Source organism: Bos mutus, chromosome 27 (genome assembly GCF_027580195.1).
Source record: "Bos mutus isolate GX-2022 chromosome 27, NWIPB_WYAK_1.1, whole genome shotgun sequence".
NCBI classification, from domain to species: Eukaryota; Metazoa; Chordata; class Mammalia; order Artiodactyla; family Bovidae; genus Bos; species Bos mutus.
Genome location: NC_091643.1, coordinates 25426553 through 25670345, shown reverse-complemented (window position 1 = coordinate 25670345; position 243793 = coordinate 25426553). Strand labels below are relative to the sequence as shown.

At 40.6% G+C, this 243793-nt stretch overlaps 4 protein-coding genes, 1 non-coding gene and 1 pseudogene across 7 annotated transcripts; 3 read left to right on the top strand and 3 right to left on the bottom strand.

Moving 5' to 3' along the window:
• Positions 1-4010: 4010 nt before the first annotated feature.
• On the top strand, positions 4011-133258 carry MTMR7 (myotubularin related protein 7). Of its 3 annotated transcripts, none has more exons than XM_070364132.1 (15): positions 4011-4183; positions 43826-43948; positions 46127-46289; positions 54258-54415; positions 64251-64379; positions 73496-73630; positions 82794-82926; positions 92514-92623; positions 94298-94423; positions 96096-96145; positions 98316-98516; positions 99929-100069; positions 102172-102298; positions 124821-124899; positions 132247-133258. In XM_070364132.1, exons 1-14 carry the CDS (start codon positions 4160-4162, stop codon positions 124854-124856), a joined length of 1656 nt encoding a protein of 551 aa, XP_070220233.1. In that variant the 5' UTR covers positions 4011-4159; the 3' UTR covers positions 124857-124899; positions 132247-133258. The 3 variants fall into 3 exon arrangements, with proteins under 3 accessions (XP_070220233.1, XP_070220234.1, XP_070220232.1); XM_070364133.1 differs by lacking the exon at positions 132247-133258 and adding an exon at positions 130308-130565; XM_070364131.1 differs by lacking the exons at positions 124821-124899; positions 132247-133258 and adding an exon at positions 103245-104885 and having other exon boundaries at positions 4018-4183.
• On the bottom strand, positions 76363-76435 carry TRNAE-UUC (transfer RNA glutamic acid (anticodon UUC)). The gene has a single exon. It is a non-coding gene; the product is annotated as a tRNA-Glu (tRNA).
• On the bottom strand, positions 109411-142081 carry VPS37A (VPS37A subunit of ESCRT-I). Its single transcript, XM_005887391.3, has 12 exons — positions 141679-142081; positions 128542-128616; positions 126570-126684; positions 125965-126065; positions 119215-119440; positions 117886-117956; positions 115935-116062; positions 115797-115855; positions 115649-115717; positions 113136-113279; positions 111234-111314; positions 109411-109666 (listed from the first exon to the last, which is right to left on the bottom strand). The coding sequence occupies exons 1-11, from the start codon at positions 141801-141803 to the stop codon at positions 111234-111236; spliced, it is 1194 nt and encodes a 397-aa protein (XP_005887453.1). The 5' UTR covers positions 141804-142081; the 3' UTR covers positions 109411-109666.
• On the top strand, positions 114775-115358 carry LOC102283061 (U6 snRNA-associated Sm-like protein LSm5 pseudogene; annotated as a pseudogene).
• Positions 142082-142199: 118 nt separating the features above from the next.
• CNOT7 (CCR4-NOT transcription complex subunit 7) lies at positions 142200-157234 on the top strand. The gene is made up of 7 exons (XM_070364135.1): positions 142200-142354; positions 143834-144043; positions 145891-146084; positions 149642-149803; positions 151315-151459; positions 153773-153883; positions 155617-157234. The coding sequence occupies exons 2-7, from the start codon at positions 143927-143929 to the stop codon at positions 155743-155745; spliced, it is 858 nt and encodes a 285-aa protein (XP_070220236.1). The 5' UTR covers positions 142200-142354; positions 143834-143926; the 3' UTR covers positions 155746-157234.
• Positions 157235-161535: 4301 nt separating this feature from the next.
• On the bottom strand, positions 161536-229346 carry ZDHHC2 (zinc finger DHHC-type palmitoyltransferase 2). The gene is made up of 13 exons (XM_070364134.1): positions 228990-229346; positions 197230-197256; positions 196070-196164; positions 188841-188961; positions 183054-183123; positions 182298-182330; positions 177838-177958; positions 175158-175290; positions 172922-173048; positions 172557-172649; positions 169284-169396; positions 166982-167056; positions 161536-163978 (listed from the first exon to the last, which is right to left on the bottom strand). The coding sequence occupies exons 1-12, from the start codon at positions 229114-229116 to the stop codon at positions 167016-167018; spliced, it is 1101 nt and encodes a 366-aa protein (XP_070220235.1). The 5' UTR covers positions 229117-229346; the 3' UTR covers positions 161536-163978; positions 166982-167015.
• Positions 229347-243793: the final 14447 nt, after the last annotated feature.

The following is a 243793-nucleotide window of genomic DNA, read 5'->3' as shown; positions in this document are numbered from 1 at the left end:
AAAAACAACTCAGATCACACTGTATATACAGTTTAGTATCTGGCTTTTTGGCTTAAAATTTTGTTATAAGCATCTTTCTATGTCATTAAATATCCTTTGGGAAAAAGCTTTCAAGCTCATATAGTATTCCATATAGAGCCACACCACATTTTATTTAAAAATTCTATTTATTTTTGATCTCTAATGTTTCTAATGTTCTGTTTCACTAATCAAAACGTGTCAGGGAAGTCTTGAGTGAACTGGAACTGGGGCTCAGAAGCTTCCAGATTGTTGGCAGGCAGAAAGAATCCTGGCTCCATAGGGCTTTGTTGGAATTACTACAAATACTTTCATAGAAGCTGATGAACCTACTGAATTTACAAAAATTTGAACTGTGCACAGATACTTGCAAAAGTCTGATGATTAGGGAGCCTGTGATGATTATCAATCTGCCCCACACATGTATCTAACTCCATCTAAAGAGAGGGAAACTTATTATAGATGAAAATGGGATCAAAATGTAAAGTATATCTCAGCATCAGGGCTTGATGTCAGGGGAGCATGGTGGTTCTGGGCCCAACATTCTATTTTAAAACCTTGCCTGTTCACAGAGTTAGCACTCCTTCTATGCTGGCCCGGAGGTTCCCCTTTGGCTCCTAGAAAAAGGGCAGAGCTGCCTGCAATCCACAGTGCGCTTGTTCTTTATATCTGGTGTAGAGCAAGGCCAAAGAAGACATTGGTATTTGGCATCAACGACTTTATAAAAATCCTGGAAGTGAGGATGCTATTTCTTTGCAGAAACCCAAATGTAGCTCTCACTTGATCCTGGGTATCTAGTCTGCTTCGAGCTAAGACTTGGCTTCTATAGAGACGGGTGCCCTCCTCTATGCAGAACTTCATGGACAGCTGGGGCTTATTAGTGTTGAATAGGATTTTCCTGAGTTTATAATCATTAGCAATACTACCCTCCTGAGGAAAGAGCTCTTGGCTTCACTCCAAATCAGAAGTTTTAGCTGCCTCAGGAGAAATATAAGAATTCCGGAAAACGTCTTTCAAGTGTTTGATATGTCTCCAAATCTCCTCGGGTCGCTGAAGATCACAGCATTTTCGGAAAGTTCCCAGTGAATATCAAGTTTGGATTTAAAAATTCCAATAGCAGTATTATCTGCAGCTAGAATATCTGTGTGATTTTGCATATAAGAAAAGTTTGCAAAAACTTCTAAAGAAGAGGTTCTCCAGGAGAAGTTTGGTAATACACAACACCGTTGAAGTCTTAGAGAGATTCTATTCTGTGAAGACAGAGGGGCAACGTTTATCCAAATGGCCTGTGCTTCATCACAAACACACCAGTACCATATTTGAGGAATTAAGAATATGATCCTGAGTTCACTTATTATTTTCTGTATAATTAATATGACAAATATAGGAAGTGGATCAGTCTCCCTGAGGCTACTTTTGGCATTTCCACAGGCTCTGTTGCCATCTTATCGGTCTACTTTTCACCTCCTTGATGTTATCCTTATCATTGCTGTGGAACTTCCTATCTTCCTCCTCTGGGTCTCCCTTCAATTTCCCAGCCTCTGCCATGGTACCTTGTGCATGACCATCAGTCAGTTCATATCAGTGCTTCTTAACTAAATGAATGGCTGGTTTCACTTTCTGCCCTAGCTCAGGTCAACATAGTCAGCCATTTCAATGATGTAGTCTCTTCTCTCAGAGAAGGCAATGGCACCCCACTCCAGTACTCTTGCCTGGAAAATCCCATGGATGGAGGAGCCTGGTAGGCTGCAGTCGATGGGGTCGCTAAGAGTCGGACACGACTGAGCGACTTCACTTTCACTTTTCACTTTCATGCATTGGAGAAGGAAATGGCAATACACTCCAGTGTTCTTGCCTGGAGAATTCCAGGGACCAGGGAGCCTTGTGGGCCACCGTTTATGGGGTCGCACAGAGTCGGACATGACTGAAGTGACTTAGCAGCAGCAGCAGTTTCTTCTCTCACTCCCCACTGCCCTCCAACTCTTGTTGCTTTCTTCAATTTCTTCTGCCCCACCAGCTGGTGGTTCAGAGAATCGATGAAACATGGGGATAGAAGGCAGTTTAAGCATCAGAAAGTGCAGTGTGGCTGACTGGGGTCAACACAGCTTGTGATCCAATAAGATAGTGATTGGGGTTGGGGGTCAAGTCAAAGAGGATTCTTCAGGGAACTATTAGATCAAACCCAAATGTTTACTTATTTATTGAGATTTCTTTCCTTATTTTTATTTCTAGCCTATTCTATGTTAACTTATCCTAATAAATGGAATGCAATTCTTGACTCATTTTTCACCTAATGCTGATTTTATAGCTATGATGAATGGAAGCTATTTTTGTGAGCCAACCTGGAAATTTTTCTTAGCACTAGGCTATTTATATTTTTCAGATTTATATCTTTTTACTCACCAATTTGTGTTTTGGGTGCTTTAAAACACCTATGCTAATATGTAAGGTCCAAAAGACTTATATGCAAAAATTCGTCACTATAAGACATAGAAAAACCCTGAAATCACATAATTCCAAGGTTATTATCTCTTTCAGAATGTATCCCCTCAGAATGGATATAGAATTCCTAGCACTGATGGAATTCTGAGATGGAAGCTACCTTTGAGATTATGTAAGCTGGTGACTTTCTCATTTCATAAATGAGGAGCCCAAAGTCAGAGGCTGAATGGAAACCGGAGAGCTCCTGACACTATTCTTATTGTTCTTGTAATAAGAAATTATACCCTGGGTCAGTTTTGCCATATGCAAACATTAGTTTACTGAACTTGTTCTAATTGCCTCCCAGAGTGGGAGGAGGATGAAATGATAAGAGGTATGTGAAGAGGACCTGGAAGTTTAAAAACAGGTACAACATTGTATTGATTCAGTAAACATTTATTTGGAAGGTTGCAGTGCAATGTGCCTAGGATGTACTGGACAAAAAGAGATAAACAATCAATGTCTCTAGCTAAAGAATTTACAAGCCAGGTAGAAAGGGAGATGAGTAGGAGCTAGAAAAAAAAATTGGATAGATATTATTCTAAGAACTACGAACAGTTTTGTGAAATATTAGTTATGGTGAAACTTTACACACAAGTTTGCAAGAAAAAAAAGGCAGGAGGAGTGGGGCACATTTCTTCTCTTTGACTTTTCCAAATTCATAAATGGAAAAAAATAATACCTTGTAATGGATGTGGGGTGTGTGTGTGTGCATGTGCTCAGTCCTGTCAGATTCTTTGAGACCCTAGGGGACTATATATAGCCTGCCAGGCGCCTAAGTCCATGGCATTTTCCAGGCAAGAATACTAAAGTGGGTTGCCATTTCCTCCTCCAGGGGATCTTCCTGATGCAGGAATCCAGCACGCGTCTCCTGCATCGGCAGCGGGATTCTTCACCACTGAGCCACCTGGGAAGCCCTTATATAATGGATGCTTTGTGTCTGTATCTTTCAGTTCCTTTAGAGCTAAGTGAGGATGGCAAATGAGAACCCAATTTAGTGCCAGGGGAAAGCGTCACTTCCAACAGTGAAGTCACAGGTTGATGTGAGATGCCTGACTTAACAGCGCGTTCTAGGGCGCTAACACTGTTGCTACATTTCCAGCTTCGTCCCTAGTGCCTTGCCGGCTGTGCTGAAACAGTCAGAGCCCATCGGGCCACACTGCGTCTGGAGTGCTCGTGGCAGCCTTTTTTCCTGACCCACCCTTAAGTCTCACCTATGCCGGGACGCTCTGGAAGGAAGCCGATGGGCAGTGTGGAGCAGCGCCTGGCCCCTTCTGTCCTCCAAGAGGCCACATCCGACACAAGGCCCCCATTGTGTCTCGGGGAAGAGTGACCCCCACAGTCCTGCGCCGGCTGGCCTTCTCCGGGGGAAGCGAGCGGCATTGGCTCCCGCGACCCGAGCCCGGCCAGGGGCGCGGAGGCGGCGGCAGGCGGCTCAGGTTGCCGAAGCGCAGAACCGCGCGCTCTAGGGCCGCGCGGGCGCCCGGGGCCCCGCACGCCGGCCTCGCGCGGGCGCCGCCGCACCTGGGGGCGGAGCCAGGCCCGCGGCCCGCCCCCTCCCGGGCGCGAAGCCCCCTCCCCGCACCCCTACCGCCGCTCTGCGGACACGCGCAGGTGCCGGAGACCGCGCCCGCCCGGGACCTGCGGACTCGGGCCCGCCATGGAGCACATCCGCACGCCCAAGGTGGGTGCCACGGGTGCGGGCGGACGAGGGATGCTGAGCGGGCGGGAGGCCCGGCTTCCCCGCCCCGGCGCAGGCCGAATCCGCACCGCTAGCGAGCGAGGCGGGAGGCAGCGCCCGAGCATCTCCTGCTTCGCCGGAAGGCTGGGCTCACTGGAGCTGCCGCTCAGGCCTGGCCTTGGCTGCTGCTGGATCTAACCTCTCGTCCTTGGGGGTGCGCGGTGGACTGAGGGCTGGATGGAGGGAACCCTAATTGTCTGTTGAGTAATGGACTGCTGATAGGCTGATAAACGCTCCCTTTCTGGTCTAGCACTAGGTTGCTGCTTTAAAAAAAAAAACCTTTTCTTTTCTTTTTTCTTTTTTTTCCCCCTGTTGGTTGCTCTGAGCAGTGGAAAGAGAAACAAGCCTTCCTAATGACAGGTGCAGGGAAACGAGTTAGGTGCAGGTGCGTTGAAGGCACTCGGGAAGCTTGTTGAATCTAAGGCTTGAGACCCGCCCAGCCCGCCCTTCTGCTTCTGCGTCTTCAGGCTATCAACTGCAGTGGACCTTGGGCCGAGTAGATGATCAGTGTTCGCTCTAGTCTAAATGTATTATCTGTCCTTCCGTCTTCTTGCGTTTTCCAGTGGGTTGCAACTTACAGATCGTCCGCTTACCAGCTCAACAAAAGCGACTGGTTCCAGGTCATTCCAGTTAAATTGACCCCCGTACCAAACCTTCCTACTCATAGTTGTACTAGTGATATAATTTAGAGCGAAAAAGGTGATCGACGTTCCCGATAAAAACCCTTAACTAGTGACAAAACCTGTTTCAGCAGCCAATTGGTTGTCTCCTGTGACTGCATCTACAGCGCCTTGCCTTGCCTTGCCAGGTTGATCGCTTCAAAACCTAGGCCCTTGACCGCGAAGTCAAAGCTAGCTCTGAGTGGGCGGAACGTAGGAGGCCCCAGGGCTCCTATTGATGACACGGGGCCATTGCTCTGCAGTAAGTCCAGGAGGAAAAATTCATTCCTAAATTCTGGAGTGCTTCCTAAGTGCCTCTTTATAAAAGCAGTGTTTACAATTGTCTCATGTCAGTGGAAGAATAAAATCTTTTAGTTCGCTACATAAAGTCAGTTCCAGCAGTAAAATTCAGTTGTATTGATTTTGCACAGTGCAATTAAATTGTTGCATCACAGTCGGGAAATTGTAAACTTAAAGGAGAGTGCCATAAACCACAAAATAGGTGGCTCAAAGCTTTCAGGGTTTAAGTGGTGCTAAATAATTTATTCTGGAGTGAGGAATTTAGCTCATGGACTCTCTGCCCTTTCCAAGGGCATCCTTTTTATTTTTTTCATGATGAAGGGAGCTCTTGATAAAAATGATGTCTAATGTGAATGTTAATAGTCATAGGGTGACATGATATCAGGTGCTTTTTTTTTTCCTATGGAATGTGAATTTTGGGAGTCAAGGCCTTTTCTAATCTATTCAAACCCATTGTTTATAAAACCATGTGTGCAAACCTGAACAGCAAGCAATATTGTCACTTGTTCCTCAAACTAGTTTTCATAAACACACTGTAAGCAGTGTAGTACTTCAAACCAGAAATCACCTGTCAGGAAACAGAAAGAGATGGTGGTTGGGGAGGGGGTGGTTGGAATGGGCAGTTGTCTGAAATGTCATTGAGTTGAGAGTCATTAACATTTAGGAGAGTGCAGGTGGAAAAAATTAAAAGTTACAGAGGTTGGGTGGATCCAGTCTGTTTATTCAAGTCATTCCACAAGTGTTTGAGAACCTTTCCTGTGGAAGGTTCTGTGTTATGTCCTGGGAGGCCCTGGTCTGAAGGGTTGTTGTTCATTCGCTCAGTCGTATCCAACTCTTGGTGACCCCATGGACTGCAGCATGCCAGGCTCCCCTGTCCTTCACCGTCTCCCGGAGATTGCTCAAACTCGTGTCCATTGAGTTGGTGATTCCATCCAACCATCTTGTCCTCTGTCATCCCCTTCTCTTCCTGCTTTCGATCCTTCCCAGCATCAGGGTCGTTTCTAATGAGTTGGTTCTTCACATCAGGTGGCCAAAGTATTGGAGTTTCAGCTTCAGCATCAGTCCTTCCAATGAATATTCAGGGCTGATTTCCTTTAGGATGGACTGGTTGGATCTCCTTGCAGTCCAAGGGAGTCTCAAGAGTCTTCTCTAACACCACAGCTTGAAAGCATCAATTCTTCCATGCTCAGCTTTCTTTATGGCCCAGCTCTCACATCCATACATGACTACTGGAAAAATCATAGCTTTGACTAGATGGACCTTTGTCAGCAAAGTAATATCTCTGCTTTTGAAAATGCTATGTAAGTTGGTCATAGCTTTTCTTCCAAGGAGCAAGCATCTTTTAATTTCATGGCTGCAGTCACCATCTGCAGTGATTTTGGAGCCCAAGAAAATAAAGTCTGTTGAGGCAGCTGTAAATCTAGAGAGAAATGTGTACACAGGACAGTGGGCAGAGAGGTCAGTGGACAGAGGGTCCACTCTACCATAAAGGGTGAGGGAAGGCTCCTTCAAAGAGCTGAGTCTTAACACGCAAGATGCCAAAGAAGACCAGGAACATTGGAGATGCTGGCAGGCAGTTGTGTACGTATGATGTGTTGTAATATATCATTACAACTTCAAAGATGCCAAAGGCCTTAACAGTGATAAAGATAGAATTGATGACACCATTCCTTGAAGTTAAACAATATCATTTTATTTTACATTTTAAAAACAATTAAAAAATTTTTGTCTTTAGTTTTTTTTCTTCTAGTTTTATTGAGATTGAATGTACATACCGTGCTGTATAAGGTGTACGGTGTAATGATGCGGCTTACATACATCATAAAATGTTTACCTCAATAAGTTGATGACCACCCGTCATCATATAGAGAGAAAATTAAAGAAATAGAAAAAAACTGATGAGAACTCATAGAATTTATCATCTTAACTTTCATGTATAACATATAGCAGTATAAATTATATTTATCATGTTATACTTTCCATCCCTAGTAGTTACTTATAACTGGAAGTTTGTATTTTTTGACCATCTTCCCCCAGCCACCCCCCTTCCCATAGCCACAGATTGGATCTTTTTTTCTATGAGATTGAGATGCAGGTAAAAAGACTCTGATGCCGGGAGGGATTGGGGGCAGGAGGAAAGGGGACGACAGAGGATGAGATGGCTGGATGGCATCACCGACTCGATGGACGTGAGTTTGAGTGAACTCCGGGAGTTGGTGATGGACAGGGAGGCCTGGCGTGCTGCGATTCATGGGGTCTCAAAGAGTCGGACACGACTGAGTGACTGAACTGAACTGAACAACATCCTGTGTTAGTTCCTGTTTTACATTTTACATTTAAAAAATATTTATTTATTTTGGCTGTGCTGGGTCTTCACTGCTGCGTGGGCTTTTCTTCAGTTGCAGTGAGCAGGGGCTGCTCTCTGGTTGCAGTGTGTGGGTTTCTCATTGTGGTGGCTTCTCTTGTTGCAAAGTATGGGCTCTACGGCACACGGGCATTAGTAGTTGGAACTCCCAGGCTCTAGAGCACAGGCTCAATAGTTATGGGGCATGGGCTTAGTTGCTCCGTGGCATGTGGGTTCTTCCAGGACCAGGAATAGAACCCATGACTCCTGCATTGGCAGGCAGACTCTTCACCAGTGAGCCATCAAGGAAGCCCTGATTTTACATTTTTAAGTACAAAACTAATTTTCACAACATAAATGAAAAAGGGGAGAATACTACTTAAGAGCTTGTGTTGTAGAATGCATAATTACTGATGGTCATATTCATCTTTGTTTTTGGCTTCCATTGAATTCTGGGGGTATTGAATAGGTATATTGCCTTATATTGTATGATTTCATGTGTTAGATGATTTGTGAGGTGTATACACGAAGTTTCTCTGTAGGTTTGACATGTGTTTACCATGTGGGTGCTGCTGCTGCTAAGTCACTTCAGTCGTGTCCGACTCTGTGGGACCCCATAGACAGCAGCCCACCAGGCTCCCCGTCCCTGGGATTCTCCAGGCAAGAACACTGGAGTGGGTTGCCATTTCCTTCTCCAATGCATGAAAGTGAAAAGTGAAAGTGAAGATGCTCAGTCATATCCGACTTTGAGTGACCCCATGGACTGCAGCCTACCAGGCTCCTCCGTCCATGAGATTCTCCAGGCAAAAGTACTGGAGTGGGGTGCCATTGCCTTCTCCGACCATGTGGGTAGCAGGGGTTTATTTTAAGAGGAGAGAAAATGCGTGTATAATGTGCAGTTGTTTTCCTATTATAATGAAAGTCATTCATTTACTCTGTAAGCTGCATGATATCCATCACAGCCTGTGTGCTCCACTTCAGTCTCTGGAGTGCAGTGTAAGGAGACAGATGCCCATGAATAATCTGGAATGCTTTGCACATTTTTCTCTCTTGATGTGTGTGTGTATGTGTTTAACTGAAGCCTTTAATAGAGCATATGCTAAACAGGGTGTTCTTCTCCCGGAATGGTTCCTGTATCAGAAAGAAAAAATGTTCCAAGGTTGAGCTAGTTTGCAGTTGGGTTGAAGTGAGGACATCAAGCATTACCTGTATTCATCACAGTGAACTTTTTGTTTCCACTTCACTGTCAGGCTTTCTTTGACACTCTAAAAACTTGCTGGTAAGAAAAGAAAACCTTGCAAGAAGCTTAGGGATAATTTGGGTTCAAGTGTTAGTTCTACAGAAAACCTTCTGGGCTTTCAGAAGTAGCTTAAAGTGTTTTGTAGGGTGTGGGTTAGTATTGGATAGGTGCTAATGAGTCTAGCTGGGATTCTGGCAAAGTAATCTCTACTTTTTGTGCTTTGTCCTTTCCAGAAGACATTTTCCCCTACATGTGTGCATTTGAGTTTTGAAATAGAATACGCGATGACCTCCAAAGCCTTGAAAATGCCTTCTTTTCCTTTCCACCCCCATCCCCCCATTCTGAGCCGTTACCCTCACAGCCTCCTAGCTGGTCTCCCAAGTTCCTTTTTGTTTTTCTCCGGTCCTGCCTCCACGGAGGGAGTTGGGTGATGCTTTTATGACACAAATTGGTTATGTTCCTTCCCTGCTGGAATTCTTGGATGGCTTCCCTTTGTACCCAGGTTAGAGAGGGAGAATCCCCAGAAAGGCCTGCCTGGATGGACCTCTGCTTCCTTCCCGTCCTGGTTCTGTGACAGTCATCGTCTTGCTTACCTTCCTCTGATTGCAGCTAGCCTTCGTGGGTTCCTCGCCTGTGACAGGTTCTTTTTCTGCCTGAGGACTTTCGCACTGCTGTTCCTCCTGGGGGATACTCTTATCCCCACTGTTCACCTGCATAAGTTTCCAATCTTCCTACTTTCAGATTCAATGTAACTTCCTCAAGGAGGCTGTTGCCCCATTCTCCATCTAAATTAGGGCTGCCTGTTATATTCTATCATGGAACCCAGGTTTTCACCTTATGCCCCATGTTACATGCAAGTTTTATATTTATGCAAGCGATTATTCATCTCAAGCTCTTCTTTTAGATCAAGAGCCTTGTGAAGGCGAGGATCACATCTCATTCACCCGTGTAGCCACAGCACCTAATATAGTTTCTGGGACCAAGGAAGCACACAGTAAATAAATTAGTAATTGGAAAATAGAAAGAATGAGTAATTCCTTTTTTTAAAAATGTTTTTTATTGTGTTAAAAGTCACATAATGTAAAGCATACTATTTTAACCATATTTAACTGTATGTTTCAGTGACTCTAAGCACTGCTGCTAAGCTGCTAAGTTGCTTCAGTCAAGTCCAACTCTGTGCGACCCCATAGACAGCAGCCCACCAGGCTCCCCCGTCCCTGGGATTCTCCAGGCAAGAACACTGGAGTGGGTTGCCATTTCCTTCTCCAATGCATGAAAGTGAAAAGTGAAAGTGAAGTCGCTCAGTCATGTCTGACTCTTCACGACCCCATGGACTGCAGCCTACCAGGCTCCTCCGCCCATGGGATTTTCCAGGCAAGAGTACTGGAGTGGGGTGCCACTGCCTTCTCTGACTCTAAGCACAGGAATGAGTAATTCTTAATTTCAGCACTTTGTGTTTTAGTTTTTTCTTTAGTAATCCAGGCCTCTTGTGCATTGTACCCATGACTAGGTACAATATTGTCAGTCTTCTAATAGTATAAAGTACTTGTGGATATCAATATAGTTTATAAAATTGATTGCATATATATATATATAATGATATGTATTTTGTCATTATATATAGTTTTAATGAGACAGAATTAAAATAACGTAAGATTCCCCATTCAGCCTTTTTAAAGTGTAAATTTCAGTGTTTTTAGTGTATTTACATTGTTGGGTTCCTCTCATCGCTGTCTTATAGGAAACATTTTCATCAGCCCCTAAAGAAATCTGTTAGGAATCAGTCCTTATTCCCTGGTAGCTGGGATGATACAGAATCTCCCCTCAGTGCAGGAGACCGAGTTCAATCCTTGGGTCAGTAAGATCCACTGGAGAAGGAAATGGAAACCCACTCCAGCATTCTTGCCTGGAGAATTCCATGGATAGAGAAGATTGGCGGGCTTTTAAAGTCCATGGGATGGCAAAGAGTCAGACACCACTGAGTGACCAGCACTGTCTAGGTTCATCCAACTCCTAGCAGATATTGGTGCTTTATTCTTTTTTATTACAGAATAATATTGCATTCTGTGGATTTACATTCTGTTTATGCTTTCATCAGTGTTTGGTTGTTTGGGTTGTTTCTACTTTTTTGATTATTATGAATAGCACTGCTGTGAACACTCTGGGAGAATATAACTTTTTATTATTATTATTGATTTTTGTTACACATTTAAACAGTTTCTTAGAGAAACAACCTAATGAGATGAAGTTATACTCACATCATTCCAAATTCACTTCTAATTTGTGATAATATGCCTTTTTATGCAATCATAAGTAATATGCTTTTTTGGAGAAGGCATTGGCACCCCACTCCAGTACTCTTGCCTGGAAAATCCTATGGACGGAGGAGCCTGGAAGGCTGCATGGGGTCGCTGAGGGTCGGACACGACTGAGCAGCTTCACTTTCACTTTTCACTTTCATGCATTGGAGAAGGAAATGGCAACCCACTCCAGTGTTCTTGCCTGGAGAATCCCAGGGACGGGGGAGCCTGGTGGGCTGCCGTCTATGGGGTCACACAGAGTCGGACATGACTGAAGTGACTTAGCAGCAGCAGCAATATGCTTTTTCTCTTAATGACCTTTTTACCCACCATTATTTTGCATGCATATTTTATATTCGAATGTCATCTGCCTATGTATTGTTTTAATAATTACGTAGTATTCATTTGAGTGTGGTTTGCTGAAACTATACCCACTCACAGGGATTTGGGTTTTGTGCCCCTAGGAAGTCCCCTGGTACAGGTTTCTCAGTGTATTATTTGCCCAGAGTGGAATGAAGAGAGTATGAACAGTCTTCATAAGGATTCTAATAATGTGGTATCTTTCAGTATTGGAGGGCTTCTCATATGGCCCAGGGTTTAAAGAGAGACTTTATAGTCCCAGGGAGCAGCAATGGAGGGACTGCAGAGGAGAAGATCTTGGCTTTATGTAGAGAAGTTCTTTCCAACAATTATCCCTGTTGTGGGGCTTCCCAGATGGCGCCAGTGGTAAAGAACCCGCCTGCCAATGCAGGAGACATAAGAGACGTGGGTTCAATCCCTGGATTGGGAAGATCCCCTGAAGGAGGGCATGGCCACCCACTCCAGTATTCTTGCCTGGAGAATCCCATGGCTGGAGGAACCTGGCGGGCTGTAGTCCATGGGGTTGCAAAGAATCAGACACAACTGAAGTGACTTAGGGCACACACATCCCTGTTACAGAAATTAGTGGATGACAGGTGTTTTATGCAGAGTCAGGGTGACTCTTGTCAGTGGAGAAATGAAGGTGTTTCAGGCATCTGAGGGGAGAATAGACTAGAATTGTGCTTGGATTTCTTCTGGCCCAGTACCCGGCTACCCCAAGCTTCCTGCTTCTGATGCTGAGAGCTCACTGTGTCCCTTGGCAATCCATGACCACCATGGACAGCTCTAGACATTAGTAAGTTTGCTTTATATTGAGTCAAAATCTGGCTCACTGTTGTTTCTAGTAATTGCATCTAGCTCTGTCCTGTGGGATGTTCCCCACTGCATCAACCCTCCTTCCAGAAAATGGCCCTTCGGCCACCTCTGTAACCTTTTCCTGCCACCTAAGTGGTAGGCTTTTCACTGCCTGTTCTGGCAACCAATCAGTGGCTTGGTTTTAAGTTCTTTTATATCCTGGTTACTTTTCTCAATGAGTTAAAGCAAACTAACAAACGTGATTACTCTAGGTTTTCTTGAACTCAGGGGGAGTAAAGTTTGCTAACTAGTTTTTAAATTTAAATATCATCCAGCCACAGCTCAGTGGCCTTCTGGGGAGCTGACTGTGGAAGGGAACCCTGAAGTTGTCTGCACACATTGAGCTGCAAAGTCAGGTCTCCCCTGCCTTTTCCTTGAGTGATAGTATCGTACACTTTGCTTTGTTAAGTGTTATCTCGTTGGATTTAGGGCTTCCCAGGTGGCTCAGTGGTGAAGAATCTGCCTGCCAATGTAGGAGATTCAAGAGATGTGGGTCCCCTGGGTCAGGAAGATCCCTTGGAGAAGAGCATGGCAACCCATTCCAATTTTCTTTCCTGGAGAATCCTATGGACAGAGGAGCCTGGACGGCCACAGTCCATGGATTTAGCTTCTTGCCCACCGCCCCGCCTCCCCCCGGATTTAACTTCTTACACACACTCACCCACCCCCTAGTGGAATTAGCTTCTTGCTTAATCCCTAGCTCTGTTCTTTGGGGTCGCACATCTGCTATTCCTCTCAGCCAGGTACCATCCACAGCCTCGCCCTCTGCTATTACCTCATCCGTGATCTCATCCAAGAAAAAACTGAGTTAGGCGGATGTGACTTCTTAGTAGCTTAAGTCACTTTGCCTTCATCTCTCAAGCTCTCCTTCCTGATAACAGATATAATAGTTCCCTCAGCTTGGTGCCAGCTACCGTCTGATAAACTTGCCCTCCATCAACTCTCCAGATAGCTCATCAAAGACAAAAATGAAGTAGTCTGTGAGTGATTGAGTGAATCCTCGCGCTGATTGATGATTTCCTTTTCTAGGTTCATAAAAAATTCCATTTTAGAATCTTGCCTGGAATGAATGTCAGACCCACCAAATTATAATTCAAAATTCCACACCCCCATTTGAAAATAGTGACTTCATTTGCGAGATCTGTCATAGAGATTCATAGAATCATGAGAAGACTGGCTTTGTGTCACTCACTGTCATCATACTGTCAGCACTAAGGGTTATATCTTCTTTCATCATTATTAAAAAAAAACATTTTCAGGTGATAATGGTGTATTGCCTTTTGATTCCATAATAGGAAAAATATAGAAATTAGCCACTGTTAATATTTGAGTTTATTTCCTTCAGACCTTTTTCCTTTGCATGAATGTTCAAACTTTTTATTTGATTGTTTAGAAATTAAGGATTTCTCAATTCAGTTTTGTACTATGCCTGTTTTCATTTACCCTATTGTGGTCTTTGAAAACATGCTTTTAGAAGACTATGTGATTTTTTTTTAATCATATAGATATGTCATTATCACATTAAGCATTTCCCCATAAGGCTGTTCCAATAATATAATGACGAATATCTTATTTATTATTTGCATATGTGATTACTCCCTCAGGATAGAACCTTAGATGAAATTACTGTGTCTCAGAAGATGAACAATTTTATGGCTGATATGTGTTGCTAATGACTTTCCAAAAACGTTATATTAAGATTCAGAAATGGAGGACAGTATCTCTCTCACTGTACCATTGCTTTATTATGTAAAAAAATATTTGTAAAAGGGGGATAGTGCTTCTTTAATTCATTGTATGTAGTTTTTTTTTTATTTCTAGTAAGTTGAAATATTTTTCCAGATTTTTATTGACCGTTTTGTTACTTTTCTGAATTGTGTATTTATATCTTCTACCATTTCAATAATTCTTGCTTTTATGTGTATGTATGGTCTGTGTGTGTATAATGTTTCAGTTCAGTTAAGTTCAGTCGCTCAGTCGTGTCCGACTCTTTGTGACCCCATGAATCACAGCATGCCAGGCCTTCCTGTCCATCACCAACTCCCGGAGTTCACTCAGACTCACATCCACTGAGTCAGTGATGCCATCCAGCCATCTCATCCTCTGACGTCTCCTCCTCTTGCCCCCAATCCCTCCCAGCATCAGAGTCTTTTCCAATGAGTCAACTCTTCGCATCAGGTGGCCAAAGTACTGGAGTTTCAGCTTTATCATCATTCCTTCCAAAGAAATGCCAGGGCTGATCTCCTTCAGAATGGACTGGTTGGATCTCCTTGCAGTCCAAGGGACTCTCAAGAGTCTTCTCCAACACCACAGTTCAAAAGCATCAATTTTTCGGTGCTCGGCCTTCTTCACAGTCCAACGCTCACATCCATACATGACCACTGGAAAAACCATAACCTTGATCTGACGGACCTTTGTTGGCAAAGTAATGTCTCTGCTTTTGAATATGCTATCTAGGTTGGTCATAACTTTCCTTCCAAGGAGTAAGCGTCTTTTAATTTCATGGCTGCAGTCACCATCTGCAGTGATTTTGGAGCCCCCCAAAATTAAGTCTGACACTGTTTCCACTGTTTCCCCATCTATTTCCCATGAAGTGGTGGGACCGGATGCCATGATCTTCATTTTCTGAATGTTGAGCTTTAAGCCAACTTTTTCACTCTCCTCTTTCACTTTCATCAAGAGGCTTTTGAGTTCCTCTTCACTTTCTGCCATAAGGGTGGTGTCATCTGCATATCTGAGGTTATCGATATTTCTCCTGGCAATCTTGATTCCAGCTTGTGTTTCTTCCAGTCCAGCATTTCTCATGATGTACTCTGCATATAAGTTAAATAAGCAGGGTGACAATATACAGCCTTGACATACTCCTTTTCCTATTTGGAACCAGTCTGTTGTTCCATGTCCAGTTCTAACTGTTGCTTCCTGACCTGCATACAGATTTCTCAAGAGGCAGGTCAGGTGGTCTGGTATTCCCATCTCTTTCAGAATTTTCCACAGTTTCTTGTGATCCACACAGTCAAAGGCTTTGGCATAGTCAATAAAGCAGAAATAGATGTTTTTCTGGAACTCTCTTGCTTTTTCCATGATCCAGCAGATGTTGGCAATTTGATCTGTGGTTCCTCTGCCTTTTCTAAAACCAGCTTGAACATCTGGAAGTTCATGGTTCACGTATTGCTGAAGCCTGGCTTGGAGGATTTTAAGCATCACTTTACTAGCATGTGAGATGAGTGCAATTGTGTGGTAGTTTGAACATTCTTTGACATTGCCTTTCTTTGGGATTGGAATGAAAACTGACCTTTTCCAGTCCTGTGGCCACTGCTGAGTTTTCCAAATTTGCTGGCATATTGAGTGCAGCATTTTCATAGCATCAACTTTTAGGATTTTTCAATAGCTCAACTGGAATTCCATCACCTCCACTAGCTTTGTTCATAGTGATGCTTCCCAAAGCCCACTTGACTTCACATTCCAGGATGTCTGACTCTAGGTGAGTGATCACACCATCACTGAGATGGAATTTACATACTATAAAATTTACTCTTTTGAAGTATGCAGTTCTGTGCTTTTTTGGTGTGTATTCAGTTATATAACCATTACAGTTATCTTAATTCCACAGCATGTCATCAGTCTAAGAAGAAACTCCTTACCCTAAAGTCGCTCCCCATTTCTCCCTTGCCCCTGCTATCCCCGGCAATCATTAATGTACTTTATGTCTTTATGTATTTCCCTTTTCTGAACATTTCATGTAAGTTGAATTATGCAATATGTAGTCCTTTGTGGCTTGCTCTTTTTAGCATAATGTATTAAGGTTTATTCAAGTTAGTAGTATGAGCTAGTGCCTCGTTTCTTTTTCTCCATTCTGTGGATATATCACAGTTTTGTTTTTCAGGTGTTGGACATTTGCGCTGTTCCTGTTTTTTGCTATTACAAGTAATGCTGCTATGAACTCCTATGTGGAAATTTTTCTGTGGGCATATGTTTTTATTTCTTTTAGGTGGAATTTCAACTCCTTTGAGTGAAATTGCTCTCATATGGCAAACCTTTGTTTAACGTTTTGAGGAACTGCCAAACTGTTTTCTGGAAGTGACTGCACCATTTTAAGGTCCCAGCAACAATGTGTGAAGGTTCCAATTTTTTCCCATCTCTGCCAGCACTTGTTATTGTCAGTCTCTTTTATTCATCCCAGGGGGTGTGAAGTGGTGTTCATCATGGCTTTGGTTTGCATTTCCGCTGACTAATTATATTGAGCATCTTTTCATGTGTTTAATGACCATTTGTGTGTCTTTGAAGAGCTGTCTGTTCAAATCCTTTGTTCATTCTTAATTGGGTTATTTGCTTAATTATTGAATTGCAAAACTTCTTTATGCATTATGGACATAAGTCTGTAATCCTTATAATAAGTAATCCGATATAACTCCGAAAGAGGTATGACTTGCATATGTCTTCTCCCTGTCTGTCAGTTTTTTTTCACTGTCTTCATGGTATCCTTTGAACACAAGGGCTTTCCTGGTGGTTCAGATGGTAAAGAACCTGCCTGCTAATGCTGGAGACCCAGGTTCAATCCCTGGGTCAGGAAGATCCCCTAGAGAAGGGAATGGCTACCCACTGCAGTATTCTTTCCTGAAGAATTCCATGGACAGAGGGGCCTGATGGGCTGCAGTCCATGGGGTCACAAAGAGTCGGACAAGACTGAGCGACTGACACTTTTTTTTTAATGAAAAAGTTTTGAATTTTGATGACGTCAACCTTACCCAGTTTTTCTTTTCTCACTTGTGCTTTTGGTGTCATATCCATGGGTGTTTTTTTTTAAAACTCCCCTTTCTTTCTGTAAAAACGTAATACAGAAAATTTAGTTCAAAAAAGCAGAAAGAAAATGAAAGCTGTGCATAATCTCAACACCCAAGAACTGCTGTTAACTTTGTATCTATTGTGAGCCCTTTTGATAGCTCAGTTGGTAAAAAATCCTCCTGCAATGCAGAAGACCCCGATTCGATTCCTGGGTCAGGAATATCCCCTGGAGAAGGCTACCCACTCCAGTATTCTTGGAATTCCCTTGTAGCTCAGCTGGTAGAGAATCTGCCTGCAAAGTGGGAGACCTGGGTTTGATCCCTGGGTTGGGAACATCCCCAACCATGAGAAGGGAAAGGCTACCCACTCCAATGTAGCCTAGAGAATTCCATGGACTGTATAGTCCATGGGGTTGCAAAGAGTCAGACATGACTGATCAACTTATCTTTATATAAACTTCATAAACTATATATATATAAAACTTTTCTTTGTATAAAAATAGGAAAACAACATAAAACAAAATGAGTTTTATTTATCTGTGTGTGTGTAATTTTGGAAAGTGAGAACCTGTGTTTTGTATCTAATAGTATACCATAAATATATTTCTTACGTTATTAAACTTTCTTCTGAAAACTGGTCTGTCGTCACTACCCCGTCTCACATTGTGTGGAGGCATTCTAAGTTGTTTAGGGTTAGAAGGCAATCACTTCTCCATGGGTCTTAAACATTTCTGCACTTTTGCTCTGAAGTTATCTTTTTCCAGGGTGATTTTGTAGTGAACCACCTTGGAAGAAAGACACAGTTCCTCCCCTGGGCAAAGGGCAGATTTGTTTGCTGTCTGGGATAAGAAAGACAATATTTTCTTCGGGGGCAGAGGTTGCTCAGGCTTGTTAGCAGCCCTCTTACAAGATTGGCATGTGGGCGGCTCTGGGCTCTGAGTTCCTTATCTGGGAGCCACTGTGTGCAGGGCCTGCACTGGGCACTCTTTTCCCATTGACTGGGGAGGGGGCGAGGGGAGGGGGCGAGGGGAGGGGGTAGGTGTCTGGTGCAGGCCTGGGGCCTGCGTCCTGGGTTGCAGAGAGTCACGGAGTCCAAATTCCTGACCCTGGAGTCTTGTGTCTTCTGTCAGCATCCTTGATACCACAGATGATACTAACTTGTGAGGTTGCAAGCAGATTAACATTTTGGACATTTTACAGCTTTTCAGTTCAGTTCAGTTGCTCAGTCGTGTCTGACTATTTGTGACCCCATGAATCACAGCACGCCAGGCCTCCCTGTCCATCACCAACTCCTGGAGTTCACTCAAACTCACGTCCATCAAGTCGGTGATGCCATCCAGCCATCTCATCCTCTGTCGTCCCCTTCTCCTCCTGCCCCCAATCCCTCCCAGCATCAGAGTCTTTTCCAATGAGTCAACTCTTTGCATGAGGTGGCCAAAGTATTGGAGTTTCAGCTTTAGCATCATTCCTTCCAAAGAATACACAGGACTGATCTCCTTCAGAATGGACTGGTTGGATCTCCTTGCAGTCCAAGGGACTCTCAAGAGTCTTCTCCAACACTACTGTTCACAAGCATCAATTCTTCGGTGCTCGGCCTTCTTCACAGTCCAACTCTCACATCCATACATCACCAATGGAAAAACTATAGCCTTGACTAGACAGACCTTTGTTGGCAAAGTAATGTCTTTGCTTTTGAATATGCTATCTAGGTTGATCATAACTTTCCTTCCAAGGAGTAAGCATCTTTTAATTTAAGTTTATTCTAGGCTCCAAAATCACTGCAGATGGTGATTGAAGCCATGAAATTGCAGCCATGAAATTAAAAGATGGGGAGGGAGGAGGGAGGAGGGAGGAGGGTTCAGGATGGGGAACACATGTATACCTGTGGCGGATTCATTTTAATATATCGTAAAGATTTTTTTACGTCATCTGCTACATTTGCCGTTGGAGTTGTGTCTACTTTACCACTGTAAGCAGAGGAACTTTTTTTCTTTCTTCTTATGAGAATGATATATGAAGTGTTGTTGTTGTTCAGTCACTGAGTCCTGTCTGAGTCTTTGCGACCCCGTGGACTGCAGAACGCCAGACTTAACCTGTCCTTCACCATCTCCAAACTCTTGTCCGTTGAGTCAGTGATGCCATCCAACCATCTCATCCTCTGTGACCCCCTTCTCCTCCTGCCCTCAATCTTTCCCAGCATCAGGATCTTTTCCAATGAGTCGGCTCTTCACATTAGGTGGTCAAAGTATTAAAGCTTCAGCAATTGTGGTTTCTCATTAATTGATATAGCTTTGCTTATTGGTGAGATTGAATGTACTTTTGGTGGCTGTCTGTAACAGTAGCAATATAGTAATAGTGCTGGTGAAAGAAAATCCTTCAGTAGTACTTTCTGTGTGCTAGGCACTCGATTCATTAGTCCCTAAAATAACTCTATTAGGTAAATATTATTATTATCCCCATTTCACAGATGAGGAAACTGAGATGAAATGTTAGTCAGCTGCAAGGAGCAGAGTGAGGATTCAGAAGCAGACAGTATAGCAATGGTTGCGTCCTCAACAACTCCGCTGTCTCGCATTTGGATGTTGAGAGCAGGAGAGAAGGTGGTCTGGGTTCCCAGTGCTTTGCACTCTCAGCCCTCCTCACATTCTTGCCCTGAGGGAAGGTATCAGACATTCCTCTCATTTTTTCTCATTATTGCAATTTGGTTTTGTCAAAAGAACCAAGGTCAGCCTTTTGTTTTGATTTGAATCTGTGTGAAGACTGTCAATCCTAAAGAAAATCAACCTTGAATATTCACTGGAAGGAGTGATGCTAAAGCTCCAATACTTTGGCCACCTGATGTGAAGAGTCGACTCTTTGGAAAAGACCCTGATGCTGGGACAGATTGAGGGCAAGAGGAGAAGAGGGTGACAGAGGATGAGATGTTTGGATGGCATCACTGACTCAGTGGACACAAGTTTGAGCAAACTCCGGGAGATAGTGAAGGATGGGGAGGCCTGGTGTGCTGCAGTTTATGGGGCAGACAGGACTTAGTGGCCAAACAACAACAAAGACAGATTATTGCCCAATTGTTAAGGGCTGTTCCATTGCCCAATATTTGACAATATTGGGGAGGTAGCCTGTGTAATCAAGTACATGATCTCATTTCAGAAGCAAGGCTGATAAGTTTGTTACAGCGAAACACACCACTTAAGGGATGTGTGTATAGTTATGGCTTATTTGTATTGTTGTATGGCAGAAACCAACAAAACATTGTAAAAATTTTTTAAAAAATAGAAAAAAAAGTATAGCTGTAGCAGTTACATTTTCTTTAGTTTTCTGAGTTGTGGCTAAGTGGGAGTTATGGTCAAGCATTCCTCGAAACCACCTACATGTGTTGAAATCCTCACTTCTAGTAGGTTTAGCAAAAGTGTAGTTGAAGTCTGGGTTGTCCGGATGTGGGTACAGAACACATAATGTGTCATGGACCATAAGAATCCCTATTCATTTTATACTGTGTAAGAAAGCAGGTGAAAGTGAAAGTTGTTCCGTCACTTCTGACTCTTTGTGACCCCATGGACTACAGTCCATGGAATTCTCTAGGCCAGAATACTGGAGTGGGTAACCTTTCCCTTCTCCAGGAGATCTTCCCAACCCAGGGGTCAAACCCAGGTCTCCTGCATTGCAGGGGGATTCTTTACCAGCTGAGCCACAAGGGAAGCCCAAGAATACTGGAGTGGGTAGCCAATCCCTTCTCCAGCGGAATACAAGCAGATTCTTTACCAACTGAGCCATCAGGGAAGCCCTTTCTAATTAGGGGGGTGTACACTATATGTGTGTGTGATGGTGAAAATTCTATGAAGAGAAATAGCACAATATAAGGAGGAGAGGGATGTTGGTGGGAGTGTTAGGATGGGTCTGTTTGATATAGGCTGGTAATACAGCCTTCTTGATAAAATAACATTTGAGCAGAGGCCTGCAAGTGAGGGAGCCAATTACCTGCTCACCTGAGGACAGCAGAGGGTCTGGAAGTAGGCACCTGCTTGGAGTCTTCGAGCAGGAGCAGTAAGCCAGGTGGGTGAGGGGCAGGGATGGGGTAGCTGTGGGGAGCGAGCTTTAAGGGTGGGGAGATCCACAGAAGGGATCCGAGCTCTGACTTACCTTTAACAGGATCTTGGGCAAAAATAAACTGGATGCAGGTGGGAGGGTACGCAAAGATAGAAAGAAGGGATGAGGGTAGCAATGGAGGTGGAAATAAACCAAATATATTTAAAAGTAGAGTGGTAAGGATTTACTAATAGAGTAGATAAGAGAGGAGAGAAAAAGAGGCGTCAAGGAGAGCACCTAGGTTATTTGCCCCAGCCTGGAAGGGTGGATTGCTGAGATGGGAAGAGCCACAGGAGGAGATTGGAAGTGAGGGGAGAGGGACCCTGGAGCTCAGTTTTGGACAAACCGAATTTGAGATGGCTGTTAGGCACGCAGGTGATTTCCTTAGTAGGGTGGAGGCATCCCCTTGAGGAGCTGCAGAAGGACAATATGAGAGTGGCATACTTTTTAAAAATAGGGCTTTCTTTTTTTATCACCTTATAAAGATCTCAAATCCTTTAGAAAGTAGTCTGATATAAAGTCAGTCATTAAATACAAATTCTGAAAACTTTCTCATAAACCATATATGCTTGTATGTTAAGTCAGAGTTCCCTATGGATTTCATTGCGTCTAAGGACTAACATCAAATTATTTTTAGTTGAATATTGAATTATGTATCTTGTACTAAATAATATATTTATTTTTGTTGTTTAGTCGGTAAGTCATGTCCGACTTTTTTGTAACCTCATGTACTGTAGCCTGTCAGGCTTATTCCCAGTAGCTTAATTTTTTTTTTTTCCCTCACCTTCACCTATCATTTATCAAGATGAACTGTAAATAGATACATTTTCCAGCATGAGAGGAGTGTAATATTTAAAGGTGTGCTAGATGATTCTTTTGTAATATGAAAGATTCTGCTATGCTTTTTCTGGTTCAGGTATTTGGATCTATTTTCAAAAAGCAAACACGTACCTTTATAATTCAACAATAATAACAAGATCCAAGCAACTCAATTAAAAACTGGGCAAAGACTTGAATAGACATTTCTCCAAAGAAGATATCCAGATGGCCGGTGAGCACCTGAAAAGATGGCCAGCATCATTAACTGTTAGGGAAATGCAGATCAAAACCACAGTCGAATACCGCTTTATACCCATTAGATGGTTACTGATAACAAACAAACAAAAGTAAGTTTTGGCAAGGATGTAAAGAAGTTGCAACTCTTGAGCATGACTGGTGGAAATGTAAAATGGAGCAGCTGCTGGGATAACAGTTTGGCGGTCCCTCAAAAACTTAAACATAGAATTACTGTAATGATCCAGCAATTCTGTTCCTACATATATGCCCCAAAGAATTAAAAACAGGGACGCAAATAGACACTTGTATGCCTATATTCATAGCCGCATTAGTCACAATTATTATAGTATCATACAGAGTAGCTTCACTACCCTGAAAATCCTGTGTCCCACATACTCATCCCTCCCATATCAGCCCTTGGCAATCTCTGATGTCTTTGTGTCTTCACAGTTTTATCTTTCTCAGAATGTCATACAGTTGGAATCATCCATTAGGTAGCCTTTTCAGTTTGGTTTCTTTCACCTAATAATATGCATCTAAGGTTCCTCCATCGGAGAAGGCAATGGCACCCCACTCCAGTACTCTTGCCTGGAAAATCCCATGGACGGAGGAGCCTGGTGGGCTGCAGTCCATGGGGTTGCTAGGAGTCGGATATGACTGAGCGACTTCACTATCACTTTTCACTTTCATGCATTGGAGAAGGAAATGGCAACCCCCTCCAGTGTTCTTGCCTGGAGAATCCCAGGGATGGGGGAGCCTGGTGGGCTGCTGTCTCTGGGGTCGCACAGAGTTGGACACGACTGACATGACTTAGCAGCAGCAGCAGCAGCAAGGTTCCTCCATATCTTTTCATGACTTGATAATTCATTTCCCTTTAGTGCTGAATACTATTTCATTGTGTGGATATATCACAGTTTACTCACTCACTTACTGAAGAACATCTTAGTGGCTTCCAAGTTCTGGCAATTATGAATAAAGCTGTTATAGACTTCTGTGTACAGGTTTTTGTGTGAATGTAAGTTTTCAGCTCCTTTAAGTAAATCCAAAGAAGGTAATTGCTCGATAACCTAGTAGGAGCATGTTTGGTTTTATAAGTAAACCATCAAACTTTCTTCCAACGTGACCGTACCATTTTGCATTTCTGTCAGGAATGAATGAGAGTTCCAGTTGCTTCACATCCTTGTCAACATTTGGTGTTGTCAGGATTTGTATTCTAATCAGTATGAAGTGGTAGCTCATTGTTGTTTTAATCTGCATTTCCCTGATGATGTATGATGTAGGTTGTATGCTTATTTGCCATCTGTATGTTTTTGGTGAGGTGTCTGTTAAGGTCTTTGGCTCATTTTTTAATCAGGTGTGTTTTTTTAATCAGAAATGTCTTTTGCAAATATTTTCTCCCAATTTGTGGCTTGACTTTTCAGTTTTTGTTTTTTTTTTTTTTTTGGCAGTGTCTTTTACAAAGCAGAAGTTTTCCATTTTAATTAGCTCTCACTTACCAATTCTTTCTTTTGTAGATCATGCCTTTGCTGTTGTATTTAAAAAGCACTGCCAAACCATCAAGATTTTCTTCTGTGTTATATTCTAGCCAGTTGTTCATTTTTAATTGTATCATCTATATTTGTATTGTTGAGTTGTAAGTCTTTGTATATTCTGGATACCAGATCTTTATCAGATATATGACTTGCAGATATTTTCTTCCATTTTGTGGGTCATTTTTTTTTCACTTTCTTATTGTTGTTCTTAGAAGCACAAAAGTTTTTGATTAAGTCCAATTTACCTATTTTTTCTTTGGTTGCTCATGTTATATGCCATATCTAAGAAACCATTGCCTACTCCAGGGTCATAAAGATTTACACTGTAGTTCTTTGATCCATTTTGAGTTAATTTTTGTATATGATATGAGATAGAGGCCTACATTCACTCTTTTGCATATGGGATTCCAGTTGTTCCAGCATCCTTTACTGACTTTCCTTAGTCCCTTTGTCTCCACAACCGTGTGAAAAATTATTTCCCTATAGTTGCTCAGACCATAGATGCTTGGGTTTCTTACTGGACTCTTGGTTCTATTCCTTTGATCTCTATCCTTCACTAGTACCACACAGTCTTGATTACTATAGCAATGAATGAGTCACTTGAGGTCTCCCAAAGCCTTGATTTTTCCATCTGCAACTCATTAGGACATTAAACAAGAGGATACATTGAAACACTTAATGTGACATGTAGTAAATATTTGCTGTTTTTATTATATTTATTATCATCATCATTGCAAAAGGAGGTGGTCACAGGTTTGTATGCTGGAAGAACTTTGACAAAATTTGAGAATAAAAACTTTTTTCTTAATCCAAACATTTCATCTGACTTACACATTGACTTCATTTCCTCACTGTACGATGTGGTTGAGTACGTTTTCCTCTGAAGGCACTCTGCAAAGAGTCCCTTCCCATCACCCAACTCTAGTTCATATCCATATTGGAGAGCATATTTTTCTTTTATAGAAACATTAATTTCATCAAACACATGGATTTTGGGAAAAGTGTTGAGTTTGCTCAGGAAGCCCCTGCCATGGCTTCTGTTCCCTGGAGAAGAAGCCTCCATGACATCATCGAGGACTTCTGAGAGAGAGTTCCCTTTGGAGTGGATGTGTGGGGAGGAAACTGAGAAATACACTGATTTTTCTCTTTTTTAGTGGGTGAAAATAACATGGTTTCATTGATGCCTGCATTAAAGCTTTCAGAAGCTTAATGTCTTACAGTGAACACATTATACACCTTGAAATATTTGAATGCTTATGAGAAATGATCAAGACGTGAACACATAACCGCCTACGTTTGTCCATTGGACATTCATTTATTTATTCGTGAATTTCAACATCTGTCACTTCACCTCACAGTATTGACCGATTTGCTTTAGTTATCACCTCTGTCACATCTCCACAGGCAAACAGTGTCTGAAGTGCTTGTTTTCACAGAACACATGTACGTATATTTTCTCATCCTTATTTAAAGGTTACTTTTATTGGTTTTTCCGTTGTGAATGGGACACACTGTGAAGTATGCATGCAAGTAAACTTCTTGACCGAACAGCCAGGATTTCGTGACTCTGTCCCGTGTGATGGTTCTGTTTTATATTCTATTGCACTCAGAGGGAGGCCAAGAAACGCATTTTGTACCATACTTCTTAGGCCAGGAACAGTCAAAACTATTTTTTTCTAGTGGCCTTTCCCCTAGTGGACAGCGAGTTGAAGCCTTTGGGAGTTAAAGTTACTTCCCAGGACACAAGTCCAACCCTTCCTCCCACAGCCATTTAAAATAGGTTAAAAATAACCCCCACTTAACGTTTTGTGGCAGGCTATGACAGCTTTACAAAAATTGTATGTTTACTTTTCTCCTCTTTTTCGTGTATTAAAACACTGCTTATCACAGATTCCCGGAGAAAGAAATTTATTGCCAAGCTCTGAAAGAAAGTCTTGTTCCTCAGGGCATGTAGCAAAGCACAGATGATTTTGAACATTTGAGGCATCGTTGACTTCCACGTGGGAGTGAGCTGTTCAGCCTGTGGGAGTAGTGGTGGTTTATCAAAGGGATTTTACCTTCTTGAGCTGAGCGAGTCAGTTCAAGGACCCTATTCATGACTTTATTCTTCACTTGGACCTTCAACAGCTATTCTTTGAGTGCTCTCTGTAGGTCAGGTGCTGTTTTAGGCCTTGGGGATCCATCTGGTGGTGAATAAGACAAGCTCCCTAGTTTTATGGTACTTACACTGTAGGAAAGACTTAGGCAAACAAACAAAAAAAATATTGCAATATATATATAAAATCACCGTAAGCCAAGACCTTGGAAAATCTTCCACTTTTAGATTTATTTGCCAAATCCTGTTGCCTTTCTTCTCTTATAAACCTTCCAGTTGCTTCTCACCCACCTCAGCAGGCAAACCAATGTCCCAGGATCCTCCTGGAACACCTAACAGACAACTGGGTATTTGTGTACATTGTAAATTGATCACAATAAGTCTAGCTAACATCTGTCTTATTTTTTAACACGAGCTAGTGCTCCCTGGTTGTCTAGTGGTTAGGGTTCAGTGCTCTCGTATTTATGCTAGTATTTTATTAAGATAAAGTATTTTGCAAGATAATAGAAATATGGCTTCCAATAAAAATATTATACCTGGGCTTAGTACCAAGTTCACAGATTTTAGTTTTGCAAGGAAAATCAGGCTTTAAAAAGTGAAACAACATTATAACCAAAACTTTAATCCCAAGGATTCTCACAAAACACTACAAATAACTGCATGAAAACTAGTCTGCCAGAAACTGGCAGGACATGGTGTGTTGAATAGTCTCAACTTTTCAAATAAAGAATTTCACGAAGAGCTATGTAATTACATACGTGCTTATGCTCACTCGTGTCTGTCAGTTTGCGACCCCATGGATAACCTGCCATCTGTCCATGGAATTTTCCAGCAAGAATACCTGTGAGGAAACGAGTGAGTTGCCAGTTTCCACTCCAGGAGATCTTCCTGACCCAGGGATCAAACCTGTGTCTTCTGCATTGCAGGCTGATTCTTTACCACTGAGCCACCTGGGAAGCCTGTAACTACATATAGCAATTGCATAAAGAGCTTATGACGTAAAGCAAAGTGCCCTAAAGTTTCTTGAAACCTGTCAGATTCTATACCACCTGGGTAACATCTTTCCAGTGTGAAGACTAGTTGGATTTAAAAAAAAATTTAATCAAGTTGTAGAGCGCAGCTTTGATTTTTACCTGCTGACTTGTGTTCACAGCAGCTTTTAAAAACTGCTTGTTTAACCACAGCTGCATCCTGTACCCCAGCTATGGGGAGGAAAGTCAAAAGTCTTAGTTCCATGGCATTTAGTTTTAGTCTTCGCTTTTGCAGAGAGAGCTCTTTTTTTGTTTATTTTTTCGTTTGTCCTTATTCCTTATGTCTTGTACTTGCAACATCTTCCACCATTGAGAATTCCTTACCTCCTTGACTGAAGATTCAAATTCAGTAATAGAGCATTCTTGGTTAATCATACCTGATTCTACTTCTAAGCCCTCACATACTGTTCATACTGTTCATGGAGTTCTCAAGGCAAGAATACTGAAGTGGTTTGCCATTCCCTTCTCCAGCGGACCACATTCTGTCAGACCTCGCCACCATGACCCGCCTGTCTTGGGTAGCCCCACACGGCATGGCTTAGTTTCATTGAGTTAGACAAGGCTGTGGTCCTAGTGTGATTAGATTGACTAGTTTTCTGTGATTATGGTTTCAGTGTGTCTGCCCTCTGATGCCCTCTTGCAACACCTACCATCTTACTTGGTTTTCTCTTACCTTGGATGTGGGGTATCTCTTCACAGCTGCTCCAGCAAAGCACAGCCACTGCTCCTTACCTTGGACGAGGGGTATGTCCTCACGGCTGCCCCTCCTAACCTTGAACATCAATAGCTCCTCTCTGCCCTCCTGCGCCAGCGCAGCCGCCACTCCTTGGACGTGGGGTTGCTCCTCTCAGCTGCCACCCCTGACCTTGGGCATGGGGTAGCTCCTCTCAGTCACCCCCTGACCTCAGACGTGGGGTAGCTCCTCTCGGCCCTCCTGCGCCCGCGCAGCTGCCACTCCTTGGACGTGGGATTGCTCCTCTCGGCCACTGCTGAGAAAAGGCAAAATGATAGGATACTAAAACAGGAACTCCCCAGGTCGGTAGGTGCCCAATATGCTACTGGAGATCAGTGGAGAAATATCTCCAGAAAGAATGAAGGGATGGAGCCAAAGCAAAAACAATACCCAGTTGTGGATGTGACTGGTGATAGAAGCAAGGTCCGATTATGTGAAAGCAATATTGCATAGGAACCTGGAATGTTAGGTCCATGAATCAAGGCAAATTGGAAGTGGTCAAACAGGAGATGGCAAGAGTGAATGTCGGCATTCTAGGAATCAGCGAACTAAAGTGGACTGGAATGGGTGAATTTAACTCAGATGACCATTATATCTACTACTGCGGGTAGGAATCCCTTAGAGGAAATGCAGTAGCCATCATAGTCAACAAAAGAGTCCAAAATGCAGTACTTGGATGCAATCTCAAAAATGACAGAATGATCTCTGTTCGTTTCCAAGGCAAACCATTCAATAGCACAGTAATCCAAGCCTGTGCCCCAATCAGTAATGCTGAAGAAGCTGAAGTTGAATGGTTCTATGAAGACTTATAAGACCTTTTAGAACTAACACCCAAAAGATGTCCTTTTCATTATAGGGGACTGGAATGCAAAAGTAGGAAGTCAAGAAACACCTGGGGTAACAGGCAAATTTGTCCTTGGAATACGGAATGAAGCAGGGCAAAGGCTAATGGAGTTTTGCCAAGAGAACGCACTGGTCATAGCAAACACCCTCTTCCAACAACACAAGAGAAGACTCTACACATGGACATCACCAGATGGTCAACAACAAAATCAGATTGATTATATTCTTTCCAGCCAAAGATGGAGAAGCTCTATACAGTCAGCAAAAATAAGACCAGGAGCTGACTGTGGCTCAGATCCTGAACTCCTTATTGCCAAATTCAGACTTAAATTGAAGAAAGTAGGGAAAACCACTAGACCATTCAGGTATGACCTAAATCAAATCTCTTATGATTATACAGTGAAAGTGAGAAATAGATTTAAGGGACTAGATCAGATAGATAGAGTGCCTGATGAACTATGGACGGAGGTTTGTGACATTGTACAGGAGGCAGGGATCAAGACCATCCCCATGGAAAAGAAATGCAAAAAAGCAAAATGGCTGTCTGGGGCAACCTTACAAATAGCTGTTAAAAGAAGAGAAGTGAAAAGCAAAGAAGAAAAGGAAAGATATAAGCATCTGAATGCAGAGTTCCAAAGAATAGCAAGGAGAGATAAGAAAGCCTTCCTCAGTGATCAATGCAAAGAAATAGAGGAAAACAACAGAATGGGAAAGACTAGAGATCTCTTCAAGACATTAGAGATACCAAGGGAACATTTCATGCAAAGATGGGCTCGATAAAGGACAGAAGTGGTATGAACCTAACAGAAGCAGAAGATATTAAGAAGAGATGACAAGAATACACAGAAGAACTGTACAAAAAAGATATTCACGGCCCAGATAATCACAATTGTGTGATCACTGACCTAGAGCCAGACATCCTGGAATGTGAAGTCAAGTGGGCCTTAGAAAGCATCACTATGAACAAAGCTAGTGGAAGTGATGGAATTCCAGTTGAGCTATTTCAAATCCCGAAAGATGATGCTGTGAAAGTGCTGCACTCAATATGCCAGCAAATTTGGAAAACTCAGCAGTGGCCACAGGACTGGAAAAGGTCAGTTTTCACTCCAATCCCAAAGAAAGGCAATGCCAAAGAATGCTCAAACTACCGCACAATTGCACTCATCTCACATGCTAGTAAAGTAATGCTCAAAATTCTCCAAGCCAGGCTTCAGCAATATGTGAACCGTGAACTTCCAGATGTTCAAGCTGGTTTTAGAAAAGGCAGAAGAACCAGAGATCAAATTGCCAACATCTGCTGGATCATGGAAAAAGCAAGAGAGTTCCAGAAAAACATCTATTTCTGCTTTATTGACTATGCCAAAGCCTTTGACTGTGTGGATCACAAGAAACTGTGGAAAATTCTGAGAGATGGGAATACCAGACCACCTGACTGGCCTCTTGAGAAACCTGTATGCAGGTCAGGAAGCAACAGTTATAACTGGACATGGAACAACAGACTGGTTCCAAATAGGAAAAGGAGTACGTGAAGGCTGTATATTGTCACCCTGCTTGTCTTGTTTAACTTCTATGCAGAGTACGTCATGAGAAACACTGGACTGAAAGAAGCACAAGCTGGAATCAAGATTTCTGGGAGAAATATCGATAACCTCAGATATGCGGATGACACCACCCTTATGGCAGAAAGTGAAGAAGAACTAAAGAGCCTTTTGATGAAAGTGAAAGAGGAGAGTGAAAAAGTTGGCATAAAGCTCAGCATTAACAAAACTAAGATCATGGCATCTGGTCCCATCACTTCATGGGAAATAAATGGGGAAACCGTGTCAGACTTTATTTTTTTGGGCTCCAAAATCACTGCAGATGGTGATTGCAGCCATGAAATTAAAAGATGCTTACTCCTTGGAAGGAAAGTTATGACCAACCTAGATAGCATATTCAAAAGCAGAGACATTACTTTGCCAACAAAGGTCCGTCTAGTTAAGGCTATGGTTTTTCTAGTAATCATGTATGGATGTGAGAGTTGGACTGTGAAGAAAGCTGAGCGCTGAAGAATTCATGCTTTTGAACTGTGGTGTTGGAGAAGACTCTTGAGAATCCCTTGGACTGCAAGGAGATCCAACCAGTCCATTCTAAAGGAGATGAGTCCTGGGTGTTCATTGGAAGGACTGATGCTGAAGCTGAAACTCCAATACTTTGGCCACCTCATGCGAAGAGTTGACTCATTGTAAACGACTCTGATGCTGAGAGGGATTGGGGGCAGGAGGAGAAGGGGATGACAGAGGATGAGATGGCTGGATGGCATCACCGACTTGATGGACATGAGTTTGAGTAAACTCCGGGACCTGGTGAATGACAGGGAGGCCTGGCGTGCTGCGATTCATGGGGTCACAAAAAGTCGGACACGACTGAGCTACTGAACTGAACTGAAGCCCTCAGAACTTTGTCTTTACCATAGGGCTGTTATTTTTCAGTCACTAGACAGAAACTTCAGCATGTGCGTGTGCTAAGCATTCGGGCACAAAGGGAAAAAAAAAATACTACCTGTCCTTAAGTGACCTCATGTTAAAGGCTGCTGTGTTGCTCTGATATTACCGAGATGGTGCATCGTTTCAGGAAGCCAGGGAACCAGGGACCGTATGTTTGTTTTTTCCACATTTCTAGTGTGGGTGTGGGTCTGCATGGTTCATGGTGTTGCAGGGAAGGTTGGAAATAAAAGAACCTCCTTGAGAACACACATTCCTGGAAACAGAGTTGGTCAGTGAGAATAGCATGTAATAAGGCAGTGTAGAATAAACAGGACATAAATATTTAATAGTAAAGACCAGCAGTGTCCCAGCAGTTTGAAGGAAAGTGGGTGATGGCCAAGGAGAGGCAGGATTCAGGAGGCGGGGCACGGGTGGCAGGCTGGAGGGGACAGACCGTGCTGGGTGCGTGGTGTCCTCAAGCTCTTGGGGACCTCAGAGCTCCCTGTCACAGGGATGTCATGTAGCCTTGGAAGAGGTCTTCGCATCTTTGTGTCTGCACGACATCCTGCTGTATGCTCATTTCCCAGAACGCGAATGAGGGGCTCCCAAGGGCTGACCCGTAAGACGAGGAGGGGGAAAATATGGTGCCGATTATGGAGTCTGTCCCTGGGGGCCCGGAGCCAAGGGGTGAAGCATGGGAATGTGTAAATGAGCTGGAACCTGGCCTTGCCCGGCCAACCAAGGGCTCTCCGCCTTGGTCCTCTGGCGCCGAATCCTGCCAGGAGATGGTGGGAGGGGCCGGGGTGTATACGACTTGGTTCACTCTGTGCCCAGCTGTCTCTCCGCTCTTTGGACCAGCAGTAAGTTACATTTGGCACAACTTGCCCTTGGAAAAATGTTTTCCCATAGTTCCCAAAGAATTATATAAGTAGATGGTTTAGACCTTTGCTTTTGTCAAAAACACATCAACTTCAGAAGCATTTTGGAAATCTTTTTTAGAGGAAAATCATGAAAAGAAGCCTTTGCTTTCTATTGCTTCCTGACTAGGTCTTATTCTCCCAAATACTATCTTAGTTTTCAAAATCACTACTGTGTTAAGGCCAACTATCTTCAATAGGTTACTCCATAGGCTTATTCTTTGAGTCACAGAGGGCCCAGCATCTGTTCTTCATTTATTTTGCTCTTAACTCTTCTTTCTTCCTCTTTTATTTCTTATTAGGCTTGTTGAAAATGGTATTTTTGGTTGAGGTTATTTTAAGGTGGTGTTGAAATAAATCCCGAGTCTGTCCTCTTGTTCAACAGTGCATGTTCTTTTAAGCCTACACATCCAGGGTCATCCTACCAAAATAAATTATATGGGCCCTGTGCAGATCTCTCAAGTGCCTGGCTTTATTTATGAGTTTGGCTGCTGGCATAGCATTTATAGTTTCTCTTGAGCAAAAAATGGGCTCGCTTTTCTTTTCTCTGTCTTTTCCAAGAATTGCTAGCAGTCTCATTTCTTAAGTAGCTATGGGTCTGTGTCACTAACTATTTTAGTTTTATTATCTCCCCTCAGGGAATTTTTAAAATTCAGTCGCATGTCCATCAAATCAACTGTTGCAACAATTGTATAGGTAGATGGAACTCAACGTCCTGCCCATTTATAGGCATTCAGGGCTATCTGAAATCACCGAGATATTTCCTTTACCTTGACCTAAGCTGGATGAAAACATACTTTTCTTTTTTAATTAAAATTTTAAACATTAAAAAAAAAATGTAGGCTGTGCCCCATGGTGTGCAGGATCCTGACTAGGGATTGAACCTAGGCCATGGCAGTGAAAACACCACGTCCTAACCCCTAGGCCATCAGAGGAGTTCCCCAAACATACTTTTCTATATAGGAAAGTTGACTGGCTTTTTTTCTTCTTTTAATAGTAAATTTTGCACAACTTATGTCTTTTCGGAGTATAGTCTTCTTTATTAGAATGATTTGATGATTTGTAGGTGGCTTGAAAAATCTGTAGAAGTATGTGTGTCAAATATCCTATTTCTTGTGTGAATAAAGGTCTTACATTTTTCCAGCAATTTGAGGAAATCTGTGGATTCTTCATTTTGAAAGTTGACACACCAAACATCCTTCTAACATGCATATGATTCGGGATCTTTATTTTCAGTGTCCTTTTTTTTTTTGCAGCTAGCATAACAGAATATTCTGGATAAACGTATTCATTCTTTTACCTCTTACTTTTGAAAATGAGATCAAGATTACTGGGATGAACTTCTCTACCCATATCTACCTGTGGGTGTGTCTAAAGTCCTTGGATTATGAGTCTGTTTGAAATTGGGTTTTAGTCTTTCCAAATCTGAACCCTCCTGCTTCAGTTAACCTGCCTGAAACTGGCTCTGTCCAGGGAGATGTTGGTGCTTGAGGAGGTAAGATTGAAGAGGCGGGCTCCACAGGTTAGGAGATGCTGGTGGAGGTAGCAGCACGGGGGGTTTTGTTCCCATGCGTGGATTCTGGTAGCTCAGGATCTCTTTGGAGAATAGTTGGTGACATCTGTTATACGATACTGAAAGTGGTTTGGGGCATTAAAAAAGGAGCCTGCTGAAAAGATAAGGTAGGGCCAGTCTGTGGAAGGCCCTGATCAGTAGCACTGGGAACTGGGGAAACTTTAAATAGGGAGTGATGCACAGAGGCGTGAGGAAAGATGACAGGCTGGGAGAGAGCGTGTGGCAGCCGCGCTCCAGGCTCTGGCTGTTTCCCGTGCATTCTCCCAGGCTCACCGAGGGCCCGGCCAGCTCTGTGGACCATCCCCATGTTCTTCTGTGGCTCAAGTCCAGCCACTCACCTGTCATTCCTGTGACCACTCTGGCTGGCTTAAGGAGAAGCCTGGAGACTTGGGCTGTGGGGGAAGTGTGCAGTGAGGTTGGGCTTCTGAGCCTAGAGCCAGCAGAGAGGGAGGGGGACCTGCTGAGAGATGTGGGGTGGGGGGCGCTGGGGGCTCTGAAGCCCTGGCCAGCCTGATGAGTATAGATAAGTGCTTCCTTAAAAATCCCTTTTGACTGAAGCTATATGAAGTTGAGATCTCTGTCTCTTGCTCTGTAGAAAGTCCTGGCGGACAGAGGTGGAGTCAGATAATCTGTGGGCAGTGTTGCTAATTAGGAGCCTCTGGATAACTCGGTCTGGGTCCCTGGCACAGACTAGATACTCAACAAATTAATAACATGAATTATTAAATTAATGAAATTAACAGGGCTTCAACTGATGGGTGGCAGCCCATTTCAGGGATTTTTAACAAAGACCTTACTTTGTATTTTATCTTGACTGTATTGATGTTTTAGCAAATAATTTGGCTTCATAGCAGGATACATATTTGAGAGACTTAATTTTTCAGACAGCCTGAAAATAAGATTATTTTCATGCATTCTGAATATGTGTCTCCCACTAGCATCTCTCTCAGTGTTATGTCAAGGATATTTTATAAGTTTTATGAAGGGCAGAATGTCTAAGTATTTCTTCTGGTTACATGCCATGTATTTTCTTGGATTGGGCTTTGTGATTTTTGCCTTTCCCTCAGTTCTTCTCCAATATCTGACCTCTGAATAAAATGGTCCTGGGAAAAGACTTTCATTGGTTTTATAGTTTTAAACAGATTAAATCTGCCTTTTGGGAGAAGGTTTGGTGTTTCTGATTTTTCTACCAAACGGCTGGATTAGAAAACTCCTGAAGCTTAGTGACTACCCCCTTTTATGTGTTCAAGCAACTTTATATAACTTAGGAGAAATGTGTATCTCTTAATTTTTTCAATTAAAAATTTTTTTGCAAGCAAGTTTATTATGCAACACTTAACCATGTAATTTTCCCAGTTTTATTGAGATATAATTGACACAGAACATTGTATTAGTTTAGGGTGTGTAGTATAATGATTTGATAGATAGATGGATAGGCTTCCCAGGTGGCTCAGTGGTAAAGAATCTGCCTGCCAATGCAGGAGATGCAAGAGATGTGAATTTGACCCCTGGGTTGCAAAGATGCTTTGCAGAAGGAAATAACAACCCACTCCAGTGTTCTTGCCTGGAAAATTCCATGGACAGAGGAGCCTGACTGGCTACAGTCCATGGGGTTCCAAAGAGTCTGACATGACTGAGCACACACACACACACATATATATTACAAAACGATTACGATAGTGTTTGTTAACATTCATCATCTCAAAAGAGTTATGAGAACTTTTAAAATCTGCTCTCTTAGCAACTTTCAAATATACAATACAGTATTGAAAGTACTTCTTTTTAAATGAGAGAAATCAAATGCTTTTTCCCCCCTATTATAAGAGATTATAACAATTCCAAATAGCAGACTTGTGTATTTCTTTTTCTTTGTCTATGTCAAAATTTTTTGCAGCTACCACTGAGTAGCCCATCTTTCATGCAACCTCTGTTATCACTGCTGTTAAAAGGGAGAATGGAGTCACAGACACGAGGTGAGCATTCGGTGGGAGCGAGAATGAAATGTCTGAAGTCTCTGTTATGGATTTGTTTGTCAGTAGTTACTGTTCATTCCTAACTATAGGGATGGATGCTTCGTCTCTTTCTCTCCCATGCATGCAGTTCCTCACCGGTGGAATCATTCATTGTCCAGGAGCTCTGGGATAAGGCTTTAAACCATCCTACTTAGCACTACAAGGACACCTACCATAAATGAAACCTTTCTAAAAGAATTAACACGTGGTTGGTGAGCAGAAGTGCAACTTGATTTCTGACGCGGTTCTTCTGCTTTTGCAGGAGGTCATGGCACCTTCTGACATGAAACACACCAATGCACCTGTCGCGACTCTGGCTGGCTGGTCCTGGGACCCCCTGGGAGCCAGGCTCCCCAGTCTGCCTCGGGACCACGTGGGATGCGTCCCTCCAGGCCAGTGAAATGGACAGACGGGGGTTAACATGGCCATTGTAATGTGAAGCTCTACACTGAATGATCAGTGCTTTAGCTTCGGCCAGAACTTTTTACTTGTTCACTGTATCAACTCTCTCATTGCAATTTTAGGGCAAATGGAGGCTGGGCCATTGAGCCATTAATTTACAATGTTAGGCCTGGACTGAAGCAGTAAAGTGTGGGAGAGACCTAGGGAAACGGATGTGGGAGTCAGACACTTCTGGTCTGAAATCTGTCTCTCCCGCTTTCTAGCTGCGAGGCCTTGGGCAGTGGATTTACAGGCTACAGTAGTATCATTTGTTCAATGGGATCGCCACTTCTCCCTTTCAGCCAGGGCTAGAAACACTGTGCGAACAACGCTTAGTACATACCTGACACTCGGCCGCTGTTCACGAAATGGTTGTCAGTGCTGTTCTTGTTCTCCTTTCTTCTTCTGCCCCTGCTGCTCAGGGGAGAGGTCGAGAGGGAGCTTCCTCAATTGTGCTTCTTTCTTGACCTTCAGCATTTCTGGAAACTTAGTCCTGGATCGTCCGGTTGTGAGTCTCGGCAGTTTGTGAATGAGGGGTGGTACCTGCTTGAAGCCAGAATAGCCTCTGCACCCAAGACTATGAACACCCAGGGCGGGCTCTATCCTTGGGGGCTTCTGTCCCAGCCATGGGACCCTTGCCACCCTCTCCTAATTCTGCTATAAAAGACCATAAGTGGGATGGGGCACTGCAGTGGCTACAGGGCACTTTATTTTAAATTTTTAAAAAATCTTATTTGGAGGATAATTGCTTTATGATGTTGTGTTGGTTTCTGCTGTACAACAGCATGGATTAGCTATATGGATACATGTATCCCCTCCCTCTGGAGCCTCCCTCCCACACTGCCCCCCCCACTCCTCTAGGTCATCAGAGCACCGAGCTGAGACCCCTGTGTGATATAGCAGCTTCTGACTAGCTGTCTGACACATGGCAGGGTATCTGCGTTAGTGCTGCCCTCTCAGTTTGTCCCACCCTCTCCTTCCGCCGTGGGGCACTTTAAACAGCACATTTTTATGTCACATATCCCCACATTTTGTGGCTCATATGACATGTTGTGCTCCAAAAGAAGAGCATTTTAGAAAAAAATGGATTCCGTGTGCCCATCTAGGTTCTCATCATTGCAAAGGTCTTGAGTTTGGTTTCTGCACAAGCACTGAGCCATGTCCTGGCCAGTAGAGTTGGAAGTTGACGGATGGGTTTTAAGAAGCCAGGTTGGTCTCTGTGCTGTGTAGCTCGAGTATCACCATGAAATATTGTTTAAAAAAAAAATTGGATGGCTAGATAGATTGCAAAATATCATGTTTCAAAAATCAGGTTGGCATTCTAATGTAAACATACTTTTTACGTAATTGTTTCATTTTTATCTGAAAGAATCTTACGAGCACTAAGATGATATATCATACTTAAAAAACAAAAAAAAGATTTATTTGTTCAAGAAAGGCAACCAGGAGACTTTCTTTTAAACACTATAGTAAGAGACTTCATGAATTCAAACAACACTTAATTATCAAAGGTAGAAGTCACCCGGGAAGCCTTACCAAGTACTTGGGGGTCTCAGGCAGCTGTGTCCAGACTCCAGAGACTTTAGGAGGAAAGAGGAAAAGATATCAGGTTGGATGGGAGCCTGGAGACTGCGAAGAGCTGGGTGTGGCCAGTGGCCCCACCCCTGGACTAGTGGGGAGGATGCTCATCTCTCTCCTCTGGGCCCCAGACTCTCGGCTTCAGTGCAGCCCCTCGTCCAGTTTCAGAGACTGTTGTAGCATCTCTCATGGCTGAGGCTGGTGCTTCCCTTCCTGGGGAAATCTCAAGAGTTTTGTTGGCCAACCACAGTCCTGAGAGGCTGAATTTCTTGAGATGTAATATTGAGTCATCATCGTGTGAATCCAACCATCTCATCCTCTGTCGTCCCCTTCTCCTCGGGCCCTCAATCTTTCCCAGCATCAGGGTCTCTTCCAATGAGTCGGTTCTTGGTTGGATGGCATCACCGACTCCATGGACATGAGTTTGAGCAAACTCCGGGAGACGGTGAAGGACAGGGAAGCCTGGCGTGCTGCATGTGGGGTCACAAAGAGTCAGACACGACTGAGCGACTGAACAACCACAACCTCATGTGTGTTTTCACAGCTGCTGTTTTGTGTTCTTTCTAGCATCTCTCTGCAGCACCTCAGACAGAGAGAGCAGTCTGAGTGGGGAAAGGCATTAAACAGCCGTAGGTCCTTTGCAGGAGTCAGAACCCAGAGGGAGTCGCTCAGCCGCCTGAGCCCAGCGGATCCCTTTCAGAACCAAAACCAGAGCCCAGGCCACCACGACTTCCAAATACTTCACTTTCCACGTTGCCAGAGTTAGAAAATGTCATGATACCAAATTTAGCACGACAAAGTATTTCTCTAGTTGCTTTTCTTAGATTAGAACATAAACTTGTCTTCGGTTTTGGCCGCTGCAGACACGTTGGTCTCTCCCTGGTCGGCAGCGTCTGGATCTCTTCCCTCCAGTGACTGGCAGAGGCCCTCAGCCTGCTTTATACGGTATTGAGCACTGGGGCTTTGGCCCAAGCCAGACCTGTGGCCGGTGCCTTTCGTTTTCCTTGGTCTCAACAAAAGGTAACCCTGCTCTGCCCTTCAGACTCCCTGGCCTCCAGGGCAGCTTTTCTTTCCCTGATAGAGATGATTCTAGAACTTCAGAACGTTCAGTAGTCGAGTATTCGACCTGCAGGTTAGAAAATAAGGACTTCTGTTTAGATTGAAATTAGAAGGTGGTGTGATGGAGCATGGTTAAGGAGAGGCTCTGCCTGCCCGTGATCAATGGGGAAGGACCAGTGGTGCCATGGTGGGACCGGGTGTTCTCACTGAGGCTTTTCAGCCTTCGCCTAGAAAAGCTGATGAAACCATTCCCCACCCCCCACCCCCACCTAAATCCAGCAGAGCAGGGATGGGAATGAAAAGGCTGTTAAACTGGGGCATGGCCTTCTCCACTGAGGCTGTAAGATTCTTCAGCACAAAGACTCCATCCTGTTCAGTCTCTGTTCTTCTTTCCAGAGCCTAACATCCCACACAAAGGCATTCTGATGAGTGGAATCGGATGTTTGCTGTTCTTTCTTTTGGTCGAGAGAATCCTAAACATCTGCCTATGCCAACATTTGGGTTCCCATATCCCATATTCAGGCTTTCTTTGGGTTTATCTCAAAGAGAATGAGGTGGTTGGATGACATCACTGACTCAGTGGACATGCGTTTGTGCAAGCTCCAGGAGAAGTGAAGGACAGAGAAGCCCAGCGTACTGCAGTCCATGGAGTCACAAAGAATCAGACATGACTTAGAGACTGAACAACCACCACCACAAAGGAGAACGTTCTGATGGTGGTTTGTGAATATAGCTTTGCTATAATTTTGTCTTAAGGTGTTCTATTTTCAAATGCCAATTTCAAGCAGAAAGTTACTTAAAATAATTGTTAGCCGATTATCCTAAACATATTAATATTGAGTGGTCAGGCTCCCCTCTCTGGCTACTGCCCACACTTCCACAAAGAGTTGAGTCTCCATTTTCTCAACTCTGCTCTGGTGCGTTCACTCCTGCAGCCATTGAGTGATGGCTTCTGATCCCAGGGCTCCCACCACCCCTCCTGCATCTTCTGTGTCGCTGAATCCAGTGGGCAGTTTCCAGTTCTGGCTTTACTTGATCTGGCGGCAGCATTCCACACACACACTCTCTCTCATACAAACCGCTCCCTCCGCACACCCTCCCCCAGTAGCGTGCCCTCTGATTTTCCTCCTCACTGGCCGTTCCTCCCCGGTTTGCTTCTCCAGTTCCTCCTCTTCCATCACACGTTTCACTCTTGCAGGCCCTCACATCTCTCCTCACTCTACATGCTCTCCTGAGGCAACCTTTCAGTCCTGTGGTTTCAAATATCATTTGTACGCCGGTGACCAAAAACTAAACTGCATTTCAGCAAGTCTAAGGCACATGTGATGTGAGATGCACCGAGATTTTATGTAAAGAAAAAAAAAACGCTGCCAATGAAATGCCACAGTGTCTTCTTACCATATTAATCTTAAGATGCATTCTGCTTTCAGAAATGTCAGAATGTGAAAAATGTACAACCAAAAGTTAATGATATAATGGGATATATCACGTGGATATACTGATATAACGTGATATTACATAATGATATAATATCTTTGGTGTAGATGAACTGCCGTTTGCAGAGCACAGATCCCTAGTGTGTCTTGAGCATGGTGTTCCCAGGCACATGCAAATGAATTGCGTTGTCTTAAGGAAAACTGGTAGTTTCTTAAAGGTCATCATTTCTCCAAGTATGAAAGAGGCCTTTTCACTATACAGTTTATTTATATGCATAGATGAGGTAGACTTGAGTTAGCCGAGCAGTGAGGCAGAGTTATGGAGCCATTGGGTCTTCATGACGGCATCAGCACAATTGAGGTGTATTTCACTTGGTCTAGAATTGACCGACTCTAGCATCACAGTCAAGAGTGTCCTGGCTGTCTTAGTGTAAACCATGCAGTGATCCCTGAGCAGTGCTGTCCGTCTTCACAGAATTTCTCAGGCAACGGAATTTTAATTTTTATTACTCATTTCTTCTTATTACATCATTGGGAAATCATGCTGATGGTGTTTCCCTCATCTTTTTTTTTTTTTTAATTTCCTCCCTCTACTTCAGAATTACTTTTGACAGCTGTGAGACCTGTGAGAACGATGGCTATATCTTGAAATGTAATTTTCCTGCAGCAGCATCCAAAATTAACAAAAAGACATGGAAAAATCTCATTAAGTGTTCTAATCTACCACCATCTGTGAACCTTGTTCTGGTCCACTGAGAGTTTTCTAAAAATAATTTAAGTGGTATATCTTTACTTCTATAGGGAGAATAATTCATACTAAATGCTTTTACTTTTAAAATATTATCTTATGGTCAGTATGGTTACCCCAATAAAGTTTTGTTTTGTGGGTTCTAAGTGCAGAGAAAATTATTTATGCTCCTTTTTTTTATATTGTTAATTGGTATAACACCCTCTGATTTGTTTGTTTTAGTCGCGCAGTCCGGTCTGACTCTTTTGAGACCCCATGGACTGTAGCCCACTAGGCTCCTCTGTCCATGAGATTTCCCAGGCAAGAATACTGGAGTGGGTTGCCATTTCCTTCTCCAGGGATCTTCCCAATCCAGGAATCAAACCCATGTCTCCTGCGTTGGCAGGCGGGTTCTTTACCTCGAAGCCACCGGGAAGCTCAGATCACCCCTGGGCCTCTGCTTCATTTAGCTAGGCACATCTCAGTGTGCAACCGAGTTTTTTCCCCATAGAAATGTCCTACTATATCTCCTTCTCTTCTCCTCCCACTGTCTCTTCCATGATGTCTTTCTCATAGGCAGTTCAAAGTAGAATATTTAAGGACAAAAGTTTAAATACCATAATCCAACCACATGGGAATTGAAAAATATTCTCTTTAAAAAACTCTTGGGTCAGAGAAGAAATACTGTAGTTATAAACTACCTAGAAAATAAGAAGAATGATAATATTACAAACAAAACTCATAAGATGCTTGCCAAAGATTTGCTTGAAGGAAAATGATTGGACTTGAAGCTTGTTATTAACCAAAAAGAATGAAAATTAATGAGCTATCAAACCTGAGGGTTTAAAAATGAACAAAGGAAAACCACATGATATACTCAAAAAAAAGCATGTTAAAACATTAACAAACACAAGCATAAATGAATGATTGGAAAAGAGAAAAATCAACTTCATAAATCCAAGACCTGTTACTTGGAAGAAAAACCTCTGCATATTGAATTATAAAAATGTAAGAACCTAGTTTACAATATTAGGAATGAGAGAAAGGTTGAGGAGAGAGGGATTTGCCCACAGACAAGAATGAAAAGATTATAAGAAATTGAAAGTTAGCAGTAAGAAGATAATTTGAAAAAAATGGATGTCAAAATGAAATTTAGTAAAAAAAATAAAAAAGTAGAAAACATTGAATGGATCTATAACTGAACAAAAAATTGGAAGAATTATTAAAGAATTGTTTCTGTATAAAGAAGTGCCTGTATTTGTTTTAAATACTAAATAATTTGTGTGTTGAAAGCTTCCTGATTAATGTAATCATAACTGATTTCACTTGATAAAAGTGCCACAAACAGGCTAATGTAGACCAATATTTCTTAAAAGCACAGATGCAGAAAAATCAAAAAGGAAACCAAAAATAAAACAATTATAGAAGATAAAATATAAGGGATATTAAAACATTAATACATGGACTCCAAGTTGGCCATATACCAAGAATCCAAGACATAAGGGTTAAGAAAATCCAGGACTATTATTGATAGCATCAGACTAAACAGAGCAAATATTCCAAGGCATTGATGTTCATTTCTAATTTTCAAAAATCAGCACTCATTAAACCAGGAATAGGTCACTTCCATGATGTGCTATTTTTTAAAAAAAAATCAACATCAAATTCAATGGTGAAATATAGGAAGTGTTTTCATTAAAAACAGGTGTGCACATGAACAGACATTAGCATCATTAACCACTAGGGAAATGCAAGTGAAAAATCACAAAATACCATCTCGTACCTACTCGGATGGCTGTGATCAAAAAAAGATTATAGCAAGTGTTGGCAAAGACATGAAGAAGTCAGAACCCTCATGGAGTGGTGGTGGGAGTGTAAAATGGTACAGCCACTTTGGATTTGGAAAATAGTCTGGGAATTCTGCAAAAGGTTAAACAGAGTTACCATATGACCTGGCACAATTCCACTCCTAGGTATATATACACCCAAGAGAAATGAAAACTTGTCCTCGTAAAAACTTGTATGAGAAAAAAAACTTGTATAAGAATGTTCATAGCAGCATTATTAATAATAACCAAAAAGTAGAAACAACCCTAATGTCCATCAGCTGACAGATAAATAAAATGTGGTATATACATGTAATGGAACGTGTTTGGGGCAGTAAACATAAATGAAGTACTGACATGTTCTACAAATGGGTGAACTTTGGCTCAGACATGGATTGAAAACATGATGCTAAATGAAATGAACCAGTCACAGAGTACCACATACTGATTTGAGAGATGAGGATTGAGTCAGTGTCTGTTGTAGATGGTTAATTCTTGGCAGTAGTAAGTAGCATTGCTAAGCCCCGCCTATCACTGGAATGTTCTACGGGTGTTTGAGGTGGCTGCCTTATTGGGGTTGTCGTTGTGTGGGTTTTCATTTGCCCTGTAAACAATCTCTTGTCATTTCTTTTACGTTTCATATTGGAATGATCCTGCTGCATGTATTCTTGAAATTGCTCTATATTTCAGAGGTGTATGCTTGGTAAAAATTGTTTGCAGAAGTCTTATCTGACAGTTTGAATTGTAGTTCAGGGGTGAGAATTCTATTTAGTAGAAAGATTTTATTATAAATATCAGAATCTTCATTTGGTAAATTTTCTTGGGGAGCACACAGAACATTCTTGTGATACTTTTTGCTCCTGTATGTATGTTTGTATTCCTGCTAGTTTATATGGGAGCAGACAACCTTGGGGCCACTTCCGCAACTGAGAAATGCATAGGAAAATACACTTTTCTTTTTGATGGAATTCAATTCATATATAGTTAACATGTCAACAAAGAACTTTGATGTGTTTACTTCCTGCCTTAAATTAGAATTATATAATTAAAGTAAAAACATTGACCTCTTTAAAACTCAGGATATTCTTAAAAAATAGGGTGTGTGAATCTTATGTGGTATGTTTAAGGTTGCATTTAAGGAATTGGTGAATTTGTATCTTTTGATATACAGACCTTTGTGAGATGTAATTAGCTTAAGGAGGTAAGTTTTTGTCTTTCGTGTTTGGAAGGATCTTGTTCAAAATCGTATTTGGATTAAGCACGAGATTACCTGCTGACTCTTGTTTGTGACTAGCTCTTTTGCTTTACGATAACCCTGTCAAACTGATTTCCCTAGGTTGAAAACGTCCGCTTGGTGGATCGAATATCTTCTAAAAAAGCAGCCCTCGGGACTTTGTATTTGACCGCCACTCACGTCATATTTGTGGAAACGGCGCCTGACACAAGGAAAGAAACATGGGTATGCAGTCCTTATTTTTGGCTTTTTGTGTTTTCCATTGTTTGAAGTAACAAGTTTTGACTCTGTTTTGTCTGTTCTCTAGATGAGGAGGGTGGGACTTGGGGGGGTTGGGTGTTCAGAGCACTCTTTTTGGAATGTGAGCACTGCTTTTTTTTGTAAAGGGTCATGTCCACTTGGTCTATTTACTCACTTTAAATACTGATGACTTGGACATCATCAAATAGAGACAGAGAAATAGCCAGAGGTGTAAGTGCTTCGTGTCACAGCTGACAAGTAGAGATTCAATAATGCTACTGTACCAGGTACAGTGTTTACACAGTGATTTGCAATCCGCTTCGTTCGTAGCATCCTGTGGTGCAGGCCATTTAGTCATTATGTTGTCTACAATTTTCTCATAATTTAAAAAAGAAAAAGTCTAGGGAAGAGTCCTATTATCAGGTATTTCTGCTACATAATAATGAGACCATTAGAAGGTCCTTATTTTAAGAGAGCTGCCCAACCATGGCATTAGGACCAGAACCAGAATCTGTGGATTGTAGATTCTGCTTTTTCTGTAGACTTGATCTTTGCAGCAGAAGGTGGCCCTCCCTACTTAGTGGAGAGGAATTTAAAGAATGAAGCATTGCCACTGAGGACTGAGCAGAGACCCTCCTGAAAGTCAGAGCACTTCAGCATGGTTTCCTTTCAAATAAATCTCTTCTGCAGCCTGCCTGACCACCAACAGCTTAGAAAACAACCATCTCAAGTTGCTGTTGAACTCAAGCATTCCATGTGGAATTAAGGAGCATGGTGGCACCTCCCAGCGGAACTGTCTCTAACTTTTGTTGATTGCAAGGTTTATTTTACTAACTTCTCATGACCTTATTTAATTTTAGCTACCCAGTGCATTTCAAGCTTTGACGACCCAAATGTTCCCTTACCTGGAGCTGTGCAGAATTCTAGGCTGAAGGGTTTGCTTCATATAATGAGCTTGACTATCAGAAAGCTTGGCACTGAAAAATAAAATGATGAATTCAGACAGCTGGTTCTTACCCCCAAACATACCAGTTCTTGTCAACTGAGTGCAAGCCAGCTGAAGGTCAAGGGTGTTTCTTGTCTCTATGTGTGGCTCAGAGACTGTTACCAAATCGCAAGGCTTTGTGCCCAATGCACAGTGAGGCCCATCAATACTTAAAACACTAGCTTTTGGAACAGAGAAAGGTTTATTACAGGTTTATACAAGGAGACAGGTGGCTCATCCCCTAAGAACCCCAAAGTTACTGAAAGCTTTCAGCAAGCCCCTTTAAAAGCAAAAGGTGAGGGTTGGGTGTGGTTAGTTGTTGCAGACTTCTTGGGATCAAATCCTTTGCTCTTGAGGTCAGGTCATGGTCAGGTAACCATGTTCCTATAAATCTCTACCAAATGAATGTTATTCTCCGTCCTGACAAGAAAGGGCAAGGTCCCAGGGCACAACTCTCACCCTCCAAGGTCTCATTCCTGGCTAAGAGAAGGCCAGAGCTCAGCTGGCAGCTCCATCAGGGCCAGGTTCCCACACCCTGCCCAGCTGTCATCCCTAAGGGAGCCAGGCACCTAATCCAGCTGCCCCTTGGTCTCCTCCAGCTGCCCAAATGGGGGAGACCAGGTCTCACAGACTATGACCCAGACAGATGGCCACTGGTAGTGGGTCACAGAGACGGGGATGGGGGAGAGGTTCGCCACTCCTCAAGGCCTGGGCCATGGCTAGTGGAGTGCTTTAGTCAGAGCTCTGGAGCCCCGCAGGACATCATCCTCAATCTGTTCCCTGGGCCCCCTGCCTCACCCATTGGCTCAAGGCTGGGTGAGCTGGAGGGCCTCCAGGAAAAGGCCTGACTCTGCCTCTTAACCTCACTCTCCACCTGACGACCATCTCACTACCAACCCTTGAGCTGAATCACTTCCCCAATGGTCCCTCATTGTCAGTTACCAGTGGGCAGTGCCCTCTGCGGCACTGACCAATAGCTGAGCAGGACGACTTATTGACAACCGACCAATGGCTGAGCCAGACCTGTTGCCTAGTAACACGGTGCGGGCATAATAAGGCCCAGCAATGGCTGCCTGCTAAGAGCTGTGCTCACCCTGCTCTGTGACAAGACCTGTTGCTTTATGTCCTATGTATCTGTTATCTGTGCTTAGTTTACCCACATTAACTTTTGGTGGTAGATTCTCCACAGTCAGATCGCCACCATCGAGAAACAGGCAACGACGGCTACCGGGTGCCCTCTACTGATTCGCTGCAAGAACTTTCAGCTCTTACAGCTCATCATCCCGCAGGAAAGGGACTGCCATGATGTGTACATCTCTCTCATCCGCCTCGCGAGACCAGGTAGGGTAGAGCGGCCTGGCATTCAGCGTGGACTCATGCTTAAGAAAGTCACAGATCATGTTGAAGAAATGTGGATAATGCTTCTTAATTATAATGCTTTAGAGATTATATATTAGCCCAGCCTTCAGATGGGGGCTTCCCTGGTGGCTCAGATCGTAAAGAATCTGCCTGCCAATGCAGGAGGTGTGAATTCGATCCCTGGTCAGGAAGATGTGGAGAAGGAAATGGCAACCCACTCTAGTATTCTTGCTTGGGAAATCCCATGGACAGAGGAGCCTGGCAGGCAACAGTCCATGGGGTCGCAAAAGAGTTGGACACGACTGAGCAACTAAGCAACAACAAGCCTTCAGATGAGGCCAAGAAATCTGACTGATTTAGTTTCTGTCTCTTGGGGCCTCTGTCTGAGTTAATTACTGTATGAGCCTCTTTCATTATTCATAGTATTTATCTTGGAGGGAGGTTATAGTTGTGCTTTACTTTGGGGATGAAATCATCCCAAAGTGTGGTAATCAAGCCACCTTGATTAAAGCCTCTGACAAAACCCACAAATTGTTTTGTGTTGAAAGCATATCAAATGGTCTAGTGCAGTTTTACCTATGTGGGGGCTTTTAAGTTTTGCTTTCTGTTGCTATTAGATCCTAATATGTATTTTCCAAGGTTGGCATCAGTGACTGTTAAAAGTATGTATATGTTGATTCTCCTGCAGAAAACCTTCTTAGGTTTTGTAGGAAGAATGGCTGATTTGAAAAATGTATGCTTTTAGTTACGGTCTGGTTGTGTGTCCCTCATCTTAGGGTCTTCAGATTTACAGCTTATTCTATAAACCTATGACATTCACAGCTTACTAAGCTATACATTTAAGAAACTCTACACAAGTGTTTCTTGTGTGTGTGGCTTGTGTGGACTGTGGGGTTCCTTTGCTAAGTGTCTTGGAAGTGTACAGTGAAAAGAGATCATTTGTATAAACAGTGACATCCGCAGTAGTGTTCACCCAGAAGTCACTAATAAGGGAAATAGGACAGGTTCTTACAGTTTTGTTGTTGTTGTTGTTCAGTCACAGAGTTTTGTCCGACTCTGCAACCCCATAAGCTTCAGCTTGCCGTGCTACCCTGTCCTTCACTATCTCCTGGAGTTTGCTCACATTCATGTCCACTGAGTCAGTAATGCCATCCAGCCATCTCACCCTCTGTCACCCTCTTCTCCTCTTGCCCTCAGTCTTTCCCAGCATCAGGGCCTTTTCCAATGAATCAGTTCTTTGCATCAAGTGGTCCAAGTATTGGAGCTTCAGCATCAGTCCTTCCAGTGAATATTCAGTTACTTTACTGAATAGACACTTTACTAAATGCTTTTTGGTTCAGGGCGAAATGTTTAATTGTAAACTCTTCAAAGCATTTGGTTGGGTCCTCAGATTCTTAGGATACGAATGGACCACATCGTCTGTTGAGAGCTAGGAGCTGAAGTTTTGAGATGGGAGGGTTGCCAGGGAGTTGTCAGAATCGGATCTTTGACTTGACTTCGCTTCCCTTTCAAGTCAGCCCACTGAGGCTTTTTTATCTCTGTGTGTTGAAAAGAACTGCAGAGTTAGCCAGAAAAGCAGTTGAACTTTTTGGAGGGCACACTATAATTGGAACAGAAGTTCTGGGAAGATGTACGTTAGGCTGCGTGTGGCAGGGAATGCGAGGGGGATTGTGCGCCAGCAGTTTCTGTGTCACTGATTAATGAATGTCCTGGATAATACATGTGCTCTGGCCGGATTAACGGGATTTAGGAATAGCCCAGAGAACTGGGAAAGGCCTGAGTGGAAGAGTCCATCACGGTGGCGATGAGAGCCCTGGCCCCAGATAACAGCGAGCTCCCAGATTTACATTGGGAGGGTCCCCAGGGGGGAAACCCGCTGTGTTTCCCCTGCTTTTAAAAATATACACTTTTTCTTAAAGATGTAGTTTTGGGAGGTCGGTGTTAGCCAGAGACCAAAGAAGGAGACTATAGTAATTAATTGAATTAAAGCCATTAGCTTGGAAGATTTTTTTAAAAAGCCACCAGCATTGTGAAACATTGGAATTAGAATTACCAGTTTATGTAAAACATGGTACTTTAATGAGTGTGGAAAGAGGAACTAGAACCCAGGCAGCTTCACAGTTTAATGCTAAAGGCAAGGCTAAAATTAGGACATATTACAGCCCAATCTTGGAAGTAGGGTTTTGAATCTGAGTGGAGGTGGAGAAAGGTGGAAGGGTTTCCCCTGGAGGTGGGGTGGCTTCTCAGGACATCCCAGGACCTTTCACCTTCGCTCTCCATGAGGTATGTCAGAAGAGGGCTCTGTGTGTGTGTGTGTGGGGATGGATGTGAGTGAGTGTGTGGATGTGTGTGTTTGGTGGGGAAATGACTTTGAGTTCCAGCAGCACAGTATCGATCTCTGGGGTTATTGTGGTTAGTCATCAATACAAAGCTCGTATTTTTAGCTCTCCTTGTGGATACAGCTAACTCCAAGGTCCTATAGAGGAGACCTTTTCTTTTTTAAACAAAAGAAGAAACGTTTGGGAGTCTGTTTAAGTCAAGGCCTATGAAGAGATAGTTTTAAAGCCCTTGAGAGTCTCTCTTCACTGAATTGCAATTTCTGAGATAAGAATAAATCAAATGACTAAAAAATTTGTCGAGATTTTATTGGTTTGTCTTTTATGTGAATTCAGGTTGGTAAGGATTTGGTCATGGACTATAAAAGATCTCAGCAAAATATACTGCAGCCAGATCCAGAAAACTCTTTAATTCTTCTTAAAGGAATAAGTTAAAATTGGGCTGTACCCCAAGTAAGGAAATGAATTGACTCTGTAGATCTGATGTACTAATAAGGTTATACATTTTTCTGATTAGAGACCCCTGTTTCTCAGAGGGCTTCATTTCTCCCACATCCTTTCTTTTCTCCTCCCTCTCACTAGCTTCTTGCTGTTTATTTTTGTATCTATCATCTTTCTCTCTTGCAGTATTTGTGGGCCCTTTTTAATATTTAAACCATTTTTTTGGACTGTTTTCCCATTTTATAATAGCATTTTTCTTCCTGCTCATCTGAGTCCCTAATTCTTCTGCGTATTTTCTGTGGTTTTTAACATCTCAGGATGGACATAGTCTCATTAGCTTACTTTGACTTTTTGCAGTTCTTATCAGAGTCAGTGCCACTTTTAAGCAGTTTTTACAGTAACAATTTCCTTTTTATTGATGATATTAAACTCTGGGTCCAGTAGCCCTTTTCTACTAAGTGTCAGCTTCCTGATGTTTAATTTGAGTACTTGTCTGGTGAAAACAGACAAGAAAGTTATCGTTATTTTTATTTTAAAATGTGCAAAACCCGATAATAACTGTTATCTTATCACTCCTCTTTAAATGGTTTTTCAATTACATTTATTTGAAGTTTCCTGAATTAAGTAGAGCATGGAGAGCAATTTAACTTTCATTACTTTGGATTCTAAAACCCTACATATCAGAGAATGTGTGCATGCTAAGACGCTTCAGTTGTGTCCAACTCTTTGCGACCCCATGGACTGTAGCCCACCAGGATCCTCTGTTCGTGGGGATTCTCCAGGCAGGAATGCTGGGGTGGTTTGCCATGCCCTCCTCCAAGGGACCTTCCCGACCCAGGGATCTAACCCATGTCTCCTGCATTGCAGATGGGTTCTTTACCTGAGCCACGGGGGAGGCCCATATCAGAGAATCAGTTCAGTTCAGTTCAGTCGCTCAGTCGTGTCCAACTCTTTGCAACCCCATGGACTGCAGCACGCCAGGCCTCCCTGTCCATCACCAACTCTCAGAGTTTACCCAAACTCGTGTCCATTGAGTTGGTGATGCCATCCAACCATCTCATCCTCTGTCATCCCTTTCTCCTCCTGCCTTCAGTCTTTCCCAGCATCAGGGTCTTTTCCAATGAGTCAGCTCTTCGCTTCAGGTGGCCAAAGTATTGGAGTTTCAGCTTCAACATCAGTCCTTCCAATGAACACTCAGGACCGATCTCCTTTAGGATGGACTGGTTGGATCTCCTTGCAGTCCAAGGGACTCTCAAGAGTCTTCTCCAACACCACAGTTCAAAAGCATCAATTCTTCAGTGCTCAGCTTTCTTTAGAGTCCAACTCTCACATCCATACATGATCACTGGAAAAACCATAGCCTTGAATGGGTACATGTATATGTATGGCTGAGTCCCTTTGCTCTCCACTTGAAACTATTACAACATTGTTACTTGGCTATACTCCACACAAAATTAAAAAGTTTTAAAAGGTAAAACCCCGCATACCTGTCCTTCTGATGACTCCTGGTGAATTTCCCGTTTCCTTCCTCATCTTGCCTTACTTAACTGACCTCGTGCTTAGTTGCTCAGTCGTGTCCAACTCTCTGTAGCCACATGGACCTTAGCCCGCCAGGCTCGTCTGTCCATGGAATTCTCCAGGCAAGAATACTGGAGCCAGTTGCCATTTCCTACTCCAGGGGATCTTCCTGATCCAGGAATTGAACCCACGACTCTTGCATCTTGATTATTAAACATTCTGCTGTGTATTTTGCAGGAGATGGAAGTGCTTTGGAAATGTTCAGTAAACCTTGAATCGACGTTAATGGTACTTTTTAATGTTCTCAGAGTAGGCAGTTTGTAGCTGAGGGCTTCTCCTGTGGCTTCTGGGCAAGAAGCTTGCCTACATTAACAAAACTGAGCTTTGACTGACAAAAATGGGGGTTTCTCTGCCATTATGAAGAGTTTTACATAAATTGGGCCAAAGGTATAGTCGATCATCCTTTTCCTTAAAAATAATTGAAAGAGAATTTAATGGCAACCCATTCTGATGCCTCCCAATTTAAGAGGGATCTTAATATTGGTTACAAATTATTCTTACATGAATTTATGTGTGGTTTCCTTGTCTCTTCCTAATGACAGCGAGAATGATCCCATACACAGAAAATCATCAGTAGTCATAGAGTGGTTTTCTTCCTCTACCTTTAAACCTATGTATAAGCATTTAACCAAGGGAACTTAACTTCTGTCATTTCCCCATCTTCCTTAGCCCTCCTTTCACTGAGGGAACAGAGGCTTTCTCAAGAGATTCTTTTGGCTTCTTGAACAAATTGCATTTGTGGTTAACATTATGATATCAGAAGCCTGAGTCATGAAAATGGTACTTAGAGATGGAAAACATATGTTGGTGTCAGGCTAACTATTTCCAGAACTGGATGTCAATTTTATATGCTGTCTGCCCAATTTGCTAAGATGGCAAAAACTTCCAGTTTTTACTGGAAGTGTCTACATTGTGCGTGTGTGTGTGTGTGCACGTGTGTGCATGTATGTGTACACGTGCATCTTCTTTGTTGAAACTGTATGCTCAATTCTCGAATTGGAAATATGACATCAAGAGACACTAAAATAGAATATAGCTTATCTCACTGATAAACCCTAGTCTTCTTGCTTCTTTTTTTGCAAGAAAGAACACCTGCCTAATGCTAAAGTCAAGTATGACCCTTATCTTATCATACTTGTGTTGTTGTTGTTCAGGCGGTCTGTCATGTCTGATTCTTTGCAACCCCATGGACTGCAGCACACCAAGTTTCCCTGTCCTTCACTATCTCCCAGAGTCTGCTCAAACTCATGTCCATTGAGTCGGTGATGCCATCCAACCATCTCATCCTCTGTTGCCCCCTTCCCCTCCTGCCTTCAATCTTGCCCAGCATCAGGGTCTTTTCCAATGAGTCAGTCAGGTGGTTATACCTGTAGGTGAGTCGTTTCGATAGTAATCAAAAGAAGCTAGAAACAGTCTTGACCTCAGGCCGCCTGTGTGTTACTGCGGCCTTTTGCTGGTGCTGGTTTGCATTGTTGGACTTAGAGATGCATGTTTAGGAGCATTCAGTTGTTCACGCTGAATTCCACTGACAGATGAAGGAATAAAAATGATCTAAGAAAACCGTAAGGAGAAACAGTTCTATTGGAGAAATGAAAAGGAAGTTTAGGGGGATGGTTAGAAACTATACAAAAGTGGCCCGCATGGGGGGAAGGGAGAAGGGGCTGCCTCTGGGGGGCAGCAGGTGTGGTGGGGAAGAGCTTGCGGTGTATAGCGGACTCCAGCCTGCTCGCTGTGTGACCCTGGGGACACTGCCAAACCTCCCTGTGCCTCAGATTTCTCATCTCTGCAAGGAGACCTGTGATGATGCCTACTAGATACCTGTCAGTATGTTTAATCAGAAGAGAGTCTGGAATGAAACAAGGGTTCACTATCAGCCGCGGTTTATTTTCACCAAAAGTGCTTCGATTTGCACTGTCTAGAAGGTAACTGCTTGCCACATGGGGCTGTCGAGGGCTTGAAATGTGGTTGGTCTGAACTAGGATGTGCTGTTAGTGTGAAACACACACAGAATTTCAAAGACAGTACAGCACAATGTGAAAAATATTAATAGGTACTATATTCCATATATGTTGAATGATGCCTTGGATATGCTGGGCTAAATAAAATATATTGTAAAGATTAATTTCACTTTCTTTTTACAATTTTCGTGTGACTACAAGGACATCTTACATGACACACGTGGCTTACACTGTATTTCTGTTGGACAGCACTGGTTAAGTTGCCTCCCTCAGTGCGGCAAGGTCAGAGCAAGGGAACCAAAATCCTCGATCTTGCTGGGAACGGCTGTCAGGCCTGGCCTTGCAAGCACAAAGGTGATGCCCAAAGTCAGAGATGGTCTGGCAGACGTGAATGAAGTCTGTCATCACGCGTCCTTCAACTCACCACTCATGGACAGCGTGCCATGCACTCTGAATGGATCTCATTTAATGAATCCTAGAAATGCCGTGAGAACAGTACAATTCTGACATTTACGTAGTTGCTGAAAGCTCAAGTGTTTTCAGTGCAAATATTTAAATATACTCCACAGTCTTTTCCAACTGTTTTATCGTTTCTTTTTTAACGCTATTTGAGCCTTAGAACATGGCAGTGGCCAGGCCTCTCTGTAACTCTGAGAAGCCATCCCAAACTTGAGCTCGACATACATAAACAGATTGAGTTCTGGTTGTCAAAGGAATATGTAGGTCCTTTAAAAAAAAAACAACAACATTGCACTATATTTGATTTACTATACTGTGTTAGTTTCAGATGTATGGCAGAGTGATTCAGTTATACCTGTATGTTCTTTTTCAGATTCTTGTCCTTTGTAGGTTATTACGAGTTATTGAATATAGTTCCCTGTGCTATACAGTGACTCCTTGTTTATTCTCCATATAGTGGTGTGTATCTGTTTAATCCCATACTCCTAATTCCCCCACTCCTTTCCCTTTGGTAACCATAGGTTTGTTTTCTATGTCTGTGAGTGTGTTTCTGTTTTGTAAATATGTTAATTTGTACTGTTTTTTAGAATCCATATAAAAGTCATGTCATATAATGTTTGTCTCTCTCAGCTTGACTTAGTGTGATAATCTCTGGTACATCTATGTTGCTTCAAATGGCAATATTTCATTTTTTATGGCTGAATAATATTTCTTTTTAATATATGTGTGTGTGGGTGTGTGTGTGTGTGTATATATATATATATATAAAACATCTTCTTTATCCATTCATCTGTTGATGGACACTTAGCTTACTTCCATGTCTTAAATATTGTTAAGAAACATATGTTCTTAATTCATTTTTAAGCTCCATATTTTATGTGGTCTGAAAATATAGTAGTTTTCAAAAGAAACTAAAAAAAAAAACAACTCACAAGATGGGGAAGGTCACACTCCTGAAAGGAAAGAAGTTCTTTTAAAGTTTTGTTCGGTTGTCCTGAGGTCTTGTCATTGTTGGGAGGAGGTGGGTGGCCCCACTATAGAGATGGGGTGCCTCTAGGAGGGTCCCGAGGGTAAGCAGCTGGGCTGGCTTCTCCAGCCCGGACAGAATGTATTTGGGGGGATTTGGTTGTGGCTTTGACTTGGCTTGATTTGGTTTTATTCTCCCTTATTTTTTGCAGTGAAATATGAGGAGCTGTACTGCTTTTCATTCAACCCCAAGCTGGATAGAGAAGAAAGGGAACAAGGCTGGATGCTGATCGAGCTCAGCGAAGAATACAAGCGCATGGGCCTCCCTAATGAATATTGGCAGCTCAGCGACGTGAATAGAGAGTACAGGGTGAGTGGAGGCATTTGGTGAAATGAGTGCTTAGTCGCTCAGTCACGTCGGACTCTTTGTGACCCTTTGGACTGTAGCCTGCCAGGTTCCTCTGCCCATGGGGTTTTTCAGGCAAGAATACTGGAGTGGGTTGCCATTTCCTTCTCCAGGGGATCTTCCCAACCCAGGGATCAAACCCACGTCTCCTGCGTCTCCTGCATCGCAGGTGGATTCTTTTCCCACTGAGCCATGGGGGAAGCCCATTTGGTGAAATGCGGATACTTAATCCAGATGAAGCCCTGACGTCACAAAGCTGAGCATGACTTCTCTTAGCTCTCCTTTCGTTCCAACAGCTCTTTGTGGGCACAGATGTGTGGATTTCCAAGTCTCCCTTGGGTATTGCCAGCTGTATTCTCCACCTGTATCTGGGATCAGAAAGTTTGAAGAAGCACCTTAGAGACCATCCCCTCCAATGGCTGAAGGAGTGGAACCCCAGCGAGGCCCAGTGGCGCCCTCCGGGCAGGGCCTCCCTTCTCCCGCCCGGTCTTTTTATAGCTCAGTGAGTGATGAGTAGGGAGTCGCAGAGGCTCTGATGGCAGTTTGGCACCAACTCCTTCTGGGCTCCCTGAACTCTTGATTGGTACACAAGGTCACCAAGAGGCTTCCCTGGGGAACCGTGGAGAAACATGTCTGCACTTCCAAAGGGAATGGTGGGTGGAGGGATGTGGAGGGGAGCAGAGCTGATTCATATTCTCCCCAAGGGTGGGCTTGCACAGCAGGGCTGGTTTCCCTATTAATTTTTAAAGTGCTTCAGTAATGAAAGTACAGTCAGAACATTGTAGAGAATTTGCAAAAGAGAGAGAAAAAGGAACAAAACAGCCCGTATCCCATTGCCCTAATGTTCTGTATGTGTGTGTGCTAAGTCATGTCCAACTCTTTGCCTGGAGAAAATCCTATGGACTGTAGCCCACCAGGCTCCTCTATCCATGGGATTTTTTCAGGCAAAAAGACTGGAGTGGGTTGCCATTTCCTCCTCCAGGAGATCTTCCAAACCCAGGGATCATACCCAAGTCTCTTGCATAGACAGGCAGATCCTTTACCACTGTGCCACCTGAGAAGCCCATATTCTTCTAGTAGGTTTTTAAACCTTTCAGTTTTTTCTCATCTGCGTAGTTTAATAACTTTCTCTTACATGAGTAACGTATTTCATTGTTTATAATTGGAGAATGTGGAGACAAAGGAATGGTTCAAAAACATACAACAAAAATGGAATTATACTACCTATGCCTGTGTTTTGATTTTCTTCATATAACATATTGTGAGTATGTTGCTGTCAATAAATATGTGGAAGGTCAGGTCCTCCCACATCTTTCTTCTGAATAACTTTATTATTTTATTTATTTTCGGCTGTGCTGGATCTTTGCGGCTACACGGGCTTTTCTCTACTTGCGGTGTGAGGGCTTCTCATTCCGGTGGCTTCTCTTGTTGGGGGTCACGGGCTCAATAGATGTGGTGCACGGGATTAGTTGCTGTGCAGCATGTGGGATCGTCCCAGATCAAGGATCAAACCCGTGTTGCCTGCACTGGCAGGTGGATTCTTGACCACTGAGCCACCAGGGAAGAAGCCCTCTTCTGAATATCTGGAATTTGTAGATTATTTGGAATAGAATGGCCACTTTCAGGATGCTGACTTTTCTTCCTAATCGCACTTAAATCTAGCAGTCATAATCTTACACCGTGAGTAGACATTTGCCCCCTTTCTGTCTTAACCGTTATAAGATATCCGGCTAATGTAATGATTTGTTCTGCCACTAAAGCCGACCTTTGCAGTGGATTTTTAGCCTTGAAATGAAGGAAAGGACTTCCCTGGTGGTCCAGAGGTTAAGAATCCGCCTGCTAATGCAGGGCACACAGGTTCAATCCCTGGAAGGCGTGGGAGGATTCCACATGCCTCGGAGCATCTAAGGCCCACGCACCGTGACTACTGAGCCCATGAGCCGCAACTGCTGGAGCTCGCCCTAGAGTCTGTGCTCTGCAGCTGAGAGGAGCTCCCGCTTGCCGCCACTGAAGAGAGCCCGTGAGCAGCAACGAAGACCCAGCTCAGCCAAAAATAAATAAATAAATAATTGGGGAAGAAACAGAGAGAGAGACAGACAGACAGAAAGAAATGAAGGAAAATCCAAGTTTAGTATAGAAAATTGAATAATTAAAAAAATATTTTTAAAAACATGACACACTCTTGGGTGAGGGTGAAAATGAGGCTAAGCCACATCTGTGGAATAGTATTTCCTTGGAAACACAGGTTCTTCCTATGTCTGATGAGGCTTCCTTCTAGACTTAGCACCACAAACATGACTCACATTTAGTCACTCAAGTCCTACTGTGTAGAGACGGCAAAACATGAGTTACTCAGCATCTTTTTCCCAAAAGTAATAGATAGCAAACATAAACTAACAATCAGCAAATTGTGCTGGAACAGAAAAGGTGAAACCCTAGGGGATTTTCTGACTTTTACAAAATGTTGTTAAAATGAGACAAAGATGATGAACCCTTATTTGTTACCAGCTTAGAAAATATAATAAAAGTTAATTCTGTCAAACCATTTCTGACTAATAGTCCATTGGGAAGGTTATGTCATCATCCATTACTTTTGCTTTTAACCTCGTGGGTGAGAAAACATCTGCTTTTTCCTTCCTTCTTTTATAAGAGTTACTTCTTTCTGTTCACAAATTCCTTGATGTAAGTGGGGCTAGTGGTGTTATCTGTTGGAGAAGAAGCTACTGCCTGTGGTGGAAGCGACTCCATACGTGGAGTATGGAACTGAGGTTCCAGAACCAACGCTGCCCTATTCTCTCCAAGCTAATTGTCACCAGCATCATCTTTATCAGCATTGCTCTTATCTCTTTTTATAAGACATTTGCTTTGGGTAGTCTCTCTAAGCTAAGATTTCCTTTTATACCTAACGCTTGTTTTTTTTAAAGATTTTTTTTTTAATGTGGACCATCGTTAACGTCTTTATTGAATTTGTTATAGTATAACTTCTGTTTTATGTTTTGTTTATTTGGCCACAAGGCACGTGGGCTCTTAGCTCTCTCACCAGGGATCGAACCCCTACCCCCTCCCTGCATTGGAAGGCAAAGTCTTAACCATTGGCCTACCAGGAAAGTCTGTGTACCTAACTCTTAAAATGCTCTTTCTTTAAATAAAATAATGGGCATTCATTACCAGGTTAAAATTTTAATCTGTTTCTCTTCAAATAAAATTGAAAGTATAATCCAAACCAGTAATTTTTAAAAATCTTGTTTATGTCAGTTCTCTGCAGCTATAGTTTATGTATTATGTATTATTTTATTTATATATAAATCATTTCATGCTGTTCCTACCTTACACCATAAATTTCTCCCTATTACATCATTAATTCCTTGAAGTAAATTTTAGGTCCTAAATGCTTAAGAAGGCAGCTTCTTAAGCCACTAACTGTTATCCCAAAGCACTCAGCTGTGTGACGGACCCTCAGGAAGTACAGAGGTCTGATTATAATGCCATGGCTGGCCCCTCATATGGATACGACCCTGCAGTGGTAAATGCATTTACTGGGAGGTGGTAACCAGGGCAACAAGTATCAGTTTTTCGGGGAATGTGAAGTCTTTGGGGCCAGTAACTCTTTTGTTATTCATTACCGCCCTAGCACCTAACCTAATGCCTGGCACATAGTACGTCGTGTTCAGTAAAAATTTGTTGATAGACATCAATATTCTGTTATAGTCATCACACTTTTAAGAGACTAGAACTTAATAATTCCTGCCACTGAAAAGAAAGGACGATCATGTAACATGATAGAGGTGCTAATTGTCACTATGATGGCAATCGTATTACAGCATACAAATATATCAAATTAATATGTTCTACACAGGAGATGGCAAGAGTGAACACCAACATTTTAGCAATCAGTAAACTAAAGTGGAATGGAATGGGCAAGTTTAATTCAGATGACCATTATATGTGGGCAAGAATCCCTTAGAAGAAATGGAGTAACCCTTTTAGTCAACAAAAAAGTCCAAAATGCAGTACTTGGGTGCAGTCTCAAAAATGACAGAATCTCTGTTCATTTCCAAGGCAAACCATTCAATATCACAGTAATCCAAGTCTATGTCCCAACCACTAATGCTGAAGAAGCTGAAGTTGAACAGTTCTATGATGACCTACAAGACCTTCTAGAACTAACACCCCCAAAAGATGTCCTTTTCATCATAGGGGATTGAAATGCAAAAGTAGGAAATCAAAATACCTGGAGTAATAGGCATGTTTTGGCCTTGGAGGACAAAATGAAGAAGGACAAAGGCTTGAGTTTTGCCAAGAGAACACACTGATCATAGCAAACACCCTCTTCCAACAACACAAGAGAAGACTCTACACATGGTCAACACCGAAATCAGATTGCAGCAAATATTCTTTGCAGCTGAAGATGGAAAAGCTCTATACAGTCAGCAAAAACAAGACCAGGAGTTGACTGTGGCTCAGATCATGAACTCCTTATTGCCAAATTCAGACTTAAATTGAAGAAAGTAGGGAAAACCACTAGACCATTCAGGTATGACCTAAATCAAATCCCTTATGATTATACAGTGGAAGTGACAAATAGATTCAGGGGATTAGATCTGATAAACAGAGTGTCTGAAGAACTATGAATGAAGGTTCACTGTACAAGAGGTGATCAAACCATCTCCAAGAAAAATAAGTGCAAAGAGGCAAAATGGTTGTCTGAGGAGGCCTTACAAATAGCTAAGAAAAGAAGAGAAGCGAAAGGTAAAGGAGAAAAGGAAAGGTATACCCATCTGAATGCAGAGTTCCAAAGACTAGAAAGGAGAGATAAGAAAGCCTTCCTAAGTAATCAATGCAAGATCAAGAATGGGAAAAGACTAGAGAGCTCTTCAAGAAAATTAGAGATATCAAGGGAATATTTCATGAAGAGATGGGCACAATAAAGGAAACAAACGGTATGGACCTAACAGAAGCAGAAGATATTAAGAAGAGGTGGCAAGAATACACAGAAGAACTATACAAAAAAGATCTTCATGACCCAGATAACCACAGTGGTGTCATCACTTACCTAAAGCCAGACATCCTGCAATGTGAAGTCAAGTGGCCCTTAGGAAGCATCACTATGAACAAAGCTAGTGGAGGTGATGAAATTCCAGCTGAGCTATTTCAAATCGTAAAAGATGATGCTGTTAAAGAGCTGCATTCAGTATGTCAGCAAATCTGGAAAACTCAGGAGTGGCCACAGGACTGGATATGGTCAGTTTTCATTCCAATCCCAAAGAAAGGCAATACTAAAGAATGCTCAAACTACTGCACAATTGCACTCATCCCACACGCTAGCAGAGTAATGCTCAAAATTCTCCAAGCCAGGCTTCATCAGAATGTGAACCGTGAACTTCCAGATGTTCAACCTGGATTTAGAAAAAGCAGAGGGACAGAGATGAAATTGCCAACATCCACTGGATCATAGAAAAAGTAAGAGAATTCCAGAAAAACATCTACTTCTGCTTCATTGACTATGCTAAAGCTTTTGACTGTTTGGATCACAACAAACTGTGGAAAATTCTTATGGAAATACCAGACAACCTTACCTGCCTCCTGAGAAATCTGTTTGCAAGTCAAGAAATAACAGATAGAACCAGACATGGAACAATGAACTGGTTCCAAATTGGGAAAGGATTACGTCAAGGCTGTATATTTGTCAGCCTGCTTATTTAACTTATATGCAGAGTACATCTTGTGAAATGCCAGGCTGGAGGAAGTACAAGCTGGAATCCAGATTGCTGGGAGAAATATCAATAGCCTCAGATATGCAGATGACACCACCCTTATGGCAGAAAGTGAAGAAGAACTAAAGAGCCTCTTAATGAGAGTGAAAAAGCTGGCTGAAAGCTCAACATTCATAAAACGAAGATCGTGGCATCTAGACCCATCACTTCATGGCAAATAGATGGGGAAGCAATTGAAACAGTGATAGACTTTATTTTCTTGGGCTTCAAAACCACTGCAGATGGTGAGGTGACTGCAACCATGAAATTAAAAGACACTTGCCCCTTGGAAGAAAAGCTATGACCAACCTAGATAGCATATTAAAAGCAGAGATGTTACTTTGCTGACAAAGGTCCGTCTAGTCAAAGCTAAGATTTTTCCAGTAGTCATGTATGAATGTGAGAGTTGGACCATAAAGAAAGCTGAGCCCCAAAGAATTGATGCTGTTGAACTGTGGTGTTGGAGAAGACTCTTGAGAGTCCCTTGGACTTCAAGGAGATCAAGCCAGTTCATCCTAAAGGAAATCAGTCCTGAATGTTCATTGGAAGGACTGATGCTGAAGCTGAAACTCCAACACTTTGGCTGTCTAATGGGAAGAACTGACTCATTGGAAAAGACCTTGATGCTGGAAAGATTGAAGGTGGAGGAGAAAGGGATGACAGAGGATGAGATGGTTGGATGGCATCACTGACTGGATGGACATGAGTTTGAGTAGTTTGAGTAAGCTCCGGGAGTTGGTGATGGACAGGGAGGCCTGGCATGCTGCAGTCCATGGATCACAAGGAGTAGGGCACAACTGAGTGACTTAACTGAACTGAACACCTGAAGTTGTATTTCCCTGGTGGCTCAGACAGTATCGGACTTCCCTGGTGGCTCAGAGAGTAAAGCGTCTGCCTGCAATGTGGGAGACCTGGGTTCGATCCCTGGGTCAGGAAGATTCCCTGGAAATGGAAATGGCAACCCATTCTTGCCTGGAGAATCCCATGGACACAGGAGCCTGGCAGGCTGTAATCCATGGGGTCGCAAAGAGTTGGACACGACTGAGTGACTAAGCATGCACACGCACACCTTGAATTATACAGTGTTATATATCAAATATATTTCAATTTAAAAAAACTTGTTGAATGAGTGAATGAATTACCTCCAAAGATTCTTCTTGACCAGGCCAAGTAAGACATGTAGGCACCGCAGGAGGGTTTATTTAGTGGAAGAAATAAGCAAATCACTCCCTTATTAAAATAAAAATATTATGCAGGAATGTTTTTAACTTAATCCACTTCAGTTGTCTAAGGCAGAATAAATATAAAGAAAGTTCAAAAGAGAAGCATTTCCCACTTTTCTGAACTTCTCATTTTCTCTCTGAATTTTCTTATGTGATTTTCCAGGCCAGACAAACTTTCGGGGGGCACATTGAGTAGTCTCAGAATCCGGCAGCATAAATTGCACTGTGCTTTGTATTATTCATTGTCATAATTTTAACTTCAGCTGTGTGAGCTTGTTGGAAGAGCATTACCCGTCAGCGCTTTCTAGGATTGATGTTTGATATCCACTGGAAAGTGCTGTCTGCTTTCATGAGAGCAGGGATGAATTTACTTTTGTCCACCTTGGTGGTAGTGGTTGCTGTTCAGCTGTGAAGTCACGTCCGACTCTTTGTGACCCCCTGGACTGCAGCATTCCAGGCTTCCCTGTCCTTCACCATCTTGCGGAGTTTGCTTAAACTCATGTCCATTGAGTCGGTCATGCTATCTAAGCTCTCATCCTCTGTTGTCCCCTTCTCCTCCTGCCTTCAGTGTTTCCCAGTATCGAGTCTTTTCTGTTAAGTTGGTCCTTTGCATCATGTGGCCAAAGTATTGGAGCTTCAGCATCAGTCCTTCCAGTGAATATTCAGGGTTGATTTCCCTGGAGAGGAAATGGCAACCCACTCCAGTATTCTTGCCTGGAAAATCCAGTGGACAGAGGAGACTGTGGGCCACAGTCCATAGGATTGCAAGAGTTGAACAAGACTTAGCGACTGAACCACCACCAGCGCTGTTAAAGAAAGTGGGTAATTCCCAACTTCTGAAAACCTACTAATTTCCTTTTTAAAACTGTTATTTTAATAAAATGTAGTAAGTCTGATGCAGTGACCACACGTCTCTTGAATTCAGTGTAGTCATGTCCTGACTGCTGACTCGAGAGAGGTCCAGACACCGGATTTGCAGGGGAAGCCAGGGCGGTCTCTGGGGGAGTCATTCCAGTACAAGCTTGGGTTCCAAGTAGGTTGGACCATCTGTTCTTGGGATTTTCCTCCAGAGTCTCAGTGCCAGAGCCCACGTTGATGTCTTTGGTAATCTTTCCTAAAATGCCTTTGGAGAAATGCTTTGGGCCTGAGAGTGTCACTTCAGTGACCTTTCCGTCTCCTGCTCAGCGTGGTGTCCAGTCTGGTAACAAAGACAAGCGGGGAGGCAGGCGAGGGAGGACCTGAGCACAGAACAGTTGACGTGAGCTTTGTGGTGCGTTTTCGTGCCCTTCTGCCTCAAGGTTCAGAGTGGTCAGGGCAGGCGAAATGGACAGAGGACGTGCACACAGCATTTCGCCTGCTGCTGCACCTGCCTGAGGACACTCCTTCAAATGCCCAAGAAGATGCTTGACTTCTAGGAAAAAAAGTTTACAAACTGCCATTCAAACGATCCTCCTGTTGCAAAAAGAGGGATTGTTGTTGTTTTAGTCAGTAAATCACATCTAACTCTTTTACGATCCCACGGACTAGCCCGTCAGACTCCTCTGTCCATGGGATTTCCCAGGCAAGAATACTGGAGTGGGTTGCCATTTCATCCCCCTCCAGGGGGTCTTCCCGGACCAGGGATCAAACCTGTGTCTCCTGTACTAGCAGGCCGATTCTTTACCACGGAGCTATCAGGGAAGCCTCAAAAGATGGGTTGACCAACATCAAAGCAAATGATGTGTCTAGCAACAAGTCAACCGCTGTCACTCTTGCCGCCACTTCCGCTTTTGTCAGACCCAATGGGTGAAGAGTCTTGTGGGTGTTACCTGACTTGATCCTTGTATCGGCCCCGGGCAATGTCGTTTCTGTTCCCTGTCAGTCTTAAGAGAGTAGCAAGTGCTCAGTAGTTGGATTTCTCGAAAGTCATGAGGTTGGCAAACTGGAACCGGGTTCTAAACCCCTGATTTCTTTTTTGAAGATGGCTTTTTTAAAGTTTTAATCTGTTTATTAGTTTGGCTGTGCTTAGTTGCAGCATGTGAGCTCTTAGTTGTGGTATGTATGGACCCAGTTTCCTGAGCAGGGAGCAAACCCGGGTTCCCCCCACACCCTGTATTGGAAGCTCAGAGTGGAGTCCTGGCCCCCGGACCACCAGGGAAAGTCCCCTAAACCCCTAATTTCTGATAAAATTCCCAAGGTCATTCCAAGGCTCCAGAGATTCCACTGGGGGAATCAGTGCCAGGGATGTGCAGAAAGGGTAACTCATTTCTTACCCCTTGTAAAAATCGACACATAAAAAGCAGAAAGCTGTTATAATGCGTGGTGAGGGGTGGAATGCTAGGAAGTCCGGGGGAGAGGCCCTGAGTTGGCCCTGAAGATGAGCTTGGGAGGTTGGAAGGGAAGAGGGGTCCAGAGAGCATGCTGGCTCGGCTGTTGCCTCAGATGGGAGCACGCAAAGGGCGTACCGGGGACCGAGGGGCCCCGAGGAGGACATCGTCCCCCAGGGTGGGGCTATCTTGAACAGATAGCTGACATTTTCTCAGTTGCCAGGATGCAAAATTGCTTTTCCCTTTTTGATGGGAGAAACGCCCATTGGTCCCTGTCTTGCCTCCCACTCCATGAAGAGCCCTGGGAGATAAGGGGCAGTGCCCAAGGGCAGGAGGCTAAAGCGTGTCTGACTGTTCCACTGTGGTTTCTTAGCATCAGAGCTTCACTTTCTCTGCAGGGGCTCTGTAACTGAAGAAAACTGGAGTATGCCACCCTCAGGCCCGGTGGGATGGAATTTCTGGTGGCAGTTTGCACAGCACAACGAGGCCTAAACACCCCTTGTGTTTTCCACGCCAGATCTGTGACTCCTATCCGACCGAACTGTACGTTCCCAAGTCGGCCACGGCACACATCATAGCGGGGAGTTCCAAGTTCCGGAGCAGACGGCGATTTCCTGCCCTTTCTTACTACTATAAAGATAACCACGTAAGTCTTAAGGCATGCTTTTGTTTCGGGCTTTGCTTTTCTTCTATCATAAACAGGCCTTTTTCCAGGGGCCTTCTGCCCTGTGTGTGGGTTTGAATTCCTTTTCAAGTATGTGGATGTTGCTGTGTGTGTGGTGTGGCACAACACAACTTGTGTTAGAGCCTTGGCCTGTGTTAGAGCCTTGAACGTTGGCCTCCCGTGTTTATTTGACAGTAAAGGAACGGGAGGCAGAACACTCCTAGACTTAATCATCTGAGTGAGCACGTCCTCTTCTAACTGGTCACCTTGAAAGGCTCTCTGGGGCCAACCCATCGCAATGCCTGGTTTAGAAAAGCCCTCAAAGTCATGGCACATGCTTTATCTTTTTTTAAATGGCATATACATATATATATATATTTTTTTATTTCCAGCATCTAGTGCCTTTTATATGTAATATGTGTGAGCTGTTCACATCCTGTTGGTTAGAACTGCACAGGGCAGGTGAGAAAACCCAGTCTTACAGGTAACCATGTAAACAAGCAAAATCTATGCTTCCATTTCTGTGAAGGACACAGAAGCTAATTTGGGAAGAAAAGAATGGTCTCAGCTCCCTGCTTTAGAAGTCATTTGACTTTAGCCAGGAGAAAAAGTTTGGGTGGCGCAGTGGTGAAGAACCTGCCTGCCAGGGCAGGAGATGTAAGAGACCAGGTTTGATCCCTGGGTCGGGAAGATCCCCTGGAGGAGGGCATGACAACCCACTCCAGCATTCTTGCTTGGGGAATCCCACGGACAGAGGAGCCTGGGGGGCTACAGTCCACGGGGTCGTAAAGTCAGACACGACTGGGCATGCGTGCACACAGGCAGTTGACTTTAATTCGAAACTGTTTGATGGGGACTTCCCAAGTGGCGCCAGTGGTAAAGAATCCACTTGCCAATGCAAGAGGCGTGAGAGACATGGGTTTGATCCCTGAGTCGGGAAGATCCTCTGGAGTAGGAAATGGCAGCCAGCTCCCGTATTCTTGCCTGGGAAGTACTGTGGACCGAGGAGCCTGACAGTTGCAGCAGATGTGTGTAAGTGTGTGTGTGCTGTGCATGGACCTATAGGCAGGATGGAGGGCAGGGTCTTTGTTTGTTCTTTTTTTTAAAAAAAAATGTTATTTAATTTTTGGCTATGCTGGATCTTTGTTGCTGCATGCAGGCTTTCTGTAGTTGTGGTGAGTGGGGGCTACTCTCTAGTGTTGTGCGGGCTTCTCACTGTGATGCTTCTCTTATTGCAGAGCCCAGACTCCAGGTGCGTGGACTTTGTAGTTTGTGGGCTTAGTTGCCCCGAGGCATGTGGGATCTTCCCGAACCAACCTCTAGACCGCTAGGGAAGTCCTATGTCTGCTCTTAAAAGGAGGCTTTGAAAAATACTCTGAGCAATGTTACCTTGGCCGGAGTAAGCGTATGGCCTTCAGGGTTGCCCACTTTGAAGGGAAACATTCATTCAGCAGTGTACATTCTGTTAATTAAAATGGTACAAATGGTGTTATTTTCAGTTAACACTCACTGCTCTGAAATGGTCTGAAGAAGGCAAGTAACTTCATTAATGTCCTATATTGTGCTTTGTGCTTTGCTAAGTCGCTCAGAAATGTCTGACTCTTTGCAGCCCTGTGGACTGTAGCCCACCAGGTTCCTCTGTCCCTGGGATTCTCCAGGGAGGAACACTGAGTGAGTGCTGGGCCCTCTTCCAGGGGATCTTTCCAATCCAGGGATGGAACCCACATCTCTTACGTCTCCTGCATTGGCAGGCAGGCTCTTTACCACTAGCACCACCTGGAAGCCCAGTGTCTTATGCTGCTGCTGCTGCTGCTGCTGCTGCTGCTGCTGCTGCTGCTAAGTCGCTTCAGTCATGTCCAACTCTGTGCAACCCCATAGCCAGCAGCCCACCAGGCTCCCCCGTCCCTGGGATTCTCCAGGCAAGAATACTGGAGTGGGTTGCCATTTCCTTCTCCAGTGCATGAAAGTGAAAAGTGAAAGTGAAGTCGCTCAGTCATATCTGACTCTTAGCCACCCCATGGACTGCAGCCTACCAGGCTCCTCCATCCATGGGATTTTCCAGGCAAGAGTACTGGAGTGGGGTGCCATTGCCTTCTCCGGTGTCTTTTGTTATTTGACTCCTAATATATTTCAACCTACACATAGCTGGTGCTATGGTGAGAGGAAAAGGAAGATGTGAATCTTTTTTGTTTTTAATGATGGGATGCAAAGGGATGTGGAATTTCATGATACTGTATTGAATATTTGAATTCAGGCTGCCAGTAACATGTATTCTTTTTTGTAGCATCCACTGGTAAACAAGTAAGAGAGGAGAGGAAGGGAGGATCTTTTACTGTCGTTTCAGAGAGGGGGCATGTGCTGGGTATTGAAAACGTGAGCATGGCACTCATCCTGCTTTTCCTTCTGTTCAGATTTTCTTGAGAAAAGGGGTTATTTTTTGGTCAGTGTGAGTATCATAAAGGGCAAATATGTCATGTCTGAGGATGGGAGAGAATTTTTAGCAGTTAGACCGCAGAGGCTGGCCTCTCTGCCTGCTGACGTCAGAGCCTCATCAGCCCGTTCCCGCTCTCGTGTGCTGTCCTCTGCTTGATCTCCAAGCCTGGAAATGAACTCACACAGCTATCAGTTATAGTTCAAAATAATTGATTTCCTGAACTTAAAAATGTAAAGCAGACAGTTTCCTTTAAGTTTTAGCTCCTCTTACAAGGCGCAGAATTAGAGATGTTTTCTAAGTGTGGCTAAAGGACCCAGTTGCCCCAGGGAGATACTTCATGTACGGGTACCCAGATGCCCACTCTCCCAGCCCGGGGATCTAACATCTATGCTGCAGGTGGAATACAGTCAAATTTGTGGGTTTATAACAATGTTCAGGGCTTCCCTGGTAGCTCAGATGGTAAAGAATCTGCCTGCAATGCAGGAGACCTGGGTTTGATCCCTGTATCAGGAAGATCCCCCGGAGAAGGGAATGGCAGCCCACTCCAGTATTCTTGCCTGGAGAATCCCATGGACAGAGGAGCCTGGTGGACTATATAGTCAGTGAGGTCACAGAAAGTTAGACATGACTGAGCGACTAAGCACAAGGTCAGTTAAGTAAAGCAGGTAAATTAAAACCAACAGCAACCAAAGTCGGGCTAGAGAAACGTCCAGTCTTTATGCAATCTGAACTGAGAGGAAATACTTCTGTGCTTTGGGAAGGCCGAGTCCCTGATCTTCTACCCACTCTTAAGACAAACCTGATAAATACTCCACTGGCTTTTCATTGAGCAACTAACTCAGACTTTAATATCCAGGTTAATTATGTCATGCTTCCGAGGTAACCAGGGATTTTTATAGCGGGAAGCGTCTTCATTAGTGAAGGTGGATTTCTCTGGTTCTATGGGAGACACGGGAAGTAACAGTGCAGTTTTTGATGATGTTGCTCAGCAGAAGCAAAACCCACCCTCCAACCAGGTGGTCTGCAGTGAAAGTAAAGTTCCTAAGTTTGCTGACCTGTGTTTCTTCCTTTTTGTGAGTTTATTTTTTAAGTAATTTATTTATTTTGGCTGTGCTGAGTCTTCATTGCTGCTTGCAGGCTCTCTCGTTGCAGGGAGCAGGGGCTACTGTCCAGTTGGGGTGCGCGGAGCTCCTCACTGCCATGGCTTCTCTTGTCACAGAGCATGGGCTTTAGGAGCACAGGCTTCAGTAGTTGCGGCCTGAGGGCTCTAGAGCTTAGGCTCAGTAGCTGTGGTGCATGGGCTTAGTTGCCCTCAAGGCATGTGGAATCTTCCAGGACCAGGGATCGAACCTGTACCCCTGCATTGGCAGATGAATTCTTAACCACTGGACCACCAGGGAGGTCCCTTTTTGTGATTTTAGACATTTTAGACTTGAGTATGTATTCCTGCTCCAGTAGAACTTCAGTCCAGTTCAGTCGCTCAGTTGTGTCCAGCTCTTTTTGACCCCATGGACTGCACGCCAGGCTTCCCCGTCCATCACCAACTCCCAGAGCTTGCTCAAACTCATGTCCATCTCGTCGGTGATGCCAGTAGAACTTAGGTTTGTGAGTAAGAATCACATTTTCTAGTTAAATACCATTCCTCACATAGCACCTTGTTACCAAGGAGCACCGAAGATTTTGTTGGTGAGACGAGTTGGCTAGTGTTGGGTAGTGGGAATCGGTGACTAGATTAAGAGAAGTTTGCCACGTACCTCATGTCAGAAACAGGAAGTCCTGGTGAGGGTCCTTGGATGTAAACCCCCTTGCTGGTGGTATATAATTCCTTCTGGATCAGCTTTTATCAGACATGGTGTTACAGTCACTTCCTGTTGACCTATTGGTGAGGTCGGGGTTCCCGTCTAGGATTACTGGGATGCCTAACACAACGTGACACCTGACACTGGACAGAGGAGGTTGACAGCAGTTTATTAGCTGCATACACTCACTGCCCAGGGGAGGAGAGCACTGGCAGGAGTAGAGTGAACCAGCAGGGATGGTGGAGGCAGGCTCTGTAATATCAAAGGGGCGAGGGGTTCCCTGGTTCCCAGCAGAGGATGTGATTGGCTTGTTTGAGCAATTCCACAGGCTGGCAGGGAACAAAACCCACTCCTTGGAAACGAGAAGGAGCTGCACCTGGTCCCCTGGGAGAAGGGCTGCTCAGCTGGGGGACTTGTACCCACGGGAGCAGGGTATGGATGGGAACTTGCTGCTGGCCATTCAAGGCCATCCCGATTTACCAGGTGTCGTGGGCAGCACGTGATGTTACTTTCAGGCCTTGAACCACACTCCAGGAGTTACCTGGAGCCATCCAGAATCATTTTGGATATCAAATATAAAACAGCTTTGTAGATCACAGTTGGAGAACTTATCTGTGTCACTTGTGTTCAGAAGCTGCTTATCTTTTGTTCTTATTTACTAAGTTTCTTAATTATTTTTAAGAAAGCAGTTCTGCTTTTAAATTGTTAATATGGTAGCAATAACCCTGTATACGAGACAGCAAAAGAGACACTGATGTATAGAACAGTCTTTTGGACTCTGTGGGAGAGGAAGAGGGTGAGATGATTTGGGAGAATGGCATTGAAACATGTATAATATCATATATGAAACGAGTCTCCAGTCCAGGTTTGATGCACGATACTGGATGCTTGGGGCTGGTGCACTGGGACGACCCAGAGGGATGGTACGGGGAGGGAGGAGGGAAGAGGGTTCAGGATGGGGAACACATGTATACCTGTGACAAACGCATGTTGATATATGGCAAAACCAATACAATATTGTAAAGTTAAAAAATAAAATTAAATTAAAAAAAAGAAAAAAAAAAAATTGTTAATAGCATGGCTCCCCAAATTCACAGTACAGATCTCTCAGAACCCAATTCTGGAAGATTTCCAAAGAGGCAGTTTTTTTGTAAGAATAGTACAGACCATCTTGCCCTCCTTTTATAAATAATGTTTATTGAAACTAACTGCATTAGGCATAGTTCTAGGTGCATTATCTACCTTACCCACTCTGCAGTTTCGTTATTATTATTATATCCATATTAAAGGTGGAAAAACCAAGGTTCAGAGATGACAGGTAAATCACCTAAGATTATAAAGGAAGTGAGAACACTGTGCTTAGTCACTCAGTCGTGTCCGGCTCTTTGCGACCCTGTGGACTGTAGCCCGCCAGGCTCCTCTGTCCATGGGGATTCTCCAGGCAAGAATACTGGAGTGGGTGGCCACACCCACCTCCAGTGGATCTTCCCAACCCAGGGTTCAAACCCAGGCCTCCCACATTGCCGACAGGTTCTTAACTATCTGAGCCACCAGGGAAGCCCAAGAATACTGGCGTGAGTAGCCTATCCCTTCTCAAGGGGATCTTCGCAACCCAGCAATCAAATCAGGGTCTTCCTGATTTGCAGGCAGATACTTTACCAGCTGAGTTAAAAGCCAGATGTTTTTGAATCCTGCATCTTAATTCTGTATCATGCTTCCTGACTTACTTACATACATGGACGCTTGTGTTGGTTCAGAATCCAGGATCAGGAAATATTTTGCCTGGATTCAATTCCTGGCTTCCCCAGTTACTAGCTGTGTGTCCTCGGGAGAATTATTTCACCTCTCTGTGCCTTGGTTGTCTCATCTATCAAATGGAGAAAATAAGAGATCTTAATGTATATGGTAGTTGGGAAGATTAAGAATACGCAGAGTTCTTATAATAGTGGCCACCATATAGGAAGCATTCAAAAAACATTGGCTGTTTTAATCAGTAGCTCTATTAATGGTGCGCACGTGACAGTTTAAGATTGAGCTCTGTCTCTGCTCTCATGTGGCTGACATCAGTAAGACAGGCCGCCAGGTAATGGTGAGATTCAGTCAACAGTCTGACTCTCTAGGGTGTGTGTAGGGTGGACACGGGCACCTTGAGGTTACTGACCACCCTGTACCAAGTGTACAGCAGTGTGCCAGTAGTCACTGAGTCAGTGATGAAGTCTGTTTGGAGCCCATCTGTACATAACTAGGAAAATGTAATTAATATTAAAATGTAGTCTGTTTAATATATCTTGTTTAATTTATCAACTTATTCATCTCATAGTAGAACTCTGTTCTGATTTAACCCTTCACCAAGAGCAGTTTCTCGGCCTGGAGGTAATTGGTAATGGTTGTTGCCACTGACTGGCTTCATTTCAGAGCGGGAGACCCACTAGTTGAGTGAGTTTCGGTGTGCTACGCGCTTGCTTGGACAAACTCTCATTTTGAAATGTTCTCTTCCCCATCGAGCTCTTCCGATAGGAGCTGAGAAGCTGCCTGATGGTAGCGGTCCTTAATTAGCATTTCTTTAGCCCAGATTAAGCAGCTCAGAACTGTTCTCTGCTCGGTGAGAGGGGGTGGCTGACCCGACCCCTCTAAACATCAGGAGACACGGGAGCCCGTGTGCAGCCCCATGAAAGCCATCCGTGGCGATTTGCCTTCTGCTCAGGATGCAGCTCGCCTGCGGTCCCCGACCCCCGCTCCCTGGTCCCTGCCATCACGCATCTAGCTCCTGGCTCTCCTCTTGCTGGCTGGCCGCCCATCTGTGGTCAGACGCCCCGGGCCCTTCCTCCTCCACTCTGTGGTTGGACATCTGTTGCCAGCAACTCAAAAATTCAGCAGCCCTTTGCCTTGCTTCCCACTCTGCAGGCACCATGCTCCTGAATTCTGGCTGCAGGCCCAGGGTTCCTGGAGCCCCTCAGTAATTCCCGCTGTGTCAGAGAATGTGCTGGAATCCTCAGACAGGTGCTGTTAGCGATTGTTAGAAATGTCTGCAATTCTCCATCCTGCCAGCAGGGTTTCAGCTGGAGGATCGTGTGTGTGTGTGTGTGTGTGTGTGTGTGTGTGTACGTGCCCACTCACATGCTGAGTTGCCTCAGTCGTATAGGACCCTTTGCAACCCATGTAGCAGACCAGGCTCCTCTGTCCATGGGATTCTCCAGGCCAGAATACAGGAGTGGGTTGCCATGCCCTTCTCCAGGGGATCTTCCCAACCCAGGAATCTAACCCATGTCTCTTTTGTCTCCTGAATTGGCAGGTGGGTTCTTTACCACTAGCGCCACCTGAGGATTATGTAGTTAGTAAGAAATATCCTGCCTTCTCCAGTGAGGAGCCTCAGAGCTCACCTTTCTCTGGAGAAACCCAAGCCTGGCTGAGTAGCCCTGGGATGAGCCTGAAGGACAGTTAAGCTGCACTTGGACTCAGAGCCGGGGTGCCTTCCAGGATGGAGTCCGGCATGCGGGCGCCAGAACGGGCTGTGCCGTGGCTCTTTCCAGGGGAGGTTTCCCTCCTAAGCACTGCCCCCTTCCCTGAGCCAGGGAGCACCTCTGCCCTCGTACACGTGGGTACCTAGGCTCGGTGCAGATTCTTCGAAAGAGTCATTCCTAGATTGTATTTGGCAATTTGACTTCAATCTAAGTGTTAAAATAAAATCTAAATTCATAGGAAGCACTTTGCCACAAAAGTATAAGTTTCACAGCTGCGAGGTTGTGGCCATACTCACCCACTAATAACTCAGAGGGATGTTTATGTTATTGTGTACATTGTCCCACAGTTCAGGGTGAAAAGTGAAAGTCGCTCAGCGGTGTCCAACTCTTTGCAACCCCATGGACTATACAGTCCATGGAATTCTCCAGGCCAGAATACTAGAGTGGGTAGCCTTTCCCTTCTCCAGGGGATCTTCCCTACCCAGGGATTGAACCCACATCTCTCACATTGGAGGCAGATTCTCTACTAGCTGAGCTACCAGGGAAGCCCTGAGCCACAGTTCAGGGTACTCTGTTGGAATCACAGAACAGGGAAATCACAGAACAGCACACAGGTCAGTTCCCAAGGAAGCCCTTGCTTCTAACCCACCTGCGTCAGCCGAGGTCTGAGCCTCCTGTCCTTAGACACTGGCAGCAGCCTTGGATCTGTCACCATAAACATTCCCCCATTTAGGATGAGAACCAGTTTGAGGGTTTTGTGATGTTTCTAAGTGAGCTAGTAAATGATGGAAAACACTAAAGAAGTAGGAGAAGAGTTACTTTATATTTCTACTTTTGCAGGAAGATGAAGTGGTGTCAAGCAGAGTAGACTATTTATTTAGATGGTTTTACAATTTCATCATTTGGATCCTACCTAAACAACCTTGCACGCGTGCATGCTCAGTCGTGTCCAACTCTCTGTGACCTTATGGACGGTAGCCCGCCAGGCTCCTCTGTCTGTGGAATTTTCCAGGCAATAATACTGGAGTGGGTTGCCATTTTCCTTCTCCAGGAAATCTTCCTGACCCAGGGATCAAACCCAGGTCTCTTATGTCTCCTGCATTGACAGGCAGTTTTTTTTTTTTTTTTACCACTAGCACCACTTGGGAAGCCCATGCTTATGCATCCTAGTTGTTACTCAGAGAAGCTTTTTGCACTGCTTGCCCATGTAATGGTTTTTTGAGTTAGAAAGATGCCAACTTCGATTTCTTGAAAGCACTGATACTTTCACAAGCCAGGGGCGTAAGTAAAGTGGGGAGTGGGGGTGAGTGGCCTTTGTTGTGGTGGCGGTCCTGAGGGTCTTGCGGGGGGGTGCAGTTGATCCACTGCTTGATGCGGCTGTGCTGCTGTGGCCTCTCCCCACAGGCCTCCATCTGCCGGAGCAGCCAGCCCCTGTCTGGCTTCAGTGCCCGCTGCCTGGAGGATGAGCAGATGCTGCAGGCCATCAGGAAGGCCAACCCGGGAAGCGACTTCCTTTATGTTGTGGACACTCGGCCCAAGGTGAGTGTCACCACACCAATGCATGTCTTTGCAGTCTTTGCAGAGAGATGAGGCCTCGCCCGCTCAGGGAGTGCCGTCTGCAGAGGGGCCGTTTCCCTCTGCACAGTGGCTGCCCTGCCCGCCTGCTTCCCGGGGCCCTGAGCCCTGGGGGGTTGACAACGGCAGGGACTTTGGATCTTTCCCGGCTCCGAGCCTCGTGCTCGGTACATAGTGCACACGACAAAAGTGTGGTGTGATGCTGGAGGTCGCTCTCCTGAACACGCCAGATTGTTCTTTGGTTTGTTCACAAAAGGACCTTTTCTTCTCTAACAGTATGAAATTCACTGTGGAATCCGCGCAGTTCAGAGTTTGTGGGATGTTCACCTCTTCCCTTGCAAATTCAGCTGGTAGTTAATTCCACTATGTCTATGACAAGGAACGATTTCCAAAATGGAATGTTAAGTTTAAAAAAAAAAGAAGTTACAAATTAATATGTATATTACTGTGTCTATGGAAAACAGCGAACTATAGGTAGGTAAAAATGTCAGTTAAAACAGAAAGATCTGGAAGGATAAGCACTCACCTAGTAAGAATTCCAAGAAGAAGATGAGCATGGAATATATAGGATAAAATTAGGTGACAGAGAGATATGGCCATTAATTCAACACATTTGGCATTGGAATTTCTTGCCAGTTATGAATAAAATATACCTGGATAAGTGATGAGAGAGAAGGGTACATGTTCTTTCTCCATGTGGGTGCAGAACAGTGTCTGAGATATACTGTGAAACAGCAAGAGTGAGCTACAGAAATCTATAATGTGATCCCATGTATGTAATAGTAATTATATTATTAAAATTATACATTATTCTATGCACTGAAAAAAGTTTAAGGGTATATATATTAAACTGTTAACAGTGGTTTTTGGTGTTTTTTTTTTCCCCCTGTGGGGTGAGAGGAAGATTTTGACAAACTTTTCTTTTATAAATTATAGTGTGAAAAAAAATTTTAATCATAAAAAGTTTGAAAGAACATAAGGCCTTCAAAATGTTAAACATCAGTTCCCATGGAGTGGGTAATTGCAGACATGGGTCTGTACTCGTGTCTGATAAGAGGAATCACGGAAACTGCATACTACCATTGTGTGGCTGACCCAGACCCTGGCAATTTTGCTGCTTCTCTGAGCCCCATGTCGCCAAATATTGTGATGCACGGTCTCAATCATGTAGTTAGATGTCTTCCATCACTGACCTCAGAACAGGCGGGGGCTGTGGGGCAGCCGTGGGGGGCAGGGTGGGGCGGTGAGGAAGAGGTCCTCTTAGACACCAGTAGAGTAGACCAACCACGCAGATCAAGGACACACCAGATTCCAGCCGGGTCACATTCTGGTAGATGACAGGTAAAGGATTCCCTTCCTTTTAGGAAAGTCCTCAAAGCACAACAGGGAAGAGGCTTTGGACTGGGGGAGAAATAGCTTCTCTGCTTGAGGATTTTTACTTGAAAGATGCTGGAAAATCTCTATCTTTTACAGCAGCTCTCTTTCAATGTGTGTTTTTCTCTCTGCTTCATCGTCCTTCTCACCTTGACTTTCCCTCGTCTTCATTCTGCCTCTTGTGTCAGGTTAGTGGAGCTGCTCTGAGTTTCTGAAGTCAGAGACGACTGCACAAATGCCTGTCTTAGAGACACAGGCTAAAGACAAAAGAAGAAGAGGGCAGGGACTTCCCTTGCAGTCACTGGTTAGGACTCTGCACTTCCGTTGCAGGGACATGGGCTTGATCCCTGGTTGAGAAGATCCCCTGGAGAAGGCAAGGGCTACCCTCTCTAGTATTCTTGCCTGGAGAATTCCATGGACTGAGGAGGAGCCTGGTGTGCTACAATCCATGGGGTTGGCAAAGAGTCAGACACGATTGAGCAACTTTCACTCTGATGAACTAAGATCCCGCATACCATTTGGCCAAATAATAGCAATAATAATAAAGGGATGGAGAGACAGGGGCTTTAAAGTGAATTAGGTTGCTCTTCTCCGATCCCGTTTTCGCAGGTTTAAATAGAGGCAAACAGATTCGCCTGCTGATTTAAGGGCCAACGGTCCAAGTGTGTACTATGTTATGTAAACCTTCTGGGCAATGTGGCAGCTGTTGAGCCAGACGCAGTCCAGATTTAAAAGAAATTAATCCAAAGGATTTGATTTGAAGGGTATATTTAGCACTCCGTGTGTTTGCTCTCCGCGATAAGAAGTTGGAGGCGGATCCATTAAAGAAAATTGGTCGTGCTGTCTTCCTATTTGCCCGGGCACACACACACCTTCACGGGAGTTTTAAACTGTTTGCTTAGAGCGTTTGTTCTTTTAAAGATCATGTCTGTTGATTTTTGTTTCTCGGTAGCCAGGAGACCGGCTCCATGTTTGCTGTGGGCGGTGGGCATGGCAAATGGGCCCTAGCTAGGTTCGCTTGCAGATTTAAATGAAATAGAGAAAGGTCAGAAGTTGTTCTTGTCCTTGGAGTGGGACTCACCTCAGATGCTGCCTGAATTGCTCGTTGGTATTAGAATCTAGGGAGGCAAAGGCCATGAGGACCTTAGCTCAACTAAATATCTATTAAGAAAAAACCAACCCCCCAAGGTCATGTGTTACTATGAGAATTTAGTGCATTAAGAAGACAGGAGGTCATATTGATGCCATAGTTGTTGAATTTTATTTTATTTATTGTTATTTTTTTGTCTTTTGGCCACACCACGCAGCATGTGGGATTTGAATTCCCCGACCAGGGATTGAACCCAAGTCCCCTGCATTGAAAGTGCAGAGTCTTAACCACTAGACCACCAGGGAAGTCCCAATAGTTGCTGAATTATAAAATGAGATCAAATTCCTTTCATCTCAACCTTGCTCATGACTTTACTTTGTTCTAGGATTTTGTCGAGCTTGTGAAAATGCCAGGCACTTTTCCATTTGACTCTTAAAATACTCCTTCAAATGAGGAGCATTTTTTTTCTTTTTATGGATACGGTCTCAGGTCCAGAGAGGTTCAGGCATTTGCCTAAGGTCACACCACTCAGGGCGGAGCCCGGGTTCACATCTAGGCTTATCTTGATCTCCAGGGGAGCCTCTGGACAGGCTCCGAGGGGTGGGGGGAGTCATCCTCTCTGTACACAGTTGCAGTGAGGCGGGGAACTCAGAGCTGCAGACCCAGCGGCTGGCTCATATGCGCTCAGCCGGGGCCCAACGTGGGCACCTGGGAGGGCAGTGGAGCCAAGAGGCAGGGCAGGCCGGGCACCGGCTCGGCTAACACCCGGTGCCTGGTCCGGGCTGCTTCTCCAAGGGCAGTGCTGTGGCTCGCTGGCCTGTGATGTCACCTTGTGAGCGCTTCCTTAGGCTGAGTACAGGAGGTCACGTGAAAGTTGTGTCTCTCTGGAATCAATAATGAGGTGGCTTCCACCCTGTGAGGGGTGTATATGGGGCGATCTGTGGGAAAGATCGGGGTGCATGACAGAGGGGCCGCGAGGAAGCCACGTCTGTGGAGGGTGAGTCACTGAGCAGGGCAGCGGGGGCAGCTACGGCGTTTGGGGTGGTGGGGCGTCTCCTTGCCTCTCTTTGGCAGGACGAGGATGGAGGGTGGGCTGCGGGTCCCATGGATGCTGAGAAGGGAAGTTGTACACGAGCCAGCCTGCTGGGGTCCAGTCGCCCCGCCCTTGGACGTTCCTGGCTGCGGGCACTGTGGAGTACATATTGGGGAGCAAAGCTGGGGCCCTGGAATAGGCTCAAGCCAAGGTGGGTCTCCACGTGAGCAAGGTCTGTGCATTCCACCCCTGCCAAGAGCCCGGAGACCCGCCCTGGGATTTAGACACTTATGTCGGAGATGTTCAGGTCAGGTGTTAACCAGAAAAGCAGTGATTACTAGCAGAGATAAAACAGCAGTCTTCTCCAGCTTTAGATATTTACCTTTTTTTTCCCTAACCCTCTCTGTCATCCCACTCCCTGGTAGCTCAGATGGTAAAGGATCCACCCACAATGCAGGAGATGCAGGTTTGATCGCTGGGTTGGGAAGATCCCCTGGAGGAGGGCATGGCAACCCACTCCAGTATTCTTGCCTGGAGAATCCCGTGGACAGAGGAGCCTGGCCAGCTACAGTCTGTGGGGCTGCAGAGTCTGACATGACTGAGCAACTAACACTTTGACTTTCTACCTCCCCCATCCCCAGTATAAAGACAGAGCCAAAAGAAAGACAAAAAGGAGAAAGAACCCCTTACCAGTCCAAATCGCCTATAAGGAGGGAAAGAGATAATTTTGCATAGTATATGGGGTTGGGATTGTAAATTGAGCTGAACAGTGATTGTAAAGCTATTAATTTTTCCCTTGGGGATAGGGAAGAAGGATTTTGATTAGCAGAGTTGTAGACCATAGTTGCAAGAAATAAAATCATCTCTTCTTTTCTGGTTGTACCAACAAGTTCAGATTCTTCATGGCACTGGACATAGATGAAGATAGACGGACCATTAACTGATGCCGCAGGCTAGAGTGTGGTCCGGGCCTCCTGCCAGGGGCACCTTCAGTGCTCATTTTCCATCCATCAGATCAGGTCCTGTCATTCAGGTACAGCATGTGCTCGGCTGTAACATTAGACTTCAAGCCCGAGATGGTGACCACCAAGCTGACCTTTAACTTGATAGGAAGATCATCATCGTTGACTGAGTTTCCATGGTTTTGATGTGTTAGATTGGTGATTTAAGATTGGAGGGAAGGAATCTGATTCTTTTTTTTTTTTTAAACATTCTTGGGCTGTCCACCTCTCAGCCTCACTCAGTCATTTCTTTGGTTGGTCAGCCCGTCAGTAAATCTTCACAGAGTGCCTGCTGTGTGCCAGCCCGAGGCGCAGGGTTCTAGGCCATAAATAGGCATAGGCCATAAATGAGACGAGCCAGCTCCCTTGTGGAGCTCACATCCTCTGCACACTCCAGTGGATCTTCTCTGACATGGATACTAAATCTCCGTAATTTTTCAATTAAGCCTGCTCAGAGGCTTTCAGTAGCCCTCTGCTGACATGAATGAAGTCAGAATTTCTTCATCTATTAGCTGGTGTGTGTGTGTTAGTTGCTCAGTCATATCAGCTCTTTGCAAACCCATGGACTGTAGCCCTGTGTCCAGGAATCCTGGCTCCTCTGTCCATGGAATTCTCCAGGCAAGAATACTGAATGAGTTGCCATTCCCTCCTCCAGGGGATCTTCCCAACCCAGGGATCGAACCTGGGTCTCCTGCATTGCAGGCATATTCTTTACCATCTGAGCCACCAGGGAAGCCCAGCTTGTGTGTCGAGAACCCTAAAACTTCCCAGCTTCCTCTCTCGCTGCCACCGCCGGACTGGAAGCCCGCCAGGCTTCCCTGTCCATCACCAACTCCCAGAGCTTGCTCAAACTCATGTCCAAAGAGTTGGTGATGCCATCCAACCATTTCATCCTTTGTTGTCCCCTTCTGCCTTCAATCTTTCCCAGCATCAGGGTCTTTTCACATGAGTCAGTTATTCCCATCAGGTGGCCAAAGTAATGGAGCTTCAGCTTCAGCATCAGTCCTTCCAATGAATATTCAGGACTGATTTCGTTTGGGATTGACTGGCTTGATCTCCTTTCAGTCCAAGGGACTCTCAAGAGTCTTTTCCAACACCAGAGTTCAAAAGCATCAATTCTTTGGCACTCAGCTTTCTTTATATTCCAGTTCCCACACTCATGCATGACTACTGGAAAAACCATAGCTTTGACTAGATGGATCTTTGTCAGCAAAGTAATGTCTCTGCTTTTTAATATGCTGTCTAGGTTGACCTTAGTTTTTCTTCCACAGAACAATTACATCACAAATAACCATGCATCGGTTCTCCACGTCTATAAATTTTTTTCAAGGACATTATATAATTAGAAACATAGAGGATGTGACATTTTGAGGGGTTTTCCCATGATTTGAAAAGTTTTAGGAGCTGAAATGAATAGCTTCTTCTTTGGTTGTGAAATGGAATTCTCACCCTAAAGGACAGGGCACCAAATTAAACTTTTTTTTTTTTTGGTAATATAAGAGATACTCTCTCTGAATGAATATGCATATAGGTCCAAGATAGCGTCTGACTTTTTATTAATTATAAAGCTGTGTTTCCTGCTTTGAGGGGTCAGCTTGTGCCCCATTATCGTGAGAGGTTCTGTAAAATGTGTGCAAACCTTGAGAAAGTACTCTTTGGATGATAGAGTAAATATCGCCACCTTCTGTTCATTGTGAGAAGTACCATTGACTTTCAGGAGGTCATGTGTCCTTCCTTTGCTTTTTGAAAGAAGACCCTCGATAAATTCTCCCAGGTCATAGGCAATCAGCTATTAAAAATGTGAACATAGGATCCTTATTATAGGTTAAAAATAATAGTATTTTGTTTTTTATCCACTGCACTGTTTAAAAAGTTATCTCCGTGGTATGCGGTGAGCAGACTTAAGTTGAATTATTCAAGGTGCAGAAATAAACATAAGGTTCACGTAGCACAGTAGGATATGCTACTATATATGCTATGTCATACTGCCTCGTGTCCTATTAACCGCTTTATTTATGAAGCTTGTGGTAAAGAATAAGCCAGCAACTTGGGAAAATAATTATACAAAGCAGTGATATTTTTATAATTGTTCAGTCACCCAGTCATGTCTGACTCTTTGCGACCCCATGGACTGTCAGGCTTTCTTCTCCTTCACCATTTCCCGGAGCTTGTTCAAACTCATGTCCACTGAGTTGGTGATGCCATCCAACCATCTCGACCTCTGTCATCCCCTTCTCCTCCTGTCTTAAACCTTTCCCAGCATCAGGCTCTTTTCTAATGAGTCAGCTCTTCACATCAGGTAGCCAAAGTGCTGGAGCTTCAGCCTCAGCATCAGTCCTTCCAATGACTATTCAGACTGATTTCCTTCAGGACTGACTGGTTTGATCTCCTTGCAGTCCATGTATAATAGCACAATTTCAAAAGCAAAATGTCTTTAGGTAATTTTAGAAAAGTTTTCCCCTTAAGATATTTTAAAATATCCTAATATGTTGATGTATGACAGAAACCCACAAAATTCTATAAAGCAATTATCCTTCAATTAAAAAAATTAAAAAACATTTAAGGCACGAATATAAGTTATCTTTAAAATAATATTACTTTAATATTTTTTTTTCTTAATTAAGACTAAACCCTTTATTCTCACAGCATGCCTGGGGGAAAAGGGATGCTCTTTTTGTAAACTGGAGACAACGTGGCCAGGGGAGTTGTGCCCCAGCCGATGTCACGTGAGCCAACTCACAGAGAGCAAAGCGAGGAGTCTGCCAGCCCGAGCCCCTGGTGGCAGGGACCTGCCTCTGCTGTTTTATTTTTCATTTCTCATACATTTTGCTTCTGTTATTTAATTTATAAACTTAGTATGTCTGGTTTGTAACAAAGACCAGAGGAGCGTACAGAGCGGTATTGATGGGCGCCCCAGCCACGTGACACGTCTTTCTCCTGTGACAGCTGCTAAATCAGCATCGTTTTCTGTTCATCTGTATCCTGCTGATTCAGCACGCATAAACATAACCGCACGTCTGTAGCTCGGTTCCTTTTACGAAAAGTGGGATACTTATATGGACGTTATTCTGGAGCTTGCTTTTCTCACTTCACGTGTCATGTGACACTCCCAGTCTTCCCTCCTTCAGCTCCCCTCTTTTCTCTCTCTCCTCTCCCTCCCCCCAATACCTGTACATTTCCACGTGTGCCTGTTCAGTCAGTCTGACTCCTTGCGACCCCATGGACTGTAGCCCGCCAGGTTCCTCTGTCCATGGGATTCTGCAGCCAAGAATACTGGAGTGGATTATCATTTCCTCCTCCAGGGGATCTTCAAACCCAGGGATTGAACCTGACCGAGTCTCTTGTGTCTCCTGCATCGGGAGGCGGATTCTTTAACGCTGCCACCTGAGATGCCCATACGTCTCTATTTCTGTCTCTATCATTATCTCTGTATCCCTTGATCCTATTAGTAGTCCAGGGTCTGAGTATATCATAATTCGTCTAGTCATCGCCCTATGGAGATACTCATAGGCTTTCAGTTTTTTTAATATCAATTATTTTTTTTTAAAAGGTTGCAAACACTTTTGGATATCCATCTTTGTGTGCTGGTATTTTAAATAGTGTCAGAGTCTCACAAATAGGAGATCTGGGTCAAAGATTATCTATGTTTTTAACTTAACTTTGCTTTATAAACTTTGATTTTTGTAAAGTATTAATATCCTCCCAATACTGCATTGTGGCCCAAAAACTGATACTTTTCTGGTGGCAAGTTCTCTGCCTGGGCTTTAGCCCTCCTGCCGTTTGTGGGCAGAGGGAGAGAACGGTCAGCGAATATAGATGTCTAGGATGTGATGGCCCACTTAATTGACTGGCAAGAATGGAGTGTTAGCAATAATGCATTCATTCTAGAAATCTGTGTGTTTCTCAGCTAAGGCAGGACTTGTCCCCTTCTTGACCTTAGTTACACAGGAGTATGGCGTAAGTTTACATCATGAATTTCTTCAAAGTCCATTACCGTTGAACCCTGTTTGCACTAAGAGCTGCCACTTCTTATGTATGCAGTTGTGGTAATGAATGTGATTTTAGAAAGCCCTCTCTGGAGATTGAAATAGGGTGGCTGGAGGAAGTGTCTCTGGAGATGTAGCACCCACTGGTCCTCTCTCCCCCTTAAGGTTGAATTGGGTATCTGCGAGATTCCCCTAAGCAAATTAGAATGACGTCACCCTTCCTCTACACTGATGTGTTTCTTGGCATTCTAATAGTAGAAGATCTAATCATTTCACTCAAGAGCTCTATGTTGCCAACTGGATCTGCCAGTATTCTTCTGCCAGCCAAGGCTGTCACGTTTGGTGTTAAATCAGGACAGCTTGGCTTTACGGAATCCCACCCTGGGAGCCGCAGAAGGCATCTCCAGATGGGCTTATCTCTAGGATGCTTCCCAGCTCAGAAAATGTTCCCACATCGACAAACAGATGTTGTTCAATGTAGGCTCAGCCCAGGTGTCCGTAGACACCCAGCCCAGCACAGTGGTCCTGGGATCGAACGCATGTTTCTGCATGCCGTGTTGAATGTTCTTATGGTTAGCCGTGACATGTTGTGATTGTTCCATGAATATCCTTGGTGACTGTTCTATTTTGCTGCCCACTGCAGCTTAATGCGATGGCAAATCGTGCTGCAGGGAAAGGCTATGAGAACGAAGACAATTATTCCAATATCAAGTTTCAGTTTATCGGGATAGAGAACATCCATGTCATGAGGAACAGTCTGCAGAAAATGCTGGAAGGTAAACCATTTCCTTATGCACAGCACTGAAAAAAATGCAGTTAAATGTTTTGATGCCAAAGTGGAATAAGAGAGTCTCTTGATATGAAAATTGTGCTTTACTATGACGTTGTTCGCCGGGGTGGGATCAGTTGGGAATAATTTAAAAATTCAGGGACTCTTTACACATTTAACAGCCATTCTCTTCTTTTTGGTGTTATGGTGGAGTGGTTCTGTCACGTGGTCATTAGCTGTGAGCCTCTCTCCCGTGGTATACTGAAGAGAAGAGTGCACAGGGATATATTTTCTGTCTCCCTCGTACTAGTTTGGCCCACATTCAAGACCATGTGGAGATAAAGCAATCCTGCCTTGAGAGCAATTGTCAACTGTTCGTGCATGGACATGAGTTTCATAAACTGAATCCCAGCACTTGAGCAGCCATTGGAAGGACGTTGGGGGTAGTGGTCCTTCTTTCCAGCAGCAGCAGCTGCTGCCGCAGAACCCCTCCACCTGCCCCTGCCCCAGCAACGAGCACCAGAAGACACGTGCACACAGGCTTCCAGGCTCATGGGGAGAGGAAGTCACAGAGCTGGGCTGTGTGACACAGAACAGTTATTCGTGTGGCCACCCCAGCCATAAACTAATTGCCAGAAATCATGTATTTCAAGCAAAATCATCCTCGTTGACTGGTTATGCCCTTGTGAGTGTCAAGGCCCAAGGAGGAGTCTGTTGCCATGTCCACCACTTCTAGCTCTTGTGGGAACTGAAGAGAAAGAGGAGGGTGCAGAACCCAGAGCTTTGTGCCTGGGGACCAGTGTGCATGCGTGCTTAGTCCTTTTGTCCATCTCTTGGCAATCCCCTGGACTGTAGCCCGCCAGGCTCCTCTGTCCATGGGATTCTCCAGGCAAGAATACTGGAGTGGGTTGCCATGCTCTCTTCCAGGGGATCTTCCCAACCTGGGGATCAAGCCCACATCTCCTGTGCCTCCTGCATTCCAGGTGGGTTCCTCACCACTGAGCCACCTGAGAAGCCCGCCTGGGGATCAGGAGAGGCTGTAAATTCTGTGCTGCTCCCATGTCTAGGGGGTGATGCCCTGGGGAGGTGGCCTGCCTGTGAGGGAAAGGGGTGGGCGGTCCTCTCTGAAGGGAAATATGGGGCCTGGAGTGAAAAGGGACAAAGGAAATGCTGAATTACCTTTTTCTCAGAATACCCATCTGCTCTCAGTTCTCTGCTTAATTTCTCTGCGTAATGAGAGCAGGATGTAGTGAGAACCTAGAGGTGGGGTTGGAGGAACTTGAGTGGCACAGACAAGCCTGATTTCCATTGTCCTTCCTGAGATCCTGGGATCATTTCGGTCATTATGAAACTTTAAATGCATGAGGCTCTGTTACCTGCTGTAAAATGAAACTATTGAACTAATAATTTCTGTGGACCCATCAGCCCTGATGGTTCTGTGAGTCCACAGTTTGATGCCCCTGGTTGCAAATAGTTTAAAATGGAACCTTTGAATGGTTAGGAAAAAAACCCTCTTTTTGCATCATTAAAAAGCGGGGCTTCCCTGGTGGCTCAGCTGGTAAAGAATCTGCCTGCAATTCAGGGGACCTGGGTTCAATCCCTGGGTTGGGAAGATCCCCTGGAGAAGGGAATAGCTACCCACTCCAGTACTCTAGCCTGGAGAATTCCATTGACTGTGTAGTCCATGGGGTCACAAATAGTCGGACACGACTGAGTCACTTTGACTTTGCATCTGTAGAATAATCACGGCTGTAGAGCCATCTCCATCTCTCCTCCACGTGGACTTTGTTGTGGTCTCAGGTGACAGGAGGGCTTCCCTGGTGCTTTAGATGGTGAAGAACCACCTGCAGTGCAGGAGATGTGGGTTTGATCCCTGGATCAGAGAGATCCCCTGGAGGAGGGCATGGCAACCCACTCCAGTCTTCTTGCCTGGAGAATCCCATGGACAGAGGAGCCTGGTGGGCTACAGTCCATGGGTCACAAAGAGTCAGACATGACTTAGCGTCTAAATAACAGCAGCAGGTGACCGGAGCATGCTCTGGGCTTTGAGATTCATCACCTTCTGGAGATTATTGTGGATGGTATGCCTGTCCCTGCTATATGCTGTGCTTTTTAGAAGTTGGCAAACTGGACCAGCTTGGTACTGTTATTGATAGAGTAGTCTGATTTTAATATGAAGAGTGTTCATGATCAGAATCTTTAAAAATGTGTGCTTTTTAGTAATTTCATAAGCTGACTTTTGAGAATATATATTTTCTGCTATATATTCTCAAAAAGAAAAAATATATCTTCTTCAGGGCTCCCCAGGTGGTGCTAGTGGTAAAGAACCCGCCTGCCAAAGCAGGAGACATGAAGAGTTGTGGGGTTGCAGAGTCAGACACAACTGAAATGACTTAGCACGCACTCATTTTCTTATATGCATAAGGCGACTCCTGAGAGTGCTTGTCACATGGCAGTCTGGCTTTTGTTTTAAAAGGAGCATTTACTTGGTTTCGGACGAGGAACCTTGTCTCCTGCCCTCAGACCTGTGGTCTGACTTGCTGTTTCTCGAGGCCCAGCAAACTGATGGAGCTCCAGAGGGAGGGCGGCCTGTGTTCCTCAGGGGACCATGGTTCTTCTGCACCACTTTCCCGGCTCTGTGTCGGCCCTGTAAGGGAGGACAGCTCTTTGGATACCTTTCAGGGGACTTGACCAATGTCCAGCTATCTGTTTTCACCAAGTAAATTATAAACCACTCGTGGAGGCTTCAGCTGATGAAGTGATGCAATCAGACCCACCGTTTGAGGCTTTTTCTCCTTCCAATAGTTGTCGTGACATCAAAGAGACTGCGAGATTTGTACTGCTGCTCACTTGGTAGGAAGGGGAAGAATGCGTTTCCTTGATGATTATTATCTTCTTCTCAGGGTTATTGATATTACCAGAATAGATTCTGAATAACAGAAATGAAACGTTGTTTTGCATTCTGCCCCTATATAGCCCTGTCTGTGAGCAAGAGCGGCAGGAGATTTCATCAGAAACTGAACTCCAGGACCAAGTTCATGTCTGATGTGGGTCCTTTTATAGAGCTCATTGATTGAATGTTAACTTCCTTTCAAAATAAGTTTATCTATGTATTTGGCTGCACTGGGTCTTTGCTGCTGTGAGGGCTTTTCTCTAGTTTCAGAGAGCGGAGGCTGCCCTCTAGTCTCACTGTGGTGGCTTCTCTTGCTGCGGAGCACAGGCCCTGGGACACGCAGGCTTCGGTGGTCGCAGTTCCCGGGCCCTGGCGCACAGGCTCCTCAGTTGCAGTGCACGGGCTCCATTGCTCCACAGCATGTGGGAGCCTCCCGGATCAGGGATTGAACCTCTGTCCCCTACACTGGCAGGCAGATTCTCTACCACTGAGTCACCAGGGAAGCCCTTGAATGTTAACGTTGGTTTCTAAGTTCTTACCCGAAACTATTTTGTGGCATTCCCACCTCCCAGTGAAAAAACCCTTTCAGTTATGTAGCAATTGTAACTGAGTTAAATATGAAGTGCTTTTCACAGAGCCTTTCCTTACTTCACTCAGTATGACACTCTATGGATCCATCCGTGTTGCTGCAAATGGCATGATTTCATTCTTTTTAATGGCTGAGTAGTATTCCATTATATATGGAAAGTGCTTTTTCACAGAACACACCTGGCTCCAAGGTTCCCGTGAAATATTTCTCTCTGCCCAGAGTTAATGTTGCAGGTCTCAGCCCCACTGTCCTTTTCATCTGATACTTTTTCCCCCCTCACCTCCTTACTTTATGACATGATGGCTAATTCATCCTGGAAGTAAAGAAATGTAAGTTAAAACCTCAAAACACCATCTTGAATTATAGTTTTAAAATTAAAAATCAAAAAGTTAAATTTATTTACATATTTAAATTTAAATTGGAGAAGGAAATGGCAACCCACTTGCAGTATTCTTGCCTGGAGAATCCCCATGAACAGAGGAACCTGGGAGGCTATAGTCTATGAGGTTGCAAAGAGTGGGACACGACTGAAGTGACTTAGCATACATGTACTGCTTCCTTATGGGTGGCTTTTCTTAATTCCTTTATTCAAGAGATGTGAAGTAAGCAGAATTTCAGAGGCAGAGAAGCACATGCCCTTGTGGTATGGTTGGTGTCCACTGAGCACAAGTTCATCAAACATAATTTAATAAACCACATGCCGGGCCGGGCGGGTGTTTTCTCAGCAAAGTTGTTTGATAGAGATACAAGCCTCAGCCTGACAGCGATCAGATGGGCGCGGGGTCAGAGCATGGGGACAGAGGCCCGGTGCCCAGTCAGCAGTCGGGACAGGACTACAGTGAAGGGCTGTTTGTAAGAGTCACTGGAAACAAGCGGGATCTTTATAGCAGGCCCCAAGTGGTAACCGCTTTTGTCATTTGCTCTGGAATTGGGGGCAGTGACGACGGAGAGTTTTGTGGTGAAATCAGCTGGCCCCAGAGACATCTGATCTGTGCTTCTCTGTGAAGCCCGATTATTCGGAACCTTTGTTGGGAATGAAGGGACTATTGAAAGCAGGGAACTTGGAGTGCGTCCCAGGAGGCACCGCTGCAGGGGGTACTGTGGGCTCATGACCCCTGCTCTGGTGGCCCCACCAGGGGGTCTCGGGGGCACTGAAATCTAGAAGGGAGCAATCCCCCAACACACCTGGCTCCAAGGTTCCCATGAAATATTTCTCTGCTCAGGATTAACGGTGCAGCTCTCAGCCCACTGTCCTTTTCATCTGATACTTTTTCCCCTCACCACCTTACTTTATGAGATGATGGCTAATTCATCCTGGAAGACATGGTAGAGTTCAAACTTTCATACTCAAATTTTTCATATTTAAGTATTTTCTGTAGTATTGCCTACAAGTTTATGCTATGAAGTTCTACCATATACGAGCTAATAAAAAACTATAATGGTTGATCATTTTTTCAGTTCTCTATCTTCTGACTTTCCCCCAGTATTAACCTCCTGAGATTACTAACCGATTAGATGAGAAGCAGCCAGTAAGACGTGGATGAAAAACCTGGTCATTGTCCCTCGGACTTGCCCACTGAGGTTTGCAGAAAGTGTTCTGTTAGAGCAACCGGGCTCTGCGTCAGGCTCCACTGGTTATCAACTCATGGTTATTTGGCAGAAAGAAATCCGTCAAAAGAGTGTGACCTTTGCTCTCTGTGTTGTAAGAGGATGTATAATGTGGCCGTGAGAGCGCTGGATGGTGGTGCCTGGTTTAGACAGTAAGACCACAAGCACCGAGGCAGAGAGGAAAGAACACGACCCTTTGGGGGGGGTGTGCATTGTGACCAGGATTCCTGCTCAGGGATTCCCTGGCTGAGTGACCGGGGATGACTTAGTAAACCTCTATAAGCCACACTTGCCAGTCTGAAAATTGGGAGCGAACACACCCTGTATGGTGGACAATGGATGTAGAAGAACCCAGCACAGTACCTGTTTATGGTAAATACTTCATCACTAGGAGCTACGTCATTATCTCAGACACTCATCTGTACAGCAGTTACTGAGAGTCTTCTTTATGCTGGGTATTGCAGACAAAAAATGTTTCCTTTAGTAATACAAAGTGACTTTTGATGTAGGGCAAAAGTTATGGTGGGAAGAGAAGATAATGCTTGCTTACAAGTGATCTCCCTGAGAGCTATCCTTGGGTGAGTCATATGGTGGGATGTTTTAATTGGATGTCAAAGCCAAAGACTTTGCCTCTGGGTGACTTTAGCAAAGGAAAGGACAAGAGAAAACAGATTTAATGAGAGAATGACTATTTTTAATCCTAATTATGCGTTACCTTGATGTTCCCTGGGACAATTCAGATTAAACATTTTCACCTTAGGAATTATCATTTCTGTTTTGTTCATCTTGACAGCTAGTTTGATAACTAAAACATTTACAAAAGGAACACTTGGAGAAGAAAGTGTCTCCCATAAAACTAAAGATAGACATGATTCATATTAGGGAGTAGGCGAGCAGTTTTTCCATAAGGCTGTGATTGAGATTAGGCAATTCAGTCTCTGCTTGCCAGTGACAATGTGGTTTCAGACTCAGTGAGCATGTTGGTCCTGGCAGCTTTATGGAAAGATTCTCCACTCGTTATGTCCCCAGCTACACATGCTGCTTTTTTCACCACTTCTGTTATTTGCTGCCAACATCTTAATCTTAAGTGATTCGTGGCCATCTCTCCAGCATCTGTCACTAATATCTTATATCTACCCATCTTCCCTGCTCTCAGGGCCCTTCCTTTTTCCAAACTAGACTTCTCTATTTCCATCTGCCTTACATTTCCTATTTAGTCTTTGTCATTCCTTAAGCCCCACCTGCAGCTGAGTCCCGAATTGAGGCGGCCCATTTACTTTTCAGTTTTAGATCTTAGAGACAAGAAAGACCGTTCTACAGGGCTGGTCCCCACCCAGCTGCTCTGGAGAAAGAAATGAGCTTCATGTAGGAAATGGCAAAGGAAGATCACCAGAGGTTAATTTTATCCCAAATAAATTTCCTGTTTCCTCAGGTGCCCTAATAATCTGTCTTTTCTTTTTACATGTTGTTTTTATGCTTGTGGGGTATGTATAGTTACGCTGTTCTGTATAAGACCAATGTCACTAGACCTGGACATTAAACTCCCTGTTAGTAAGCCACAGTTCTCTGTGATCTGGGCCGATGCCTGCCTCTGAGGTCAACTGAAATGAACTTTGTTCAGCAAAACGGTTTGTCATTATTGGTTTGGGTTTGGCAACAAGGGTGAATGGATCAGTATTTCTGCCTTATCCTGAGTTTATCCAAACAAACCCACCAGTTTCACATGTGAAAATTCAGGCGCTAACTGTTGGAGTCTTGAGTGTACCCCCATCTGACCATGTGTATTAATCACCTGCGGGCTGAATGCTTTCAAGAAGCACCCCTCAGCATCTGACGGCGAGCACGCTCTCAGTGAAAAAAAAAATGCATGAAAGCCGGCGTGGCTGTTTCACTGAACATCCCGTTTAGATGTAACTAAAAGCAGACATGTTAAACAGGGAGCCGTCCTCAGTGTGGAGGGAAGCAGCAGCTGGCCCTCTGGCCGCGAGCTCGGTGAGGAGGCGACCTGGGCATCCTCTCCCGGGCGCCTTTCAGGGCCTTGTTCTCTGAGCCGGCCGGTCCCCTCTTGCCTGTTGGCATAGGCCGCTCCCTTAGCTGGAAAGCCCGGTATGTTTATTTTTAAACGTACTGTCATTTCCACACCTGGTGGGAAGAGAACGCGCAAGGGATCATTTGTTCTTGGACTGAGCTTCAGAGTTTGGACACCAGGACATCCCTCCCGTTCCCTGGACTTTTTGAAATGAAGGCGGATGCCAGCTAGTCTTGAGCGCTTTCAAACACTCAGAAAGTCGAGCTGGTTCAGTGAAACAAACCAACGTTTGCCAGTCAGCGTTATCTGTGGAAGATTTAAAGGTCTCAGTGGGTCCTGAGAATACGTGGTGGAATGTGTGTATTTTAGGATGGAGTTGAACGCTCTGGGTCACGGCCAGGGCTGGACAGAAGGACCAAACGGCAGGCGCCCGCGGGAGGGGCTGCAGCACAGAGGGTGTGGGGATGTCCGTGCGCCACGCGGAGGGCGCACGCGGTACTGCCGCCGGCCGCATCCTCAGGTCTGACAGATGGGCTTCCTGCCCGCCTGACTCAATTTCTCACCAGGGCCGCACAGATTTTTCAGTTGCAGCAGTTTCAGTGCCTGTCTTCAAGCTGCGTACATAATCCCCCAAGGTCATGGGGAAGGTTTTCTCAGGGGCGCCGTGGCAGGATTGTTTTATGGTATCAACTTCTGCACGTGCTCCTGTCTTAGAGATGCTCCTCGGCCCAGGTGTGAGCCAGCCCTCCTTTCCCATCTCCCCTAACCGACTGCCCCTTTGCCACCTTGCAAAAGGCAAACAGCTTCAAGCTTATTGTGGTGCATTATTCCACGGTGCATGAGAGGGTGCATGCTAAGTCGCTTCAGTCTTATCCGACTCTGCGACCCTATGGACTGTAGCCCGCCAGGCTCCTCTGTCCATGGGATTCTCCATGCGAGAATACTGGGGTGGGTTGCCATGCCTTCCTGCAGGGGATCTTCCTGACCCAGGGATCGAACCCGTGTCTTTTACATCTACTGCATTGGAAGGTGGATTCTTTATCACTAGTGCCACCTGGGAGGCTCCATGGTGCATGAATGGGCACACAGTTTTAAAAATCATTGGAGAGCCGTGTATGCAAAAACTTTTGAAAACTGCAAATCAGGTTAATCTTACTTGAACAACCTGAATTGCTGCTGGTGGAGATGGGGCAGCACCATGGTGTCAGACAAAGGGACAGTGCCTTGAATCAGAGTGAAGCCCATTTCTCCTGCTTGGTGTCTAGCTCAGGGCAGGCTTTTGGCAGGAAGAATTCAGAATCTTGGCTGAAGATATTAATAATACTGTTTTCTTATGAAGGGTTTTTTGTTTTTTTTGCTGGGAATCTTCGTGTTATTTCATCATCGCTGCCATCTGTGACTCAATTTAACTGTTACACTTGTGTTTTTTGTGTGTGGTTCTTATGTTGCGGGAAATGAGTAAACGTTCTGTTATCTGGCATATTTGAGGGAAGAGCATCTGATAAACGGTTGTTAACAGTTAATATGTATTACAAATGCACAATGCTTTTAAAGACCACAAATTTAAATCTGGTTTAAAGCTGGAAGGGCACTTAGATATAATTTAGTACACTTTGCCTATTTTAAATAAGAAACCAAAGCCCAAGAAAATAAACTTGATGCCCATTATTTAATTTTCCTTGATTAATTTATAGGATTCCTCAAAAGAGCTTTATAGGTATGAACCCTGTGAACTTTGGAATGTCATATTTATGTTGTAGTCAGAACACCGAGCCCTAAAGCTTTTTCATGCTTCATGTTAACTAAAAGAGCAGCTCTTGAGAGGAAACTGCCTGTGATGATATTATAGAGGTGTTTACACACCTGCCTTAGTTTTGTAAAACACAGGTATCTTTGGAATCCTGGATTATCTTCATTTTCAATCAAAGGTAAAACCCCTAACTTGAAGCTCTAGGTGTTCAGAAGTCTCATACTTAAATTCATATCCTTTACTCCCTTTGAGGGGGGGGGTGTTGCTAGCAGGAGGAGTTTGATAATTTCCATTTAAGACTTTTAGGACAGTTCTTGGTGATAGACTTCTAGTTGGGAAGGTGCTGGAGTTCATTATATGTCTTTTCCTCCAGAGCACAGGTACTCAAGTGCTCCTTGGTGGTTCACTTTAAATATGTTGGCTGGAAGAATAAATCTCTTATGTTTACTATGGCAACGTTCAATGATTTTTATGAATATTAGAGTTTAAACTTTACAAATATAATACTTCTAAACAGATGCAATGTCCCCTGTGAACAAAGAACACAGAGAAGGCTTACTTGGAACTGGTTCAGTAGAATGACATTTAGCAAGCTTGGGCATTTTATCTTGACTCTTCCAGAAAATGGCTACAATGGAATCATTAACAAACTACCTGTAAATATGATCACATGTACAGTGAAAGACTGCCTGTATTTTGCTTCTGTAACACAGTTTATCTTGCAGTGTGTGAACTTAAATCTCCCTCCATGAGTGACTTTCTGTGGGGACTGGAGAACTCTGGCTGGTTGAGGCACATTAAGGCCATCATGGATGCAGGAATCTTCATTGCAAAGGTATGCGATCGCAGAGAACAGACTGGGGCAGAGCAGCCAGTGCACTGTGATACCAGACATGAACTCCCCCGTCCTAAGCTGGATGATACCTGGCTTGGGGAGCTGGCTTTGCAGACCTCCATGAAATCTGCCCTTTGAAGATGGGATTTTATGAAAGATGGGATGATGTTCAGTTGATAGTGTATCATCAAGGCAATCAACTGGCAAAATACTTTCAGAGCAATCTGAAAGTAGTCTTCAATTATGCTTGGTTCTGGGTGGAGCAAAGAATTTTTAAAAAATTATTAATGATGTTTAATTTTCTTATCTTCATTTGAGCAGGAACAATAGTCAGTTTGCTTTCAGAAATTAGGAAGTAGAGAAAAGAAAAAGGGAAATAACCATTCACGTTAGAATTACTTACTTCTTGTCCTTTTACATTTTGTAAAAAGAAAAATCAGTATTGGACAATGAATGAATGAAACATTATGACTAATTCAGGCACTAAAAAAACCTACAAAGATGAAAGTTTAAGTTATTCCCCCCAAAAAAAAGTTATCCCAAAGCCTACCACCTAGGAAAAAAACCTTCATTAATATGGATGAACATTATTGTACACATCTTTCTGTATATAGGTAAGATAAACATAAATATTTTTATAAAATTGGGACTGTATTAGTTTAAAAGCATAAATTTACTTTGCATTTAATGGATAAAAAAGAAACTGAAGTAAACTGGGAGGAATTATTGAGCTTTCACTATAAATGTTTTCCACCATAGAAATAGTATTTCCTAAAAGATACTTCTAAGGATAAGAATAGAGATTATTAACAATAAATTAACAAATGTTTTTTTTTAAAAATTGGAATATAATTGCTTTACAATGTTGGGTTAGTTTCTGCTGTACAACAGAGGAAAGCATTTTCTATGTGAGTCACCAGAGTGACCCAGGCTCCAGGCTCCCATCTTAGCAAACAGCTCCCCATTTTTCAGTAATGGCATAAACAAACATCATGTTCCTGAACCTGGTAGGTAGATTCCGTTCTGCCAGAGGAAGATTTTGCTGTAACTTTCATACAAGCTATTTTTGAATGCATTGTTTTGTTTCGTGGTGTTTTTTTAAATAAATCCCCCTCAGATTTATTACCTGAAGACAAGCATATCTTTTCTGATGCCACGGTATGCTCCCCTTTATTAGGTAATACATTATTTATCAAATATTTATTCAGTGCCAGGCACTTTTACTTGGCTTTTATCTCTAACTTCACTGTTTCAGTTTATAATTTTTGTCTTTTCCTTTTTGAGAATGATTGTGGCCAGCAGCAGCTCCAGAATTTCAATTGGAAAGGCTTAAGGTGGAAGCCGGGCGGGGCCCAGAGGGGTAGAAGGTAGGCTAGGAGACATTTGTACAGGAAGCCTGCTTGTACGAAGTTCAGAAGCTGGGCTCCTGGCTCCCGGATAGTAGGGAAGGGAAGTAATGCTTTGGTGACAAGCCCAAACTGCTCCTTGGCTCCGCCCTAACTAGATGGGTATGTGCATACTCAATAAATGCAGGAACAGGTTTGGGTACTGATTTTTTCTTTTTTTGCCTGGAAATCTTTTTTTGATTCTTTGAGTACAAAACTGAACCTAATCCTGATCATTTTTGCTGTTGATTGCCATCCTTTGTGAATCTTTGCTGATGCTGCTTTTCAGGCAGTTTCTGAGGAAGGGGCCAGTGTGCTTGTGCACTGCTCTGATGGCTGGGACAGGACCGCTCAGGTGTGCTCGGTGGCCAGCCTCCTTCTGGAACCTCACTACCGGACTCTGAAGGGCTTCATGGTGAGTGCGGCTGCCTGGCCACTGTCCCGTGCACACTGTGCCTCGGCAGAATGGACTTCTGGCAACTGTTAGCAACTCTTCTTCCCTCCTCATCGATGTTATTTTTCTGTTAGAAGATCAGCAAGATTAATTAAAGGGGGAAAGGTGAAATAAGCTTGGAATAAGATGAATTTCTGGAATTTGGGAGCCAATTCAAATCAATGCTATTAAAAGTGAATTTGGGGGCAAATATATACATTCAGCAGTTTGTAAAATAGTTTCTTACATCATTTGTATTATATATGTTTCAAGTTTGCTATATATTTTCAAGTCTGAGGTAACACAGGACTATAAAACAGAAAACACTTTTCAGAAAAAATATTTGGAGGAAAAAAGCTATAGGAAAAAGTGTTTTCACTTACTGCTTTTGTATTTCAAATAATCCTTCACAATTGTGGTCAGTGTTTTGGGGTTCTTTCCTGAAATTGTGAGTACATTCTCTCCTAGATCTAGCACTTTTTAGGTATGCATCAGAACTTGATCAGATCAGATCAGTCGCTCAATCATGTCCGACTCTTTGCGACCCCATGAATCGCAGCACGCCAGGCCTCCCTGTCCATCACTAACTCCCAGAGTTCACTGAGACTCACGTCCATCAAGTCAGCGATGCCATCCAGCCATCTCATCCTCTGTCGTCCCCTTCTCCTCCTGCCCCCAATCCCTCCCAGCATCCCAGAACTTGATGCATTGCTTCGATTGCAAGGCATCTGTATTATTTGTGTAGGTGTCTGGGAGCTTATCTGGTTCCTGCCTTTTAAAAAATTTTTTTCGACTGATATTTAAAACTTTATTTACTTTTGGCTGCAATGGGTCTTTATTGCTGAGGGGTCGGTCTCCTTTACCCCATCCTTCACCACTGGCTCTTTTTGATTCCCTCCCATTAAATTTATAGGTTGTCAAGGCAAAATTTAAACCAATTTTTTTTTTTTTTTTGAAGAAAAGAGCTCTGGCTGTTTTACAGAATTGGTAATATTGATGGTATTATCCTATATTATTATTTTTTAAATTCCAGGCAATTTGAGAGTATAAACTTGTGCTACATCTCTGACTCCACAGCAGGGCTGAAACTTTCAATATGCTCCAAACCCTCCTCATTTTAGAATTCTTCTAAAGTATATTAAAGATCACTGGAAAACATTCCTTAGTCTCTTGTAAAGAGGTTGGTATTTGATATACTGTTAGGCAGCATGGAGTATTGACTGAAAGTTGGACTTGATAGGCTGTGATGGTTTCTGGAGCTAAGTTACCAGGTGGCATTGACCACTTTCTAAGTGTGATCTTGGATGAGTTACCTCCTTGTTTCTCCCTCTGTAAAATGATAGTAACACCTCCTCCCCGTCACCCCCGTGAATGAGATGGTACATGAAGCGATATGAACAGTGCTGTCAAGAGCATTCTGGGTGATGGCAGTACATTTTCCCATGTCTACTCCCGTGTATTTCTCCTACTGAAGACCTTCAGCTTTGCCCTCTGATGTGCACCTGTGTATGGGTAGATAGTGTTCATTCATTTGCAGGTTACCAAGGGTAGTGAATTATGCTCCAAGAACTTTTGAATCCTTCAGAATTACTGGTCTGGTCTCTTACTTTCCCTCATTTGCTTCTCTCCATGATATTTATATTTTCTTATATAGGTATTAATTGAAAAGGACTGGATTTCCTTTGGTCATAAGTTTACTCACAGGTAAGAAGTGTTTTAAAATCTTGTGACTTTAAATTGTGAATTTAAGGTTGAGAATAAAAAAAATTGTTTCTGAATTTCTCAATTGAGTGGGGAATAATAGCCTGTTTTCAAAACTGCCTTGTGTATCTTATTCAGAAAGTTAAATTTTTGTTATGTTATAAATTTTTGTTATATACCACAGATAAAGAAGTTCTAACTTGAGAACTCTTGGTATTTACTGAGCAGCTGCTGCTGCTGCTGCTAAGTTGCTTCAGTCGTGTCCGACTCTGTGCGACCCCATAGACGGCAGCCCACCAGGCTCCCCTGTCCCTGGGATTCTCCAGGCAAGAACACTGGAGTGGGTTGCCATTTCCTTCTGAGCAGAACTGATGTTAAATTTTTCCATATGAGACAGAGAAGTTGGTTCATTCATTGACCTAGAAAGGATAGGCTCTCTCTTCCTTTCACATGTATTTACTAGATTATTTCATTTTTCGAAGTGCAAATGTTCCCTGTAAGCTACACATTGTGAAATGCCTGTAGAATAGTTTCTCTTTGATCTTCTGCACTGGGAATTAAATTAGGCTCATCCTACGGCATTTGTGTCAGGTGAGGTCTGTGCCAGTTTGTCTCTGAGGAGCTAAGGTGGGACAGCAGCCTGGGCTTTTGAGTCCAACAGGTCAAGCCTCAAATCCAGGCTGTGGCATTTACTGTGTGGCTGAGGGCGTCAGTGTTCTCTGAGGTCTCCTACCTGTGAAAAGGGGAGCCTTTCCCTATTCCCTGGGGTTATGGCAAGGCTTTTAAAACCGTGTATGGGATTAGCCTACTAGCCCATCTGAGGGCTTTCAATAAACAGAAGCCACTGGCCTCCTTTGGTTAGTGTGGATAGTAATGCCTGACGGGTGCTGTGCCGTCTTTAATCCCTGAATGTTATTAATACAGGTTGTAGCTGGTATGGTCTCATCTTTGGGGCTAAAATTTATATTTTAGGCAGCATGCTGATAGAGACTTTGATACACATTTTTGATTGGTCGAATGTTTTCTTAAAATAAATTCTAAATTTATGGAGCTGCTCATATTTGTTTTTGTAGTTTTTGCATTTAGCATTAGTTTAGCATTTATTGTGGTTTCCTGGATTTCTATTTCTATATTTTTCCAGGAAAGCACAATGATTTGACTTTACAAATGAGAAAATTAACAGGCAGCCTTAAGATCACATTGTTATTTTCAGTTTGGGGGGTTCTACTGTCTGCTAGGCACCTAGCACCTCTGAGAGAGAGGATCTGGGGCAGGAAGAACATGAAAGTGGCTGATAAGTGTGTTTTATGAGGAAAGAACCTATTGGACAACCCCTTTATAAAGTTAACAAAGGTGAATAGGACTAAACCCTTTGAAGGTTTCCACTTTCTAATGTTTCCACCCTTGGAAAAACTACTAAACCAATCCTTGCTCATCTTTATTCCTCAAGTTGATTATCCATCGCTTGAAAGATGAGGTTCTATATTGTTATTCTGATTTGATGGCACCCAAATCACCCTTCTGGATTCTTTCTAAAATTCACAAAACAGTGTAGAAGGACTGGGCAGCTGTTTAAAAATCTACACAAACAACAGGAAGCAGATTCTGATGTACTCTTGAAAACAACAAAAGGGGATATATAAAGGTATGAGGGAATCTGAAGTCACATGGAAATAAATTATTGACAAGTTTTAACACAGCTTTAAAAATGGAAACTTGGGGAATCAGTTTTTTAAAGTTGTTTTTCTTCCTAATAAAACCATGCAGAAGTGAGAAACTCTCAAGTGGCTTAGGCATTTTTTCCCTCTCCCCCATGGGTCACTAATTAAAGTGGAAGACTTAATTCAAGTTTTGGATGTTCTTTTAAAATCAGAATGAAAGATTGTTGCTTTTCCCTGTAAAGACTCCTGGAATTTTATCTCCAGCACTAACATTTTTCTTTTATAATTATAACATAAATATGTCCCTTCTCTGTCCAGACTTTTTAAATTGTAATGCCAAGAAAAACTTTATATGTTATGTTTTCCCACTTCTTTTGCGTTCCAGTTTATAAGATAAGATCTGCTTAGGAACTAGGGTTGCTTTTATGATTGTTTTTGCTTTTATAGCTTTCTAATTAAGGAAGAAAAAAAAAAAAACCTTGCTGTAAAATCTCTAATACTTTGTTTTACAGATACGGCAACCTAGATGGTGATCCCCGAGAAATCTCTCCAGTTATAGACCAGTTCCTTGAGTGCGTCTGGCAGTTAATGGAACAGTTTCCCTGTGCCTTTGAGTTCAATGAGAGGTTTTTGATTCACATTCAACATCACATCTATTCCTGCCAGTTTGGGAACTTCCTATGTAATAGCCAGAAGGAGAGACAAGAACTCAAGTAAGTGTTTTGATGTTTAATTTTTATGTAAAGATTTTGTGACTGAGAGTTTCAGATGGTCTTTCACAATTTTTAAGACTGTTTTAGTTATACATCTTCACTCACAGAGTAACGATTTTCCTGACATCACTTTAGAGGTTTAAGGCCATCAGCTGACAAAGATAGGCACAAGTCCATTTTGCCTAGTTCCTGCCTAATGTCCACAGGTAGATAGGTAAACTTCACACACTGATATGGAAAGGAAGCTTCTTGAGAGTCAGGGAAAGTGATTTTTGCATTGAAAAGGAAAAAGTTACATAGCTTTGGTGGATATATTCTCATAATAGTTGCAAAATATAGTAGTCTCTCCTTATCCACGGTTCCACTTTCCACAATTTCAGTTATCTGAGGCCAACTGTGGTCCAAGATTAGATGGAAGATTCCAGAAAAAAATAATTCGTAAGTTTTAGATTGTGGGCCTTTCTGAGTAGCATGAAGAAATCTCGCACTCTCCCACTCTATCCTGCATGGGATGGCCTGTTACTTAGTAGCCGTCTCAGTTATCACAATGCTTGTGTTCCAGCAACCCTAAAGTTCAAGAGTAGCGATGCTAGCAATTCACATATTTTTTATTATGCTTAATTTATTTTATGATAGGCAGGTATGTATAGGGTTCACTACTATCCATAATTTCAGGCAACTACTTGGAGTCTTGGAACAAATACGTCATTGATAAGGGTGGACTGCTATACTGCTTTAACTGAGAGGGGAAAAAATAGATGAAATGTGGACTTTTGAAAAAGTCAAAAGCTTAACAGCTAAGTGACTTAAGAATTGCAAATGAAAGAACATTTTTGAAATTTTTATAAAAAAATTAATGTGGCATATAGAGTATCAGATTTAATTTTGCAAATGGTCAGTTCAAATAAAACTGACTCCAGTTTTATCCTGAGTGGAAAGAACATGACTTTTTCTAGTAGATACAATTCCTGATAAATGGTACATCCTGTAAACTCACCTGTTTTCTTAGGTATTTTGTGACTTGTTGTGATAGATTAGCAAAAGGGACAAATGTCATAGGAATACAGTCACGATTAAATGAGAGAAAATATGTGAAGCATTTAAGTAGTACCCAGCAAACAATAATAATCCAGTGACTATTTGGGGGAAAATTTCAACAAAACGCATGTGGTTTTATTTTATACTCAGAGGGACTGGATATCTGAAGGCCAAGATGTCCCCAGAGAGCAGGGGAGTTGAGACTCCTCCAAGTGCTCTTTTGCTGCTCCATGAAGACACAAAAGACTGTTAGTTTCCCTGCTGAGAACAGGGACCCCTGATGTAACAAGTTTTGATTCCTTTCCAGCTTTAATATGTCTACTATTTCTAAGAACCAAGGGAAGTCATTTTAAGGCTTATTTTCTTTATAACAGAATTCAAGACAGAACATACTCTTTATGGGCTCACCTGTGGAAAAATCGGGCCGACTACTTGAATCCTCTGTTTAGAGCTGATCACAGTCAGACCCGGGGAGTCCTTCATCTCCCCACAGCGCCGTGCAACTTCATGTACAAGTACGTAAACCTCTAGGACCTCACTGGGTATGGTTGTGCCTTAGATTCTGGCACTGTTTACCACCTGGAGGCTGAAGGGTATGTAACACTGAGCTTCAAGGCATTTTTGCCTGTCTCCTGTCCCCCTCTTTCCCCTCTAAATACGGAATTCTCTTTAGAAGTTGATGTTTTGTAGTAATGATATCCTAAGAATGTAAGTTTCACTTTTATTTAAAAGTGAGAGGAGGAGAGGGAAGAAGGACTGAATAAACCAAGTGCCTGAAGTTAAATGTGGAGCTGCAGGTTTAGTTGGTGGTCATGACACAGTTCACCTTCTTTTGCTGCTGAATCAAATGAAACTATTGCCCTGTGGAAATAAATTCAAGATTGTCTATACTGGGATGGGAGAGCCTGGTGGTATCCAACAGATGCTACTAGGTCTGTAGGCTCTCTTTTATCCTTGGGTTTTTCCCTCTGGACTTGTATAATACAGAAGGGCAACTCAGAGATCAGGAAAAAGACAAAATTACACAGAAATCACCAAGAAACCCATTCCTTCTCCCTCCCTACCTCAGTACACCCTTTAGTGGCTTTTCGTCTCTAGAGCTTTCATTCTCATTGGGTTGGCCAAGAGGTTCGTTCTGTATCAATAAACCCAAACAAACTTTTTTGGCCAACCCAATAATGACTTCAATCCAGTTATTTCCCCGGAATTCTATAGAATAATATTAATTCGGTCACACTGAAAAAAATGCCTCATGGTTTGTGTGAATTGGCAGTTTTGAGACCTGTTGAGATACATACCCTGCAGTCAACTCTACTGCAACTAATTTGTTAGCTCTAGCCACTCAACACGTACATTACTGAGGCTCAAGCACTGTTCTAGGCACTGTGGATAAATCAATGAATGACACCAAGTCCCTGCTCTCAAAGTACTTTTCTGAGTAAATCTATAGGTATCCTTATGATAATGCTATTTACAGGCATACTTCTGAAATAATATGGGTTTGGTTCCTGGCCACTGTGATAGTGAACACTGCAATAAACTGAGTCACAATTTTTTAGTTTCCTAGTGCATATAAATGGATATGAATATGAATAACAAGAATACTGAACCCACTCCAGTATTCTTGCCTGGAGAATCCCAGGGACAGCGGAGCCTGGTGGGCTGCCGTCTATGGGGTCGCACAGTGTTGGACACGACTGAAGCGACTGAGCAGCAGCAGCAGTGCATATAAAAGTTCTATTCACACTACATTGTAGTCAGTTAAGTGTGCAATAGTATTATGTCTAAAAAACAATCTAACAATGTTAGATACCTTAATTTAAAAATACATTGTTAAAAAAAATGCTAAGCTTCAGTGAGTAGTACTAGTAGTAACATCAAAGATCACTGGTAACCATAAAAAAATGAAAAATCTTGAAATATTCTGAGAATTATCAAAATGTGATAGAGACACAAAGTGAGCAAATGCTGTTAGAAAAACTGTGCTGATAGACTTGCCACACACCTTCACTCTGTAAAAATGCAATCTATGCAAAGTGCAGTAAAACAAGGTATACCTGTATTTTTATTTGCATTCCAGTATGCTTTACTGTATAGGATAAAAAAGGCAGGATTTATTGCAAATGTAAGTAATCCTAGTGGCTGTCATTTAAAAAACTCAAATTTAAAAGATTCCTTTGTGGCTGAAAGATTCTAAATGGTGATATAAACACTAATTTTCCAAGTTGACTTCCTAACTAAGTCATCTTAAGCCAAAAAAATAAAGAAAATGGTAACATGTACTACTACAATCTATTTCAGAAAAATATATTATGTGCTTTTTAATTCAGTACCATCTACTCAAGTAGATTCTTCATGAATTTACTCTCCCCAAAAGAAGTTGACTGATTCAAGAAAATGAAAACATTAACATGAAATTATTACCTTCAGTTCAGTTCAGTCGCTCAGTTGTGTCTGACTCTTTGCGACCCCATTAGCTTAGTGAGTGGCTTTTTTGACCCTGTACTTCGCATTTGGTTATTATTAGGACTATGGTTTGAAAGATACCTTGGAAGACTCAAGAAAGTGAATGTACAGACTGTGACACGGTTTCACGAAGCTCTGCTGTCCTCTGCAGGTTTTGGAATGGAATGTATAATCGCTTTGAGAAGGGACTGCAGCCTCGACAATCAGTCACAGATTACCTCATGGCCGTGAAGGAGGAGACTCAGCAGCTGGAGGAAGAACTTGAGGCCCTGGAAGAAGTAAGACAGTCGCTCTTGCTCACCTTATTTGCTGACGATTGCAGCTCTGGGAAAAGCCTCTCGTGACTCAGGATGTGTGAAATGCAGCAACACAGCCATTTCATATTTTTGTGCTCAGTTGTATCCAACTCTTTGCGACCCCATGGACTAGTCTGCTAGGCTCCTCTGTCCATGGGATTTCCCAGGCAAGAATACTGGAGTGGGTTGCCATTTCCTCCAAGGGATCTTCCTGACCTAGGGATCGAACCTGCATCTGTTTGTGTCTCCTACGTTGGCAGGTGGATTCTTTACCACTGTGCTACCTGCAAAGTCCTTTCATATTTCTAGCCAGAAGGTAACCTGAAACACAATCCTACCAGGTGAACAATCAGATCATCAAAGCCCAGACCTACACACTTGATGCATTTCAGACATCTGGTTTGGCTCATTTCCATAGTTTGCTTTGGGGATGATGAAGATATTAGGAAACGAGATAGTGGTGAATTATTGCATAACCTTGTGAATATACTTATATAAAAAACAAAAAACCTGAACTGTACACTTTAAGAGAGTGAGCGACTTCTATCTTAATTTTAAAATTTAGATAATAAAAACCTCATTCCTGATATTTTAAAAAATGTACTTTCGGTTCACAGGATGAAAATCATTATGTAAAACCACACAGATACAGAAAGAACGATGACTACTCTTTGCCAGGTGCTTTACCTAGGCTGTGTTTTCTGCTTTTTTATAACGTGCCATCCTTACATTAGGAAGAGAGCGAGCCTCACAGAATCTAATTATTTTGTCCAGAGTCATAAAGTCTAGCTTTGAAACCAAGTCCATCTAAATCCCATTTTCTTAACGTTTCACCCAGCCGGGAGATAATGGACACTAAAAGGCAGGCACGTACCAAAAAAGATACATTCTTTATGACTGTTCCCTGAAACTGTGGTTTCTTTTCTAGAGGCTGGAAAAAATTCAGAAAGTGCAGTTAAATCGCACTAAGGTGAGGAGTAAGCAGAGTGAGCCCAGCAAACACTCAGGATTTTCTACCTCGGACAACAGCGCAGCCAACACCCCTCAGGATTACAGTGGCAATGTGAAGTCCTTCCCATCCAGGAGCCCTTCCCAGGGCGATGAGGATTCTGCTTTGATCCTCACTCAAGACAATCTGAAAAGTTCAGACCCAGACCTGTCCGCCAACAGTGACCAAGAGTCGGGGGTGGAGGATCTGAGCTGCCGCTCCCCCAGCGGTGGGGAGTGTGTGCCGAGTGAGGACAGTGGCAAGGACCGGGATTCCGACGAAGCCGTGTTTCTCACTGCCTGAGGATCCCCCGCCATGGAGTTCCCAAGTAAAGGACACACAAGGAACACTTTCCAAAAATAAGGGAACAGTGCAATCTCAAATAAAAACAGCCCAAGAAATGGTACAGGTCATCGAGAATTATAGAACGTAGCTACGAAAAGGAAAAAAGTCCAACTTCAAGTTCCTTTAGGTGTTGATGAACAGGAAACAGCCATTTCTTTTCAAGCAAATTTAAGGAAAATTGTTCCCCCTTCTAGACTATGGAGGTTTTATTCACTACAGAGCAATGACCTCACCCGAGGTTATCAATTCACATCTTCCTTGCCTGCAGCTGCTTAAAGTGCCCTGACCACGTTCCTTCACACTCATATTCAATCTTTCCTTTTAGTTCATTTCCAGATGAATATTTTGTTTCCTCAAATATTTCACACTTCCTTCCTTCTTGACTCTGTTATCAGGATTTTTGTTAATAGATATATTTCTGTAACAGATGAGCTTTGTAATTCTGCTTAAGCTTAGTGTTCAGATTTAATGATCACTTTTAACTTTTTCTTATAGATAATGTATTTTGAATTGTTATAATAGTTTTGTTGCCTTTCCCTGAAATTTCATATTTCTATTTAAAAAATGCTAAAACTTACCACGCACTTTTCTCTAATACCAGTCTAATACCCAATAAAGTAGAAACAACATTTATGCTCTAGTTCTTAAATATGATTTTGGATCACATTAGCTTCTTAAAAACAACCTTTTATTACTGGTTCCAGAAACTACATTACCAAGACAAGGGGGTCAGCCCCAAGCCTGATTCCAGCAGTGTAACTGTATAAAGGTTCAGGGTACCACTTCAGTGAAGGAAGAAGCTCACTGAAGAACTAGAGAACACTGCTGTCATGTCTACTTAACCAGTGGAATATGTTTGTCACTTGTCACTTCAGAAGTTGTGTTCACATGGCTAAGCCACACTGTGCCTGTGGAGCCCATGCAGTAGCCTCAACCATTGGCTCTGTTCATCTGCAGGGTTGCGCTGGCGGTACAGTCTGAGCAGGGAGTCTGACAGGGAGCAGGTCTGCCTCGCTGGGGCTGTCACGGGGGAACTTTGCTGGCTGTGGAATCTGGTCTGTCCCCACCCAGGCACAAGAGCTAAGTCTCCGCCTTTCCTGCTGCAGATTGTGGCTTCTGACCCCTCCTGACCAGAAAGCCTGTTGAGGAGAACTTGGGAGGTGCCTGAAATGGGCCTTCGCAGTCCTTCCCAGGTGGGAGCCAGAGCCCCACTCACTGGGAAGCATGGCCCCCAGCCCCATCAGACAGGAAGGCTTGGCGAGAACACCCGGAAGCTGCGCACCCCAGCAGATCTTGAGCAGAGAAGTGGGTGGGCAGAGCTGACTGTCCTGAGAGCAAAACCAACGGCTCTGACTGGCCAGGGAACTGGGGGCACATGTTAGTGTGAGACCACAGACATAGCATCAGTGATTTTCAAGCTGCTGCTCCTGCTGTGCTTGGGCAGGGAAACTGATCTGCAGCTGCACTTACTGCTGCAAACAGCCATCAGCCTCTGCCCCGACCAGGGAGTTTTCCCAGAACACGTGGGAAGCCGCACAACCCATCCGACAGCCCCGCTGACCGTGGCAGCTGAACAGAGCACAGCCCGTGGCCTAACCTGTTTGCAGAGTGAAACTGGTCGCCAGCACCTTCCATGGATATGCCTGCCTGACTCAGGTCCCCAAACAATGAGCAGTGCAGGCCGTGCATCCCATCCTGCTGCCCCACTTAATCCTGAGTACAGCGTCCAGTCCCAACTGGACCCACCAGTCCACAGAATCCACCACAGAATCCATCCTACAGCCTCACCTGAGTGGGTGGGGAACCAAGCCAGCTGTCCTACCCAGCTGTCTCAGCCAGTGACCCTCCAATTCCGCTTCAGGGCTCAAACAGATGCCTCACCCAAAAAGAGACCACCTAAATACATAAAGCAAAATCCAGCAGAGCTAAAAGGAGAAATAATGGGGACTTTAACACTCCACTCTATAAACAATGGATAGATCATCCAAAGAGAATTATAAGGAAACAGGAAATCTGAACCAAACGTATACCAATATCTCACTCTGGATGATACATTTTTAAACTGGATTAAAGATAAATACAATTAAAAGTGGGCAAAAGACTTAAGACATTTTTTCAAAGAAGATATATGAAAGGGTCAACAGGTACATGAAAAGATGCTAAACATCACTATCTTTAGGGAAATGCAAATCAAAACCAAATCTCACATCTGGCAGGGTGGCCAACATCGAAAAGACAAATGATACAAAATGTTGGTGATAATGTGAATTAAAGAGAACGCTTGTGTATTGTTGATGGGATCATAAACAGGTAAAGTCACTATAGAAAACAGTACAGTGGACCCTCAAAAGACTAAAAATGGAACTACTGTATGATCCAGCATACAGACCCACTCTGAATACATACAAAGAAAATGAAAACATTAACTTGAAAAGATATCCGTACCCTTTCATGTTCACAGCAGCACTGTTTTAAAAGAGCCAAGACATGGAAACAACCTAACTGTCCACCAACAGATGAATGAAGAAAGAAGCACACACACCACGGAATAGTGTTCAGACATAAAAAAATGAGAAAATGCTGCCTTTTGCAACAATATGAATGGACCTTGAGGGAATTATGCTAAGTGAAATAAATCAGAGAAAAACAAATACTACATGATTTCACTTATATGTGTACTCTTAAAAAAAAACCCCAAACCACCAAAGTTACAGAAAAAGGTCAGATTTGTGGTTAACCCAGCATGAGGGTTGGGGCAGTGGGTGGTTGGGGAATTGGAGAAAGGTGGTCAAGAGTAACAACTTTCTGTATTAGTGAATACCTTATTAAAGACTCTTAGGATATAGTCGTAACGGCTTTTATATTTTTATAACTCCATACCACTCTTGTAGTTGATTATCAACTCTTAGAAACTTCTTTGCCTAGTATTGAGAATTTAATTTCTTCCATCTGGCAGTATATATCTATAAAAATAAATAACAAAATTTTGAAAAATGACATAGTAACTATACCAAACAGAACTATGCATTTGAAAAGCAAATAATATAAATATTTGAGACGTTAAAATTTAGTTCTTTAATGTGATATCTTTTATATCAGACACCAACTTTTTTCCAGCCCCCACCATTTTACAAAACATTATAGTTTCAGCATATGTTCATTTAGACTACTTACTAGAAGTTAACCTAACACTGAAATTTATTTTTTTTTTTAAAGGTTCTATTTATTGCTTATTAAGATATTATTGTGTGGCATGGAGCCTTAAAAGAGCATGGCCAATCCGATTAGACTAAAATCTCTAACAGTAAATTCTCATTTTAAATCAAACATCAATCAGAAAGTGTTTTCTTTAGAGCAGCTGGTTTAAACCAATGTAAAACTGACTCAAGACAGATTATTTCCCGCTGGTAATATTTAGAGCTCTAGTGATTTATTATTTAGTGATTTTCAGGAAAATTTAATGATATGAAGTAGGTAAGCATTTTGATCATGACTCTACAATCAACAAAGGAACTTTTTTAGAGTAAAGGAACATAAAAAGAAGGAAGACCCTGGCATGAGGTTTCTATTCTTTAAGAGCACAAGATTAGTTTACTTGCTTTCCCTAAAAATAAATCTGAGCTGTCCTTCAATTTAAACATATATGAATTATGATCAGACTTACCTGTCAGATGATCTCTATTCCAATAGAAATTTCCTAGTATAGATTATTCCTAGAAAATCTTTCAACTTTGAAACATTGTCTGGCATGTATCACATTTGTTTAGAAAACTATTTGAGATATCCGTCTTTAAAGTCCTACCTATGACAAACCCCTAACTCTGCACAATCTAATAACTCCTAAGCTTTTCTCTGCTATTCTGATTTCCATCTAGTCATCTATTATGTGTTAGAGGAAAATCACAGTCCCTGCTTTGACAGGCACTTTTTCTCCTCCTTGCACTGCTTCTCCAATATGGCCAAGTTTAAGGAAAAAATACTAGTACTATAAAAAAGTCACTTAAGTTTTTATTGTAAAACCAAAATTCATACATATTCAAATGTAGACTACTTTCCATCCTGGATGATGTCTATGACCTAATATCTGATCTGTTAAAGACAGATAATGATGATCAGAGTCCTCTTTTTAATGACTAGGTTGTAAGGAGGTTACCTAATTTTAGAAGAAGAAACCAAGGTATGTTAACTGGTATAGAATGAAACTGGGATAGTTCAAGTTAAAAAAAATAAGATATTAAGATGAATTACTTATGTGATTTACTATGTATGAAAATAACTTTTTTTGGTGGAGAGGAAGGTGGATAAGTACATAAACACCTAGGCCATGTTAGAGTCATCACTGGATAGTATTTCTACAGTGCCTCACTCTTAGAGAGCTTAATAAAATTAATAAATCAAATGAATTAATGGTTGTAGTCTGCTGGGCTCTTGTTCTGCGCTCTGTCTGGTTTCTAAGAAAGCTTCCTGATTGCTTCCAAAAGACTGGGATAATCATGTCCTCCACTGTGGTGATTGCTGGGAAAACTGAAGCTTATGTGGCCAGTGCAGTAAGGAAAGGTTTCTCAACACCCAGAAGACTGCAACAAATCTGAAACACTTACCTCAGTTACGTACTATATGTCCGGAGTAATAATCATAACTTCCTTGTCAGGTCGTTTTGAAGATTAAATGGCATGCTCTTAGCATAGTACCAGGAAGACAGGTTAAAAAAGTTAATTTCTTTACTCAAATTATATCTTTATAGTCCATGTGAATACTTGTCCTCCCTTAAACACAGACTAAGTATTAAGCATTTTTCAAGTCTCAGAAAATAATTTTATTTTTCCTAAACTGTTTCCAGAAATAGGTATAGAAAGAAGAATGATGAAAAAAACCTGTACTGTATGCTAGGATTTGGAATGGCAATCATACTGAAGTTTAAATGAAAATAGGCATTAGGATGCTACTTTACCAAGCCTTGGAAATCTAGTTCAAGATTTTCTACTTAATTGGCTTTCACTGCTATCCATAAATTATGTTCATTCTGTAACGAACTGTAAAAGCAAACTGTTTAACATATACAAGTTAAAGTGAAAATCAAATTAAGAACTAGACTGCCTAAAAATTAAATATTAGTTTTATTTATTATTAAAGCTTTCATAAGAGAAAAGCTAACACAGTAAAGGTCAGAATATTTCACTGACTTTTGTGTTCTTTACTATTTATTAACAAATTATTGTTTTAAACTTCAGAATTCAGATAGCATATCCTCATCTAACCACAAACCCATCAGATACTTATATTTAAAAAGCTAGCATCAAAGTTTATGTTGGACTACTTTAAATGAAAGGCAATTTTTCTATTAGGTAAAATATTTATTTACCTGTATTGCCTTTTAAATGCATCTTTAATTTTAAAAATAAGAGTATATAAAACAGCTGGTTTATCCTCTTCATTTATTCTGTGTATTAAAAATTACTTGAGATGGCACATTGGCAGGTTTGGTGTTTCCTGACACTATGAATATTTAAAAACAAATTATTTTTCAAAGTTTTATCATCCAGAAAGAAAGAGAAAAAAATAAGAATCTTTCTACAATTGAAATAGTAATTTTTCAAAAAGGGTTGAGAGGAAAAAAAATCTAAGCAAACTATCCTTGATAAAGAAATGAGGCAGTTTCAAATTAAAAATACAAATTTAAATGAAGTAATTTTATAAAATATTGAGAGTAGCTAAAATTACATGCACAGGTATTTAATCAATAATAAGAGAGGAACAGCAGTAGAACTTAAATATGATAGAATTTATCAACAATAAATAAACATTTTTAGTGCAAATAGTGCAGAAAAAATTTTCAAAGCAAAGATCATAGCAATCATTCTAATCTGTACAAAATCAGTCTCAGTTCTGTATACAACCTATATAATACATCTAGGAATTCAGCCTTGTGATGAAATGCCAATTTGCAAATCATAAATATAAATGTGCTTAGTTTTGTGTCCCATTCCTCTCTTTGCAGTTCATGTTTTCAGGAAAATCTGAAAAGAAAAGAAAATCAAAAACCTAAGATTTACTTTCAGATGATAAATTAAGATTTCTTAAGATAACCTGACAATGAGGGAAAAGAGGTGGGAAAGGATTCTAGCATGCATGTGTCAACACAGAATAACTCACTGCCCACTTCTCAACCTTGAGATATGTATGCTACTGCTGCTATACTTGGTATTAAAAATCAACACCCTCAGGGATTAATAATCTGAGTTGTAAAATAACGCAATGTTGCTACTAATGTTAAGGACAGCTAAATTGAGAAAAGGGGCAAGTAAGTTTGAACTGGAGATGAGAAATGCCCGTCACCTCCCTCCCTGTAGCCGGCTCCCTTTTAAAGGAAACTCCCACGCTCTCTTCTCCACATCTGCTCCATCAGCCCAGCAAAGCAGACAGAAGACCACATGACACCAGTCTCCAGGTAATACCGTGAGGTCAGGACGGATACCATCTACGCGGGGCCAGTCTCTTTCCTTGATTTGTTGTGAGACCCTACTCAGTCTCCCCGGGTGCTCGGGCCGTCAGATCAGGCCTGTGGGCAGCAGGGGCTGAACCACGTGCAAGTGCAGCAAAGAAAGGCTCTTTGAAGAGCCAGTGAGAAGGCACATGAGAGTGAGACGCAGAAAAGGGGAGGAAAGCAGGAACGAGAAACAAGCAGCCTGTAGCAGCACCTAAGGAAGAAGAGCTGCTTTGGTTACGGATGGCCTCATGCTTTCACTCCCAGGAGACAGGTGTGCTTTCCTATATTTGGGCTGTTTTCCTGCATTATCCAGGAACACAAGCTTTTATTTAAACTTGAGGTTGGAGCTAGTCTTTGCAGCCAAATCCAGTCCTAAAACAAGACAGAGGAAAATGGAAGAATGTCTTGAGATCAGATGAGAGCATGAACAAAGACATGATGGCAGAAAATAGAACATGACAGAAGAGAACACAGGAGAGGCAAATGGAAAATTAGAACGGATGATCTAAAATGTCAGCCAGCTTACAGAAGGCTTAAAACCAGAGAGAGAAACGTGGCATTTATCATCCCCAGGGTTCTTTAAAGGTCCTAGAGCAGAGATGTTATCACAGAGTGGTATTTTAGGAGCATCATTTTGTCAGTGCTCTGCACAAAGGAGAAACCCTGAAGTCAGAGGACTGATCAGAAACTCACTGGAATAGATGGAAAAGAGACAGATTGGAAGTTCATTTTTAAAGGAAAAAATGACAAAAGAGACTACTGAGAGATAAGTCAACTTAAGTGTTATGGTATATGCCCCATACCAGCTGAGAGAAAGGAACTTAAACTATATATGTAGCTATCAAATACTGAAAACAAAACTCATTTAAGCAAATACCATACTGAGAAAACATGCAAACAATTTATACTGGCCATATGCTTAGGTGTACAACATCATGCTTAATAGATAATACAAAGTATTCTACATGTTACATAGCATGGTAGCTGTAACGATAGTATTATGCTTAAAGCTGGCTGAACAAGCACTGGTAAGAACACTTCATTAAAGAGAGCCATGCAATAGCCTCAAGACACAAACCTTCCAGAATACAATTTACCTATAGTGGAGCATGAAACTGGCTGTGCATTGCTATCACTTGTTGAAGTTTCTCTTCCTTGGCTCTTCTACAGTGGCAAATCTAGAAGATAATTATTTAAAAACCAGTCACTTCTCCAATAATCTTCCTACAACTAGCTACATTTTGACAGAATTCTAAGTAAGAATCTTTTAACTCGTTGACATTAAATTGTGGATGTCTAAGGTGGCACAGAATTTAAGAATCAAAAAAAAAAAATTTGTTTGGAAGATAATCTTTGTCTGTAAACCTCTAGAATGTAAAACACATTCTGATCCTTTATACCAGTTCTCTGATTATATAATTTCAAATATCTGTGTTTTAAAAATATGAAAATAAATCCTACTGTTGTTACCCTGGAAGCTTAACAAACAAAAACCTCACAATACAGTTATATAGTACCAAAAAAAAAAAGGACTAGAAATGAATGCCTCATTAAAGCTATAGTCATTAATGTCCCTGAACTTCAATTTTCTCTCGTGGAAAACGGGAATAATAAAATCTGGCCCACTTTCCTTTACAGTAGAACTTAATTGTATAAAGGTTATAAATAACTGTGATATTCCAGAGAAATTAGGTAAATACATAGGACTTACCAAAGGATAAGATACTGCTAAGCAGACTTCAAAATCTTTTCTTTAAATATAATGGAAATACTAGAACAGAAACTATCCCCAGAATGTTCTCAATTAATATTAAAACAAAAAAATTAAAAAAAAAAAAAAAAAAATCTCCATAGGGAATTCCCTGGTGGTCTAGTGGGAAGGACTTGGCATTTTCATGGCAGTGGCCTGGGTTCAATCCCTGACTGTGGAATGAAGATCCCACAAGCCATCCAGTGTGGACAATAAACAAACGAAAAAAACCTTTTTAAGTTATTCTCCTAAATTTTAAACAGCTTATGAAACAGGTTATTCAGGAGTATATCACAACTTTTAAGACTTAGACTAGAGATCCACACAAAAGCATTATATAATTAAAAAATAAAATTAAACAAGGAAAAAAATTCTCTACAGTTCAAAGCAAATGGAAATAAATGAACCTGTTTTCTTCCCCTAAGTTATACTGTCATCCAAAAAAGCTTCATTAAAGACTTTAAAAAATAGTATTTGACTATTAAGACTAGAGTAGACTGCAGCTATCATTTCTGAAACAGAACTCTTATGTGATTCACATGCTTGTGTACTCACAACAAGCAGGTATAAAGTGATAGTAGCAAGCTGCTATCATTCTCAGAGGCGCTTCAGTTTCCTCTCATGGCTCTCAAAACTCCAGCTCAGTAATGTGCTAAGTTTTTTTTTTTTTTACTCATGAATATAACCTAGTTAGCATATTCAAAAGCAGAGACATTACTTTGCCAACAAAGGTTCATCTAGTCAAGGCTATGGTTTTTCCTGTGGTCATGTATGGATGTGAGAGTTGGACTGTGAAGAAGGCTGAACGCCGAAGAATTGATGCTTTTGAACTGTGGTGTTGGAGAAGACTCTTGAGAGTCCCTTGGACTGCAAGGAGATCCAACCAGTCCATTCTGAAGGAGATCAGCCCTGGCATTTCTTTGGAAGGAATGATGCTAAAGCTGAAACTCCAGTACTTTGGCCACCTGATGCGAAGAGTTGACTCATTGGAAAAGACTCTGATGCTGGGAGGGATTGCGGGCAGGAGGAGAAGGGGATGACAGAGGATGAGATGGCTGGATGTCATCACTGACTTGATGGATGTGAGTCTGAGTGAACTCCGAGAGCTGGTGATGGACAGGGAGGCCTGGCGTGCTGCGATTCATGGGGTCGCAAAGAGTCGGACACGACTGAGCGACTGATCTGATCTGATACATAAGTAATTTGATATTACACTGTCACTTGTCCTCAACCAAAGAATATTACATACTGTTCTCTTTTCCATGAAGCTACTGAGAAAATCATCTATATCTGTTTTTCCCTCCAAGAAATCTTCTGCAATATTATCAGATTCTTCCTCAGCTTCATGTGCAGCTACTTTTAATCTTGCCTGTAGAGCACTTGCACTACAGCTCTGAAAAAGAAAATCAAGAAAGAAAATCATTAATATCTAGTGCTCTGAAAAACTCCTTAGTGGGAAGGAAAATGGGATAGAAGCTAAATAGTGATATTGGGGCATCACTGTCTCACTCCTACCATTAAAATGATCCTGGAAATGTTGAGTCATTAACTGTGATGTTTGCTTTTGGTTTCTAGTATTCTTTATTAAATTAAGGAATGAGTTTATTAAGTTTGTCTAAGGAATGGTGCTGATTACTGAGAAAAGCCTCTTCATCTAGTAAGCTCTAAAGTGCCTCCGAAAGTATTTCAATTGATTCTCTCAGATCTTCTGGCTAAGAGAGGGGAGGACTTCTTATGTGCGATTCCTGACTCTGACACTTTCCATTTGTATGACCTCAGGGATGTTATTTAATATCCACGTGCCTCAGTTTCCTCATCTGTAAAATGGAAAAATAGTAACAATACCTACCCTCATAGGTTTTTGTGTGGAATAATGGGCAACATATGCAACAAGCTTAGTGCAATGCAAAAGATATAACAATTGCACAGTGTCAGCAATTGGTTGGATCAAGTAATCTTAAAAATCTCTCACATTACCCTCTGATTCCAGTGCTCCTAAAGGCAATGAAATTATACTCCAGGACAAAGGTCTAGAGTACCATATACCTTTTAATAGCCGACCAGGAACATAATAGCCAAAAACACATCAATAAACAAAGGTAAATCTTCCCTTGCAAAAACTGAGATAGGCCAGAACATGCCAAAAACTTTAGTATAAATGGAGGAAGACCACATGGGAAAGAAAGCAAGGAGATAATACAAAGACATAGAGAATGAACTTACAGTTCCTAGGCAGGAAGAATGGGGGAAAGGGATAGGTAGGATGTTTGAGATCAACATGTATACACTGCTGTATTTAAAATGGCTAACCAACAAGGATCTGCTGTATAGCACATGGAAAATTCTGCTCAGTGTTACATGGCAGCATGGATGGGAGGGGAGTTTCGGGGAGAATGGATATATGTGTATGTACAGCTGAGTCCCTTGGCTATTCACCTGAAACTATCACAACATTGTTAATCGGCTATACCCCAATACAAAATAAAAAGTTAAAAAGAACGATCGTATTATATGAAATCTTTTATAAATTTATATTCTCTTTACCATTTTTTTTTCTGTTGTTTTATTTCTAGTTTATGTTTTACTACATTGGCTTCACTTCCTAGAATTCCTGATTTTAAAGGAAACAGAATATTGTTAGTTATGATGTGGGTTGTTGATATATGAAGATTATGTCCGATTTAATTTTTTAAATGATTTCCCCCTTTTAATTTAAAGTTTTTTTTTTTCAGAAACAAGGGTTAATTTTATAAAAAGCTTTCGATTTTTCACATAACTAGATTTCTAGTATAAAGTTATTATTTGTGGTGAATTATTTTATACTTTCTATATTTTCCAATTTGCTAACTTCTTGTTTAAGATAGCTGTATACAGGCTTGCAAGTAAGTCTAAAACTAAAATTTTTCTTTTTAACTTTTATTAGAAGAGTTAAATTGGCTTTATAATAACTCTCCCAGAACAGTTATTTATGGGGCTTTTTATATTTCTCTGTTTTGGAACCAAATGCTCTTGCATGACCACAAAATGACTGATAATGGCTCATAAAACTGAGAGCTGTTCATCTGCATAACTCAAGGCTGTTTTATCATGCCTTATAAACTCGAATGCCTAATAAATGCTTTCTGATAATAATACATTTAAGAATGTGGCTCGTGTATATTAAGAGTAAAACTTCTAGTCCACTTCCAGCTTAGCCATGGCAGCTAATTTGACCACTAACCCGTTGTAGCTGCTTCCTCTAGAGCTTGTGGACAAGTGGATAGGATCAAGAATTCACACTGAGATGAAGAGTGATGAGGAGACTGTTGGTATACTTCTGGGATTTGGTGACTTTGTCAATATGGTATTGGAAGATGTCACTGAATTTGAAATCATACCAGAAGGAAGAAGAATTACTAAATTAGATCCAATTTTTCTAAAGGGAAATAATATACCAATGCTGGTTCCTGGAGGACAAGGACCTGAAATATGAATGACTTCCTTGACTTATGCTAGATGCTGTTCTGTCTTGTAATGACAACAAAAGTTTTTTTTTAGTCTTTTAATGTTTATATTCTGTGAAGTCAAGTTTCCCATTAAAGGGAAATGCTTTGACGATGCATTGTAAATGCCCATTTTTGTAAGTTAATCAAGATTATATTGGGAAAAGAACAGTTTGTTCTTTGAAGACAAAAATAAACATGTTTTTGTTAACTGTCAAAAAAAAAAAAAAAAAAAGAGTAAAAATTCTTATGGTAAAAGAAAACAGCTCAACAATCTTACCTCACTAAGTTCATGCTGCCTTTGCATCTTCTTTTCAAAAGTTGATTTCATTTGTGTAAGTAATTCATACTAAAAGAGAAAATCAAAATGCTGTTTCATTCTACTTTAAAATTATATGGACTTCTTAAAAATCATAACTAACTCATACCTTATCTAAAACAGTTTGCCTTTTGGCTTCCAAGCTGGGCTCCAAAAGGAGATTTTTTCCTGTAAGATAAATTCTAGTTTATTTCTAGATAAAGATCACATTTTTCTTGGGAAATTTAAAAAGTAAAGAAAGACATACTTGCTAGTTCCTCAATACTTTTTACTAAGTCATCCTTGTCAGTAATAATTTGTTTTAGTTGAGGCAAAGTCACAAACTGCTCTAGTAATACATCCTCTTGCTCATTCATATCTGTAAGTTGTGACACACTAGAAACACAATAGAAGAAAATGTTAATGAATGTCAGTTATCTAGATTTTCTCCATGACAATAAATATCCAGTTTTTCAGCTTTATTCAGCTGACAGAGTTCTACATAATCTTTGACATGTATTTTTATATATACTCGGAAGAAGGCAAACTGTAACCTTAAAAGCAAATAAAACACCAAACACAATGGAACAAAAAGTAGTCTAAACACAGTATCAAGACGATTTAGCTAATAGGCATGTGGCTATCACAATAAATGATAAAGGTATGTGTCTATGTACATGTATTCATAAAAATGTTTTTACAAAACAATGGTGGAAGGGTAATCCCAAAGCAAAAATTGATATCCAGAGTGTAAGAGGGAATTGGAAGGATGGAGTATGGAGCAAGCTCAAGCTTTTGAGTGTCTTTCAGTTTTGACTAGAGATCCACACAAAAGCATTATATAATTAAAAAATAAAATTAAACAAGGAAAAAAAAAGTCTCTAAAGTTCAAAGCAAGAGGAAATAAATGAACCTGTTTTTTTTCCCTAAGTTACATTGTCATCCAAAAAAGTTTCATTAAAAAGCCTTTAAAAAATAATATTTGGCTGTACATCTCTGATGAAATATATCCTAAAGACAAATGAATTGTAAAAATTAAAAGGAGAACTTACTCTGCTTTCAGTAACTGTTATTGATACTGTTATCTTACTGGAATTGTTATTTTGAAAAAGAATAAGTTCCCTTCAGAAAAATGGTTGACTTTAGGTCAGGGAAAAAAACTGTTCATGATGAACCCATGGCATCTTTGTTTTGCCAAAGTTCCCTACTAAAGATGGAACTGTTTTAAAAAAAAAAAAAAAAAAAAAAAAAAAAAAAAAAAGATAGTAATGGATTAAAACACTTCAAATATTTTTAAAAGTTTTATGAGTTTAATTCTGACCTATACCCATATTTCCTGTAAAAAAGCTGGAGGAAGGTTAGCAAAGAGGTTCATCTTTTCGTATTGACATTTTCATAATAATTTTTTTAAAAACGAAGAAAGGAAAGAATCCTTTATAACACGGCAACAATAATAATACCTATTTTCTGGGGTGGCTGCAAGCATCACACTGCATTCAACTGCTTTATAACATGTATGTGGTATTTGTAAACTTCATTAATTAACGTTATCAGCACAAAATAAGTCACTATTTTGTTAAAATGACTGCAAAACATTGGGTCAAACAAAGTTAAACTTTTTTTAACTATAGGATTTCTCATGAGTATTTGGCTGTACATCCCTGGTGGGATATATACTAAAGACAAGAACAACTGCAAACATTTTAAATAGCATTAAGTAGTCTCATTGATAATAGCCTCATGACTACTATAAACCTTCAACAGTGGTATAAAGAGTGCAACTTTACAAGCCTGAGTGACCACAGAACATTTTTTTCATGGAGCCTCTTAGGGAAACAGTGTCTCATGAAAAATGATACCTTAAACTTGAATATTCAACTTTTCTGCCATAAATCTGAATAAAATATGGCTTTGTAAAAACACTTTTCTATTACTTTATGAGAACTTTAATGTATTCAGAAATAGTTTTCACAAGAAGGTAAGCCACACAAGAGAAAGGACATCGTTATCCTGGTAACTATTATAGCATTCCCAGGATCTAGAGAAATTCCTGGATACAGACTACAAAGTCACTAAATATGAACTGCAAGACATACCACAGATTCATAAAACTTTCCACTTCCCACTAAGATACAGCAATAGTGACAACATGAAAATGATGTGTGCATTTACAAACTAAATAGACAACAAACACCAATGTTACTGTCCAAGCTTTTTACCTTAGTTCTGAGAGTTCTGGAAATGTATCAGGAATATCGGGCATCTTGTAAGCAAAACCATTTTGGCTTATCTAAAGAGAGATTGAAATAGTGCTAAGTTTTAGCCATCTTTTCGACTATTGCTATCTGGTTATAAAAGTAACTTTTAATGTACTGCATCCAATAACTATTTTCACTATCACACATCCTCTTGGCACTCCACACTGTCCTTACCCTCCCATTCTTTTTCACTCCGTCTTTCTCAGTGCATCTTTATACATATAGGGTTACTGGCTCTTTTTTTTTTTTTTGATGAGGAAGGATCATGTGACTACCTGTGGTTATAAAACAAATCTCCAATTGTGAGATATCTGCGACAAATGTGGAGAATTATATGCGTGTTTCATTGATGTATATGAGTATGTCTCAAGCAAAAGGCATTACATTTAGAAAAGTTACTAACTTGGCAAAAAGTCTCAAGAGTTACCTAAGTAACTTCTATAAGACAGTAGGGAAGATAAGGAATAGAATATACATTGTCTGAATATATGGGTCACATTTTAAAATCAAGGACCCATGAAAAGTTCTCTTTTACTAAGGGTTAAAAATAAAGGCCTTTAAATCTCCTTAATACGTTTAATGTACGGTCTCTCCCTCAGTAATGTCCCTTGTGGCAGCAGTTACCAGGTTAATTTAAGAACACAGTTTTTTAAACCAATGAGACACTGGTTTACATGTCCTTAGTACCCTAGGGCAGACCTTCCATAAGCTGACACGTGCTTCTCCTACATAATCCTTCTTGTGTCTTTGCCTGCGTTCTGTATGAAACCTGAGGGTTCTGTAACAGGCGGCTTCACAAATGTGCCATCTGGTTTATGCTTCCACATCTTTGTCAGAGCTGCTGCCTCTTAGAATTACCTTACATGACAACACCTTATCATCCTGGCAAATTCATTACCATCTATCAAAATGTGGCCTCAAGCATGAGCTCATTCATTCATCCGCCTCATTTTAAATGAGCACCTACTGTATGGATCAGGCATACTTTGAGGCACCAAGGATAAAGTGGTATAAAAAAAAGAATCTCATCTTATATAAAGGTTATCTTTCTAGCTCTACATTGGTCCCTGGGAGCACTGACTATTCCCTCAACTGTGTCTTCATAGTAACTCTAGACTAACATTTCTACTTACAGTTATTTGATGGTTACCTCTTTGACATTGTTCCTTAAGTTGAAAATGTGATTTTTTAAAAATCTTTTGTGCCATAGTGGTTGGCACGAGGAGGAATATGATGCTTGCTGACTGAGTATTTCAAGGGTACAAAATACAGATATCTGGAGATACCAACCGGTGTTGAAGTGTCTGTTGTGGGAACGGGCAACGGCAGATTTGAAAGGACACCAAATGAAGGAGCAGCGGGTTTGGCGGTTGTATAACTTGTTGTTGAAGAAGAAACAGTGTCAGCAACAGATAAAGAGCTGATAGTCCTGTTAGCTTCTTGTGGGGGATACGGAGGAAGAAATGGGAAACCCTGAGAAGCATAAGGAGGCATCCCACCTGGGTTACTGTACAGGCTAAAGAGAAAGAGAGGAAAAACATGCGATTAGATTTTAGGAGTAAATTTGTAAAATTATTCCTTAATTGTTCTAAATAACAACTGTTATGCACTATAGATGGAATTTGTTTATGGCAGGGGCCACTAGTTTTTATAAGTAAGTAAATTAGGTATCATATAAATTGAAAAAATAAGAACACCCCTTAAAAACACTATTTTTATTTCTTTCCATGAAAAAGAAGTATGTTTTAGAAAATTTAAGTTCAACTGGTCACAGTTGAAGTGAATAGAAAGGCCATATTTGAGTTTTGAGCATTCTACTGGCATCAATGAATATTTTCAGAGAAGAAATGGAGAACACTTAGTCCACGAAACTTGTTCAAATAGCAATTGTTTAGTAGCTTTCACTATATTTGGCAAAATCTGACTGAAAGTCAAGACTGCTTTTCTAGAAAATTTCAAAGAAAAATTAATTGTATAGATGAATTGCTAAAAATGCTTAACTATAAAAAAGATGCATAAACACCTCAGATAGGCTGGGACCTTGAATCTGAGACCTTTTATTGGATGGAGTGCCTGCACCTGGACAAATGTCTCCTTGAGCAACAGAATACAAAGAAACTTTAAGGGACTAAAAACAACCGAATGCACCGCAGTCAGGGTAATTATGAATAATATTACAAAATTATGAAATGTCACAAAAAGGCCACAAACCAACAGCCACTTCTGAGGTACCTGGGGCAAAAGCAGGGTACTATGCATGATCCTTGTACACAGCAACACCATGGGGTAGGCAGGCCAGCTGGGCCACCCCTTCTTGTGCCCAACCACAAGCCGCCCCCATCCTCACTCCATGTGAGGAACCAGCCTGCTCTCCTCGGAGAGCGAGCAAGGGTACCCAGTTTCTTGAGTTCACTCCCTCGTGCTGCAGCACAAGTCCCAGGAAAGCCTTGCCTGAATTTTTTTTTAAAAGATGCATGTAAAAATCATGCATATATATTAGAAAAAGTGGCACAGCAGTATGTACTCAAGATAAAGTCAGAAAAAATATTTTTGCAAGATGATAAATACAGGGTTCTGATTCAAGATGGTGACATAGGAAGATCCTGGATTCACCTCCCACAGAAATTTAATCGACAGCTATATATGGAACAATTTCATCCGGAAAAAACCCCCCAAAGTATCTGAGCAAATCAGGCAAACAAGAAGAAAATGACATCTAGGCTAGTAGGAGAGGTTGAGACACAATCTCACCATAAACCCCACCCTCAGGAAGAGGACCTACAACCTGGAGAAAACTCAAAACCCAGAGCTTTTCTCTGGAGGGTTATGGTTTGAGTTTGAGGCTGAGAGACAAACACCCCAAACATCTAGCTCTGAAGACAAAAGAGCTCACATCCCAGAAAGCCACAAGGCACGGCAAACTAAGAACAGCTCTCAAAGGGCTCGGAGGCACAGGATTTCCTGGCTCAGGGCCCAGCGCATTAGAGGAGCCCACTTACTGTGATAGAGGCTCATCTGCCCATCTTAAAGCATCATCCCGAGGGGGCAGGCATCTAACTTAACAACATATAGGCTAATCCCTATACAGTCTGAGGACGGGGTTGGTCACCAAAAAGACCAAGTGACAGAAAGTTGCAACTTTCAGCTCCACTCATCGATCTCAGGGAAGAGGGGGGCTGCTAATTAAGCTCTATAAAATCTCTAGAACAGGAAGACTCGACAAGCGCCCTGCTCGTGAATGCATCCATAGCCTATGGGGACAAAAGCTGCTGTGCTCAGGGCTCTCCTAGACCGTGCCCTGCTGTAGGCACCTCTTCCTCTGGCTATTCATCTGTATCCTTTACAACCAACCACTAAACATATGTAAATTTATTTTTGAAGTTTCATGAGCCATTTAAATTAATCAAAACAGGGGTGGGTGGGGGGAATCCATGGGAACCTCTGATTTATAGCCAGTTAGTCAGAAGCACAGGAACCATCTATGGATTCTCCATTGATATGTGAAATGGAGCAGTCTGTGACTCCCTCATCTGTGGATCTGACCCCATCTCCAGGTGGACAGAATTGTGAACATCAGAACTGAGTTCAATTTGCAGGGAACACGGTGTTTGCTGAGAACTGGAGAATTACTTGGTGGTGTTGGGGAAAAATACATACCAGAGTATTGAAATGTTCCAAAATATATCTAGCTTAAACAATTTTTTAAATGGGAGTGCTACTGTTTTTGACATAATTTAATGTCATATTTAATGACATAAGTTAGCAAAAAATTGTAATTGTTTGGAAGAAAATTTGTCACAAATGTTAAAATTGTAATACTAAAGTTTATACAGAAAAATAAATAATATAAAGAAAAGAACCTGAAAAAAGAGGGTAAAGAGAGTTTAATCCTGGCATAAAGCAAAACACAATAGAAAACCTTAATTTTAAAAAACTTTTTTTTAAAGGAAAACACTGACAATGGATAGGAAGATCAATGGAACTGAATACAAAATCCAGAAAATTCCCAAGCATATATAGCAATTAGGAAATAATAAAACAAGATTTCAAATCAGGTGAAAAAAAAAAGAGAGAGAGGTCAATAAATAGCACTGCGACATCTGGAAAAAAATTAAATTGAAGCCAGATCCTCAGAATAATAATAAAAGAGAAACCAAATGGAACAAATTAAAACAGAAAGCATTTCTCTTTAATTAAAAAAAAAATCTTAAAGAACTGGAAGATATCATGGAAATTAAAACTTTGGGGTGGGAAAGGACTTTCTGTGATCCCAAATTCAAAAGTCATAAGAGAAAATGATAAAAATCCCTTGACATAAACAAACAACAACAAAACTCTCTATATGACAAAGCCTATTATAAATAAAGACAAATAAACTGGGGGAAAACATTTGAAACTCATGTCATAGGAAAATGGTTAATTTTTCTAATATATACATAAAGAACTTCTACACATTGACAAGACTAACAACCCAATAGCAAAATGGAGAATCAGATAGAATACACAAGTTCAAGAAAAGAGAAAAAAAAATTAGGAAAAGATTCAACTTCACTGTTTAGGAAAAGATTCAACTTCACTGTACGATAAAACAAATTAAGTTATACTAACATCATTTTCCACTTAAAAATTAGCAAAGATCCCTTTTGATAAATCACCATGTCAGCAAAGGGAATAAGCACTGCATATAGGAGTAGAAGGAGAAGGCAATGGCACCCCACTCCAGTACTCTTGCCTGGAAAATCCCACGGATGGAGGAGCCTGGTAGGCTGCAGTCCATTGGGTCGATAAGAGTTGGACACTATTGAGCGACTTCACTTTCACTTTTCCCTTTCATGCATTGGAGAAGGAAATGGCAACCCACTCCAGTGTTCTTGCCTGGAGAATCCCAGGGACCGGGGAGCCTGGTGGGCTGCCGTCTATGGGGTCGCACAGAGTCGGACATGCCTGAAGTGACTTAGCAGCAGCAGCAGCACAGGAGTAAAAACTGGTACAACTTACTCCTTAGGGCAATTCTGAAATATTAGTCAAACTTACAAATATGTATACCACTTTGACAATGTATCCAACAAAATACTTACAGTTGGGTAAAATGTTTTTAATGTTATTCACTGCATCACTAAGGGCAAAAGGGTGGGCCTTTTATGCAAGATTGGAAACAACAAAAATTCCATTACTAGGAGTCTTAAGTTATGTTGTGTCCATAAAACAAGTACTTTGTGGCCATTAAGAAGAATGAGGAAGTGCTTTATGTACCAATATGGAAGGCTCTCTGAACCATACCACTAGTGAGATGAAAAAAAAAAGGCAACGGAATAGTATGCTATCATTTGTGTAAAAAAAGGAGGGAATAAAATACTGCATGTACGTATTTCTTTGTATATACATAAAATATCTCAGGAGTTCTATACATATGCACTCAAACAACCAACTTTGGATACCAATGAGAAGAAAAAGTGAATTGCAAGAGAAAAAGAAATGGAAGGGAACTTTTTACCCCACACCCCTTTATATTTTTAAAATTTTAAGCCAAGTGAATCTATGATTGAAAAAAATAAGATAGTTTTCTAATAAGCTTGTTTATTTCAAAGTATGGCTCACCTTAATCTTAGAGCTTTACTTTTATCTAAAGTATATTAATAACATGTATGTAAATATAAAGTGTTATTTAGGAAGAATATGATCAACATGAGAATATTTCTACTTGAAATATATCCTTGAAATAAAGTCTTAATAATTCTGAACAAAACTATTATAGGTACAACCTATAAAATCTAAGAAATGTAGCAAACTTGCTTTTTAAACAATGTGTACTAAATCACAGAACTTATTTGATATGGGAACAAATAGACTTTTTGGCTTATGTTTTCAAATAAGGTGAATGAGATATACTTAGCCCTATCCTGGAAGAAAATAGTAAATTCAGTTTTTAGATAAAGAATATCAGAGAGGCTTCTGACTCTAGGACAAAGACACAGGAGCGCAAAGTGATGGCTGAGTTTGATATACCTAATGAATGGGATAATCTAGCCCAAGCTGATTTCCAGGCAGTGTTAAAATACGACCTGATTTTTGAACAAGAAAAAGTAAATTAAGTAAAAGAACTGGGCAATTAAGGCAAGAGATATTAGAGGAAGAGGAAATAGTGACTGTCAGAAGTTGCAGCATTATGCAATTTTAGAATATTGAACACAAAAAGTAACAAAGGATTAGAAATAGAAATGGCACGGGACACCTTAGGAATAGAGGTATGCTTTCAAAATTCTCAGTGGAGAAAAACCAAATAAAACAAACAAACAAAAAGAAATTAAAACAAAAAACAAAAAAAAAAAAAGTCAGTGGAAACCACTTCAACACACTCTATCAACTATGAAGTATGAGGGCATATTAAAGATATTTGCAGGTTAAAAAGAAGAAATCTCAAAATTATTCTTCCCAGCATCTTAAGGCATACTGTACTTTCAAAAATGGTCACAGCACTACTTCTGGTCCCATGTGCTCTCCCAGGGGGGTTCCCAGATGACTCAGTGGTAAAGAATCTGCCTGAAAGGGCAGGAGACATGGCTTCAATCCCTGGGTTGGGAAGATTTCCCTGGAAGAGGGCATGGCAACCCACTCCGGTATTCTTGCCTAGAGAATCCCATGGACAGAGAAGCCTGGCAGACTACAGTCCATGGGGGTCACAAAGAATTGGGCACGAATGAGTGACTGAGCATGCACACATGCTCTTCTAGAACCCTACCACTCCACCATTAAGAAGAAAAGCCTATTTTCTTCCCCTCGAAACGGATCAGGACTCCGTGACTGCCTCAACAAACTGAATGAAGCAGAAGTGACACTGCGTGACTTCAGCAGCTAGGCCAGAGAAGGTGAATATGACTTTCTCATAACTCTTTCAGGATGTTCACCCCAGAAGCCCAGCCATGGTGGTGTGAGGAAGCCCAGGCTGCATCTCGGTATTTCAACTGACCTCCCCAGGTAAGAGCTTCTGACGAGAGCTTGCTGATGGTCAGTAGAACAGAGAAGAGCTCTCTGATGAACCCTTCCTGAATTGAAGAATAATGAGCAAATAAATGTGTTTACTGTTTTAAGCCATGCCAGTTGATGCCAAAGGTGGAACACAAACAAGCTCTATTAGTACCTAACCAAACTGCAGATTCACAAGGAAAATAAATGCTCATTATTTCAACCACAAGTTTTAGGATAAACTGTTACTCATCCTTAGGAACTTGAACACACCTTTACTTAGGAAGCCACAGGGAGTAAGTAAAGCAAGAAACTAGGAAATAGCCTGAGAAAGAAAAAAACACAGGATGCAGGAAAAGGAGAGTCCCATACAGGAAGGTGGGAAAAGGAAATCCCAGGATGGCAGGACAGCACTTGTACAGTAATTCAGAATGGAGGGGGAAAATGGAGCAATATTTGCAAGGAAAAAATACTGGAACCTCAAGATTACCTGACAGGCTTGATGTGAAAAAATTATTTGAATGATATTTTTCAGAGCTGCCGAAAAGAGGTGGGAAATTAAAAACATCAAAGAATACAAAACTGATGGAAAACTGAAGTAATTATTAACTCCAGAGAAAAGCAAAAAATTATACCATAACAGAAATGTAATCATTATAAAGTACTTGGCTCAGCAGAAGGGAATATTCTGAAAGCCAATGTAATGAAAGTACCAAACACAAACTTAAGTAAAAATCATAATTTCACAGAGGACGAGGGAAAAGAAAGGTATGTGAAAAATAACTAAAACCTTCATTAATCATGATAGGAAGTCAGTAGATGGTATCTAAAATCAAAGAATCAACAGAGAGCAGTATCTATATATTATTCAGAAAGATGAAGATAAATATTAGACAAGCAGCTAAAAAATAAAATCCAGTTACCTCTGAAAAGTATGAATGTATCTGCCTGTGAAGGTGAGGATGTGGAAAGCAGACTGCCTTTTAACCTTATTTGAATTTTTAAGCTATGCTTTGATTACTCAGATCAAAAGTAAATAAATGTATATACAAACTCTTTTGTTACAAACATACTTACTATGGGAATGCTGTTGAAGCAGGAGCTAAAACTGGAGGATTCTTCCAAAACTCATCCAATAGACTCTGAATAATTTTCCCAAGATCTGAATGCATTGTAAACTAAAAGTAACAGTAATACACAGTGATCGAAATCATTTTCGAAAAAAGATTATATAGTCTCATTAAGATAATTAAACTGTAAAACTTAACCTTACATCCACTTTTATAAGTCAAAAATTAAATGAAAGGCAAAGGATATTATGTCAACTGAACATCCACAACTTACTATAGAAGCAATACCATAAATGAGGTTAAAAGTTTATTTAGTTAATACTGGAGCTGAACTATTTCCACACTTCACTACTGACAGTAATCTGAAGGTTCAAAGGTAAATACTGAGTACACTGAAGTTATAGTCCTTCACGTTAGTGAATCATATACATATTCTAAAAAATGTAAGGCAAATTTGAATTTTAATCCCTTCCTAACTACTATAAAAGATCTACAATGAACCCAAGTTTTAACATCAACAGGTCCTCACCACTGAAAAACAAAAAGCCTCCAAATCAGGATTATCTATTAAGTATAGTTAACATTTTGAAATAAATCATAGCATATACATACATTGCTTACTAATGGAGAGGTAACATACACTCCTTGTTTATCCACTAAGTGATGCCGTATTGGTGGATAAACACTGATCACTGGTTTTTCCTGAGGAAATTGTGGAGGAAGCAATCTGGCAAAAGTAGAACAGAGTTATATAATCATAATTCTAAAACAAAGTTACTTAAAAGCAAATTAAATTTTCACACTTTCATTCAGATTATTCAGTAATCAGTGCTCTATTATGGTTGTTGAGTTAACTGAACCTATACAGAAAGACACACTTTGGCAACGAGACTATAATTAATTCAATATAGTAAAACCTTCTTAATGTGGAGTAAGGATAATGTGAATTATAGACTATTCTTCAAACTGGGCCAATAATTGCTTTCAAACACATCACATTATACCAAACTATCCAAAATTTCAGCCAGAAATTATACATTTTTATCAGGTGAACCATGTTATGCCAGTCTGGCTTTTTACTGAACCACAGGTCTTGGCATCTAACTTTCTTGTGGCTTTCCTTTTTTTGAAATGCTGCCAAGAAGTGTTTCACTATACACTGAATTCTTAATGAGCAAGTAGATAAAATAAGAAGTACTAGGGTTGGAATACTGGAGCTGACACCATGCCTTGGTGCTATGCGGCTCTCTTTGAAATGTCTCAATTAACACATCTCTCCCAACTTTGAGGTCAGTCCTATGGTTTCAGCTAATTAACAGTAAATTCTCAGTACCAAAAGGAAAAAGAGTAAAAATCTTAACCCTTTAAGAACTACTGCAAATTTGAAATTAGGGAGTGAAGTCTCCAACAATGCACTTTTACGGGACATGGAACCTTGCAAATCTCTAAAATCTAGATGAATACATCCTTTTAAATTGCCACTCCGTTCCCCTCCTGGCTCAGGGAACTATTGTTGTCAAGAGGGAAACTAGGTCTTTGTTGGCTTCTCCTACTTAGCTGTACCAGGGTGTGTGATGAGAGAGAAAACTACCTCAGGTATATAGTTTAGGCTGTTAAACTACTTTGGAAAAGAGGCAATGAATGGCCTTTGGAGCCCAAACAGTCTGGGTTTCTCTCCTGACTACTGTATTCACTACCTACTTGAATATAATTTGTTTTAGTTTTCAGGGCGGCTGTGACGATTAATAAAGCTCCCATATATTGACATAACACAGCATAATGGTTGGCACTGCTATATATTCACCGTTTAATTTCCACTCATTCAACTAGGATTTAATATGGGATCCCACGTGAAGGTACCTCACTAGGCAATGAAGATCTGACGATGAACAAACATAGTTTCTATCTTCAAGTTAAGTGCATTTTTACTGTACCTCACTCAAACACTTGCTTGAGCAGCCAGCCACCTAATGCAATCTGAGGTAATAATAATTCTTTCATGTTGAAGTCTAATAAATGCACTTAGGGCTAAATGAGTACTAGCAATCACTTTGCCCAAACTTTCCTCTTTATTACTTAATAACCTTAATAATGATTATTATTTTTTACTTTTAATTTTTTTTCTTTAAAAATAATCGGCAGATCAAATTCAACTGTGAACTTGCTGGCTGATGTATTATATTGGTTGCTGAAAACTAGAATATTTTAACTTGTTTCTGATGTAAAGGTGGTTGTTCCTCTAACAGTGTCTGCACACGATCCCTTCCACTGTTTGTTGTTGTCATGCTCACTCTTTCAGCCTGCCTCCAGCAAAGAGTTTAGTGCAAATCAATGAAAGATCTATTACATCTTTGTATTCCATATCCTCTTTCATGGTTTCTTACCGCAATCTCTATTACAATGACATATTTAAACTTTTTTATTTCACAGAATTGTGTAAGTTTAAGAAACTTTAGATACTAGAAAAGGAAATAAATTCAGCTTACTTTAAACAGCTTACTTCTGACAGCAGCTAAGAAACAAAATGATAAAAAGATTTTTCCAAGTCCTATTCCATGAAAAAACAGGATACAATTCTACTCACATATTAATGTTAATTGTCAGGTTATTTACAGTGAAAGGCAACCTGTATTCCACATCTTTCTGTATTTCAGCTATGCTGTAGGAGAAAATGTGAGAAAAAAAATTTATCCAAAGTTATAAAAACCATTAATGTTAAAAGCAAACATTAAAATTTGTAGAGTCTAGTAAAACAACTTCATTTTAATCACAGAATCTAGAGAGCCAATATAACTTGTATCTTGAGGGGGAAATGACCATAGAAAAAATTATCAAATAAGCAGGCAATACTATTTTGAGATATTCTCAGGGGGTTGCGAAGAGATGGAGTTAAGCTGGTGAGGTAAAAAGGCAAAGAACTCTTGTATTAGTGCTACACTGATTACTATTGCTTTATATAATTTATCATTGTGCTGTGCTTAGTCACTCTGTCATGTCTGACTGTGACCCCATGGACTTTAGCATGCCAGGCTCCTCTGTCCATGGGGATTCTCCAGGCAAGAGTACTAGAGTGGGTTGCCATGCCCTATTCCAGGGGATCTTCCCAACCCAAGGATCAAATCCAATCTCCCTTATGCAGGTGGATTCTTTACTGTCTGAGCCACCAGGGAAGCAATTTATCATTAGTAGAATCAACTGTAGGCATGAGTTTGAGCAAACTCCGGGAGATAGTGAAGCTGGGTATGCTGCAGTCCATGGGGTTGGAAAGAGTCAGACATGACTTAGCAACTGAACAAGAAGCAATTGCCAACTCCTCTAGTTAAAACAGGTCAGCAAGAGAAGACCTATGTTCTGACTACAATCCTTCCAATGCCAGCTGTATTGACAGGGCTTTCAGAGTTTAAACTGAGAAGTCTGGATGAGATGTCTCCTACAGCCTTATGATAGATAGAGACAGCTGGCTGCTTTTCAAAACCAAATATTCCCCTTCTTCCTAAATAAGAGAGTCCTGATTTTATTCTGAGCAGCAATGTTGTAGCTTTTCTTGTAGCAAGTTGTTGCTACAGGCTTAAGTTCCAGCCAATAAAACACAGTTAAGTTGGGTGAGGTGGAATTTCCAGAAATGCATTTTAAAGGGCAACAAAAACTGGTATAGAGTCTATCTGCCCTTCCTGCCTGGCCCTGAAAGACAAACTTCGAACAACCATATTGGACCAGGAGTGACTCTGAGAATCAGAGCCAAACACTAGGGAGAGCTCAGCAGACAGAAGTAGTTTGGGTCCTTAATGGTTATGGAATCAACAAACTGAATTTCTCGTATGCAAGAGAAAAAGAAACTTTTATCATGTCACTTTATCAAGTTACTATTTGGGGAGTCTTCATTATTAATACTTGAATATAACTGCCATCTAATAAAAGTTCCCTATACTTTAACATTTTACATTCAGAATTTTTATTAAAAAAATTTTTTTTTGGCCATGACCCCTTACCATGTGGAATCTTAAAAGCTTCCTGACCCAGGACTGAACACACATCCCTTGTATTGGAAGGTTGGGATCTTAACCACTGGACTACCAGGCAAGTCCCCAGAATTTTATTTTGATTGCTGGCATGCAATTATTACAAGTATAATCTACCAACCAGATCTTGTGGTGACTCACTTGGAATTCTAACATTTATAATCTTTATAATCTTTCCAAAGGGAAAAATGTTAAGTAGTATTAATGAGTTATGGTTGAAAGGAAGCCTGATATCCAAAAGGACAAGAATCATTTTCAAGCATGAATACTTTTAAAAGATCTAGCAGTTACATAACTTATTTTTTTTTCTTTTGGTTGCTTTAATTGGTAGTTCTGGAAGACCTGTCTTATTTTTCTCATTTTTGGGGGGACGAATCAAGATTGCCCGGGAGAAATATCAGTAATCTCAGATATGCAGATGATACCACCCTTATGGAAGAAAGTGAAGAGGAACTAAAAAGCCTCTTGATGAAAGTGAAAGAGGAGAGTGAAAAAGTTGACTTAAAGCTCAACATTCAGAAAATGAAGATCATGGCATCTGGTCCCATCACTTCATGGGAAATAGATGGGGAAACAGTGGAAACAGTGTCAGACTTTATTTTGGGGGGCTCCAAAATCACTGCAGATGGTGACTGGAGCCATGAAATTAAAAGACGCTTACTCCTTGGAAGGAAAGTTATGACCAACCTAGATAGCATATTCAAAAGCAGACATTACTTTGCCAACATAGGTCAGTCTAGTAAAGGCTATGGTTTTTCCAGTGGTCATGTATGGATGTGAGAGTTGGGCTGTGAAGAAAGCTGAGCACCAAAGAATTGATGCTTTTGAACTGTGGTGTTGGAGAAGACTCTTGAGAGTCCCTTGAACTGCAAGAAGATCCAACCAGTCCATTCTAAAGGAGATCAGTCCTGGGTGTTCATTGGAAGGACTGATGCTGAAGCTGAAACTCCAATACTTTGGCCACTTCATGCAAAGAGTTGACTCACTGGAAAAGACTCTGAAGCTGGGAGGGACTGGGGGCAGGAGGAGAAGGGGACGACAGAGGATGAGATGGCTGGATGGCATCACCTACTCGATGGACATGAGTTTGGGTGAACTCCGGGAGTTGGTGATGGACAGGGAGGCCTGGCATGCTGCGATTCACGGGGTCACAAAGAGTTGGATACGACTGAACAACTGAACTGAACTGATGACTTTTTTTGCCTTCTGATAAAAACCTAGCCTCTCAAATATGTAAATTTCAGGTTGCCTGAAAGGTTCAAGAGTGTTGGGATGGAATTACGGAGAAATCATAGATGTCCCCTCTGACATCTCGTGGACTGAAGTTATGATTGAAGAGAAGAAATAGTTGGGAAAAGACTCAAAATATATTCAGTATTAAGACTAACTTAAAGTTTCTCTTTGGGGATCAGGTTCAGACTAGGATACTAAACAGTTTTCCCAGTTGTATTGATATAAACACTGTGTAATCAATAAAATGGCTTAAGTTTTTTGTTTCTGTTATCTTAGATGTCAATGGTGTCAATGCTTCAGAGGAATACTTATCACAACAGTATCAAAGCCAAGTAGAGCATTTTAGTGACCAAGAGCATATTAGGCTTCAATTAGGCTTCCTGGGGTCAAATCCTTCCTCCACCATTTACTTGTGTGATCACAATCTACCTAAGCCTTATCTCTCACATGGTAAATGGGGATGTTAAAAACACCCATCTTGCTAAAAGTGTTGTTAGATTAAGTGAGATAATGCAGGTAAAGCCCTCCCCATATAATACCATAACTGTTCAATATATTTTAGCATCATTAAGCAAACATTTAACATACATATCTAAGTTGGAGCCTGTCTAAATTTGTAGTACTGAAGTGTTAAGTCATTTTTTCAGACACTGTCTTTTTATAGAAAACAAAGTGAATTTGATTAAAATAATTTTTGGCGAGAAGTGTTCATTGTCCCCATAATTATGTTGCCCTTCTCCAGGGGTTTTCCTGAACCCCGAGATCAAACCCAAGTCTCCTACATTGCAGGTGGATTCTTTACCTTCTGAACCACCAGGGAAGTCAAAGGTAGTATTCGTAATATTAACGAGAACTGAATCATCATTAACAAATTCCAAAACAGGTTAGCCATGGCAACTGATGGGTTGAGGACATGCTGCCCCTAAATGTGGCACCTTGGCATCTTCAATATTTTAAACTGAAGGAATATAAGAAAAAAGCAGAAACAGGAAAGTTACTCTGACCTTCTCCCTCCTTATCTTTCTTTCTTAAAACAGAAAATAGGTCTTAAGACCTCATTAAGAGGTGCCCACCCTACACCAAGAGGAAGGAGCATCTGAATCTCAGAAGACACAGGGACAATGAAAGAACCTAAGAAGCCGGACTTGCTAAGGCATCATTGTTCCCTGCAACATGGCCCCCACCCCTCCCACTTACTATAATTACAAGCATGCTTCATCTTATTGTGCTTCACTGATACTGATGGTTAGTGTTTTTTAGCAATAAAGTATTTTTAATTAGAATACATACATTGGTGTTAAGACATAATGCTATTGCACACTTAATAAACTACAGTATAATGTATAAATTACAGTATAATGTAAAAATAACTTTTATATCTACTGGGAAACCCAATAACTCATGTGACATGCTTCACTGCAACACATATCTTCCCTGGTGGCTCAAACAGTACAGAATCTGCCTGCAATGTGGGAAACCTGGGTTCAATCCCTGGGTCGGGAAGATCCGCTGGAGAAGGGCATAACAACCCACTCCAGTATTCTGGCCTGGAGAATCCCATGGACAGAGGAGCCTGGCGGGCCACATCCGTGGGGTCGCAAAGGTGGCAAAGGACAGGCCTGAAGCGAATGAGCACGCATGCACGCTGGCACTCAGCTGGCAGTATCACTAAGGCGTGCTGTGCACTCCTTAACCCACCACATCCCTCCACAACTGTCACCACGACTTTCATCAAGCCCAGTATAAAATGCTCAGTTCTGTTTCTCTGGCTCTTCATTTCCTTTTGAAGATCTCCCTGATATGTAAACTCACATGAAATTTGTGTACTTTTCTCCTATTAATCTTTAGTTGGTTTAATTTTCAGGCCCAACCCTAAGAGCAAGAGCATCAAGGAAAGCTGCTTTCTTCTCTACATTAGTTGTGTTAGATAAAATGGCAGATGCTTGTTCTACTTAATTAAAACAAGAATCATTCCCCGAATCTTTATCACAAATGTGATTTTGAATTTTTTGCTATTTCAAGTAGCTTTTTAAAAACTTATTCCAAAAATAATTCTTTCTCAACAGGGAAAAAAATTATTTTTCCAAATCAGTAAATGTTATTTTACAAGAGTTTTAAACATCTACATAATGTTCTAATATATTGTTTAACCTATTCTGTACCATTAAATACTGAAACTAAGCAGGCCCCTGGGGGTTCCTGGGCATGGAAGCCTTTCTAAGTCCCCACACATCTGGTTTGTAGGAATAGACTCCAGTCTCCATGACCTTGAAAGGGCAAATTCAAACAGTTGCTAATCAGGGATGGGAGGAGACAAGGGAGGAGACAAGGGAGGAGACTGCCCCCCACCTCACCCACCCCCAGGCCAGACTAAAGGCATGGGTGTACACAGCTCCTTATAAGCAACTCTGCCCTTGAAGATGCTTTAAAACCTTTCAACAAATCGTCCCAGGTTGGGACACACAGCTTTCCAGGGCACAGGTGGGCTGTGTCTCCCTTTGCCTGGCAAAGTAATAAAGCTATTCTTTTCTATTTCAGCCAAAACTCTGTCTCAGATTTTATTCCGATTGATGCACAGAGGCTGAGTTTTCAGCATCAATATTTAGATTGTTTCCAAGTTTACTGCTATAAACCATGCTTTGATAAACATTCTTACAGTCATATCTTTACACTGACAGGTAGTACTCTTTGGATGTAAACACACATATGTGTTCTAAAGTAATACTGCAATCTCACCAGAGAAAATTTAAATGATCTTCTGTTAATAATTTTATTCTCTAGGTTCTCTGAGAAAAGTGAATTATTATGGTTTTATTTCAGCAACTCTGAGTCTGTTCTGGACTCAAGAAAGCTGAGACAGCTAACTTTTGTCAGAATGTGTGGTTAACTGGCATCCACTCTACTTTTGACAGCCCCTAAAACCATACGTAAACAGACCTTGAAATGCAAGACACACTAGCTATGGTTGGGATCCCTTTCACAGAAGAATCATTTATCTCCTCACTTTATATTTTGTGTAAACCTGGATTCTGTAACTAAGACTAGGTTCAGCTGAACAGCTACCATGCATTCAGCACCTGCATCTCCCAAGGAAACGGAAACAGCGTGGTCCCGTCTGTTTTCTCAGTCACCAACTGACTGAAAAAGATCAAGACTCTGATTCCATCATTTCCCCTTGTTTAACTCAAGGAAGGGTTTTAGGTGATCCTTGTCGATAAAAGGTTTAGATGCTTAGATAAAGACATTAGACAATTTCCCTCTCCCATTTAAATCTCCAGGAAATACTGAAACTGACTTTTAAGAAGCAAATCTATATAACAGTGCTGGAAAGTAAAGGGTTCCATACATACACTGACAACGAACTCTGAGGAATCTTAGAAAGATAAAAGATTAAAAAAGGATGAGATTAAAGGAAAAGATAAGTGTTTAAAAAAATTAAATATAGGAACTAATGACAACCCCCAAACATAAGACCAATGCAAAGCTGAAGCCCTTGAACCAGGTCACGGCAAATCTGAGTGTGGAAGGTGGGGCAGGAGCCCCTCTCTGAGTAGACAGTGAGAAGAAGCCTGGAGCAGCAGGAAGTTAGAGCTCTCTCCTGGTGTCCGGCCTGTTTCAACCTGCAGACAACCGTTCTGTCTGCCCCAGAAATCCATGGGGAGGGAGCCTCTAAGGGGGCAGCACCTCAGGAAGCTCCTGACTCCCAGGAGCCTCCATCTCCAAAAGACAACTATCAGCTTGCCCCAGGACAAAGCAAGTCATTCTTCCTCACCTGTCAACTGAGGCAGGCCAGGATACACAGAACTAAAGACCCACAAACAAGACTACAAGGAATCTTACATACAGAGAAGGTTTGAACAAAACAAAAGCATTAGAGGCATGCACCAAACTCAACAAGCTCCACACACAAAAACTCAAAGATACAGAATTAGAGGAGCAAACAGAAGACTATAAATTTGTTACAATATCCTCAGGGGAACAAAAGAAAACAGCACTTGAGTTACCAGTCCAAGCCTGTACCATTCTGCGCAGGACAGGACAATAAATCCAGAGACAGTTGCTAGGGCAAGGAATAGACTTTATTTGGAAAGCCAGTGAACCAAGAGGATGGTAGACTCATGTACTAAAAGTACCATCTTGCCTGAGGAAGAGTTCAGGTTTCTTTTATATTAAACAGGAAGGGAGTACAGTCACGTATTTCCTGTTTCCAGTCAGCCTCCAGTGGGGAGGTGCTAATTTCCTCCTTCCTGAAGGCACTCACAGGTGGGCCTCATCAGGCCTTAATGCTGATTACTTGTGAGGCAGGGTTTCTAGGGATGGACCATTATGCGTAGTTGAAGTTTACAGGCAACAACCCTTTATTAATTAACTTGTAATAGAATACAAAAGCTCTTCCCTATTACATTGCCTTCACACACACACACCAGCTGATATGAAGTGAATAATTAAGAAACTTGAAATTTAAAATAAATAGTTGAATAGATGGCTCATTGCTCTGTTTGGAAGATGCTTCATACTGTACCCTACTCCTGGAGAATGCTGAGGCATGTTAGCATAAAGCCTTTTAGAAATTCTAGAGTACTCAATTTTGTTTTCTGTATCTATTTGATACAGACCACTTATTTCATAGCTATTTTTGAAACACTGCTCTTTAGAAGACATTGGATAATGACAGAGATGCTATAGGAACACAGGAGAAAGAACTTAACCTAAACAGGGGTGGGGGAAATGAGGTCTTTGGGGGAAAAATAGTATCTGAGCTACATTTAAAAGTCAGATAAGAGTTAACCCCAGGAAACAGAACCAAGGAAATGAAGTGTACATTCCAGACAGAGGAGGACAATTAGAAAAGCTTCAGTAGGAAATAACACTGGGTCTCTAAAAGTCTCTGTATCTTTTGCCATTAAAGAAACTTCACATTGTGTCTGCTGACACCTTTTCATGAGTCACATCACTTATATTCTGTGACAACCAGGCATTAAGCTAAAGAAGCTGGCAAGAGTTAGGAAGCCACTGAAAAGAACAACATCATCAAACTCAAATTTTAAAGATTACTCTGGCACCCATGTGGAAGAGAAAAGGGAATAAGATGGAGGCAGAGAGAACAGCATGATGCAGTGGTAACACAGATGACTAAGTGAAAACAGGATGACCAGGTTTCTGGCTTAGGTGAGCAGGCAGGAGAGACAGCTTGGAAGAAATTCAGAAGTAGGAGGCAAAAAGTAGATGTAGTCAGACTCAACTAGCAATGGAGAAATGATTACCTGTGTGGTAACTTTTTTTTTTTAAGCAGGTATGGATCGATACTACTATGTGGAAAATTAACTAGAAAGAACACTTGACTGTTACTATCTATTTAGGAAAAGTATTCTTAAATTGTAACATGCTTTATTGTGTCATATACTCTACAACTGTAACTTTTAATCACTGGTTATAGATTATATGACAACGTACCAAATTAAAATTCCCTTAATTATGGGATCGTTCGCTATACATTATTTTTAAGTTCACTGTTAGGAGTTCAAATTTATAGAGTCAAAATATTGACATTCTGTAGGTTTCTGCAGCTTCAATAAGCTGTCATAGCAGATTCTTGTAGGATTTTTTATTGCAACAAGTTAAGGTGATTTTTCTTTCACAAGGAAGTTTTATTCTTACATAACTTATGTTGCCAGATCTTTCTATTTTGAATGAAAAGTTGGAGGGGACAAAGTCTGTATGAGAAATCTTTGTATTTGCTGCTAAACTGCTGTGAACCTACAACTACTCTAAATAATAAAATCTATTTTTTAAAAGTTGGAAATTTGGATATTTTAATGAAAAAAATCTCACACTATGTTGACAACAGATCCATTAAAAAAAAATATAGCACTGAACTGGTTAAAACATATACACATATCCTCTCATTACAAACTTTTTGTGTTGTAAAGTCTGTATGTGAGTCCTTTTGAGCTGACAGTAAAAACTACAAGAAAGAAAGATTTGGAATCTGGGCTTACTCAGAAACACATGAGTTTACAGGAGACAGCCTTATACCTGAGAGCAGGGGTTAAACTAAATAGCTATAGGGTACAAAACTATACAGCAGCAGACTCTCCAAAGAAGTCACAGACTTTTTAAAGATTTGGGTAATCAGAAAGAATATCGAAGGACTGGTGCAAAAGAAAATTTCAAAATGATGTGTATAGACTATGTAGATAGTCTATTGTATTTAAGATACAATTATATCTTAATTGTATCTTAAAAATCTTCAAGATACAAATATAAAATAGCTGGCATTTATAGATACATTTTAGTGTGTGTCAGATAATATTCTAGTCTCTCTACATGTATTGTCTGAAACCTTTCAAAATTAAATTTTACACTTCATTTATGAAGAAAAACTCTCTGGAATGGACTTGCTTTCTGAATGGAAAGTCAGAAGTAGCCCCGCCAGAGACAAATGGAGATCTGTGAGCGATTCATTAACAAGCTGGCTAGATCCAAGTAGGCTATGAGGCAAAGGTTGCAGGCACATTGATACCATGCAGTGGAAAGAAGGAATACAATCTGTTACCTGCTTACTGTGTGTCAGAAACTCTAATAAATGTTTATACATATTACTTAAATATCAACAATTCTACAGGATAAAAATCCCAATTCCTGATTTTACAGATGGGAACTAAAGCTTAGAGTTCACCTAAGTCATTAATGTATTATGATGTGATGTCATTAATTTTTGCTTGTTTGCATTTATTTTCTTCAAATTCATTTTGTCTAGCATCCCATATCAGAGTGAAAAAGAAGAAAGCAATTCCGATAAATATAATAACTCCCAAATTAGATTTTCTTTTTGAATATAAAATAGCACCAGAATTACCACATAACAGATTATTAAAATGAGACGTCCTTTATTTGAGAGAGCTGATATCCCGAAGTAAAAGGTAACAAAGACACTATTTGTATAACTTTGAATCTTTGCAGTTAATTACAGACAATACCATTCACAGCACAGCTTCAGGCTATTGTTTCAGAGCTAAGGAAGTAAAGTAATAAAGAAGCTAATGAGAGAGGAAAAACCAGGATAGTTAGGATGGTAACTGTTGATTTACCATCAGATTCTGGTATTTTCTGGCTGTCAGGTACAGTGCAGGGAGATACTTAACAGCTTCAATTCTAAAGAATCTTTAAATACTGGGATTGGTGTGTATCAATGGGGATAGTTTCAGCTACAAGTAACAGAAAAATCAGTTCGAACGTGTGATTTGTATGTATAATACAAATGTATATGTATAATCTCATACAGACAGGAGTCTAGAGGCAGAAAGGTTCCAGGCCTGGTTAACTCAGTATCACAATATCATCACAGACTTTCCATCTTTATACTCTACCACATCCAGTAGTCAGCCTTCCTTCCTTCATGATCCAAGCAGTTCCAGGCATCCCATGTAACACAATACCCCAAAACAGAAAGAGGCATTTCCTTTTACACATCTCTATTACTAAGAAAAATGTTTCGTGTAGCTCCCCAAAAGACTTCTTCTCCAACTCCGCTGACCAAGATTAGGTTAAGTTTCTGACAATAACTAGCAGTGGGAATAAGCCCATCATCACTGGAGTAAACAATCACTATTTACCCATAGAGACTGAAGGGGCTTGGCCTCCATTAAAGAAGTGGGCCTGCAGACCAGGAACCCAAAAAGGTAATGTTCTTCCAAGAAATCAGAAGTATGGAGTTAAATGGGAAATCAAGTGTGACTTAAAGTAAGCTTCTTTAGGAAGTACAAGAAACAACAGAATTAGTTCTACTCTTGCCCCAAAAAGTCAGGAAATATAGTGGTAAGTTGAATATTATGATGACTGTTACTTAGAAAGTGGCATATATTACTTCAGCCTAGTAATCTACATAACTTTCAGTTTCCATTTTCAGAGCAGACAGAAACATGCTACCATATAACAATTTTTTGGTCATCATTATGACAGTGTTTCATTTGCCCTGCCTCACCAATAAGACTTAAAGAGAATTTCTTGAAGTAACTAAAAAAGAAGTTTAAATTAGGGGAAGGGAATTAAAGAGACTCTTTCCTGATACGGGATTTTTTTGAATTATAAGTAGTTAAAAGAAAATAGAAGTTGGAAGGTAGATGAGAGAATAGGGTGGGGAAAGGTTACTGAGAAGAAAAAAAGTGAGACACTGAGGGCAGAAAAAGAGCTGCTGATCCTGTAAATGCAGAAGGGACAGAGTATGAAACATGAGGCAGAAGGGTGGAGTGCAACAATACATTAATATTCATAATTGAAGAAGTTCTGCAGTATTCATTAAAATACCATTTTAAACAGTCTTTCAACTTTTACAGAGTGCATTTTCAGAATAACCAATTGCAGTGTCTTTTTGTACAAAAATCTTTAAGTTGTAGTATTGAATTTGGTTACTCAAGCAACATACTGTCAGATACTGCACAGATGTTTCATTTTTACCTGCTAGTTTTAAAATGTATGTCATAACTTAAAAGGGCAAACTTAACAAGAATAGGTGAAATTTTTTTCTGGGACCATACCATTCTTTAAAAACTGCCATGTACATGACCTACTTCATTGTCACCAGAATTATCCAAGTATAGTTTATAAATGTGAACTATTTCAATAAAAACTTCAAGTATTTTTTATAAAAGAAATTATAAGAATCAAAGCAATTAAAGGTAGCTGTTCATAAAATATCACAAAATACTGTAGATAATGTCACATGTCTAATTATATATCCATAATTTCTGGCTCAAAAAAAAATTACAAACAAAATAGATCCTTTCTGCTTTTGACTCAGGGTATTTACTGATCCTCTTAAGCTAATTACAGAATTCCTTAGATTAGCAATTCCTGCCTTCAACTCTAACTTTGTTTGGGAGACACACACAGAAAAATACACAATACATTTCACATCACTTTCCTTATTTACCAGCCTCAGCAGCAAGGGACTTTGGAGTATTTGAAAATTCAACTCCAACCTCAAAGAATAAAATTTGCCATCTGTGAGAATATCTAACAGAATATCCTAAAGGCTTAAAAGCAATTAATTCCAAAGGTATGGTTCTAGAAAGTATTTTGGCAATTGTAAACAAACGGCCTTCCAAAGTGAGAACTTTTGTTATGTTTATTAAAAAGGAGTATCCTTAATTTATAAACATATTTTGTAAAAGTGACTCTTACAGGTTAGTAGAGAAAACCAGAGTCAGATTGACTTTTAAGAACTCTACGAACTTAATTTTCCAAAAAGAAAGCTACCATTACATCAAACACCATGCTATTCTTTCCTGTTTAATACCACAAATTCTCACCTTTCTAAAGTTCTGAACAGCAGAACAATTGAGAAAAAGAACCAAAGGAAAAAAAAAAGAAAAGAAAAAGAACCAAGGAACACCTGAAGTTCAATCAGCAACAGGCCTCACTAAAGCCAACCGATTTTGCAATGATTTTTTTCTTTTAACAATACACCTAAATTTAAAACTATTCCATACTATAACTTGTTTAGAAAAAAATTAGTATAACACATAAAATGGCTCCTAGAATTAACCAATTTTAATATCTCAAGATGTATTTCAAATATATGAATAGTCTATTAAGATGCAGATATCTTTCCATTAAAATACATGCTGACACACGTAAATATAGTTGCATAATTCATATGAAGAGGCTGTTCTAATTTTTTAAAACCACTAGAGGTCACAGATACCTGCAATAAAAACAGCTGAAATAATCTGAATTGCAAAATATTTCTAACCTGACCACGCTGAAAATGAACAAAACGAAACAAAAACAACGCCAGCAGAACAATCAAAATGACTTGAAGGTAATTCCTGAGTGTAGGAACAAGAATCTCAAAGTGAGAAATGAACCCACTGATAGTTACCAGCTGCGGGGAGGTGGGTTAGAATGAACAGGGTAAATCTATTAGAGACTTAAGAGGATTGAGTACGTTACTCCCAGAAGAGAACTCACTTATGAAAACTTTGTTTTCCCCTTCCTTTAGGGTTCAAAGTTTTTTCTCCAAAAATAGTCCACTATTCGTGAAACTTGAATTGCGAAGAGTAATCTCCTTTTTAGCCAAGTATAGTATTTTAACAATTCGGCCAACGCGGCAAACAGGTGGGTAAAAGGAAATGGTGAGGAAGCCGGGCAAAGCAAGGCACACTGCAGACAAGACAGGAGACAGACTGCAGCCGGCAGCGGTGTGTCCGGGGAGATGAGGGAAGTCGGAATTAGGGGAGCTGAGCAGTGGTGGGGGCGGGAGCGGGGGAAAGGGCGTCCCGGAAGAAATCCTGAATGTGGGTCAGGGACGGGAGAGCAAGCGTGAGACCCAGGACCAAGAGAGATATGTCCAAAAAAAAGGGCGGCAGCTGGCGGGAGTCGGCCTGAGGAGCTGCGAGTGTGGTTAGCACCAGCCCGCCCTCCCGCCCTACTTTCTTCCTTCGGTCGGAGAGGCAGCGGCCAGTCACCTGGAGTGTGAGTTCCGGAGGGACTCGATCAGGCGCTGCTTCTGCTGCTGGAGGCTGGTGAGACCACCGGGGGACCCAGCTGCGGAGGAGGAGGCGCTCTTGGTCAGGGGGAAGAGCCAGCTCATCCTCCACGGGTCCCCGGGCCGAGGCCCCGGAAGGCTCTGGCCTGCTTCTCCCAGCGGCTCAGCCCGGCGGTTCTCCAGCGACAGAGGAGGAGTGGGCAGGAACGGCTCGGCCCAAGTGCTGGGCAGCCGCGTCTTCTCTAAGCCGGCCCGGCGGGGGGTCCTCGGGGCCGGGGGGGCATGCTACTGTCAGCGCAGCAGCTGAAGAGAAGGGAACTCGCAGCTCGAGGCTGGCGGTCCGCGGCCCTGACGCCCCAACCAGCCAGCCAGACAGCCCGACCGCTTTAACTCTCCACCGCCTCAGCCTCCGTCACCTGCGTGCCCCGCCCCCTCTGCGGATGGCGTCATCATCCGGCGCCCCCGCCCGGACGCGCGAGAAGCGACAGCGCAGCGCGGTGCGGCGAAGCTTCGGCTCCCCTTTCCCCCTTGCCGGGCGAGCGGTGTCTATGGGGCACCCGCCGCTGCCCCCTCCGCTACCGCCACCGCCGCTGCCGCCGCTGGGTGCTGTCTCTATGGCGAGGAGGAAGAGGAGGAGCGCGAGCTCAGCGACACAAGTAGATCTCGCGTCTACCTCAGACTTGGGGGGGGGGGGGAGGGGCGGGTTGGGGAAGTAGGAAGGGGGCGGGAACGACGAACCTGAGAGGGCGCGCGATGGCGCCAGCTGGAGCGCGGCGGGCGCAGGGACGGGCCGGGCGGCGAGTGGCGGGGGGGAAGGTACTTGGGGCTGGGGGGTCTGTCGAGGGGGTGGCGCGGGGTGATGACGCGAAGGCTTTGTACCTGGGGCTTCAGTGGTGCGGGACGGAAATTGGGAGTGGAGGGCGGTGGCCTAGACCGTCAGCTCCTCGCAGTTCTTCTCGCGGCGGGGCTTGGGATTCAATCGGGTTCCAGTCAGTGGTTATCAGCAGCCTTCGCGCTGGCTCTCTGCCAGGGAAGAGAGTTATCTGTGACTTGAATCTGTCTGTACTGTCCTCGCGTTTCGTTGGGAACCCGCTGTTCGGAGTTGGCTACCTCCAGTAACGAGAAGGCCTCTGGTGCCTCTTCAGGTCTTCTGGAAGTGTAGTAGAGAGCGAGGTGGAGGAAAGCAATGTTCAACGACAGGGCCTTTCCAAATTTTGTGTGTGTGTGTGTGTCTGTGTGTGGGTAACCGAGTGAAGTGGGTTATAAAGGGAGTAGCCCTTCGATCTTCGGTTTCTGTTCTTAGAGCACTCGAGGTTACATTTGTGACTGTAGAGTTATAAGAAGAGGTCACAGCTCCCTTTTACACTTGTCTGTTGTGGTTTTTTCAAACTTGTGTGAAAAGCGAAAGAGGATCTGGAATTTCCCCGCTTCAGAACCAAAATGTTGGTCTGAACTGTTACCATGAAACCTGTGTTTGTAAGAACCAGAAACGTGACATGTGTGTTTGGTAACCAGGGAAAATGCTCGGATTTTTAGGAAATTAGAAAGAGTTTGAAATGCAGAGACTGTCGCTTCCCTTCTTTTTCCCATCAGCAGTTACAGACATTGAAACAGTTTCTGTGGCTATTTATTGCTCAGAAAGAACTTTTTAAAAGAAAAAAATTATTTACTTTTGGCCCCTCTCATCTGACCTAAATAAATTCTGGTAAATTTTGTAGTTAAATCAGACTTTGAATGTTCAATTAGGAATAAAAGCAAGTACTAATACTACCTTTGCCCTAGTAACATCTGATCTTGTCACGTGTATCAGTATGTGACTTTTCATGTTTACCTGAAAAGGGATGTCTTTATAAAGTTTTATTCAGAGAGTGAGTTGAATTCAGAGAAATTTTTAATTAATGGGAAGTTTTTAAAAATGATTAGTGTGTATGCAGAAAACAGTTTTTACCTAACATTAGAACCAGGAAACCTGTGTTGTCCTTTTCCTCCTACTGATTAGCGGTGTGACTTTAGACAAGTCACGTCCTAAACTTTGATTTTCTCATAAATCAAAGACCTCAAATAAATATCTCTTAGGTTTCTATCACCTCATTCTGTGATTCAGATTCCTGGTATAACTGATTCTTATTTTGCAGGTACATAAATAAAGGATAAAGTATTTACAGAACAAATCTTCAATCAAGTATAACATTTTGATGCTTGGCAGCTAAACTCCTTGTGCCCTCACTATGCCAGCAGCAACTGTAGATCATAGCCAAAGAATTTGTGAAGTTTGGGCTTGCAACCTGGATGAAGAGATGAAGAAAATTCGTCAAGTTATCCGAAAATATAATTACGTTGCTATGGTATGCCTATGAGCAAAATCTTTAAAATGCCTTTTATGAAAGAGGATTTTAAAACATCTTGAATTCAACCCTTCTGGTTGATTTTTTTTCTAGGTATTTAATGAAAATAATTTTGTCAATGACCTCCCAACTGAAGACCACCAAGAACACACCAGTAATGTGACAAGTTGGGTTTCTTACTCATTGCATTGAGGGAAAATGCATTCTTAGTACCATGGGGTTATTTGCATAAGCTAGTGTTGGAAAGACCTTCTAGGAATTGGGGTGTGTGGCAGTGGTTTTAGGGAGTGAAGAAGTGGGGCTCAAGCTGGGGTAATTCCACGATAGGATATCTTAATGAGTCTCAACTAGAATGAGAGAAGACTAGAGTGAGGCTAAAGCTGTAAAGAAGCAACAGTCACTCATTATTTAAGATAGAAGGAGGTTTGATCATGTTTATGGTTTGGACAGTGTGTGTGTTTTTGCATATGTTCAGTTATGATTACAGACTGGCCTTGTCTGATATTACGGTGTTTAATTGTTTATATTCAGCAGAAGACCCATTGGGACCTAGCTATGAATGCCAGGTCTGCTCCTAGCAACACTAAGGCCTGATACTAATACCAGATGGAGCTCCTAGATGTCTTTCTCAAACAAAAAAATTCAGATCTCCCAATGAAGCATTATTGATCTGTAGTTTTTTGTTTGTTTTTTAATTACCAGTGGAGTTCCGTGAACACACTGTGTTGTTGTTAATCATTTCTAGTTTTGCATATACTGTTCACTCTGCCTAGCCTGTCTATTCAATTAACTAGTTTTTTTGGTTCTTGGGCACTGTCTGTTTTGACTTCTCTACTGTATTCTAGATATTAGCTTCGAGAAGAAAGAGCTTAGTATCTTAATCATCCTTTCTCCCCCCAACACTTAGCATGATACGTAGCATCCAATAAAGTGGTTGTTGAGTTTGACTGAATTTAGAAAAGTTTCCCTTTCTCTCCTTCATAAGAATTGAAATTTAGGTTTTGTTCTTAGTTTCTTAATTTGAATTTTACTACTAAAATGACATGTTTATTTTCTTAGCACATTTAATACAAATAAATAAATATGCTTCTTTTGTGAGGGGCAGGTTGGTTGGTTAAAATATGAATATTTGAATGTACACAGATAATGTCCTATTTAATAGATGTATTTTCTTATCCATAATTAGAATGAAGTTATTTTTTCCAGTAGAAATTCATAGTGATCATTTATTTCTCAAATGAAAGCAGTGACGACTTTAGACATGTGATAGCATTCTACAGGAATGAGTGGTGGCATGCAGTCTTTAAGCGTGTGCTTTCTCTGGAGTGTAGAGAGTATTGTTTTAGGCCAAGAAAGTAGGAGGGTTTTGGTATTTATCTAAATGCTTACTTCAGAAAAGCAATTAAAAAGTATGGTACAAAAAAAAAATAAAAAATAAATAAAAAAATAAAAAGTATGGTACATTTTCTAGTCTTTTTAACCGTCTTCATTGGTTTTAATATTACAGTACTGCTAGCATAGTTTCACATACTTGTTGAAAAACATGAATTTGTAATTTTCTTCTTCTTCCTTCCTCGGGAATAGAGTACTTAGTTGCATTTATTATGTGTACATTATACATGGTAATTTTTACTGATACGATATTTAAAGTAAGATGAAGTCATTAAGTTTGTGGTTTTATCGTTTTAAAAAGTAATACTCTTCTAGTTAAAAGGTACATTGTAATTGAACATGAATTGTGTAGAATATCACCCCAACAATGTGTACTCAAAATTAATTATTCTAGGAATTTTTGGATTGTGGTTTCGACCGTTTAGTAAGTAATGACCCTTAAAACTATTTTACAGGACACCGAGTTTCCAGGCGTGGTTGCAAGACCCATTGGAGAATTCAGGAGCAATGCTGACTATCAGTACCAACTGTTGCGGTGTAATGTAGACTTGTTGAAGATAATTCAGCTAGGACTGACATTTATGAATGAGCAAGGAGAATACCCACCAGGAACTTCAACTTGGCAGTTTAACTTTAAATTTAATTTGACGTAAGTAGGAAATAAATTTAACCCAAACTTGTTTTTTTTTAGTTTAATTTTAGACATTGATTTCCATCAGGTACAACAAATGAAATTTGGTATTGCTACCCTGGAAATATTTAAAACCTAAAATTTCAAAACTTTATGTTTCTTCTTTTTATTATGGGACAAAAAAAAAATCAGGATAAAGAAGACTTAAATTCAGATACTTTGAGTTTTAGAGCTGTTATTTTAAAAGCATAACTGCCACTATTTTGAAATTTGGAAAACTGGGTTTTGAAAATATTTTTTGATAGAAAAAAGATAACTTTACAACATTAATTTTGCTTTCAAACTTTGTGTGCAATTTGAAATATATATGTCTTTGTTGTAAAAGTTATCCTTCTCATGAAGAGATTCTTATTATGGTCATAGTCCATTGTGTGAATAGAAGGCTCATCAGAGGTGATAATAAGATCATTCCTAGAAACTTGGGTGCATTTTCCTTTCAAATCAGTTATCGGGTCAGCCCAGCCCACAGAACCACTTACGGGTTACATATGGGAGAAGTATTAGTATCCTTGAGCCTGGTGTTTCTTTTAGGAAACAATTTGGAATCTGAATTCTAACTCAAGTCCTGGGTCACAACCCAGTTTCTTTACTTACAGTACTTCTGTATAATTGGTAAGAGTAGTCTTGATAGCTTAGGGAAGTTTCCAGTGTTTTGGGGTGAGGACAGATTGTTTACAAACTGTAAGATGGGGAAATGCTGAATACATTTTGAGTATGTTACTATACTGCAGTATCCTTCTGTTTGACAGTCTCTGCTTGTTTCATATGATCTTACATCCAATTTGCAAAATAGTAAATGAAGCTGTAGGACAATTAATGGTGGTAGTGGTGGTGGTGGTCAGTCCCTTCAGTCTTGTTCAACTCATTGTGACCCCACGGACTGTAGCCCACCAGGCTCCTCTATCTGTGAGAGTCTCTAGGCAAGAATACTGGAGTGGGTAGCCATTTGCTTCTCCAGGGGTGTCTTCCTGATCCAGGGATCAAACCCAGGTTTCCTACATTTCAAGTGAATTCTTTATCATCTGAGCCACTAGAGAAGCCCCAGTTGATGGTAGTGCCGTTTAAGGACCTCTGTTCTCTGTAGTGTGATCCTTAGCATATATAAGATCTAAAGACAAGCAGGGCTGATGAGCTTAGAGGATAGTGTTGTCAATGGTGTAATAGTATGGCTTCTAATTGCATTATGTTTAGCCTGACTCTGTTTTCACTCTTGGATTTAATAATATACTCTCCACAACTTTGTCAAGGGTGAAAGGTACTTATCTCTATTTAAACTGATAATAACCTTGTATAAGTCCTTTAATTCTGAAAATTCCCTTTTATCTTTTTCCCGAAAGATAACCCTTTTTAAAATCGGTTCTCTACCATTTCATTTGCTCTGTGTTACTTTTTTCCCAAGCTGATCATCAGAACATTGTTCTGTACTAAGGTAGTGCTATGATCTCAGTATATGAGTAGGAGGTGACCTATCAGGGTCTCAGTTTTGGTAAAATAGACATTTTTCCTTTCTAGAAACATCTTTGTTCTTATAACAACTGCTTTGTTACTGCGTTTTTTGAAAGACATTTTTCTTCTCGTACATTTTTTCTCATACAGAAAAACTCATGCTGTAGTTGATTGCTGCCATTCATCCTAATGTTAATATCTTGAGAGACCTTTAAGGATGTAGTGAAAAATATTATTTAAATAGAAAGGGTCAGTTGTAAAACCAGTTCTACCTAATGTGAAGAAAGAACACCATGAATCTTGGATATTTTGAAGAAAGATGAAAATTGACTTTTATTGAGTTCCTAGAATGAATGTGTCAGCAGTGGTGCTAGGTCCCAGGGACATAATGTTGAGGAAAGTTGGTCATGGTCATTATAACTCTTCTGCCTGCTTTCTATTGCTGAAATCCAAGAATTAGAACTGTTAGGTACTGATCAGTGTTTGGGAATTTGCTCTAAAGTGAATTTAGACTTGATACATACATGAAAATTAAAGTAGAATATGATATTTGATCATAAAACACCAGAGTACTCATCCAGGTCTCTCTCCTGGAGATGGTGATCCAGTATGTCCAGGTGTGGCACTTGTGAATCCATATTGTTGACAAGTTAATGTGAGTGATTATTATCATTGGGCGTTTGGGAAATACTGATTTAAATAGTGCAGTACTCCCTGGTAATATACCATTGAACAAAACAGACAAAAATCATTGCCCTCTTCAAGCTTAAATTATGATTAAGAGAGAGATCATAAAAGTAAAGTGAGCATATGGCCCAGAAAATGTGAGCCTGGAGAAGGAGTCTCTTATGCCTTTGGTTGGTTATAGTTGCTAGAGAATGTCTCTTAGTGAGCATCTGGGCATGATGAGTGAGATTCTACTTGTTTAAAGTACATGTTTTTGTATAACAAGGACAGTAATATCTGTTGTGTAATTGAAAAAACTTGAATTGGGTTTATTCAGATATCCTTTCGAAAGAGTTTTTTGGCATAATTTTCCAGGGAATTTTGACTTAAGATTAATTGTTGCAATTCCTATCTTTAAATACTTCATTTGCTAGTTTTATTACTTTTCAAAGGCAATATTCCTTTTGCCTTAGTTTTATTAAAGCTTTTATAGAACTTTCTTTTGCTAAGTGGTAGAAATCAGTATTCTCACAATTTTCAAAGTAAATAGAAACATCCAGGGGCACTGCATGAAATACTTTCCATTCTTGGAAACATACCTTCATTTTGATCACTTTTTTGATTTAATATAGTATTTTGGATACCTGCGTGCTTGTGCTTATAGATATTAAAGATGGTTTTCTTTTTGGCTTAAGTAAAATCTTGAAAGATTGGCTTATGTTTAGATTTCCTGTCTTGATTTTGAAAAGTAATCTTCTAGGAGTAAAGCTGTTAGAAGGAGAAAGTAATGCTGCTCCAGCAGAGTCTTTCATTTTAAACAGCTTCCTGCTGATTGGAACTGTTTGAGAGGCTCATCGGTAATGAGAGGAAGCAACTCCTCCTTCTTTAAGAGAGTGTGGTTTAACGCAGGCACAGCAGGAGTTTTCCCTTCAATCTCTTTCCCTTCTCTCTGCTGAGAGCCTGGGAGACAGACACAGGCTTCACCCCTGTGGCTGCGGCTCTGTTTGGCAGCATTAAAATGGCTGCTGAGACTGAAAGTCCGGATAAGAACATGTCTGTTACTCTGTGGTGGTAGCTACGGTGAGTAGAGGACCCTGTGTTTTTTGTTTTGAACCCAGTTAAATTTACTTAATTTGTGAAAGGCTAATGAGATGGATAGTAAAGATTAAAGTCTCACCATTGGACTGTTTCACATGATAATTTGCTGTATGAACATTCTTCTAAAATTAGGTTGACCTTTGTATTTCAGTCACATTTACCTTCCATATATATGAAATGTTGGAACAAATGGACTCAGGCCCATTCTCTCTCGATATTTCTGGCACTGTAGTTGTAGATGTCAGTGGGAGAAACAGTTTGAAATACGGCACTTTTGAATGTTGTCTTTCTTTTTCTCCTGCCAGGGAGGACATGTATGCCCAAGACTCTATAGAGCTGCTCACAACATCTGGTATCCAGTTTAAAAAACATGAGGAGGAAGGAATTGAGACCCAGTACTTTGCAGAACTTCTTATGACATCAGGAGTAGTCCTCTGTGAAGGGGTCAAATGGTTATCATTTCATAGGTAAAAGATTACATTGCAAATGGTATTTGTGTTACACCATTTTCTAGCTGCATCACACTTGACTTGGGTCATGGTGTCAGCATTTCGGGCTTAGTTCAGCAGAGAATTGGCTGCCATATAGCTCAGCAGGCTAATGTTGGTCTCCTTAAAGGTTCATTTAATGATGTGGGGTCCATTTCAGTCTAAGGGAGACAGCACTGCATAGTGGAAAGAGTGTAGGCTGAAAAAACAGACCTTGGTTTAAGTCCAGCAGTGCCATTTGGCATCTGTGTTATTACATAGGTTTATTTATTTAATAAATAGAGTTAACATTGCTAAGCCTTAGAATGAAAAATTTATTCATCAAAAAAAGTTATTATCTACCGTATGTCAAGCAGTTTGATAAGATTCTAGGAATTAAGTTACAAAATAGGCTACAATCTCTGATTTTATTGTTTATATCTTGATATTCCTTACGGTTTCCAATGTTAAAGCTTTTTTTACCCTCTTTTTAAAGTAAGAAGTAAAACTCTAAACACTGAATAGAAATTTTATATGTACTCTCACTTTAAAAGGTATGTTAAATAGCCTTTCTCATCAAATATTTAAGTCCCAACTATGTGTCATAAGGGAAAAAAAAATTCAAGATGTGACACCTGCCCTTTAAAGAAGTGGAGAAAACAGTGCATGTGCTTTAAATGGTGGTGCAGAAAACAACTTGTCTGTGAAATCTGTGGGAGCGGGGCTCTTGGGGGAAGGCATCATGTGCGAGGTCTTAAGGAAAGATTGATAGGGAAGAGAAGGGGTGTGACTGTGGGATGGAGTGCAGGGAGGGATAAAGCTGTGAAAAAGCCAGACAGTAGGGACAGGATCTTGATTTGAGAATGTGGGAACTGGCTGTTTGTTCTCTAGATAGTAGTTCTCAGCTTCACTAGCTTCACTTCTCTCATGTACAACATTCCCACTAGTATCTCTGAGGGATTGAGACAGGAACAAAATTTTGACGGAAGAGAGTATTTCTTTATAAAATTACTTAAGTGAAAATACTTTGGTAGGGAATTTACTGTTTGGGTTTTTGAAATGTATGATTGTATTATATAAATGATGGGAAGATAGGCATTATTTTTGTCTTCTGATTGCCAGTTTTTTGCTATCTTTGACATTTTTGCCAAGTCTCCTTTCATCTTTATTTTTTGAGACATCTGCTGTGGACAGTTTGATTTTAGAGAGTTCTCTATTGAAGGATCTGCTAAATAGTAGTTCAGTGACTACAGCCCTAGGATAGTTGTAGAGATTTGTATATTAATATTCCTGATTGATGATACTTATCACTGTCTGTGAATGATGGCATTTCCTCATTATAACTGTAAATGTATTTATTTTCTCTCTTCTTTTGTGCATTTTTTTCTGGTTCATTTCTTTTTTCCTCTCCCGTTTACGGTGTGACTCACTTAAAAGTTGTATTGAAAAAAAATGTTTTTTTCACAGTGGTTTTTATGGTCCCTCTTCTGTATTCTTTAACCCTTTCATAGTGGTTATGACTTTGGCTACTTAATCAAAATCCTGACCAACTCTAACTTGCCTGAAGAAGAACTTGACTTCTTTGAGATCCTTCGATTGTTTTTTCCTGTCATTTATGATGTGAAGTACCTCATGAAGAGCTGCAAAAATCTCAAAGTAAGTCTTTAAATGGTTTTATTTGTAATCAACACGCTATTCAGAGTGGGTAACTGACTTAAAAGATGCTAGGTTAGATGTTGATTTAAACCTTATATTTAAGTTTTATATTAAATGCACATTATCTGATTATACATTGTCATCTGATTCCTTTTTTGCATAAAAATAGTTTATAAGAAATCCTTATTCAAAGCTTCATTATGTATTTGCAGAATAAGCTTTAGCAAGATTCAAACCAAAGATCATATTCTTATCATTCTTTTGCCACGTTGAATATGAACTAGCACAGAATCTGAGTCTGACACAGAAATGCAAGTTCTCCCTGTCTCCCAACACATAATCAACACATGTAGGAGGAAGTCTCGGGACCATCAGTGTACAGCTAGAGTCAGTCATGTAGCAAAAAGAGTTTCCCCTTCAGCTTATCTTGGAGGTTATATTCTCAGGTCTAGTCATAGGGTCATGTTCCTATAAAGGGATTTTTTTTCTTTTTTTTTCCCTCCTCACTACCAACCCATGGACATCATCTTGTTAGTAGTAAGTGCTGGTAATTGGGTAGATCCTATCTAAACAGCAGCTTACATTCTGATGCTTATTACCATGTGTGTAATGATTTGTTACTTCTAAGCATTAATTCTTTCAAAAAGGAAGTGTCTTTATCAGGAAAAGTGCTCTTAATTTTAGAGTGAATTCACTGCTAGGGGTACAGACTCCTAAAGAACATAGTGGTTTTTGTTTTTACAATGTGTTAGTGCTTAAGCTGTAACTCAAGAAAAACATTTACATAAAGTTGTTGCTTCATAGAACCTACATCAAGGCTGATCAAGTTTTCTCCTCCTTGGCTTTTTAGAAGTGCAAGGAGTCATACTTTTAGGAGATGGTGAAACCTTAAAGAGTTTTATGTAGGAAGAAATAATTTAGGAATTGACTTAAGGAAGCTTTGCTTTTGACAGATGAACTGAAAATCCTGAGAAGCAGTCTTTGGGCTGAAGTTCCCTTACCTCATTACAGGATATAGCATACAATCTGGGAAGTTTTTAAGAAATACTACTTCATGTTTGTAGCACCAAAGAAAAGCAGAATTCTGTGCAATTTGAATAGACTTCTACTGTGACTCAGGTGAACTTACAGTAGGCTGTCCTCATGTCTCTAGACAGGATATCCCCTGAAAGTATTGCATGCTGAGAATCCAAGGCCTAAATATTTTTATCTGGCTGTGGAAATACTCTTTTTAAATTTGACATGTCTGAATAGTGACAGTTTCAGCGAACAGAGCACCAAATTATTATTCATTACGTGTATGGTGTTGAAAATTTTCTGAGCATATTAGACATTCTGAATATGCCCTGAGTAACTGGAAGTGTTAAAATTTAGGTTGATGACAAAGGTACTTTCTGACGTATAGTCAACCATACTGAATGACTACTCTGTTGCTCTCCTGAGCAGCTGCTAATGATACCTAATCCTTGTGCTGTTTTTAGCCCTGAAGCAACTGCTGTGCAAAGCACTGTTTCAAGCTGTGATGTAGAAAAGGACTAGTTTGCTGGTAGAGGCCTTAGCAGTTTAGAGAGAAATTTCTTTGTGTGAGTTTTGTCGTTGGTCCTGATGTTTGTTTCTTTGCTTTCTCTTCTCCCATTTTCCCCTCTTCATTCTCCTTCCCTCTTTTCCTTCTCTATTCTTTCCCTTCCTTTCTTTCAATCTCATTATCTTTCCTTTCTAATCCTAGCAGTATTTACACAGGTGGGTGTTTAGCAGACCCTTCTAAAGGGTTATATTCTTATAACAACATACTCTTTTTCTTTTTATCTAACAAAAACTGTAGTCAAAGATTGATTAGTCATAACAGCTTTGTTTTGTGCACATTATTTAAATGAGCTGTTTAGAGATATTTAGATGAAACTTTTTATATGAAGCTTAAGAAAATTTATAAAGTACCTGCCTACAGTCCATTTTATAAAAATTGATGGATGGAGAGATGGCCTGTGAGTGTACTCAGTAAACATTAGCCTGTGTTACCTTGTATATGATCTGGTGCCCCCATATCTTGAGGGAAATTACTTGCCATCACATCCCTTAAAGGGTATGATGAAGATAAATTTCCCCAATTAAGATCTCATTTTCTATTGAATTATAAACATCTCCCACATTCAACAAATGCATCAGTGATTCACATTCTCTTATTTTCTGCTGATCTTCATAAGGTCCATCTTTATTGAAACTCATTGCTGTTTTGATCATTGTCTATGTTATGTAATTTTTGAATCCAGATGTTGCAATGTTTTTCTTTTGACAAGCAATTTTTCTTTCTTGTAGGGTGGTTTACAGGAAGTTGCTGAACAGTTAGAGCTGGAACGGATAGGACCGCAGCATCAGGCAGGATCTGACTCACTGCTCACAGGAATGGCCTTTTTCAAAATGAGAGAAGTATGAAGACATCAGTGCCTTTTTCTCAGTTGGTGGTTAGGTTGAGAACATTAAAATATAATGGCAAAAGTTTCAGGGGCAATAAGTACATACTAAGTGAAGATATAATTACAGTTGCCATATAAGTCATATCCACCACACTTGAATGAAAGTAATCAAAAATGAGTCATCTTGAAATGCAGTTCAGAAGGAAAAGAAGAAAATAAGTTCTTAGTAGAATACGAAACTTAAACTACCTTAGAAATTATGTAGGTCCAACCATGTTATTTCTTAGATGAGGAAGCCGAGGCTAGAGGCCAGTAGCGTTTATCCAAGGTTATATACATTAATAGGGGAACTCCAGAGTACTTCCTGTTAATCACATTAGCGTTGCTTCTGTCAAGTCAAGGGAAGTCGCTCAGTCGTGTCCGACTCTTTGCGACCCCATGGACTGTAGCCCACCAGGCTCCTCCACCCATGGGATTCTCCAGGCAAGAATACTGGAGTGGGTTGCCATTTCCTTCTCAAGGAATCCATATAATTAAGTTTTCCCTGGCACTGTCTTTTCTTAGGTATTAAACTGTTGCCGTACTTCAGTACTTTGAGGATTTACAGAGTAGGACTCAGGCTGTTTAGTAGATTCTTACAAAAAGGTTTTGAATTCTAAAGAGGTTAAATAAATCTGAAATAGTAGGTAAGTCAAAAATCATGTTGGGCAGACATTCCTTAAGAGGCAAAAGGCAGAGAGAAGTTCTTCAAGTATAAAGAAGTCAGTTACAGAAAAGTGAAATTTAATGAATCCAAGTCTACTCTTAGGTTAAGTGATGGGCATAGGTGTACTTAATAGATAAATGGAAAGAAAAGAAAGCCAGTTATGTGAAAAGAAAACAGTGGACATTTTTGCTTACAAAAACGTTTTCCTTTTTGCAAAATACTGTAGAATTCATTAGAGGATATCCTCTTAGACATTAAAGAAATGACTGAGGATAATTCTGGGAATTTAGAACTTTTAGTAGAAATATATTAATAATACGTGTAATAGGAAGCATATAGCTATTTTGCCAAGTGGTATTGATTCAGAAGTGATTTGGACTGTGTTCCTGACGAGTAAATATTTTGTACGTCTTCATAGTGCTCCATTAGAGAATTACAAGACAACCTTTTGCGTTCTCAGCTTTGCGTTTAAAAATACGCCTTGATGGTTTGGTTAACAGTGGATTCTCTGCTATTAATTTGTTATCTTTATTTTTCTTGGCTTTATTAAGGATAATAACCTAATGTGAATGTTCAGATTTTGCTGTCCAGACATGTTTGGGGTTTGTTTTTAGCCAAAAGTCTTGGCCTTTCACATAGACTTAAGGCTACTTATAAACCTTAGCCCCTTCCCCAACCCATTATTGGCTATTTTTATTCATTCTCATGATTAAGTATTATTAAATTAATGGACTAAAAATGCCTGCCATTTTTCCATTTTACAAATTCTCATAAAATGGTCTGAGTGTTAATAGGAAAGGCATTGTGTTTATATAGTTTTTGGTAGTCTTTTTCTTTGATTTCTTTTGAACTCTGTACTTCTTAAGAACATCAGTCTTATATGTTTAATTTAAATGTGTGGCTTCAGAGGAGCACCATAGATAAGAGCTGTCATAGTTAAGGAATAGTCAGTACTTACATTGATGAAATAATAAATTACCAGTCATACCTTTTGGTTAAAATTATCTTTTTTTTTTTTTTTTTCCAAAATTCCTTTTTAGATGTTCTTTGAAGATCATATTGATGATGCCAAATATTGTGGTCATTTGTATGGCCTTGGTTCTGGTTCATCCTATGTACAGAATGGCACAGGGAATGCATATGAAGAGGAAGCCAGCAAGCAGTCATGACATGAAATAGTTCTCTTATTTTTATTTTATTTGAGATACACACATGCTTGTATATAGGTTTTATCTCTGGTTGAATCCCTTGAACAGTAGACATTACTTTTTTTTTTTCTTCATAGCTTATTTTTCTGCCTTTCAGCACTAAGTATCTACCATTCCTATCTCAGATCTTAATAAATAGAAAAGTATTCAGGTTCAATCCGGCCTTAAATACACTTGTTAGTAGGCGTGTGTGAGTGGGGAAAGCTACATGGTATTGAATACTTTGATAAACTTCAGCTACTTGAGCTTGGTTTGTTTTTTTCCCGTTCCTAAATTAACTAGCACTGACTGTAATTTATTTCCCTGTTTCATGTCTCCCTTCCATTCTGCAGGAGTTTTAGCTATTTGAGATTGTGGACCATCAATTTTGCACTTTAGAGAGTGATTCTGTCTCAAATCCTCTGTTTTATCAGCAGTTTTGGTTTTCCTTGCTCTTTGCTGGAAAAATGACCATCTGCCAACTTTTACCATATTTACTTGTTTTTGACCCATGGAATATAGCACATGCACTGTGCAAATGGTTGAATCAGCAGGACTACAAAAAAGAAAAGACAAAAAACTACTGAGGAGCTTAGTAACTGCTGTTTCTGTGCATAGTAGTTAATCTTCCAAGCACATCTAGTGTCTGTCCGTTTCTAATTGGCATGTGTGTAGGCTGCTCTGTGACTGAAGTGTTTTTCAAACCAGCTTTACACCCTTCAGGAAAAATCCTTTGTGATTGGACATTTAATGTCTGCCGGGAAACTGGTACCCAAGATGTTGAAGCTGCAGTTATTTTATGATAGCACACTTCCCTTATCTGCTTCTTTTTATTCCATCTCTGTTTACCCTTATTTTAAAAAATTTTAGAGCCATATTTACAATGCTCTTGATTTGTTGATTCCACAAATCAGTTTCATTCAAATCCAAAGATTGCCAAGTCTTTAGGTATATTTTGTACCAAATTAAATTACAAAAAATTTGAGCTTTCATAGTTGCTACAAAGATAAATAATGGAGAAATTTGGTGCAAAACAACATAATATAAAATTATATATTTATTAGCTATATACAGTATAGCTAATAAAACTACCTGAGGAGTGTAATGCTTGTTTATTTTTTTGTGTATATCTTTGCAATCTATTTTATATATATTGACAAAAGAGACTGTGAAATATTTAGCCATGTGGAATATGTGACCAGACCAGAGCATGCGTAGGAAGGCATTTTGGTAATAATTAACTGCCCTGAAATGACGGACTACAAGTTATGATGTGTGTCATCTGCACTTCACTCGGTAATATTAGCAAATCTCCAAATGTTAGCCACATTCGTTTGTTTCCCTTGTATGTTGTTTATTCATGATACTTCAATGCTGTAACTGGGTGGTCCTTTTTAAACATTTGCAAAACAGAGGGATTATTTGTTTTTAAAGCTTTTGTAAATAAAGGCTTCAGAAATGTTTTCTTATATATGTTGGTGACTGGTAATTTTGTTTTAGAAATATTTGGGATATTGTGGGTTTTTGTTTTTAAATATCGGCAACTGAACAGAACTCAGTAATTTCATTTACTACATGATTTTTAATGTCTTAATTGAAAAAAATCAACCTGAGCCTTCTTCACGACAACAGTGTTCACTTGTTTTTTTTATGCATACCTCTACCAAATGTTAAGACTTGACTTCCGACTCCCCTTTGCAGGGATGCATTTATTCTGAAAGATAAAAGTAAATGCATTTGATCTAACTTACTGTGGCTTCCTTTTAAAGTCAATACAGCAGGTATCTAATTGGTTTCTTTTTCTTTTGATCTTCACTTCCTTAAAAAAAATAATTACAAAGATTGCCTTTTGAATAGCCGTGTAGTTTGTATCCATTTTGGTTTCAAGAATTAATATATTTTATAACTTCTAAAAGAAGAGCTATGTAATCCTCACTAAATATAGCTTTTGGATCAAAGATATTTGCTTGATCATTGTTCAGTGTTCCTAAGGCATTAATTCTGGACTCACCATATTCTGTTAAATCTACTAGAGCAAGAGTCAGCAAATTACGGCCCATCAACCAAAACCAGCCTGCTGCCTGTTTTTGTCTGGCCAGTGACATGAGAATGGATTTTATAGTTTTTAACGGTTGGGGAAAAAAAGAATATTTCTTGATGTGTGAAAATTATATGAAATTCAAAGTTTAGCGTCCATAAATAAAGGTTATTGGATTGTATCCACATTCATCATTTATGTGCTGTCTGTGGCCATCTTTCCACTTAAGAGGGAAAGTTGAGTGGCTGTTACAGAAACTGCCGAGGGCATTCTTAACATTTCACATTTTCGCCTGGTGAGCTACAAGTCAGTGACAGAGATGATGACCCGACAGCAATTGTTATGCCATGTGAATCTCCGTACCACACATTTTATTATTTTTTTAGGTTACCAATTTATACCCACTGTGTCAAAACAAGAAAAGTGCACTTTGAATGGTGTGCTTTTAAGGCACATTGGAGTGTGGATTATATTATCAGATTACAGTCACCTGTGACACTGTAACTGCCTTAAAAAAAAAAAAAGTACAACATATGTTGACATAACCAGACTAAACATTCATCACAATATTCCCAACTCATGGGAGAGAAACAGGAGAATTAGAATTAAAACTTTTAAAATGGCGTATCTTATAACAGCAGAATTTTCTTCACAAAAATAAAGCTGCAACCAAAGTATGTTTACAAGTGACCCACTTGTTGGCTAAGCAAAGCCGTTTACTGATGGTGAGTTATATATCATGTCTGCGGTAGCCCAAAGAAATACATCCAGAGAAAAGACCGACAGCTTTCTGATGAGAACAGTTCCTTGAAGAGTGGGACACGCTGTCAGCAGTTATCTATGGCAAACAAGACATGATGTTGAGTGTTTTTCATAATGAGTCAGATGTTATCAGTACTGCCCAGCTGTTCTTCACTTTTGAGAAATCTGTGCTAAGTTTCAAGTAACCAAAGAATTTGTTTTAATTCTATTAAGAGTCTGGAATAACTACAGGTAATATTTCACACAAGTAGATCACTAAGTCGGTACAAACTGAAGTGGAATGGTATAACTGATGGTGGTAAAAGAAGCATGGAGCAAGAAAAAGTTTAGTTGATCAAATCTAAACACTTGTGACAATGTAAGGTGTTTGGTGGGGACCCGTTTCACTTATGTCATACACCTCTTTTTTCTTCTAACAAGAACAGTATTTATTAATAGCTGGTGTCTTAAACCCCTGCAAAGACCATGTAGCAAAAGCATAAACAAACCAAAAGACCATACCTGAAATGTACATATGTATACAGACTGTCCTTTTGATTCTAGCTGTTCCAGGGCTCGCTCATATCCTCTCCTTCTTGCCTAAGTAATATTTTTTAAAGAACTTTAAAACATGTTTGCATGTTACACTAAGATTAGTGTGTAATCAATTTTAAAATGATTTTAAAACATGTTTGCATTTTAAAAATATTCAGCTTTCACACAATGTTTGGTTAGGTCATTTAAGATACTTTTGATACTAGGCTTCAGGGGCTATACATACTGACAGAAAAAGACATGAAATCTAAATTCTGAAAATAATCTTAGTTTCAGCTGAATAAGCTGAAGCTTTCTGTGGTATCAGTTCTTTTAATTCAACATCAGCAGAACTCTATGGCACGTTTTCTTTTTTCTTAAATTGATAAGCAGCTTTGCCTGCCAAACAATAACTATTAAGTTCAGGTCAGGCTTGAACTCCTTACATTGTTAAACCTTCCCTGGAAGATGCAACACAAATCAGTTTTCATGAACCATAAAATAATACTGTCCTTTGTGAGCAATGAGGAGCTGTTTTAGCATAAAAGAGAGTTTAAAGTCACTTATCAAAGGCCCCTTTTGGTTTAACTGGTACTTAGAAATAAGAAAAAAAAATTATATATATATAGCACATTGCTCTTCTCCCCCAAATGTAAACTACAGAAATACTGAGTATTGGCTATGACAAGAATATCAAAGGTCTATGTTTTGGCATTGTCACCGGTTTTGTTTTTGCTGTCAACTCTCCTGTGGTGAGAGGGTTGCAAGTGATTTAAATTGTTTTTATTGGCATTGGCCAGACTTTGATTTGAACTTTTTGTTGGTAAAGAACAATTAAAGGGTGTCACAGAATGAGCTCTTAGTAACCTAGACTGCATTATGGACAAGAATCCTCTTTACTTACATCCCTTATGGAGAAGAATCCTCTTTACTTACATCCTTTTTTTTTTTTGAAGATCCTATTTCAGAGCCTCCTGCTACACTGAAGATCAGGGTAGATACACAGGGAGATAGCTGTGTATCATCCACAGGAGTTCCTTTCAAACTTGAGTTCAAACTACTCCAACTCATCCCTTCAGTGCTGTCCACTTGATACAAATCAGGACACTACTGTAAAAGAATAACATCCATTCTGGCAAAGACAAGAGCAAAGTGCAGGGTTTGGACCATTAACAAAGTGTAACAGTTGCCTGTGTTCTGTAGCAAAGATTTTTTGGTAGTAAGTTCTAAATCTAATAAAGGAAAAGACTGTTGGATTTTAAGATCAAGATTTTCGCTAATGTTAGAACATAATGCTTTTAATAAGTGACATGATCAAATTGCTAAAGTTTTAATAAAAATTAGAATCTGTTAATTGTTACCAAGACAAAGTAAAAAAATTCCAGTGGTATCTCTGTAAAAGAGGAACACTTAAGGTATGTAACACAATCCGCTTCCACAAGTAAGAGAAAGTGCTTCTAAACTGGCCATGCTATGCTCAGTCGCTTCAGTTGTGTCTGACTCTTTGCAACCCCACCAGGGGGGCAGCCCAACAGGCTCCTCTGTCCACAGGACTCTCCGGGCAAGAATACTGGAGTGGGTTGCCATTTCCTTCTCCAGGGGATCTTTCCCACCCAGGGATCTGTCTCCTGCATTGGTGGGTGGGTTCTTTACCAGTCGCGCCACCTTTGGTGTTAAAATATTTGGGGTTACTTAGAGCAGTTTTCCACAGAAAGATAGATGCGGAATATCTCTATCTCCACTACAGATACATGTTACTAGTGAAAATCCATTGCTGAAATGTTACCACTTCAACCAAAATGTAAGCAGATCAGGATTTGTGGTCTGTGGAGACAGGTGGGATGGTCATACTCAAGGATGCCTTCATTTCGGTTTACTGTGTAAGTGGATTTGCGTTTTAACTTTTACAAGTTTGGTATATGTGGGTTTTTTTTTTTTTCTTAAATTCAGAGTTTTACAAGTAAATATGTGACAGTAATTGTGTACCATAATATATACAGTGTAACTTCAGAGTTGGCCCAGCATGATTATGTGTACTATTTCAAAATAGGGAAAACTTGCTAGGAGATAACATAAATGGAGTAACAGCTTTCTCACAGGTTTTCTTGAAGCATACATCACATGATTCCTAGCTTAATTTTTTATGAACGTGTTATAAGACCTTATGATTTTCCTAGTGAAGACCGCTTTTGTCAAACATGCCGTATTTCCAACAGCTATCTTTTGAGTACAGTGTACTCGAATATCATAGTTTCTTTCTAATTGTCCTCAGACTCCTTTAACAACTAATGAGTAATCACCTCATCTTGTTATCCGCCTCTTCTCAAAAGACCTATGTTGTAACCAGGCTGTTGACATGAATTTCGCCTACAAGTATCTCTGGTAGACAATTAGGAAAAGTGTATCTTTAAAACAATTTAGATTGTCAGTGCAAAGGCAATTTCATATAGACAGCTATCAAAGGTGATCAACCAGACTTTATTATGATATAACAGGAGGGAATTCATAGATAAGCACTTACTTGAATGTCTCATCATTGTATTTAGATGCAGTTTCTCTTTACCTTTGAAAGAACAAACCTTTCACCGCACAATGGCAACTAGTTAATGTCTATGAAGCATTTGTACAATATTTTTAAATGAAAAAATTCTTAAATATTGATGCCTATATGATATAATCTCTAAAAACAGGAAAAATCAAAATAATTTAATGGACTCTCAGGACTTATACTTCAAGTGTCTTCAAATTTGAGCTAAGCAATTAAGTTTTTTAAAGTAAAGTGTTGAAAGTGTTTTTAAGGTACAATTTTATAAATATATACAAAACGTAGGTCTATTTGATGCTCTGTTCACTCAGGTAAAATTTATACTACATATCTAATGAGATATGTCGTCATCTCCAAAAATTATAATCCCACAGAATTAAAAACAAAACAAAAAACCCTTTAAAAATTAGTCAATGTATGAAACCAAAAAGGGAAACTTTACAACTTAATGAGAAAGACTTTATTTTAAAAAATGTTTCCATATCTGATTCTAATGTGTATTGACTTATGTATTTCAATAATTACATGAAAAAGCTAAAGCGGGGATTAAAAGTACTCTAGCAAGGTAAAGAATTAAAATACCACTTCCCCCTCTAGTTTCTAGTTTGACAGGAGGGGATGCCTAACAGAATCCTGTCTATAAAAACAGCTCTAGTACTGTGCTTTGAAAAAAATCTGGCTGCATATAATTCTTGATACATTATATGATGCTCTTGCCCTTAAGACTTCTGGCACTTCAGGTAATGGAAAATGATGACCAAATGCTTTAAGATAAAAGTAAGAATGCATCATATCTTCTGAGTTTTCTTTAAGTAGATTGTCATCAAAATCTTTCACTTTAAAGAAAATCTGAAAAAGACCACCATCCTATTGCTCAAAGAACTGCACTCAAATGATTTATAAAATGGACTGGTTCTTTCATAAAGTCACTGAATATAAAACATCATACTTCTAGCAAGGATGAGTGAATTCCAAGGATATGTTACTCCATTATCTTCTTGTCTTCCAGTCTACTTTGTGCTGAATTTGTCTAATTCAGATTTTGAAAAGTTAATACCACTGTCTCTTTGATTAAATACCAGTTCCTTAGCTGTGTAGTCTTAAAAGGTAATCTGCTTTAAATCCTCAAAATCAGTACCAAAAAATGTATACAGCGTAATCTAATTGCTAACATTTACAAAACTTGCACTTCACCAAATTAAAAAAGAATAAAATAAGACTTAAACAGTGCATACAAGGCACAAGAGCTTCTTAGTATATTTACTGAAGCCGAACATTTTGGCATCAACAAACACACCACTTTAGTTTCTCTTAAACTCAGTTTCCAAACAGCATACCATTTAGTTCATATTGAACTAAATTACCAAAAGTATATGATTTTTGCTTGATGATTTGCATAATTTAATCTTAATAGGTATTTACGTAGTTTAACTGTCATACTTCTGATGAGAGGACAAAGAAATAATAAAGGTATCAATGGAGGATTAATCTATTGCCCCATCAGAATTCTTAACAAAAAATCATTATGTCTGCTATGTTCAATAGAAGAAATAACCTAAAAAGAGACTTAAAAGCCAAACCCCAAAAAGAGTATCATAAACCAATCTTCATAATTGTTATTACAGAGTTTCACCCATTTTCAGATAATTAAAAGAGATGAAAAATATATTGCTGATGTAATAGAAATGTATTAAATCTGACAAAGATTTTCTAGCCAGTTGAGCTCAAGCTTCAATTATCATACTTCTTTTCCAGCAGGCAAAAAAGGCTAGAAATAAAGTCTAGCAAGAAAAAAAAAAGGATGGTCATCTTCAACTTCAGGCCACTTGAAATTTGTAATGAATTCATAGTTTTTATAGTTCACACAGTCTGAGGCTGGATTCTTATCGGAGAGAGTAAACAAGTCTCATCTGCTACCTCCACACTCTCGTAGGTAACTAACAGGTTTTATGAATAAAGCTTATCATTATAATGCGATGTGACATCTTTTAATCTCAGTATCTTAATAGTCTCAATTTTCTGAATCAGAAAATCAGAGAATCAATGGGCTTCTTATGTGATACATTGTGCTACCCAAATAGCTGGGTGAAAACTGGCCCATGAATTTATTCCAAGTTTTTATGATAGGTATCTTTGTCCTTGATTCATAAACCATAACTACTTTTAATATTTAAGAAGAATTTGTGTTAGTTGAAACAATCTGTATACTGGAGTAAAAATGTGTTATGTTTTAAAAGCAAATGCTGAGAGAACTACTCAATTCACGTTCTGCACACCCAGCCAAAGGGGATGGGAACAGCTGGCTAGAGGTGCCTTCCTGGGGGAAGCCTCTTCTATCCATCGACAGCATTCATTACCTTAGGAGGAAAGAGGAAACACGTTTGTCAAACTCTTGTGTTAGCTCTAAAAACACAAACAAAAAATTAACCAACTCATTCATTGTTTGTTGCAATAACATCTCTCATTCAAAACTAAAAGTTTTCTATACTAGAAGGCTCATTAGATGTGTTCTTGAATATAGATAGACCTTTACATGAATTCTTCTTAACCTATAATATATTCACAAGACCAGAGGACCCTGTTATAATGCAGGGAATGCAGATGCTGACTCAGGAAGTCTAGGGTAAGATCCACAACTCTGCATTTCTGTTAAGCTGCAGGTGCTGTCAATACTTCTGGTTTGGGGCCCCAGTCTGAGCTACAGGGCTCTATGTTCTTAGTTTTGAGGCCAGTAGGAGTTCAAGTGAGTTGTTAGAGGATTTAGGAAAATAATTTTGAAATTTCATATGCACAGGAGCACAGCATTTTAAACTTCTTATTGTATAAGAGGGAAGAAAGTTGGGCAGGCTGTTTAATCTATACTTTAGCATTATTATGGATTTAGGCACATTTTGACTATTTGGAAACTATGCTGAAACAAAGAAACATTTTACAAAAAGGCCACAGGTTATTTACTAATATAGTTCAAAAAGAGACTACAAAAATAACATTTAGTAATACAGTTAAATATCACATTATCATTCAGTATAAATGTGTATTAAAAGAACTGCAAGTCTGAGGTGTAAAGCAGGAAAAACTTTAAAAAACTATTTGGATAATCAGCTACCTTAGGAAAGTTCTTCTTTTTTTTTAAAGACACATTTTACTGGCAATGGTTATGCCAACACGATGAAAAACATTACATCAAAAAATCATTTGTTTTCTTTTACATCAATACAGCTGATTCATATTGCAGTTGGGTTTTGTGACCATTACTGTTATATATCCAAATGTAATAAAATCAAGTTTCTGTGAGATTTTAAATTTCAATGATGCTATTTTATCACCCAATTACCAATTATTTAGAAACCACTATGTCTCTAGTCCTGCAAAGAGTTGAGCATAATGATGAACAAACCCAACACTGATCTTGTCAAAATACTTGGAAATCTACCTGATTTACACACAAAGTGACATTACTATGGTAAAGCTCATAAAATATTTAACCAGATGACCTCACAATCAATGGCAATTATAGCTACTTCAACATACTGTAAAAAAGAATCCCATGAACTTTGTCTGCTTTACGGAACTATGTTTTGTAAAATGCTTTGTTTGTGGTATTAATGATTCATTGTATAATCATAGTTATATTTTAAGAATTATTTCCAGAAATCACACTGTCTCTTTGCTAATTACCCCAACTAAGAATGTTACAATTTCACTTTCCTACATACTTACAGGTTCCCCACTGGCCAGTGGGTAAAGAACCCACCTGCAGTGCAGCAGACATAGGAGACAAGGGTTTGATCCCTGGGTTGGGAAGATCCCCTGGAGAAGGAAATGGCAACCCTCTCCAGTATTCTTGCCTGGGAAATTTCATGGACAGAGGAGCTTGGCGGGCTATAGTCCACGGGATTGCAAACAGTCAGACACAACCGAGCACATGACACTAACCATAGTTACAATCAAACAGATCTACAATACCATCATGCAGAGTCATCCAAAACCAAAAACGCTGGCCCACTGGCACCCAGAACTGCCTGGCTATTCATCAAAACCGAAACCGAGCAAAGTGAAAACCAGAGATCCATGAAGTACTTTGACACAAATGACTGTTTAAGCTGCTACTCTTGCTAGGTCACAATTCTGTAAGTAGAGAGTTATCTTGATAATTTCAATGTTCAATGCTTCATATTTTTTAAAATTTGACTTATAAATGTATTAATTTTTGCTATACAGCAAAGTGATTCAGTTATATGTGTGTGTGTATATATACATACATTCTTTTTCATATCTTCAATTATGGTTTATCAAGGATATTGAATATAGTTCTCTGTTCTATACAGTAGGATGTTGTTGTTTATCCATCCTATATATAATAGTTTGCATCTGTTAATCCCAAACGCCCAGTCCTTCCCTACCTCATCTTGGCAACCACAAGTTCAGTTCTTCATATTGTTTATTGCTTGCTTGCTTGGTCACTCAGTCATGTATGACTCTTTGCAACCCTTTGGACTGTAGCCTGCCAGGATCCTCTGTCCATGGGATTCTCCAGACAAGAATACTGGAGTAGATTGCCATTTCCTTCTGTAGGAGATCTCCTTGACCCAGGGATTGAACTCACATCTCCTATGTCTCCTGCATTGCAGGCAGATTCTTTATCCACTGAGCCACTAGGAAAGCCCATTGTTTATTGTAGCAGTACATATAATTGTTTATTTTGTTAAGCTATTTATGGCTTGGTTCCAAAGAGGACATTTTTGGAGCTTTTTCTTAACTGCAGGCTCATAAATAGATTTTGCTTTAAGGAAACTGATTTGGAATTAAAGGTTTAAAAAAATTATAGGTTAAAGAAAATGACTTGGAACACCGATTATTTTAAGGGTGACACATGCTCTGGGGTCCTACTATGACTAAAAATAAGGACGGGAGAGATCTGCGCTAACAAGCTATAATTGTCTTATATTTTAGACCCAGTGAGATCCAGCTAATGGGTGGTCATGAATAAGACCGCTGGATATCCTGAAGGAAAGGAAAAAACAAAAAACTGCAAGATCCTATAAAATGACAAGACAATTGTCATTTTATGGTTCAATAAAAATTGTCATTTTAAAGTTCAACATTTTAGGATCAATTCTTGCTATAAAAATGAATTCTGTTCATCAACTTTTATTAAGTTAACCAAATAACTAGCTAATATTGAAGCTAGATCTATATTCAAAGGTCTCTTGTATGACTGATACAATCCCAAGGGTCTGCTAAGACATCTTCTATTTGAGTTACTCAAAAATAAATGTTTATGGAAACTATTTGCCCAAAGAGAGCTAGTAAGTGATTAAAACTATAAAACATAACAATAAAGGAAGAATTTTCCTTACTTTCATGAAGTATGAGTACATTTTGTTAGAAGAGTTAAGTCTCATTCTCCATGGTCAGTGCAGGATTGCTCATACCTTTAAGAGAAAACATAAGTTAGCAATTTTTGTGGGTGCTGCTTTTGAATAAAAAGGCAGAGACTTGTTTATTCATCCATGAATCCCACCAGTGTATTGCCAAAGTTATCCTGTACATATTATGAGTGTTTACAAGATGGTTATATAGAAACAAACACACACATACACACAATACAGTCAGCCACAACCAGCACTCCCAAAATAGCACTTTTAAAAAGTGTATACACCTGAGGAAGTAGGAGGTGTGAATAAAATAATGTAAAATATGCTGAACCTCACACTTCTCACATTACCTTGAATCACTGTTTTCTAATTCTTTATTCTTGTCAAACTAATCTTTGAGCCTTTTCTCATCTCACCATTCTCATATTTCTCTTCTTTCTTTTACACCATCTTTTAAACAATTTCTAAATTCATCTATCAAAGTAACGGAAAATTAATCTACCATGTCCCCAGATTAACAGCACATAGAAACCAGAAAATCACCTGTATGCTAATGTAGAACTATAAGGTGAAATATGAATCTGTTCTGAAAGGGAGTTTTCTGTCTTTCTACCCTCCAAGTATACATCACTTCTTTGCCTCTAAGGAAACTGAGGGATTCAAAGGGCAAATAGAAGACATCAATTTTGTTTGGATAAATACCTAATCCCTCCCATATACTGAAAAATGGAATGGCATGTTTGAAGATGGAGAGACAGACCAAATTATGAATATTCAAGTGATGGGGCTCTTCAGAGGGAATGTACATTCCTTAAGAACAAGGCTAATTTTAATTTATGTGTATTTTTTCATACCATTCAATATGTCAGTATGTGGCATGTCTACTTAAATTTTAAAACTTCACTTCTTTCTTTTAAACTCTTTAGTTCCCAAATTAAACATTTTTTTCTTTTTTTATTTGTATTTGATTAAATATCATATTTTTAAGGCCTGGTGATATCAGATGTTTTCAACATTCCTGCAGGATAATGTTCAAATGCGTTGTTTCAGTTTTATAGAGAAAGATAGAGAATTCTTTGTTCAAGGCTAACACAATATTGTAGAGCACTTGTCCTCCAAAAATTGTATTTTGTTTTATACATCTCAATATTGTACAACTATAATTAAAAAAAAATAGACCTTAGTGCCTTAATTGTGGATGCATGGCTTTAAACTTGGAAAACCCCAAATACATACACACCCCTGCATGTGTCACCACATGTCTTGTTTGATACTTAACAACCCTGAGAATTAAGTAGTATTTTAAAGATGAAGATGCTAACTCTAAAGGAGGCTAAGTAACTTAACAAATGCCCCACACTGATTAGATGCCCAAACTGGGATTTGCTATCAGCTCTGTCTGCCTTCAAAAACTTGCTTGTTCTTTGCCAATAAACCATATTGACCCAAGTAATCAAAAGATTAAAATCAACAATAACCAGAGAACTGTGAGTGGGATATGAATAAATAACAGGTAGCTAAAAGTTATAGCAATTCTATAATGGCTTACTTCAATATATATCCAATATATATGCTGCTGCTGCTAAGTTGCTTCAATCGTGTCTGACTCTGTGCGACCCCATAGATGGCAGCCCACCAGGCTGCCTGGGATTCTCCAGGCAAGAGTACTGGAGTGGGTTGCCATTTCCTTCTCCAATGCATTAAAGTGAAAAGTGAAAGTGAAGTCGCTCAGTCGTGTCCGACTCCTAGCGACCCCAAGGACTGCAGCCCACCAGGCTCCTCCGCCCATGGGACACTCCAGGCAAGAGTACTGGAGTGGGGTGCCACTGCCTTCTCCATATTGGATATATATATCCAATATATATTCAATGTATCCAATATTTTGAAACTGGATAGAAACTTTCAAGTAAAAACCACATTAAGTTGAGATCCCTTTTAACAGATACTTTTTAACCTTCTGCCTGCACTTACTGTACTCTTCCTCATTTTAAAATAAATTATATTTTGAGTTTATCATTTTATTTAATACATGGTAATAAAGATTTGGTTCTCTAAACCAGAAAAAAAGTAAGGTAAATCTATCTTTCACAAAATGGTTTTCTACAGCTTCCAGACATTAATCAAAGCATTTCACAAACGGTTCTTTGAAAATAATTCTGTATTTACAATGGTTGTCTGACTCCAAAATAAGACATATTCTACAGGTAATAAGAATTAAAAATGTTCACTACCTTCACCTTTTAAAACTAAAATATTTCAAAACAGCCACACAGCATACCCTTACCAGCTTTGCCTTTCCCTAGGCTTGTGCTGTTCTCCGTCCAAGATTGAGAATCAGTAAGAAGGTGGCTCTGGGACTCTCTCAGTGGCTTTGCAGGAAACTGATGGTTTTCAGGACTGAAGAATAATTATGATCATCAGGTTAACTCTTGATCGTATTTCTTAAAGGAAGTGAGTATTTCTTAAAGGAAGGAACTCAAACCACTCGTGGTGCAAGGCGATTGTAGGAGTTACCAAGAGGACTTCGGGGAAGCAGGACCAAGGCATTAAGTCATACTGACTCGCAATGAAGAAAGTGTTCTTGCCTCAGCTTTCTCCTTTCCTCTGAGTACAATATGATGACAATCCTTGACTTTGGCAAATCTCCATTATTAATACACAGAAAAAGCCTCGGCCTCCAACTTTAGCAGGTAAAGGAATGTACCAGAACTTACCAGGATTTTATTATTGATTTTAGGTTATATTTGATGCCAAATTATACTAGTTTCTCACTGATGACAGTGATATAAAGTTTGGTTTAAAATAAATAACATTTCATTTAGATTTTAAAACATTATTGGCACAGAAACTATTAGTATATTTTTTATAACACATCAAAATAGTAATTATAATAATATTAAAAAGAAAAAAAAGCTACTTAAAATTTTTCCAAGAGTAATTTCACATATTTTAGTTGACTATAACTATTATATTTTTTAAAGGATATGCCTTTTCTCCTTAATAATTACCTCATCTCTAAAATTTGAGATCATTTCAATTTTGTGCTGCTCTAATAAATCCCTTATTAAAATTCTGGAGGAAAACTTTAAAAAAGAAAATCGTGTCTCCTATCTATATGAAAAATGTCTTTTACACTAATTCTTATTCGTTCTCAGGAAAGGGACCATAGACCAGGTATAGAAAAGTAGCTAAGTCCTAGTTTAGGGACTCCTTGGAGAGTCATTACTGCAACAGGACTCTTTTTTTTTTTTTTGCAACAGGACTCTTAACAAACAGCAAGGATGTATTCATCGAACAATACTCATTGAAGTACTAGTATATCAATGAGTAAAGTCTTTGATCTAATTGAGGAAGGAGAAGAATAAATATATAATAAATCCAGTGAGATTAACAGCTCTGCCAACAGTAAAAGGCAATATAAAGGGAACAGAGGGGCAGGCTGCTATGATACAAAGGGTTTTCAAAGACGACCTCTCCTGTAAAGAGCAGAAAGTGAACTGAAGGCACAGACCATTCAGATATCTGGAGGAGGAACTTTTAGGAAGACGAACTGACAAGTGCAAAGCCACTAAATAAGCAACATGCTTGGTACATTTGAGGAACAGCAAGATCTGTGTGTCTGAGGACTGTGAGCGACGGGAAAGAGGTAAGGCATTACACTGAGAGGTGTCAAGGGCCAGATTAGTCCGGACAAGGGAAGGACATTCACTAGCTGGAGTGGGGTGCCATTGCCTTCTCCGATTCTGAGCAGAAGAGTGACACAATCTGACTGACGCTTTAAAAGGCTCACTCTCTCTTTTTAATGGAGAATAGGGTGGTGGAGGGCAAACGTGGAGCCAGAGTCCACGTGAGAAGTGACAGATGGACCAGGACAGCAGGCCTGGAGGTGGCGAGAAAGTATCCAGGTTATGCGTGTATTTGGAGGGGACGTCTGACAGGATCTGCAATGTACAGGGTATACAGGGTGCCCAGAGAGAGGAATCTAGGCGACCCCCAAGTTTCTGCGCTGAGCATCTGGGAGAATGGAAGTCATTACTCATGAATATGAGAGAACAAAGGAGAATCAGGTTTCAGTGGGGTGAGGGGTAGGTGGCTTGGAATCAAGAGTTCTGCTTTGCACCTGTTCAGCTGGCGATGACTTTTATGTGGGCACATTATGTAGACAATGATGTATACAACTCCAGAGTACACAAGGGGAGACACGGACTAGGCACAGAAAATGTATATGGGCCAATCAGGGGAAATTACAGGATTCTGTAGAAGAAACTTCAGCTGTCAAAAGCCAATCTCAACATTTAAAGGAAAGAGAGGGCCAGAGAGGTTACCTGACCTTGTCAAGACCAACCCGATGGGTAATAGTGCCAGAATTAGGACTTCTCTCCAGGCTCACTTAGTAGGAGGCGGACTATATCTAAACCCCAACTAGTCTTAACCAAAACCACTTAACATAGTATAAAAAAATATAGCCTTCAGCTCTGTGAAATTTTCAAGCCCAAACTCAGGGCCAAGTAGGACTATGGTGCCTTCGAAAGGCCCATGTGACACACACGTTAACTGGCAGGCACGTAACTCACTCTAGGGATGGGGTTGGTAAATAGGTTTCATCTCGTGACAATTTCAGGTGATTCTGTAGTGGCTGCCGGGATCACTGCCTTAGAAAGGATTCTGGGGTCACATCAGGTTCCACGGGAGAAAGTGTTGTAAGCAGTAAGAAACTGCTTGGGAGGAGGGTGCCGTGAACATGGCATCCAATACTGAGGAAACGCTATGACATGATAGCTCATGTTTCTGTTAGTGGCTTTCATTTAAAAATTAGAGGTATTGTCATGTTAAATCTGTCTTAAACATTTAAAAAAGTAAGTGGTTCTACTTAAAACTTCATATAGAACATTTTTTTAAGAGCATTTTGAAATGTTTAGATCGTTTTGTCTTTTGCCAGTCAGAATCCAATTTCAGGCCTTCCTCAAATGCTTGAGAGATTGGAACCAAAAAGAGATGCAAAACAGTGGTCAAAAGTCCAGAAAATAAATTTCCTAGATTCCTTCCTTTCTATTCCCACAGAAATGGCTCAGATCAAGCTTAGAGGTCTTTAAAGAGGACCAAGAATATGGTGCCCACTGCTAATGGGGCTGTCAATCCGATGTCTGGGATTCCATTCATCTCCAAGGGCCTGGTCCAGGCAGGGAAGGTCTTTTGATTGCCAAGAGCAAAGGCCCAGTGGGTCAGAGGCAAAGCAACCCTGGCAGCTCACATGATCACAAGTGGGACTAATTTGGACTTACACCGTACTTTTTTTTTTTTAAGCACCACATTAAAAAAAAAATCATAATATATTTCAGTCAACTTACAGAGAATTAACACCTGTTTACTGACTACCCAGATGAATCACAGAATTTTATAATTATGACTGACGTTCCCTACGGACTCCGACCTCAGTCACACTTTCCTCCCGCCCTTGTTCCAACCTGGAAACCAGTGTAGTAAATGATCCTAAGTTTATTTTTTTCCGATAAACTATATTATTTGAAAGTAAAATAGAAAAAAAAAATGGGCTTACTTTTTAGATGATGAATTCAATCCTGCAGGAGTAGATGGTTGCTCAGGATCCTGGTTAACAAGGCAAGTTGGAAAGGAGCAGCCATCACCTAGACTATAATTAAAATAAAAAGTTACAATTGTGCAGTAAAAGAAAGATGATCTCTGTGAGCAGAACACAGTTACATTATGGACAAAACGTATCTCAGACACTGGCTTCAGTACAGTATGTTTATGGAGATGTGAGTCAACTGATTTCCACTTTGATATAATAGTGGATCATAAAATAACCCTTTAAAAAATAAGAGTTCTTATGCAGAAGGACAGAGTTCTTCTGTTGAATTACTTTCAGTAGTCTAAACCCTGAAAATTTTCACAACAAAATACCTTGAAAAAATGGGTAGCAACCAGTACCTCTTCTCATCACCAAAAACCTGGAGCATATTTTTACCGAAACCCAAGCTGAATCCATTCTTATCTGTTCCGTGTCGAAATACTGGGCTTCTAAATGCCTCTAGAAAAGATGGCAGAGCAACCACATAAGGAAAGAGCACATCAACTAGCAAGCGCTATAATTAGAAAGGAGTGGATTAAATGAAGAAACTCTGAAAACCCAAGGCTAGCCTCCTGCGACTCTTTATATGTCTGTCAACAGCCCCACAGATGAAGACTGTCTTTTCTTTTAAAACAAACTTAAAATATGATTAGATCTATTGTAGTTTTTAAGTAACCCTTTTATTTCTGCAGCAGCACATGTGTATTGTAAAAAATGAAAAAACACAAACAAGCAAATAATTTAAAACTCTACATCTTCTAGACAGCTGAATGGACAGAGAGATAAGATAGATATAAATATATATTTTTTAAATCAAAATGAGACTAAAGATACATTCTATAACCTTCTTTCAACTAATAATTTCCATTTTCCAATTTCACTAGAATTTTATGTCATCCAATCATAAATTTTCTTCTAGCTAATCAAAAATGTACTTTAAAACTCTCTGTCTAAATCAGGATGCAATGCAGGGTCACACATCACGGGTGGTTATGCTCACGAGGTTGAGAGAAGCTGTGTGACTTTGCTCAATATCACACAAAAAGTAAATGACACGATTGGAATTTGAACACGGTCATCAAAGTTCTGTCCTTTATGCTACATTTTCATCTTAAATAATGCTGAGATGCAAAACCTAAAATGTTAGTTTTGGGATTTTCTATGTGAATAAACATAGAAGTATAATGATTTCTGTCCATTATTTGAGAAAGGAAAAATCTAACTAGCAGAGTCAAGGTACTATGAAAAATGTGGTGATTTGCAAGATTCTTAATATTTATTACCCTAGTTTATAGCTTTTTATAAAACTTTTTAATAATTATAGGACCATATTGTTCAGACGAAATCCTTTCAGTGTTCCAAGTAAAATCTACAAGTTTCTAAAATTGAAAGCTTAGTAGAAACACTTACATTTGAAAAATAATTTAATTGCTCTACAATTTGAATTGCTCTATAATTTGAAATATGATACTTCATTTAGAAAGTACTTTATTATACCAATATTTTCACTCTGCTAGTACTTCAGGTGATTAGATTTCACCTCAATATTGAAAAATAAACATTCAAAATTATATACAATTAATTTTCATTATTTTAATAACAGAATCTCATAACTTGAGTATCCTTTGCGATCAAAAGAAATTATAAGTCCTGGTTACATTCTGAAACCCCTATTCTTAGTCTAGAAGACTCCATTTAGCTTAGTCCCTGCTTACTTCTCAAACTTCATAGTACATTTTTTTTGTTCTTTAGCTTTCTATGAATAGTTTCTCAAACATATGTAGCTCTTTTTTTTTTTTTAAATGAGATGAAATACAGAGAACATAAAATTGGTCACATTAAGGTGAATATTTCAGTGGCATTTAGTAATTCATATTTTTTTGCAATCAATACCTATACCAAATTCCAAAATATTTTAATCACCTCAAAAGAAACCCTATACTAATTAAAGTAGTCATTCTTTACTCCATCTTCTTCCCACCCTTTGGAAATCATCAAAATGCTTCTTTCTCCATGGATATTTCCTATAAATGGAATTACACGACATGTAACTTTTCTATTTGACTTCTTTTATTTAGGACGTTTCTGACGTTCATACAGGTTGTAGCACTGCTTTGCTGTATCCGATCTCTGCAGGGCTTTTGAACATACTGTTTTCTCTGCCTGAGATGTTCTAGCTCTTTCCATGACTTCTTAACTACTTTCTGTTTTCATGAACTCTTCCCTGACCACTCCTTCTAGATAGCTTCCCTATTACCATCCCCAGCCCTTGATTCATAACTCAACATCCTGTTTGTTTCTTTCAAAACACTTTGTAATTAGGTTTATGTTTGGTTATCGATTTTCTGCGTTGCTCACCACTGTATATATACACAATGCTTTGCACATGATGGACAGTTTAAAAATACACGGAATGAGTGAATCTGTATTTGTCCCACCAGACAATGTGGGAATTAAGAGTGGTTTTTAGAACTTCAGGACAGGTTAGCATTTAACCATATGGCAACCTCTGATGAATATTTAGTTTTGCATTGAAAGTTCTGTTAACTACAATAATCATATACTCACCTAATGTAGATTTATTTTTGCTGACTAGCCAACAATGATAGCCAAACAGAGAAGACAAGCTGACAGAAAACATAGCTGCAGCAAAGAATAAAAACATAATATGGAACTTGGCTTGAGTATCAGGTAGGCCATTCTATAAAGAGAGGGAGAAAATAAAATGTTTTGTCAAAGGAATGAGTATTCTCCTAATTTGATAAGTCTTTTTTTGTTGTTGTTTAAAATTTTTCTTAAATTTAGATATGGAGAAAGATATACAGCTTTATATTAAAACTGCAAGGGAAAAATACATCTTTAAACTCAAATCAATGCTTACTATAACATGAATATACATATATCTATGGAAAAGATATTAAAATTTTGGATATTTATTTTGTATAACCAAATTCATAGAACAATTATAATAGTATGTGTGTAAACTACACAAGTAGGAAGCAAGATAAAAGGAGCTATAAAATTTTTATAATTTATAAAATTTGTTTTTAATTTACTTTCTGAAAATGTTTTGTTAACATACTCTAGATTTACAAATGTTTAAACATTATTTTATTATAATGCCAGAAAATGGAGGATAAGTGGCATGATTTAGCTAGTCTTCTCACTGACGTTTTACATCACTGCAAACGACAAAATCAACTACAAACACATACAACACACTCACAATAATGCTTCAAGCTACCTTGGATAATGTCAGCACAGAAAAGTTCACCACCAGTGCATAACACCTGTCTAAAATAAACCTTAACAATACCCATGGGATAAAAAAGACCATCAAAGCACAACCAGACTGACTCTCCTAGTCTACGCATCTAAGGAGACCTGGAGTCCCTCTAGAATGTGGGCTTAGGAATACTCAGTGAAGCACCAGAGATGCTAGGATGTGTCTCCTTCTGACATTCGGTTTCAATATCCTGTCAGATTGAGCCAGGTCACAAGACCTCACTGATACCTTTTGACAGCAGTGTTCTCACTGTGAAAGCCAGTCAATCCTTTACACATGTATTTGTGGTTTGGAAGTAAAACCATCCACGAGAATGAGGAACTGTAAGGCCATGTGCTCTCAGACATCCACAAGAGATCATTCTTCCAGATGGACACCGCAAGTACCCTCGAATGCTAGGACATGCTTGTTTACCTGTGTATTTCTAGCGCTTAGCAATGTTACTGACACATAGTAGGTATCAATAAATCTTTAGCATTGAATGTGATTCAAATCTCACATCAATGATCTAATAATTCATAGAGTCTTTCCATAATAAAGGATAATTTAATGAATGTAATACGGCAACTCTGGCAGGGATAACTGCTTTTTATATTGTATGGTATTCATGGGGACTATCTTGCGGTACTTAAAATACATAGTGTGTGTGTGTTAGTCGCTCAGTCGTGTCTGACTCTGCAACCCCACAGACTGTAGCCCCCCCAGGCTTCTCTGTCCATGGAATTCGCCAGGCAAGAATACTGGAGTGGGTTGCCATTCCCTTCCCAGATGTAAACTAGCTGCTGATAAGTTGCTTCAGTTGTGTCTGACTCTCTGCGACCCCATAGACGGCAGCCCACCAGGCTCCTCTGTCCCTGGGATTGTCCAGGCAAGAATACTGGAGTGGGTTGCCATTCCCTTTCCAAATGTAAACCAGCTGCTGCTAAGTCGCTTCAGTCATGTCCGACTCTCTGCGACCCCGTAGATGGCAGCCCACCAGGCTCCTCTGTTCCTGGGATTCTCCAGGCAAGAATACTGGAGTGGGCTGCCATTTTCTACTCCAAAATACACAGTACTAATTCTGTTTTGCTTACATTTAAAATATACAGCACAGAAAACAAATGAGTTGCCTAAAGCATGCACTTAATATCAATTCAGCACTTGATTGATATTCTAGTTTAATAATCTTTTTACACATAAAGAAGAACTTCTCTTTTAAATACTAAGAAAAAAAATCTTATATAGTCACTTCTTGTTATTCGCAGTGGTGATGGTCTTTAAAGTTGCCATGAACACTGAAATTATGATTCCCGAACCATTGCTCCTGGGAAGATACAGGTTTCTGGTCACAACATTTTTGTCAAATGATCAATGACCTTGTTCTGTGTGTTTCTGCTTATAAAACCTAATTGATACCTTATTTAATATGCATTAAATAAGAGAACTCACAGCCAACAGCACCATAAGTCATGTCTGAAGGAAGCTTATCTATATACATGTATTTCCTCCATGAGGCACATCACGGTCTCTTCTTTTGCTCAGAAAATTAGACAGCACTTCAGCGCTAGGCTTGAAGGCCTTTTAAACAATGAAGTCACCAACAAAAAAAGCACAAAAATGCAAAAGACACAGCACTAAATAGACTTAAAAGCACACTCATTTACAGTATAAGAGTTCAAACAGGAAGGCAATAAGACCTCTGGTTTGATCTCAACTGGAAGCGTGTACGTGGGTGACTCAGATTTTTCCTATTCTGTGTATGCTTGCAAATGACCACAAAAGTTACGCTGAGTATTGACTTTGAGGTTTAAAATAAATGTTAGCAAGTAGGTGAATTCACAAACACAGAATCTGCGAATAATGAGGAATGACTATATATAAATTAGCTCTATTCTATAAAATTAGTGTCTGGATTAAGTCACTATTGAAAGTCTATATATGTATTTTTGTATTCCAAAAAAAGTCACCAAGGTAATAACTTACGGTCCAAAATTTGATAAAATACTGTAAGTCTGTAGCAGCAATAAAAACGCAGTACAGCAGAGAATAAGCCAAGAAAAGGAGGAAAAATTTATAATTTGAAAATCCAACACAATTGTTCACCCTGTTAACAAAACAAAAACATTTTCAGTGACTTTTATGCTGTTACCCTGGGTACACATATGCTCAACCTTAACACAAGTATTTGATTTCCTAACATTAAAATTTATTGGCATTTCTTTAAGCATAACTCAAAAGATTTCTTTTTAAAAATTATCTAAAGATTTTTTTTACACATACAAACATTAAAAACTCCATTTCACTAAAAAGGAATTTCTATGTTCAAAATAGAAATTTGATATGTAATATTGCTTTAATTACTCATGACCCCTGTATTTCCTGTCCAAGTATACAAATAAGCACATGCCCTAAGTATTGATCTTGTGAGAAATCTATTAACACCAAACAGATAAGAGGGATTTTCTAAATTCTTTTCTGTGTTACCTTTGGATTTGATTTCTATGATTAAGTAATTTTAAAACTTTTTAAGTTTTCCAAAATTAGATGAGAGGTCTTTACAGACTGCTTGCATGCTGACGGTACAGCACTGAAGCAACCAGATTATCAAAACATCTTAAAGGGCAGGTTTAAGGAAAGAAACAGGACTGGGAGCCAGACAGCCAGGTCGTCACGTACATTCGATGCTAAATAGCTATGTGTCCCTGACAAAGTGCCATAATTTCTAAGGGTTTCCTTTTCCTCATCTGTCAAATCAGCACTCTGAGATCCTTTCTGAGAACCAGGCCTCTATGCTATGATCTGAATCTCAAAAAATGGAGATTCAGAATTCTCAGCTCTTACTCTGAAATCACCGTATTTGGAGAGGGTGGTTTAAGAACTCAAACTACTGTATCAATAAACATAAATACAAATACAACTCATACTTTATAGTCACACTTCTTCTATCAAACCTTATTTTGCCTCTTTCTATTAAGACAAGGGAATTCCTAGATGATAAATGTGACACAACAGTTAAGTGGAATTGGTTGTTATCTTCATGGGCAGTGAACCCAGGAATTAACAATAAAAATAATAAACTCACTGCACAGAACACACAGATGTTTCTTCTTTCACCTGTGTGTGTGTGTGTGTGTGTGTGTGTGTGTGTGTGTGTGACTCAGTCATGTCCGAATCTTTGCGACCCCATGGACTGTAGCCCACCAGGCTCCTCTGTCCATGGGATTCTCCAGGCAAGAACACTGGAGTGGGTTGCCATGTCCTTCTCCAGCAAACACCTTTGTTCCTACTCAGTACCGGCATAAGATAATCTTCCTCCTTACTGACTTTGCCAATAAATGAATTGTTTCTCTTTCTCTATTGTTGAGGAGAAACAATAGTCATATGAAAAATGTTTACTCAATTACATAAGATGAACACGAACTAGGTCCGCTATACGTCATGGGCCTAGAGTTAGCAATACTGTTACTACATGCTTAAAACTTTGTTAAGAGGACAGAGTTCATGGTAAGGGTTCTTAAAATTAAAACTTTTTTAATTTAAAAAAATTCAAAAGTTAAACATTGGACTTATGGATAAACCAAAATTTGGAACAAAAATGGAAAATGTTTATATCTTCTACCTCCAAAAATATAAGGTAAAGGGAACAGCATTAGATGTAGTAATTTTGGAGCCTAAGGGTATTGTGTATGACAGATTCATAAAGAAGGCAAAACTGTGGGTGCACACCGAATGAAATCAGTTACACTGGCAGCCCAAGAGATTCCAGTGTGAGTGCGAACCAGTCACTGAGACTGTCTCTTAACGACATCTGAATCAAATAATGGTAAGAAGTAATACTGCAAACAGGTCCATACAAGCTGAGTCTAAATGTGTTCTGTCACAAAAGGAGAGAGGATATCCCCATGCTTATCTGTGTTGGTTACTAGAGGAGTGAATGGGAGACAGAGGCTGGGGTGTTAAGATTGGCCACGTGGATGTCCAGACAATGACGCTTCTGTGGACGAGGGGAACATGAGATGGGACAGGAAAGACCACTGCTCTTCCTGCAGGAATGTAAGAACCAGCTTTTGTACTAGATGACAAATAGTGTTTTTATAGAAAGGAAAATGATCTTGAACGGAGATTTTTACATCTAATTTAGCTTACTTTAACTTCTACAGGGGCATGCTATGATTTGCCATGTCAAAGTCAAGAAACAGAGAAGGTTAGTCAATAAAGACTGAGCTTGGTAAGAATGTTATACTTGAGATCATATTTATTTTTAATAATAACTTACTCTCTACCTGACAGACAGCTTTTGGTTAGACATTTTTAACTGCCTACTACTTTGAAGACTCAATTTGAAAAGTGCATGTACTCTGAATCTGAATGCCTTTATATGGAGAAATAAACACATTCTAGGTAAACATCCCTTACACATTCATTTAAACTCAGTTAAACAGCTCTTGGCTCTGTTTTAGGGAAACTGCTTTCTGAGTCTAAATTGGAAAAAGAACATAATATAAAAAAAGGTGGAAAGAAAGTGGCCACTGAGGTCCAAACAACTTGATATATGACTTTAAGTCCACTCTGGAACTTTTCTGAGCCTCACTTTCCTCTTGTTTAAAAATGGGACAAATAATTTCTAATAATATCTGTCATGGTTATAAGGATTACAGATTTTACAGATATATGGATATATCATCTCTAGACATTACAAGCACTCAATAAACTGAATCTGAAATTATTTAATTAGTGCCACCTAACCATTCACAGCCTTGTCAAAGAATATTATTAGTATAATTAATAAATTTAAAAATTATATTAAAAAGAAAAAACACTAATTTGATAGGATAGCCAATAATGCAAAGACTACAGGATATCTATTTTAGTTAAAAAAGAAGTGTGAGGTTGGTCCCCTGCACCCCAGAGGGTATTCTGGCCACAGCAGATACGTTAAAGTCATCACGAACAGGAGGCATGGTTCTCTGATTTTTCAAACACTAAAAGTTGACAGATCCTGAGATTCAAAATCATATACAAGACCTGTATAAAAAGGTTGCCTCACTATAAGTCTTAATAAGTGACTGTTACATTTACATAATGACTGTAGAAAAGATCTCTTATAGATTAATATGAAAACATTTCCAGGATATATTAAGTGAAGGGGGGGAAAGGCAGAGAGACTCAGGCCATAAAATTGGAAATATCAGTGGGAAGAGAACTTGCTAAGAAAGAGAACAGAATGAATTAAATGAAGGAAAGAATGAGGAAAGAAAAGAGTCATCACAAATGAAAATTGTTACTTCAAACAGAGGTTATTTACCAATATCTTTCTCTAAGAGGAGCATTATTTTCACAGGAGTTAGTTAGCCTTAACCTGATAATTATAGTAGAAAATCTAGGAGAAGAAAAGTAAGAGGTACCCTGGGGAGAGATAAAGAACACTGCAAACCTGACATCCCGCTACTGTTTCTGGAAGCTAAGGTAACTGTTCACTATGTATGCTTCCCCCACCTCTGGCGTAGGTTTGCGGGTACGTCTACTTTGCCTGAAAGTCAAAGTCACTCGGTCATGTCCGACTGTTTGTGACCCCAAGAACTATACAGTCCATGGAATTCTCCAAGCCAGAATACTGGAGTGGGTAGCCTTTCCCTTCTCCAAGAGATATTCCCAACCCAGGGATCGAACCCAGGTCTCCTGCATTGCAGGTGGATTCTTTATCAGCTGAGCCACCAGGGAAGCCCTACCTTGCCTAGCGCCAACCATGAAAGAAGGCAAGGCTTGGAGAATGATCATGCTTAATGTCCAAATCCAACCTGACTGGCAACCTTTGTGTGGTCTCACAGGGATGTGTACACTGAGATGAAAAGTTATAAGGGAGAAAAGCCAACCTTCATTAGTTACTTAGATCTTTCAAATAATCCTCTAGTCAGTTACCTAATTTCATGACTTAGAAATTTTTAAAAAAATTTTAATGAATTCTAAGTGGAAACCCTTGTTGAAACACATGTGTGTATTTACAGATCTGCTATTCTACTCCTTAACATTAAGTTCTATTTAAAACATTGTTAAATCTTTAGATGAATTCATTCCTTATTAGATACTTTAAGTGAAGTGTTATGTATAATTTATGTGCACATTTTGGTGTAATTTCTGTATTCTAGAAGTATTCTAGAATCTCTCTGTTTATGCATGTGCACACAAAGAAAACCATTTGTTCTGAGCAAATGTAAGGAAATAAGTTTTACATTGTTAACCTACTGGTGTTAAAATTATTTCATGGAAACTCATGGAATAAAGACTATTTTGAGCTAACTAAACAAACTCTACAAACTAAACCTAAAGGGACTCCCTAGGTTAGCTAAGGCAAGATTTCATTTATAAACAGATTTAAATAGATCAATGATTCAACTTATTGTTATAAAGGACAGAAACTTCTTTAAGTATAGAGCCACACTCACCAGGGGCAATGATGATCCATCTTCAAAATACATCTAAGAAGAAACCACACACACAAAATTCAGCATCCCACAAAAGTTTAATCCCAGTGTTATAAAATGAAATGCTATTTCAAAAGAGTTGTAGCAGGTAAAATATTGCAAAATTATTTACTTATCTAAAACCTGAATAATAGCAAAAGGCCTCATTAAAATAAACATTATAGCCAATTCTAGATGATACAAAAATAGAACTTTAAATTCAAAATATACATGCTTTAAGATGTAAATAAAATAACTCATTTTCTAAAAATACAATATGTTAATATACAACTATTTTATGCTGAAGAAAGTACAAAATGTCAACAGATTTACAGACAGTCTGGATAAAACTTGTCCATTAATGTCCAACCGTAAGACAAGTATATGGTACTGTTCTTGTGGTATATCAAGTATGTAACATTGGACTGTCATGAAGCCAACTGGATTATCTTTATAAAAAGGAAATGAGTCATAGAAATTTTTCTTAACTAGAACTAGCCAAGAATGAGCTGCTAAAATCATGCACTTCATTCAAGTCACAAAGAATCTGGGGGAACAGAGACAACTGATCATGGCCCTTAGCCATACTCGTATTTATGCAAGTGCTGGTCATATTTCCTAAATAAAGGCCTGATAAAAGGAGAAAAGGAAATAATCTGGAAAGCAACGAGAAAAGAAACACATTTAAAAAAACCCACGGGTGTGTAGACATTTTAGAAGTAAAGGGTTTTTTCTTACTTATCACAGACGGAACAGTGGTGGCAGCGATCTGGTTTTATAAGTTGGCATCTGTCACAATAGCGGATTGCTAGGAACAAAAAGCTCCACTTAGCCTTAGATGTAACAGTGAATTGAATACACAGTTAAACAGCTTTTAATCATTTATCCAAATTTAAATTCTATAAAGCATAATGAATTTAAATTTGATAGAAATGACATATTTGACTGCATAAATACAAAAATGAAATGATTTGACTATAGCCTCAGTTCTCTGCAGAGAGTTCCCAAGAATAGATCTTTCGGGGAAATTTTTCTCAGGCATGCTCAACTATAAATATACTATCTAGTTACAAAGGAATCACAGACTTACAAAGGCTGCAACCATGTCCATTTTCACCAAAGTAAACAGAATGTCTCCCTTGATTAATCATTTCGTTTCCTGGACTCTGCCAGGATGACTAGGTAAAGGATACAACCACATTTTAGAAGTTTTTTGAGAAAGACATTTTAGAAATTTGTGAATAAATTCAACTAGCTGTTTGAATTGGGAAAGAGCTCACATCTTCCCTGCTGGGTGAGATGCAAGATGAGGAGTGAGTATTCCAAGAGGTACTTCCACCAGAGAATTTTAATTCTTGTGACTGAAGTCCTGAGCCTTTCTTCTCTAAAACAGACATCAGAGACAGTTGTGGATGATTGGAGATGCTCTTTCAGTACACAGGCATCGGACAGGATGCCCTCAGTCTGCCAAAATTACAGGAGATTTGTTAAGTGGGCAGTACAGTAGGGCCAGCAGAACCAAACGAGCAAACTTAAAATCTGGAAAACATACTTGCAGCAAGCAGTTATCAAGATTATATTAGCTAATATCACAATCTCTAAAAAAAGGAAAAAATTGCTATAAACTAAGACTAAAAAGAGCTTTAAGACAACAGGCCTAGAAGGAGTTGTTTTCAATACTGAAATAAGTCCTTAATCATCCCCTTATAACTTTCTTTTTCAGGAATTCCAGAGATGAATGGCATGGCCTGCTCATCTCCTGAATGAAGATGTCTCACAGGGACATTCCAGGTGAAGCTCTAAAGTATCCCTGGCTCATGCCAGGTATCAAAATGGGAGCAGTGTTGTCCAGAAGGAATATAACGTAAGCCACACGAGTACTGTTAAACTCTCTAGGAGCTATGTTAAAAGAAGTAAAAAAAAAAAGGTGGGGGGAGATTAATTTTAATGATATATTTTATCTCACCTAATACATATTTCAACATATAATTATTATATTAGTTACAAATACATGTAACATTATATTTTATATTAGTATATACAAATGAAGTGTGTGAACATCAACTGAACCTTTCTGTTGCTTTTAAATAGCCTTTAAAACCAGTTCTGTGTTTTCTGTGTTTGAAGCTGTCATAATCACAAAAGACTAGTGGTTTCCATAATGGGCAGCATGGGTTTAAAGTCACACAATTTCCATGTGAGTTTTGTTGGGCAATTGTACATTCTAAGTGGTGATTATTTCTTAATTACACAGGGGGTGGGGTGCACCTTGCAAATTAAAGTGGGCGGTAACTCAAAAATATTTTGAAATTTTTCATTTATAATCTTTTTTGTGAAAGTCTTTTTGTTCATGGTTTTTCAGAAACGGAAATTTAGTCTTATAATTAAAACACACTCCATGTGCCAGATCAGATTCAACTAAAATCATCCCACTGGAATTTAAAGTAAGCCATCTGATTATCATTTAAAAAGTCCTAACAGTGGAGGGGGAATTTTAACTGTCTTGCTTGAATCTTCGGAGAATTTATTCATGTATTATTTATATAATTTAAAACTTTTTTGGTAAATACTGAAAAGGAAACACTACCAACACCTGTGTGCAGAGTGATAACCTAATTACATCACTTCTAATGGTAATCTTCCTAGTCAAAAAGTCTACAAATATTTTTTTGTAGGAAAGGATCGATAGCAAGGGAGAGCTGGAAAAGCAAATAGTCCTCATTAATAAAAATAATAATATAATAGAGTTTGGAGAGCCCCATAAGAAATCAGGAGATGGTTGGATCAAAAAGAAAGCACAGGACAAAAAGAAGTGAGATGAACAGTCTTCACACTTGCCTCACACACCCAAGACTGTACATGGTTGAATTTGTTCTCTATGCATAGCAGTCAATATAACCTAGGCAGTCACTATTTTTCTCTTTCAGGTTTGGAGGAAAGACCGTGGATCTAGAATGAACGGGAAAACCCTCAATTATACTACTATCCATTTTCTTCAATTCTCTAAGACATATCAAGTGTGTGGACACCAACTGAGCCTTTCAGTTACTTCGGTCCATGGCCTTTCTCAGGGTGAGGAAGGAAGTTATCTGAACAACCCAGGGGTTTTGGCCGAGGGTGGGGTAAGAAAAAGGACCCTCATATTCCTGCCTTGGGGGCACTGTGGCCCTCCACTGCATGTCCACTCTGCATTCATGATTACCTTTACACCCCACATATTCCAGAGAGAGATTAACCACACCAACATTATCATCTGTTTATTAAACTTCCTGTAATTTAATTTAGTCTATGACTCTAGTCAGCTAAAATTGATTTCAGCATGCATCCAGAAGTTTTGCACTAAAAATATAAAGACTATATTAGCAAATTCAGATTCTGTTCCAGACTGTCAAAAATATTGAGAATGATAAGTTCATCCCAGGAGATAGGCATACAATATAAGAGAAGATAATCTTCAATTCAGTTCAGTTCAGTCGCTCAGTCATGTCCTACTCTTTGCAACCCCATGAATCGCAGCATCCCGGCCTCCCTGTCCATCACCAATTCCCAGACTCCACCCAAACTCATGTCCGTTGAGTCGGTGATGCCATCCAGCCATCTCATCCTGTTATCCTCTTTTCCTCCCACCTTCAATCTTTCCCAGTATTAAGGTCTTTTCCAATGAGTCAGTTCTTCGCATCAGGTGGCCAAAGTATTGGAGCTTCAACTTCAGCATCAGTCCTTCCAATGAATATTCAGGACTGATTTCCTTTAGGATGGACTGGTTGGATCTCCTTGCGGTCCAAGGGACTCTCAAGAGTTTTCTCTAACACCACAGTTCAAAAGCATGAATTTTTTGGTACTCAGCTTTCTTTATAGACCAACTCTCACATCCATATGTAACTACTGGAAAAACCATAGCTTTGACTAGATGGACCTTGTTAGCAAAGTAATGTCTCTGCTTTTATAATATGCTGTCTAGGTTGCTCATAACTTTCCTTCTAAGGAACAAGCATCACGTAATTCGTACAAGGAGATGACATAAATCCAAACTGCAGTTGTTATTAATGAACACTAATTCTTTGTTCTGATATGACTTAGGTGCATCAAGGGGTCTAGTAGAAAAAGCACTCCATATCTGCTGGCTCATCGAAAAAGCAAGAGAGTTCCAGAAAAACATCTATTTCTGCTTTATTGACTATGCCAAAGCCTTTGACTGTGTGGATCACAATAAACTGTGGGAAATTCTGAAAGAGATAGGAATACCAGACCACCTGACCTGCCTCTTGAGAAACCTGTATGCAGGTCAGGAAGCAACAGTTAGAACTGGACATGGAACAACAGACTGGTTCGAATAGGAAAAGGAGTACATCAAGGCTGTATATTGTCACCCTGCTTATTTAACTTATATGCAGAGTACATCATGAGAAACGCTGGGCTGGAAGAAACACAAGCTGGAATCAAGATTGCCAGGAGAAATATCAATAACCTCAGATATGCAGATGACACCACCCTTATGGCAGAAAGTGAAGAGGAACTCAAAAGCCTCTTGATGAAAGTGAAAGAGGAGAGTGAAAAAGTTGGCTTAAAGCTCAACATTCAGAAAACGAAGATCATGGCATCTGGTCCCATCACTTCATGGCAAATAGATGGGGAAACAGTGGAAACAGTGTCAGACTTTAATTTTGGGGGCTCCAAAATCACTGCAGATGGTGATTGCAGCCATGAAATTAAAAGACACTTACTCCTTGGAAGGAAAGTTATGACCAACCTAAATAGCATATTCAAAAGCATAGACATTACTTTGCCAACAAAGGTCCGTCTAGTCAAGGCTATGGTTTTTCCAGTGGTCATATATGGATGTGAAGGTTGGATTGTGAAGAAAGCTGAGCACCAAAGAATTGATGCTTTTGAACTGTGGTGTTGGAGAAGACTCTTGAGAGTCCCTTGGACTGCAAGGAGATCCAACCAGTCCATCCTAAAGGAGATCAGTCCTGGGTGTTCATTGGAAGGACTGATGCTAAAGCTGAAACTCCAATACTTTGGCCACCTCATGCGAAGAGTTGACTCATTGTATAAGACTCTGATGCTGGGAGGGATTGAGGGCAGGAGGAGAAGGGGACGACAGAGGATGAGATGGTTGGATGGCATCACTGACTCGATGGACATGAGTTTGGGTGAACTCCGGGAGTTGGTGACGGACAGGGAGGCCTGGCATGCTGCGATTCATGGGGTCGCAAAGAGTCGGACACGACTGAGCGACTGAACTGAACTGAGGAATGTGGAAACTAGATTTTTGCACCTGATACTGTCACTGCCATTAAATAGTTTTGGAAACTTGTGCAGTAATTTACTTTTAGGGGGTTTAAATTTCCTCCATATTAGTTTAGGCCCATCTGGGGTAAATATATATACATATATACAGAAACACATTTCTATCTTTGTGGGATAGAATCAGTGGCATAATATCAAATGAGGGAATCACTACTTGCTCACTGACAAGCAGTAAAAACAAACAGGAAAACATCATGCGTGAGACTTAGAGTTATACTGAATTATGATTCTAAAGTGAGTCAGAATTGAATATATACAATATAAAAATATTAATGAGATATTTTACAGTCCTTTTTTCCTCCTAGGTCTTTGAATTAGTTGTGTGTCTTCTACTTAGAGTACATCTCAATTTGGACGAGCCATGTTTTAAGGCTCAAAAGCCACATGGAGGTTGTGGCCACCGCAGTGGGCAGCACACAGCCAATCACAAAGTTTCTGGGTGAGCCTTTGGTGGGCAAGCACCAGGCATCCGAGTGTGTCAGCTTTTTTTTAATAACATATTTTTTAAAAGTCTTTACTGAATTTGTTACAATATTGCTTCTGTTTTATGTTTTGGGTTTTTGACTGTTGAGGAATGTGGGGTTTTAGCTCCCGGACAAGGGATCGAACCCACACCCCTAAGAAGGTGTGGTTGTAATCACTGGCCCACCAGGGAAGTCCCCATGTGTGTCAGTTTTTAAGACAATTACTTGATTAGATAGCTGTTAAATGACCTAAAAAATTTGACCCAAGTAAATGAGATTTATTGGGTTGTATTTGTAAAAAAAAAAGAATTACTACAAATTTTAAAGATAAACTGTATCAATAGCTGAATTGTTTTGTATAATTTATATAATAACTTTTAAATTTATGTAAATTTATCAACAATATGTTCATTACTATACTGCTCTTTTGACTTAAGAATAGGCAGGTGTGTAATTAAAACTTTAAAAATGAACACAATTACAAATCAAGATTTCAGCAGTTCTAACATCTTCACTGAGTCACAACTAGGAAGGCAGAATAGAAGGCAAGCCAGTTCTGACTTGGTTGAGATCTCTATGTCATAGCCTTATCAGATTTCCATCCTGTTTTATGGGATTCTATAAAAGACAGTTAATAACAGTCTGGGCCATAGCACAGTGTGTTTCAACGAGCGTTTGAGTGTCAAGTACAGACATGCTTTCTAACCGTCACCCCAACCCGTCCTGCTAAGCGCTCATGGTCCTCTACCTCCGGACATGGTCCTCGTGTAGATGGGGAGGTCTTTGGCTGCTCGCCGAAGGACTTCCTGATGGGCTTCTCCTCTAGGCTCTCTCTCCAGCAATTCTTTCTCTGCATAAGAGAGATGGAACTGTGGAAGAAACTTAAATATTAATCAGTGCTCACAAAGGAATAACATATTGATCTACTATACCCGCAAAAAAGGTATTTATAAAATATTAACAGGACATAGCATATATATTCAAAGAGGCAGTGGGGTATGAAATCTGGGCAAGTCTATTCATCCCGTAGTTTATAAATCTAGAAAAGGGGAAAAATGATAACGCTTGCTTCCTCAGATCTTTATGAACCTCAAGAGGAAAAGAGAATGTAAAAGTGTTTTTACAAACTGTAGAGTTCTACCCAAGTATTAGTTATATTAGTAGATGAAATGGCAAAACAAACCAATTAGCTCAATGGATGTAGTTTACAATCAGTTATAATTAGAAACAAAAATAGAAACAAATACATCAAGCAAGTATTCTCATGTAGAGGGAGTTTTAACTTAGGGATAATCATTACATGAATTCTTTAGCACTCAAAAGAAGTAGTCTTTAATTTTACTTCTTATACTGCAAATTTTGTCCCACCAATTTAAAAAAATACTTCTTTGAGAAAATGGAAATCTGTTTGAGTTCCAACTTGATAATCACACAAAAAATTTTAAGTCTGTTCAAACTCCTATAAATATGCTCTAGGAGACATGTACAAGGATATTCACATAATCACTGTTTGAAACATAAAAAACTAAACCCAAATGTCCATCAAGGATAATGGATAAATAACTTGGAGTATAATCCATCCAAATAACTTGAATCCCATATGGCACCTAACATTCAGTGAACTACAGCTGTGTACAACCAGGACTATCAATATACTGATGAACAGATATATAAAATAAACTATTATACACGTTATTTTTAGGGATATGACAAAAATTATTCATGGGACTGTGTACCTTGTTTGGAAATAGTTTTGAGTGATAGAAAATGGATAACATCAAACTATAATACTGTAAATAGTCAAGAAAGGATAGGGTCAATCTAAGAGAAAGTATCTATTAACTTTCGATTGCTCTGCCTAGAACACTATTCCTCACACTCTCTGGATGGCTCTTTCTCATGCTGCAGGTTTCAGCTTAAATGCCATCTTCTCAAGGGACTTCCGTGACTCCCTTACTCGAGTAGGGACCCTGATAACTTGTCCCCTCCCCTCGCCGTATTCTCCATCAGGTCCATGTGCACTTTCTTTGTGTGGCACACCATAAATTGAATTTATTTTGTTGGTTCATTTGCCCTTTGTCTCTCTCTTTCACAGCCTGTAACCCCACTAAGTCTCAGCACAGAGTAAGTCCTCTGTGAGAACTGCGGAATGGACAAAGGAACAAGTCCCAGCAGCCCTAAGTCAGAGCGTCGAAAATCGAGGCAAAAGTTTTTTTATACTCTAGTCTCTAGCTTTCCATCGTCAGAACCCTGATTCCCACAATTCAGGTAGATTTGTCTCCCTTGTTCGTGTGTAAAATTAATTTAAAACCTAGCACTGAAAATTAGTAAAAGACTTAATAATAGTCAAAAGGAATAAAACTATCAACATTTTATTACATTTTCTACAGAGTTCTGGATCTTTTTAACCTTAGAGGTAAGTTCTAGTGAGTGATGGAACTGGATGGCTCCTCGGTATGTTTAATACTTTTATAAATAAACGTAACACACCGCATCCATCAGGTCCAAAAGACCAAATACTGTTTGGTAGAACTATTACTTATCTAAGACGGATGTCAAAATCCCGAATGCTATCTTGGAATGCACCAAATACGCACTCCCCTTCCTTAGAACACTTCTATGTACAAATGCCTGTCACAGATTTGAGGAAAGGTAACATTTGTAGACATCTGATGGAATGAAAGATCTCCTGGGGTGTTACCTTTTGATAACACACCCAACCTCCAACCCTCCAGATTGTGGCAGTCCTTTGGCCAGTTAATGCAAGTTGTTTTGCTTTTAAGTAGTTTTATCAATTTTAGAATACTTGGAATTTACCAAAAAGTTGAGAAAACGGTATAAGGTTCCCATATATCCTCTCATCAAACTGCTGATATTCCTAATATCTGGTATTAGTATGGTACATTTAGGACAATTAATGAATCGATATGGATACACTGTTATTAACAACAGTTCATAGTTTACTCAGATTTCCTTAGTTCTTATTGACTTATTTCTCTGTTCCAGGGTCCTGTGGAGGATACTACAGTACATTTGTTGTCCACGTTTCCTTAAGTTCCTCTTGGCTATAACAGTTTCTCAGATTTTCCTTGTTTTTGTTGAGCTTGACGATTTTGAATAGTACTGCTGAGGTATTTTATAAAGGTGCTTCTCTACTGGAATCTTTCTGATGTTTTTCAGATGATTAGGCTGGGGTTATGGCTTCTGTGGAGGAAGACCACAGAAGCAAAGTGCCATTCTTCTCAAGAGAACAAACAATCAACGTGACTTAGAACTGTTGATGGTGACTTTAATCACCTGGTTGAGGAGGTGTTTTTCAGGGTTCTCCACTATAAAGCGAATCATTATCTCCCTATCTCATCCTGTAGTCTTTGTAGTCTTTGGAAGGAACTTACTACAGGCAGCCTGCATTTTACAAAGCGGGGATTTATTCCTCCCCTCCTTGAGGGCTATGGTCCATAGGGTCGCATGCATGCATGCATCGGTGAAGGCAGGTACTTCTTTATTTTTTGGCATGATAAGACGCTTCTGGCTCATCTTCAAAATCTCCTGCCCTAGTTCTAGAATCAGCCATTTCTCTAAGGAGTTCTTCTTCCTTTTATTGGAGGATGATATCAGAAATCAACATTTGGAATCAAATACAGTTTTCAGATAAAAGGAGAGTATGATTTCAAAAGGATGTGCAAACTAAGAAAAAAGCAAAATCTAATAACACACAGGAAACTCAGAGAATTGTATTTCCTTTTTTGTTAGTTGTTTCTGACTTAAGAAAAAAAGAAACATATCACCTCATCAGTACCTAAAATATCCAAATTAAAACATAAAACATTGGAAACTTTTCTTAAGAAGAGCACACAGTGTGCCAAGACTCTGATGAAACTGGTAGCTTTGGACACTGCTACAATCCTTTTGGGAAACAATTTGGCAAGTGACTTAAATTTCCTTTGTCTAGTAATTCTACCTCTGATAACTTACATTAAGGAAAATAACCCAAAATATGAGTAAAGCTCTATGAACAAACATGTTAATAACACTATAATATGGAAACTTGGGATCAGCCTAAAACTCCAATGTTTCAGTGAGAATATCATGTTGTTATTAAAAATGGTAATTGTACTTAAAAATAAACCAATGAAGAACTATTACATGAAAAAAAATAAGATTATGTGCCCTCTAAATACAACTAGGAAAAATACCTAGAAAGAAATTCAGAATATAAACTGGCTAAATTAGTGTGGTGGGATTTGTTTTTTTCTTTTTCTGCCTACTCTTCATTTTCAAAATATTATTTAGTATGGTTATATTATTTTTATATTGGAAGAAAATCTTATGAATTGAAAACTTATATTCTCTCAATAGTGACTAGAAGATATTTACGTTATTTTCTTCTATTTTCTCTTTTCCTACATTTAGAATCTCATTTCCAAATGGCAGCTGAAGTCCAGGACCGTCATTTTATAAGTGAGGGTTCTCTGGCTGCTGATCAGTTAAAAAGACTGGCCCAAGATCTTGCATTTTATTAATGGACTAAGATTATTAACCAGCAAACAAGGACTCTTTATTTCATGACAATGGTCTCCAAACTCTTTTGATCATGTAACCCTATCAGTAAAAGAATAACTGGAGACTGTACTGCTAGTATATGCATATTTAGTCATACATATATATTATTAGCTAATATATTATGTACCTTATATACGAAATTTTTAAAAAAGGAGTTGATGTATGGCAAAACCAATACAATATTGTAAAGTAAGTAGCCTCCAATTAAAATAAATTTATATTAAAAATACATACATAAATAAAATTTACTTTTTAACTTAAAAAATAAATAAATAAAAAGTAAAATATGAATAGAGATTTTGCTATGTTTTTCCTCTATGCTCCAACTGATGTCCTGAGCACCCTTCTCCCCGAATATAGTCTCTACTCCTTTTGCTAGAGCATGGCGTAGGGACAAGAGTGCAGCTGTGAAGGTCAAAAAGACTGTTTTGAATGTTAGCTCTGCCACATGCTAGCAGGAGATAATGAGGAACCAGCAAAGGAGACCAAGAAGGAGCTGCCACTGTGCATAAAAATAAAATTATTTCCATGAGAAAGGAGGTAAGAAAATTCTGGAAAGAAAATAATGGCATGGTTAACAGCAAACAACAATGGCACCCCACTCCAGTGCTCTTGCCTGGAGAATCCCATGGATGGAGGGGCCTGACAGGCTGCGGTCCATGGGGTCGCTAGGAGTCGGACACGGCTGAGCGACTTCACTTTCACTTTTCACTTTCATGCATCGGAGAAGGAAATGGCAACCCACTCCAGTGATCTTGCCTGGAGAATCCCAGGGACAGGGGAGCCTGGTGGGCTGCCATCTATGGGGTCGCACAGAGTCGGACACGACTGCAGCGACTTAGCAGCAGCAGCAGAGTATAAAGAGAAGGCAATGGCAACCCACTCCAGTACTCTTGCCTGGAAAATCCCATGGATGGAGGGACCTGGTGGGCTGCAGTCCATGGGGTCGCTAGGAGTCGGACACGACTGATCGACTTCACTTTCACTTTTCACTTTCATGCACTGGAGAAGGAAATGGCAACCCACTCCAGAGTTCTTGCCTGGAGAATCCCAGGGACAGGGGAGCCTTGTGGGCTGCCATCTATGGGGTCGCACAGAGTTGGACACAATTGAAGCGACTTAGCAGCAGCAGCAGAGTATAAAGAAAGAAGTCCAAAATCTGGACAAGAGTCATTGTTGCCAAGCCAGGGAGTCCAGCCTTTTCCCTGTGGAGTGGGCAGAATCCCTGAGTAGCCAGAAGCAGCAGAGTGAAAGAGTCAAGCCTCAGCTTCAGAATGAAGGATGGATTTCTGCAGGATCCTCGGAATCCCGGAGTGTGGGCAAGATTGGCAGGGGTGACGCCACAGAGGAAACTGCAATGTGTCAAGACGAGAGGGATGACTGAGCCTCCAAATTAGGGCAATGAGGGAAAGTAACGGAACAAGGGCTGGAACGGGAAAAGGGCTGGAACTGAAAAAGAAAAATGAGGAAGTGACACATTTCCAGAATGTGGGTGCTAGGGGAAGGGCGTGGATGGCAAGCTTCTGGCTCGAACGATGACGTGGTTGGCAGTGGCATGAACACGCGTAAGAAACAGATGAGTCACGGTTTGGGGAAGGAGAGGGTGGTGACTTCAGTCTGTGATGGGCTGCGTCTGTAGTGTCAGTGCAATGATCAAGGATGCATGTTTGGCAGGCAGATACAGAAGTTTGAAATTCATGGGGGAGGTCAGGCTAGAAACAGATGTGGAAATTGTGTCAACACAGAGGTGATAAGCAAACCACCAGAGTGGATGAGGTGATCTATGATAAAAGTCAGTTTTCTCCTTCAAACCTACGATTCAGGCTATGATGAAGGCAAGAAAGATGATAGGAAGGGAAAAAACATGGTAGAGGGAGGAAAAAGAGGCAGGGGAAGAAAGTGAGAAAAGAAGGGAAAAGGCTACCTCTTGGCACTCTAGAGCAAGCCTGCTATGAATGCTATGCCGATATCTGTGGTTTTGTTTTCAATATCCTTTCTCAGTTCACACAGCGTATTTACTGGCCTTTCTGACCACAGCTGCATTTCAAACAGATTCAGGAAATAATTCACAATGATGCTTAGATCTCTTTCTTTCTTTTTTTTTTCAGGTTAGCCTACTAAAACCACACTATTATTATTGGAGCAAAGTTTATTTCTATTCAACATCTATGTACTAGACTAAGTGCCAAGGATACAACAATCAGTAAAATATAGCCCTTTGCCTCAAGGACATTTAACCAGGATTAAGAACCCAGAAACAAAAAGTTAGCCAGAATAATCTTTTCAAAATGCGTATTTGAACAAATAACTTTATTTAAAACCTTCTGAGCTGAGACTGTTAGATGTTCCTCAGTATCTACTCTGTCCTTGTAACATGGTTAATGTGAAGTGAAAGTTGCTCAGTTGTGTCTGATTTCTTTGCAACACCATGGACCATATAGTCCATGGATTCTCTGGGCCAGAATACTGGAGTGGGTAGCCTTTCCCTTCTCCAGGGGATCTTCCCAACCCAGGGATCAAACCCAGCTCTCCTGCATTGCAGGCAGATTCTTTACCAGCTGAGCCACAAGTGAAGCCCAAGAATACTAGAGTGGGTAGTCTCTTCCTTCTCCAGTGGATCTTTCTGACCCAGGAATCGAACTGGGGTCTCCTGCATTGCAGATGGATTCTTTACCAACTGAGCTACCAGGGAAGCCGCATGGTTAACATGGCCACTGAGAATAAAGACCAAACTCCAGTCTTCTGTGCAACCAAATGTGGCCATATAACCAGCTGAATTCTAAATAGAAGTGGAAATGGCATCAGCAAATTTTAGAAAGTGTCCTTAATAAAAAGACATTTACTTCCACTCCTCTTTTCTACTTTCTCCGGTCTGCTGCCTGGAATGTAGATATGATGGCTGGAACTGAAGCAGCCATTTTAGGTCAAGAAGTAACGCTGTAAATAGATGCTATGTATGTTAGAGTAACAGGAGAGGAGCCTGGGTGCCCAGCAGCTGTAGAGTAGCTACAGACTCTGAAAGTGAGAAAGATTAGGTAAGTTGTTATTTTTTTATTGTTGTTTTTGGTAGCTGACAGCCAACTAATGAACCACTAATATGATAATTATAAGAGAAACATGTCTACCTTCAGCTCTGTCTTTCTATCAACCTATCTACCATCCATCCATCCTTGTGTCTGACTCCGAAGCAGAAGTGGAACATATAACATATTTAATATTGTAAATATAATACTTATACAGTGGAAAAATAATATGTACCAAGTAAAAATTCAACTATTTAACATATTAATATAAAAAAACCACTAGGCTCAATAGGTTTGCAATATTAATAAAAAGACATAAAACTCATTCTTTAGACAGCAATATTTCAGATTTCCATCTTTAGGAGATAACTATACCAATATTTTAACTTACTTCTTTCGAAGGGTTCATTGGTAATGTAAAGATAGTTTTCCAATACGACCAGACAAACATTGCAAAAAGTAGATGATAAGCAATCAGGCACACAACTAAAATGAGAGAAACAAAATTATCACTGTAGTATGCGAATACACACTGCAATCATGGTATCACAAAAGGTATACCTGTTCTAAAATAATCAAAGAATTTAATTATTTAGCTACCATCCTATGATCAGAACCCTCCCATCTATAAACAGGCCCATCTATTGGCAAAACAGCTACAGGAACCTCTCTTAAATTATAAAGATAAGGAAGTTACGCCTGCAACTTTAACTATAAACACAGTGTTAAACAAACATTAAAACATTCAGGCTTTAATAACTTTGCTTCACTAACAAAGAATAGCAAAAGCAAAATAAGCTATTTGCTTATTTTGTTCAGCCTGAGTCAAATCTGGTGTCCCTGTTTCAGCAACCACAGTTTTAACCAGAGATCATCTGAACAAAGAGAGAATTCCTCCAAGAGGAGTTTAAGTTTCTTACTGACCACATGCGATGATTAAGAAAAGCATTCTGAATATTCTTCTTAGATAATGCATACAAACACACTCCATGTTGTGTATTGGCCTTGAAACTCTATGTAAATCTAAAATATTAATTTGGTACCCAGTGTATTGGATAATACATTAATATATAACTTAATTGTGTAGAAAAAATATGTGAATTTAAAATATAGCATGTTTGGTATTTTTAAACCTTTAACAGCAATTTCAGCTTTTTAAAGGAAGATGATATTTCTGTTACAGAATCATTAAAACATCCAATTATCTAATAAGGCACCTAAAATCAGTGTGAGATGATCAAGGAATAGAGCCAACGATCTTTTTCATGAATTATGTAGGTGACTCAGGTACGGGGTCACACTCTGTGTGGAAACAGGAGATTGTTGATATTCCTGTATCTGCAAGCCACCAAAGTCTTTGGCACAATGACTGCCGTTTCAGGCCAGAGGTCTCTGCTAAGCGTCTCAGAGAATTCAGCCTGAGATGTCTTTTTACCCCATCTTGACTTCAACATTCTCAAAGTATCATTTATTAATCAAATCTAAATGAATGCTATTTATTTTCTCAAACTATCTTTAAAATTTCAGATCTAAAGCAATGATGTATCTTACCTTGTTCTCCAATGTTTTCCATGGACACTATAGAAATAGAGAAAAGAGACAGGCAATATGTTATATGAAGCTTATAGCAAACACAGGGCCTGAAAGAGACATAGGTCTTGAGTAGGTTAATAATTTAGCTCTTTCCAAGCCAACGTTCTTTAAATATTTGTTAGACTGTTTAGAGGACAGGTGAGTATTGTGGAAGAGGTGGGGAGGGGAGGCTGGGCCTTCAGCCAGGCCCTGCTAGGCATCCCAGCCTTGGCTCCCACGCAGGAAAGAAACCCCATCAAGTGTGGCCCTGGTGAGTCTTCCTCCTTTATTGATTGGTTTCTCAGGTTTCCTTTCAACTACAGAGTTCAGATAAAGGTTTGCTAGCTCATCACACTCCCAGAGACACCGATTGCTCTTTGTAAGCTGGCAACCACTGAGTTAGCTCTCCAGAAGGAAAATTAAAAAAAAAAAAAAATCATGTCCACTGCACAGACTTCTCTTGCCGGATTTCTAAAAGTACACATTCTTATGCCCAATGGCTAACTGCTTCCTACCGTACAACGAGGGGCCCGAGAAACTGCCGTCTCTGAGGGGCTGCTGTGAATACTGCAAGGTGGCAGGTAGATGAGGACTGGGACCACGAGCTCAAACCAGCTGGGACAAGAAACCCGACTCAGTAGCCCTAGCCGTTTTCTTTCTTTCTGTTTTTGTTTTTGCCATTTAAACTTTTTATTTTACATTGCAGTACAGCCGACTAACAACGTTGTGATAGTTTCCGGTGGACAACAAAGGGACCCGGCCACACATATACAAGGATCCATCCTCTCCCAGCTAGAGAAGGAAATGGCAACCTACTCCAGTATTCCTGCAGGAGAAATCCCATAGACAGAGCACAGAGGAGTCCGGCAGGCCACAGTCCCTGGGTTTGCAGGAGTTGGACATGACTTAGTGGCTAAACCACCAATCACTACCATTCTGCCCCAAACCCTCCCCCATCCAGGCTACCATATAACACTGAGCAGAGTTCCCTGTGCTATGCTCCCTGTAGGGAACAGTAGGTCCTTGTTGTTTATCCATTAAAAAATAGCAGTGTGTAAATGTCCATTCCAAACTCCCTAACTACCCCGCCCCTCATCCTTCCCTCTTGACAACCATATGTTCTCTAAGTCTTCTGCATGGTCCGCTTGCTTTGTTCCCATGCGGTCTCCCTCCATTTGTACTCAAGTCTTCGGGACGGTCTGCCTTATCTCAGTAGTAGCAAGTCTAGATTTGACTTTGTTTCCTGATGCATTTTTGTTTGTATTTAGCTACTAAAAGGCAGACAGGATTTTCAGCCTTTGTCCTGGAGTATAATTTCATTTGCATTAGTAACATCGGAATTAGAGGGTAATGCTGTGAGAGATTTTTAAGATTACCTGATCAGACCAACCTCCTTCCCAGGAGGGCTACAGTTCAGTCATTTCTTGAGCCAGTGGGAACCACAGTTTTGGAGAGCAGCCCATTCTCTTACTGGACTGATTTAAGAACGACTGTAAGATCAGGGTGTGCCGAAATGAGCCTCCTGTGGATCCTACCTATGATACACAGGCTTCCAATCTGTAGCTATAAACAGAAAATCTAAAAGGCAGATCTTCAGATTTCTCACCAATCTTGATGTGGCTCCTTTAAATATTTCCTGGTCTTTCAATTTCTGCTAACATTCCTGATCCCCAGGATGGGACAGGCAGAATGAGATGATCTTTGACTTACAAATGGCCTGTAACACAAGTGTGCTTGCTCATCAGAGGCAAGAGTGAGTCAGAGGGCACTTTCTCACAGAATCCCTAAAGTGGCTGATGTAGGGCAGAGGAAGGACAGAGCTGTCTTTTCTGTCCAACCCCACTACTCCTATCATGCATTTCTCTCTGGGCCCTGACTTCCCCTTCTTTAAAATGCTCTAAAATTAACTACAGTTCTTCCTTGGATCAAAATTTCTACCCCTGCAGCTAATCGAAGGAAATGCAAAAGCAATTTGAATCCATTTGTGCATTTATGTATGAATGACCCTTAATGACCATTCCAGAGGTTCTGGTGTTTTAATGAAAATGTATTTGCTAACCTATGACTCTAGTTGTCAGAACTAAACAGTAAAACAAAATGACATTAAAAAGAAAAAGTATGATCAGTATGAGGTAATATGTTTTTTGCCCTGGACTGTTACTATATTGGCTGGATATGCATTCAAAGGTATCTTCTGAAGAGCTATTTCTGTCCTTCACAGCTTGCTTTTCTTGAATGTACTTCAAAATTCACAGATTTTTTTTTTCAGTTAAATGATTTACTCGTGGATGCACGTTTATGGAAAATAATTCTGATAACATTTATAGAGTAAAATGTGAAAGTCCAAAAAGGTTGTATCAATTATACTCCACAAAAATTCTGAGCCTATCAAATTTCCTATGAATGTAAAATGTCTTTCATTTTTGTCAACATTTTGCCCAAAATAAAAATCACTGTTTTAGTATTCATTTCTCTGTTACTAGTGAACTTTAAAAAATAATTTTTCTTAAAAAAATTAAATGATTGGTTTTTCCTATCTCCTCTGATTTTTTCTATCTCTTCTCTTTTACTTTTTGAGAGACTTTTATATACTCTGTGAAGTAATCCCATATTTGTTACATATGTTCTAAATAAAGTTGTGTATAACTACTTTCAAATGACTTAATAAATACCAGTAAAAATAAACAATCTGCCTGCATTGCAGGAGACCTGGGTTCGATCCCTGGTTCAGGAAGATCCCCTGGAGAAGGAAATGGCTACCCACTCCAGTATTCTTGCCTGGGGAATCCCATGGACAGAGGAGCCTGATGGGCCACAGTCCATGGGGTCACAAAAAGTCAGACACGACTGAATGACTAACACTTTCTTTAAATGGCAGTGCCAAAACTTTGAAACTGACCTATGTCATTAACATATGTATGGACCACACTTGGTTGTGCTTTATGTTACTGAGGAAATTGATGTTCTTGCAACCATGTTTACCTCATTATGAGGTCAATGGTTTATCTTGTAATTTTTTTCTTTTTGCTGCACCAAGCATCATGTGGGAACTTAGAATCCTGACCAAGGATCAAACCTAAGCCCCCCTGCACTGGAAGCTTGGAGTCTTAACCACTAGACCACCTGGAAAAGTCCCTGTCATAATTTTCAACTTAGGGGAGGAGCTGTCAGTTTCAATATCCCTCTCTATGACAAAACCACATAGAATACAATGTTATTTTCTCTTTCATTCATAAATAACCATTTAAGGTTATTTACTCACGTTTCCAATACATATAGATTAATATATAAAGACAATATATGGAAAATACAGGCTCAATTTTGGAAAAAATAGATGTTAAGTTAAATGTAGTTTAATTATTTATATCAATGTGAGAATTAAATAGCAATACTGATCATATTTATGACAGATCTTCCAAAAATAATATTGGATTTTAATGTGAATTTTGAGTTTTATCCAGTATTACTTAATTATTTCACAGAATTTCATTTTGGTCTGTTTAAAAATTAGGCTGATACTTATTCTCCAACTGCACACATATAGAAATTTCAAATCTCTTATAAACACCTTTACTATATTTTCTAATAACCAGTTTTTGAGGTAAATGAACATAGCTATTTATATTTTTATTAAAAGAAAATGGAGGCAGATGAGCTTTACTACAAGTCACAATGAGCAGCGTATTAGTTACTTCTATCTGAGATTTTTGTTTTCAATTTTAAAGTTTTATGCATGTGACGAAAATATTATGACTTTGGGCTCTGCTGAATCTTATTAAAATTAGTTCCTTTTTGAAGCAAAACAACTAGCACAGAGCATCTGTCTCATAAACGTTTGCCGAATAAAAACATTGACAAACAGAAGTAAACATCATGAATTTGAATCACGTACAAGTGGAATCCCAATGCAAACCTATGAGAAACAATTCTTTCTTCTGTGGACTCGGAAATTTCAAGAACAGAGTTATTTTTTTCACCTGTCATCTTAGCACACTGTAGAAACTCAACTAGTAATCTGCAGAACCAAAAGCAACCTATCTGCAATGCCTGCTGGCCTACACCCCCCAGAAGTGAAGACAACACCGCATTACACAAAGCAGGGACAGAAGACCAAGTGGTACCTGATCCCCTAAAAAAGGAAATTCTTGAAGAAGGCATTGGTTTCCACTGGGCTTCAAGCAACTTTAAAAGAAGACAGAAAGGTTTTATACGTTTATAAGGTTTTGCCTCTTAATTTTGAGTCTTCTTTAGTATCTTATTTTTTAATAGGTCAGTGTGTCAAAATCATAAAGAACCTTTCCAAGCATAACAGAACTAAAGAGCAAAGACTCCAGATGAAGACAGGCGAAGCCCCGCTCCATCTCTGCCTCCCGCTAGTTTCACAGTGACCCTATTTAACAGATATTCCACCATGAAGTGAGTGCAGGAGTAACAAATGCAGTATTACTAGAGCTGCTGTGGAATTAAAAGAGCTAATAAGTGTAAAGTACTTAACACAGGCTGGCACACAGTAAGCCGTCCAAATATACCAGCAATTATAATACATGACAGTTAATTTTGTGAACACTAATTGTAAAAGATATCATAGAGGAACAGGGACCACAAATGAAGAAAAACTACAAAGAGACAAGTTATATTTGTACAAACCTCTGAAAGACATCCATGCAAAATTCTGACTGCAAATAGGCTTTACAAAGTGAAAAAGAAAAAGGTGAAAAATGACTTAGATTTCATATCTTGCCTTTAATATAGATGTGTCATTCCAGAAACTTGGTAGTAGAAACAAAGATGGTGGGACTCATCCTTACAGAGGGTGATGAGGAGACACAAAAATCCTATTGCTGATATGGCAGTCAGTCCACACGAGACCTTCACTTTAAAGAGACAAGACCTATATTGGATGTGACACCATCTGTTCAACATAATGAATAAAAACAATGACTTCAAAAAAAATGCCTACTTTTTATAATCATTCCAGAGAATTAGACATAGTTTACAGCTGGCAATACGAGCACCACTGTTCTTACCCTAAAATACTTCCCCTGCCCATCTGGTGGCCACCTAAATACACAGGATAGTCACACTGTGGGACATGATTTTAATTTTCATTTCAGAAGTGTATCTGCCTAATTTTATCTTGGATTAGCCTAATTTCTTTCGGGTTTCTTAGCCTACCATGATAATACTTTGCTTTGGAGATTTCTAATATTCCAATCTACCTGCAGGATGTAAAACTCCTCCCTGATTAATTGCAGTACAATGAGGAAACAAGACCTCTGCCTTGTTGAAAGAGCCTAAAGAATTAAAGTACTTTCTTGGCACTGGTGGCATATTGGAAGAGAGACAGTAGGAATGATAAATTATTACCAGTATTAGCAAGAATGTTCCTTTTGGCAAGAGTCAAATAAAAGCTTTTAAGAATTACATCTTGGAACCTGGAACCATCAAGAAACTTCAAGGCTGGTCAACTGGGCAGCCAGTTGTATCTTCCAGCTACGCTTTCTACAGCTTAACCCACTTCCTCCCTCATTAGTCATTCCTCTAAGAAACAAACTGGGATGTTAGAGAAAAGGCTGACTGCTCAGCTATCAGGTTAGAACTGATGTGTGATACTTTTGTCGTAGTATTGATCCTTAAGAAATTCTTGTATAAAAATCAAACAGATAAAACCAAGGATGCAGAGTCAGAATGTCAGCCACTAATAACCCCGAACATACCAAAGGGTGACACACTGCTTCTTGTTCCAAACCTGGCTTAAGTAAACATCCTTAAAAATACACACTAAAAAAAAAAAAAAAAAAGATATACCTCACTTATCTCTTCTGTGTGAATTATCAAGTTACATTTAATCCAAGGGTCAGTAAACTACAGTTCTAAATTCAAATACAGCCAGCCACCTGTTTCTCTAAACAGAGTTTTTTGGAACACAGACACACTCCTTCATGACACAGCTATCTCTCTGCGGCAGTGGAGAGCTGGGTAGTTGTGACAGGCAGAGTACAGCCTGCAGAGCCCAGAATATTCACCATCAGGCCCTCTATAGAGAAAGCTCTTCAACCCCTGTATGTTCGTTCTCCAGAGAAACAGAACCACAACACTATGAGACTAGATATCAATTACAAGAAAAAAATCTGTAAAAAACACAAGCACATGGAGATTAAACAATACGTTTCTAAATAACAGGTTACTGAAGAAATCAAAAGGGAAATCAAAAAATTCCTAAAAACAAATAACAATGAAAACACGACAACTCAAAACCTATGGGATGCAGCAAAAGCACTTCTAAGAGGGAAGTGAAAGTGAAAGTCGCTCAGTTGTGTCCTACTCTTTGTGACCCCGTGGATTATACAGTCCATGGAATTCTCCAGGCCAGAATACTGGAGTGGGTGGTCTTTCCCTTCTCCAGGGGATCTTCCCAACCCAGGGATGAACCCAGCTCTCCCACATTGTGGGCGGATTCTTTACCAGCTGAGCCACAAGGGAAGCCCTCTAAGTGGGAAGTTTATAGCAACTCAAGAAACAAGAAAAACATCAAATGGGCAACCTAACTTTACACCTGAAATGACTGGAAAAAGAAGAAGAACAACAACAAAAAGCCCAAAAGTAGCAGAAGGAAATAAATCATAAAAAACAGAGCAGAACTAAATGAAAAAGAAATGAAAGAAACAATAGTAAAGATTAATAAAAATAAAAGCTGGTTCTTTGAGAAGATAAACAAAATTGACAAACTTTTAGCCAGACTCATCAAGAAAAAAAAGAGAAGAATCAAATCAACAAATTTAGAAATGGAAAAGGAGAGGTTACAACAGACAATGCAGAAATATAAAGGATTATAAGAGACTATTACGAGCAACTATATGACAATAAAATGGATAACCTGGAAGAAATGGACAGAATTTTAGAAAAGTTCAATCTTCCAAGACTAAACCAGGAAGAAACAGAAATTATGAACAACCCAATTGCAAGCACTGAAATCGAAATTGTGATTAAAAATTCTCCCCAAAAACAAAAGCCCAGGACCAAATAGCTTCACAGGTGAATTCTATCCAACACTTAGAAAAGAGCTAATACCTAGCCTTCTGAAACTCTTTCAAAAAATTGAAGAGGAAGGAACACTTCCAAACTCATTCTATGAAGCCACCATCACCCTGATACCAAAATCAGACAAAGACAACACAAAAAAGAAAACTACAGGCCAGTATCACTGATGAACATAGATGCAAAAATCCTCAACAAAATTCTAGCAAACAGAATTCAACAACACATTAAAAAGCTCATACACCATAATTAAGTCAGGTTTATTCCAGGGATGCAAGGATTCTTCAACATATGCAAATTAATCAATGTGACACACCATATTAACAAATTGGAAGATAAAAATCATATGATAATCTCAATAGATGCAGAAGAAGCTTTTGACAACATTCAGCACCCATTTATGATTGAAACTCTTCAAAAAAATGGGCACAGAGGGAACCTACCTCAACATAGTAAAGGCCATATATGATAAGCCCACAGCAAACATTATTCTCAATATTCCCCTAAGATCAGGAACAAGACAAGGGTGTCAACTCTTACCACTATCATTCAACATCGTTTTGGAAGTCCTAGCTATGGCATTCAGAGAAGAAAAAGAAATAAAAGAAATCCAGATCAGAAAAGAAGTAAAGCTCTCACTGTTTGCAGATGACATGATACTATACATAGGAAACCCTAAAGATACTATCAGAAAATTACTAGAGCTAATCAGTGAATCTAGCAAAGTCACAGGATACAAAATCAATATACAGAAATGACTTGCATTCCTATATACTAACAATGAAAAATCAGAAAGAGAAATTAAGAAATCAATCCCATTCACTATTGCAACAAAAAGAACTCAATATCTAGGAATAAACTTACCGAAGGAGATGAAAGAATGGTACATAGAAAATTATAAGACACTGATGAAAGAAATCAAAGATGACATAAACAGATGGAGAGATATTCCATGTTCCTGGATAGGAAGAATCAATATTGTGAAAATGACTACACTACCAAATGCAATCTACAGATTCAGTGAGACCCCTATCAAATTACCAATGGCATTTTTCACAGAAGTAAAACAAAAAATTTCACACTTCATGTGAAAACACAAAAGACCCCAAATAGCCAAAGCAGTCTTGAGAAGGAAGAATACAGCTGGAGGAATCAACCTTCCTAACTTCAGATTATACTACAAAGCTATAGTCATCAAGACAGTATGGTACTGGCACAAAAACAGAAATACAGACCAATGGAACAAGAGAACCCAAAAATAAACCCACGCACCTATGGTACCTTATTTTTGACAAAGTAGGCCATATACAATGGGGCAAAGTTAGCCTCTTCAATAAGTGGTGTTGGGGAAACTGGACAGCTACATTTAAAAGAATGAAATTAGAACACTTCCTAACACTGTACACAAAGATAAACTCAAAATGGATTAAAAACCTAAATGTATGTGCAGAAACTATAAAACTCTTAGAGAAAGACATAGGCAGAATACTCGATGACATAAATCAAAGCAAGATCCTCTATGAGCCACCTCTTAGAGTAATGGAAATAAAAATAAAAGCAAACAAGCCAACAAAGGTCCATCTAGTCAAAGCTATGGTTTTTTCAGTAGCCATGTATGGATGTGAGAGTTGGACTATAAAGAAAGCTGAGCACCGAAGAATTGATGCTTTTGAACTGTGGTGTTGGAGAAGACTCTCTTGAGAGTCCCTTGGACTGCAAGGAGATCCAACCAGTCCTTCCTAAAGGAAATCAGTCCTGAATATTCATTGGAAGGACTGATGCTGAAGCTGAAACTCCAATACTTTAGTCATCTGATGCGAAGAACTGACTCATTTGAAAAGACCCTGATGCTGGGAAAGATTGAAGGTGGGAGGAAAAGGGGATGACAGAGGATGAGATGGTTGGATGGCATCACCGACTCAATGGACATGAGTTTGAGAAAGGTCCGGGAGTTGGTGATTGATAGGGAAGCCTGGCATGCTGCAGTTCATGGGACTGCAAAGAGTTGGACACGACTGAGTGACTGAACTGAACTAAACTGAACAGGAGGGACCTAATTAAATTTAAAAGCTTTTGCACAGCAAAGGAAACTAGAAACAAGGTGAAAAGACAACCCTCAGAAGAGGAGAAAATAATAGCAAGTGAAACAACTGACAAAATATTACTTTCCAAAGTATACAAGCATACAACTCAATACCAGAAAAACAAACAACCCACTCAAAAAGTGGGAAAAAGACCTAAATAGACATTTCTCCAAAGAAGACATATAGATGGCTGACAAACACATGAAAAGATGCTCAATATAGTCATTATTAGAGAAATGCAAATCAAAACTGCAATGAGATATCACCTCACACTGGTCAGAATGGCCATCATCAAAAGTCTACAAACAATAAATGCTGGAGAGGGTGTGGAGAAAAGGGAACCCTCTTGCACTGTTGGTGGGAATGTAAACTGATTCAGCCACTATGGAAGATGGTATGGAGATTCCGTAAAAAAACTAGGAATAAAACTACCATATGACCCAGAAATACCATTCCTAGGCATATACACTGAGGAAACCAAAATTGAAAAAGATACATGTTCATTTCAGCACTATACAATAGCTAGAACATGGAAGTAACCTAGATGTCTATCAACAGATGAATGGATAAAGAAGTTGTGGTACATATACACAATATTACTCAGCCATAAAAAGGAATGCATTTGAGTCAGTTCTAATGAGGTGGATGAACCTAGAGCCTATTATACAGAGTGAAGTAAGTCAGAAAGAGAAATATAAATATTGTATACTAATGCATATATATGGAATCCAGAAAGGTGGTACCAATGAATTTATTTGCAAGGCAGCAATGGAGAAAACGACATGGAGAACAGATGAATGGACATGGGGGGAGGGTGAGATGTATGAAGAGAGTAACATGGCAACTTATATTACCATATATAAAATAAATAGCCAATGGAAATTTCCAGAGTATGTCTCAGGGAACTCAAAGGAGCTCTGTATCAACCGAGAGGGGTGGGATGGGGAGGGAGATGGGAGGGAGGTGACATTACATACATCTATGGCTGATTTATGTTGATGTTTGACAGAAAACAATAAAATTATGTAAAGCAATTATGTTTCAATTAAAAAATAATTTTTTTTTAAAAAGAGAGAAACAGAACCAATGGGTGTGTGTGTGTGTTTGCATGCGCATGCGCATGTGTGCAGAGAGACAGGGAGGAAGGAGGGAGGAGGGAAAGGGAGAAAGAGAAAGGGAAAAGGGTTAGAGAATGAATGAATATTAATTTAAATATTGCCTTACATGGTTATGGGGCTGGCGAGCCCAAAATCTACAGAGCAGGCTGGCAAGCGGGAGAGCCAGGGATACCACGGCAATCTTGGATCTGATAGTAGTCCAGAGGCAGAGGTGCCTCTTCTTCAAGGGATCTCAGTCTTTGCTCTTAATGCCCTCAACTGATTAGATGAGGCCCACCTACATTCTAAAAGGTAACCAGCTTTACCCAAAGTCTATTGACTTAAATGTTAATCACATCTAAAAATGGCTTCACATAGCCAGGACAGGTGGGGAGTTTGGGGGAGAATGTACACATGTATATGCTTGGCTGAGGCTCTTTGCTGTCTACCTGAAACTACTACACCATTGTTAATCAGCTATACTTCAATATAAAATAAAATGAAATAAAATAAAATAAAGCAGCAACAGTTAGACTGATCTTTAACCAAACAGCTGGCTACCATAGCCTAGCCAAGTTGACACATAAAATTAATCATCACACATTGAATCTATAATCTAATTTAATTTTGGAAATAGTCTATTAAGACAAGTGTTGATCTTCTGTATCAATCCTGAAGCTAAGTTTATTATTGATTATAAATAAATTGGAATTATGGCTAGCAAATGAAATGTATATATCTGCTAGACAGAAAACAACAAAATCCTTTGTCATATTCTAAAAACTTGACTACAAATAATCCTATCCAAATTAACTTTGTATATACACCCACATGATTGCCTAGAGATGCTCTCCAATCCTATTCTCTAAGCAGCTCTAAAAATATTAGAGTCAATTCAGTCTAGATTGATTTAAATTTCATCTTGATTAAAAGTGAAGGTTCATCTCAAAGATTCATCCAGTCCTATATTTTACCAACTGGTTTTTTAAAAGTTTTGCTTTGGCGATTACACAATCGATAGTTTGCTGTCAAAAAGGTTACCTATTGATAAGTAGCACCCACCCTCCCCCACTGTTAAACTGTCAGTAACTTGAACCTAGTTCAACTGTTAGTCCTGAGTACATCCCAAACCCAAAACTTCAGATACTAAAACCTGCCTTCATAATAGGTAAAAAAAAAAAAAAAAAAAAAGTACTTTCTCTCTTAAATTAGCAAAGAACAGTTACATAATTTTTTTCCAGAACAATTTGGTTTTAAGTATTTTCAACACAAATGTATACTGCTGTGATCTTTTTATTTCTTCTCTTGATTTCAATTTGCTTTTCCTTGTCTTCCAATTCAAACTCTCTGTTTTGGAGGACTCATTTGCTTGTATTGCATAAACACAGTACCTTTTCTCTATAAATCCACCAGGGCAGTCTCACACAGGCATATCTTAGCCCCATAGATTCTGTCTGATAATGAAGAGCATCAAAAGTGAAGAACTGGTTCTAGTGAGGATGACTTTACAGCCAAGCTCTATTTTTTTCTGCTGATCTTTAACTCATTTATTGGAAAACGTTCACTTATTATACCACAGTTATAGCACTGAGGATAAGATGGTAAGTGAGACTACCCCTTTGCTCAAAAAGCTTAAGAGTTTATGGGACCATTTTAGTTAGAAGTTGAAACTGATGAAAAAAACAAAACAAAACAAGGACATTAAAACAGTAAAACAATTTCAATTAACCTAACAGAAGAGGCTCAGATTCAGAAAATTAAGATGGAAATAGGAATAGCACTGCAAAGGTATTTAATATCTCCTGTCCTAACAATCTCCCTCCTTTGAGATCTCATGTCTCTAGCTGTCATTCCATTTTGCTTGTCCTTTCCCAGGAAAACTTATTTTAACAATCATCCAAATGCACAGCCTCTGCCCCCTAATTTCTGGTTACTTTCTTGATCAACACCAGCTGGTTCTGCACCCCCAACATTCCACTGCTATCAGTCCCATCAAGGTCACCAATATTCTCTCTACTAAATCTCAGTACTCAAGTTACTCTAAAAGAATTCATTGCTCTCTTTTGGAAAGGCTCTGTTGAGCTGACAGTGAATTCTTTGGTGAAACTGGCCAGTGAAAACCCCTTGAAGCAAGATCCTCTGTCCTTTGGGGTACTTTCCAAGAAGCATCAGTTCACTTTGAATGTAATAGAGCTCAGAATTGGGGCAGTGGGGGAAATACATCAAATCAGTCCCATGAATACTGGTGACACTGCTGCTAGACCATTTTAATGACAGCCTGAAGACAAATACATTATTCACATTGATATTTCAGTTGAATTTCAACTGCATTCTTTTCTTCCTATGTTTTAAAATTTATTTTCTTTACAACAAATTTACTTACATGTTTAACTTTATCAAACTGCATTTTCCTTTGTGATCCTCACACGTCATTGTGATTTTACTGACAACTGAAGTCCCTGCCTTCCTGGCTGATAACCTCATCTCACGCCACTCCCCATCTCATGCTCTGCACTTCAGCCACTCTGGCCACACAGTTTCTTAGCACAATCTGTAATTGTTTTTTCGTTGTTCCTTTTCCATGTCCGTCACCAAGGTCTGACTCCTGGCTGTGCCTGGGGTTGATGTTATATCTCAGCCGAAGTATTTACCCTCAACTCAGCCTTACCTTAATATTTACTCATGGGGCTGCTTTGAGAAATCAATTAGGTAATATAAGCAAAAGCACCTAGAACAGAACCTGGTACTTACGAGGAGCTCACTAGATGTTAGTTGATTATGGAGCATAAATACAATAAATCGCTAAACAGTGAAACGTTGAGAGGAGGAGTTCCCCAAAGTTGAGTGTTAACAGTTTTATAAACAATCTGAAGAAAGAAGCACACGATGCACTTCTAGCTTGCAGGAGTGAAATACCAAGTAGATGGGAATAAACTGCTGGAAAAATGAATGAATAAGCAAAAAAAAAAGAAAGCGGGTGAATTACAATGTGGGCAAATTAACATAATGAGAGAACACTAAATCAGTGAATTTAAAAAAAAACTACATATTCTTTCTCTATTCCTTCCAGAGCTCTTCTCTCAGCTTTGCCCCTACCCCCACCCAGCCAAGGCCAGTTCATGTTCTGACAGGGCTTGGCAGGCATCAGCATCTCACTGTGAGGACTGGAGGAATTGTGTGATTTGGGAAGAAGTCAATGGTAAAGGAGAGAAGGCGATGGCACCCCACTCCAGTACTCTTGCCTGGAAAATCCCACGGATGGAGGAGCCTGGTAGGCTGCAGTCCATGGGGTCGATAAGAGTCGGACACAACTGAGTGACTTCACTTTCACTTTTCTCTTTCATGCATTGGAGAAGGAAATGGCAACCCACTCCAGTGTTCTTGCCTGGAGAATCCCAGGGACGGGGGAGCCTGGTGGCCTGCCATTTATGGGGTCGCACAGAGTCGGACACGACTGAAGTGACTTAGCAGCAGCAGCAGCAGCAATGGTAAAGAATCTGCCTGCAGTGCAGGACGCACGGAGGATGCGGGTTTGATTCCTCAGAAAGATCCATTACAGAAGGATTTCCTTCTCCAGTATTCTGGCAAGCCACTCCAGTATTCTTGCCTGGGAAATCCCATGGACAGAGGAGTCTGCTGCTGCTGCTGCTAAGTCACGTCAATCGTGTCCAACTCTGTGCGACCCCATAGACGGCAGCCCACCAGGCTCTTGTCCCTGGGAGTCTGGCAGGCTACAGTCCATGGGGCCATGAAGAGTCAGACACAACTGAGAGACTAACACATACACTCTACATAAAATAGATAACTAATAAGAAACCTACTGTATAGCACAGGGAATACTACTCAATACTCTGTAATGGCCTGTATGGGAGAAAAATCTAAAAAAAGATTGATAAATGTATATGTATAGCTGATCCACTTTGCTGTACACCTGTAACTAACACAACACTGGAAATCAACTATACTCTAATAAAAGTTGTAAAAAAACCAAACATATTATGATCCAAAGGTTATTCAAGTCATGTGTTATCTGGGTGGTCAGGCTTCCATATCAGCCACCAGGAGCCTCTGTAATGCTTAATGTACCTGAAACAACATCACAAAATTATCAATGAACAATACTACAAAAATTCGCTACTCGGTGTCAAGCGAGCCTTTTTTGAGTTTGCAGCATCCACACTCCCCTCCCTTCTATCAGGCAGACAGGACGCTGCCCTCTTTCTCTTTCCCTACCTGCTAGGCTATGAGAGCAGATGTCCCTCCCACCCCAAGTCTTTAGTGACGGCTCCTGTATTAGTCAATTTGGTAAAGTACCACAGACTGGGTGACTTCTACATCAAACAGCTATTTCCTCACAGCCCTAGAGGCATCCAGTTGGAGATCCAGGTGTCACTAGGACTGATTCCTTCTGAGGCCTCTCTCCTTAGGCTGTAGATCACCATCATCTTTCCGTATCTTCACAGAGTTTTCTTCCTGTCCATCTTTAGATCCAAATTTCCTTTTCTTACAAGGACACCAGTCATATTGAATTAGGGTCCACCCTAATGACCTCAGTGTAACTTAATTACCTCTTTAAAGGCCTTATCTTTGAATTCTGATGTCCTGCAAGTTAAGACTTTAACCGAAGAAATTTGGGGGAAGACATAATTCAGCCCGTAATACTCTCTGAAATAAGACTGCAGCCTTAGGACTTCCCTGGTTGTTCGGTGATTGAGAATCCACCTGAGATGCAAGGAACATTGGTTCGATCCCTGGTCTGGGAAGATTCCAGATTGCCGTGGAGCAACTAAGCCCATGTGCCACACTATGGAGCCTGTGCTCAAGAGCCCAGGAGCCACAGCTACTGAGTCCATGTGCCCTAGAGCTTGGGCTCTGCAGCAAGAGAAGTCACCACAGTAAGAAGCCAATGCACCACAACGAAGAGAAGCCACCACTTGCCGCAACCAGAGAAAAGCCAGTGCAGCAACGAAGACCCAGCACAGCCTAAATAAATAAAGACTTAGGCCTGAGAGGGGTAAAGACTGAGGGGGAGGGTGACAGGGCCTCAAGTGAGGGGTGATGGTCAAATGACAAGGATGAGAATAAACTAGAGGAATGCAGTGTTTTGTTAAATGCTTTCTATAGGCCAGGACTTGCACTAAATTTTTTCAAATGTTTATCTCATTGAAACCTTACAACAATCTGTAAGGAAGGTATTACTATCATAATCTTGAAACCTGGGAAGACAGGCTCACAGAAGTACAGTAACTTTCCTAATGTCATTCAGTCATAATCTATGACGCTAGGATCTAGATGGGGCGTCCCTGGTGGCTCAGATGGTAAAGAATCTGCCTGCAATGCAGGAAACCTGAGTTCAATCCCTGGGTTGGGAAGACGCCCTGCAGAAGGAAATGGCAACCCAATCCAGTATCCTCGCCTGGAGAATCCTATGGACAGAAGAGCCTGGGGGGCTACAGTCCACAGGGTTGCAAAGAGTCAGACACGACTGGGCGACTGACATACACAGGATCTAAACAGCAAGTCTGCCTGGCTCCAAAACCCTCTCAAGGACTCCCCCTGGCCCCCAGGATCTGTGACATCTGGTGAATGCCCCCCAGGCTTCTTCGTCCAGGGGAGTGGTTCTTTCTCCGGTTGCTCCCACACACTGGCATCTGGGCCGCCACCTGGTACTCCTGATGAGGGATGCCCTAGAGATCAGGGTTTAAGATGTCCTCTTTTTGTCACACTTCTTCCATCGGCCAACTTAAATATAACCTGGAAACGGGTCATTTTACAAACTTTGGGCACAAAAAATGCAAACATTTGGTTATATTTCAGTGCTTAAGAGTTTAGCTTTCCTAAGCTCTCAATTCAAGAGCTGGGGAAGGAAGTGAGCTCCGGGTTTCCAGGATGACAGTGAGCAGGTGATGCAGGGAAGACTGGTGGATGGCATGGGGGCTTCCTGTCCCCGCTTCTCAGCCATAGACGGAAAGCTCAGTCTTAAGGTTGGCTGCCCAGATACACTCCTTGACAGGAACATCCTTCACTTGTAGAAACTGACGATGAAGAAGGGTGGAACCATACAGCCATCCTGGAATGGGAATTTGTAATTCTTACTGCTAAACTTTTCTAAGTCAGAAGTTCTATTTCTCTCCACATTTCTTTAGCAATTTGACCAAATCATTCCTCTCAATACCTAAGAAGCTCTATGGAAACATCTGGCATAAACTCTTAACTTTCCCTTGTGGGCTCCCCTTGTGTCTCAGCTGGTAAGGAATCCACTTGCAATGTGGAAAACCTGGGTTCAATCCCTGGGTTGGAAAGATCCCCTGGAGAAGGGAACGGCTACCCACTCCAGTATTCTGGCCTGGAGAATTCTGTGGACCGTATAGTTCAAGGGGTCACAAAGAGTCGGACATGACTGAGCAACTTTCACTTCACTTCGAACTCTTCTAGAGGAAGGCTGGGAACACAATGAATGTCTGTACTCAACCACTGAGGATGTGCTGATCTTCCGATGTACCAGTTCTGGCCCTGAAAGAACTCGCTACCACTTTTGCCTTAGCAAAGAGAAAGACAACCCCTGGCTCACTGAGTGTACTAAGCAGGGCTGTTAAACAATGAAATCTGATCTTGGGGCTGGTCCCTGGCTTAGTGTCCTTACTTCAAAGCTTACTCACTGGAATCCTCTAATCCCTCTGTCTCAATTAAAATAGAGGAGACTCCTGGTGCCAGCAAGCTCTGCAGATTTCAGTGCAAATGAGTTTATTTATTCTGTTAGAATGGTATGGGTCCTTCCTCTTCAGCTCAAGTTCCTACAACGCCTGGGTCTTTTCAACTCCAGTCCCCTTCCTTCCCCTTCCTTTCCAATTCCAGATGCCTTTCTTTGGGTTGGCCACGGAGGCATGACTGACCCCTCTGAACCAGGCAGGCTGGTGTGGACACTACATCTTCAGACAAGGTCTATAATGTGCTGTGCTCAGTCTGGTCCGACTCTTTGCTGACCTGTGCACTGCAGCCCACCAGGCTTCTCTGTCCACAGTTCTCCAGGCAAGAGGTCTGGAGTGGGTTGCCATTTCCTCCTCCAGGGGATCTTCCTGACCCAGGGATCGAGCCTGAGTCTCCTGCTTTGCAGGCAGATTCTTTACTGTCAGAGCCGTGAGGGACCCAGCCAAGGTCTGCCTGGTCCTCAAATAATGGTTGCCCACTATTGGGGAGAAGGTCAAGCAGGGATTTTCGATCCTGTAAACATCCCCCTCATTAGTCAGAACCCACATTTTAGAATTGGAACGGCCTTAGTTATTATTTTGCTCAATGTAACCACTCATGTTTCTTATATATGTGTGTATTTATTGGTAATAAGCAAAAATCCCACTTGTATTTTGGATATTTCAGCATTTAAAAATACACATATAAAAGCAGATGGAAACAATTTTTGTAGTTTATTTTTTAATGTCATTAGATCAATCTCTTATTACCTGGTATACTCAGAGGACCAATCACTTTATGATTTATTAAGTAGAAAAATCAACATTTCTTGTTTGCTTCTCTATGGAAACAGATGACCTTCTAAAACTGTCTCCCAGGGTTCGCAGCTATCTGTTGAGTACCAAATCATCAAGGTACTTAGAATAGAGCACATATAACATATTGAAAAATTAAACCAATATTTCCAGGTTCTTTGTAAGTTATCTGACACTTCTGTAGTCCTCCAGAGAAAGGAAGTGTGCAAAGCTATAATTCCAACCTCAGTCTTATGATGCTCATCAGAATAGAATTAACAGTGGCACACGTAAAGGGGTGAATTAAAAGATTTAAAACAACATTAGCAGCAGCAATAATTACTACAGTAGAGCACTGCAGAATGGTTCCCTTCAGTCTAGGTCACCAAGAAGCAGTATTTTTACTTACAACTTTACTGTCATCTATTCATGAAGTAAACTTCTCACACACACAATCTTTCTTTGATCTCAGCTTGAGTTACAGTCTATATTCTTCCTCTTACTTGAAGCAAATCACAGCCCTGTCCTACACTGCATTTATCAACAGCACCAGCTCAGTCTGCCTGACAGTAATTGCAGAGATAGAACATATATCCAGTTGCAGCAAAAGCAAATTTAATATAATCATAAACTGGCAGGTCACAGATGAAAGGGATGCACAACTACTGCTCTAAGGCACGGAGTTAGAGCACAGTAGTACACAAACACCACCCAATTATAGACTAGATGTATTCATTCATGTAAACGGGAAGCGCTACACAATCATGTACAGAGCTGAGTAAGACAGTCATCAATATTTGGACTGAGTCTCTTCCTCTGCTCAACGTGGGAGCCGCAGCTCATGTTTCCTACTTGTATCTCTCCACCAATTATATATATTGATCTTTGTTTTCTGTTCCTAAAACCATTGTCAGTTACCCCAGATCTGGAGACAAAACAAACAGTCTGCTATTCATTCATGAATCATGTTTCCTCTCTGTGGTGTGTACAAGGATCTAGCTCATAATTAACAAGGTAGGTTATTGACACACCCACAGATACATGTATGTTTCCCCCATGGCGCCCCACCAGCTCATGTTTACCCCTGTATGGACCCTTTAAACTCGCTAACGTGTTGCTCTTTGAAAGGCTAAAATTTCTACCAGTTAGCGTTAGTGTTCTGGTTATCCAAACACTGCTGTTGAATTTTAGACTATGTACAGTCGGCCAGCAGGTCTCAACACGCACCTGATGGCCAGCCTTTTCATGAGGGACACAGCCCCCAGCAAAAGTCTGCTGCATGGACAAGATGGGATTAGTCACAGTCCCACAACCACCAACTTTGCTGCAGCACTGTGAAAGGGCAAGGCAGTTAAAAACTGTGCTGGTGACATTGATACGGACCTCACAGACACTTCCAGGGACCCTTAAATTTAAATATGTTCATAGGCAGCTCTGGAATCACATTTCCAACAAAAATCACCCACTCCAGGAAAACAGTTGGTGGGCCTCAAAAAATTAGGCACATGATTACCATATAATCCAACAATTTAGGGAAGCCTGTTGTGCTGCAGTCCATGGGGTCACAGAGAGTCAGATACAACTTAGCGACTGAACAACAACAAGGCATTTACCCAAAGAACTGAAATCAGAGACTTGAATGTGTATTTGCAGATGGATGTTCACAGCAGCATCATACACAATAGCCCAAGGTGGAATCAACCAAAATGTTCACCAGCAAATGAAGAGATTTTAAAAATGTGGTATATAATAAAATGGAATAGATCATTAAGAAATTCTGACACATGCTGCAACGTGGATAAACCTTAAAGACATATGCTCCAGTGAAATAAACAGACAAAAAAAGACAAATACATGATTTCATATATACGAGGTCCCTAGAACAGTCCGTCATAGAAACAGAAAGCAGAATGGGAAGGCTGGCCGACAGGGAGAACAGGGAGTTACTGCTTAATGGGTACAGAGTGTCATTTGGGATGAAACAGTGCTGGAGATGGTTGACGATGATGCTTGCATAGCAATGTGAATGTACTTAATGCCGCTGAACTGTACACTTAGCACAGTAAAATTTTATGCTATGTATATTTTACCACAATACAAATTTTAAAAATCATCTGCTCCAGAGACTATTCTCAAACCACAAATTGAGGTAATATTCACCTGCAGATAAAGTCTTCTTTCTCATCTCTGGTTATTTCCACAATGAAGAGTTTTCATTGTTTAATTTTTTCAGAAATGTGAGCTCAGAAATGGTAAGTAGAGAAAAACAAAGCTTTATTGATATACAGATGTCTAGCTAAGCATTTCCACTGAAGTGGTTCATTCATGTGTCCTTCCAGATTCTCAGTGTTTGAGATTCAGAAGAACGTCTAGGCAAAATGACAAATTCCACGCCTCTTTGGCCTTTTACAGTCAATAGGAAATAGATGAAACTATGAATGTAAAATCCAAGGACCTCAAGGGTCTTGGATATTTTTGGATATTCAGTTCATACACACATCTGTCTCAGACTGATGGCCTCAAATTGAAGTTAAATTATGTACAGCATACTCTATTTAAGAAGGCTGAGGTGAGGAAGGGGAAGTTGCAATCTTTTAGGAAGTCTTTTTTGTTTAATCTAAAATGGGTTAAACTTTTAGCATTAGCAGGGGAGATTTTAGTTATCTGAAAACTTTTAAAATCGAATATAGCATCTCTGGACAAAGTTGGCTGACTTTGAGTGCTTCCTGAAAATGCATGTCACTTATTTTTTTAGCAATTATTTTATAAGTATATCGGGGCAAATATTTTTGCATAGTCTAAATTATAACTTTTCAAATGGGTTATACAATTAATTTTGTCATCTAAATCCTTATTATAAATGATTGCTACTGCTGCTGCTAAGTCACTTCAGTCGTGTCCGACTCTGTGCGACCCCATAGACGGCAGCCCACTAGGCTCTGTCCCTGGGATTCTCCAGGCAAGGATACTGGAGTGGGTTGCCATTTCCTTCTCCAATGCAGGAGGTGAAAAGTGAAAGTAAAGTCGCTCAATTGTGCCTGACTCTTAGCAACCCCATGGACTGCAGCCCACCAGGCTCCTCCGTCCATGGGATTCTCCAGGCAAGAGTACTGGAGTGGGTTGCCATTGCCTTCTCCTATAAATGATTACATTTCAATATTCAGAAAGGAAAAAAAGAGGCATTTGATTGTTACATTTATGTATTAGTTCACTAGGGCTGCCATAACAAAGTACCACAGCCTGGGTGCCTTAAACAACAGAAATTTATCTTCTCACAATTCCAGAGGCCAGAAATCCAAGATCAAGATTTAGCAAGTTTGGTTTCTACTGTGGCCTCTTTCCTTGGCCTGTGGACAGCCATTTTTTCCCTGTGTCTTCACATGGTCACTCTACATGTGTGTCCAAATTTCCTCCAATCATATAGTATTAGGATTCATTCTAACAACCTAATTTTAACTTAATTACCTCCTTAAAGGCTCAGTCTCCAAATAGAGTCATGTTCTGAGGTACTGGGGGTTGGGATTTCAACATGAGTAGGGTGCAGGGTGACGGTACAACTTGGCCCATAATAAACTGAAACTGTAAAAACATTACAAACTTCTTTATGAACATCTGAGTGATCAAATAATAAAAAGCTGAAGCAGATAATTCTCTCATAAAGGATTCATGTTCTCCGAAGCTTGAAATGTCTACTGTGATCACAAAAGGGTCAATTAACAAGTTCAGTGAGCACCCATTCATTAAAGAGAAGTTATGTCTTGAATGTTACTCTGTGTCAGGCACCAGGCTACAATGGTAACCAGACACGGTTACTGCTCTCATGAAATTTTCTACAGGTTATCTTCAGAATATAAGAAAGTTAGGCTTGCCTAACAGAACAAAATCTCTGTAATTTGGATAGAACAAACTCAGATATCCCATCAACTCACACACTGGTATATGTTTTTCATTTTGGTAGAACTTTTGAGATTAAATTCAAGGGGTCTTCAGAGCATAGTAATCAAACAAGAGTTTAATCTCTCACTGTTAAGTTCTCAGTCCCTATTTTACTTCCCATTTGAACATATTTATCAACTGGGATTGCTCCCTCCTCCTTGATACCCTCTCTTCCCCAGGCTCCAGGACCCCACAGCCTCTTAGTTTTCCTCTACTTCACTAGTAATCCCTTCTCAGTCTTCCTTGCTCGTTCCTATGCATCTCCCAAACTCTCAATGTTGGTCATCTTTGGTTCTCGTCTCTGCTTAATTTACATTCTCTCCCTTGGTGGAACAAATGTATCCAAGGTTAAGACTTTAAATTGATTTATATGCTGAGGACTCCCCAATTTTTCTGGTCCAGACTCTCTGCCAAATGCCAAACTCATCTGTGCAACTGCTTACTCAGCGTATCTGTTCCCACATCTCCATACCATCGCTGATCCATGGTCACCCCATCCCCAACCATCTCTGTTCCACTGTCTCTGATTTGTTCTTTCTATCCTCCAACTAGAATGTAAATTCTAAGAGCCATGAACAAATATTTTTGAATGAATGAATAAAGAGCTAGTCAAGAAATATGGACGGTTTGAAATGCATTCAACTCTTGGATTAAAATTGCTTGCTAAAATGCAAGATTACGGGGGCCTACAAGGATCCCTTCCAACCAACATAAAGCTCTCAGTTCTGCATATTTTAGTTTATAGTGTGTTCTAGTCCTGGAATAAGCTGCATTTCATTAAAAATAGGCTCTAATTGAAACCTTGATTAAGTCCAGCTGGTCTCTGCCCTTCATCCTTTCACATTAATGAACCCCCTGGAGGTGCCCTGGATAATCACTACTCATAGTTAAGCACCATAAATCCCTTACTGCCTTTCTTCTTAGAACATGTCACATGGAGTTGTCCACGGTGGAAAAAACCTGATCACAAATTAGCCCCTGCAATTCAGAGCTGGCTTAGAACTTTCACCTTTGAGGCTCATAAAACTGAAATCTTTTTCTTGGTTGGTAAATGGTACCAGGTGTCTCTCATTTAGGGCTTAGCATCAGCTGTTTCGGCGCAGGCTATCTTTCGTATTTCCAGTGTGAATTATACAGACATTACAGAGACTGTACTTCAAGTTGCACCATCTCTCACATCCTTACAGACTTGGTGGAAAGCCCCACTTCAGATTTGGCCACTTACTACCTTTTCTGAGCTGACCTTTGGGCCCCCCAAAACCATCAGCAACACAGTCTAGTCTGGGTTTTAAGTCACCTCATCCCAAACATACTCAAATACTGTGAAAATCCATTTTTTACATAATGTGATCAACAGAGATAGAAATTTAATTTTATCTATATGTAAGAAAATAGGTATGCATTACAAAGGATTCTGGTCTGCCAAATTTCATGAAGTTAATAATCAAATAAATCTATAAAGTTCTTGGAAATACATGAAATGCTTTTTACAAGGATTATACCTATTATAATCATGAAGATAAACTACCCCTTGAAACTACTGGGACATTTGGTTTTAAAGGATGTAGAGAAAAAGATTTTTTTCTTTTATTTTTGCTTGGTGTTTAATGTATTGATACACTGATCTGGACTATTCTGTTTCTCCAGGGTAGCAATGTTACTGAATAAACCTAGAGGTCGAAATATTTTAAGTATAGCAGGAAAGCTTAATTGACATTCCACATGAGGAGAAATTTCAGGACACGGTGGAGAAAAACTGGCAAAGAAATAAAGCTCAGTCATCTATAAAAGCACTTCTCTTTCATTTGCATTTAAAAATGTAATCAACAACATATCTAAAATGAACTGCTGTCAAGTATGCATTTCAGAGTGCAGAGGAGCGCTGAGATGATAAATGCAGCAGATATTTTTGCTCCAGTGTCTCCCAAATAAATATGATTTTTAACATTTTTGGCACTAATATTCATAATTCAATTTAAAAGTCATAGTCAGATGAAAAGTCAAATTAGGAAAAATGCTACACAAAGGTTTCAAAAGCAATTTCATTTTGAAAGGAAAAATATCAAGCCATCATAGCTGGTGAGTTTATTGCTAACATATGCTTCTTAAGAAATCAGGTCATCTACCTCCTCCCCGCTGCCCTCATCCCAACCCAGCCCTGAAAATTCCACCCTTTTCCATTCTCAGCATTTGACTGAGATAACCATTAAGATACAACAAAATCACCCTTAAAAGAATAAGAGAAAAAATATTACAACAATTTTTAATGGACCATTAGAGAAATTAATTCAATTATATTATATTTTTATTATTAATTCTCTGTAGTATATCTACACGGTAATATAAAATCATAGGTTTCCACATAGTATTAAGACTATCTTTCTAAATGATCTTTGGAAAACTGTTTTCCCAACAGAGAACATTAAGAATCTATGGCTAATCTATCACTTTGCAAGTAAGATGAGACAGTATTTCTCCAGTCATCACAAACAGTGTTGGAGTCTCAGAGGACCCATAAACTCATCACTTCCTAAGAGGGCTGAGAGCTGTGATACAACAGTCAAAATGCATGAAGTCAGCAGTATAAATCCCAACATGAAAGCCATGATTCCATAATTTTCCATCAAGATGAAAAAGAAAAGCACATGAGACAAACAAAAAACCACTGAGAATTTTCTCCCTGAGAGCTCCTCATCCAGACTAATCTCTGGAATATTTGTCTTGTTTGTTTTTTGTCTCCCTGGCACTTCTCCCCACCATGAAGGCCAAAGAGATCCAGCACCTTGCTCTTGCTAAATAAACCCTGTCGCCTGGGATGTGGGCTCAACAGCAGCCCAGGCGGCTGATGCTCCCAGAAGCATCTTTACTGAGTCACAGGAGCAGGGCGGCTCCAGGGCTCGGGCATGGCCAGCCACGAGGGCAGCAGCTCCTCCAAAGGCGTGATGTCCACTCCAGCTCAGCCACCTTCTCTTGGTTTCTGTTTTATTTTCTAAGCTGGGTTCTCCAGCCTTCCCATGGACTCAATCAGTTGTATTCAGGAAGTTCTCTGCCTGCTCACATTCACTCAGCAAGTCACAGGTCCTGAGCTGGGAGCAGAGTGAAAGATGCCCAGGCATCAGGGAAGAAATGAAGCAGCGGAAACAGCCCCACAGGGCACAGCTGAGGCAAAAATCACTGCTCATACCTTGGTCTGAGATACTTCTATGTGCAAGGTTGTTAATATGAGTAGACAGCCCCCTCACTAGTGACACGCTCTCACTTCCCCGGTGGTCCAGTGGGTAAGAATCCACCTGCGAGTGCAGGGGTCACTGGTTCAATCCCTGGTCCCGGAAGATCCCACATGCGGCTAGCAACTAAGCCCTTGAGCTGCAACTACTGAAGCCCGTGAGCCCTAGAGCCTGGGAGACACAACAAGAGCAGCCACTGCAGTGAGAAGCCCGTGTAACACAACGAGAGGAGCCCCCGATCCCCACAACGAGAGAAAGCCCGTGCACAGCAACGAAGACCCAGCACAGCCAAAAATAAATAAATAAAATCTTAAAAAAAAAAAGAGTGACATGCTCTCCATCAGCTCTTTTGACCTACTGATCACTCTCATTTAACCTTGGTCCAGCAACCAGCTCCCAGGAGAGGGGTGTTTTGTTTTCCGTTTTTGCTTTCCTGCCCCTGAGCTGTGGGAGCAGCATTTTGAAAGTTAACCACTCTTCTCCTTATGCCCAAGCTGGACAGAAGGCTTCAGTTTTGCCTTGTGTTTCCGGAAGCAATTTCCCCCCTTAGCTCTTAGGAGAAGATCTCTATTCATATCTCCTCTAAACCATCTCTGTGGGGAAGAAGCGCCTGGCACGTAACAAGGGTTCAATAGATGCTTTTGAATGAGTCCTGCTCCACTGCCTCTCTGAGGCTGGCCTCTTTCTAACCTTGTGGAAACGCACCTTCTCTAGAGACAATTATCTTCACTTAAGAAACCATCCCTCCAGCTTCTGGCTTAATTACTGGAAACACTCGAGCAAGTATAATTTGATGGCATGCACAACATTCTCAGTAAGCATTTGAAAGTAAACTTTTTTCCCAACAAACTTTACATTGTTTTGACTTCTAAACCCTTTTCTCTCATCTATTTACAGGATACAATTTCATGTTTTCATAAAATTTACTGACTTTAATTCATTCAACTTTTATTGAGTATCTCTGCATTATAAGTGCTATACTGCTTTACTTTTGTTGTCTCTAATAGGATTTAATAGCAAATAGTAATGCTGCATTGTCTAATATACAAATTAAAAGTAGTTTTCTGACACACTAAATGGAATCAAGAAAGCATTAAGCAGAGTCTTTTAAAGTCAAATGGTACATAGGTTAAGAATCTGCAGTATATTTCATACATTTGAATTTTAGATTTGAAGTAATGTTGAGTTCTTATCCCTCTATTTAGAAAATTTTAAATCTTTAAAATATTTGATAATATCAAGAAAAGTTACAGAACTAATATATTTCACATCATTACTGTCAACAAGAAATAATTTCTAATTATGCATTAAATATTTTGTACGTGTAAGTCTTCTATGGATGTCACTTTCCATGTCACTTAAAATGATTTTAATAATTATAGATGGTAACATTTGTATTCTCAAGATCATTTGTCTGTACTTTTGTTCTTAAAAAGCTCTAATGTCCTGCATAAGTTTTTAAAATGATAGTTTACCAATAACAAAAATGCAGTTCTTCCTCTGTAGGGCTCAAATTCATTTCCTGATGGAAAACAACTTAGACTCCCATTCAGTTTCCATCCTTGAATGTGTCATGGCCTTAAGTTAATGGTAGCTCACCACAGAATCCATGTATGAGGTTTTATATGTTTAATCCTTAAAGATATCCTTAAAAGAGGGAAAACATAATTTTCTATCTCCAAAAATGACCCCTAAATATGTAGACTAATTCTTTTAATTCTTGAACATCTTCAATAATCACGGTGTAATATGAGGTTGCAATCATTTCTGAGAGGTGTTTATTAATAAAGACTGCACAATCACAAAGTTCTAATAGTCTAACTTCTAACATACTCCAGGGTCAGTAATATATTGCTCAAGGGCCCAGTCTGACCTGCTATTTTTATAAATAAAGTTTTATTGGAACACAGTCAGACCCATTTGCTAAATTAGCTAAAGCTGCTTTTGTACTACAACAGCAGTGTTGTAACTAGCCCAAATTATAAACCCTCTTAAAGTTCTGAAATCACTGTGTAAAGCTTACTTTTAATGAGTTGTTAACTCATTAAACAACAGCCATAAAGTTTAACAAATTTGCTGAAGGACTTCATTGGGCTAGAGAGATTTGGCAAGAAGTTTGCAAGGAAAGGGAGACATTTTAACATTTGCAGCACAGCACCTGAAGTCACATTGGTTAACTTGGAGAAAGGACACAGAATTGGTAGCAACTCTGAGACATTTAACATCATCTACAAATGCCAAAGGAAGTTGGCCTAAATGATCTTTAAGTTTTTCAATCTTCCGGATTCCTTGAAATGACTTCAGTAAGCCTACATGCAAACTCGGAACCCTCTGAGCACACAACTCAATAACAAATATTTCCTGGCACCCACCGAAGGTCAAGGCAGGGAAGGAAAACATTTTAGAAAAGTGGAAACCAAAATGATTACAGAAAGGTATGTGGAGCTTTACTATGTGATTCTTGAAACTCTCCTGTAACTCTGAAAAATTCAAAGTCACTCAATCGTGTCTGACTCTTTGCGACTCCACAGACTATACAGTCCATGGAATTCTGCAGGCCAAAATACTGGAGTGGGTAGCCTTTCCTTTTTCAGGGGATCTTCTCAATCCAGGGATCAAACTCTGGTCTCTTGCATTGCAGGTGGATTCTTTACCAGCTAAGCCACAAGGATAGCTCAAGAATAGTGGAGTGGGTAGCCTATTCTTGTTCCTGTGGATCTTCCCAACCCAGGAATCGAACCAGCCTCTTCTCCATTGCAGGCAGATTCTTTACCAATTGAGCTATCAGGGAAGCCCATAACTTTGAAATTATTATCAAATAAAAAAGTATAAAAATGGTTAAAGCAATTTTACATGTTCTCACTTAAAAGGGGGAAACTTCATATTCAACTGTGTTGAATATGGTAACACAAAGACTGCCATAATGGATCTGGAAAACACATCACTCATGTTCAGTATGTTCCCTGAAGCAAGCATGCCTGCAGACTACCCTCATCCCCTCTATCCTGCATCCTAAACACCCACCTTATAAATGTAACTCTTAAATTTATTAATATCTTACTATATGGAAAATGAGCTACCTAGAAACTAAAAGGACCAAATGACAGATAAGACATTAAAGAAGCTGGAGAGGGGAGAGTAGTGGGAGGCAGAAGGAAGGCACAGGAGAAACCAATTCATCAATAAACTAGATAAACACATTCTGAATGATCACAAATATTAGCAGCTCTGTTTTAGCTCTTCTTTGGTGGAACAGGAAGGAAACTTACCCCAAGTACTTGACTCTCATACAATGTATGTACGCCCCTTATATTTTTTATGTACACATATTCCAAAAAGAGATGTGAGTTTATTTTTCTAAAGTCCAAACACTAAGCAAACATTATGCTAATTGAAAAGTGCCTAGAGAGCCACACACATCCAGGTTGTTAAATATAGAAACCCACTGTAATGAGAACCATTATCTCTGGTTTCCAAGGATACCAGGGTAAGCACTACTCCTAAATTGCAGTTAATTCAGCAAAGGGCACAAAGTCATTTATATTCAGGGTCATCCCAGCTGCCAGCAGATGCAGAAGGAAGGCTAAACCGCCCTCTTTTTCTATTCTGTTCATCACCAGCTCCAGTTGCCAACCCCCACCCTCTGGTCCCAACCCTAGCCAATGATTTCTGGGTGAAATCTGGACAGTCAGCTTGTAAACAGCTACTTCCGAGAGAAAAAGGATCTACAAAGGGTAGGGCAGTCAGAGATGTGAACAGTGCCGGGGGTGGGGGTGGGTAGGGAAGGTTGGCATTCCTCTTTGTTTGTAAAAAGGACTGAAACCTGGTTTTGTGTGCCCGAAACACTAGGGGCCCTCTTTCCTGGTGCTTATGAGGGATATGACTTAGCAAGGAAACCACCATCATCATCTTCAGGGAATTGCACAGCTAATTTCAACTCCCCGCCCCACCAACTAAGACTATTCAAGCTTTTAGAGTTTATCACTCTTAAACTGCCACAGTTTCTAGAATTAAGTTCATTTTCAATTTGCTCTTCTAGACTCTGGGCTTCCCAAATGGCACCAGTCATGAACAACCTGCCTGCCAATGCAGGAGATGCAAGAGACACGGGTTTGATCCCTGGGTCAGGAGACAGATCCTTGGGTGGGGAAGATCCCTTGGAGAAGGAAATGGCAACCCACTTCAGTATTCTTGCCTGGAGAACCCCATGGACAGAGGAGCTTGGCGGGTTATAGTCCATGGGGCAAAAAGAGCTGGATATGACTGAGCATGCACGCACTCTAGACTCTAGGATCTACACTTTTCATAGGGTTACTTACAACCTGTTTCTATGGCTATAGTATAAAAACTACTTTCTGACAACTTCAGAGATATTGCCTCTGAATCATTTTGTTGTTGCTTATTCAAGGCTATTTATTGATCGCTTTCAACATGACAGGCATTGTACCAGGCTAAGGAGGCAGTGAGACAAATGATATCAGACTTCACTTTTGATGATCATGGAAAGGATCAGTAACAGACCATGTCACTTAGTTTAAAGAGAGTCATTTGGGACTTCCCCAGTGGTCCAGTAGTTAAGACTCTGCCCTTCCAATGGAGGGGGCATGGGTTCAATCCCTGGTCAGGCAACTAAGATCCCATGTGACCCCAGTACAATCAAGAAATAAAAATAAATAAGAATAACAAAATAATTAAAAAAAATAAAAATAGAGGCATTCCTCCTTTAGTCAAATTTACACTTACTAAAATACTGGTGTGGGATTTCACAGATACTTTAGATTTATCTTAAACTTATAGAAAGTATATACAAATTTTAAAAAGTATATGTAAAAAAACTTACAGAAAAAAAAAGTATATATATATATATGGGCTTCCCAGGTGGTGCAGTGGTAAAGAATCCACCTGCCAATTCGAGAGACGCAAGAGACTCAGGTTCAATCCCTGGGTGGGGAAGCTCTCCTGAAGTAGGAAATGGCAATCCACTCCAGTATTCTTGCCTGGGAAATCCCATGGAGACAGGAGCCTCGTGGGCTGCAGTCCATGAGGTTGCAGAGTCGGACATGACTGAGCATATACACACACACACACATATATATAAATAATATCCAGATAAAACAGCAATCTTCCATTTACTTCCTCCCCCATCACCTGTCCATTCAACACAGGAAGACCTCCATGCAGAACTCAGCTGGGGCAGAAGAAACCGGAAAGGTCAAAAAGCTCTCTCTGCCTTCATGTGTTTCCTCCTGATGGACATGAGACTGCATCAGGCTAAGCTTCTTAGCTTAATGTGATAAGAGAGGTGAATCAGTTTGCCTGTTTTGATAATTGAGGCCTTTTGAGACTCCCCTCTTTTGTGTCAATTCCATTAACTGGAGCTGCTCCCTGCATCCAAGAGAGAGAGAACAAATGAAATACAACAAAGGTTTCTAGTAGTTATGTAACATTTACAGTATCCCTCAACAAGGCAGGTCATTTAAAAACTAACGGTTAGTACAAAAAGTACAACATGGTTCTGAAAACTTTCTTGCTATACATTTTAGACAACTTGAATACTATGTACTTAGTTGAGCTGTCCTGATTTCAGTACACAATCCTTAAAAAAAAAAAGAAAAGCTCACTTATTTTTTTGGTACCAAAATATTGTTTCTTAATCCAATAAACAAAGTAATAATGTCAAACCTTAAAACTATACAAAATGGAAAATCAGTCTCAATTCTCTTTAAAGTTAGTCATTATTTTGGTGTATTATTCTGACACCTGCTATTTCTCACAAGGGGCAACATTTTGGGGTAAGACGGCTTCGGAGAAGATTCTGTCTGAATCTGGCAGCTTGCAAAAACGCCTAAGTTGAGCAGGCCACTCTTTAACCTTTCTCCTGGTCTCACCAGAAGCTAGTGTTCTGGAGGATGAAAACACAAAACACAAGTCACTGGCAGAAACGTCATCGTCTGGTTTATCCTTTTCTGACAACACATGAGCTTTCACAAAACCTCTAACGGAAGCCTGCTTACATTAAGGAACAAACTATTCCCTAGCTGTGCATAATCAACTTTTTGTTTTCTTCTCATCTTCAGCACTGACAGCACCCTAATCCACCAATTCGGGAGCCCAAAACTTGGACTTGAGCCACTTGGCTCCCTGGATGAAAAAACAAAACAAAACAGCGGAAGGGTCGCCTCGTCTTTTCCTTCTATTATCCTGACACCTAAATTCTGGTCTTGCGTATCGCACAGATCTCTGAAAACACTTTCTAGTAGCTCACCTCGTCCCCTGCTCCATCCTCCTCCCTCCACCTTTTCGTAGCTAGAAAGTGTCCAACTGGCAATGTTCAAATCGTAAAGGCAGCAAAAACGGCCCTGCGTGCTGTCACAAATGTCTAAAAAGTGGATTAGGGATCACCAGGGAGGGACAGCTCGGACACCCGAGGCCCCCGTCCTCCGCGCGGGGCTGGCGCAGCTCGGCTCCCTGCCCAGCCCGGAGCCCTCCGGGGCCCGGCGCAGCCTCCCCGGACCTCCCCGCTCGGCGGGGCGCCGGGGGTCCCCAGCTCTCCCGGGTACCGGACAGACGAGGGAGGGGGTGTGGCTGGGCTGCGAGCGCGCCGGGGTGGAGGTGACACCGTCACCGGAGAGTTGTCTGGGGAAGGCGACCGTACTGGGAGTGGAAGGAGACTGCCCCGAGGCTGTTTTCGGCCGCGGCGCCAGAGGAGCCGCAGCCAGTTGGTGGCGCCCGGGGCGCTCGGGGGTCCGGGGTGGGTGGGGAGAGCCGGGGCGCGGCGCCGGGCGCTCGGGGTCCCCGCGTCCCGGGACTGGCAGGTGGGAGGCGGCGGGGGCCAGGGGCGCGCGGGGCGGCGGGGCGGGCCGGGCGCTCACTCACCGATGCACAGCTGGATGGCGTAGGCGTAGTAGGACCAGCCGAGCAGGAGGCTGATGAACACCACCGGGATCCAGTAGAGCACCCGCCGGCACCGCCGCCTCACGCTGCCCGGACCCGAGGGCGCCATCTTCCAGCCGCATCCACCTGCCCAGCTCCGCTGCCGCCGCCGCCGCCCGCGGGCCTGGCTCCGGGGCGGGCTGGCCGCGCCCGGCGGCCCCGGCAGGACGGGCCCCGGGGCGGCGGCCGGGTGCGCCGCGGCCACTGCCGCCGCCGTGGCGCTAAGTCCCCATCCCGCAGCCCCGAGCCGGCGCCGCGGACTCCCCGCTCCTCAGCGCGGCGGAGGCGGTGGCTGCGAGAGGAGGGCGCGGAGGAGGCGGCCGGGAGGAGCGGACGACGAGCGGGAGGAGGAGGAGGAGGCGGCGGCGGTGGGAGCCTCCGCCCCGCCTCCGCGCGGCCCGCCCGCCCCCCGGCGTCCCCCTCTAGGCCGCCGGCCCGGCGAGGCCCGCGGCGCCCTCCGGCGTGCGCTCGGGGCACTGCCTCCGGTGCCTGCCGCGCCCCAGGCCCTAGCGCCCTCGCCGCCGGGCACCTTACGGGCATCCGAGCGGGGAGAGAAGATTCCTACCTTGGCCATTCCATCCCCGCCCCCCGCCCCGGGTCCCTGGACCCCGACGAACCGGCCCCGCGCGGGGCGAGGACACTGGGCGGCGGCGCGGGGCGCGGAGACGCGCCGGGGAGGGGCCGCCCCGGGAGCCGCCGGCGCGGACCTGATCCCCTCGCTGGCCCAGCACGGAGCGGGCGAGATGCCACCCCTGGGGGCGCGCCACCGCGAAGTCCTCAGGCGCCCATCCAAGGTCCCCGCCTCCCGCTTCTCAGAAAGGGTCGCTTCAACTTGCGGGTCCTGGTAAACGAGGGGCAGCGAGGGCCGGGCTGGCGCATTACGGCCCGGGCGCCTCCGTTCCCACGAGGGTTTTGGGGGGACTTGGGGGTGCACCGTGCGTGAGGAGGGAGCACCTTGGGTTGGGCATCCAGAGACCCTGGAGTCAGAAACACCAATTATCTGCTCTGAGAATTTGAACTCTTTCAAGTCACTTTGTGATTGTTAGAGTAAACATTCCCACCGCCCCCTCCCGAAAGTCCCGGGGTTCCCTCTGTGTACTCTTTCAGCAGCCGCTTCTTCACTACAGTGTTTTCTTTTGTGATGGCAATTCTAAACATAGCATATAGCTGCTTGTAAAGTCATCGCTAAAAATCCTGAAAGAATCCTAAATGTAGTGAGACCGACGTCCTGGCTTTAAGGTTGATGAAACGGAAAAGATACGAATGCTTCTGCAATTGTTTTCTTTTTCCCTTCATCTGATTATGAACGAACCTGGCTACAAGTGGAAACCAGCCCCCGCCCTCCAGTCAATATAGTGTCTCTGAATTATGTGCATAATCACTATATGTAATGTGTGCGATTTTAACAATTAATGAACACATGTGTATACACCACACAGCAACCATACTGGATGAACTTACTTCGTATTCATCTGTAGAATGAATGATCAATAAAAAGAAGTACCTATTTACATAAAGAAATTTAAGGTCTTATATCTGCGATTATCTTTCTGTGACTGGATTAAACAGCAAGCTAATCTCCCCTCCTGAAATAGCTGTTATGTTAAACACACCCACCAACTCTCTTTGCACTTCTATTTTAAAATGCATGGAAAACGCCGTCAAGTTTCTGTCAGACTTTGAATTATTGAAGTGAGATGACTTCTATCCCAGTGAATCACTTTATGTTGGTAGAAGGCCTTATACCGTTACATGGTAATGAGTATAAAAACATAACTTTTTTGGAATCCTCAACTTGATAACCTATGGATATCAAACTTATGTTCCCAGTCAGAAGACTCTAAACGTAAGAAAGTCCCTACTAGGGCTGAGGTACCTCCATAAAGATGAGAAAGTCAGCCTTGAAGGTCACTGATGAATTCTAAGGAATGAGAAATAAGGGATCAATTTTCCCAGGCTGGAAACAGTGGAAGAAAGGGCCAAGTGTGCTTCTTTAGGTATCAGATGCTGTCATGTCCTCTGCTGCTTCTCTTCAAGCAGTCTTGCAGGGTTTTGTGGTCAGAAATGGAGAGTATTCTACAGTGTTCATGTCTTTTACCCTTTTGGAAGAATATGCAGGAGAATTTGAAGGAGGCTGTGCTGTTGTGCTTAGTCACTCAGTCGTGTCTGACTCTTTGTGACCCTATGGACTGTAGTCCGCCAGGCTTCTCTGTCCACGGGATTCTCCAGGCCAGAATGTTGGAGTGGGTTGCCATGCCTTCCTCCAGGGGATCTTCCCAACCCAGGGATCGAACCCAGGTCTCCTATATTTCAGGCAGATTCTTTACCATCTGAGCCATTTGGAGGAGGCTTCATTTTCTTAAAGGAAATCAGCCCTGAATATTCATTGGAAGGGCTGATGCTGAAGCTGAAACTGTAGTATTTTAGTCACCTGATGTGAATAGCCAACTCATAGGAAAAGTACCTGATCTGGGAAAGATTGAGGGCAGAAGGAGAAGAGGGTGTCAAACGATGAGATGGCTGGATGGCATCACTGATGCAATGGACATGAACTTAGGCAAACTCCAGGAGATGGTGAGGGACAGGGAGGCCTGGCACAGGGAGGCTTGAAGTCCATGGGGTCCCAAAGAGTGAGATGTGAATAAGCACACAAAATGTAATTTATAATATTTGAGGAATAATTGCAACCTGTTCTGAATCATCAATGAGTTCTCCAAGGGTATCAGTTCAGTTCAGTTCAGTCGCTCAGGCATATCTGACTCTTTGCGACCCCCATGAATCGCAGCACGCCAGGCCTCCCTGTCCATCACCAACTCCTGGAGTCCACCCAAACCCATGTCAATCAAGTCGATGATGCCATCCAACCATCTCATCCTCTGTCATTCCCTTCTCCTCCTGCCCTCAATTTTTCCCAGCATCAGGGTCTTTTCCAATGAGTCAGCTCTTCGCATCCAGTGGCCCAAGTATTGCAGTTTCAGCTTCAACATCAGTCCTTCCAATGAACAACCAGGACTGGTCTCCTTTAGGATGGACTGGTTGGGTCTCCTTGCAGTCCAAGGGACTCTCAAGAGTCTTCTCCAACACCACAGTTCAAAAGCATCAATTCTTTGGTGCTCAGCTTTTTTTATAGTCCAACTCTCACATCCATACATGACCACTGGAAAAACCATAGCCTTGACTAGACGGACCTTTGTTGGCAAAGTAATGTCTCTGCTTTTTAATATGCTGTCTAGGTTGGTCATAACTTTCCTTCCAAGGAGTAAGCGTCTTTTAATTTCATGGCTGCAGTCACCATCTGCAGTGATTTTGGAGCCCAGAAAAATAAAGTCTGTCACTGTTTCCACTGTTTCCCCATCTATCTGCCATGAAGTGATGGGACCAGATGCCATGATCTTAGTTTTCTGAATGTATCGCTCTTACCTCAAAAAGAAAATCTAGTTCATGAATACTTGTTTCTAAAGACACACAAAGACAGGATTTAGCTCTGCCTGGGCATCTCCAGGTGGCTCAGTGGTTAAGAATCCCCCTGCCAATGCAGGAGATGAGACATAGGTTCAATCCCTGAGGCAGAAGGTCCGTCTGAGAAGGAAATGGCAAACCACTCCAGTATTCTTGCCTGGAAAATCCCATGGACAGAGGAGCCTGGCGGGCTACATACAGTCCATGGGGTCACAAAAAATGGGACATGATTTAGTGACTAAACAACAACCAGGCACTAATTAGACAGGCACAAGCATGCATGCACAACTGTAAGCTCTTTGGTGAGTGGTCAACCTCTAGATAATAGTCTCTGATGAGAATCAGGAGGATAACTTAGGTTTTAGGACTAGAGAGCTCCCCCCACTGCTTTTCTTTTTATTTAGAGCTGTGCATCAATGGGAAAATAATCTGAAGGTCACCGACAGTTATGAAGAAACTTCACTGGAGACTTACTCCTGAGAGAGAAGTACAGAAGGTTCAACTCACCAATTTTAGATATTCACTAATTATATCAAATTATGAATTCCATGTAATAACTTTGATAAAACTGCTATTGCCATTTATGAAAAGGCAAGTCAACCATGGCAAAGGAGAGAGTAACACAAAAGGAAAGAAGAAGGGGATGGCCTGGCAAGCAGGAGGCAGGAGAGAGTCCCTAAGAACTGTAGCTCTATCCTTACCAGGCCTCTCTGTCTCCGTGCTCCACCCACTTAGTAGTTTATGGAAATCATTTGCTTTTCAAAACTCCTATTATGACACCCTGCCCCCACCGAGAAAATGATTTATTTTGTCTCCTCCAGCCAAGATCTAATTGGAAACAATCCCCAGATTCTTCAGTCCCCAGACTTCAAATCCATCTTGTCATCCTGGTTAATACTCCAAATCTTCCTCCTGCTTCCAGATCCAGATTAAAATATTTGCTTATTGCCTTTCATAGTATGAATCAAGCACAGCCTGAACCAAGCCCAGGGAGCCCTGGACCCAGGCTGTCTCTAGGGAGCATGAACCTCCGCTCCTGCTGCCTATCGCAACCTCATCTTATCTTTTCAGTCAAACCACCTTAGAGCGGTCTGAAAACAATACTGGTAGATCATCTTTCATTGTTTTCTTAAACTAAGCTTATCACTCTTTGGGGGGAAAATCCCTTTAGAAGTCAGAGAACTATGACATCAATGACTCCAGTGATAATTTGCACTTCTGTAGTAGTAGCCAAGATATTCTCTGTGGGACGTTAATAGCATGCCCAAACCACGTGTTGTCTCCGGACATAAGTTACATAAAAGCAGTCTTAGAAAGGGAACTTGGTTTAGGGGATGCGGTTCAAAGTGCTGCTCAGATATTCTTTGGTTCTCAGAGATTTATAGTGTACAATTAACCTGGAGTGGAATAGATTGGAATATAATGGGAGAGAATTGCAAAGGCCTAACGAGTGTCTGGTGGATTGGGTCAAACATTGAGAAAATTGTAGAGTGGGAAAAACTCTGGCTTGACTTGGAAGCCCTGTGGGATGTCTGTTCAGTCACTGAGCCATGTCCAACTCTTTGCGACCCCATGGACTGCAGCAACCAGGTTTCCCTGTCCTTCACCATCTCCCGGAGTTTACTCACTCATGTTCATTGAGTCGGTGATGCCATCCAACCATCTCATCCTCTGTTGTCCCGTTCTTCTGCCTTCAATCTTTCCCAGCATCAGGGTCTTTTCCAGTGTGGGATCTCTAAGGTAGTGTTAATAGCATCTTGCCACGAGATGGCAGGCGCGCGCCATGCAGTGCAGCTCTACTGACGGTTTCATAGAGATTTCAATGGCATCAGCCATTAGTTTAACCATGCCAATTACAAATTATGAATTATAACTTCACGACCAATTATATATACTTGTAACTAATTATAATTATATTATAATTATACAATTTTATGCTATAATTTAGTGGCTAATGATTAATAAAAGCCATATTCAGAAAATTGAAAACAATTAAGAGAACAATTTTTCAGTTTAGCAAATCGTTCTGTTTCTGCTTCCACTTCTTTTCAGGTGGCTAAGGTTAATCTCTTTAGAAATAAAGTTGGAACTTTTCATTTAAATGAATGCTTTTGTCTACACCGACCCTCATCCCTTGCACCCTAAACAGGGTAAGAAAGCTGTATCTATGAACCCAAAAGGTGAGCAGATATTTCCTCTTCATGGACTGGCAGGATCTTAGAGTGGGGACACAATGGCAAAAAGTTCAATTAGAAGTGATGAGGCATGGCCACTGTGGAGTTGAGAGTTCAGTGGCCAGCAGAGAGTGACCAGGGGAGGCAGTGAGGTGGCAAGTGTCCAGCGGTGGCAAGGCCACAGTGGTATCCTCGGAGATTGCCAGTTCAAGTTCGATTCTCCAGGCGTCCAGCTGATTCTGTGCGGTGTATACACACCTACAGAAACATTTTTTGTGTGTGTAAGTCCACGAGCATTGACTTGTATTTGCAACAAGAACCGTGCCTGGAGCATGGTTTTAACCTCATTCAGCATCCCGTTTCTTAAAGGGTCATGGAGGCTGAGGCGCTACGAGAAATAGAGACACAGGAACGGGGGCACAGAGGTTCCTACTTGGTGCTTTCAAATCAGTCTCCAGACCTGCACTGTCCAGTAAGTAGCCACCAGTCATGTGTGGCTAGTCAACGTTAAATTACAATCAGTTAAAGTAAAATACCATAATCCCATTTCCTTAGTTGGAATAACCATGCATCAAGGGCTCATAGCCAGATGACAATAGTGGCCACTGAAATGGACAGTGAGAGTCTAGAACATTTCCATCATCACAGAGGGTTCCATTCAATGGGCTGCTTAGATATCTACTCTGTCTGAATATTCATGAGGCAAGCCATATGTTTATAACTGCAAGGGAAAAATTATCTCTAATTATAGCTTTACTGTTTTATAGAAACAAAAAACTCAGAGCTAATAGGAAGTTAACAGAGAAGTCTGGCGTGCTGCAGTACATGGGACCGCAAAAAGTCGGAAACAACTTAGCAACTGAACAGCAACGGGGAAGTTGAAGACACTTTAGGTTAATAGTATTAGGAGCTTCCTTCTCTTGAAGATGTGAATCTAAAGAGCCAAGAGCTAGCTGTACCACACCAGAGGGACAAGAGGTCACACTCTAGATTCTTCCACTTGAGGTTTATGTACAAATAATCACTACCAACAGCTAGTGGAGGTGATGGAATTCCAGCTGAGCTATTTCAAATCCTAAAAGATGATGCTGTGAAAGTGCTGCAGTCAATCAGCAGCAGCCACAGGACTGGAAAAGATCAGTTTTCATTCCAATCCCAAACAAGGGCAATGCCAAAGAATGTTCAAACTACTGCACAATTGCACTCATTTCACATGCTAGCAAAGCAGTGCTTAAAATTCCCCAAGCCAGGCTTGAACAGTACCTGAACTGAGAAATTCCAGATGTTAAAGCTGGATTAAGAAAAGGCAGAGGAACCAGATATCAAAGTGCCAACATCCGTTGGATCATAGAAAAAGCAAGAGAATTCCAGAAAAACATATGCCTCATTGACTACACCAAAGCCTTTGCTGTGTAGATCACAACAAACTGTGGAAAATTCTTAAAGAGATGGGAATACCAGACCATCTGACCTGCCTCTTGAGAAACCTATATGCAGGTCAAGAAGAGACTATTTGAACTGGACATGGAAAAACAAACTGGTTCCAAATTGGGAAAGGAGTACATCAAGGCTGTATGTTATCACCCTGCTTATTTAACTTTTATGCAGAGGACATCATGCGAAATGCTGGGCTGGAGGAAGCACAAGCTGGAATCAAGATTGCTGGGAGAAATATCAATGACCTCAGACATGCAGATGACACCACCCTAATAGCAGAAAGTGAAGAGGAACTTAAGAGCCTCTTGATGAAAGTGAAAGAGGAGAGTGAAAAAGCTGGCTTAAAACTTAACACTCATAAAATGAAAATTGTGGTATCCGGTCCCATTACTTCATGGCAAATAGATGGGGAAACAATGGAAACAGTGACAGACTTTATTTTCTTGGGCTCCAAAGCCACTGCAGGTGGTGACTGCAGCCATGAAATTAAAATATGCTTGCTGCTTGGAAGAAAAGCTATGACCAATCTTGACAGCATATTAAAAAGCAGAGACATTACTTTGCTGACACAGGTCTGTCTAGTCATAGCTATGGTTTTTCCAGTATTCATGTATGGAAGTGAGAGTTGGACCATAAAGAAGGCTGAGCGCTGAAGAATTGATGCTTTTAAACTGTGGTGTTGGAGAAGACTCTTGAGAGTCCCTTGGACTGCAAGGAGATCAAAACAGTCAATCCTAAAGCAAATTAATCCTGAATATTCATTAGAAAGACTGATGCTAAAACAAGCTCCAATACTCTGGCCACCTGATGTGAAGAACTGACTCAATGGAAAAGACTCTGTTCTGGGAAATACTGAAGATAGGAGAAGGGGACAACAGAGGACGAGATGGTTGGACGGTATCACCGATTCAACGGACATGAGTTTGAGCAAGCTCTGGGAGTAGGTGAAGGACAGGGAAGCCTGGTGTGCTGCAGTGCATGGGGTCACAAAGGTCAAACACCACTGAGTGACTGAACAACAACTACTACTTTCAAAGGATATGCAGGGGAAAATGTATTACAATGCTACACTCAAATTCCTACCCATAAATCTACATCTTGGGTTTAGTCTTTCATCCCAAAGTGCTTGACACAGCCTTATTTGGGGATAACTCCAGCCTTCAAGCACAGAATCATGTGTCTTCATCCAGCGGCCATCAAGATCCTTTCTGTTCTTTTGGTTGAGCAGATAATAAGCAAGGGGACCCGAAGAACAGTTGCTTATATTCAGCACTATTTCTGGCAAGCTGTAGGCTAGATTGGTCATGCTGGATTTTCTGTATGGCAGATGTGGGAGGAGGTGGAATTAATATGTCTTGCCCAGCGGTCTGTACAAACTCACACTGGCTCTGGCTCAAGACATGCTTTTGTCCTGCTATATATATTATATATATTCAATGGTTAGTATTAATAAGTATTTCAAGTGTTGTCAAAGATTTTAAATGAAACTTAAGAGATCAAGCTCACATTGCAATTTTTTACTGTGGAAGAAAAAAAATCTAACCAGAGTTTTCTCAGGTCTTTAAAAAAATGGAGAATAAATATTTAATGATATTTAACAAAAAAGGCATGTTGGCTTCGAATTTGTAGTAGAAAAAATTTTGATTATTGGGAATTCTTCCATCAGCTAGAATTTACTCAGTGTCCAAGTTATGGTTTATACCTTAGACTTTTTGCATGAATGCTAAGTTGCTTCAGTAGTGTCTCTTTTGTGACTCTGTGGACTGTAGCCTGGCAGGCTCCTCTGTTCGTGGGATACTCCAGGCAAGAATACTAGAGTGGGTTGCCATGCTTCCAGACTCAAGGATCAAACCCTTGTCTGAGTCTTCTGCATTGGCCAGTGGGTTCTTTACCACTGGCATCACCTGGGAAGCCCTAGACTCTTTGAGTCTACGATGTGATGCTTGGACACTCCCAATTCTGAATTTCTCTGGACTGTATCACTGGTTGATAAAACCTTTCTCCATTTGCTTATATTTCAGTCTTTTTGATAATCAGTCATGCTATGAAATGCTATAATAGATTGGCAGTGGAATATCAATAACTTTTATATGAGACAACATGGATGTTTGGTTTTTCAAGCACTCTATATAGTGGTTGAAAGTTCAAAATCCCAGTGATTAAGGTTCTGGATTTTATGCTTTAAACCAAGTAATGGGTTTGGGTAATACATTTTCATTCTTATAAGCTTTCTCTTAAACTCTATAAAATAGTGAAGATAACATTTTTAATTCCCAAGTGGAAAAGATTCAACAATTTGCATGGTCATCTTGTGCATTGTTCAAAATATTAATTTAATCATAATGTAGAAATTATACAATTGAAAAATATTTTCGATGGATATAAGGTAAATTGGACTTTATATACAATGTGATAATGAAACTTTCACAGCAGTAAAGATGGTCACCTATAGAAATTTATAATTAATCTTTAATTAGCAGGAATATGAACACACATACGTGAATGCAAATTTCAGTGACTTAAGCTAATGTTAAAAGCATCAGTATTCTATTATTTTGTTACATATAGAACACTGCAGTGACTTATACTGCCTGCAACACTGGAATAAAACATCTAGTTTAACTAAGAGTAGTATTTAACTTTGTTTATAAAAAGATCAGTTGTAACTATAATCATTACAAAAAAGCTGAAGTTTCCAACATGTTTATAAACTATAAAAATCATGGTTCTATTGAGGCTGCTTTACTGTCAGTAGGGGCTTTAAAAGATAAAGTCTTAATAAATCCATTCAACAAATTTTGATGGCTTCCTGTTGAGGTATTATGATGGGTGGAGATTACATGGTGAGCAGCAAAGCAAAGCAAACCAAATCAAATGAAACTCAACCCAACAAGGAGCTTACCTTGGTGAGATTCATGGTTCAGCTAAAGGATATGTCCACTTCTACATGTCTTATTTCAAAAGAAATAACTTTACCAGGGGGAGTCACTGGTGTGCATTTTATTGAAAATGTTCTGGCTTGTGTACATATTGTCTAAACTAATATAAAACCTGGTATAAGACATGCATGAACAGATGCAAGAATCAGTATGAATTGCAGTGATCTAAAATGCAGGCAGTGTGTGTGTGTCTAAGGGTGAAAATGTCCATAACCAGTGTGATATCTGCACATGTTTATGTGAACAGTTTGATTGCCAAAATATATAGTCCTCAAACATTGTTGATATACATTTTTAGTACAGAGGTATAATTGTAAAATCTTTAGAATCTTCTCATCAGAGCATCTCCCAGCTAATTTAAATAATCCCCATATGCTAGGCATTTCCACTTACTCTTTCAGATCCAATTTCTTCCCTTCTTTGTGTTATGTATAGGATCACCTTTTATCAGATAAGTCCTTCCACTCTGGAGTCTGGTTGGTTCCATCAGTGGGAGGTGGGCAGGTGATCTAGAGAGTCAGAGAATAGTATGGGGTTGTTTGTTTCACTTCCTGGAGCCCGATCACTAAAGATCACAGCTTCCATGAGCTACAGCTAGTCTCTCCTCTGCCTCTTCAAGACAAATCAGGGTGAGTATCTAATTCCCTAGAGTGTTCAACCATACTCTGTCTCCGTTAATTAAATTCTCAACTAATTACCACTTTTTTTTTAGTGTGTCACCACTTTCCTACTCTTTCATCACTAACATAATTGCTCTGAATCTTTTGCAATCCCGTGGACTGCCAGGCTCCTCTGTACATGGAATTCTCCAGGCAAGAATACTGGAGTGGGTTGCGATTCCTCTCTCCAGGGGATATTCCTGACCCAGGGATTGAACCCAGGTCTCCTGCATTGCAGGCAGATTTTTTTTTTTTTACCGTCTAAGCCACCAGAGACTTAACCCCTTAGAAGTCTACCTAAAATCTGAGCACAGTCTGTTTTTTGCTACATAGGAAAAAAAAATACAAAAATGCCTATTGAATCCTTATTTAGAAAGTCAGTATTATATTGAATTATCTTTTAAAATAAAAAATAATCATAACAAAATTACACATTACAGAACAATACAAAACAGAAGTCTTGGAAACAGCTACACTACAGAAAATGTGGAAACAGAAAGACAAACCTCCCATGATTTCACCATTGTTGTTATTTTGGTATGTTCCCATCTGATCTATTTTTTATGCATATTTTTTCAATGTACAATTTACTGTTCTTTCTTATAAATATTTCATCATAAATGGTTTTCATGTTAATGTACAGGCTTCTGAGTGATTTTAAATAGTGGCACAGTATTCTCTCCCACAGAAGTACTGTAATTCATCAAGCCATTCTTCCACTGCTGTATACTTAGGTGTGTTTTCTAATTTTTCTGGTAAAACATAATGTAAATAGCTTAGCTTGTATAGCATTCTCTTGTACCTTATTGTTTTCTTTGAATAAAATCAAATATTTTGAATAAATCAAGGAGTCAGAGTTTGAAAAAAAATATGCAGTTGTACTGATTTTTAAGTATGTCTACATATTCTTTGATACTCCTCCTTTCAAGAAGTGGAGGTTAATTCTCTTCCTTTTGAGTGTGGACCAGACTGAGTGACCTACTTTTAATGAACAGAATAAAGCAGAATTGATGGTGGATGGCTTAAAAATCTAGGTTAAAAAAGACACTGTGACTTCCTCTTCTCTCTTCCAGATCACTTTCTCTGGGAGAAGTTAGCTGCTATGTCAGAAGCAGACCTCTGGAAGGGCCATAGCAAGGGACACAAGCTTCCCATCAACAGTCATGTGAGTGAATCTTCCTGGAAGTGGATATTCAAGCTCTGGTCAAGTCCTCAGTGTCTCTACCATAGCATGCAGTAGAAGTGAGAGAGGGAAACTTCAGAAACTAGGTCCTAAGACACACTGTGCCTCTCCCCTCTCTGTTGGATCATTCATTCTGGAAGAAGTGATCTGTCATGTCGTGAGCAGCTCTGTGGGTTAGCCTAAGTGGCAAGGAACAGAGTGCTCCAACCAAGAGCCATGTGGGTGAGCTTGCTCGGAAGTCGATCCTCCAGTTCCAGCCGTACTTTCAGATGACTGTAGTCTTAGCTGTCAGCTTGATTGCTCATCATGAGGGACCCTGAGCCAGAATCACCCAGCTAAGCTACCCTTGAATTCCTCTCAGTAATTGTGTGAGATAATACACATTTTCCTAGACCACTGCATTTTGGGGTAATTTGTTACACAGCAGTAACTAACAGAGCAGCAAAGGAAATGCTGTTTTGCAGCATTTGTCTAAATAAGTTCAAATATGGGACACTTAGTGAGCATTGCAATTCGTGATAATCATGGCAAATTATTGCCACTAAAGGTATACAGAAAAAGCTGGTGAGAGCCATGGGGAGAACAAATGAGGAGAGAAAAGAAGAGGGAAGAGGGGAAAAAAGAAAGAAGGAATAAAAGAGAAAAAGCAAGAGAGGGACATGGGAAAGGTGACTATATGTCTTAGTTTTCCCAGGACAGTCCCCGCTTGTGGTGTGATCCTGGTGTCATTATGAATGAGTTCCCTTTCATTTTCAAACATATCCTGGTTTGCATGATCAATTATCTGACTCTAGATACAGGCCAGTTTTCTGTCTTGCGGTTCCTTTCCCCCATGCCTCATTGATCCCTTCTCAGCAGTCTGCTCAGAAGCCTGTTTCTCACCCAACCATAGCTGCCACTGACACCTCTTCTAGGTGTCCTCTTCCTATAGGAAGTCTCTCTCTGCTTCCCAGTAATCAAGTGTCACAGCAAGTAATTTATCACAGCAGTTAAGAGACTGACTCAGGAATTAGGCAAACTGGGGTCTGACTCTTGATTTGATACTTAATGGCTATTTGACTTTAAGGGAATTACTTAAATTCTTTAAGCCTCAGATATAAGCTGGGAAATATATTAGTATCTAGTACCTCACAGGGTTGTTGAGGATATTAATGAGATTATGTAAGAAATTCTCAGCCTCGTGCCCAGCCTATAGGGAGATGTTATATACACAGAGCATGTGTATATGTGTACACTGTTCTTAAGTATTTTATATGCATAAGATATATGATGAATATATGTTAGCTACTGTCAGCATTTACTGTCACAGAAGGCAAATTCATTTCATTGTGGCAGAAGCAATTTAGTTATGTGTTTTACTAGGAAACTCTCAAGTATGTGAGTAATTGTATTTATAAGTTTTAATATTGGAAAGAAGAGGCACAGCTTAGGAAATGTGTTAAGGAGTAAAAGTAAAAGTCAGGCAAAGACTGTGTTCTTCAGGCTGGATATGCCTTACTTTATTTATTCACATATTCCATAGGTTTACCCACTTATTCTTTCAACAAGTGTGTACTGATAATTCACCAGATCCCAGGTACTATGCTAAGGGCAGGATTGAGCAATGCTTTTCAACAAGAATAAAGCTTCATTCCCATTTCTTGAATATTACATTAAAAAGATATAAAAGATGTTTGTGTGGGACTACGAGTGACAAGGGATCTGCAGGCAAATTTTAAATATATACATATTTTATGTTTTTCAGGTTGAGTGGATTTTATTCTAAATTAGCTTTGAGCAATTGAAGCTATTTTCTACTATAAAAAGCAATGCATTTTAGTTTTTGACTTCATGTTGTTGTTTTTTAAAAAGAGTCAGAAAAACCAAATTATGTGAATATATAATTTGGAGTCCTGAAATATCAGCAGAAGGAACTGAAGAGATGGAATTTTCTTTTTAGCCGTAGGCATTCTGCTTTTCTGTTTTTAGAAGCAAGAAAAACTAGTAGACAGAAACAGTCCTAGGTACATGGACTATATATTTCACACACGAAATATAAAATATTCAATAAAGTTAAGAAGGTGCCTGGAAACCAACAGGATTCAGTAGACGGAGATAGTGTCAACAACTACAACAGGAAGTACGTACAGGATCGGTTTAAAGTGCTTGGCTATATTTATCAAAAGAAAATTTTTAAAAGATACTTTCTTCTTGCTATTTTTAGTCCACTTTAACAATGAATACCACTTTATATTTTTCAGTAGCTCATGAATTTTTACCTTTGTGTTAATCCTCATGGCTAAGTTGATGAACCTGATTACAAATAAGCACATTTTAAATGAATAGAGATATCATTTAGGAATAATAATAACTAACATTGTCTGTTTGCTAAAGTCAGCTCTCTACAGGCAATTTCTCATTTAATTTTCACAACTATCCTAAGACTCAGCTGCCATTGTCACCTCATCTTACATACAAAAAAGTTTAGATATGTAAAAGGCAGTAAGAGCGTTGCTTAACTACAAAGGTAGAACGTGACAGTCAGGATCTGAACCACTGAAGCTGACTCAAGACCACACCATTCTGAATGGATGGGCTAACTGTATCTCACCTGTTCATGGATATTTTCCAGTATGTCCTTTTTGACAATGGCACCCCACTCCAGTACTCTTGATTGGAAAATCCCATGGATGGAGGAGCCTGTTAGGCTGCAATCCATGGGGTCGCTAAGAGTCGGACACGGCTGAGCGACTTCACTTTCACTTTTCACTTTCATGCATTGGAGAAGGAAATGGCAACCCACTCCAGTGTTCTTGCCTGGAGAATCCCAGGGACAGGGGAGCCTGGTGGGCTGCCATCTATGGGGTTGCACAGAGTCGGACGTGACTGAAGTGACTTAGCATAGCATATATGTCAT

Excerpts from the sequence above, each read along its gene's own strand:
- MTMR7 (XM_070364131.1), top strand. The coding sequence starts at position 4,160 with ATGGAGCACATCCGCACGCCCAAG. Across the intron at positions 64,380-73,495 it reads ACTACTATAAAGATAACCAC|GCCTCCATCTGCCGGAGCAG; the intron begins GTAAGTCTTAAG and ends CTCTCCCCACAG. Across the intron at positions 73,631-82,793 it reads TTGTGGACACTCGGCCCAAG|CTTAATGCGATGGCAAATCG; the intron begins GTGAGTGTCACC and ends TGCCCACTGCAG.
- ZDHHC2 (XM_070364134.1), bottom strand. The coding sequence starts at position 229,116 with ATGGCGCCCTCGGGTCCGGGCAGCGTGAGGCGGCGGTGCCGGCGGGTG. Across the intron at positions 177,959-182,297 it reads ATGGATCATCATTGCCCCTG|GGTGAACAATTGTGTTGGAT; the intron begins GTGAGTGTGGCT and ends TTTTGTTAACAG. Across the intron at positions 173,049-175,157 it reads CAAAAATAAATCTACATTAG|AGGCATTTAGAAGCCCAGTA; the intron begins GTGAGTATATGA and ends CATCTTTTCTAG.
- VPS37A (XM_005887391.3), bottom strand. The coding sequence starts at position 141,803 with ATGAGCTGGCTCTTCCCCCTGACCAAGAGCGCCTCCTCCTCCGCAGCT. Across the intron at positions 119,441-125,964 it reads GCTTCAACAGCATTCCCATA|CCTGTACAGTAACCCAGGTG; the intron begins GTAAGTATGTTT and ends CTTTCTCTTTAG. Across the intron at positions 115,856-115,934 it reads AAGTATTGAGGAACTAGCAA|GAAAAAATCTCCTTTTGGAG; the intron begins GTATGTCTTTCT and ends TTTATCTTACAG.
- CNOT7 (XM_070364135.1), top strand. The coding sequence starts at position 143,927 with ATGCCAGCAGCAACTGTAGATCATAGCCAAAGAATTTGTGAAGTTTGG. Across the intron at positions 146,085-149,641 it reads AACTTTAAATTTAATTTGAC|GGAGGACATGTATGCCCAAG; the intron begins GTAAGTAGGAAA and ends TTCTCCTGCCAG. Across the intron at positions 151,460-153,772 it reads AGAGCTGCAAAAATCTCAAA|GGTGGTTTACAGGAAGTTGC; the intron begins GTAAGTCTTTAA and ends TCTTTCTTGTAG.